Source organism: Castor canadensis, chromosome 1 (assembly GCF_047511655.1).
Source record: "Castor canadensis chromosome 1, mCasCan1.hap1v2, whole genome shotgun sequence".
Taxonomy (NCBI): domain Eukaryota; kingdom Metazoa; phylum Chordata; class Mammalia; order Rodentia; family Castoridae; genus Castor; species Castor canadensis.
The window spans coordinates 54,035,497-54,280,259 of record NC_133386.1 but is presented as its reverse complement, the minus strand read 5'-3'; the positions used below and the strand labels follow the sequence as shown (position 1 = coordinate 54,280,259).

The following is a 244,763-nucleotide window of genomic DNA, read 5'->3' as shown; positions in this document are numbered from 1 at the left end:
ATTTGCGCATATATTTTATATGCACATATATATATATATATATATATATATATATATATATATATATATATATATATATATATATATATATATATGTTGTTCCAGTAACCCCATTTACTTTGACCTGAAAATTTTTCCGGAAGATCAGTACTAACCATTGGAGACTGGTAGAGTGAGTGGCTCAAGTGGTAGAGTGCCTGTGCCTCACAAATGTCAAGTCCTGAGTTCAACCCCCAATACTGCCAAAAAAAAAAAAGATAAAAATCAATTAAGCATGATATCAATTTTTTTCCAGAAAACTCAGCATTCATTTGTTATATAGATATTTATTGAAGGCCTACTGGTTTACACTGTAGCTACTGGAATAAAAGGGTAAATAAGGTTTGTATATAGTCTACCGTGGAGAGACAAATAAGTCAACAAATAATGTTCTTGCCAGTATAATTGGTGCTATGAAGAAAGTGAAACTAGATAATGTGATAGTGACTAAGACAGGTTCATTAGATAGTGTGGTCAGAGAAGTCCTCTCTGAGAACATCTCTCCTTCAGAGAGGAAGGATATGATTGATCTGCTGCTGGGGCTGTCCCCTGCTTAGGAACTTCACTGGTCTAATTACAGCAGTGAGTTGGAGGGATGTGTATGAAAGACTCATTGAAGTGTAGTTTAGGAGAGCTAAGAGACCAGGAAGCACTGCATTGTGATGTCAACCATGACGCCTGAACAAAGCAGTCATGGGGTGTTCTCATAGACAGCTTTTGTCTGGTTCCTTGGAGGCCACTCAGGGCAGCCTTGGGCAGCAGCACAAGCATCTAAAAAAAAAGATAGTGGCACAGCATTGCAGCAGCATCATATAGTTAAAGAAGACCTTCCTAGTATAAACATCAGGCAAAAATTGTGTTTATTTTTCAGGAGCTATTATTGTATTTATATAAAGTATAAAAAAATACAAGTCCCAAAAGAATTAACAGAATTTAGGGGCCGGATGAAAATAACAATACTTTTCCTTTGTCTAAGCAAATGTCTAATTGGAATGGAGGTGGAAGAAAATATCCAAAAACAAACAAAAAAGAAAAAGAAAAAAGAAAACAACAGTGACCAAAAGTACAGAATAAAACTAAAGTCTTATTAAAAGAAATAAACTAGCTGAGCATGGTGGTTGCAGGTCTATAGTCTCAGCAACTTGGGAGGCTGAGGCAGGAGGATCACTTGAGCCAAGGAGGTTGATACCAGTTTGGGCAACATAGATCTTGTCTCAAAAAAAAAGGAAAACAAATTAAGAATTTAGGAGAAAAGTTATATAATCTTGAGATAAACACTGGGGGGAAAATTATAAATTATAAAGTCATTTAAGTGCATAAATTTCGAAATAAAAATTACATAGCAAAAGTCATTATAAAAACTAGGAGAAATATATATGCAAATATGGGACAGTGAAGTCTAATATTAAAAAAATTCCCTAGGCCAGATGTGGTGGCTTACACCTATAATCCCTGTTAGTTGGGAGGCTCATAGTTTGAGCCCGTCTAGACCAAAAGTTATTGAGACCCCCATATCTCAACAAGTTCAGGCCAGCTGTGAGCAAAAAAAAAAATATATCCTAAAAGCAAAAAGGGCTGGAGGCATGGCTCAAGTGGCAGAGCACAAGGCCCTGAGTTCAACCAGGCACCAGTGACTCACACCTATAATCCTAGCTACTCAGGAGGCAGAGATCAGGAGGATTGGGATTTAAAGCCAGCCCAGGCAAATAGTTCTGCAAATAGTTTGTGAGACCATATCTCAAAAACATAAAAAAGCAAGGTACCCCCCACCCAGTGCAACAATAAAGAAAAAAAACATAAAAAGGGCTGGCAGAGTGGGTCAAGAGTTAAAGCACCTGCCTAGTAAGTGTGAGGCCCTGAGTTCAAAACCCCAGTAACCCCACCCCCCAGAAAAAGGCCTGGGTTCAAACTCCAATACCACCAAAAGGAAAAAGAAAACTTCCCTAAATTGATAAAAGTAACCCAGAATAGGAGTAGATACCATTCTATGCGTTTTTCAGATTACCTTGTGGGGGAGTGTTTAAATTTTAAATTTTATTTTATTTGGGGGCTGGCTGGGGATTGTATTTTTTATTTTAAATGAATCAATTAGGGGTCTGTTTCATCAATTACTGTCACTCCCCCAACCCTGATTAGTTCCATGGAAAAGTACCTGTGCTCCAAAGAGTCACACTCTAGAAGTGTGGCAAATCTAATGAGTCCTAAGTTCTCAAGGACCAGTTTGGCCTGTTTCATGTAATTTTTCTAATTCAAAGCACTTCAATTCCCACACCCAGACCTACCCCCTAAACTGTGCCCAGACTTGAGCCTTCCTGAAGAAAATCCCAGACTGACTGGCACCTTAGTAAGTTTATGGTTTCTAACTTCACTTGACCCTAGAATATACCTCACAAATCCTTTATTTTAGCCTCTCCTCACATCTTTAACTCATCTTCCTTATTCTCACTAGGTATGCTCACTTCTTGCTGTACAAAGAGAAGTAAAAGCCATGAAATTCTCAGTACATCCTTTCTTATCACGAAAGACTGTTTACAACATGAGCTATTCCCAGAACTTTTCAGACCCTAAGGCAGGCCCAGCAGCCCACTTAAGGCTTTTGACAATCTGGGCATTTTTAATTGTAATATTGAGATAATTGTAAGCACTGTGGCTCGTTGGTTAATTGGTTTAGTTTGGTTTCAGACCAGGTCTCACTATGTAGCCAGATTGGCCTCAAACTCTCCATCCTCCCACCTGGCCCTCCTGAGTGCTAGGATTACAGGTATGTACCACCATGTCCAGGTTCCATTCTTCTAAGTTACTAATTGAAATTCTTCTCTTTTTGGCAGAGAAAGATTTGGAGACAGCGTCTCACTGTGTACCCCACACTGGCCTTGAATCTCAGTCCTCCTGCCTCAGCCTCTCAAGTGCTGGGATTACAGGCATGTACCACCACATCTGGTTTAGTTTGCTAATTTTAAATAAAGTATTTACATGATTATAAAATCAAAATGGGCCAAGTGTGGTGGCACAAAACTGTGCCCAGTACCTGAGAGGTAGAGATAGGAGGATCTCAGTTCAAACCCAGCTTGGACAAAAAGTTAATAAAACTCTACCTCAACAAAAAAATCCAGGTATTAAAAAAAATAAATAAATAAAATAAAGTCAGGTGTTTGTGGTAAATGCCTGTAATACCAGCTCTATGGGAGGCAGAGGTAGGAAGATCTCAGTCCAAGGCTGGCACAGGAAAAAGAGCAAGACCATATCTAAAAACAAACTAAAGCAAAAAGGGCTGGGAGTGTGGCTCAATTGGGTGGAGCTCTTGACTAGCAAGCAGAAGGCCCTAAGTTCAAATCCTAGTATTGCAAAAAAAAGAATCAAAATGTACTTAAGGATATTCATTGAAAAATCTGCCTCTAGTCCCTATGTCCAATCATCTTCTAGTTTCCTTTTCTATTGACAGTCACTGTTACTAATTTCTTATTTATCTTTGTATCCTTCCAGAAACATTCTAGCACATACAATGTAAGCTATGAATAGCGCAGGGCATAGTGGTACACACCTGTAATCCCAACATTCAGGAGGCTGAGGCAAAATGCTAGTGAGTTTGAGACCAGCCTGGTCTATATAACAAGGCCCTGTCTAAAGAAACCAAACAAACAAACAAATAACAAATCCATATTGTATGAATACACACATATAGAGAGCAGGAATGGTACTGCAGGATACACACGTTTGTGCTTTCCTTCATTTAATGGTATGTCTGCAGATATATCCACAAATATTTCCACATGTGTATAGCTGCAAAAGATCCCACTGTATAATGTGCCATATTTAACCTGTCCTCTACTGACAAATATATATGGTGATTTGAATCTTTCACTATTACGACACCACAATGAAATGCCTTGAATGTGCCGGTCATTACACAGGTGAGACTATATTTGTAGCATAAATTCTTATAAATGAATTACTGGCTCAGCAGATATATGCATTTTTTAATTTTGAGAGATAAAAAAAATTTCCTTCTGTGTGGGTTTTACTGGTTTACATCCTGTATCACAATGTGTGGAAGGGCTGTTGACAAATAGTCTACAGCTTTTCCATACTATGTGTTATCAAAAAATTTTAATCTTAAACAAAAAAGAAAAAAATTTAATCTCTACTAGTCTGAATAGTATCCTGATTTGAATTTTCCTTATTTTCGATGCAGTTGTACATCTTTTCATGTATTTGTAAACTATATTTCTTTTTTCCATATCTTCTATTGAAATCCTTTGTTCCTTTTTATTGTTGCTTTCTCTTAATAAGAAAAAGAAGGCTGTTAAACAGAGAGGTATCTGACATAAATTGCAAATAATTCCCTCAGTGTTTAACTTTTGACTTTACTAATGATGATTTTTACCACTTATTTTGTAATTAATTAATGTGGTTGAGTTTAATCGATCTTTTATAGCTTCTGAATTACTAAAATGGTAAGGAGGAACCTTTATTCAAGATGTTTGCAATAGGGGTCATGACTATTGCAATTTGAAAAAGTGGCTCAAACTCAAATACAGCAAAGACAAATGAGAATTTATAGGCAAGGAACAGGGTGAGGGGGGCAGTGGATGGAAATTACTAAGCAGACATCCAAGCATGGTGTTTCTTGATAAACTGACCTAACAGGATTCTTGCTAAAAGGCAAGCCAAGATTTTAGATATCATGGGGAAGAGGATGAACACAATTGATTGTCTGTCAAGGTTGAGGATTCTCTAAACTGACTTAGCAGAATTCTTGCTGATTGGATTCAGCAAGGATGAACATGGAAGGCTAAGATAAAGACTAGTAGAACTGCTGGTGGCTCACGCCTGTAATCCTAGCTACTCAGGAGGCAGAGATCAAGAGAATCATGGTTTAAAGCCAGCCTGGACAAATAGTTCTCAAGACCCTATTTTGAAAATACCCAACACAAAAAAAGGGATGGCAGAGTAGCTCAAGTGCTAGAGAGCCTGTCAAGCAAGCATGAGGCTCTAAGTTCAAACCCCAGTACCACCAAAAAAAAAAAAAAAAAAGCTCAGGGACATGACAGCAACCTAGCTATGACATCTGTCACTCCATTGATCATCTTCCCTCACCACTCTTATGTGCCTCCTCATGAAGCTGTGAGCTCCATGGAAGAAGACACCCTTCCCCAATAGAGGAGGACCACTCTTCAGTCAAGGTTAGTTATGCTTTCTTCTTGAATCTCCAAACAAACTCTCAAGAGCGCTCAGAGGAGCCTAACTAAAATTTGTTCAAGGAGACACTCTTTGTCGATAGTGTTAGGGCTCAGAAAAACCTCAGGTTTCTCTCTGACCTGCCCCCTCCACCACTTTGTTTCTTAATCTCTACCAAAGCACAGGACTGCACTTATACTCTGAAGCTCTCTTCCCAGAAGGAATGCAGTTGTGAAATCTCCTGTAAGAGGAAAGATTAACTACCAGATAAAGAAGAGACTAAAGGTCTCTTACCTGGGAGTCTTTATAACAATCTTTGGTAGGGAGGAGGCTGTTCGAGAGTCAGTAATCTTAGCACTTTGGAGGCTGAGGCAGGAATTTGAGGTTAGCCTGGGCTTCTTAGTGACTCTGTCTCAAAAAAAAAAGGCAGATATATTTCATTAATTGATGAGGTGTGAAGGAAGCTCCCATTCCAGGGCCAGTGACATCTTGTGATCTCTTGGGCTGAATGATATGTCCTCCTTAGAACTCGTGGACCTGCTCAGCCATTCAGTAACAAATAAGTAGTAAGCAAACTATTCTAAGTACTGGAATGTGGTGGGCAGCACCAGAGGGAGTGAAGATGGTAAACAAGACATAGTTTTTGATTCAGTTTGCTCATAGGGACATAAAAATGAGCAGCCATATCAGTAGAGTGTGATTAGAGCCACAGGGCCCAGTCCTGGGAGAAGAGTAGTAGAGGAAGGAGTCTAGAAGTTAAAATGGTAACATGCAGTTGGTGAGGGATTTTTGGTTTTTTTGTTTTGTGGAGCTGGGGCTTAAACCCAAGGCCTTCTTCATGCTAAGCACTTATTCTACCACTGAGTTGGAGTTGGTGTTTTGACAAGCAGATAGCCTGTGATTTGGGTGTGAGGGAGGTGCATTCCAAAGAAAGGATAAACGAAGTCCAGAGGAAAGAAACAGGATGGTTCAGGATATACTGGAATGAAAGGAAAATATGACAAGGATTAAGGGCAGAGAAACAAAGCCATTAATCTGTGTTTATGGTTGTGGACATTATCTAAAGACATTCCATTGAGTGGAGAGATTTAATTTTTAGTTTAGAAAGATCACTGCAAGACCGGGGGGCTGGAAGCATGGTTCAAGTGGTAGAGTGCTTGCCTGTACCAGGCCCGTGAGTTCAGTCCCTAGTTACACACACACACACACACACGCACACGCACACGCACACGCACACGCACACAGAACTAAGATAGCAGCAGTGGGAAAGTAGAGAATTGAATGGACTTGAGAAATATTCATTCTGTATCTCTGTTTTGGACTAAAGATACAACTGAGAACTGCTCAATCAAGAAGTGTATAAAATGAGCTGAGCCTGGGCACCCATGGCTCATGCCTGTAATCCTAGCTACTCAGGAGAATTGCAGTTTGAAGCCAGCCTAGACAAATAGTTCCTGAGATCCTATCTTGAAAATGCCCATCACAAAAGACAGGGCTGGTAGAGCACCTGCCTAGCAAGCATGAGGTCCTGAGTTCAAACTCCAATACCACCAAAAAAAAAAAGAAGTATATAAGAAGACTGGGCACCAGTGACTCATCACTATAATACTAGCTACTTGGGAGGCTGAGATTGGGAGGATCAAGGTTCGAGGCCAAGACTCCATCGTGAGAATAATGGGAGCAAAATGGACTGACGGTGTAATTCAAATTATACCGTAGAATGTAGAGGTAGAATGCTTGCTTGCAAGCACAAAGACCAAAGTCAAACCCCAGTCCCACCAAAGAAAATCAGAGCCTCCTTGCTCTTATTTGGAAATTGAAAAAAAAGTCAATTTAAGATCTGTAAGCTAAATTGTAATTTTGACTTTGGAAGGCCTTCGCCATAGGGACATGGACATACATTCCCAGGCATACCAAATTTGATTCTCAAGTTATATATGAAAGGAAGTTAGTTTTTTTTTTTTTTTGGTGGGACTGGGGTTCGAACTCTTGCAAAGCAGGCTCTCTACTGCTTGAGCCACCCCTCCAGTCCATTTTTGCTCTGGTATTTTGGAGATGGAGGTCTCATGATCTGGCCTGGAACCATGATCCTCCTGATCTCAGCCTCCCAGGTAGCTAGGATTACAAGCATGAGCCACCAGCATCTGGCTTCTTTTAAATTTGAAAACATCCTCACAAGAGGTATATTTGTCTAGAACCTGTAGGTTGGGTTTGGTAGAGAGCCTGATCAGTCCTATGATTCAAGATAGGTCCACTAAGCTCTTCAATGTTTCTGCATCTATAATTGTCTCTACCTGGAGAATGAGCATATCTCTATGCTATTGGCCAACCATCACACCATGTCACCATGTTCTCACCCAGGCAACCATAACTTATGTTTTGGGGAGCAGGTGTTGAGATAGAGTTTCACTGTGTAGTCCTAGGCTGGCCTAGAATTTGAGACCCTCTGACCTCAGCCTCCTGAGTGCTGGGATTACAGGCATGTGCCAACACACCTGGTTTCCATATGCTATTTCTATTTATTATCTTACTAACTAAATCAAACTTCTCTAATATCAGTCCCATCCCATTTATCCTCAAGTGATTCCTAATATTTACATCCTTTTTGTTTCAAATCTGTTAATTTTTCTTATTACTAGAACTTATGACTCTGAGTCATCTGTTTGTCTTCATATCCACCCTTCACCTGGCTGATATACCTTAGTTTGGTTAATGTGAATGCTCTTTTTTTTTTTTTTTTCCAATATCTAGGATTTGAACTCAGGACTTTTATGTTTGCTAAACAGGAACTCTAATCCCTCCAGTCTATTATGCATAATGCTAGCATGATTTACATATTAACATTAGGTTTTATATTATAAATATTCCTCGGCTAGAATTTTATATTTTATATAAATCTGTCTGAGAGGAAGACAATACTGACAGCCAGTCAATTCTGGAGTTGGTAGAAGAGATGGGTAAAATCCTTAGTAGTTGAATAATTTATGGCAAATTATTTCTCCAGTGTCTCCATTTCTTCATGTATAAAATGGGGACACTAACAGTACCTACTTCACAGGGTGGCCATGAATATTGAAAGAATTATTATCTGGAAAGCATTTGAAACAGTGCCAGACACAAGGTAAGCCCTGAAATACCCACTATCTGTATGAAAGTCAACAAGGAAATGAGTTTCTCTAGAACGAATATGGCTGAAAAATCAAATGGTGAGGTGGGGATTGCCATGATAAAGGAATGACCAGAAACCTGAGCTTAAATCTGATAGAATGTTTGAGCACCTAGATTAACTGTCATTTTAGATTCAAGACATTGGTTTTCATAGGCATTTCAACTGAATGCAATGTCAGTTAATTACGTCTCAAGTAAAACAATTGCCATAAGAGATTTATGTTACCATAGCTGACATTTAAGAAAGTCAAAATTTTCAAAATGTGGTTGGTTTCAAAGTAAATTTTTGATAAACCAACTTGAATACTGCGTTGTGGATAACAAGGTTAAATAAAGGTTCTAATAAGACAAACAGTGACAATTTAAATAAATCAGATGTTTTTGTAGAAGATTACTCTGTGATTTTCTCCAATTATTCATGACATTTCACCCATTCATATTGTGATCTGCTTTAATAGTGGAAGGAAAAAAAAGCCTTGTCTCCTTGTTTATTCTTTGTTCTCAAGGAGATAAGCTGTTTATAAAGATATGTTATTTGTTATTTAAATCACTTTTACTGAAGTTGTTTATTTCCTTGTTTCAGTTTCTAAAAATATTGCAACAATTGTAATGCTTCTTAGAGATGTCTATTCAATTCAGAATGATTTGTACTGAAATTCTTTGCTAAATGGCCACAGGTGCTGGTGTGTATAATATACTAGAGTGAGTCAAAACTAATAAATGCTAAAAAAGAAAAAAGATAATAAGGATTTACTTGTGTCAACTTTTAAAATCTATAATTAAAAACATTTAGATCTAAAGTCTTAGATATTTGTAAAGGTCTACATCTATGCATGCCATTTCATAAGTACTTAATAATAGTAATAATAGTGATGATCATTAATAAATTAGGTATAATACTAAAACCATAGCAGAAAAATAGTATAATTTAAATCCAGAAATCTATTTCTTAGAAAATGCCCTTTAATCACTTTGCAGACTTTCAAGATCATAATTACTGCATAAAAGTAATTACATTAAAAGATAATTTACCTGGTAGTAAAGTATCAAATTAAAGCTGAAAAACCAGTACTTGTAAACAGAATTACACATTTAAAAAAAAATTGTCAAGCACCAAATGTGAAATTTTATTTCCTGCTTCTCTCTTTGCTATAATAAAAATACCTCCAAAATAAATTTTGGTGATTTGATACTAAAAAGCTACACAGTGATATAGCATACAGCTACATTACATCTTTTGCATATCAATCTATACATCTCAACTATGGTTTATCTGAGGTAATCAACAGAATTGATGTGTGAAATAAAGCCAGTGGATTTGATATTGTAAGGGGCAGTTGATTATTTCCCAGAACTAAAGATTCAAAACCCAGCTGGGTTGATTTGGCTTAAAAAAAAAAAAAAGAAGCCTGGTATCATAATTGATAGTACGTATTCCTGCTGAGTAAGCCCTGGATACTGCAAACTCGAATCTGCCGATGCCCATCTCTCCCTTTGAAGTTGATGACAATTGCTTGGGCTAAGTGAGATACATGCTGGGAAAATTGGGCCCCTACAATTGGTGTGTGTAGACATTAGAAGTCTCATGACACTTTCTTCATCTGGTCCCTGAGTTTTCTCCAGTCTTGGTTTTGGCAGAAGACACTCAGCTTTGGAATGAATACTCCTTGAATCAGATAATATCTGATTCATGGATAATATCCATGACTACAAAGTATTCAGGTTTTATCATCCCAACAGTCTTACTTGAGAACTTCCATTATCAGTAGAGTTGGGTAAATAAAACTTACCTTGATTTCAAACTTATCCAAATAATCTCCTTAAGATGTCTATTTGAAAAACAAAACAAAAACCAGGTGATTCCTCTGAAGTCTAGGTCAACTCGCTGCTAATTCTGAGTGTAGTCACCTGGAGCAAGTACTGGAAACCATGATGAGTTTTAAAGATTGGCTGTAGTGGCCAACTTTAGTTCCTCTGAAACAAACCCTCACTTCATTTGATCGCCTGAGTATATCACATTAAATACAAATAACTAACCAATGAAACCATTTTGGTTCCTCAACTGTTTTGAGAAGTCAAGAAAAAAAAAAAAAAACTAGTTTGGGTATGTTTGGTTATGATTGTCCAGGAGCAGCAATCAAATTCCTTTGTGTCATGGGCCACTTTTTTTTTTTTCTTGAGACACTCTATTTAGCCCAGGCTGACTTACACCTCACTGTGTTGTCCAGGTTGGCCTCCACCTCACGATCCTCTACCCTTAGTCTCCTGAGTGCTGGGTTTATAAGTCCTATGCCACTACACCCAGCTGCCAAAACCTTTTTTTAAAAATCCCACCACCAGTGCCACCTCACCCTGTTTATATATAAACACTTTCCACACTGTTAACCCCAATACTCTGGAAGCAATAATTACTTCTCTTTATGGATTGCCCTACTATGCTAAAGCTCTATAGCTAAGGTAGGCTTAATGTAAACAATTAATACTTTTCTTCCCCAAATTTTCATCATGCAAAGTACTGTTAGTTCTGCTGTTTACCCTTATATATATATACGTGGAAACTTGTCCCAGGACCTGGTCCTTTTCTGAATAGCATGTTTTTTTTTTTAACCCCTAGACCAAGTCTTTCTGTGTTTCCCAGGCTGGTCTGAAACTCCTGGGCTCAAGTGATCCTCTCAAGTAGCTGGGAGTACAGGTGCACAGGTTGGAGCCTGGCTTTGGTATTGCATATGCATCAGCTCAATAAACCCTGTTATTTTATTATTATTTTTTTTTGTGGTACAGGGACTTGAACTCAGGGCCTTCACCTTGAGCCACTCTGCTAGCCCTATTTTTGTGATGGTTTTTTTTGAGATAGGGTCTCACAAACTATTTGCCCTGGCTGGCTTCAAACGAACCATGATCCTCCGGATACCTGTCTTCTGAGTAGCTAGGATTACAGGCGTGAACCCCATTATTTTAGAGACTCCTTGGTCTCTAGAGTTTTGGATTAACTGTAGATACTAAATAATACACATGTAGTTTTAAACCTGGGGACATTCTTGGAGTTGCCCTGGAAATACTAAAATTCAGTTTGTAGGAGTCTTCTTCACTCCCATTTCCTGCTTGTGAAACAGATGTTTCTTCTTTCCTTTCCCACTTCTCCCTACTTTAGCCTGTTTTACTAAAATAAATCCTTGCTAAACTTCTGCCCAGTGAGACTCTCCTTTTTGCGATACCCCCTCAAAATACTTTTGTTCATGGATCTCAAGTTCCTGTAAGTTGTGTGGCAATTGGGAAGCTGAGGGGGGACCCTTTGTCCTTTCTCCTGAAACAGAAGTTGGCGAACACAGGCAGGAGTCGAATCTCACGAGTTTGGATCCTTTACTAAAGCATTCATAATCAAACTCATGGAAAATAACACTAGCAACAAAAGTATAACTTCTAACAAAGCAACCTGAGCAGCCAGCATTTTTTGAGATGCTAGGACAACACATACAGAGAAGACAAAATCATTTAAGAATGGATGCTAGGAAAATATTCATCAAATCATTCCTGATGTCGTCTGGTCCTGATTATGGCAGCCTGCCAACTAAATTTCTCATGTCACCTCTTGGTGAAGATAGGGAAATGGTTGGTTCCCTTGCTAGGCAAGGTCAACATCTACTCTCAGCTCAAAGCGGCCATAAGATGAACCTCTAACCCTCTGTAATACCTTCTAAGATTAAAAGGGACCAAAGTCATTTAGGGGAAAATGAGACAGGATAAATAGACAACAGTAAAATTAAAAATGATTTAAAAAGTATTAAAATGCCCAGATCAGGAGTTAAAACCAGGAAAAAAAGCTGAAACAGCAAGCTTTCCTCCTGTCATCCTCCCTTTTTTTTACATGTTACATAAAGTTACAATCTCCTTGAATAAGGAGATACAGAATAGAGGGCACCTTCTGCCTTCTCCTTTGAGATGTTAAGAAATTACAAACATAGCGGGAGGAGGAGGGTAAATGAAGAGGGTAAAGAAGAGTGACTATGGTTGGGATACGTTCTGTATATTTATGAATATGGAACATTGAAACCTGTTCAAGGCATTTTAAGAAGGGGAGTGGAGGAAGAAGGAGAATACTGGAGGGAGTGAGCCAAATGGGAGTCCACTGTATGCATGTATAGAAATGTCACAACAAAATGCCCTGTACAGCTATCATATACCAATAAAAACACTTTAAAAAAAAAAAAGGGCTGGTGGAGTGGCTCAAGGTGTGGACCCTGAGTTCAAATCCCAGTACCACAAAAAAAGAAAAAAAGCTACAAACACTTTGAATAGGTAGAGAAATAATATATAAAAGGGCAAATGGATGTCTCCATGTTTTGGGTAATAAACCCACCCTAAACCCGTTGTCTCAATCTTGAAATCTTAGCAAAATGATTAGGAGTTGCTGGACCACATGTAGTCACCCAGCTCAGAAAATATGAAGACCCCAGATAAAAAACACCATTTTGAATCTTCCTCATGTCCATTTCCTGCACATGAAGCAGGAAATGTTTCTCTAAGTATTTTTATTAAAGTGATTTTTTTCTAATACAAAATCAGAAAAATTATCAGAACACATGCTTAGGAAATAAAGGGGGTCAATCAGTATGAGGGATCAGTATTCCAGTTTTTCTGGGATTATAGATACAGAGTTCTGGAAAACAGGTAAGATACTTTGTAAATCACTCGACATTATTTTCTGAGTCTAAATAATTTCGGTGATAAGATAATAAGGTAGACAGGAGTCAGATCTTGATTTTCTAAATGTCCATTTGTAAATGGAGTAGGTAGGAAGGCATTGCACATTTAGAAACTGTGAAGGGATTTGGCCAGGTAGGTGACATCTTTGGAAAGACACATGTAAGAGCAGAGTGGTATAGAGAGTAAAGAGATAGAGCCACAATTAGAAGACTGCATTAGCTTCTGACAGACTAAATGGTAGTGGATAGATTTAAAGCATTGTAGCACAACAGAGTCAATAATACTATAGCCAGGTGCTGGTGACTCACGCCTCTAATTCTGCCTACTTGGGAAGTTGAGATATGGAGGATTGTGGTTGGAGGCTGCCTGGGCAAATAGTTTGAGAGACCCTATCTCCAAAACAACAAGAGCAAAATGGACTGGAGGTAGGTCTCAAGAGGTAGAGTGCCTGCTTTGCTTTGCAAGCATGAAGCTGAGTTCAAACCCCAGTCCCACAAAGACAAAACATTTGGTGAAGGATTGGTTGGTGAGGGATGAGGAAATTAGTTGAAAATGGCTCCCAGATTATAAATTTGTATGTAGTGTTGGCAAAGGTTAAGATTTGTTGGCAATGGATTAAGAAAATGTGGTATTTATACAATGGAAGTCTACTCAGCCATGAAGAAGAATGAAATCTTATCATTCACAAGTAAATGGACTGAACTGGAGAACATCATTCTGAGCGAGGTTAGCTAGGCTCAGAAGACCAAAAATCATATGTTCTCCCTCATATGCAGACTTTAGATCAAGGGCAAATACAGCAATGTGATTGGACTTTGGTCACATGATAAGGCAAGAGCACAAAAGGGAGGTATGAGGATAGGTAAGAAACCCAAAAAACATGATAGTATTTGATGTCCTCAATGCAGAGGAACTAATGCAGAAACTTTAAAGTGACAGAGGCCAATAGGAGAAGGGGATCCGGAACTAGAGAAAAGGTCAGTTCGAGAAGAATCAACTTAGAATGTAACACATTTGTACATGGAAGCAATGCTAGGAATCTCCCTGTATAGCTATCCTTATCTCAACTAGCAAAAATGCTTTATCTTTCTTATTATTGTTTATACTCTCTCTTCAACAAAATTAGAGATAAGGGCAGAACAGTTTCTGCCTGGAAGGGAGTGGTGAGGGGGGGTAGGGGGGAAGAAATGGCCTAAACATTGTATGCACATGTGAATAAACGAAAAAAAAAAAAGATTGGTTGGCACTTGCTGTTATTTTAAGAATGGGGCTGGGGCTCAGTGGTAGCTCAGTGGTAGAGCACTTGCCTAGCATGTGTCAGGCTTTCGATATGATCCCCAGCACTGGGGGAAAAAATTATCCTCCTTCAAAATTTGCACAAGGAAAAACTATACAGGTAAATACAAATATATACTATGTGATTTAATTTTTCTAAAAAAAACTACAGGGTGCTTGGAGATAAAAGTGTTTGCTTGGCATGTTCAAGGCCCTGGGTTTAATCTCCAGCACTGCAAAATAAAATGGGGAGAGCTCAAAATATTAGAAATATCACTGTTCTATTTCCTTGGACAGGGTCTTGCTATGTAGCCCATGATGGCCCAGAACTCCTGGTCTTCCTGCTTCACTCAACTGACTGGGAATCATACCTGTAGTCCTAGCTACTCAGGAGGTAGACATCAGGAGGATTGAGTTTGAAGCCAGCCCTGGACAAATAATTCAGGAGACCCTATCTCAAAAAAAAAAAAAAATCACACACACCAAAAAGGGTTGGCAGAATGGCTTAAGCAGTAAGAGCACCTGCCTAGCAATCATGAGGCCCTGAATTCAAACACCAATGCTGCCAAAAAAGGAAAAACAAGAACAATCTAGGACTGGTGTGCTTCAATTCAGAATTTTAGAAAATACATGTGGCTGCCCTGCAGAGAGATGGATCAAGAGAGAAAGCAAGGAGACCAGCTAGACAATTCAGGAGAGATATTATGGTGATATGGGCCAGAGTATGTAATAGCAATATTGATGGTGAAAATATTGAGATTTTGGATTTTTTTTTCTCCCAGCACTAGGATTTGAACTCAGGGCCTCACTGAGTGCAAGGCAGGCACTCTTACTGCTTGAACCACTCCTCCAGACTGGAATTCTGGATAATTTAGAAGGTGGAGCTAACAAAATTTACTGAAGGACTGGATATAAGAAGAGAAAAAGGAAAGAAAGGATGATTTCTGTGACAAATGGCTTGAATAGCTAGGAGGCCAGACTTGCCATTGTCTAGATAAGAAGGATCCCCAAGGGGTAGTGAAAGTGGAAATCAGGTGTTGGTGCATCTGCTTCCCCTGTAGAAAGTCATAAGGAGAGAAACTTCTGGGTGGTCATGTCGATGGCTGTCTCATCTACAGCCTGTCTGTCAGTAGCCCAAAGGTACTCTCCAAGATGGTAGCCTCACCCACTTGGAAACAGAAGACCATAGTTGCTAAAGCTGGAGGAAAATGAGACATTCCAAATTACTCATACATATTATGGATTACCATTTGTTTTCCATGTAGCCTGGGGTGCTCTCCAACTAGCATTTCTTCTGTCTCAACCTCCTGAGTGCTGGGACTCCAGGAGTGTGCCACCATGCCTAGCTTATTTATTTTAATTTATTCGCTCACTATAATGGAGATCAAAACTTCAACCTTGTTTTACTGGGCCCTGATCCATCCAAAACTCTGGGGAGAAGCCCTCCTTGCCCCCTGCAGCTTCTTCCTGGTTTGTGTTCATGCCACTCTAATCTCTGCTTCTATGTTCATATCACCTCTCTCTCTGCCTCTCATCTCATTTATTTAAATGTCTTGAAATTCTTATTTTTCTTATGCTGTTAATGAATTTTATTAACTTGTTACTTGAAGTAATGGTGTTCCTCTTATTTCAAAATTTCTCCCTACCTTTTCCAACTTTTAGAGTTCACTTTTTCTTTTTTTTTTTTTGTGGTACTGGGGTTTGAACTCAGGGCCTACACCTTGAGCCACTCTACCATCCCTTTTTTGTGAAGGTTTTTTCGGAGATAGGGTCTGAGGCATGAACTATTTGCCAGGATGGCTTTGAAACATGATTCTCCTGATCTCTGCCTGAGTATAGGATAATAGGTGTGAGCCACTGATGTCCCGAGCTTAATTTATTTTTCATTTATTTATTTATTTTTTGTGTGGCACTGGGGGGTTTGTGATATTTCTATGCATACATACTTTGATCGTATAACCCCCTCTATTACTCCCTCCACTCCTTTTCTTTTTTAAAGTGGGTCTCCTCCTCCACCTCCCCTTCCCTCCCCTCCCCCTCCTCCCTCTTTCTGAGACAGTCTCCATATGTAGCTGTAGTGGCCTTGAACTTGCTATGTAGCCCAGGCTAGCCTTGAATTCATGATCTTCCTGCCTCCTGAGTCCAGGAATTACAGATGTGTTCCACCATGTCCCAGCTATAAAGGATAATTTAATTGACAAGGCAATTGTTTTTCCACAGCACACATAACTAAATACTTTCTAAATGTCTTTTTGAATGTGATAATTGAATAGCGAAATAAAAGAAGAAACAGTCTAATTTTTAAAAAGTCTTTCACAAAATGTCACACCAAAATTACTAATGTTAAAAGAAAAAGAAATAACTGTAGTATGGAGGAAAGCTCACCATGTCAGACAGTGGAAATAAAGCCAGAAAAATCCAGTATTGTAAATTGTCATATTTTCAGACAATATTTTCATATTTTCATGGTTAGGCCAAGTTGGTAGAGAAGTTCAAGTTGACAGAGAAGTCCAAGTTGGTAGAAAAGTCTCCAAATTATTATGTCACTTCCCTTTTCCTCTTTTCTCTCGAATCCCTTTTGTAGTGTGGACCAATTTGCCTGACTTTCTGGAACTCTTCCTAGTGTCTTTTTTGTTTTCATACAACTGGAGCTTGGCTTTCTCCTTCCTGTACTCCAGAATTTCTTGCCTGTCTTAACTCTATTCTTGGGTTTTTCTTCTTTTTTTTTTTTTCCAGGACTGGGGTTTGAACTCAGGGCGCTCTACCACTTGACACCACTCTGGTAGCCCTGTTTTATGTTGGGTATTTTTGAGATAGGGTCTAGAGAACAATTTGCCAGGGCTGGTTTCAAACCTCCATCCTCCTAATCGCTGCCTTCTGAGTAGCAAGGACTACAGGCATGAGACACTAGTGCCTGGCTCCCTCATTCTTTGACCAGCTTTTTCTTTTTTTGGTGGCACTGGGTTCTGAACTCAGGACCTCATGCTTGCTAGGTAGGTGTTCTTACCACTTGAGGCACTCCACCAGCTCTTTCTTATTCTTGGAAGGTGTTTACCTCTTGTTAAAAGTTAAACTTCCAGAAGGCATTCCTGATGTCCCAAAGTGCTTTCTCATTGATTCTACAGTTGGTGGTCTTTTGTTCCAGTCTTCATCCAGCCTCCTGGACTGCCAAACTGCTGGAATGCCAGCCTCTTCTGGACATCAATTTGTACTCCCAAATTATAGTGTCTCAACACATTCATTGTTTAATCAAGTTCGGGCAGATGACTTAGAAATTCTCCTTTGGATACGCCATCCAATGACTGTAAGGAAATGTGGGCCCCAAAGTGACCACGTGGAGATGAGTGATCTGGCCAAGAGATTCTTTATTGCCGGGTGGGAGAGGGAGAGAGCAGAGAGCCAAGAGAGAGAGGGAGAGAGGGGCAGGGGCTTAAGTACCCCTCAGTGGGACTTAGCATGATCTGGTTGGTTAGGATCTTATGGTTCATGCTGATTGGAGGTTGGGGCAGAGGGAGGATTCAAGCTAGACTTGAGGCTGGACTGTGACCCTGGGAGACAGGAGCTTAATGGTGCAGTAAGAACTGAAACCTATTGGTGCCATTATTGCCAACATTCCTCCCTTTTTTGTTTGTTAAGGAAGGGGGGCATTGTGTTCGCTCTGGCTTCTTCGAGCTGGCAAGGGGCGGTGTAGGGGAAGGGAGGGTTAGTTGCCAGATGGCGTTGGGGTAGTGAGTCTCATAACGGCATACACCCAGGCTCCAAAGGTGAAAATTTCCTCCTCCCTGAATTCGATAAAGGTTCCCTGTAGCCATAGATCATAAATGGTCTCCAGCCACTCCTCTGGGCCTCGTATGGCAGGTATTAGCCAGCTGTCCTCACATAGGGAATCAAGGAACTGCAGTAGGTGCCTTGTAGGGAATTGGAGTGGCTCACAGTCCGGTGTCCCGGTAGGGTTCATCGCGGGTGTCCTCCAGCTGAGCTATGAGGGGGTGGTATCCCTGAAGGAGAAGCTGGTTAAAAGTTTGGTTAGAGATTCTGTTCACCTGAGATCTGAGAAACTGGAGTAAGCAGGGTAGGAGGGCGCAGAGAGCAATGAGCATAAGCAAAGGACCCAAGAAAGGCAGAAGCCAGGTGACGAGAGGAGAGCTCAGCAGGTTGGTTAAGGTGTTTTTACTGGGTCCCCTTAGGAGGTCCTCGGCCAAGTCTGTTAACCTGTTGACATTTTGTTCCACAATCCCGGACTCATTGACATAATAGCAACATTCCTCCCGGAGGAAGAAACAGGTGCCCCCTTTTTCGGCCATTAAGAGGTCCAGGGCCCTACGATTTTGGAAGGCCACCTGAGCTAGAGAGGTGAACTGACGCTGAAGGGAGGCCAGTGAGATCGAGGTGGATTCGAGGGTGATCTGTAAGCACTCCTCAAAGTCCCTTGCTGAAATAACACTATGGCCAAGAGCTCCCCCCGCAAAGCCTACGGCAGCAACGGAGGTTGCCAAACTTATACCTACCATAACGGGCAAGAAGGCAGCACGCTTTGGTCGAGCGCTGAATAGGAGGGAGAATTCAGCTTCCCCATAAAGAGTAAGTTGGGGAACTATGATTACTAGTATGCAGGGCCCGGGAGTAGTTTGGGTTATGCAGGAGTGTAGGGTGTCATGGCACCAGAAATATAGCCCACTCGGGGACGCCAGTTGTGCTGTAACTGTGACGTTGATATGACAGGAGAGAGAAAAGTTGGACCGAGATGTCGAGAGCGGGGTATAACAGGTGTGTGTAGGAAGCGGAACTTGTGTAGAGTCAGGTGCCCATAGAGGTACGGATGGCAAGGAAGGGGTGCGTGAGGAGTTTTGTAAGGCAGGGGAAGCCTTGATAGAAGATGAAGCATTAATGGGAACTGCAGCCAGCAGAGGATGCTGGAGGGAGGCACAAAGAAAGCAATCAATGACTAGTGGATGTGGTGAGGTTCATGAGTTGGAGGGAAGCCTGGAACAGTTGGAGCCAGGTAGGGGTGGAGGATTGTTGAAGGGCCTGTTGTAGGCCTTGTTCCGACTGGAGGACCTCCGAAGTCACCTCCTGTTGAGTAGGGATTGGAAGGGTGAGCTCCCTGGAAATCATAATGTGAGCTGAGGGTTTGGAGGCAGTGCACCCAGCATAGAGGGCTATCATTTCACCCCAAACCCATCTGTTGTTCCATGGGTTGGGGATGTGGGCCACGATGGTCCCATTTTGTCCCCTATAGAGGGAGAATTCATTGTCTGGGCCCCTTAAATTCAGTACCTGGTAGATGTTGCACGACCAATAGGGACATCCCCCATATTCCTGGGTATATGGTGCCCCCTTTTTGCAGTAGTCCTTAGTCTGGGAGAAGAAAGGACAATGGCGTCCAAAGTCGCTATCACTCCTGGGTTTGAAGGGGACTGAGATAGGGGTCTGGCAGCCCTTAGGAGGGCAGTCTCCAGTGCCCACCAGACCGGTGAGAGAGGTTTCTGAGACAGTGTAGGTCTCCCGTATCTTAAACCTCCAAAAATACCCTCCGGCATTAGCCTGCCCACTCATGGAGAGGAGGGTGAGAACAGCGAATAAAAAAAGAGAGTCAAGACACATCCTTGGGGGCTGGGGAGGGAACATGAACCCGAGAAATGTGAAGTTTCAAGGGGTCTTCAGGGGAAGGGGTGCAAATGAAGGTGGGGGGTGAAGGTGAAGGGTCGCTGGGATCGCTCTGCCAGTTGTCTCCAGGGAGCCGGGCTGGCTTTAGCCTGGAAATATGAATCCAAGATGTTAGTTTTCCTGGAGTCTCTTCTAATCGGGCTGCAGTAGGAGTGCAGAGGATGATCTTAAGGGGCCCTTTCCATTTCGGGGTGAGGGCCTTTTTTTCAGGGAGAGCCGAAGACACTTTATGACCTGTGGCTACAAGGGACCTTCATCAACTTCAGGGAAGAGGAAATCTTCATTTTTGGAGCCTGGGTGTACACCATCATGAGGCTCAGCACCCCAACATTGTTTGCCAACTAACCCTCCCTTCCCCTACACTGCCCCTTGCCAGCTCGAAGAAGCCAGAGCGAACACAACGCCCCTCTTCCTTAACAAACAAAAAAGGGAGGAATGTTGGCAATAATGGCACCAATAGGTTTCAGTTCTTATTGCACCCTTAAGCCCCTGTTTTCCAGGGTCACGGTCCTGCCCCAAGTCTAGCTTGAACCCTCCTTCTGCCCCAACCTCCAATCAGCATGAACCATAAGATCCTAACCAATCAGATCATACTGAGTCCCACTGAGGGGTATTTAAGCCCCTGCCCCTCTCTCCCTCTCTCTCTTGGCTCTCTGCTCTCTCCCTCTCCAACCTAGCAATAAAGAATCTCTTGGCCAGATCACTCCGCTCCACATGGTCACTTTGGGGCCTATATTTCCTTACAATGACTACTAGTTCACTTACTCTCCATCTTGACTCTTCCATCCCTTTTATAAATCCTATCATAACATTTGAGTTTGTGCCATGTTGGAAGTGATTTATGTTATTCAAATGTCAAAAGCATACATTTTAAGTACTCTTCAAAGATGCGTGCAATGGGGCACCTATTATTTTAGCTACTTGGGAGACTGAGATCAGGAGGATCCTGGTTTGAGGCCAGCCAAGGCAAATAGTTCTGCAAACTCCATCTCCAAAATAACCAGAGCAAAATGTACTGGAGGTGTGGTTCAAGCAGTTGAGTGCCTGCTTTGCAAACGGCAAAACCTTGAGTCCCACCAAAAATAAAACAAGAAAAATTCATTGGAGACTGGGGACAAATTTGGTCAACCATTTAGGTATTACCCTAAAGTGTTGGGGCCCACTGGACCGTACGTGTGCTAACACGAAAGGTTCAGGAGTGGATACCGCACACCGTAACGACTTCTCCAGGACCCGACAACATTGCAGCGGTCGCCGGGGCGGGAGGAAGGGGGAGGAAGGGGGAGGAAGGGGGAGGAAGGGAGAGGAAGGGAGAGGAAGGGGGAGGAAGGGGGAGGAAGGGGGAGGAAGGGGGTTGCTCCCTCCGCCCGCGGAAGAGCGCCCACCCCCTGTGGCCGCGCACTGCATGCCGGGAGTCGTAGTCCCAGCTGGCCCGCCCGGAAGGGCAATGGCGTTCAGCCCGCCCCTAGGACTGGAGGTCACATCCAGGTGCTCCCTTTCGCTCTATCAGGCGGAGCCTTGGGCGAGTGCGCCTGTGGTTCCCTGGCACCGTCTCTCTTCTGGCTTTCAATAAAGTTTTCTTCCTCTTCCCTTGTACGGAGCTCAAGATGGCGGTCTCCTGGTCGCCCTTGGTTACCCTGCGCTACTTAGCGCGGAGCCGGCTGAGAGGGAGATGTGTTGGGTGCGGGGCCTGGGCCTTCGCCCCCGGGAAGCCCCTTTGGAAAGGTCAGTGACTGCATATTGCCCGAGAAGCCGCTGGGGTCACCCTCGCGGTCCCGGAGCCAAGGGTCCCTCGAGAGGCGTTCATTTCTCTGACCGCTTTACCACCCGGCGGTGCAGGAGCCCGAGCACCGGGGCAGCCGCGCAGAGTGACTTTCATTTGGAGGGTCAGAGGTCGTGCTAGCCAGAGCCTGGAGGGATGCGAGCTGGGGCTGGTGTCCCGGGACTCTCCCACCCAGGAGCTCTCCGGACTGGTGGCCCGCACAGGATTAGGGACAGGCCTGGGACACCGCAGGCCCCGCTGCTCTCCGGATTCTGGGAACGCAGGTCCAGCCACACTGCGATTGAGAGGGCGATAGTTGCTACACGTTCAGTCGGGACTGTGTTTTGTTACCGGGCTTCCTTCATTCAGTTGTTGTACAGTTGTTGTATGCTCGTGAACGAGTGAATGTATATTTTGAGCAATCAAGCCCACAGGAATGCTAATAATTTTTTTGTTGATTTCTGAGACAGGGGCTGGAAGTGTAGCTCAGGTTGGCCTCGAACTCTCGATCCTCCTGCCTCCCAGGAGTTCTAATTTTACTGCTCTATTCATATACTCCTACTGAACTGCAGGTTATGCACACAAGGCCCTCGTGACTGGTTCCTAATGGGCAGATAAGATTTTTTTTTTTTTTCCCAGTCCTGAGGTTTGAACTCAGGGCCTCATGCTTGTTAGGTAGATGCTCTACCACTTGAGCCACGCTGTCAGCCCCGGCAGATAAGATTTTTGAGTGAATGATGAAGTTATTCTCATTGTATCCCCCACCCACGGTTATGTTTTCCCATTTGTCATCTCCAAGTAACTTCCTTATGAGTCTTAATAAACTGGTATACCTTATAAAGTGTATGTTTTAATAAACTTGTTCTCACGGGCTAAAAATGTAACAGTCTGACCATTACTATCACAGCCATTGAAATGAATTCTACAACTATGACTAGATAACCCTAGCCTTTTCTGCAGAGATTAGCTTAAAACATTTTGGTGGTATAAACTGTGGATTATGTCATATAAATTTGACTTCTTAATTATAGAATAGGCATTAGGGCTGGGGATATAGCTCAGTGGTACAGCGTGCTTAAGGCCCTGGGTTTAATTCCCAGCACTGAAAAAAGACTCTTCTGCCCCTATTCAGTATTACTTAGTATTCCTTCCCAGAAGAGACCTTTGAAACTCGTTTCTTATTGATTCTTTCAGCGATATTCTGTGTATATTCAAGTATATTTTCATGAAACAATAGAAGTGGTAGCATACTAAACGCACTTCTATGTATAGAACAGTTAATTCTATTAACCATCATTATTATTTTTTAAATTTAGTATATCTTAGGATAAGCGTAGAACTGCCTCATTGCCCACCGGTGTGATGGTGTGTGCTTATAATTCCAGCACTTGGGAGTTGGAGGCAGAAGGATTGCAAATTTAAGACCAGTCTGGGCTGGGTGTGTGGCTCATGCCTGTAATTCTATCTACTCAAAAGGCAGAGATCAGGAGGATTGAAATTCAAAGCCACCCCCAAGCAAATAGTTCACAAGACCCTATCCCAAAAAAACCCTTCACAAAAAAAGGAGTGGTATAGTGGCTCAAGTGGTAAGAATGCCTGCCTAGCAAGCATGAGGCCCTGAGTTCAAATCCCAGTGTTTCCCGCCCCCCCAAAAAAAAGACCAGCCTGGGCTACATAGTGAGATCTTGTTCCCCCCCTCCCCCCCTCCCCCTCCCAAAAAAAACCCAAACCAAAAAAACAAAACACTAGAACTGCCTCATGTTTCAAAGGTTAATGCTGTATTTCATTCTATGCATCAACCATAATTTATGAAAGTTAAGATTTAAGGAAAATCATTACAACAACATACGATTTACTACTGAATGCTTATTCTGTGTCATGTAATATGCTAAGTGCTTTTTACATACATTACATCATTTAGTCCTCATTATCCCTACTTATGGGATCATGAATGGAAAGTTGCAGAAGTCATATGGCTAGTGAGTGACAGAACTTGTGAGTTCAAGTAAAGCCTGTACTTGGAGTTACATCTGACCCTTTACAGTAAGATGCTGTTACTCTATACCCATATTGCCTCCTAGACTCAAAATGTAGTCAGTTCTGGATATTGAGATTTGATGAAAATGTAGTCAGGGTAGAAGCCAATTTAATTGTAAGTAAAAATGTTCCCTTGCTGTCTTTATTTTTTTTAAAGTAGTTTATTTGTTTGTTTATTTATTTACTTATTTTTGCAGTACTGGGGATCAAACCCAGGGCCTTGGATATGCTAGGCAAGTGCTTTATCACTGAGCTACATCCCCAGCCCCTTGCTGTCTTTAAACAATGGGAAATTTTAAGTTGAAAATTTGTTCTGAATTTAGAGTCTGATTTTCAAATTTGTTTTGTCCCTTTTTTGATCTTTTTTGAGGGGTTATTTAGTGTTTACATTTCTATTTTATCTCCATTTTTTTCATCTTTTGAAGTCTTCTTTTGTAAAGTGTAATGTGCATGAAACATTAGTTTAAACAAAAGAAGGAAATAGGTAAGGAAAAGAATGAGCAGAAGGAAGGGCAGGTTCTTAGCTTTGTTATTATGCCTCTTTAAGGACAGCCCTGGCTCTAAGCCATTTTGGAAACTGGAACTGTAAAAACTTTATAGGTTCTAAAATGCTGTTTATCCAAATTACCTACCTGATTACTTAAAGTTAAGCTCCTTAGGAAGTACAACTTTATGAATTTCATTTTGGGATATGTGTATTTCCATTCAGTTATTAAACAACTGAAAGTGAAAACAATTGGTGTGTTATGTTTTTTTGTTTGTTTGTTTTTGGTGGTCCTGGGGTTTGAACACAGGGCCTGGTGCTTGCTAGACAAGTGCTGTACCACTTGAACCATACATACCTCCAGCCCAGTATTTGATGTAATTTAAGCATACATCTCTTTTGATTTCACTGCCTATTTAGGTCTAAATGTGTCTTCATTTAACGTAACAATTATTCAACCTCCTGAGAGTTATTAGGAAATCATTTTATTAGAAATTAGAGGGGCCAGAGTATGGGTGGAAATGCCTTAAAATTGTTAATTTGTTGCACTAGATACTAAGTGTAAGGAGATGTGTGGGTGTAACTGGGTCTCAGCCTGTGAATAGCTCACAGTTTTGGAAGAGATAGATTATGACAGCTAATATTTATTTAGCACTTTCTATGTTCTAGGCTGTCTGCTAGTTTCTGTCTCACAGTAGAAATGATTTTTTTTTTTTTTTTTGAGACATGGTCTCTCTGATTCCCAGGCTGATCTTAGCTCATGAACTAAAATGCTCCTCCTATTGCAACCTCCCCAGTAACAAGGATTACAGGTGTGTACCACCATGCCCTGCCCTTGTCCCACAATTTAATCTTCATTAAAACTATATTTTGCCAGCTGTGGTGGTACATATCTATAATCCCGGGTACTCTAGAGGTGGAGATTGGGAGGATCACAATTTGAGGCCAGCTTGGGTAAAAAGTTAATGAAACCTCCATCTCAAATGGGCATGTCCAGACACTGGTGGCTCATGCCTGTAATCCTAGCTACTCAGGAGGCAGAGATCGGGAGGATTGTGGTTTGAAGCCAGTGGTTCAAAGCCAGCCCAAGGCAAAGAGTTTGTGAGACCCTATCTCGAAAAATCCAATACAAAACATGACTGGTGGAGGCGCTTAAATGGTAGAGTGCCTGTCTAGCAAACGTGAAGTGCTGAGACCCAGTACTGCAAAAAAACAAAAACAAAAAAAAACAAACAAAAAAAACCCCACCACAACAAAAAAGAACAACCATTTATATTTTATAGATGAGTAAAACAGCATGGTCACTGAACTGGAATTTGAGCCCAGCCATTTGTTTTTTTTGTGGTACTGGGGCTTGAACTCAGGGCCTACATCTTGAGCCACTCCACCAGCCCTTTCTTGTGAAAGATTTTTTTCGAGATAGGGTCTATGGAATTAGTTGCCTGGGCTGGTTTTGAACCTCAATCCTCCTGATCTCTGCCTCCTGAGTATCTAGGATTACGTGTGAGCCACTGGTACCTGGCTAAGGGTTCTTTTTTGTTTGGTTTTTTTTTTTGGTGGTACTTCAGTTTGAACTCAGGGCCTACACCTTGAGCCACTCCGCCAGTCCTTATTTGTGAAGGGCTTTTTCAAGATGGGGTCTTGTGAACTATATTTGCCCGGGCTGGTTTTGAACCTCAATCCTCCAGATCTCTGCCTCGTGAGTAACAAGAATTACAGGTGTGAGCCACTGGTGCCCGGCTTTTTGTTTTATTATTATTTTTTTCAATATATAAAAAATAAAGTTTATTTGGCTCATGTTTCAAAAGGCTTGGAAGTTCAAGATCAGGCAGCCACATCTGGGGATGTCCTTGTTCCTGGTGGGGACTCTGTAGAATCCCCTCGGGAGACATTAGGGCTTTTCTAGTTCAGTTCTGTCCTCTTGTAAAGCTAGTGTCCTGTAGTCCTATTGGATCTGGGCCACTGAGGAAGTTTCCTTCCTCCCTCCAACCCCCACCAAGTGTGGAAGTGAGCTGTATATGCACATTTATTGGTTTATGGTCCCTGAGGGAGAGCAGCTATTGATGATGCTAGGAGGGTAGTCTGCTATGGGGTGGAAATAGCCCTTTTTGCTAAGCGAAGATGTCTTATGTTTAGTAGGATGCTGATGGTGATTTCTTAGGAATAGAAGTGATCAGATCTGTTTACTCTTGGGGCTGCCTGAAAAACCGATCAGGAATGGCTGGATGGGGGAATATGAGAAGACTGATGAGAATTTAGGAGGAAGTTGAAGTAGTTTAGGAGAGAGATATTTAGTCCTTAATAACTGCTGTAGTGAAGGGGCAGGTGAAGGGTAGGGAAACTGAAGGAGGAAACTCTGAGACCCTTCTTTGTCTCCTGGGGAAGACAAAGAAAAGCAGCAGTTAGTTATCAAGGTGGGGTTCCCAGTTAGGGTCCTTTGGTTAGGGAAACCAACCAACCAACCAACCAAAACAACAACAAAATAGGGTCAGCAGCATTTTAGGGGTACACTCAATTTTGAGCTTGTTAAATTTTAGGAGTTTATGAGGATTCCAGGTAAATGAGCCTAGTTACTTGCTCCATCCAGGAGAACCTGAGACTCAGGGAGAAAGCGGGCAATGTGGAGAGCCAGGAGAATGGAAGGAGGCTGAGAATATGTGCAGAGTGAAAGTCAGGAGAAGCTGAGGGAGAGTCCTTGAGGAAAAAAAGCTCACATTTTATTGGGGGAAGGGGACTGTCTAGAGGAGCAGAGAGGAATGGGACAACTAGGAGAGATGCCAAGGAGGAGAATGTTTCTAGGTTTTCTAAACTGTGAAAATTAGCATGACTGAAATTCTGTTTTATTTAAGCTAGCCTTTGGACTTAACGTTTATTTTATAGAGAGAGGAGAATACGAACGTCACATCTTGTGATTTCTTTCTTTTTTGTTTTTTTGGCGGTACTGGGGTTTGAACACAGGGCCTGCACCTTGAGCCACTCCACCAGCCCTTACTTGTGAAGGGCTTTTTCAAGATTGGGTTTTGCAAACTATTTGCCTGGGCTGGCTTTGAACCTCAATCCTCCTGATCTCTGCCTCCTGAGTAGCTACGATTACAGGTGTGAGCCACCAACTCACACACAGAAATCTGTGATTTCTGTTTCTTATAGCATCCTTCTGTACTTTTAGGCATCTTTATTAAGTAAGTCATACTCACTTTTAGACCCACAATCTCTTTTTTTAGTACCTGTATATAGGATACTATTCCCAACTAGGTATTAGTGTGAATAAAACCATCCTCCCCAGTCATATGAGTTGGAAGAATTCATTAGTAGTACCAATTAGTGGTTAAAAAAATCGTCTTTGAATTTGCTTCTTATTTTTCAATTAGATAAATTCCTTTATGTGAAACTTAACTTATGCTTCTTGGATTTCCGTTATTTTTATATTAGAAAAGAGTGCTTACATCCTCAGCCTTACTGCAGGGGCTTTTTGCCTGGAGAGTGCCCTGGCATTGCTTAAGGATAGAGGAGAAAGTATTCCCTCCCCAGCAAGAGTCTGCTTTCTTGTGGGGCCTACAGATTGAGCTGGCAGGAAGAAAAAAAGAAAAGAGGAGTGAGTGTTAATGTCTGCTCCTAAGAGTGATTAACTTCCTGATAATGGAGGGTTTTTTTTTTTTAGATTATTATTATCTTATTTTTATTTTATTTACTTTTTTGGTGTGTCTGTGATTTGAACTCAGGGCTTCACAATTGCAAATCAGGTGCTCTACCACCTGAGCAACACCTCCAGTTCATTTGCTCTGGTTACTGTGGAGATGGGGTCTTGTGAGCTGTTTGCCTAGGCTGGCCTCTAATCATGATCCTCTTGTCCTTAGCCTCCTAAGTAGCTAGGATTACAGACGTGAGCCACCAGTGCCCAGCACTGGGCATAGCAGAGCTTATTCCATAGGCATAGCTAGTACTCTAGATAAAGTTCTGGAGTGAGGATGGGTCCAAGAATAGATCCAATAAAATATACGCTGAGGTTGGTTTATTGATTTATTATAGATTGAAACTGCTTTATGTAGTTTACAAGCTTCATTCTCTTTGTTTATGTATATTATGAATATTTAAATGGAATATGACTGCCTTTTGGACTTGTCTTTTCACAAAAAAATTCACAGAAATAACATGTCAAAGGTCTAGAAATTGGCAGTTCAGCCTCAGACCCTCAGGCCTAGTACAGTAATATGTTCTACAAATTCTCTGACAAGTTATTGGCTTCTTGCATATTCCCAATACTTGTCCTATGTCACATATCTCTTTGACATGTAACTAAGTTTTGTCCTAACTTTTCTTTCAAAAGCATTTGGATGTCAGTTCTTCCTGCTGTTTGTCTTCCTTGCCCACGGTCTTCTGTTGAGGCCCCTTCTCTACTCCTACTCCACTGTGGGTATCTGACAACCAAATCTCCAGAATCCCCTTTCACAGCCTCCTTCACTGTCCTGATTGGCCCTTGCAACTTTTTTTTTTTTTCTTTTTTTTCCCGGTACTGGGGCTTGAACTCAGGGCCTATACCTTGAACTACTCCACCAGTTCTTTTTTTGTGATAGATTTTTTCAAGATAGAGTCTTTTGAGCTATTTGCCCAGACTGGTTTCAGACAGCAACCTTCTGATCTCTGCCTCCTGAGTAGCTAGGATTACAGGTGCAAGCCACTGGTGCCTGGCCTAATTTCTTCTATTCATTGTTGCATCCCAGAAGCACCTGTCAACCTGCTAGTTATCTATCTATATCCCTGACTGGGTAGCAATTTTCAACAACTTTTAAAGCCTTAGCATGCAATTCTTTTTTTTTTTTTTGTTCTAGTTAGAACTTTCTCCCAATTGTACATATTTATGGTACAGAATGCAATAATTCATACGTGTACACTATGTATGAGGATGAAATCAAGGTGATTAGCTATTCCATTACCTTAAACATTTAATCATTTCTTTGTGTTGGAAACTTTCAACCCTCTCTTTTAGTTCTTTATAAAATATATAGTAAATTGTCGTAAACTATAGTCACTGTACTGGGCTATAGAACACTAAAACTTATTCCTTCTCTCTAACTGTATATATTTTTTTTCTTTGTGGTACTGGGGTTTGAACTCAGTGCCTACACTTCAAGCCACTCCCACCAGCCCTTTTTGTGATGTTTTTTTTTTTTTCTTCGAGATAGGGTCTCTTGAACTATTTGCCCGGGCTGGTTTTGAACCATGATCCTCCCGATCTCTGCCTCCTGAGTAGCCAGGATTAAGGCGTGAGCCACTAGTGACCTTTTTTTTTTTTTTTTTTTTAAATATGAAATGCTTCATGAATTTACATGTTGCCCTTGTGTAGGGGCCATGCACTAGTCTTCTCTGTATCATTCCAGATGTTTTAGTATAGGTGCTGCCAAAGCAAGCACATGTATTTTTTTTTTTTTTTTTGAGACAGGATCTCACTATATAGCTCAGGCTGGCCTTTGCTACCTTGCTCAGACTGGCCTCAAACTCACTATCCTCATACCTCAGCCTCCCTAGTGCTGGGATTACAGATGTAATACCACCATGCCCAGCTCTGTATTGATACCCACTGTTTAACCTCCACCCCCGCCCCCACTGGCATTTCCCTTTTTCCTAGCCATAGTGACAGTTACTCTATTCTACTTCTATGGAAATCAAATTTTTTTTTCAGAGTGGGGTTTGAATTTGGTGCCTCATGTTTACTAGGTAGGCACTTTTCTCATTGAGCCATGCCCCCAATCCTTTTATTTTTGAGATAGCGTCTTTTGATTTTGCTTGGCTGGCCCGGATTACATCCTTCTGATCTCTACCTCCTGAGTAGCTGGAATTATAAGCATGAACTATCACACTCAGCTAGAAATCAACTGTTTAAGCTTCCACATATGAGTGAGAACATGCAGTATTTGTCTTTCTGTGCCTGGCATATTTCACTTAACATATGTCCTCCAGCTCCATCCATGAACATGTAATTCTTTATACTTGTTCCTTCATAGGCACATAGTACTATCTACCTACCTACCTATATATGTACAAATTACATTATGTATAAATATATTTGTATATATAAAGAATATATACATACATACACACACACACATATACACATATATGTTTGTTTCTTGAGATATGGTCTTGCTATGTACTCCATGTTGGCTTGGAACTCACTAAGTAGCCCAGGCTAGCCTTGAATTTGTGATCCTTCTGCCTCAGCCTTTCAAGTGCTGGGATTAAAGGCATGTGTCACCATACCCACCCTTGTAATTTATATTTTTAAATGTAACTTCAGGAATTCTATTTCAATATTCTCATATGTGTGTGGGCATATACAATTAATGCAAACTAACATAATAAATAGATCAGTTATTTTTTATCTTCAAATAGATCAGTTATCGTCTGAAAAATAAATAGATCCCTTACATCTTACTATTAAGCAGTGGATGAACATGGTGAATATTAAGGAGTTGCTCAGTATGCTAGGCCATGCCTATAATTACTTCAGAATAGCTTTATTCAGATTTTTAGACAGTATTTTACTGATTTGTTATCATGAAATTTAAAGTACTATGTTTTTTTTTCCTTTGTAAAGTTATACACATTGGCACATTTAAGATTAACTAGCTTCTAAAGGAAAAGAATGATAACCAGGGAGCATTTAGTTTTAATTTTCATAATTTTTCTATTTAAATCAAAAGCACCCTTTTAAAGCCCCTAAATCAGCCTTTTATAAATAAAGTAAATCATCTTGTGATGCATTCCTTGATGATGGCTTATGTTGTTTTTCTAAAGACAGAGTTTAATTAGGATTTGATTTTCTTCTGTTCTGAACTTTGTTTATTCATCTCTGCATCAAACATAGGTCTTTAATGTCATGGATCAGTCTTAACTTTTTGGGTCATTGATGACCACTGATATTTTCAAAAGGGCAGTTGAATATTTATTTTTGGGTTCGGATTAGAATATAACAAAGCATAACAGGCTGCCTCTGACCTCAGCATGTGTATCTGTCACTGTAGGACATTTCTGGTCAGTGGCTACTGTTTATAGTTTGTTAAAATCAACCCAAACATACAAATAACTCATGAATAATTTGTTCACAGTATTTGAATGGATGTTTAATAAATATGCATTAAAATCTAATTGCAGTAATGAAGTTTACTGAAATTTTAATCCAGCCCTTTAGAAATATTAAATGTGCTTTTCCTGATTGTGCATTTTTCTCACAGCAGTTGGTAAACATTTTAAACTAGAAATCTAAATTCCTTATATAGTTTTGATTTCATTGAACTAAACATGTTCTTTTTGACAACAGTCTTTCTCTTTTTTGAAGAACAGAAGGTTCTTTATTCTATAACTGTTAATTTTGAAGAATTTTGGTCAGTTTTTCTTAGGACTGGTGAACACAGGGATAACCAGATGACTACTAAAGCATGATCAGGGAAGATTAGATTGTGATTTTTGCTTTCATTCTGGATCAGTCATTTAATTTGGTATCTCTGTTTCCTCATCTGCAGAATGGGATTAATTATCCTAACTCTACCTTCCTCACAGATCATTTGTGAGCCCCAAATATGTAGTTTTATGAGAAAATCCTTTGAAAACTAAGAAGTGTTTTATAAATGTGCAACTATGCCAGGAATAATAATACCGAAATATACTAAAATTATTTCAAGTAATTAAAATAACATTGAAATAATAATTGGAATAATACTGAAATGAATTACCAAATTCCTTTGATAAATTTCAGACGATGAGTAAAAAGAGTGAATTCAACTTTATGCAGAATTACTAAAACCGTTTAATTCTGCATAATTGTTTAATTCTCCATAGTGCTTATATTAATGGCAAAGGACTGATTTCAGTGCTTTGAATTCTAGAAAATGTAGTTTCAATTTTTCTAATATTGTGTACAGGGCCTCTTTGTGCTAGGAATTTTCACACTTCTCTCTTGTAGTTCTTTATAAAATATATAGTAAATTGTTGTGACAACAATGGCTACATTGTTATAAAAAATAACCAGAGATGAGTTTTGTTTTCCTGAATGTAATTATCTTTTCACTGGATTCTCTGAACACCTAAGGAAACTGAGAGAAGTTAGAAATCATAGAGATGGTGGGTTACTGTTTCCATCATGATGTTTCTAAGAAAGCTCCTGAATTTGACACAGTAGCAGGTAAATCACTAAGGTTAACTATCTTCATTTGGTAAGAAATGGATACTGTTTTTAAAAGGAACTCAAGTAGTAGTTGTGAGTTATTTTCATCCAGCGCTCACCACTGATTATTGTATTTGCTCACCACTTATTATTGTATTTGCAGTTTTTAACACAGAGCTTTGTACTGTAGACACTTCATTTGTTGAATTATCTATTGCTCAACTGAACTATTCTATTCAATAGTGTGTGTCCCATCCTCCCCCCATCCCCATTCCTAGACTGGCGCTTGACCTTAGTGCCTCCTGCTTTCTAGAGCTTTACCACATGAGCCATGTTTCCAGTCCTTCAATAGGTTTTCATTGATCCTTTCCAGGATAATTAAGTTTTTAAACCTAAATGCACCTTAGTTCAATTTTGTGTTGGTAGGTTAATCCACCCAGTGTAGCCACCACCATCTTCTTAAATTGTGATTGTGACCCAACATTGGATTGTCTCCTAACCTGGTGTCATCTTCATGTTGGAGGAATAGGTCATTTAAGTCTTCATTTAGTACCATCTGTATTAATACTTTGTACTTGAAGCTCAAAAAATTGTACATAAACCTAATTATTGTCACAATTCTTTGAAACCAACTATGTGAAAAATAAGGGGTTTTAGGCTTACACTTTGGTTCTTTTTTTAGGCTTATACTTTTTTTTACTTAAAGTTTTTATTAGCATATATTAATTGTATAAAGGGGTTTTATGGGCTGGTGATGTGGGTCAAGTGATAGAGCACCTGCCTAATAAGTGTATGGCCCTGAGTTCAAACCCCAGTACCACAATCAAAAAGAAAAAAAGTTTCATTGTGGTATTTCCATACATGTATACTATGTATATTCACTTCCTGCATTACTTTTTCTTATCTTCCCCCACCTCACTCTTCCCCCAAAGCTGCTGCTGCTTTTGGGGTTGGAAGAACCTTGTGTGTTAGCAGAGGCCATTGGCTCTGGAGTGCTGGAGACCAGAGCAGATGGGTGTTGGCAGCTCTAGAAGGCCTGAGTACTTCAGATGAGAGGGCCTGACAGAGGTTTGCGAAGGTTTTCTGTTGCCTGGCTATGACAAATGGGAGTGCAACCTTTCCTTGTCAGCAGTATTCTGGTTATCTTAATCATGGTGACTTTTGGGTCACTTAGCTTCTAATCTTGGTTTGGTCATTCACCTCAGTTTCCTAAACTTTTAAGGTGTTTTAGTTTCCTCATGTATGAGGAATAGTATCTGCCTCAGATTTTTTTTTTTGAAAGTCAGATAATATAAAGGAAATGCAGCTGGCAGAATGGCTCAAGTGATAGAGTGCCTGCCTAGTATGGGTGAAGCCCTGAGTTCAAACCCCAGTGCCACCAATTGAAAAGAAAATACTGTTTTTTGCTGGCTACATTGTAGCCACTTATTAATGCTAGCTTTCCTTTTCTTTATCTTTCACAATTTGTCTCTCATGACATTTTCCTTCCTTCCCTTCCATCAAACCTAGGACTTGTGCAGGCTAAGTGTACTCTACCACTGAGCCACACCTCCAGCCCCAAATGAATCCCAGTTAACTTTAAGTTGTTTAAATGAATGCAAGGAATTTAGCTTTTCTGGTCTATGTAAATACCTCTTCTAATCTGTTGATTTCTTGCTTGTTTCTTTGCTTGTTTTTCTTTTGGGAGGAGAAGGTTGATGGAGTCTGACTATTTTGCCCATGATGGACTTGAACTTTAGATTCCTCCTGCCTTAGCCTCCTGAGTAGGTGGGACTACAGGTATGCACCACCATGCCCTGCTGGTGATTTATATAACTATTTAATTATTCTGTTTAGGTAAATTACATAATGCTTTGAAGTAGCCAGATTTATCAAATTATATTGAACATTTCTGTATATGCAGCTGTCCAGGAAGGAATACACAAAAGGATAGTGTTCTTGGACTTGGAAACACATTGTTTTGAAGTATGTCATTTTGTATATCTTCACTTTTTTCTTTAGTCATGTTTTTTTTGTTTATACTTGGGATTGAACCCAAGACCTACCCCATGGTGGCCAAGTGCTGTACCACTGAACCACATGCTCAGCCTTTTTTATTTTATTTTGAGACAGGATCTCACTGCATTGCCCAGGCTGTCCTCGAATTTGCAATTCTGAGTAGCTTAGATTATAGATATGTCCAGGCACAGAATGTTTTTGAACTGAGTCCCATTTTAACGTCAGATTGTGTGTGTGGTTTCTGCACATTAAACGTCAACTTTACACATTTTAAGTATGAAGTTGGAGATAGGCTTTCAAAAAATAGTTACCCTCATTAGCGCTGGGAGTGTGCTCAGTTGGTTAGCATGTATGAGGCCTTGGTTTAATATCCAGCACTGCGAAACCAAACCAGAACCCCTCAAGTGTCTTTTTTCTTTTCCTTTTCTCTTTTGTTCTCTTTCTTTCTTTCTGTTTGAAATGGTGGTCTCACCATCTCACTCTATTGCTCAGGCTGGTCTCAAACTCCTGGGTTCAAGGGACCCTCTTGTCTTGGCCTCCTGAGTAGCTAGGACTGTAGACACTTGTCATATGTTTGGTAGCCTCAAGTATTAAAATAAAAAAAAATTTCAAAGATGAGAAAAATGTGCACTTTCTGTTGAAATGATTTGGCCATTTTACCTAAAGACTGTGGAGGTAATAAATCCAATCCAACTTAAAGCACCAAAAAATACACAGGCCCCATATTATTTTTTCCTGTTACCACTCAAGCTCTATTTCCATGTGCTTTATTACACATGGAAAAGCCTATGATTGTCCTGTTGTCCTGTGTGTGTCAACAATGTTTTCTGTGGGTTTTGTGGTTTTTTTTTTTGGTGGTACTGGGGTTTGAAAGCAGGACCTCATGCTTGCTAGGCAGGTGCACTACCAGCCCTTTTTTGTGTTGGGCATTTTTGAGATAGGGTCTCTTCAACTATTTGGGCTGGCCTCAAATCACAATCCTCCTGATCTCTGCCTCCCAAATAGTTAGGGTTAGCGCCAGCATGTGGCTTCCCTATGTTCGGGGAAGCCGTCCAGGCATCCTCATTTCAGAGGTCAAAGTGCAAAGGCAGCAGATTCCTGTTCTGGACTCCTTTTGAAGAGCACTGGGACACACTTTGCCAGAAACTGACATCCTTTTAGGCATCATCAGGGTGGTGATCACACATTCAGTCTGAAAGGGAAAAGAACAGTATTGTGATTCAGAGTCACAGGAGTGTAGTCAGGAGAGGAACCCAGAGGGTATTACTGCTCCAGAGATCATATTTCTTCCACCATAACCTTCTGCCTCCTTGCTGTATTTGTGGGCCCAAGCGCTGGCTCTGCTACTTCCTAGCTGTGAGAATATGGACAAGTTACTTAGCCTTTCTGTCCTGAGGCACAGTTTGGCAGTGCTGAAGTTTGAATTCAGGGCCTTTAAAATGGGGATAATATTAGTACCTACTTCATAGGTTGGCCTGGGTCACCTTACTCAACCTTCTCTGGTTCAAGTCTCACACACACACACACACAACCCTTCCTCTCTGTCTCTCAAATCTTTTTTTTTTTTTTGCAGTACTGGGGCTTGAACTCAGGGCCTACATCTTGAGCCACTCCACCAGCCCTTTTTGTGAAGGGTTTTTTGGAGATAGGGTCTCTCGAACTACTTGCCTGGGCTGCCTCCTGAGTAGCTAGGATTACAGGCATGCCCCACCAGCACCCAGCTCTCGAGTCTTTTTTTTATATTTTTTTATGCACATCTCCTTTCTTTCTTTCCTCCTTTCTTCCTTTCCTCCTTTCTTCCTTTCCTCCTCTTCTTTCCAACTTCATCTTGTAACATACTTCACTTTATTTGCATCAGCCCCATAAATTTTCTTTCTCTTCCTCAAAAATACGTGAAGCCTCTTTCTGTTGCAACTTTAGAGTCTAGCTATTCCCTTTGCTTGTGTTGTTCTCCCAGACCTTCCTCATGGCTGACTCCTGGCATTCAAGTGTCAGCTTCAATGTCACTTGCACAGAAAAGCTTTTTTTGATAGTGTAATAACTCCAGTTATTTTTAGCACAGTGCTTCTCAAACTCACAGCTCCCTCGGGATGCCCATGTTTGCTGATCAGAGGCCCTGGGACATCACTCTTTTATTTTCATCAGTGTGTCTATTTAATTTTTTTTTTTTGTCTTTCCCCTGACTGGAGTAAAAGCTCCACAAGGAAAGGAATTTGTTTTGCCTAGTGCTTTTCCCCCTGTGTCAAGATTACCTGAGATATATTTGGTTCTCAATAAATATGAGCAAATGAAAAAAGTTATCCATGATTTTCAAAGTTATTTATTCAATAGGATCATTGTATCATTGTGAAGATTTGAATTATGTTTTGTTGTTGCTGTTTGCAGTACTGGGGTTTCATTTCAAGGACTTGTGCTTGCTAGACAGGTGTTCTACCACGTAAGCCATGTCACCAACCCTTTTTGCTTTAGATAGTTTTCAAATAGGGTCTCACATTAATGCCTGGGCTGGCCTGGACCATGATGCTCTTATTTATGCTTCCTGTGCAGCTGGGATGGTAGGTGTGAACCACAAAGCCCACCTTTTATTGGTTGAGATGGGGGTCTGTCCAACATTTTCCCAGGCTGGCATTGAACCATGATCTTCCCCATCTCTACCTTCTGAGTAGCTAGGATTACAAACATGAGCCTCCACACCTGACTAAGAATTATTTTTTGAGTTAAATAACCTAGTTCCTGGCACACAGTTTCTCAATACATGTGAATTGCTATTATTAGAATTTCCTTCTAAAACTCTGTTTTAAAATTCTTTATAAAACAGTAGTTCTTAACTTGTTTTGTATACTTACTTGTTTGAAAATCTGAAGAAAACTGTAATATATTTAGAGGTCTTGCTTCAGAAAGCACACATATGTGCACACACACATGCACGAACAATTTCCTGTGATTTTCAGGATGCTGCTACATATCTACCTTTGTCATAGATCCTAACTCAAGATTTTGTTCAAAAAAAAAAAATATATATATGTCCTGAACTGGCTGTGGTGGTGCATGCCTGTAATCCCAGCACTCAGAAGGCTGAGGCAGGAGTTTGAGGCCAGCCAAGCCTATATAGCCAGTTCCAGGCCAGTCTGGTCCAAAAATGCTGCAACCCCCACTTCTGTGTTTATATAGTGATTCTTGTTAGGGTTATTAGTGACAATTTGTCTTTTTCTAATGACTTTTTTCCACCTTGAGACAGGGTCTGTCCTAGAACTAGCCATGAACCCATGATCCTCCTGCCTCAGCCTTCTGAGGGCTAGGATTATAGGTGTGTGTTACCACATTGGGCTCTTTTTCTAATTTCTTTTATAGTTGTGCTGTTGATTTATCTCTTCTTTCTGCATTATAAGCGTAACATAACAACCAATCTGGGCTACATAGTGAGTTTGAGGACAGCTTGGGCTACATAGCAAAACCCTGTCTAAAAAAAACCCAAACAAGCAAACAAGCAAAACAGTATGGTATATTGTATTATTAATGTAGTGAGATTAGTTAAGTGAAGTGTATTAGTGGAGACTTCAAGACCACACAATTTATTTGTTCCAAGCTTATGTTTTAGGATGAAAATTTAAAAAAGGGAAGTTGCTTCTTTCTGGGCTGATAGTTGTCCAGAGAATATGATGAACATTCTTCAAAATTCGTAAAATGTTTGACATGCCTGTATTCTTAAACTACTCAGGAGGCAGAGATCTGGAGGGTCAAGGTTCCAAGACAACATGGCCAAATAGTTTGAGAGACTCTATTTTGAAAAACCCATCACAAAAAAAAAAAGACTGGTGGAGTGGCTCAAGGTGTAGGTCCTGAGTTCAAACTCCAGTACTGAAAAAAAAAAAAAACCCAAAACCCAAAAAACCTGTGGCAAGCACCAACCCCACAAAGTGACGTAGGACAAAAAGGGCAGGGATTTTCTGTATGTCCAGGTAGAGCGATATTATGACAGCAAGCAGAGGGGCTGTGGGTGGGCAGACTAAGCCAATTTTCTGCGGGAGTGTGGGTGGAGAGCTAAACCTACAGAGGACACTGTGCTTGGGCTTGAGTGCGTGGAGCCCAGCTGCAGATCTAAGAGAATGCCAGCCATGAGAGATGCAGTCTTGAACTGGAGGAGACAGGAAGAGAAACGGCTGACTAATCCAGGTCGAGGCTTTGTTTATGTGTGTTTTTTTTAAATCATGAAGACAATAAAATTTTGAGGTTATGTTTATTTAAAGAAAAAACTGGAAGAAATCAAAGTAATCATAACTGTACTTAGAGTCTGAGGAAACTTGTTTTTTGCAGAAAAGAAATACTATCTAGGGAGTTATAGCAGCTATACACAGCTATCTAGATAATATAAGTACTTTCTAGGGAATTATAACAGCTAAGGCACCAAAATACTGAGCTGTGGACCAAACTCAGAGCCTCGAAAATGCTTTGAAAGTACTCTACCACTGAACTATATCCCCATCCCTTTTTATTTTATTTTGAGACAGGATCTCATTTAGTTGCCCAGATTGGCTTTGAACTTGGGGTCCTCCTGCCTCAGCCTTCCAGTTAACAGGGATTACAGGCATGCACTACTCTACTCAGCTCTGACCAAATCTTATAGCAAGTAGGATATGAAGTATAGTGTTTCTTCCTGAAACTTGGTTTTGGAGAAAGTAGTGAAATAAGGTATAAAACTGAAGTATTGGAAAGAATAGCGCAGACTTTCTGGGCTTTTAAAATCTTCCATTTGTGTTTGTAGATTAGTGTGTGGAACTTCAGAATGGCATTTTCCCACTGTCCATTTGGAGTACAATTAAGACAAATTAATACAAATCAAAATAATATGGCAGCAGCATCACATAATTTGTGTACACTGATGTAGTAGCAGATTTAATTTAGTGCAGCTTTTGAGGAGTCTTTTGTATTTCAATTTATACAGCTGCTATCCAGGGCTAAGCTGGCCAGTCTCTCAGTCTCAAACATCTTTCAACTGATTCTCTTTTTATGTCTGTGGATTAGCTGAATGAATGCCTCATCTTCAGTGCACCTTGGTAACTAACTAACGATGTTAGGCGAGTAAAACTAAAGTAGACAGGAAGGACTTTACATCCTCCAAAGGCAGATGCCAAAAGGAACAGCATGCTTTGTCCCCAGTCTGGACAGTCCCTATGAATAACTCTTTAAAATGCAGCTGTGAACAGGGATATGAAGACTGAGGAGCAACTGCTGAATCTGGCAAAGGCGTGCCCTCCAGGGCCCTGGCAGATGCCATCTCAGTAGAAGTCTGATCACAGGAGTTGAGAAGTGAGCAGTATGTTAGGGCGTGGCCACTAAAAGGTGAAGGTCCCTAAGTGATTTGGCTGAGAAGGGAAGGAGGGAGGTCATATTGCCCATGACTATGGAATTAAGGAAGTTTTTTTGTTATTGTTGGCTTTTTTTTTGTTTTTGGGTGATACTAGGGTTTGAACTCAGGACCCTGTGCTTGCTAGGGTAGGCACTCTACCATTTGAGTTATGCCACCAGCTGCCAACATTTCTTTTAATATGGGAAAGGGTTGAGTGATAGGAAGAGGCTAGTAGAAAGTTGGGTGTTGTGGTATTTGCCTGTGATCCCAGCCCATGGGTGGTGAAGACAGGAGGATCATGATTTCTAGACCTGCTTGCCTATGTAGAGAGACCCTATCTGAAAAGGAAAAAATAAAAAAATAAAAAAACCCCAAACTAGTACAGAGGGGAAGGCTGATGATATAGTACAGAGGTGGTTAATGAGGGGAATGAGATTTCTGAAAAGATAGGAAGGGAGGGGATTCAAAAATACCTAGTAAGTACCCTATCATGCCATTTATTGGGGAATACAGCATTGAACAAAGCAAATAAAATCCTTGTCCTCAGAGACACTACAATAGAAACAGAGAACAGAAAGGTAAATAAGTAAAATACGTGGCATTTAATATAAGTAAATCTAGTGGATTTGGGGTCCAGTATTTAAAAATGGCTATTTTAAGGTTAAGGGTATAGCTCAGTGATAGAGTACTTGCCTAGCATGCATGAAGCCCTCCCTAGGTTCAATCCCTACTACCATCAAAAACAGAGGCAAAAATAGAGCTAGTGCGGGACAAAATAGTCTGGGCTAGTTGTTAGATGGGGTCTTGCCCAGGCTGGCCTTGAACCACCATCCTCCCTGTTCCATGTTCTATTTTTTTTTTTATTTCTTCTTTATTTTTCTTTGTTTCATTCTGTGCTTCTTTTTTTTTTTTTTTGGCAGTACTGGGGTTTGAACTAAAGGTTTCATGCTTGCTAGGCAAGTACTCTACCACTTGACCACTCCACCAGCCATTTTTGTAGTTTTTTCTTTTTAAAAAATTGGCATATGTTAATTATGTGAAAGGGTTCATTGTAATATTTATGACATGTATAATATACTTTGATCAAATTTCGCCCCATTTATATTACTCTTTTGTAGCCTTCCTCTTTCCTCCCCTATGTGTTGGTTATTTGTTTTATTTTTTTGGTCTTTGTTGTTACTGTGGATCAAACCTAGGGCATTGCACATGCTAGGCAAGCGCTCTGTCACTGAGCTATATATCCCAGCCTGTTGTTTTTTGTTTTTTTTTTTTTTTTTTGTGGTACTGGGACTTGCTAGACAGGTGCCTTACCAACTGAGCCACTCTGCCAGCCCAAGTGTTATTTTTAGGATAGGTCTCACTTAATACCTGGGCTGATCCTCCTAAAGCCCTGGGTTTCAATCACTAGCACCAAAAAAAAAAAAAAAAAAAAAAAAAAAACCAGAGAGAGAGAGCTACCTGCTCATTAACCTACTTCAGATAAGGAATGGAATTATGATTGGATCTCACCTTAGTCAATGGTTTCTTGGAGGATAAAGGATCCAGGTTCAGAGCACCACCCTGCTTTGAAGCACACCTCTTGTGTGCTTATGGAAAAGGGAAGAAATCTCTTAAGCAGAGGGCTGAAATCAATACAATATCTGAGAGTTGTGTCGTTTTAAGTGGAGAATAAAGGACTGTAGAGAACTCTCTGAGACTCATTTCACTTTTAAGTCTCCAGAAGACTGAGCTAACTCAAAAAAGGTACCAGCTTCTGGGAAGGAGCTGAGGGACCTAGGTGGCTGGTTTAATGGCAGGAAGGCAAAGACGAGACCCTGTAGCAAGTCAGGTTAGAAGAGGGGAAACAATTAGTTTATAGTTTTGCAGTACTGGGCATTGAACTCATTGCCTCACACTTGTTAGGCAAGTGTTCTACTTCTTGAGCTATGCCCCTTGAACTCACAATCCTCCTGCCTCAAATAGATACAGTTGTAACTGGTTCAAACTTTTAATGTGATGTGTGTGGAGCACTGTGAACTATCTTCACTTAAGAAAGTCTATGACTGGCCTTGTAGCTCAAGTGGTAGAGTGCTTTTCAAGCTTCCCTAGCAAGCTCAACGCCCTGATCAAGCCTTAGTACCACAAACAAAGTCTAAAATGTTGTATGTTTTTGTTTATAGCTTATACGGTTCAGACATCAGAGAGTGTGACTCCGTCTTCTGCTTCTGAGGCCCATTCGAAAGCGTTGGCTGCTTGCCATGGACCTCTGGACCACTATGATTTTCTGATCAAAGCTCATGAACTAAAGGACGATGAACATCAAAGAAGAGTCATCCAGTGTTTGCAGAAATTATTTGAGGACCTTAAAGGATACAGTGTAGAGGCAGAAGGCTTTCTTTCAAAGGTGAGGTTTGTGTGCTATTGAAGATGGAAAAGCTAAAAATGTAGGCATTTCATAGCATGGTTCAACACTGTGATAGATAATCAAAAATGCTTGAAAATTTCCCACCAGTCCCTTGAACAAGTTCCATTGGCTACTTATTCTTGACCTTTTAATATTCTGTAGCTTTCTTTCATCTTCATGGATTCAAACTGCATCATAATTAGGTTATTAAAAATATAGTCTGGTCTAAATGAAGACTTGTATGTAATTCCAAGCTCTCCCTTTCTTCTAGCTTAGGGAAGAGCAGTGGAGAAGGGGATATGGCTGGTTCTTCTTTTTGTCTTTCTCTTTTCTGTGCTTGCTTGGCTTCTTAGGGTCAGAATGAGAAGGGTGAAAGATTAGGGCAAAAGAGCAATCTTAGGTGCCCAGTCAGTTACTGGGGCCTTGGTGTGGTAGAGGCTGACTGCTGCTTTTTGTTAGGGTCACATTTTTGGGTTCTTCAAGACTCTCATGGGGACCTCTAGAGTGTTCCATTATTTGAGTGCCTTCTCATGACTCTGAGGAGATACCTTACACCCCTGCATTTTGCTGGAACCCCCTTATTCTTACAGTTAAGAGTCCTTCAGGGGTTCTTCAGGACAGCTCTGGCGGGATCATCTTTCATGGTGTTCACTTAGGAAAGACTAATATTTTGTTTCTTTTTTCATCCCTTACCTCATGGGCAGTTTCAGTCTTCTGTCCTTGGACTTGTGCAGGCAAAAAGCGGGCACCAAACTGTGTGTCCTCATATTCTTGAGGACGAATGTCAGGTTCTTCTACTAACTCTTCTATACCCTACTTTGGTAGCTGCCTGAGATTTCTTCACCTAAGCAAGCATCTGGCTGGGGAAGAGGGAAACCCATCTCATCTTATACTCAGCCCTAATCTCTTTGGATGTTTCTCTTGGGAATACCACTGTACTCCCTGAAATTGGCATAAGGTAAAGTCACAGCATTCCTTACCTAGCTAATAACTTTCTGCCTTGATCATTCTTTTCAGTTCCATTTTGGTTTTAAGAACTGTTTTTGTCTTTTTTAGAGACACAGGGTCTTGTAGCCTCAGCTGGCTTTGAACTCAAGATCTTCTTCTTCAGCCTCCTGAGTGCTGGGATTATAGGTATGTGTCATTATACCCAGCCTGCCTGTTTTTTCTTTTAAAAGAATTCCTGCATGGATGTGAATAGTGCCTCTCTTTAGGGTATGTGGGGAACTTATCTCCCCTTATCCTCAACTTCGAGCTTTGGCTGAAATTCTACCACAACTGGAAAGCTCTCTTTCTTTATCCTATTATAGAAACCAATATCATCAGCGGTATCATCTTTAAATTAAAAGGGATGTTAATAGTAATAAGAGTCATATTACAGTTTAATATAAGAAACTAGTTTTTCCTTAATTGACTGGATACTACTCTGTCTCTTCCCCATTCCAATTATTCTTTTGTCATAAGGTCTTTAGGAAAAAGACACTGTATAGCATGTACTAGTGTTATTTTATTTAAAACTCTGGTGAAGGTAATTTTGGTTTTTAACAAGAGCTTGAAGGCTGGGGATGTAGCTCAGTTGTAGTATGTTTATCTGGCATACACAAGGCCCTGGGTTCAGTCTGCAGCACTACAAAAAACAAAAGCAAAAACAAAAACAGAGCTGGCAGAGTAGCTCAAATGATAGAGTGCCTGCCTAGGAAGCATGAGGCCCTGAGTTCAAACCTCAGCACTGCCCGCCTCAACAAAGGAACCTCAAAAACAGAAAAAAAGCAAGGACTTCAGAGTGTGATTAAACAGTTTTATTTTTAATGTGAAGTAAAAGGTTGCTATGTGTTAACATCATTTGGTTGTAAGGAATAGAGATTTATCTCTGTTACAGAAAGAAATAGAGATTTAGAATAACACAAATAAAAATAGCAAGGAAGGGCATCTCCATTATACAGCTGGGCCTCACAGTGCTCTGCCATTCATGTAATCCAATCTTAGTCTATCCAGCCTGCTATACCAAAATATCTTTAACTGGGTGGCATATAAGTAACAGAAAATTATTTCTCAGTTCTGGAGGCTGGGAAGTTCAAGATCAAAGTGTCTTGTGAAAATTTGGTATCACAGGAAGGCCTGCCTGTATCATGAAAGGCCTGACTTTTTGGTGTGTCCTCACTTAGTGGAAAGGGTGGATGATCTTCTTTGAGCCTCTTCTATAAAGAGGCACTAATCCCATTCATGAAGTACTGTGGTTTGGAAATGGTTTGCTCCCAAAGATTCATGTGTTGGGAATTTGGTCCCCATTGTGGTAGTGCTGACAGAGGTGGAGCCTAGTGTGAGGTCCCTAGGTCATTGAGACAGCTCCTTCCCTTCCCTCCACTCCCTCCTTCTTTCTTTCTGCTGAGATTGAACTCAGGACCTTGCACATGCTGGCAAGTGCTCTAACACTGAGCTACATCCCCAGCTCTTGTTTTTTTTTTTTTGGACAGAATCTTTCTATGTAGTTCAGGCTGATCTTGAACTTGCAGTCTTCCTGCCTCTGTCTCCCAAGTAGTATTTGGATTATAGGCATGCACCACGATGCTGGTTAAGTTTCTTTTTTCTTTTTGCTGGTACTGGGGTTTGAACTCAGGGCCTCATGCTTGCTAGGCAAGTGCTCTACCACTTGAGCCACTCCATCATCCCTAAACTTCTTTTCTTTAAAAAGCTTTCCTGCCTCAAGTACTTCATTATAGTAACAAAAATGAACTAATATTACAATGTCTGTCTTCATGATCTTATCAGGACACATGCATTCAGAACACAGAGTTTACTTACTCTGTTGTTCTTTTTCCTTCATGTCTATTTCCACTTCTTTTTGTTCTAACACTTTTTAACTTCTTTCTATATATCTGTGGTTTAAATTCCTGAGTAAGACTGACAAGCTAACCAATCACCTCCTCCTGGTTTGGGCAGAGCGTTCACACCAGGCTTTCCAAAGACAACTGGGCATCATAAAGATTGAATTTCTGCCTATCATACCATCCAGGGTTGCTTTTTTTTTTTTCCGTACTGGTACTTGAACTCAAGGCCTTCACCTTGAGCCACTCTGCCAGCCCCACTCCCGCTTTTTTTGTGTAATGGCCCATGGACTCCTGTAGGGATTGTCTGAGTTCACATCTCAGGAGTTAATGCATGGGCGGAGGGACTGAGATCTAGTCCTGCACTTCAGGGGTGGCATGAAGGAGGTCTGTAATGGCGACCCAATTGGTCCTGGAGGGTGGTGAGCGCCTCTCCTCTTTGATGGTGCTGGGGCTGGCCCCATGAGGAGTTTCCCTGCTGCCTTTGCAATGGTCGCCCTTCTATATCAGATTGTGAGTGACACTCATAAGCCCAGAGACGGCCACGTTTGCAACGAGGACATATTATTCCTGGGGGCTTTTGTCCTTGACCAAAAGATCCAGCAGATGGTGAATTTGCCTTTGTGGCTTTATGACATTCTTTGGCAAAATGACCAGGTTTTTTACAATTATAACAGACACCTGCTTTTGAAGGAAGTAAGGTTTCCTTTAGGGCAGACGCTATTGCCATTCCCTGAACATAGCCTTTCCCTATATCTGAACAAAGCTGAATCATGTCTTGTAAGGAAGACTTTTTTCTATAAGGTCTGAGAGCTTCCTTACAATGTTTGTTAGAATTTTCAAAGGCTAACTGTTTTATAAGGAGAGTACCCAGTTCAGGGTCCCCAACAGTTCTACCCATATGGTGTAATAAGCAAGCCACAAAGTCTTGAAAAGGCTCTCTAGGACCCTGAAGAATTTTAGTAATTTCTTGGGTCTTATCTCCTTTAGTGGGTAGCTCTTTCTACATTCTAGTGGTGGCGATACCTGTTTGGTCATATGTTAATAGGGGATAACTTAATTGATTTTGCAAGCCTGTATGGTGCCCTTGATCTAGGAGCATATCTGCAGTAATTGGTATGCCATGAGCAGTATCGCGGGTGGCTTGTTCTTTACATAATTCAGTATAGCTAGTTTTCCATAATAAATAATCTCCAGGGCCAAGATAAGCTTTAGCAATAGCCATCCAATTGTCAGGAGGGAAAGCAGAGCCAGCAGCGATGCTATTTAACAGTTGCTGTGTAAATGGAGCTGTAGCCCCACACGTGGTACAAGCTTCCTTGAGCTCTTTTAAGGTTTTAAATGGAATAGGTTCATAATGCCTCTGAGGCTGCCCTGTAGCTGGATCGGTTTGTTCAAAGACTGGGTATATATTAAAACCGAAAGTGTCCTCCCCTGACTTTCATGCCAGAGCCAATGTATGTTGTAATGGACTCTTTCTAGAGGATATAGTTGAAAGTGATTTTCTGAAAGGCTGAGGCAGAGCATCCTGATAATCTTCCTCATTATCATTGCCTTTTTAAAAAAAATTTTTATTTTATTCATATGTGCATACATTGTTTGGGTCATATCTCACCTCTATCCCGTGCCCCCTCCCTTTCCCCTTATCTCTAATTTTGTTGAAGAGAGTATAAGCAATAATAGGAAGGAACAAGGGTTTTTGCTGGTTGAGATAAGGATAGATATACAGGGAGTTGACTCACATTAATTTCCTGTGCATGTGTGTTACCTTCTAAGTTAATTCTTCTCGAACTAACCTTTTCTCTAGTTCCTGGTCCCTTTCTCCTATTGGCCTCAGTTGCTTTAAAGTATTTGCTTTAGTTTCTGTGTGCTGAGGGCAACAAATGCTAGCTAGTTTTTTAGGTGTCTTACCTATCCTCATACCTTCCTTGTGTGCTCTCGCTTTATCATGTGCTCATAGTCCAATCCCCTGGTTGTGTTTGCCTTGATCTAATGTCCACATATGAGGGAGAACATACAATTTTTGGTCTTTTGGGCTAGGCTAACCTCACTCAGAATGATGTTCTCCAATTCCATCCATTTTCCTGCGAATGATAACATTTCATTCTTCTTCATGGCTGCATAAAATTCCATTGCATATAAATACCACATTTTCTTAATCCATTCATCGGTGGTGGGGCATCTTGGCTGTTTCCATAACTTGGCTATTGTGAATAGTGCTGTAATAAACATAAATGTGCAGGTGCCTCTGGAGTAACCTGTGTCACAGTCTTTTGGGTATATCCCCAAGAGTGGTATTGCTGGATCATATGGTAGATCAATGTATAGCTTTTTAAGTAGCCTCCAAATTTTTTTCCAGAGTGGTTGTACTAGTTTACATTCCCACCAACAGTGTAAGAGGGTTCTTTTTTCCCCACATCCTCGCCAACACCTGTTGTTAGTGGTGTTGATGATGGCTATTCTACAGGGGTGAGGTAGAATCTTAGTGTGGTTTTAATTTGCATTTCCTTTATTGCTAGAGATGGTGAGCATTTTTTCATGTGTTTTTTGGCCATTTGAATTTCTTCTTTTGAGAAAGTTCTGTTTAGTTCACTTGCCCATTTCTTTATTGGTTCATTAATTTTGGGAGACTTCAGTTTTGTAAGTTCCCTATATATTCTGGTTATCAGTCCTTTGTCTGATGTGTAGCTGGCAAATATTCTTTCCCACTCTGTGGGTGTTTTCTTCAGTTTCAAGATCATTTCTTTTGTTGAGCAGAAGCTTTTTAGTTTTATGAGGTCCCATTTATCTATGCTGTCTCTTAGTTGCTGTGCTGCTGGAGTTCCATTGAGAAAGTTCTTGCCTCTATCTATTAATTCCAGAGTATTTCCTACTCTTTCCTGTACCAACTTCAGAGTTTTGGGTCTGATATTAAGGTCCTTGATCCATTTTGAGTTAATCTTGGTATAGGGGTGATATACATGGATCTAGTTTCAGTTTTTTGCAGACTGCTAACCAGTTTTCCCAGCAGTTTTTGTTGAAGAGGCTGTCTTTTCTCCATCATATATTTTTAGCGCCTTTGTCAAAGACAAGTTGGTTATAGTTGTGTGGCTTCATATCTGGGTCCTCTATTCTGTTCCACTGGTCCTCTTGTCTGTTTTTGTGCCAGTACCATGCTGTTTTTATTGTTATTGCTTTGTAATGTAGTTTGAAGTCGGGTGTCATGATACCTCCAGTGTTGTTCTTTTTACTGAGTATTGCCTTATCATTGCCTTTTGACTCATATCTGTTCTCAGAATCCGTGTCAGTGAGGAGTGGATTAAATTTGGAAAAAGATGGCGGGGGTTCTGCGGGAGCCATAGGGGTGGAAGTGACAGCTGAAATTGGTTAAAGCTGTGGTGGCTGCCATTTTCTGATTTTGTATAGCCTCCCAGTTCTGATTCAGAAGGCCTAATTTTTATTTTATGAATTGGAGTTGGGTCTAAACAGTCCTGAATTTGACTCCACCTACCAAAGGTAAAAATTGGCATGTCCTTAGCTCCTTACACTGTGTAGCGGTTTCTTAAACTCTCTCCTACCTTTTGCCAGGTTTCTAAATTAACTGTCTGTTCTCTAGGAAACCAGGGATAAGTATCCTGAACAAAATCTAAAAACTGTACAAGTTGATGAGACTTAACTTTACTACCTCTAGTTTTAAGCATAACTTTGAGCATCTGTACATAGGGATCTCTTTTCTTAGATCCAGTTTGTCCCATATTTATTACTCCCGACTATATTCAATATGTGCTTTCCCCTTTCCTTATTTTCCTTGTGGACACATCCTCCAGAGAGTGTTCCCTCGCCTTATCCAGTGAGTTCTCTTGTAATCAGGCCCCAAGGTTGGGCGCCACTTTCCCAGGCCCGCGTGGGTATGCTGCATGAGCTTGACTAAGAGTGACTGGGAACGAGAAATAGAACATACACAGACATAGAACATAAAACAGAAAAGCTGGGGATGGGAGGGCTGCATGTTCCTGATGGGAAATGTGAATGTCTACCTGAGCCAGAATGATTATTTTGTTAGGTCAGTACAAGGAAAAGACTCAGGTAAAAATCAAGCTTTAACAATTCTTGATGCAAGGTGAAAGGAATGAGGTTTGGTGGGCTAATTTTCCTAAGGCTAATGAAACTTAATTATAGCACATCAGTTCTGGAATCATCAAGGCACACAGGAGAGCTTATCTAAGGTATTGATTAATCTGGCATCAGGGAGTCTCCTAATAGTTCTGGTACTTCATCTACTTTTGCATCAGGAGGCTGGTATGCGGACACAGCAGGTTTTATTTTTCAAGGAGGTGTGAGAACAAAGATCAAGACACCTAGGTACTGGGAAAATTATGGTAGAAGAGGCTGTGCAAATTTCCTCATGGAGAGGCTGTGCAAACTCCATTATTCCCAGTCCAGGGTCATGCCTGTTCCCCAACAGGTATTTTTGAGATAGGGTCTTGAGAACTATTTGGCTTGGCTGGCTTCAAACCATGATTCTCCTGATCTCTGCTTCCTGAGTAGCTAGGATCATAGGCGTGAGCCACTGGCACCCAGCCAGGAGTGGATTCTTCAGTGTGGTAGGCACCATGACTGTCCATTTCAGCACAATGGTTAGAGGAGATAATGATGAAGTATCCCTTTTGATGACCAACCTTTCCTCTTTTTTTTCCCCCATATTTTCAAAAATTTATAGGTGAGAAAAGAAGTAAAAAGTCTAAAAACATAGCTACTTAGGTACTCCATATTGAATCATAGTTAATGATACTGGTGGTTTTCCAAATAGAATAACAACTTGGTTATATGGTATATCCAGGAAACAATGCTTTACTTACGTGGATGTTTTTGTTATCTGAGAATTAAATTGCTTTCATGAATTTTGTATCTTGCTCCCTTTCTAGTTCTCTGTCTTTGGGAATACACTTCTTTTATTCCTTCCTCCTATCTGGTCTGTAGCACCCCCAAGGCTCAGCTTTTTAATGTGTGTGTGGTTTTATGCATTTATATGTGAAAGTCTGCTGGAATGACATTGAGTTGGTCTTAGGGTTCCTCTTGTGGTGGCTGGTAAGCTTCCATCCAGTCACAAGTATTCTTTAGTAATTAACTTAAATCAGGTTGCTAGTTTAAAAATAGTAGGGTTTTTTTTGTTTAAAATCACTGACTCTCCTTAGGGCTATTCTCCTGTACCTCTGCTTTTGACTTCTGAGTTGGGCTTATTATGTGGTTGTGATTTTTGATGCGTTTTAGATGTGTGTTGTGAAAGATCATAGTTGTTAAATCTTAATGCATCTGTAGGTACATGGTTAGCAGATAGAGCAACATCTCTTTGTGATAGCATTTGTCATGTAATTTTTATTTGTTTTGTTTTCTTGCAGTGCTAGAGTTCAAACCCAAACTCTGCTCCTGAGCTACATCCCCAGCCCTGTTCTATGGTTTGTTAAATCCACCAAATCTCATTGAAAAAGCCTAAAATATCAAACATAATTTGAGAAAAGCATGTAAAACTTTATTTTTTGAAGATTATAAATATGCCATCGACATTTAAAAAAAAAAACACTGATATGTCAATCGTCACAGAAGGAAAATTTGGGCTATTAGGTTTTCTTGTTTGTAGAGTTCACAATTCTTGTAAATAACATTTGTGATTTTAGACCAGCATCAATGGCTCACACCTGGAATCCTAGCTGCTCAGGAGGCAGAGATCAGGAGAATCATGGTTTGAAGCCAGCCTGAGCAAATAGTTTATGAGAACCTATCTCAAAAATACCCAACACAAAAGAGTACCTGCTTAGCAATTATGAGGCCCTGAGTTCAAGTCCTAGTATCACAAAAAAAAAGATTTATGATTTTTATAGTCTTTGATATTTTTGTTGTTGTTGGTTCTGGGGGTTGAACTCAGGATCATGTTCCCCCACTTTTTTGCTTTTAGTTTGTTTTTTCAGATAGCCCTTTTGCTTAGGGTGGCCTTGGACTATGATCCTCCTATCTTTACCTCCTGATTAGTTGGGATTATAGGCTTGTGTCACCATTCCCAACTTGATACTGTTTTTAATGCAGATGTTTAAATACTCATTATGGCAGACTTTTCTGTTTTCCTCATTTAGTCTTGAGATGCTTTCTATAAGCTGAAGCTGTCATATTGAAATAAAATGCAACTCCTTCACAAAATGCCACATTTATGAATCAATGAGTAAGAATTGGCGGCAGATTATTCAGCTCTCTTTCCTTCCTAAATAACAGTGCTTTCTCTAATAAACATTTGAAGAAGTTATGAGCAGAGGACTATGCCATATTAGCAGTAAGCTATGAAGACTGAGCATTTATGGACACTTTACTTTTGTTATCAAATAAACTTACAACCAGGTTAATCTGACACATTTAATGTATGCATAATTGTTATTGTGCAGTGAGGTAATTAGGCATAAATGGTAAGTAGTTCATGTAAATCACTATAATTAGAATTACTTTTCCACAGCTGAATCAAGCATTTCTAGAGTCAGGGAGAGAGAGAATTAAATAGCATATAGAGCTACTGTGCAAATCTGCTTCCATTAATCAAGGGTATGTCGGCAGCCACGTTTTTCATTTCTTGGGAGGAGATTTCATAGCATATTTGTAAGGAAGTGCGATTTGGGGTCAAGCTATAGTCATGCATCATATAAAGATGTTTTGGCCAATGATGGACCACATGTGCAGTGCGTTTCCAGGTGATTGTAGGAGTGCTGAAAAAATATCACCTAGTGATCCTTTCAATTACTTGTTTTTCATGGTTCTGAAATGTGGCATTATGAGAATGTCTGATAAATCATTTAAAATGAATTTAAAGATAGCGGTATAGCCCTGTTATACAATGTGTAGGATCAGAATTTCTATGTCTTCAACCAAAGCTGGCTACTTTGGTTTAGGCAGCAGAATCATGTAGGCAGTAAGGAGGCATTGGTCCCATGGAATCTGTGCTGAGGTAATAGGTTTATAGATCAAGCAAACATTGTTTTCATTTGTCAAAGGACAAAGTAGGCAGTCTTTTTAGCTTTGTGAGTCATGTGATCACTGTTGTAACTATTCAGTTCTATCACGGTAGTCACAGCAGCCACAGGCACTACATAAATAAATATGATCAATATGTTTATTTACAAAATAGGTATCAGGCTGGATTTGGCCCACAGGCCATAATTTGCTGATCTTTGCTCTAGATAACTGTTATATGACTAGATTTGAGGGCTGGTAGGAGATCACAAATTGTATTCTGTGTTCTATTTAAACTGAAACTAGTCTAGCTTTCCAGTTTTATATCCCATTAGTGCTTGTATAAAACCTCTAGTCAATGAAAGGTACCTTAGAAAAGTGAAAAGGCAAACTATGAGGAAATATTTGCATAAAAAATAATTAACTCTATGCTGGGTGTCAGTAGCTCATGCCTATAATCTTAACTACTTAGGAGGCTGAGGCTAGGAGGATTGTGGTTCAAGTCTAGCCCAGGCAAATTGTTCTCAAGATCTCATCTCCAAAATAACCAGAGCAAAATGGACTGGAGGTATGACTCAAGTGGTAGAGTGCCTGTTTTGCAAGTGTGAAGCCCTGAGTTCAAATCCCAGTCCCACCCCCCCCCAAAAAATAACTGTGGATTGCTAGCTAGAATATTTAAGGAACTCTTACTAAGCAATAGCAAAAAGTCAAACAACCCAATAGAAAAATAGACAAAGGAGATAACCTAGCAGGTGCCGTAAGAATGGATAAATAATGTAGAATGCATTTATAAAATAGAATAGCATTGGGATGATAAACTTCAAATTCAAGTTGTTAACACCAAAGACCACAAAGAGGGGCTTCAGTTGTATCTGGTGTTTTTTGGTGGTACTGGGGCTTGAACTCAGAACTTTGAGTTTGCACAACAGGTGCTTTACCGCTTGAGCCCTGTGTCCAGCCCTTGTTACTCTAGTTATGTCAGAGATAGGTTCTTGCTTTTTACCCAGGCTAACATGTACTACGATCCTCCTAGTTTATGCTTCCCACCACACCCAGCTTTTGAGTGATATGGGATCTCACTCTTTTGCCTGGGTGACCTAGAACCTTGGATCCTTTCTGTCTCAGCCTTGTATCTAGTGATTTATTTTTTTATTTTTTAATTTTTTATTTTATCTTATTCAAATGTGCATACAATGTTTGGGTCATTTCTCTCCCTTTTCCCCCACCCATATCTAGTGATTTATTACTTAAGTTTTTTTAAAAATATGATTTCGGTAAAGCTTAGTGGTGAGTAACCAGGTGGTCCATATATTCTGCAATTTAGCCTGTTTGTAATATTACATAATAAAAATATTTGTAAGTGTATTATGAAATAGTTCAACAGGTTATTGATTGGTTTTATCATTTTGGGGAAAAACATCACAACTTAAAAATTTTTTTTGTTAGGATATATTCATTATACAGGTGGGGAACAACTTTTCTTGATAATATAATTCTAAAATCTACTAGGTCAACATTTCCTATAAGTAGGCTGAGGAAGAATTATTAGCACAGAAAATTATGCAGAAGAGCTTAAAAGAAGTTTTTAACAATGGAATTTTTCCTGCTTTCTGAACTTTCATAGGCTGAATTTTCTTGGCTTTAAATCTTTTTAATATATGTCAGATGTTTCTGAGCTCTGAGTATAATATGTGGGTATGTCTCCATTTAATATTGAAGTTACTCTTGGACTGGAGGTGTGGCTCAAATGGTAAAGTGCCTGCTTTGCAAGTTTGAAGCCCTGAGTTCAAACCCAGTCCTGTCAAAAAAAAAAAAAAAAAGGAAGTTACCTTTATTTCACATTTGGTGAGGTATTTAAAATTGGTCACATAGGACCAATTTTAGGGATGTAGCCCAGTGGTAGAGCATATGCAGGGCTGCTGGGTTCCCAGCATTGTGAAAAATGAAAAGAAAAGAAAATTGGTCATGTAATATGCACATTTCATGTACTTGGGAAACAAATAGCCAAGTGTCCTCTTGTCTTTCAAAGGAAAATTAATATATCCCCAGAGTGGACACTGTGTTCTACTGCATAGCTGGGAAGACCAAGAGAGTTTCAGTTTTATTGAAGTCTATCATGCTTAGTTAGAAAATATATCTCTCTGTTATCAGAGGACCCTTATTGTGGATGAATTATTGTGTGTGGATTTAATTCAACAAAAATGAAGTTAGTTCTTACTATGTATTAGGCTCTATGCTGGGAGCCAAGGATACAGATGTGCATAAGATTAGTGATTTCTGGGATGGGGATGTAACTCAGTGGTAAAGTCCTGGCCTAGCATTCACAAGGCTCTGGGTTCAATCCTCCTCCACACTACAAAAAAATTAATAATTTCGATTTCAGTGATGTCTTAGAGAAGAAATAGTCATAAACAATTATTTACAATGCAGTGAATTAAGTACAAAAATTCAGCTCAGTAGAAAATGTAGAACTCACTCTAAAGAAAGTGTTTGAGAACGCTAAACAAAAAGAGGTAAATTTACTCTGTTCTCTATTACTGCTTCACCTGGGACTTACTTGACTCATAGATTAACTTACTGTTTTTTTTTTTTTTTTTTTTTTTGTGGGACTGGGGTTTGAACTCCAGGCTTCCCAGTTGCAAAGCAGGTACTTGAATCACTCCTCTAGTGCTTGATTTATTCTTGAAGGTCTGGGTTCCAAATGTGAATATATACCCTAAAATTAACAACATAGATTCAGAAAAATTACGTATTGCAAACATATATTTAATTAAGTTTATATAGATTAACTAGTCACTCCTTAGAAGAATCAATATCATTATGTTTAAAATACTTTTGTGGTGCTGGAAATTGAACCCAGTGCTGGCTAGCCAAGCACTGCATGTTACATCACTCGGGTACATCCCCAATTCTAAAAGTTGTTTTTCTTTTCTTTTTTTTTTTTGAGACAGGATCTTGCTTGGTAGCCCATGTTGGCCTCAAACTTGAGATCCTTCTGCCTCAGCCTCCCAAGTGCTGCGATTATAGGCATGTACCACTATATACCACCATGCTCAGCTCCCTAAAATATTAAAATTAAAATATTAATTGAAGCCAGTTAAAATGCACTTAAGTTACTTTCACATTTGTCTTATAATTTAAATAAATTAAAATGCTGCTTTTGCAATGAATGTGTCTAATTTCTGTTTTTTTGTTTGTTTGATTTTTTTGGTGGTAAGGGGGCTTGAATTCAGGGTCTCACACATGCTAAGCAGGCACTCTACTACTTGAGCCACTTCACCAGCCCAGGGTGTGCAGTCTGTGAATTGGTCATCTTAACAGTTTTATTATTATATAAATAATTTCAGTATTGTTCCTGCAATAATAGACTATTAATAAAATTAAATGTAATACTACCTAGGGAATATAAAATGTAAATAATATAGTAATATAGCATTTAAATAAAGTTTATTACTAAAGCTTTATTTAACTTCTGAGAGTTATTATCCTGTGAAGCTTCCATTTAGGCAAAATAATAGCTATTTTGACTTTTTTTTTTTTTTTGGCAGTATTGAGGTTTGAACCCAGGGCCTTGTGTTTGCTAGTCAAGCACACTACCACTTGAGCCATGCCAAAATCCTAATGATAACCTCTTTTTTTAAACTAAAATTGACAATTCGAAATTACATTTCAGTAAAAATAAAAAATGTCTAAAGCTACTTCTCAGGTTCAAGATGTTCAGAAGTGAGTTTTGTGAAAATCAAATCAGACCTAAAGGAAATTCTCTATTGCTTTCAGAGTATGGGTATGATGGGGGAAAATCCAGTACATGAGAGAGGAAAATGAGGTGGATAGACATTCCCATATGCTAATTCCTTGGCAAAAAGTATTTATGACATAGGAAAAAAGAATTCTGTCTTAAGAATTGTCTACTTGGATGCACTGTTGACAAGGACTTTTGTTTGGAGGAGGAAGAGTGTTGTGTGTGTCCGCTCGCATGTGTGAGAAAGCATTTGAGCAGGGGTGAGAATCTGAGTAGAGTGGAGTGAAAGGATCTCTTTTCAGGTGAAGGACCATACGAGGGTATGCTCTCTGCCAGTGTTACATACGGAGAAGTCACATGTTGTGACAGATTCTAATTGATGTTCTAGTGATGTCGTTCTTTTTTTTTAAATTCAGGGCTTTGAGCTTGCAAAGCAGGTGCTCTGCTGCTCGAGCCATACCCCTAGTGCACTTTGCTCTGGTTATTTTGGAGGTAGGGTTCTTGTGCCCTTGCTGGCCTTGACCCTGATCCTCCTGATCTCAGCCTCCCAAGAAGCTAGGATAATAAGTGTGAGTCACTAGCACCGGGCTGTGATTTCATTCTTTAAAACCACCAATCAATTCATCTACTTCTGAATTATTTAGATTTTCCTTTTTCAGTTTTTTTTCATAAAATTTATGTCAGCCTGAATTTCAGAGTTGTATCCACTGAGCTCTTTCTAATTGCCTTCACATTTGCTGTTCCTGTAGATTCTCCATGCAGGTGGTGTCTTTTAGGATATCTCTAAATAGCCATATTCTTTTGTTTTGTTTTTTTTTGTTTTGAGATAGGGTCTTGCTATTTAGCCCAGGCTGGCTTTGAATTTATGGTCCTCCTGCCTCAGCCTCCTAAGTGTTGGGAGTATAGGCCTGTGCCACATGTCCTGCTATTGTAGTCTTTTTCACAATATTTAACTTTACAAGAATTAGACATTACCCTTTTATGAATTTCTTAAGTTGAATAATAAACTGATTTTGCTTTATTTAATTGAATTTTTAGCTAATCAACTTTTTTTTTTTTCTTTTCATTTCTTTTTTTGTGGTACTGGGGCTTGAATTCAGGGCCTACACTTGGAGCCACTCCACCAGCCCCTTTTTGTGAAGAGTTTTTTGAGATATGGTCTCACAAACTATTTGCCCATGCTGGCTTCGAGTTGCAATTCTCCTGATCTCTGCCTCCTGAGTAGTTAGGATTACAGGCATAAGCCACTGGTGCCCTGCTGCTAATCAACTCTTTTTTGTTTTTTCTTTTTCTTTTTGGCAAAACTGGGATTTGAACTCAGGGCCTCATGCTTGTGAGGCAGGCATTCTTACCGCTGAGCCACTGTAGCAGCGACAAATGAATTTTTTTTAAACTTGGGAGAAATATTTTCCAAACCAAGAAAAACTGAGCAACCCTCATACCTCCAATCTCCCGTGGAATGTGCAGGTATCAGGAGATGAGTGCATGTTTCAGGGGGTACTCTACAGTCAACTACAGCTTCTCCTGGACCCTCTTCACCTAGACACTAATTGGCTTGTCGGTGGAGCAGATAGGAGTGGTGGTCTTCTTTTCTGAGGTTTCCTCCCATTCAACCCATTCTCCATACTGTATCAAGAATGATAATTTCTAACATACGCTTCTGACCACACCTGCTCAAGGCTTTCAGTCTCCACAGAATGAAAGGACAAACTCATTAACATGTTGCACGAGGTCCTTGAGAGCCTGGTCCAGGCCCTCTTGCCAGCCTCATCTATCATTGTTCTTTGCTGGCAAGAAGAGCACCAGCTAGGCTTAGCTGCCTGAAGATCCGTGGACAAGACTGGGACCCTGTTTGTGTCTGGGCTTTGGCTAAAGCTACCTGCTCCCCCACCCCTTCCTTTCATTATAGCCCATCTCAATTGCCCACTTGGTGACCACAGCTCCTTTGGTAAATACTGACTTTCTTTTCTTGGTCTTCTGGACCTGTAGAATCCAGCCTCCTGCCTGGCATAAATAGGTGCTCAGTGCTCAGTCCATGTTTGTAAAATGAATGAAAAATGAACAAATGACAAAGCCATCCCCAAAGAGCCACAAAATGATTCTGTGCTGACTGAAGGCAGTTGTGTGGCTGTTGGCCTGTACAGTATACGTGCGAGAATATAAGCATCTCGGTGTGTTCTTATATCCATGTGTCTCTCTGTGAATGTGGCTGTCTCCTTAGCATTAGTTCTTAGCTCAGTCAGAAGATGCTTGAGCACCAGTTTAATTTCTCAAATTCAGAACCTCAATAGAGTTTAGAATGAGGGATATTTTCCATGTTTTTCTTTTGATGAGTTCTTAATTATTTTGAGAATTTTGCTCATGTCCTGGACAGCCCATTGAACTAGCAGTAGAATAGAGTAAGACCAGAATCAGAATACTAGGAGTGAGAGAGCATGGCAGAGGATTGCCTCTTGTCATTGGTCTCCCTGTGGCACACATAGACACTTAAAAATGTTAGTTGTTTAAATACATGAAGCATTAAAAAGTCATTTGCACCTGTGCATGCCTATAAGCCTAGCACTCGGGAGGCTGAGACAAGAGGATTAAGAGTTTGAGGCTACATAGCAAATCTCTGTCATATACACAGATCGTTTTATAATCAGAGATTGAGTTTTTGTTTTGTTTTGTTTTTTTTCAGTTGAGACAGGGTCTCACTATATTTCCCAGGCTGGTCCTTTTGCCTCAGCCTTCCAAGTAGCCAGGGATATAGGCAAAACCCACCATGCCTGGCAAGCCATGCAAGAATCTTTTAAAAGATTCTTGAATTCCACAGTTTTTTAAATCAATTTACAACACAAATAATGGAAACTGATGGGCAGATTAACACACTTGGGGTTACATATATATAAGCAGGAGGAGGGCCTACATGACCTGACTCCTGAGGCAGTGAACTTCACATGTCTTATCTCTGCCCTAGCACCCTTCCTCCGTGATGATGTCATTAAGCAGCCAGCATTGGGTTTGGGCAAGGGGAGCCAGAGACCGGAGGCACATGGGGCCATTGACAGACCCTTGTTCTAGCTACAGCAACGTGGCTAGCCTATAGCTGGGGTTCCGTAAGCCATTTCTTATGTTAGTTCCTTTAGAGTTTCAAGTCCTCCCTTATTTAGATGCTTAAACAGACTTAATTATCTAAGTAAACTGAAGAAATTGATGTAGGTTAGGTTAGCAGGGTTCTTTTGCAAATCAGCCAATGGTATTTAAAAACCATTTTCATTTAAAGGGAACTTGTAGATGCTAACATATAGTTCAGTTTTTTGGGTTTTTAAAGTTTTTAAAGATTTCTATAGAAACCTGAAGTGATCTACTTTTGTGAAAAAAATGGTCCATGTTGAAAATGATATAATGCCAGTTTTTGAAAGATGTAATTATGTTCAGCAATCCAGCTGGAATCATTGTCTCTGATTCTGCCATTTGGGGAGATAATAATGCAACTGTGGGGGGGAGTGGAGAGAAACAGGAAAAATAGTATTCCTGCATCTTAAACAAATTGAAAACAATACTTTTATCTTAACAGCAACACTTTTATTATCTAATTGTCCTAATGGAAATTATGTTGGGATAGCAAGTAGATAGTAATCCAGAAAAGAAAGGAATATGCTGCTTTAATTTATAACTTTGGTGAGAATCATCTTGATCTTTCTGCTGTTGTTTTGAGGCAGGGATTCCTAATGTAGACCATGGTGGTGTCAACTCACAATTCTGCCTCTGCCACCTGAGTGCTGGAATTACAGGTGTGTACCACCCCACCTAGGACCTTAGATGATTTCTTAGTGCTACAGTTTTAATACTATGGAGAACAGATGATAAAGTTAAAATCTTTTTTTTTTTTTTTTTTGGTAGTTCTGAGGTTGGAACTCAGGGCCTTGTGCTTGCTAAGCAGGTGCTCTACTGCTTGAGCCACATCCCCAGTTTGGTTTTGCTTTAGTTATTCTTCAGGTAGGGCTTCAAATTTTTCTCCTAGGCTGGCCTCAGACTGCATACCTCCTACCTATGGCCTCCTGTGTTGATGGGATTATAGATATGCACCACCACACCTGGATTATTTATTGAGATGGAGTTTCACTAACTTTTTGCCCCGAGTGGCCTCAAACTGCAATCCTCCTGATTTCCACCTCCTGAGTAACTAGAATTGCCAGTGTGAGCCACCATGCCCAGCTTAAAATCATTAAATGCAAATATTTGGAATGACAGCTTTCACATTGTGCAGTTAAAATAAATAGTTATAGGACTGGGAGTGAAGCCTGAGTTCATATCCTAGTATTGCCAGAAAAAGAATAATTTTGGTAAGAGTTTTGAAAGCAAGTGTCCAGAATGTATAAATGCAGATATTCTTGAATAATTTTAGATTTAGTTCAAAAGTAATATAATTAGTCACCTTTTAATTTTTAATTAAAAATTAAAGTTTAATTTTTCCCCAATTTTTATTTTGAAAAACTTCAGTAATGTAGTTAAATCCACTAATGGTTAGTATTTTTCCACACTTGTTTTTTTCTTTTTTGTTTCTTGGAGGTACTGGGGTTTGAACTCAGGACTTCACACTTGCTATGCAAGTGCTCTACCACTTGATCCACTCTGCCAGCCCTTGTTTTCTTTCTAAATGTATTTTTTTCCTTGAATCATCTCAAGTTGTAATATTGTAAAACATAACCCCCCAAATCATCATATATATCTTCTAATAAGAAAGTTTTCCTTCAAAGCTATTTTATCACCATCGTCTTGAACCTCAGTCCTCCTACCTATGCCTTTTGTGTAGTTGAGATGACAGGCCACCAAGCCCAGCTTATTTTTTGATATGGGGTCTTGCTAACCTTTTGCCTGAGCTGGACTTGACCTCTGCCTTCCAAGTAGTTGGGATTTACGGGCATGAGCCACTGCATCCACCTAAGGTGGTCTTGAGGGAGTGGATTCTTGTTGTCCGCATTAGTTACAGTCAGAGCCAGTTGTCGTAATAAGTTCAGCTTCTTTGGTTTTCCCTTGCTTCCTCTCTCTGCACATATTCTTACACATATGCCTGCTTGTGCTTCTTTCATGAGGCCTTCATCAGAAGCTGAGCAGTTGCCAGCACCATGCTCTTGGATTTCTAGAACCAGAAGCCAAAACAAACCTCAGTCCTAGGTATTCTTACTATAGCAACAGAAAAGAGACTTAAGACTAGTGGTTTGGCCAGGCTCCAGAGTCTTATGCCTGTAATCCTAGCTACTCAGAAGGCAAAGATCAGGAGGATCGCGGTTTGAAGCCAGCCCAGGCAAATAGTTTGTGAGACCCTATCTCAAAACCACCTAACACAAAAAGGGCTGGTAGAGTGGCTCAAGGGTTAGGCCCAGAGTTCAAGCCCTGGTACAGCAAAAAAAAAAAAAAAAAAAAAAAAAGACTGGTGGTTTAGAAAGCGGTATGAGTAGCTTATTTCCAGGATCACCAGATGTGTAACAACCAGACCAAAACCACTCATGAATTCTGTATACTTCCTTTTTGGACATTTGACAGTATAGTTTTATTGTTTTTAAGTTTTTTAATGACTTTCCTTTGACACTTGCTTTTCCTTACCATTCTCTCTTTTGAGTTAGATTATTATAGAAGACCTGCTAAACTTGAGGACATTGACTGATTAGATACTGTCTTTTGGTTATAATGAATCTTAAAACCTCAAAGTGTTTAACATCCCTGTTAAACCAGTGCCAAACTATGTGCAGGTATTTTCCATAATAGTTTTAGTCCTTTACTTTTATGGACTGTGGTCATAACATACTATACTTTATCACTTATTTTTAATCTCATTCACACATAGATATTTATATTTGTAATTATATTTATAAACATTTATATTTGTATGTAAACTTTATATTTATTATTTATTCTCTGTCTCCCATCATTGGCCTCCTGAAGTGTCATAAAAACAGGAACTGCTGTTCCCCAGGGTATACCATTACTCAAATATAATGCACATACAGAGTTATAGGATAAAAGTCCTGATCACACTTCTCTGGCCGTTTCTAACTTTCACAGTTCAGCACGTACTTAGTGTGACGGTTCCCCTAGGCCAAAAGAAATACCTGACAGTTTTGTTTATTAAATAGTTAGGCATGAACCTAACTTACTAAGCATGAGTATTAATTATTACATATTTTTTTTGTGGTACTGGAGCTTGAACTCAGGGCCTACACTTCGAGCTACTTCACCAGCCCCTTTTTTGTGATGGATTTATTCAAGATAGGGTCTCTTGAACTATTTGTCCTGGCTGGATCCTCCTGATCTCTGCCTCCTGAATAGCTAGGATTAGAGGTGTGAGCCACTGGCGCCCAGCTTAGTTATTATATATTTAAGTCCTAACATCTAATAACTGTTAGAAATAATACACATGATGTTGAAAGAAAAATATTTCTAGTCCATCCTTAGGTAACTACAGTTACTTACCAATGGGATGTGTGCACCTGTTGGGCAGTACAGTTTCTCAAAACTTTGCAGTCAGATTGGACATTGCCTTCCTTATTTTCTGCCACATACTGATTTTTGTACAGTACTTGCTTTTTAAAATCCAAGCAATCTTTGAAACCTAGATTCATAAAGATAAGACATTTTTGAAAACAAGGAATTGTGATCCAACATTGAAAATGTAAACTACCTCAAGGTAATACTTTGTCTGGTATACAGCAAATGTTGCTGTGTTTCTTTCAAAATAAAATACCCCTCAGGTCCTGCAAATTTGCTGCAGTGTTCCAGGTGCCTCAGTTTGAGAACTTAAATTCTTCATGTTGTTTTGAGCATGTAGTACATGATAGCATGTGTGCCTTTTACACACACACTGTATGTGTTATGCCCTGTGTATTGTGTTATTTATGTTTTGTCTCTTTTCTAGTCTGTGGGTTCCTTGAGAACAGGAACCATTTTCTTTTCTTTCTTTTGTAGTCATCTTCTTCTTCTTTTTTTTTTTGGTGGTACTGTAATTTGAACTCAGGGCTTTGTGCTTGCTAGGCAAGCACTCTACCACTTGAGCCATATCCTCAGTCCCTTTTTGTTTTTATTTAGTTTGATTTCCACATGGTGTCTCATACTAACTGCCTGGACTGGCCTGGCCTGGAACTGCAATCCTCCTGTGCTGGGATTATCGGCAGGCACTACCATGCCAGATATGTGGGACAGTTTTCATTTCTTTCTTCAGCTATTGAGCAGCAGAAGACTGCTTAATCAAATTTGGGTCATAAACCCACTTCTGAACCCTTTATCTTCTTAGGTGGGGATAGAACTAGGAGTTGGGGTCATTTCCACCTCAAAAGTCATGGCAGCTGCATGGCTGTTTTTCCCACCTAGTGTAGGGAGGGGCTCTTTCACATGGATATTTCATCTCCTGCTTTTCAAAAAGAAAAGGAGAGATCAGAGTGGCCTTCTTGCATCTGCTGTTTTTCAAGTGTCTTTAACTCAAATAATCTTTATGCTGAAGTGGCATATTTTGGGGTGGCAGATTCTGCCACCCTATGGTGTCTATTGTGTGTTTTATTCTGTGTGTGCTAAGGTGATTAAGTCTCTATGCGTGCCACAAGGAGGACCCAGTAGAGTTTAAAAGTTCAAACTCTAATAGGAAATTTAGAGTCTAAAGACATCTGGAAACCTTGAGGGCTATGTTCTGTGTGGTCTGTTGACCTCTTTAATCGGCCCGAAAGGCCTACTCACAGAATGGAGACCGCATGCTTGGTGTGGTCTGAGAAGAGGCTTTAGTATGTTTGCTTGGAAGCTGGGGGTAGCCTAGAAGCCTGCTTCCTCATGCAGGCAGCTATAGGGGATGGGAGTGGTTGTATGTGATTGTTCTACATTAAGATGTTTGTTTCCTCCTGCCCTCTTCTCTTTCCTCCGTCTCTCCACAGGACCTCTGTATCCAAGGCCTTCACCCTCGCCACTGTCCATCCTCAAGGCATCTTTCTTCAGGGTCACTGTACTCTGACTTCCCCATCTTGCTTCTTAGTTAGCCCTCCTTTGTGAATGTTCTTATAACAGGTATTTAGAAACTGCTTTTGCTCAAAAGCACTGATTCCTCCCTTGGGCCTGCAAGTATCCAAAGGGTAACTAAAAGCAGGAGAAAAGCTTGGTATCCCTGCCTCCATTTTACACCTGCCTTCTTTACTCTGAGTCTTTATCCCCTGCAATCATCTTGGAATTCAGGAAGGACAGGGATGCTGGATAAACATCTGTGACAAGAGTTGAAATTGCTGCAGACAACAATGACTTTCTTATGCTGACCAGATTGCTCTCCTCAAGTAATGGCAGAACCCTCTTCTCCTCATGATAATCAGCCAAGCCACACTTTGCCTGGAACTGTTTGATAATTATACTTCTCACTCCCTTCTCCAGTTCTTCCTCTGTTTAAGCCTAAAGCTCATGTCTGCACCCTGAAGATGGGCTGAAATGCTTACTTTGCACAGTGTGATTGTGTTGTATAATAAACCTTTCTCTGCTTTCTGCCATCACCATGTCTATTTGGCGTATTGGGGCAAGTGGTCACAGCTGGTATGCAGAACCTCTGGAGTTGGGCCTCTGGCCTAGAACTCTGGTTATGTTCTATCTTGCAAAACTTTGTTAAAATCTGTAGTCAGCTGATGTCATCGCTGTCCCATCTTCTTTCATCTAGTACCTTTTTTATTCCTTTATCCTTGTAGTGCTGTGGCTAATTGGTCCTTTGGCAGAGGACTAGCTCTTCTCTAAATCACCCTTTTTACTTTTTGGTTTTGGTTTCTACGTAGTTCAGGCTGGCCTTAAACTCTATTTTAATTTTGATGGGTCTGGACTTTGAGCTCAGGGCTCTGTACTTGCAAAGCAGGCACTCTACCATTTGAGCCACACCTCTAGGCCATTTTGCTCTGGTTATATTGGAGATGAGATCTCACAAACTATTTGCCTGGGCTGGCCACAAATTGTGATCCACCTGATCTCATCCGCTGAAGTAGGTAGGATTACAGGTGTGAGCCACCAGTGCCTAGCTTTAGCCTCAAACTCTTGATCCTCCTGTTTTAGCCTCCCAAGTGCTGGGATTATAGACATGTACCTCCATGCCCAGCTAAAATTATTCTCTCTAATAAAAAGGAAAGAAAAATCGTATGTATTTGGTAACAAAACAATATAAAAGAATATACAATTAAAATGAAGTTCCCTTTACAATTGTTCACTGTTGATTTTCTTGTGGCACCCTCCAGAAATTTTCTAAGCCTTTACAAGCTTGTGTATGTGTGTGTTTGTATGTTCACACCCTTATTTCTTATATAATGGAACTACAGTGTGTACAACAGCTGCTGGGTATGATGGCACACATCTGTAATCTCAGTTACTCAGGAGGTCAAGGCAGGAGCATTGAAAGTTAAAGGCCAGTCTGGGGAAGTTAGTGAGATCTTGTTTCAAAATAAAAAATTTTTAAAAAGAGGTGGAGATGTAGCTCAGTAGTAGAATACCTGCTTTGCATCATACTTAAGGCCTTGGATTCTGTCCTCAGTAACACGCATGTATGCACGCCAGGAGCTGTGGCTCAAGCCTATAATCCTAACTGCTTGGAAGGCAGAGAGCTGGAGGATAGCAGTTTGAAGCCAGTCTGGGTAAAAAGTTCAAAAGACTCCATCTCAACCAAAGGCTGTTTGCAGTGGCGTGCACCTGTCATCGCTAGCCACTCAGGGAAGCACAAACAGGAAGACAGCTGTCCAGGCTGGCCTGGGCATAAAGCAAGATCCTGTATCAAAAATAACTGGAGCAGAACGGGCTGGCAAAGTGGCTACAGTGGTAGAGCGTTTGCCTAGAAAGTATCAGGTCCTGAGTTCAAACACCATTATCACCAAAAAATAAAAATAAAAAAAGCAACAATGACAACAAATTTGAACACTTTATCTAGAACATTCCATTCTGCATTTTCTAGTTCTTATAAGTGACACCTTTGTTTTTAATTTGATCATATGACTGTTCTGTATTCAAATGACCTTTTCCTTTTTCTTTTTCCCCTTGTAATTTAATAGCTTTTTAACAGCAACATAGTATTTCATCCTGAACTATACATGTGGGCTGGAGGTATGGCTCAAGTTGTAAAGTGCCTGCCTAGCAAGTAGAAAGCCCTGAGTTCAAACTCCAGTACCACCAAAACAAACATACAAACAAAAAAAGAACTATACATGCATCTTGGCGAACATGAACGGAGAAAATCCAGAACTGGAATATGTACTTTACATTCTGACGGGCAATGCCAAGTTGCCTCAAATGAGATTGCAACAATTCATATTCCTACTGGCTGTGAACTTCCGTCTCTCCCTACACTTTTAACAATCGTGTGTTTGCTTATGCTTGTGGATATTCGTCATGATATTTCATTGTTACATGGGCATGTACCCTGTGGTAGAGTGCTTTCCTGTCATGTGTAAGGCCTGTGATAGATCTCTAGCACCAAAAAAAGGAAAATAAAATTTGTGAATAAGTTTATTCTTTCAAAGGTTTAATCTATTTGCATTTGATTTTCTTACTGATTTATAAAAGCTTTTGGTTTACTAAGAAAATAAGTTCTTATCTGTAATGTGAAATTATTTTGCAGTTTATTATTTGCCTTTTTACCTCTCCTAGTATTTTTTTCCAAACAAAAAGTTTGAATTTAACTTTTTAATGTACTTTTTTTTCCCTTATAGTTTCTATAAGACAATATACTTAAAAATTGAAAAAGTAAGCTGGGTGCTTGTGGCCCATGCCCGTAATCCTAGCTACTTGAGAGCATTTCAGGAAGATTGTGGTTTGAGGACAGTCTAGACAAATAGTTCTTGAGACTCCATCTCTAAAATAACCAGAGCAAAATGAACTGGAGGCATGGTTCAAGCTGTAGAGTGCCTCTTTGCCAGTGCCTGCTTTGCAAGTATGAACCCCTGAGTTCAAACCCCAATCCCACCCCCTAAAAAAAAAGATTGAAAAAGTGAACAGGAAGACATTTATAAAGGTGTTGATGAGGAGGATCACAAGAAAAGAAAAATGTAATTTGATGGGCTGTGGTTCCTGGAAAGGGGAGGGGTGATGAAACCCAGACCTTGATAGAAGAATCATCATTTTTGTTTTTTGCCCAGGAGGGAGGGAGAAAAGGGAGTGTGCAGATACGGGTGGGGCTGCAATTTCATATAGAAAGTAGGAGTTCCAGCCCAATGCTTCTGCCTTCTTTTTATAAAGCAGCCAGAAACATCTTCTGAAAGTGAAAAGTATAGGTTAGCTTGAAGGTTGCTGAGAAAGTTCCAGAGGATCATTGCAGAGACAGAGTGAGCTAACTAAGGAGCCGAACTGTTGATAACATGGAGGGCCTTGTTCACTCTGCAAGACTATGGGACTTTTCTAGCAGCCTTCAGTAGACTGGGTGAAGGTGATGAGACAGTAGATATCCTCGTGTAAGATTTTTTTCTATGTTTAGTTATCCTCCTATCGTTTATTTGTAATTTTACTGCATCATAGTTGCTGTACATTTGAGTCTTTGACATTTATTAAGTTTTCCTTAATGGCTTATTATATGGGCTGTCTTTGAAATTCTTCCATGTGTTCCTGAATGTGTCCTTGATTTGTTGGGTATAAAGTTTATATAAATGAAAAATTACACCATCTTATTACTCAGATCTTTAAGAAGGGAGTGCCACAGATGTGTGCTGTGTCTAGGCATGAACAGCACATGGAGTTTGTAGTCTTCAGTGTGAGTGAGTGGGCCTTGTGATTAGGTATGACGAGGTGTGCAATGAGTGGGAACTCCCTGTGCTCTGCCCTGTGTCCATGAGATAAGGAGCAGCAGGTTGGAGGCTTGATATGGCTTACCCGGTGTCACATAGCTAAGAAGCAGCAGAGCTAGGATTTGTTCCCAACTCCAGAACTCTTCTGCCGTATCTTTTATGCTTACTGGAGGTAGGTGATAGGTTATCACTATCTTCCAACATGTTCTTTCTAAAATATGTTGAATTATGAGTTGGAAAAAGAAAAGTTAGAATTATGAGTGCTATTTTTATTTGTTTGTTTTGGTGGTAGAGCTTGAACCCAGGGCTTCTCACTTGCTAGGCAAGTGCTCTACCACTGTGTAACGCTGAAAGTCCTGCATATTACTTTTTTATAGCAGTATTGAGTTCTTACCATGCCATCTCTTCCCCTGTCTTTGTTAATTTTTTTGCTTGAACTTCATTGGTTGTAGCATCTGAATAGAACTAGAATAAATCTATTCCTTAAAGTATTCACACAAAATATTTTTCAAGCAAATCAAAACAACTCAGAGATTCCATCTCACCCCAGTCAGAATGGCAATCATCAAGAAAACAAACAACAGCAAATGTTGGTGAGGATTTGGGAAAAAGGAACCCCATACACTGTTGGTAAGAATGTATATTAATTCAGCCCCTGTGAAAATCATTATGGTGATTCCTCAAAAAACTAAAATTAGAACCACCATATGACCTGCTATATCACTCTTACATTGGGCATATATCCAATGTAAGTCAACATGCAATAGAGATACCTGCACACTTGTGTTTATAATAGTACTATTCATAATAGCCAAGTTATGGAATCAACTTAGGTGCCCATCATTGGATGAATGGATAGAGAAAAGGTGGTATATAGATGCTATGGAGTATTATTCAGCTATAAAGAAGAATGAAATTAGTTGGGCACTGGTGGCTCACACCTGTACTTCTGGTTACTCAGGAAGCAGAGATCAGGAGGTTTGTGGTTTGAGGCCAGTCCAAGCAAAATGAAAGCAAGACCCTATCTCAGAAATATCCAACACGCACCCAAAAGAGGATTGGTGGAGTGACTCAAGTGGTAGCATGCCTGCCTAGCAAACATGAGGCCCTGAGTTCAAACCCCAGTACCATAAAAACAAAACAGAAACCAAAAACAAAACTCAAAAACAAAATTGTGTCAACATCAGAAAAGTGAGTGGGACTGGAGATCATCATGTTAAGTAAAATAAGCCAGATTCAGAAAGACAAATGCTGCATGTTTTCTCTCATTTGCAAAAGCTGTATCAAAGAAACGAATGTGAATATAAATGGTGAACTATTTGAGAGGGAGCCACTGAGAGGTCTGTGTGGGGAAAGAGAGTGAGAGGTGGGGAGCATATGATTGAAGTACATTGTATGGATGTATGAAAAGGTTATAATAAAACCCATTTAAAAATGGCAAGAACGGCTAAAAATGGGGGGAGGAGGAATAAAAAAGAGTAATGGAGGGTGAATATGATAAAGTCTATTAAACGTATATATGAAAATATCACAATGAACCCCCCACATTGCATAATTAATATGCACTATAAAACATGGAAAGCCTGTTTAATGATTACAGTTAGCTGCGGCAGCATATTCTTCACACAGGTTGGTTTTAAGTGTGTTTTGCTTTGCTTTTTTGAGGTAGAATCTTGCTTTACAGCCCAGGCTGGCCTTCAACCCAGAATCTTCCTGCCTCAGATTACTAGAGTTTATTTGGTCTTTCCCAATTTGAAGTTGTTCTAAAATTGTTTAGAGCATAAAACTTTTTCTGGCAAGATGAAAATAGAATAACTAGTATACAATAAAGGTTCATAGAAAAGAAAGAAAGAGAAAAATTAAGAGATTTTGGAAGGAGTGTCAATCTGTTTTCAGTTGAGATTTAAGACTAGATGGAGAGTTGACATGCAGAGAAACATAAAGAAGCTGTCCAGATGGCAGAATCAAAGTAGAGAACTGCTTGCCTGGCTTAAACCAGGGCGAGGTCCAGAAGAGCATGCTGGAGTCGGGGAATGAATTTAGTAGACAGGTTTCTGAGGCAAGTTGGAATTAATCCATAGATTATAAAACAAAAGCATTATGGGATATATCCTGAAATCTAGCTTTTTTTGTCTTTTTTGGTGGTACTGGGATTTGGACTCAGGACCTTGCACTTGCTAGCAGGTACTCTACCACTTGAGTCACTCAGCCAGCACAGGCTATTAAATCTTTTTTTTGGTGGTAAACAACAATTTATTCTTGCTTTATAGTTTTATTTACTTGCATAATTGCATCTTACAATTTCACCCATAACCACTATTTTATTTTCTGTTTCTAGGTATCTGTTTTTTTTTTTTTTTTCCTTTTGTAGTGCTGGAGTTTGAAACCAGAGTCTTGCACATGGTAGGCAAGTGCTCTATCACTGAACTACATTCTCAGCTCTCTAGGTGTTTGAATTTGTTTTTATAATTTGTGTTTTGGATTGCACCTATAAATGAGATGACACAATAGTTTTCTTTCTGTGTCTGGCTTATTTCACTAGTGTAATGTCCTTTAGGTATACCCGTGTTGTTGCAAATGACAAGATCTCTTTTTTATTTAAAGAAGAATAATACATTGTATGTAATACCATAATTTCTTTATCCATTCATCCATACATGGGCACATGGGTTGTTTCCATATCTGGCTTTTGTAAATAATGCTGTAATAAACATGGGAAATGCAGACATCTTTATGAGGTGGTGATTTCATTTCAGTGTATTCCCAGAAAGATTTGCTAGGTCATGTAATAGTTTTACCCTTTTTCTTTTTTTGAGACAGGGTCTTGCTGTGTATTTGAGGCTGACCTCAAACTTGAGATCCTCCTCCTCAACTTCTGGAGTTGCCAGGATTACAGGTGTGAACCACCACGCCCAGTAGTCTCTGTGATTTTTTGACTACTCTTAAGTACTTCATATAAGTACAATCATACAAGCTGAGCACTGGTGCTCCTAGTTACTTGGGGGCTGTGATCCAGAGGACTGAAGTTTGAGGCCAGCCTGAGCAAGTAGTTCAAGCAACCCAATCTCCAAAATAACCAGAGCAAAATAGACTGGAGTGGGCTCAAGTGGTAGGACGCCTGCTTTATAATCACGAAGCCCTGACTGAGTTCAAACCCCAGTCCCACCAATAAATAAATAAATAAATAAATAAAGGTAGAATCATACGGTATTTGTCTTTTTGTGGCTGTCTTATTCCAGTGTCCTCAGGGTTTATCCATTTTATAAGCTGTGTTAGAACTTCCTTCTTTTTAAAGGCTGCATAATATTCTGGCTTCACAGATTTTTTACATCAAGTTTTTTCTAGTTATTGTGTGTAATAGTCTGTCTAAGTCCTGTATATAGTACAGTTAGAAACAGTATGTATGTGATTATATTTCATTATTTTCATGATGGAGATTTATAATTTGTTCTTAATTTGCAGCTTTTTTCAAGGAACAAACCTCCAAGGGGCCTATATGTTTATGGAGATGTTGGTAAGTGTTCAAATAAATTTTGGATGGGCCAATCAGATAATTTTCCAGCTTTTGCTCAGGGGTAACTTCATTTCCATCCCTCAGTCCACCACCACAGGGTGAAGTAGGGGAGGAGAGGGCAATTTTCTCAGCTTTCACCTTTCCTTTCACGTAGGATGCGGCTGTAACTTTAGGTAGAATTAGTTACTATGTTAGGTGCAAGCATTACGTAACATGTAAAGTAGTTGATCTCCAGGAGGAAAGTAACGTGTGGATAGGTTATGGATAAGCCAGGGTATTGTAACCTAGTGCTATTTGATTGAGCTTAATTTTTTTTAAATTTTTTCATGTTTACTTTTAATTTTAACTCATATTTCTATTTATAATCTAAGCCTTTCAATTAACTACTTAGTTGTTTTGTTTTGTTTTGAGACAGGGTCTTACTGTGTTGCCCAGGTTGGTCTCAAATTCATGGAGTCAAGTGATCCTCCTGGCTCAGTCTGCCAAGTGTCAGGACTACAGGCATGCACTACTGTGCCTGTTACTTATCTTTAATTAGGAGATACTCTAAATGCGTGAGTGGTGACATATTGTTGGTCTCTTCTATATATTGCGCACAGAGACACATATTTATTGGGAACATTCTGAGGTTTACTTTGAGACCATTTTGGGCTACACAGGGAAATAAAACAAAGCAAAATTAAACAAGACTACAACATAAGTCCCCAAATCCTGACTTTCCTAATCAGGTCATGTCTTCTCCTGAGGTCTCCCTTGACCTTATTCTTGCTGAAATCTTCTGTTTTCTAGTTTCCATTTCCTTCGTACAGATCCTTTGCTCTGAGGCCTAAACCTCTCCCTAGTTACCTACATTCACTGATGTCACGGAGGTGGCTTCTACTTCACTTGGTTCCATTGTCTTTGTCCTTATCAAGTTTTTCTTTTACTGGCATTCTAAAACTCACATCTCCCCATAAGGAGAGCAGTTTGGACCTAGATTAATACACACGCTCCAGGACCGCCTAGAGCCATAGCACATCGGTGTTACGAGGGAGTCATGGCACAGCTTATTTTCTTACTATGATTTTTGGGACAAAAAAAAAAAAGTTGAGAAAGTGGTTAGAGTGTCTTAAGATAAATTGTTAATTCTTATCTCCTCTTCTTCGATTTGATTACTAATGCCTTATAAAATTCTTCTAGTTCTTCTTCTTTTTTTTTGGTGGTGCTGGGTTTGAATTCAGGGCTTCATGCTTGCGAGGCAGGTGCTGTACCACTTGAGCCACACCCCCAGCCCAGTTGGGTCTCATATATTTGGCTTCAGACTGCAATTCTATCTGTGCCTTCCTTTGTAGCTGGGATTACTTGTTGATATGGGCTCTCACTAACTTTTTGCCTTGAGCAGTGATATTCCTGAGTAGCTGGGATTACAAGTATGTACCACTGTGCATGGCCTCAAGTTCTTAAAAAAATTACAGATTTAAAAATATTAAAGAAGCTCAAGTTTTTTTCTCTTCACTTAAAAATATCTCAAATTCTGTTCTATTATTATCTATTGTATAATGCATCCTATTCTATTCTACTTAGGAATCTCTTTTTTTTTAGTTCACTGGCTAATTGGAATTTTGAGACCAGTGTGTATTTACTTCTTACTTATTTATTATCATATTATTGTTCTATTGGGAGTATTGTGATGTTTACAAATGTGCTTATAATATATCATAGTTGAATCCACCCCGTCCATCTTTCTCCTTTACCTACCCCCCTACTTATTTATAACATGCTTAATCAGTTTATGTGTGTGTGTTTTTGGGTACCACTAACAGAGCTTGTTCTGTTCTCTTTGCTTCTGAGAACAGCTTACTTCCTCTACCTTCACTTTTACGTGTAGTTATTGTGAAAATCAGCAGCTTTGTTTCCCGTTACCATAACCACTTAATCATAAAATGGAAATGATTAATACAATACAACTGTTTCTACTTCTTCAAAATGAATAATAATAATAAAAACAAAATGGAAAATATGACCATATTCTAACTAAGTGAGGGGAGATGCAAGTAATTTATCTGAATGCTTGAAAAAAATTAAGAAATATGTAATAACATTGAGTGTTCACATAGCCTGGGGGTATGATAACTTTTGGGTAGAAACATCTTTATAATATAGAGAGGAAGAAGGAAAGGAATTTTAAAATAGGGAATGAGATGAATGTTTTGATGGCTATCACCAATTTAGAATCTGACAATATAGGTTATAAAAGATGGGTGAAAGTGTCATTTTGGAGCTATCTGGGAGAATAGCCTCAGAATGCTATCATAAGCTCTTACTTTTTTTTTTTTTTTCCTGTACTAGGGTTTAAACTCAGGGCCTACACCTTGAGCCACTTCACCAGAGTTTTTTTTGTGATGGTTTTTTTTTTTTTTTTGAGATAGGGTCTTGCAAGCTGTTTGCCTGTGATTGGCTTCAAACTAGGATCCTCCTGATCTCTGCCTCCTGAGTAGCTAGGATTACAGGTGTTAGCCACCGCCACCTGGCTAAGCTCTTACTCTTTACTGTTTCCTTTCTTGGACTTGAGAAACGGGTATTATAGCCTAAGGAGACTCACTGGGAAAGAGGATGTGTGCTTCATTTCTCACTCTTCCTTCCTATACTGCGTTTGGGCTCTTCACACCTGCTTCACTCTACTCTCTTGTCTTCATAGATGAGTTGAGATGACTGACCCAGATGGACCCTAAATCCAGGGAACTTCCACAGAGCTGATACATAAACTGGAGGGATTAACATCATGATGCAATCTTGAAAATACATACTTTCATTAACAGAACGTTTAACACATTCATACATTGGCCAAAAGCTTTGCTAGTTTTGTTTTGTGGCTTTCTTCATGTCGTGCAACAGCTTTCTCACAAGGCTCCAGCACTTGACCTGGAGACTGGCAGCAGTGGTGGCAGGGCTATTGATTTCATTTCTCTGAGACAGTAGAAGAGAATAAAGGTACATTTTGCTTATCAATCCTCCTTCTGCTGCCTCCTGATTTAGCCTCATCTGTTTCACATTAACACTGAGCACTGAACCTTCAACAGTTGAAAGAGAGGGTGCTTTTAAGGTCGGGAAGCATAGTTCTTCCAGGCTGGAAGGTGGTGATGTACTCAACTTCCTGCTGCTTCTGCATGGACAGCTGGGAAAAAGGACCGCCAGGGGGTGCTCTCGAGTAGTTCTTTTTGACTTCATAATTAGGGATTGGATGTTAGAATTTAGGTTTGTCCAAGTTATTCCCTTGACAAGAATTCTCTTTTGGGAAAAACATAAGATCTTACTTATGAGTCTTTAAGGACCAAAACAAAATTGAGAACTATGTAGATTTTAGTATTGGTTTCCTCTCCCATCTGTTTTCAAGGTCTTCTGACTGCTTGACAAGTATTTTTTGAGCACCTGCCTTGTGCCCAGCAATATGTTACTTTTAGAGATGTTTTAGTGAGTAAAGGCAGATCTGGCCTCTCAAAGATTAGAAACAGGTGCAATGGCCTCAAATCTTTTTTTTTTTTGGTACCAGAGTTTGTGCTTGCAAAGCAGGCACTCTTACCACTTGAGGCACAACTCTAGTCCATTTTGCTCTGGTTATTTTGGAGACTGGGGCGTCTCATGAACTATGCCTGAGCTGGCAATCTTCCCAATCTCAGCCTCCCAAATAGCTAGGATTACAGATGTGAGCCACCAGTGTCCAGCACCTCAAATCATTTTTGAACATGACCCATAGTTCTACAGTGTTTTACTGTATGCTGAGTGTATACTCCCCTCCCACACACCTAAAAGAATAGTTTCACAAAATAATACTTACCTTTCCACATGATGAATTTTGATATTTACTTTTCTATTTGAAAAGTAAAATTTCTTTGTTTCTTTCATGACAAAGTGATTGTGATATAGTGACAGTTTAAAAAGCACTGCTGTAGTGTCTCTAGTACCCATCACTTTATGCTGGGGTGCTGGTGTTTGTTTACACCCTTGCAGGCATGGACTTCTCTTGCTGGAACTTCCACAGGTTGCAACTTTCTCCTCTTCTAAACTAACCTGGTTGAACTCAATGATCCCAGAGCCCACCTTCTAGGTAAATATCTGAACTACTTCTAAACTATTTAAATCTAAGCTATTCTAAATTACTTGCCAAATTTTAATGGCAAGAACATTCCAGAACATCTGCATTTAAAGGCCTTCTAAGAATTAAGATTTTACTGAGCACTTTGGTATATCCATTAAACAGTATTTCCAGTTCCACCCCTTACCTTCTCCTATCTTCCAGTCCTTCTCAACTACCATTCTACTTTCAACTTTCTGTTTCTATGAGTTTGACTTCTCTAAGTTCCTCATGTAAGTAGAAACATCTGGTACTTGTCTTTTTATGTCTGGTTTATTTCATTTACCAAACTAGCTTCAAGATTCATCTATGGTATAGCAAACATCAGAAATTTCTTTCCTTTTAAGGCTGAGTAATGCTATATTATATGTACACACCACATTTTATTTGTCCATATCCTTTAATGGATATTTTGGGTTGTTCTGTCTTTTGGCTATTGTGAATAATGCTGCAGTAAACATTGATGTATAGATATTTGTTTAAATACCTGCTTTCAATTATTTTATTTATGTACCCATTGCTTGATCATAGATCATTTAACGCTTATTTTTTTGAGGAATTGCCATACTGTTTTTGACAGCAACAGTAGGTACCAGCAAACACAAGGTTCCAAGTTTTATACCTCTTCTCCCACTTGTTAATTTATGTCTTTTCAGTAATAACCATTCTAATGTAGGTGAACTGGTATCTCATTGCAGTTTTGATTTGCTTTACTTGAATAATTAGTTATGTTGACTATCTTTTCAGTATACTTTTTCATATTTATCCTTAAATCAGGTTGAGTCTGCTGCTTCTCCTAGTTTGCTGAAAGTTTTTTTTAAATCATGAATGTGCCAAAGTCTGTTAAATTTTTTTCAAATGTTGTGTGACAATCTTTTTTTTTCCTTTATACCTTTAATACGATGAGTTATATTGATAGGTTTTGTGTGTGTGTGGTACTGGGGTTTGAACTCAGGGCCTCGTGATTGCTAGGCAGGTACTATACTTCTTGAGCCACTCTGCAACCAATACTGGCTGATTTTTAATGTTGAGCATTCTTGCATTTCTGATATAAGCCTCATTTGATAAAGATGTACTATCCTGTTTGTATATTGCCAGTCTCATGAAATGAACTGGAAAGTATTCCTTCCTCTATTTTCTGAAGAGTTTGTGTAAGATTGGTGTTATTTAGTTCTAATATAGTTGATAGTTTTCTTTAGTTAAGCCATTTGGACTTGGAGTGTTTTTTGTAGGTCAGTTATTAATCATACATTTAATGTCTTTAATAAGTATAGTTATTTAGATTTTCCATTTATTTTTATATCAATTTTGGTAATTTATGTCTTTCAAGGAATTGACCCCTTTTATGAATTTATCATAGTTTCTTATTATCCTTTTAATGTCTTTAGGAACTGTAGTGATAACTTTTTCTATTCCTGATGTTGATGATTTGTGTTTCTTTTTCTTTTTTTTTATGGTACTGGGGTTTGAACTTAGGGCCTCCTGTTTGCTAGGCAACTGCTCTAGCACTTGAGCCACTGTGCTGGGCTGTTTTTGTGTTGGGTATTTTTGAGATAGGGTGTTGAGAACTATTTGCCCAGACTGAACCATAACCTTCCTGACCTCTGCCTCCCAAATACTAGGATTACAGGTGTGAGGCACAGGGTTTCTTTTTTTAAAATTGATTAGTTTAGCTAGGGTTTTATCTGTTATCAGTTTTTGTGTTTTCAAAGTATCACTTCTGGTTTTAGTGATTTCTCTATTTTTTTATTTCTCATCTATTGATTTTTGTTTTATTATTATTTCTTTTCTTAAATACTTATTTTGAATTTTATTTGCTGTCCTTTCTAACTCTGTGGCAACTTAAATGATTGATTCAGAAACTTAATTGTTTTTATGTATTTATTACTTATTTATTTTTAAGACAGGGTCTTGCTATTTAGCAAAACCATGACTTCATGACTTTGAATTCATGATCCTCCGGCCTCTTGTCTCCCAAGTACTGGTATAGCAGACATGGGCCATCACAGCAGCAAAAACTTTATTTTCTAGTCTAGCACGGTGGCTTGAGCCTGTAATCCTAGCTATTTGGTAGGCAAAGATGGGGATGATCACTGTCCAGGCACAAAGCGAGGTCCTATCTCAAACGTAACCAACACAAAAAGAATCGGCAGAGTGGTAGAGCATATTCTGTGTTCTAAGAATGTATGCATAATTTAAGTCCTGTCAAATTTGTGGGAACTTGTCTTAGGACATAGGGTTCATCCTATTAAATATTTCATGTGTACATAAAGTACTATATGACCTTTCATTGCTGTGTGTAATGTTCTATAAATGTCAATTATGTCAAGTTGGTTGACAGTGTTATGGAAATCTTATATCTACACTTACTGCTTTTCTGTTTATTTATTTCTACTACCAAGAAAGGAGTGTTAAAAAAAAAAAGACTGTTGATGTCTCCAACTTTAATTGCAGATCAGTTTATTTCTATTTCATTTTTATTAGTTTTGCTTAATATACTTTGAGGTTCTTTAAGAGGGCACATACATATTTAGGATTGTTGTATCTTTTTCTCTTTTTCATTTTTTCACATAGGCTCTCACTGTGTAGCTCAGCTGACTTCAAACTCACAATCCTTCTGTCTCAGTGTCCAAATACTGGGTTTACGGGTGTGCACCACCATGCCTAACTAGCATTGTATCTTCTTGATGAGTTAATCCTCCTATTATTATGAAATATCTTTCTTTACCTTTAGCAATATTCCTTTTCCTTCAGTCTAGTTTGTTCACTATTAATGTAACTACCCTAGCTTTCTTTTGATGAGTATCTGCAGCACATATCTTTTTAAAATTTTATTGCTTCAGCCTATATAGATGAGTGTTTTCTAGAGAGAATATGGTTAGTTTTTGCTTTTTATCCATTTGTCTTAGCCTTTTTGCTGGATTGTTTGATCCATTTGAACTTATTAATATGATCTTTTATTTGTATTCTGTTTTTCTTATCTTTTTTGTTCTTAGTTTAAAAAAATTGTATCTTCTAGTTTACATGATTGACTTGTTTTTGTATCTTTATTATTTACATTTTGTTGTTTTATTTTTTTAATGGTTCCTCTAATGTTTAAAAATGCATTTTATTAAATTACAGTCTTCTTTTAACTTGTGTTACGTAGAACTTTATAATAGTGTTCTTTTATCACAATGAAACACCTCATTTTGTGCAATTAATATGTGCTAATAAAAATAGTATTCTTCTGTTTCTCTCATCTACCTAACAATAATAATATTTGTGTCATTATCGTATACTATCCTTCTAGGTAGATTTTTAACCCTATAATACTTCTATGTAGCTTATTGTTTTAAACAATTGTTATCGAAAGAAATATTTATCATTTCCTTCATTATTCATTTTTTGTGTAGATCTATTTTCATCAGTTATCATTTTTCACCATAAATTACTATTTTTCAACATTTTTGTTACAGAGGTCTGCTGGTAACTAATTCTTTTAACCTTTGTTTTTCTCAAAATATCTCCATTTCTTTCTTTTTGAAAGCCATTTTTACTGGCTATGTAGACTGGGTTTTCTGCTTTTCTCTCACATTTGATGATATACTTGAGATGGTTGATTTTAACAGGTGAGGGTCTACACTGTCACCATCTTTAAAGCATGTTGAATTTGATTTTGGCAGGGATGACTTGCATGGCAGCTTGATTTGTTCAAATCCCTTCCCTTTCTTTATCATTTTTTGGTTCCATTTTCCTTATTGTTGGCTTCATTCTTTTTTTTTTTTTTTGCAGCTGAAAATTTTATTTATTTATTTATTTTTATTGTTTTATTATTCAAATGTGCATATAATGCTTGGGTCATTTCTCCCCCCTGCCCCCACCCCCTCCCTTACGACCCATTCCGCCCCCTCCCTCTTCTCACCACCCCCTGGATACCTGGCAGAAACCATTTTGCCCTTATCAATAATTTTGTTGAAGAGAGAGTATAAGCAATAATAGGAAGGACCAAGGGTTTTTGCTAGTTGAGATAAGGATAGCTATACAGGGAGTTGACTCACATTAATTTCCTGTGCATGTGTGTTACCTTCTAGGTTAATTCTTCTTTATCTAACCTTTTCTCTAGTTCCTGGTCCCCTTCCCCTATTGGCCTCAGTTGCTTTTAAGGTATCTGCTTTAGTTTCTCTGCGTTGAGGGCAACAAATGCTAGTTAATTTTTTAGGTGTCTTACCTATCCTCACCCCTCCCTTCTGTGTGCTCGCTTTTATCATGTGCTCAAAGTCCAATCCCCTTGTTGTGTTTGCCCTTGATCTAATGTCTGTATATGAGGGAGAACATATGATTTTTGGTCTTTTGGGCCAGGCTAACCTCACTCAGAATGATGTTCTCCAATTCCATCCATTTACCAGCGAATGATAACATTTCGTTCTTCTTCATGGCTGCATAAAATTCCATTGTGTATAGATACCACATTTTCTTGATCCATTCGTTGGTAGTGGGGCATCTTGGCTGTTTCCATAACTTGGCTATTGTGAATAGTGCCGCAATAAACATGGGTGTGCAGGTGCCTCTGGAGTAACCTGTGTCACAGCCTTTTGGGTATATCCCCAAGAGTGGTATTGCTGGATCAAATGGTAGATCAATGTTTAGCTTTTTAAGTAGCCTCCAAATTTTTTTCCAGAGTGGTTGTACTAGTTTACATTCCCACCAACAGTGTAAGAGGGTTCCTTTCTCCCCCTGTATCCTCACCAACACTTGTTGTTGGTGGTGTTGCTAATGATGGTATAGCTTGCTTTCTTGAAAGGCTGGAAGCAGGATCCTCCTCAGAATCCAAATTAATGCCCCTAGACAGTGTTGACTTAATTGGGTCACATGCCCACAATTGCACCAACCACATGGGTCCTACCCTGTGATTGACATGCTCAGAATCACATCAAGCAGAAAAGCGGCAGTTTTCAGAAGGAAGAGATTTAGGACAGTGTAAAAAACCTGAAAAAAATCAGGAAAAGACAAAACAAGATGTCTGTTGCAGTTTCTAAGAGCCCTTTCTATTTTGAAGACATATATAAGGTTATCTTTCCCATGAGGGCAGGGTTTTTATCAGTTTTGTTCACTATTTTATCCTAAGTGTCTCAAATATTATCTTACACATTGTAGACATTCAGTAAAAATGAATTTATTTATTGATTAAATAAATAAGGATTTTTATGTGGTTTTAAAATTCAAAAGGTTAAATTTCATGTAGCCTAATTATCTTTCTCTTTATTTCTTATTTATTTATTTATTTATTTTATTTATATTATGTAGCCCAGGCTAGCCTTGAACTCAAGATCCTCCTGCCTCAACCTTTCCTCCCAAAGGCTGGGATTTCAGGCGTATGCCACTATGCCTAGCATAGTTTTTTCCTTTTTTTTGGTGGCAGGCAGTACTAGAATTGAACCCACACCCTTATGCTTTCTAAGCATGTGCCACCAACCTATAGGCCCAGGGCCACCAATTATTTCCTCTTGCTTTTCTTTCTAGAAATATGATGACCTTGGTACATTTTAGGCCCATTTTAAAGAGAGTACAAATATTAAGTTCTAATATATACTATTCACATTTTGGTTAACTAATACAGGGCTATTTATTTATTTATTGCAGTACCGGGGTTTGAATTCAGGGCCTACACCTTGAGTCATTCCACCAGTCCTTCGTTGTGATGAACTCACCAGAGCCCAGCAGGACTTTTTCTGGATCCACATGTATCTCATGCTGCATACAGTAGAATTTGAGTTTATTAATTTACTTTTTTGGTAACTGTGGTGATTTAAAATCTGCTCCCACTCAGCAAAATATTTTGCAAAGAATTTTTGAAAATTTTGCCAAGAATTACTTTTTAATTTAAGTGACCTGTTCATTAAAAATCTGTTTGTGAGCTGGGCTCCTATGACTCACGTCTGTAATCCTAGCTACGCAGGAGGCAGGGATCAGGAGGATTGAGGTTTGAAGCCAACCTGGGCAAATAGTTCAGAGACCCTCTCTTGCAAATACCCAACACAAAACAGAGCTGATGGAATGATTCAAGTGGTAGAATGCCTGCCTAGCAAGAGTTTAAACTCCAGTGCCACCAAAAAAAAAAAAAAAAAAAAAAGTTTGAGAATTGTATTTTCACATACAAAAGACATTCTGGCAATCAGCTGGCATGGGCTTGGAGTCATCTTATGGAATTCAAGAAAGTCCAAAGGATGAGGCTCAGATCTTACTTCCTGAGCTTCAGCTCCTGATAGGAAAGGGTGGGGGAGGAGGAAGGCAGTAGGGCAATAGAAAATGGGACTAGTATGGTATGTGAAGGCCTGGCCTGCTGGCCTGCTGAAGGACACTGGGGTATGAACTGACTTGGGCACTGCCACTGTTCCCAAAGTGCTGGGCTTTCTGCAAAGGAATAAGACTTTTGTACCTGCCTGTGTTAAGTACTCAGGCTGTTGACTATTCACAATTATAGCAACTAAAAGTTTCAGAGTGTTGAAAACTAGGTAATTTAAGGAGTGACTACATCAGATTTCTTAAGTAGTCCTCATTTTGAAGGACCTGTATTCTCAGCTTTAGGGAAAATGTTATAATTGGCCATTCTCCAGCTCTAATCTACATTTTTCAATATTTATGTTAGCTAGTAATCTTTCACTTTCTCTTAATTTTCTTATGTTTCACTTCTGAATTTTTTCACAATGCTTAAAACAGCTTCTAAAACAGAGTAACAACACAATAATTAATTAATTATGTTATTTATACTAGTGTCTTTGGAAGGGAAGGCTGAAGATAATGTAACTTTTACCAGTTTATGGACACAGTTCTCTGGAGAAAGCAGCCCTTGCAACGTTAACTAAGTGTATTTCCTAAAAATACGATTCTAACAGAAAAGAATAAGATTAATTTTCTTTTAAGCCAGTTTAAAATGCAAAGTAAACATCCCTTTCTAAAAAAGTAACAATTCTTTTTTTTTTTTTTTTTTTTTTTTGGTGGGACTGGAGTTTGAACTCAGGTCTTGCAAAGCAGGGGCTCTACTGCTTAAGCCACACCTCCAGTTCTTGCTCTGATTATTCTGGCAATGGGGTCTGAGAACTCTTTGCCTGGGTTAGCCTTGAACTTCGATCTTCCTGCTCTCAGCCTCCCAAGTAGCTAGGATTTCAGGTGTAAGCCACTGGCTCCTGGCTAAGTGATATAATTCCTCAGCTTTCTAATAGAAGAGTATGGTTTCTTTACATCAAGGCTAATGAGCAATCAGTACATGCTGTTCAATAGTATTCTTTAACCTTTTTTTATTTTTAAGGTACAGGGAAGACAATGGTGATGGACATGTTTTATGCCTATGTGGAAATGAAGAGGAAAAAACGGGTTCACTTTCATGGTTTCATGCTAGATGTACACAAAAGTAAGTTAACGATCTGAAGGAAGAAATTTTTCAGTGTGTAAACTCTATAAAATAGTTTCAGTAAACAATAATATATAATATTTTTAAAAGTTTGATGTTTTTAAATTTAGATTTTTGCTTCAAGTCAGATTTTATTTGGTTTCATTTGTTTCATGCTGTATGGAAACAGTAACTACATCTATGGTTGGTTCTTAAGTCCAACTCAGTACTTCCCAATCAGAGAAAAGAGGTCACTATATGAAGGTCTGGCATTTTCTATTTCTGCTAAGGGTTGATGTTAAATGTTAAAAACATATCTGTTTCAAGCTGGATCCTGGTGGCTCATCCCTGTAATCCTAGTACTGGGGCGGCTGAGATTGGGAAGACCAAGATTCAAAGCCAGAGGGGGAAAATAGTTTGTGTGACTCCATCTCCAAAATTAACAGAAGCACAATGGACTGGTTCAAGCAATAGAGCACCTACTTTGCAAGTTGGAGACCCTGAGTTCAAATGCTAGTCTCACCAAAAAGAGCCAAAAAACAAAATACACATTTGGACAGATTCCAAGATGACAGCGGCTAGAGGGAGGAAGCAGAAAGCATGTCTCCTATAGTGAAATCTTGGAGAGACGCTGGAGACACACCTTGCAGGCAAAACCACCGAGAAGAGGCAAAACTTTGACCCCTCCACACCTCCAGCCGGCACAGAGCATGTCCACTTCACGTTAAATGGAGAAACCAGGAGGGCCCCTGGGCTGCCAGTCGCCTGCGCCCAGATGGCTTGGGAAGATGCAGACAAGGTGAGCTTAGCGGTACCATGGTAATCCCACAGACAACCCTGGGCTGGAGCAGCATAGCCCCCTGGACAGACCGGCCCCCACCCGGGGACAAGAGAGAAATTGAGTAATAAGCAATAAGAACAATAAGGACACGTGGGAAAGAGGGTGGGGCACACTGAGTGCCGAAGATGGGGGGGAAGGGAATCCTTCCCAGAACTGTAAATAAACAAGCCAGGCTGGCCGGAGAGGCTCTGAGCAGGGGCACACCCAGCAAGCAGGAGAGGGAAAGCTTGTGAGAGTGGTGGAGGGAGGAAAACTCTACAGGAGAGAGGGGAAGACCCACCTCCCATGTGACCTGTAAACAAACATGCCGGCCGGCAGGAGCAGCAGCATTGCCCAGTAATCAGGAGTGGGAAAGCTTGTAAAAGTGGCGGTGGGAGGAAAACTCCACAGGAGAAGGGGGAAGACCCACTTCCCACGTGAGCTGTAAACAAACACACAGGCCTGAGAAAGCAGGTGCAGTGTCACCTCCTCCTGTGTGCTTGGAAAGGGGAAAGCTTGTAGCAGAGGCTCGCACACAGGAGAACTCTGAATAAACAAAGCCTGCAGGGCCAGGTGAGTGTTAGGCTCACTCCTGAGATCTGCATAAATAACCCCTCCAGCAACAGCAGGCTGACAGCAGCAGGCAGGCAAGCCATAGCCGCAGATACCATTCACAGAACTGTCTCCAGACAGTTTTTTTTTTTCTCTCTCCCTACCTTTGATGAGAAAACAACTGAACTACACCTGCATGTGAAAAACTTACTGAAACGGTATTGCATTTGAAATTTGGACACTGTGGGTTTTTTTGTTTTTGTTTTTTTTTGTGCAGTTTTGTTCTACTTTATGCATCCCCTTTGATGAGACAACTACAGAACAACATCTGAGGCACCATCTCCAGGATTGGAGACTGAGACAGACACTGAAACTTCATTGCATTTGAACTTGGAGGTTTTTTTTTTTTATTTTCTAGTTTTCATTTTGGTTTATTTTATTATATATATATCTTTCATTTACTATTTTTTATTGTTATTCTTATCTTTATTCTTTTTATTTTTTATTTTTAATCCTCTCTCTGTCTCTCTAATGCCTGTTCAGCATACTGTCAACTAGTACACTAACGCTCCCTGTTTATACCTTTGAAACTTTTTTTTTTGATTCCTTGTTTTGTTTTCTCCTATTTGTTTGTTTATTTGTTTTTCCCTTTTCTTTAATTTCTTGCTTTCCATCTCAGCTCACTATTCCATTCTAAATATTACAATTGTTAGTATTACAAGCTAGAAAATACTTAATTGCACACAGTACAGGGACAGTAACAACACCAAAGACAATGACGGGAAGACAGAAAAAACAAGGAAACCAGTTTCCCCACAGCAAAAAATTAGTACAGGAACCAGAGGAAAATGAAGAAAACAGATACTCAGATGCAGACTCCAACAAAATGAAGATAAACTATACCAAAGGACCCAATGAAGCCCAAAAGAATAATTTAAAATGAGACGTACTACAGGTACTCAATGAGAATTTTATAGAGATGATACTGGATAGGGTCAACCAAAATGTACAGGAGACACTCAAGAAATTCCAAGACAATAAAAATAGAGAATTTGAAAAAGCAAAAGAAGAAATAAAGGAAACCATAGAAGCACTGTATAAACACCAAAGTGAAACAGAGAACACGATGAATAAACAGATAAATGAACTCAGGACAAAAATAGACAACATTAAAGAGGAAACCACCCAGGATATGGAAAACCTCAGAAAAAGAACGAAACAGAACTGCAAAACAAAACGGAAGGCCAATCCAGCAGAATAGAACAAACAGAAGACAGAATCTCAGAACTTGAAGATGAAATGCTAATTAAAGAAAAAACCAACGGACTATTAATTAAACAACTCAAGACCTGTGAAAAGAAAATGCAAGAACTCACCGACTCCATCAAAAGACCGAACTTGAGAATCATGGGCATGGAAGAAGGAGAAGAGGTGCAAGCGAAGGGAATGCGTAATATATTCAACAAAATAATAACGGAAAATTTCGCAAATCTAGAGAAAGATATTCCCATACAAATGCAAGAGGCCTCCAGGACACCAAACAGACCAGATCAAAATAGAACTACCCCACGGCATATCATCATTAAAACAACAAGTTCAGAAACTAGGGAAAGAATATTGAAGGCTGTAAGAGAGAAAAAACAAATAACATACAAAGGTACCCCATCAAAATCACAGCAGACTTCTCAACAGAAACATTAAAAGCAAGAAGAGCTTGGGGTGAGATCTTCCGGGCACTGAATGAAAATAACTTCAACCCCAGGATACTCTACCCAGCAAAACTATCATTCAAAATAGATGGAGCAATAAAAGTCTTCCATGATAAGCAGAAACTAAAACAATATGTGACCACAAAGCCACCACTACAAAAGATTCTTCAAGGGATTCAGCACATAGAAAGTGAAATCCAACATAACCATGAAAGGGCAGACAGCACCAAACTATAGGAAAAGAAAAAGTAAGAAAGTATAGAGTAACCTCAACTTAGGTACACACAATCAAACCTTCAAACAACTAAGACAACTAAATGACAGGAATCACCACATACCTATGAGTACTAACATTTAATGGTAACGGACTTAATTTACCCTTCAAAAGGCACCGCTTGACGGAATGGATTAAAAAGGAAGATCCAACAATTTGTTGCTTACAGGAGACCCATCTCACTGACAGAAATAAGCATAGGCTTAGGATGAAAGGCTGGAAGAAGCTTTACCAAGCCAATGGCCCCTGAAAACAGGCAGGAGTAGCAATACTTATCTCTGACAAAGTAGACTTCAAACCTACATTGATCAAATGAGATAAAGAAGGACATTCCATACTAATAAAAGGGGAAATAGACCAAAAGGAAATAATAATCATCAACCTGTATACACCCAATGTCAATGCACCCAATTTCATCAAACATACCCTGAAAGACCTAAAAGCATATATAAATGCCAACACAGTGGTTGTGGTAGACTTTAACACCCCATTATCATCAATAGATAGGTCATCCAAACAAAAAATCAATAAAGAAATCCAAGATCTAAAATATGCAATAGATCAAACGGACCTAGTTGATGTCTACAGAACATTTCATCCAACTTCTACACAATATACATTCTTCTCAGCAGCCCATGGAACCTTCTCCAAAATAGATCATATCCTAGGGCACAAAGCAAGCCTCAGCAAATTTAAGAAAATAGAAATTATACCATGCATAGTACTTTTTCACAATGCAGTAAAAGTAGAACTCAACAACAAAAAGTAAAGACAAAAAACATGCAAACAGCTGGAAACTAAATAACTCATTACTTAATGAACAATGGATCACCGATGAAATAAAAGAGGAAATTAAAAAGTTCCTGGAAGTCAATGAAAATGAAAACACAACCTACCGGAACGTATGGGACACAGCAAAGGCAGTCCTGAGAGGAAAGTTTATAGCCATGAGTGCATATATTAAAAAGACTGAAAGATCCCAAATCAATGACCTAATGATACATCTCAAACTCCTAGAAAAACAAGAACAAGCAAATCCCAAAACAAATAGAAGGAGAGAAATAATAAAAATAAGAGCTGAAATCAACGAAATAGAAACCAAAAAAACCATACAAAGAATTCATGAAACAAAAAGTTGGTTCTTTGAAAAATAAACAAGATTGACAGACCCTTGGCAAACCTGAGTAAATGAGGAGAGAAAAGACCCAAATTAGTAGAATCAGGAATGCAAAAGGGGAGATAACAACAAACACCATGGATGTCCAGGAAATCATCAGAGACTACTTCGTGAACCTATATTCAAACAAATTCAAAAATCTTAAAGAATTGGACAGATTTCTAGATACATATGATCATCCAAAACTGACCCAAGAGGAAATTAATCACCTGAATAGATCTATAACACAAAATGAAATTGAAGCAGCAATCAAGAGTCTCCCCAAAAAGAAAAGTTCAGGACCTGATGGATTCTCTGCTGAATTCTATCAGACCTTTAAAGAAGAACTGATACCACCCCTCCTTAAAGTGTTCCATAAAATAGAAAGGGAAGGAAAACTGCCAAACATCTTTTATGAAGCCAGTATTACACTTATCCCAAAACCAGGCAAAGACACCTCCAAAAAGGAGAACTATAGGCCAATCTCCTTAATGAACATTGATGCAAAAATCCTCAACAAAATAATGGCAAACCGAATTCAACAACACATCAAAAAGATTATTCACCACAACCAAGTAGGCTTCATCCCAGGGATGCAGGGGTGGTTCAATATACGAAAATCAATCAACGTAATAAACCATAATAACAGAAGCAAAGACAAAAACCACTTGATCATCTCAATAGATGCAGAAAAAGGCTTTGATAAGGTCCAACACCATTCCTAATTTTCTAAGAAAACTAGGAATAGAAGGAAAGTACCTCAACATTATCAAAGCTATATATGACAAGCCTACAGCCAGCATTATACTTAATGGAGAAAAACTGAAAGCACTCCCTCTAAAATCAGGAACCAGACAAGGTTGCCCACTATCGCCACTCCTATTCAACATAGTACTGGAATTCCTAGCCAGAGCAATTAGGCAAGAAGAAGGAAGCAAAGGAATACAAATAGTTAAAGAAACTGTCAAAATATCCCTATTTGCAGATGACATGATCCTATAACTTAAAGACCCAAAATACTCTACTCAGAAGCTCCTAGACACCATCAATAGCTACAGCAAGGTAGCAGGATATAAAATCAACATAGAAAAATCATTAGCATTTTTAAACCAATAAAGAAATGGGCAAGTGAACTAAACAGAACTTTCTCAAAAGAAGAAATTCAAATGGCCAAAAACACATGAAAAAATGCTCACCATCTCTAGCAATAAAGGAAATGCAAATTAAAACCACACTAATATTCCACCTCACCCCTGTCAGAATAGCCATCATTAGCAACACCACCACCAACAGGTGTTGGCAAAGATGCAGGGAAAAAGGAACCCTCTTACACTGTTGGTGGGAATGTAGACTAGTACAACCACTCTGGAAAAAAATTTGGAGGCTACTTAAAAAGCTAGACATCGATCTACCATTTGATCCAGCAATACCACTCTTGGGGATATACCCAAAAAACTGTGACACAGGTTACTCCAGAGGCACCTGCACACCCATGTTTATTGCAGCACTATTCACAATAGCCAAGTTATGGAAACAGCCAAGATGCCCCAGCACTGACGAATGGATTAAGAAAATGTGGTATCTATACACAATGGAATTTTATGCAGCCATGAAGAAGAACGAAATGTTATCATTCGCTGGTAAATGGATGGAATTGGAGAACATCATTCTGAGTGAGGTTAGTCTGGCCCAAAAGACCAAAAATCGTATGTTCTCTCTTATATGTGGACATTAGATCAAGGGCAAACACACCAAGGGGATCGGACTTTGAGCACATGATAAAGCGGAGAGCACACAAGGGAGGGGTGAGGATAGGTAAGACACCTAAAAAATTAACTAGCATTTGTTGCCCTCAACGCAGAGAAACTAAAGCAGATACCTTAAAAGCAACTGAGGCCAATAGGGGAAGGGGACCAGGAACTAGAGAAAAGGTTAGATAAAGAAGAATTAACCTAGAAGGTAACACACATGCACAGGAAATTAATGTGAGTCAACTCCCTGTATAGCTATCCTTATCTCAACTAGCAAAAACCCTTGTTCCTTCCTATTATTGCTTATACTCTCTCTTCAAGAAAATTAGAGATAAGGGCAAATTAGTTTCTGCCGGGTATAGAGGGGGTGGGGGGGAGAGGGAGAGGGTGGAGTGGGTGGTAAGGGAGGGGGTGGGGGCAGGGGGGAGAAATGACCCAAGCCTTGTATGCACATATGAATAATAAAACAATAAAAAAAATACACATTTGTTTCACGAAATTTTTCTTGATTAGGTCCTTTACTCTAAGTTACCTTAGCCTGTTGGTATTTGGTTTGTATTTGCATGTAGCCTTTATTTCTTTGGCTGTTGTTCTTAATGTTATTTCTTTCTTGTGTGATTTGGCTGTCAGCTATACTGTAACCTCTCTAGAGCAGGAACATTGTGTGTTTTCTCCCTAGTACTTTTAGCATTTATTGTACATATAATGATTAAAGTAGGACTGGGCTTGAATCTTTTCAGCTGGAAACAAGAGAACATTCTAATTAGATACGCTAGACATGATACACACTTCTTGGGCAGGATTACAGCCTCCACTCCCATTGCTGGAACCCTCAGAACTAACATCAATATGTTGATCCATCTAGTTATCTGTCTTTTACTTTGTCATTCTGAAGTGATTCAAGAGTGGAATCATGAATGATTCCACTTAGAAATCAACTTCCTAACAATTCTAAGACTATCGTAATACTTTGTATAACTTGTTTTGAATAATACTTGAATAACTTTATTTTAAATGCAATTAATTTCTGTAATCAAATATGGTTGTATATGGAATTTAAACTTAATTTTTATGTTTAGGCTAAAGTCTCATTTAGGGTTTTACATTTTTTATAGTTGTTTAAAATGTACTGTTAATGTAGTATTTTGTCTGTGTTTAATTTCATACATTTAAGGAATACACTGCCTTAAACAGAGTTTGCCAAAAAGAAAAGCAGGATTTATGGCTAAATCATATGACCCAATAGCACCCATAGCGGAAGAAATCAGTCAAGAAGCATCTCTCTTATGTTTTGATGAATTTCAGGTAAGAGAAAATTTTCACAACTGTAAAATGGTATATTTGAATGAAATATGAAGGTTTAAATTTTGCACCTAGTGTTTTTATTGTTTTATAAATTAATTTGATACATTCTTTCTTAACACTTTAATGTTAGTATCATGTATAGGGGTTTTCAAAACATGACCCACATAGGGCGAATGGAAAGGTTCTGAGCGGGTGGCTTGGCTCAAATGGTAGAGCACCTGCCTAGCAATCATGGGGTCCGGAGCTCAAACCCCAGTATGCAAAAATAAATAAATAAATAAATGTTTTTAAGGGTAGTAGAAAGAAGAAGAAAAAGAAAATACAACCACATACAAGCGACTGTATATCCTGCATATCCTAAAATATGAAATCTTTTATCTTTTACAGGATGTTTGCCCACCTCTAAATTATGGTGAATGACTGTATATATCCTGCCTCTATACCACAAAGATAATGTCATTATAAAATAATGTTTGATATTTTCAAAAGGGTTTTGTAAATAACTAGTGATTTGCACATCTCATTTAATCCTCACAACATATATAACCTATGAGAAAGGGAAGGAATTGCCTTCATTGAACTTTGAAATCCTCTTTTAGTTTCAGAATTCTATGAAATTATGCATTTAAATTGGTCGTGAGTTATTTCCTGTTCTGTGTTTAGTGGGAAGACAATGTGAGTAGGATGTCTTATCCCAAATCGTACATGATAGGTTTCCTTTAGCAGCTGGATACACATAGCTAACAACAGTGTAGAGTTATGATAGAAGGGAAAGAAGAATTTCACTAGGAATGCTGTTGCATTAAACCATCTGGGGAGGTTTCCTTTCAAGCATATATAAGACAACCTGGCATTCATCCTTTGTATAGAGCTGCAAAGGTCTTCCAAGTGAAGGCTTGTGGAAAACAACAGCAGGTGTTTGTGGTCACTCTGTAGAGCCAGCTAAATACACCAATGTATTATAGAAGGAGTTATTCTGGAAATGGCACCTAGTTAACAGTTTTGTTGCTTCAGAGAACACAAGTCAGCAATCAATTAATAAGGGCATTTGTCCTGATTTTCCATTATTAACCTTTTAACCAAAATAACACTAAATATAATTGAATCTTCACAGTTAAAATTTAAGTTCAATTTTTAATATTAAATTAAAATAATTAAGACTTGCAAAAATGATTCATGGTTTAAAATATGTTTTATAACCTTATTTCCATTTCCAGATGAGGAAGCTAGAGGCATCAGAATTTCCTAGGCATCATGCAAAAATCCAAATGAGCTCAGTCTTACAAAAGGAATGCAGGCAACAAAAAGGAGTTTTCACATTACATATTGAGTATAAGAAAGATTAAGGGGAGATAGGCCCTTATAAAATCTTGCTTGCTACAGAGAAAGCAGATGCAATAGAAATGTCTGTCATCACCTGTTCCATCCCGACTTGCTTTGCTGTTCATTCATTCATTTAGACTTCCATCCAAGTTGCCTTCAAGAGCCTTATTCCTATCTGGTGCATAGGTCCCACAGCTAAGAGGACCATGACTGGACATCTAACCTATGAATAGCTTGTCAGCAACCTTGGACATGTGTGTGTTGGAATGGGCCAGAAATATCCATAGCACAGAGGGAAATTTCAGTGTAGTAATGAGACAGGAACGAAGAGAAATGGAAAGTGACTGAGTCACATTAAGGAAAGTAGACTGGTGTGTTCCCTAGATAACTGAACTCTATAGAGCTCCTCCAATCTCAAGTCTGTCTGCAGCTCCAGTTCCCATGAGGTGCTATCAGTGTTTTTCCCATCCTAGAGTCTCAGGCTGGCCTTCAATTTGTTATGTAGCCCAAGCTGGCCTTGAACTCACAATCCTCCTTCCTTAGCCTCCTGAGTGCTTAGGATTCTAGGCATGCACCACCATGCCTGACTGAAGTCTGTCTTCTTTAGCTGGTCTCTTGTACCTATTTCTTGGAAACAGTTTTGTTGAGAATGGATTTCTTCAACTCATGTTTTACTACTATTTCTATGCCAGAGGGATTTTCCTTTAATCTTTAAATATGGCATAAGTATTGGGAAGAAGTACTGTGAGGAAATGTCACTTTCCTTAAAATAAAATCTGTTACCTCTAATGGAAGGAAAATTATCCAATGAATTAAAAAGCCCAAGAAGAGCAAAAATGAGGACTCTACTAGAAACGCTTTGGCTACAGATAACAGAAAAGTCAACCTAAAGGGGCTTATACTCGAAGGAGGAGTATTGTGTTATACTAGGGCATCATTTCTCTTGTTCAAACACTCCTTCCTCTCTGACCATATCTTCAACATGTTCAGCCTTGTTCATCGTTCTTATTGTTCCCAATCTTATTTTCTTCATAGATTGAGAAACCACAGTTAATAGTTGGGTGTTATAGCAAATACTTCTTTCCCAACAGGGCTCTGTGAAAAAATGTACAGCGATGACAAAATAAGACTCAATATAAATTGATTCCTTTCATTTGATCCCTAATTTTAGGGTGGCATTCTGGTGTGTTAGAATTGACAACATGGGTGACACACTTCCCTTGAACGAGGATGACCTGAATATCATAGAATGAAAAATGTTAATAAAATCTTTTTATTTCCTGTATAATTCCAAACATGATCTTGGAGATTACCACTGCATACAAGAAGAGACCACTATGTGCATATACCCAATGTTGAGAAGAGCCATAGAAAACAAGTATATAAGGCAAGAGAGTCCCCTAAAGGAAGAGCGATCTCTGAGCCTGGGTTCCCTGGATTCAATATCCTGAACTATCTTCTGCTGATCTTAGAGGAGCTCCTTCAGCACACCAACACTGGGTTTTACTTTTCCTCTACCCTAAAACTCAAGAGGATACAAGGATGCCCCCCAAATGTTGCTCCATCACACTCTGATCCCCAATATCTACAAGAACAAGTAAGCAGAGCTTTGCCTTGTGCATTTCTTCCTCATGGAGCAGTATTCCCTATACTAGGATTCCAGAGCTAGGACAGTGGTTAGCTGCCCTGACCTAAGGGGAAATGCAGGGGAGTTGGACCAGGAGTTCATAAAATGCCTTGCACAGCATTCTTCCTTCACCTAGAGGACAGCCTCATGCTCAAGTGTCTGACCAATAACCAGGGACATTCTCACAAGAGAAACTACTTCATACAGCAGATAGCCTTGTGGCTCCTATCTGACCTGTATGTATCCATTTTTGCCTAATGATGGATCTGGTGCTGGGAGCCCATCTTGTGTCCTCTCTACTGTTTGTAGTGAAAACCCAGCTTAGGATAGCCCTTGGTGTTTGAGGTGGAAAGTGCAAATTCAGTATACCACCACAATAGGAAATAAGTTCAAAGTTTTATTACTTTCACACTACTGTGCTTGGCTTAGTCTAGTCTTCTGGGCAGAATAGAGGTCTCTCAATTGTTATCTCTGGCTGTGTGGTGTTCTACTTCTAATGCTGAAGCAGCAAGCTTTGCTGTATCCTTCTGTTATACATATCCAGGAGAGTAACTCCCTCACTTCATCTGATCTTTGCTTACTTATCTCCTTCTTAACAAGGCCTATCCTAACACTGTATTTAAAATTGCAGTTTGCAATTTTACCCTCATTTTTTCCCTCCAATTCATTATAAATTGCAGTTTGCCCTTTACCCTCATTTTTTTCCTCCAATTCATTATTTCCTTCTAACATATCTAACATAATTTACTTATGTTTATTGCTTGTTTATCTATCTTCTACAGAATGTAAACTTGGAGACATGAGTCTTTTTGTTAATTAATGTATCTCAAGTGTCAAGAACAGTGCCTGAGAATAAATAAATTCTAATGAATGAATCCTAGGGCCAAATAGTAACTATTGAAGCAGTTCCTTCATTAAGACTCACTCCCCCATATATAATAGAATCATCTCATACAAAATCAGCAATTACAGAACCCACATTTTTTTCCTGTCAACATTCTGAATTACCTGCACATTTTTGTCTAATTTAGGTAGCACACTTAGCACTTGAACCATGCCTCCACTTCCATTTTTATCTAATTTAAAGACAAAAAATGGTATCTCATTGTTTTAAATTGTATTTGTTTATGTACTAATATGGTTGATTTTTCTATGTTTATTTACTTGTTAAATTCATCTTTTTCAAACTATTTAAGGTGTTGCTCATTTATTTATTGGGATGCTTACATTCCATCTCTTATGCATATTGCTTTATGCTTTTGTGTGTGTGTGTGTGTGTGTGTGTGTGTGTGTGTGTGATGCTGGGGATTGAACTCAGAACCTTGAGCATGTTAAGCACATAGCTTCCAGCCCCAATTATACATATTCTAGATTATTAACTACTGTTTCCTAGGTGCTTTTTATGTGCCTATGTTCTTAACCATTGTACTATGCTATATATCATTCCATTTTCATCTAAAATTCTATACATCTATACATTAATATGGAATTATATGAGCATACACACTAGACAGGTGCTTTTTTTTTTTTTGGTAGTCCTGGGGTTTGAACTCTGGGTCTGGTGCTTGCTAGGCAGATCCTCTACTGCTTTAGCCACACTCAGGTCCAGTGCATATACACTATGTATAGGTAATAGCCATAGTTAACATTTCTTGAGAGTTTAATATATGTCTCATTACAATTTTCAAGGCAGATATTATTACTGCTTTTATTATATTAATGCAGAAATTGAGGGTCAGAGAGGTTGTGTAACTTGACTGAGGTCACAGAGCTGAAAACCAACAGTTTAAATCCAACCTCATTGTTCTTACTGGTAACAGCTGTGTTATGTTTTCCTTAGTATACAAAGTCTTATATGTTTAAATATATAGTCGTAGAGCTGGGGGGGGGTTGGTAGATATTTAATGATAGAACCTAAAAATTATCCTTAAGCCTATTAAGTCTAGTACAATACTTGCTGATTTATTAGAAAAAAAAATTTAGGTGCTTTATTCTTAGTGACAGTATGTCTACAATCACCATTTCACTTTTAAAATTAAATCATATTAGTAGACTTGATTTTTAGCTAATTATTATTGGCCTTTAGGTGGTGTTAATTAATATAATATTTATTTTACTAGGGAGATGAATAGGAATTATTGCTGCTTAAAAATGAAGGATATACTCTATCTTTTTTGTGCTCTTGAATTTAAGGAATTTTTAAGATGTTTTGGTAGCACTTAGATTACATTTGTAGAATGTGTTCTTAATCAGTTTGGTCATCCTTACTAAGTGTGGCATTTCAGTTGTATTTGCGGTACTAGATACACTGTTCTTATTTTGGTTGTGAAAGTGTGTAAATTTTTTGTTTGTTTGTTTGTTTTGGTGGTACTGGGTTTGAACTCAGGGCTTTGCACTTGGTAGGCAAGCTCTTGAGCCATGCCCCCAGCCCTAGTTTTTTTTCAAATGTGTTTAAGTTGCTGAAATAAAAAAATAGATCATTTTCAAAGTTTTCTTTAGGATCTTCATTATGTCCTCTTTGAATATTTATGTTACTTGCTAAACCATTTGTGATTCTGAAGACATTAGAAATATTGAGGGAAATTGGATTTAAAAAAAAAATCTGTCTTTGTGTGTCTTAAGGGATATTGAATAGATGTTTTACTAATATGCTTTAAAAAAGCATTCTGATGAGCAGAACATCATGCAAAATTCTCCTCTATAAGCTATCAGTATCATTTGAAAAATAGTTTTAACCATTTTTATAAAGCAGGAAAGCTATTAAAAACTGCTAATAAAAAATAGGTGCTTATTTTTGTGCTAATACTAATTACTGATAATGCATGCTTATGTTTGTCACTCATTGCATGGCACTGTACCAATCAGTGGATGACTAAGACTCAAACACTTACACATGTAAATTAGCCATTAGGTTTTTTTTTCTTTTTTATTTAAGTGAGTCATAATGGAAAGCAACTCTAGGTCATAAAAAAATCTCCTCTCTTTAATGCTAATGAAATGTCTCCACTCTCTGTTAGCAGACTACCCTTATTGGTAATCTGTAGCCTTCTCTTTTGTTCCTGGTGGTAATGAAATGCTGGGTGCTAAAAATGCTGGCTCTCCAAGAATGTGGGGCCAAATGTCTTCTGTTCACTTATACTGTAAAATTACCATTCCCCAGCGAAGCCGAACAAGTGTGGGGACAAGATCAAAAGAGTATACATTGGCACTGGGCTGCAGCAAGTGACTCCTGCTTTATGAATTAGTCATAGCTTCTCCAAGTTACTCAGATAGAGCAAAAACATTTCACAGTATCAAAACAGCAAAGTATAACTTGACCACAAGTCTTTCTTCAGTTTTCAGTTTAAACACTTGTACTGTGTTGTAGGCTAAATGTCCCTTCCCTTTGCTGAACCTTAAAGCGCAAAAGCTATTTTTGGGTTTTTTTTTCCCCCCAAACATTATTAGCAATATAGTCAAATGACCATTTTTATTCCCTAAAATCAAGTATCATTTATTGATATTTCAAAAAAGCAAATGTCTTAGGAATTTAAAATTGGATTTAGAATCCACTTTAAAAGTGCAGTTGCTATTAAAATTTGCAAGCTTGTTCTGTCCCTCATCAGAAATGCCACTGGTGTTTAAGCATTTGAAAAGGACCTTCTCTGTGAGTGTTTTTGCAGAAGCAAAATTTGACGATCCTAAGCTTCAAATTAAATCATATCAGCACCACTTTCCTTTCCTTTTAAATCATCACCTTGAAATTCTGAAATTCTTTTTAATTTAAGGAATCTTCAGTAATTTTTTAGTTCATATGTTTTTCAAGTTACAGCCTGAGACAGAAAATAAAATACACATCCCCCTTTCATGTTTTTGCTTTGCTTTGTTCAGGTGGGAAAGAAATCATTAAGCATTTGAATAAATACCAGCTGTAAAGAGACTTAGATCTATGCAACCTAGGTTATCAGGTGTGTTGTAGCCGGTTTTCACGGTAACTTTTAGTGTTTTGGTCAAATTGAGAAATTCCACTAGTTTCTATACCTCCTAATGAGATTTTAAAATAAATGTGAAATATTTAATCAGTAAATATAAAGCAAATTTATTAAGATTATTTTAAATGTGCTATTAAAGAAGTATCAAAACATTTTTACACTGGGAGTATCTAAAACTCATGTTATATACTTAGGGGAAGTTGCAGTGATTAATATCAGCCTTCATTGTATATTTATTTTTGAAGTCAACTTCCCTTAAATGTATTTCTTCGTGAATTTTAAAAGCTTTTACAAATTTTTCATTAAGTTTACCTTTTAATTATGAATTTTAGAAATAATTAATTTTAGAAAAGATCAATAGTTATATTTCTTTGTAACCTAACTTAGATGGAATAGTTTTATGTCCATTATGCATTTCTAGTTTTGTCAGAGATTATTTTTTTAAAGCACTGTATTAACCATTCTTGGAAGGGATTAGTTTTGGTTTTTGGTTTTGGTTTTTTTTGAAGGAATATTTGTGTTTGCGAAGGTTAGCAGAGGCTGGCTGTGCTGGAAGTGACTGCAGTGCCTTTTGATTATTCATGGACAGTAATAGAAGGCACTTAAAAAGAACAATGAAATTGCTTATTTTTGTGATGGGCCATCTGTTGAATTGTTTTGTGCAACAATTGCACAATAGTATCTATGTCATATCATTCTATTTTCAACAGCAGCTGATTATGTCTCACTGGCTACTTGTCCTTATTTCCAAAGTCCCATGACCATTTAAAGTCACCTTTGTGGGGACCTTTGCCAGAGAGGTATTAGAAACTGCAAGCAGACTGTGTATTTTCATATTATATTTTTCTTTTTGTTTTCATCTCTCTTCTTTTTTTGGGAGGGGGGAGGGGTAGATGGCAGTAGGAGGAGGGAGTTGGTCATGTTCTAATTAATTAGACTTCCTAAATTTTTAGAATAATTATCTCTACTTCCACCTGTAGTTCTATAAAAGAAGTTAATATAGAACCATTTGATAATTTGTATAGAAATGATAGGCTTGCAAGAAACAAGTCAAGTTTAAAAGGCTGTTATACAGTCTTTCATGCTTTTAATTATCTACTTTTTTCTTCATGATGATAATTGGACTTTTTCTCTTGGAATTCACTTCCATCTTTAAAAAAAATGAGCCATTAGCAAATTTGTTAGAGCAGAAGTGAAATTAAAATAAAACAAATGTGTTGTTGTCCATAGGTCACTGACATCGCTGATGCCATGATTTTGAAACAGCTTTTTGAAAATCTGTTCAAAAATGGGGTCGTCGTTGTGGCAACATCCAACAGACCACCGGAAGGTAAAAACAAACATTGATGCTAGTCTCATCCAATTAGGTGGAAACTAACAAGCTTTTAAAAATCCATAATTTTGGACTAATTTTGTGTTAATAAATCTGATAACCTTGCTTATCATTAGTTTTATAACTGGCTTAGTCTGAAAAATCAGGCTGTATTTGTATTAGGAAAATGTTTATGTTTTAAGCGTGCTAAATCTATGTGATCTCTCATGTTTGTATACACTTGCTTTTTTCTCTGAATATGGACTATGTCATATATGCATATCAAAAAATGCAATAAAAGAAACTTAAGGGAATGAAAAATAAAACTCCTAATTAAATTTTAGGAAAAGACAAAGCTTGCTTGTGTGAGTAGTTTCTAATACTTCACTTAATTTATCATTCTAAAAAAGCACTTGTGGCTTATTAGGAAAGTATTTAAGAATTAAAATACAAGTAATATTTAGACAAAAGCAACAAGTTTAAAATCTTGTATTTTTCATTCCATCATGTGTTCAGTTAAAGGTATAAGGAGCTAAAAAATAATATTTTATAAGAGAGTCAATGTTAACATCTTTCTGCCTAGATTGCTCTTCCCTCAGATACCTGTGTACGTGGCTTAAGTCCTTACTTAATTGAAGTTTTTGCTTAACAGTTATTTTGCTAGTGAAGCCTAAAACCTGCCTCCCCATTTGAGTTACACTCTGGCCCTTTTTTCTGATGTTGCTTCCTCTTAACCCTCTCTTTGTTTTTCCTTAGAATTTATAGACTCACTGTAATTTATTTACTCATAATATTTTTGATTTATTTTCTGTCCTCTTCCAGGATTCAAAACATCATGAGGGCAGCAAGCTTAATCTTTACTTGGATGTATTCTAAACTCTTATAACAGTGATGCATGTAGATAGATCTTATTAATTAGTCTTAGAATGAACACTGAATAAATGCATGTTTTAAAATGATCTCTTAGGCTGGAGTATAGCTCAAGTGGTAGAGAGGCCCTGTGTTCAACCCATAGTACCACAAAAAAAAGCAAGTGAGGGACCCTAAATTCAAACCCTGGTAGGGTGGGAGAAGAAAAAACAAAACAAAACAAAAAACCCAAAAGAATCTCTCTGGCTACAGGGTAGAGAATAGAATGTGAGAATAAGGTTTTGAGATTGGCAATAAAGAGACCATTTTGAAGACTGTTGATAATCCTGGGGGAGGATCATGAGCAAAACAGTGGTAAGAAGTGTTCAGATTCTGGATATATTTTGTAGATAGAGTCTACAGAACTTACTAATGGAATGAATACAGAGAATAAAAAAAGAGGGATCAAGAATGACTCAAAAGTTTTGGGCAGTGGACTTGGAAGGATGAAGTGCTGCTCAGTGAGTGGACGAAGACTGAAGTTTTCGAAAAGCAGGTTTTAGATAGGGAGATGGAAGAAGGGGTTTCTATGACAACAAATGCACATAAGAGAGCTTTGCTGGAAAAATTTGGACTGGAAGTATAAGTTTGGGGGTCATCAGTCCAGAATCAGTCCAGATTGTCCAGAGTAACTGGTAAGGTAGGAGGAGAACAAAGAGAATGTCAAGTGAGAAAAAGAAAACTGGTACAAAAAGGAAGGATAATCACCTTCATTAAATGAAGATCAAAATGTGGTCGAGAACTGACGACTGTAATTGCCAACACAGAGTTCATTAGTGAGCCTGAAACAAGCAATGTTAATAATGTGAGACTTTTAAAAAATTAAGTCACGTTGGTGACTGATACATCAAGATTTTATTGTATAAGATACTGTCAAACTCTGTCTCTCTTCTTCTATGCTTGTACAGTTAATTTCCTTTACTTTTAATGTTATATACAACATTTTTTGTGAGATACTGGTATTAGCAACTGTGTGGGTCAAGGCAGTGCGATTTTTCCCTGTTTTTTTTTTTTTCCTGTGGGATGGCATTTTGAATTCAGGGCTTCACACTTGCAAAGCAGGCACCCTACTGCTTTAGCCACACCTCTAGTCCATTTTGCTCTGGTTACTTTGGAGATGGGGGTCTCATGCTAACTATTTGCCCTGGCTGGCCTCAAACTCTGATCCTCTTGATCTCAACCTCCCAGGTAGCTAGGATTACATGTGTTAGCCACCAGCAGCCAGCTACCTGGGTTTTTGTGAGGCAGGATCTTGAACTGGCCTTGAACTCAGGCTTCTCCTACCTCAGCCCCTCAACTGTTGGGCTTGTAGGCATGTGCCACCATGTCTGGTTGGCAGTGAGCTTTTTGTTTTGTTTTGTGGTAGTAGGGTTTGAGCTCAGGGCCTCATGCTTCCTATACAGGTGCTCTACCACTTGAGCCGGCCCCAGCCCTCAGTGAGCTTTTTAATAGGATCATTTATTCAGGCAGAAGTGAGACTTGCCCGTACTGTAGCTAACATGTTTATTAACAATGTCATCAGTATTGCCTTTAGACATTCAGTGACAAATCTATGCATATAAATAACAAAGTGCTATAACAATCTTGGAAGGCCCCAGCAAAGATTTCTGGAAGGAAAATTGCACTTGGCTGCTTAGCTATTGCAGTATGGTTAAATTGAGGAAAGACAATCACAAGGAATGGTTAAGGAGCATTCTGGAACTCATAGCATTGTAGCAGTTAACAAAGTTACTGATCTACCAGGGTAGCATGCAGAAATTGAGCTGGAGCAGTCATTTTGGAGAAGACCAAAAGTTCAAGATGCATAATTGCAAGAGTGGACATTAATTGACTTAGAGAAAACTTTCTCTAAATAGGCTGTAGAGAGGAGGTGCTTGTCATGCATCAGGTTTATTAGCTACAGCAGGCAACCATCTTTTTGTTTGTTGGCATTTGAACCAAGGCCTTTTGCATGCTAGGCAAATGCTCTACCACTGAGCTGTGTCTTCAGCCAGTCAAACAATTATCCTAAATAACTTAATATTTTAATGTGTGGTGGTATGTGCCTATAATCTCCTGAGATTGAGATGGGAGGATCACAAGCTCTAGGCCAATTTAGGCTATAGGGTAAGACCTTGTCTCAAAAAAAAAAAAAAAAAAAAAAACCACCAAAAATTAAAAAAAAAATTTACTGTGAAGAAAATGACACACACACACACACACACACTGTATATATATATATATATACATATATATATACATACATATATATACATATATATATACACACACACATATGTGTATATTTGTAATGTGTGTATATTATATATATGTCTAATATACATATACATATATACATATAGGTATAGTTTCATGGGTGAAGAAAAATACTCAGAGAGAGTACAGATGTCAGGAAAAGGCAAAGCAATAGGACAAAGAACAGATCAAGCTGGGTAATCCCAGCACTCAAGAGGCTGAGGCAGAACAATCTTGAGTTCAAGGCCAGCCTAGGCTACATAGTGAGACCCTGTTTCAAAAACAAAACAAAATCCCCAAAATAAACAAAGAAGAACTAATCAGTGGTTGCCAGGGGCTGGGGTCAGGAAGGTGTATGACTACAGAAGGAGAGTAGGAAAGAGAATTTCTTGGGGTGATGGAACTGTTGTGTATCCTGTAGTAGTGGTTGCATAGGTTACTGAATGGGATGCTCTTGCCCCAATATTACCCCACCACCACCACCTGCCTGCTCTGGCCTGGAAATACCTTTGTGTCCATGACACAACAGATGTTTCTGAGCTTTCCAGAAGGACAAACCTGAGGGCAAGGGATGGGGGAGGGGGCCCTGGTGTATGTAGTGGGGCTAAGGGCTAGGAAAGTGGGAGTTGGGGGGCTGGGGTTTTAGGGGGAGCCAGGCCTGGGGCCATCATCCCCCTCTGTCATCCCCCTCCAGGCTGAGATTTGAAAAGCAGGACTGACGGTCCCAGGGGGGACTCCAGGGAAAAGCCTGAGGCTTCTGCAAGACATTATAGGAAACTGCTTAGCTTTCTTTCTGGTTGGTGGGGGCGGTTGGCCCCTCTCCAGGCCTCATCCTTTCCCTGTGAACCTCTCCCCTCCCCCATAATGATGCCTGGCTCTGGGTCCCCTTGGCTTAGCTGTAGAGGGGCCTGCTCTGAGTAGAAGGGGAAGAAGCCAACGCTGGTTTTGGGGGTGGGAAGGAAAGGGAGCAGGGCCCTGTTTGGGCCAAGAGGCTCACTCCAGCTGATGAGATAAGCTGTTAGCAATTCAGCTGCTGGACTGGGGCTGAGGCTGCAGAGAAGGGGCACAGACACCATCCAGACTATGTAAACGGCCGCCAGCAGGGAAGGGGCATCCTGCTTCCTCTTGCTCCCCTGGTCCCACTTAGTGGTGGGAGGGACCATCCAGGAGCCTCCTGTGAGGTACTGTCTTAGGTCTGAAATTGAGCCTCTGGGGCACCTGAGGGGGACTCGTAAAGACTCCCCCACTTCTCTTTCGAGAAGGGAAGTCAGGGTCTCCACTGCCCCCTTAGCTCCTCCAAACAAAGAGGCCTGTGAGGCAGCTCTCTGTAGCACACTAAGTGAGAAAAGATGATAGCTTGGTACAAGGCAATAGTTTTCCACTGGGAGGCTATTTTGCTCATCAGGTATATTTAGCAATGTCAAATGTCCCTCCAACAGAGAGGATGCTGTGACTGGCATCTAGTAGGGTGAGGCCAGAAATGTTGCCAAATACTTCTCATAATACACATCACTACCTTCTACCACAAAGAACTATGTAGCCAAAAAATATAAATAGGCATAGGTTAAGAAACCCTAGTATAGAGCAACAGCAATGGATATGGAAGGTCAGATGTAAAAGATTTAGGTGCACAGCACCTGGGCGTAGGTTGGATACTGAGGAAAAGGAAAGGCACAGCTTCTGAGTTTGTAACTTATACAATTGGGTAGATGGTATCCCTGCCATTCAATAAAGACAGAAAACTCTAGGGGTTAGAAGTCCAGAAGACAATGCCGGCTGGAAAAGAATGCGTACTATTTTTCCTCTCTATTAACACGTTAGCCCCTCTGTTTAATTTCTTCTACTTCATTCATCTCATTTGCTCCATTTCTTGTCATGATACATCAATTTTTTGGGCAAGATTTGGGGTTGTTCTTCATGATGATGGGGATGACCAGTAAACTCTAATCTTTTTTAGACACAAAATGATGAATACTTAATGAATAATTATTAATTTTAATAGATAATCAATAATCATAATAATTGATAGGTAAGAGCAATTACAGAATTTATGACCTAGGAGGGTACATAGCTGTGTGGTGGAGTGGTTTGGGAAAGCCTTGTAGAAAAAAATAAAGGGAAATAATACTTGAGAGGCAGGGGAAGTAAGGCAAGAAAGACGGATTTCTTTATCATCACTATTTTTCCTAGTCCTGACTTCGAATTCCTACCTTGCATGAGTCAAAGGTTTCGTCCTCTGTTCATATAGCTGTGAAAACTGAAAAACAATTTTGGCTTATTGTAATTGCTTTAGGGTTTACATTCCAGCTTGTTTTTGGTCTTTAGGGGTATTCCTTTCTAGAGAGCTCAAAATATGTTCAGCACACTTTAAACAACATTTCTAGTGTCTTAGAGTGGTACTCCCTTCTATTTTATGAGATAATCTGGTGAAGGCTCCTAGGCAGAGAGAATCTTGGATCAGATCCATAGGAATGAGTAATTATTAGATAAGTTTCAGATAAAGATAAAAAAAGAGAGGTTGTAGTCTTAGTTTCATAAAGCCTCAAAAAGCTGTTCATCAATTTTATCATTTAGGTAAAAGGTGAAAGAACAACATCCTTTTATAGATGGTCTACTAGAGCAGAGAGAATTATGTTTTAGGGAATTTCTGTTTTGTATTTTTTAAAAATCAGAAGCTAGGCATGGTGGTACATGCCTGTTACATTAGCACTTTGGAGGCAATGCAGTAGGGTCTTTGAGTTTGAAGCCACCCTTGGCTGCATAGCAAGCCTCTATCTCAAAATATGAAACAAAAAGCAGGAAAATGTAGACTCTGTAGAAAGAAAATCTAAAATGAGAGAAGACAACAGGTTGAACTGAAAACTTGTTTACTGAGAAATCATCTGAAGTAAACCTAAATGAAATAAAAAGAGATTGAATTAATTAAAACAAAATCAATTAAAATCAGCCTTAGAACTGTAGAACTGAAACTACAGGAAGTGAAATCAGTAAAAAACGAACTTAAGAAGCTCTGTCAGTATACAGACTAGAATAGAGAATAGAATGATGAAAAAGGCAAATAAATCCCTGGCAGGATGAGGGCTTAATGTGAACTTACTATTTTTTGAGACAGGGTTTCACTATGTAGCCCTGGCTGAACTTGAACTGGCAATTTTGCTTCTGCATCCTGAGAGCTGGGATTATAGATGTGTGCTACCACACCCAACAGGGTGAACTTACTGAGGAAAAATGTTTGAAACAAGAAAAGTTGATCAAAACAATAAACTGGGTCTATAATAATTATGTTCACCTCGGAGGGAGAATATATAGTTACTGAGTGACAGTGTCATCATTTGTGATACTGGTAACAAAAGACATATACAATGAAGGTTTTGTTTGATTGGTTTTTGGTGGTGTTTTTCTTTTTTTTTTTTGATACAGGGTCTCTCTGTATAGCCCAGCCTGAACGTGGTGATCCTCCTGCTTTGGCCTCCCAAGTGCTGGAATTAAGGTGTGTGCACCACCATAAGCAGTAAACACATACTTTAATTCTTAGATAAAGTTGAGAGTGGGACTGAATGAGGCAGTGGGCAAGGACTGGCAGCTCCAGCAGCAAACATGGGGTAGCATGGCCTTGCTGTCCTCTCATTGTGATGAGTGTGTTCTGGAGCTTCAATGGCTTCTTTGCACCTGGTTTATCTGTAAGGGTCCTAAACCTGGGAGTTGTCATCACTGTGTTGGTGACCTGTTCAGTTTACTGCTCTCTTTTTGGCTGATTGCAATTCTGGCCCAACTTAGCCTTCTCTTTGGATCACAGTTGAAAAATGAAACCATCTGGCTTCTGAAGTAACACTGGCCTCTGGAAGATGCAAAATCACCTCCAAACCCCACCACCTTTTACAGTCTACTGCATAGTATTTTTTCCTTCACTTTTTTATTTTTTATTTTTATTTTTTTAGCACTTTGATGAATGATGTGCTTACTTAACTGACCCTACAGAGAGTATGCACTCTTTTTTTTTTTCCCGGTACTGGGGTATGATCTCAGGGCCTTCATCTTGAGCCACTCCACCAGCCCTTTTTTGTGATGGGTTTTGTTGCGATAGGGTCTCGTAAACTATTTGTCTGGACTGGCTTCAAACCATGATCCCCTGATCTCTGACTCCTGATTAGCTAGGATTACAGGCATGAGCCACCGGCACTTGGTGTGTATGCACTCTTTTGAGAGAACAGGTGCTGTTCTGAGAAATATGTTACTCTTGCCTTTGGATCTTTGTATTTGAAGATAGCCTCTGCCAGCTTCCACCATGGAGTTAGCAATGTGCTTAAAACTTACTGTAAGGGTAAATTTCAAATGGTAGAGCACCTGTCTGTCCAGCAAGCATGATACCCTAAGTTCAAACCCCAGTGTCACAAAAAAAAAAAAAAAAGAATTAAATAAAATTTAGCATAAGACAAATAAGACTCCAGTGGGACAGTTAGGAGAGCATGCTCAGAGAGCTCTGTCCCAAAAAATTTTTACCAACTTATGTTTTCAGGATGAATTTCTTCTGCCATCTCTTACAATAAACTATTTTTTTGCTTTCTATGGAAAATAACTTAATAAAGTAAAGCTGGGAGTGGTAGCACACCCCTGTAATCCAGCATTTAGAAGACTGAAGTAGGAGGATCACCAGTTAAAGGCAAGCCTGGGCTACAGAGGAAGATTCTGTGACTAACACAGTTTCACATAGATCAAAAGAGGAGGGGGAAAGGAGAGAGTGTGATGAGGAGGGAAGTGAATATGGTCAAAGTTAAAAAGGGAGGGATGAAGGATGCTGAAGAAAGAGTAATATAGTATGTAAATATCACAGTGAGACCCCTTTGTACAATCAATTTATGCTAATAAAAATTTTAAAACCAAAATAAATAAAAGAGAAAACTATATTTTTTGCTTTCTACATTACTAAAAAAAGAAAAATATCAAAAAAGTTGTTAGAACAAAAGCTAGAAAACAGTCAAAAAGTATGAACAAAAAGCATGAAAAAAGGACATTTCAGTGACAGAAATATAAATGGGTTAAGTTCCTCTGTTGAATTAAAATATTTTCTGATATAACTAAACTCTTATCCAAATGATCTTCCCACAGATGACAATAATAAATAATGAGCAGAAGGCCCAACACAACTATCTGACAGTCCTGGAGAGCGAAAAGAACAGGCAGGGACTGGGGACTTGGCTCAAGTGATAGAATGCCTGCCTAACAAGCTCAACATCTTGAGTTCAAAATCTAATGTAGCAAACAAACAAAAACAAAGGCAGGCAGATTCTGGAGGGAAAAACTTGGAAGAGTTTTTCATATTTTTTAATGGCTATCAGCCTTAGGGCAGGGTGAAATTAGAACTTCATTGGTGCCTGAAATTCTAATAGAACACCCACGGTCTTTCTGGCTGGAAAAATCAGATAACAGAGTTTGGGGCAAGTATTTCTGTATTAGTACCTTGTTGGGGTTTGGGTATTTTTGTATTCCTGTTGATTTGTTCCTTTGTTCTCTTTTTTTAGAAACAGTTTGATTCTTTTGAGTATTGCTTTTAAGCTTTGTGGGGCAGGACCAGAGCAGCATTTATTTAGCCTTGTAATATATTTTTTTTGTTAATGAGGCAACTCTCTTCTCAGTATTCTTCCTAATGTACCAGGAATTGAGGTTTCAATTCCTGATTGGTAGGAACAGGAACTATTCCCAGATATGTGTGTGCTCCAGTGATGATTTTCTCTAATGCTTTCAGATGATTTCTTCCCTGGCTTTAGGTAGTTTCTTCACACCCATGTGCTGATCACTACTCAGCCAGGGACTCAGTGGGGACCCTCAGCTGATCTCCAGGCCTCTCTCACTCTGTAGCTGTCTTTTCTCTGGTACTCTGCCTTGTGAACTCTGGCTGTCTTTTCCTCCCTGGACTCTCATGCATTTCTCTGTGGATTTCCCCCCTCCCTCAAGCACTAAGCTGGAGTAGTTGTGGAGCATACTACATTTGTTCCCTAGTTTGAGGATAACTCTCCCTTGTTCTTGGTGTCCCACATTTACACAAAGCAATGAAAGCCAAGAGTGAGGATCACTCCAGAAGTCTGTCCACCACAGTGGATTCAAAGATGGCTTGATGGAGAATGTGAGCAATAGAGTGTATAGTATTAGAAAAGAAGGAAGGAAATCACAAGCTCATTCAAGTCTTCTTCCTAGAGTACTTTTCCATCTCCTCAGCTTGGTGGCACCTTATTCATTTTTCAGTGTAATTCAGTGCTATTGACATCTCAGCAAAACTTCCTTTGAATCTCCAGATAAAAGGCCAAGCTTCCTGCTCTGTCTATTATGTTTATATATTGTATCCCTTTTTAACTTGTATCATATTTATAGTCTGGTTGTCTGTCAGCTGTCATCAGCATGCTTCTGAAAGAGTCTATAAGGTTAGCATTATTAAAGATCCTGGCTCTGATTTTATGTCTAACAGTTACTGGCTGGGAATTCAGCAAATTATCTTCCAAACCTTAAATATTATTTTCCTTATCTGTCAAATAGAGATAAAACTATCTACTTTGTAGGTTTACAGTGATTTGTGTGAAATGCTTAGAAAATGGCCTGGCTTCTAGTAGGTACTCTGTAAATCTTGGTTCTTCCTTTTATTTATCTTTTGTCTTCAGCACTCATTTCAGTGCAGACACATAGTAGGAATTCATAACTGTATGCTGAATTGAGTATCAAGCTACATTATACTACCAAATAGGAATACATAATTACCTATATTATGTATGGATTCAGTAAAATATTGTTGGAACTTTAGTTTTACGTTATCTACCTATCTACTTACCTAAATATATACATTTTTTTGGCAGTAATAGGATTTGAACTTAGGGCCTTGCACTTATTAGACATTTACTCTACCACTTGAACAATGCTTGCAGCCCCTTTTTGCTTTACTTATTTTTTGAATAGGGTCTCATGGTTTTGCCTGAGGCTTGCCTAGGGCTGTGATCCTCCTATCTATGGTCTCTGCATAGCTGGTATCATAGGTACTCTCTACCATGCCTGCTGTAGTAGTTGAGATTGGGACTAATGTTTTGCCTGGATAGCCACGAACTGCAATCCTCCCCACCTCTGCCTCCTGGGTACCTAGGGTTACAGGTATGAGTCACTGTGCCAGGTTAAATTTTAGTATTCTTTTAAAAGAAAATAGGTGGCTATTGCTGCTTAAATGGTCTAAAGATGCCCTTTTAATCTATAATAACATAAGAATATCTAGGAAGGATAAATTAGATCGACTCCATAGAACCATATAAGTATTTATGTCAATTTGTACAAAAAATTGCTTTTTAATTACCTGTCTTAAATGTTTTTCTTACTCTAAGCTGGTTTGTACACATATAAATAAGAATTATTCACCCTCTTGGTTTTGATACTTGGAATTTTAAGGGAAAGATCTGCATATCCATGTGCATCTTCAAAGTATTTATGTTCTTGTAATTACTTTAAAAATCCTCTTTGCATGTATTTCATTTGTAAGTATTATTATAGTTACACATTGTGGAGAATTTAGAGTCCTTATGCCATTCTTTACAAAATGAATGTCCCATAATTCCAGTACTCTATCTTATATGACCAAGTATTCATTTAGCTCTGTTCAGGGATCATTGAAAAAATCATAGGCAAGAACTGCTGAATTTTTAAATAGGATTCAGTAAATAATGACAAATGTTGATATAAATGTATTATAAAATCTTTATGTCTGAGAAAGCTAATATTAAACAACCGATATTAAAAATTTTGCTAGCTAAATAACATTTCAGAAAATAGATCTATTGCACTGATAATTAGCATAATATTTGAATTGCAGAAAAACTCTTCAATTTAATGAAGACTGTTCTTTTTCACTTAAGTGTCCTATAAAAACCTAAAGGTTTTCAAGCCAAATGATTTCTGTTTAGAATTCTATTTAGAAAATACTTCTCAGAGAATAAAGTTTTGAATTAACATGTCTTTGCAAAGACTGAATTTTAAAATTTAACCCATTTAAAAATTAAGTCTCTTAGAGTTAAGGGCTATTATTATTCTGTTTTAACTTTGCTGGTGAGTGGAAATTCTTTGATCAAGATTATTAGAAGTGGGTTTACATCTTTCATTGTCATTAACATTCTAAAATGTGTACATTTGTTCAGCTTTATCACAGAGCCTAGTATGTCATGAAAGATGTCATTCTACAAGTAAAAACAAAATGCTATCTTAACATCGGTAAACTTTCATTAGTGTAAACTTATTTTTAATTCTTTAACATTGTGCTGTTTGATTTTCAATAATGTGCATAGTTTTTAATTGATACACAATGAAAGACACAGATTTTAAAGAATACAGTTAAAAATATTGACATGCATATTATCTGTGAAACCATCACTACAGTCATATAGTAAACATTCAGCTACCCCCCAGATTTCCTTGTACCCTTTTTTTATCTCTCACTGCCAACTTTGCCCTTCCTTCCACAGACAACCACTGATTTGCTTTCTGTTACTATAGATTAGTTTACCTTTTATAGAGTTTTATATGAATGGAGCCACACAGTATGCACTCATTTTTCAGTGTGACTTCTTTTATTTAAAGATACATTAATTTTGTTGTGTATATCCTTTCTTCTTTTTATTGCTGAGTAATATTTCATTTCAGATTTGCTACAGTTTGTTTATCCTATCACCTAGTGATAGACATTTGCATTGCTTCCAGCTTTGGACTATTACAAATAAAGCTGAAAGCTTTAATTATTACAAATAATGCTACTATAAACATTGATATGTTTTTAAAATTATCTTATTTTCAATTTTTATCACTTGTTAGTAGTTATGGCTATCAAATCTTATCACACAGCATTGGCTTTATGTACCTTCCCCAGCACCTTTTGGTAATTGGGGATGACTATGAAAATACATGCGCTTAAACCCATTTCCTACATGTTGTCCATTTTCTTCCTTAGAGATGTTGATTATAGGAAAGAAAAAAATCTGATTTTCAGTTTTGAAATCTGAGTAGCCTAGCCAGCATTATCTTTCCTTTTATGATATCGCTAAATAAAAATTTTAAATGTAACTGAATTGAAGCCTCTAGTTCTTAATTAACCAAAGAGCTTATGCAAATACTTTCTTTGGTATAATGATGTTATGATGAATATTTTTCTAAAGAGAATAAATGTTTCATAATGACCATATTTTATTTCCATAAGTAGATGTGGCAGTTGAAATCTATCATAGTTATCAAATTTTCCCTAAATAAGGAAATATGAAAAAAATCCTATAATGCCATACTTAAAAAATTGCAACACAATTTAATCTAATTTGTATTTTTATTATTGAGAAAATTTTTTACTGTTCTCATTTTTATAAGTTAAAAAATCTAATAGCTTTATAGAATAACTATAAAAAGAAACGTTTTTTATGTAGTAAGATTTCAAACTTTTGGTTGGCAGAGTGGCTCAAGTGGTAGAACACCTGCCTAGCAAGCATGAGGCCCTGATTTCAAATCCTAGTAACTAACACACACACACACACACACACACAATTTCAAACTTTCGAAAACAATTTCCAAGAATTCTCCCCCTCCCCTTAGTTTTTGAGACTGGGTCTCACTATGTAACCCAAGCTGGCACTGAACTCATGACCCTCCTCTCTCAGCCTCCTGATAGCTAGGATTACTGGTGTGTATCACTGTGCCCAAGCAGAAGTATCCATTTTTAAGCAAAAATATGCAAAGTTTAGAATTTGTTGCCCATTTGTTTGTTCTTGAAAATAAGTACATTTATGAATCTGTATGTTTGTAAACAGACACACACTATGGCACATACATATATTGAAAAATATCTAAGTAAAATACTGTCTGTTTATGATATAATTGCATGTTTTTTACAGTTTTTTAAGAATACAGTTTTAATTTTTAAGCAATTGCATTTAAAGTGACTTTTTTTTTGGTGTGACTGAGTTTGAACTCAGGGCTTTGTGCTTGCAAAGCAGGTGCTATACCACTTGAGCCATACCTCCAGTCCATTTTGGTCTGATTATTTTGGAGATGAAGTCTTGTGAACTATTTGCAGGAGCTGGCCTTCAACCTTGATCCTCCTTATCTCAGCCTCCCAAGTGTGTAGGATTGATTACATGTGTGAACCCCCACCACCCAGCTTAAAGTGGCATTTCTTTACCTGGATGTGAAATCTGTAACCTTGATATAAATACAGAAGAAGCTCTGTCTATTGATGTGTTTTCTAAAACGTTGGATCTTATTACATAGCTTTTAATTCTTTACTGAGAATTTATAGACTTTTCTCTATAGAATCCTATACATTCATGTATTGACTACTTTTAACTATATCATCTTTTTATGTTGAATTACTGAATTAGGATTTTGGAAGGCATACCTTTATTTTTTAAAAATTTTTTCTTTTTTTGTTCATTTATTCACATGTGCATACATTGTTTGGGTCATTTCTCCACCCTGCCCCCCTCCTGAAAGGGATATCTTTCCACATTCTTTATTGGATCTTATTAGTGTTTAAAACCAATTTGATTGACTGCTTCTTGGTCTTCTTTCTGTTACTGTTAATTTTTTTCCTCTTATTAAAATTATAGTAAATTCTATGTAGGATCTGAATAGAAATCAATTTTAGTTATTTTTTTTCCTTTGCTCCTTTATATATTTTTAAAATCAGTAGAAAGCTTTATTTGCCAGGCTAAAAGATGAACTAACAATATGATTCAAGCTAACAAATGCTAACACCAATTGTTTCTTTCAGATCTTTATAAAAATGGGCTCCAAAGGGCTAATTTTGTGCCGTTTATAGCTGTCCTAAAGGTAAGAAAAATCACTTACTTGTGTTCACTGACTGAGACATTGGTTGATAATCAAGGCCTTCTATTGAATTGCCTCGGTCATGCATTCAAGCAGGATTCATTTTGTTATTTAGATAGTGATAGTCAAAGACAGTAAAGGAGAAAAGAATCTTTTTTATGTAGTATTCATCCATGTGTACATGAGAAAAATTACAAAATGTCTAAATTATTCTCTGAGATATTTGACAGTTTGTACTTTATAAATTTTAATTTGAACTTTGCTAATAAATATTATAGTGAAATGTTTAAACTTATACATTTATTTCTGAAAAAAATGTTTAATGTTCCCTGTTTTCTTTCAGGCTAATGGCCATTAATATGTTTTCCCAGCTATTAAAGTTGCTGTTTTAGAATAGCATTATTATAAAAATATTCTAATATATTTAAATGTGATTGTCATCAAGTTATCATGAAATTATGTCAAGTTGAGGCACATAAATACTTTAAATATTTGTGTGTATCATCACTGCATAGAGTTTAAAATAATCTTCATTACAATATGATTAGGAATAAAATAGTCTCCCTTTTCACTGTTAAAGTAATATTTACACAATTATTCATCATTCCATAGCTACCAATATTTATTGGAAACCTACTATGTACAAAGTGCCACATTAGTCATAATGGATCATGTAATTATGAAATAGGATGTATCTTACTTGCACGTTTATAGTCTAGTTGAGGATGTGAAGTATACACAAATATATAAGAGAAAGCACAGTATATGGTACCAAAATGAAGCACAATTATATACTAAAATGTAATTCCCATAATTTTAGGTACATATTTTTTCTCAGTCCATACCAACATATCTGAAAGAAAGGATAAAGTGTGTTTTTTTAAATAAATACTAAAACTCAAAAATTCTGACCAAAGCGGGCACCAGTGGCTCACACCTGTAATCCTAGCTACTCAGGAAGCAGAGATCAGGAGGATCAGAGTTTGAAGCCAGTCTGGGCAAATAGTTTGCAAAAAAACCCTATCTTGAAAAAACCCATCACAAAGAAGGGCTCGTGGTATGGTTCAAGGTGTGGGCCGTGTGTTAAAGCCCCAGTACTGCAAAAAAAAAAAAAAAGCCAAACCCCCCCCCCACACACACACACTAAACTTCTGACCAAGGGGGGGAATTCAAAAATTTTATCTTTAGAGTCTAAAAACATAGTAGAAAATCTTTTTAACATACACTTCAGTTGGAATTATTGTTTATTCCCTATGATATACTTAGGAGAATTCAAACATCTGTTTCCTTGACCAATTTTAGGTTCCTAAGGATTTTAATTTCTCTGAGATATTTATAGATGTAGGAAAAGTACTTTGGAAGATTTATGCTGTAATTTTCACTTTATATTCATGCTTCACATGTGAGAAGCAGATAGATTTGTAGTGTTTCCTCCACACTAGGAATCTAAAGCAATATAGCTTATGCAGATATCAAAATATAAAGAAGGAACTAAGAAAAATAGGTGCTAAAAATAGTGTCTTCATGTAGCATTAAGTACACAGAATATAAAGAAAAGACTCAGAGTGAAGTAGGGCTCTCAGAAACTTTACAGCCCTGCTTGTGTATGTGTGCTGGACCCAAGTCTTCCCTTTTCCTTCTTTCTGGTGTTTCATCACACCTTAAGACCCAGTGGCACTATTAATAGACAACCAAACGGGCCAGCGTGAGCTTAATTTTCACTTTCTCCCCCATAAATTCTTCTGAAGAGGAAAGAAAAACAGAACAATTCGTAATCTGAATCTGAACATGAACTGAAACTCAAGAACATTAATAAAAATACAAGATTGGGCGAGAAAATATTTAAAGTGTCTCATTTCTTCAAAGTTCTCATCTCACATGCTGTGAAACAGCTCAAAGAAAAGAAAACCAGAGCTGGTTTCCCTTGAGCTTGTCTGTACACACGATGTTTCCTCTGTGACAAAGGTTGTTGCACATTAACTTAAATGACATCCTGCCTTTTACAGATGGCAGTGTCATGCTTCCATTTTGGCCCAGATGAGAGACATGTACAGCAGAAGTCAACCTTGAAACAAATAGGTCTTAGTTTAGTAAAGAGAGATTATAAAGGACATTGAAATTTATTAAGGAAAAAGCATATTGTAAAATCCTTTCTTTCCTTTATGTACTCAAATGAAATGATCACACATTTATAAATCATCATAGAAATGTATAATTTATTGCTTAGGGTATTTAAAAATAATAAAAATCTATATGTGTTTAGTGAATAATGCTGTTTCATAAGATAATAGGAATAGTGATGAGGACTCTTATGCTATTGAAAGCCATAGGTCTATCAAGAGATGAATAAACAAAGTGTAGTATAGCTATACAGTGGAATAGTATCCTGTCGTAAAAAGGAATGATGTCCTTTTTTTCATTTTCATTAGCGTGTATTCATTGTACGGGGGAGGAATGAAGTTCTGATACATGCTGTACTGTGAACAAACCTTGAAAACCTTGAAAGAAGCCTGGCACAGAAGGACAAATATTATATGATCCATTTATATGAGGCACCTAGAAAAGACAAATTTATAGAGAAAGGAAGTAGAATAGAGTTTATCAAGTGCTGGGAAGGAGGACGAATGAGTAGTTACTGCTTAATGGGTACAGAGTTTCTGTTCAGGATGATAAAAAATTCTGGAATGAATAGTGGTAATGGTCACCCACATAGTGAATACACTTAAAACCAACTAGTTAGGATGGTAAATTTTATGTTATGTGTATTTTTATAATGATAATTCTAATTAAAAATAAAATTCAAAGTCTTATGACAAATTACAAAAATGTCCCCAAATTTCAATTGAAAATCACTCATTCCAAATCCAGGAGGATCTCAAACTGAATGTAAAAAAGACAATGAATTGATGACAGCATCAATCAAGATGACAGAGATGTTAGAATTATCTGATAAAACTTTTAAAGTAGTCATAATGAAAATGCTTCAACAGGCAGTTATGAATATGCTTGAAATAATGGAGCATTACTACTTAATGATTTTTTAAAGTTCTATTCACAAGCAATATTTAATCATTTAAAATCTGCATGCAGTGTAGAACATAGCCTCTAACTATGTAGAAACAAATTCACAGAGTGGGAGATGCCTTTCATAAGCTTCTCTGTATTTCATGGGAAAAATATAGACAATAAAGATTTGAGCAGTAAAAGTAATAAACTTAATAAAGATAGATAACAATATACAACAAGTGGAGAGTTCTCACTATTTTAAAGAACTCAGAATACTTACAAAAATTTCCACATGTTGGGTCATAAAGTAAGTTTCAATAAATTTGAAGGACTGAAATCACATAGAGCATATTCTCTGGTCACATACAATCAAACATTTGTTAGCAATATGATAACAAAAGGACAAGTAGCAAATTGCTATATGTTTACAAATAAAGAAACACTTGTAGACAGCATATGGGTTAAAGAAATCATACAGGAAATTAGAAAAAAGTAACGTCAAGGCTCATCCATGTTACAGCATATGTCAGAATCCCATTCTTTTTTTTTTCCTTTTAAGGCAGGGTCTTACTCTGTAGCTCAGGCTGGCCTTGAACTCACTATCCTCCTGCCTCAGCCTCACAAGTGCTGGAATTACAGATGTGCACCAATATACCTGGCCTCCACTCCTTTTTATGGCATAATAAAAATCCATTGTATATATGTACCCCATTCTGTTTACCCCATTCATCTGTCAGTGGACATTTGGGATAGTTCATCCTTTTTGCTATTGTGAATAAAGCTGTTATGAACATTTGGATACAAATATTTGAGCCCCTGCTCTCAGTTCTTTTGTATATATGGCCAGAAGTAAAATTGCTGGATTATACGATAATTATATGTTTAATTTATTTGAGAAACTGTCATACTGTTTTTTGTAATGGCCGTGCCTTACCAGTTTTCATTCTCACCAATACACAAGGGTCCTAATTTCTCCACATCCTTGCCAATGCTTGTTATTTATTTATTTATTTTTGATAGTAATCATTCTAGTAAGTGTGCAGGGGTATCGCACTGTGGGTTTGATTTGCATTTCCCAAAAGATTAATGATGTTGAGCATCTCTTTTCCCTTTTGGGGTGCTGTAGACTTTATTAATGTACATGATAAAATAGGGCTCTTCAAGCCTGTTTTCTCCTTCTTTCTGTTTTAAATTTTTTTTGGTGGTATTGGGGTTTGAACTCAGGGCCTCATGCTTGTAGGCAGGTGCTCTATCACTTGAGCCACTACACTACCCCTACTTTTTTTCTTCTTTAGGGGAAAGGAAATTATGTCAAATTGAGGAGATTATCAGTGTGTTGGGAGACTAAGTTGAGGCAGAGAATCTGAGCTGAGGGTCTCTCGCTTATGCTTTCACTGGGGCTGGGTGGACAGGGGATCTTATTCTTTGGATGTCACGTGGACCATATGGTCCACTACACAGTTTCTATAGCTAAATTAATTGCCATACCAAGAAATGATCTTGACAGAGTGGCTGTTGAGGCAATGCTGGCATCAGCATCAAAGATTGAAGAGTTGGTGTCACTGTTAGAGTTGAAGGATATATGATCCTCATTGTATCCCAGGATGCCCTTTGGGGACATTCCAATGTCCACTCCATTACCTTCTTGGTATTTGAGCCCTTTCTTCCTATGGTAGGACAGGTCCATGACACACATATTGTAGGTGGGCACATGGAAGGCCATGCTAGTGAGTTTCCCATTCAGCTCAGAGATGAGCCTTGCCCACAGCCTTGACAGTGCCAGTAGTTGCAGGGATGATGATCTGGGCAGTCCCATGGCCATTGTGCTACAGTTTCCCAGAGGAGCCACCCATGGTCTTCTGGGTAAGTGCCTTTAGGGTGCCAGTTTTCATGAATGACTGCGGCCAGGAGTGCTAATCAGTTGATGATGCAGGAGGCATTGCTGGCAATCTTGAGTGGGTTGAACTTCTTATAGTTCATGACCATCACAAATGTGAGGGCAAGAGCAGAAGGAACAGAAATGATGATCCTTTTGGCTCCAGCCCTTTACAAGGTAATGAAAACACCAGGGGATTCCATGACATATTCAGAGCTAGTATTTCCCCATTTGATGTTGACAAGATTTCACTCCTGGAGGATGGAGATGACCTTCCCATTGCTGACAAGTTTCCCATTGTCAGTCTTTACTGTGCCATTGAATTTGCTGTGGGCGGAATCATTCTGAAACATGTAGACCATGTAGTTGAGGTCAATGAAGAGGTCATTAATTGTGACAACATGCTCTTAGCCAGAGCTAAAAGCAGCCCTAGTGACCAGGAACCCAATATAACCAAGATCATTTCTCTTGGGTGCAGCTGGTACTGTACAAGATAAACGGGAAAGAAGAGAGCCTTGAGAATCTTTTCGTGTGTTTATTTTCAATATATATATCTTCTTTGTGGGTCTTTTCTGTTTTAGCTGACTCTTTTGGACACTAGTCTGGCAGGAGAAGGAAAAGCTCTGCTTTGTTTACTACCAGATATAGCTAGAAACCCAAATTCCCTATATGGCCTCCATTGACACCTGCAGTGGAAGGGGAAAGGGAATTCTGACTCCTCATGTGATCATTTATTTATTTATTGTGGTGCTGGGGTTTGAATTCAGGGCCTCACACTTGCTAGGTAGGCGCTCAACCACGTGAGCTACTCCACTAGCCTGTCCCCTTGTTATCTTCATTGATATTGTGGGAAGATGGGGGTAAGGTTCCTTCTTACCTTCTCTGTTATCACCCACCTGTTCTGGTGCCTCATCATAACCTTGGAAAAGTAAAAGTCTAGGCTTCCCTCAGCCTTTGCTGGCACAGAAGGGGAGTGAAGCCGTAGTTTTTCTCTATGATGTTTGCTGCAATAGAGATTATTATCTAAAAGTTTTCTCTTTCTTTAGGTTGCCTTTTTCCTGGTCCCTTGACTGACTTTTGTTGTGGCCTTATTTGTCTGTGTCCATTTCTGTGTTGTTTTCTTTAGTTCCAACTCTGGGGTATGTAAGTAAATAAGCAAATAAGCAAACAAAATCCCCAGGGAAATCACAATCCTGTTGAAGTCTTGAGCTGTTTTTCCTTCTTTACATGTTTCAAGTCTTCTTATGCTTGCTTTATATATCATTTCCAGGGATTTAAATAATGTATAGCAAGAGGAACATGAAAGAGTGCATCATCTTCCCAGAAGCAGAAATTATTAAGAGTTTTTAATCTGTTAATTCTATCATCACTGTCATTAATAGGTTTGTTTTTATGGTCAGATTTTTTCCAAGTTGTTACTTCTGTTTTCCTGCAGTTTTGCAAGTCTAGTAGTTTATCAGTTATTATATTGAGTTTGTTATTTCCTTTATAGGTGTTGAGTTTTACTTTGGCAAGTAAGTTTCTAGCAAATCAGCCCTGTCCTTTGTAGGCTTGTTTTAAAATTTTCTTAGGATATATCAAGGTCAGCCTTTACTCTAGGTCTGTATTAGCCCTTCTAGGAGTGACTCTTCTAGTCTATCTGCTACAATCACTGGTGTTCAGAGAAGTCTCTATTCTGGCTTTTCATAATTGCTTATGTTTCCCAGTTTTTTGTGGCTTGTTCTTTGCCCAGTCTTTTGGAGTTTGACCCTATCCATGTACAATTTTTTTTTTGCAGGGTCGGGGGCAGGAGGGGAGCATAAGTGGTACTAGGGTTTGAACTGAGACTTCATGCTTGCTAGGCACTCTGCTACTTGAGCTATGCCTCTAGCCTCTTTTGCTGTGGTTATTTTAGAGCTAGGGCCTCACTTTTGGCCCAGGCTGATCTGTTCTCCAGTCCTCTTGTTTATGCTTTCCATCTAGCTGGGATGATAGGCACCATATCCAGCTTTTCTCCATTGAAATGAACTCTCATGAAACTTTTTTTTGGCCTGAGCTGGCCTGGAACCCCTATCCTCCTGATCTCAGCCTTCCACTTAGCGTGGGATGACAGGTGTGCACCACTGTGCCCAGCTATTGGTTGAGAATATATATCGCTAACATATATATATAACAGCTACCTGGGCTGTCCTTGAACCACAAGCCCCCTGATCTTAGCCTTTCAAGTAGCTAGGATTAGTGCCTGGCTTATATGTACAATTTAGTATTCAGGAAAGGATTATAGACATTCTCTATGTAGATATCTTTCTCTGCATAGTTTCAACTTGTACTGAACTCTACTGTGTATATTCCAAAACTCTCATCACTATCTTCTTAACTCATTTAGACTGCTATGCTGCAGTCTAGAAATAGCAAATTGAAAATGAATAGAAAGCCAGGAGAAATGTAGTGCTTGCTTACCTGGTTTATTTTTCATCTCTCTTCATATTTCATATCTCTACTTTTACTAGCCATTGGGTAATATCTATTATTAGTTTTTCAGCTGTTTTATCCTGTGTTTTAGTGATTTAAGAGAAGAGGGAAAAATGTAGTTTCAAATACTCTGACTTGACCAAAAATATAAGTCTCTTTCCTTGGTTTTTGTTTTTGTTTTTATTTTAAGCATGTACTCTACCATTGAGCTATACATCCAGCTCAGTTTAGTTTTTAATTATACATTAGTTTGTAATTATAGGATTTAAAAAAATAATTCAGGAACTCAGATCCATGTTTTACCATAGATACAAAAAATATAACTAGGCAATGGGCAAAGAGATTGTTACCTCTTTCACATGTTGAGAGAAACAGTTAAATAAATGATGATAACACTCAAATGTGGGGGTATAGTGTAATTATTTGGAATGTTAGTTTCTAAAAGCTTTTGATAATATAGAATAATGGTCTCAGATAATGTGAGTATAAAGATGATGGAAGAGCGTACCATTACTATATCAAGTATGGAAATAATATACACACATGGAAAAGACTGGGAAAAACTCGAATTGCTAATTTAACCTGTTTCTGAGTATTAGGAGTATAGATTTTCCTTTTTCATTCTTTGACTTTTCAACATTTCTGGAATGATCTTGTATTATTTTAATAATCAAAAACTTTTTTTTTTGGTGGGACTAGGATTTTAACTCAGGGCTTTGTATTTGCAAAGAAGGCACTCTACCACTTGATTGACCCCTATAGTTCATTTTGCTTTCGTTATTTTGGGGATGGGGTCTTGAGAACTGTTTGTCCAGGCTAGCTTTGAACTGCAGTCCTCCTGATCTCAGCCTCCCGACAAGTGTGAGCCATTAGCACCTGGCAAAAAACATTTTTAAGTAGGTAAATTTTGCCTATTCTTCTTAGGAAATCAGCAGATCTGGATAGGACTACTTACATTAAAAGTTGAGATACTGAGGCCAGGCGTGGTGGCTTACACCTGTAATCCCAGCTACTTTGGAGGTGGAAGTAGTAGTATTGTAGTCTGAGGCTGGTCTGGGCAAAAGTGTGAGATCTTCTCTGAAAAACAAACTAAAAGATATAAGGAGCTGAAATGTGGTTCAAATGGTAGAGTATTTGCAAGCACAAGGCCCTGAATTCAATCCCCACTACTATAAAATAAAATAAAACAAGACAAGCAAATAATAACCACATCAACAAACCCAAAGTTGAGGTATCAGTAGGAAGCAAAATGGATTGAATGTGGCCATCATAAAAGAAAATGGAATGGCAGGTCTCATAGTCCATTTTGAGTTGCTATAACAGAATGCCTGAGACTGGGTAATTTGTAAAGAATACAGATTTTCTTGTCTTGTTGTCCTGAAGGCTGGGAATTCCAAAACTAAGGGACTCACATCTGGTGGGACCTTCATCCTGCATCATCTCATGGCAGAAGCTGGAAGGGCAAGAGGCACACAACTGTGTGCAAGAAAAATGAGGAGGGAGAATGAGCTCGTCCTTTTGTAGGAACCCACCTCCATCATAACTAACCTACTCACGATACTAGCATCAAGCCTTTCATGAGGCAGAGTCATGATTACCTAACCACCTCTTGAAAGCCCAGCCTCTCAAACATTGGCGCTTTGCGGATTAAGTCTGTAATGCATGCTTCTTGGGTGATACATTCAAAAGGCAATAGGAAGGAGGCAGATGTGAGCGAGTAAATAAAAACATATCATGAATGTACTTTGAAAAACTGCCTCAGGAAATGGGAGAAATTTTTATATGAAACTTTTCTGTATTTTCCACATTGTACAATTAATGTGTGCTAATAAAAATATAGAAAGATAAAATTAAAAAAATATATAAAACATTTTTATAATTTAACAGAAGTTAAAGAAGTTGTGTACTAATGAAGGATCAGAGATGGATTTAGTACAAAAAGAAATGTGAACTGACAGAACTAAAAATAGACTAAGGGCAAATTCATAAAAAGTGAACAGCATCTTAGAGAAAGCAAATTATAGAATTGACCCTGCTGAACATAAAATCAGTGATAAGGAGACCAAACTTAGAAAAATTACACAAAATAAGGCTGGAATAATCAGAGATAAAAGCTATTACAGAGGTAATAGATATGGAAAGCAGACAGCAGATGTCATGCAGTCACATAATTCATATTTCTTTTGTTTTTTTGTGAGCTTGCTTTTTTTTTTTTGAGATAGGTCTTGCTATTTTTCCCGGACTGGAATTCATGATCCTCCTGCCTTAGCCTCTTGAATAGACGGCTTAAAATAGAATAGGATAGCTCTTACTATATTAACGTTAAAAGATGTGGGGCTGGCAGAGTAGCTCAAGTGGTAAGAGCACCTACCTTGCAAGCTTGAGGCTCTGAGTTCAAACCCCAGTGCTGCCAAAAGACCAAAAAACAAAAAAAATTTTTTATAAAGTTAAAAGATATTACATCTGGTCAGTTGAACTGTCATGTACATCTAAACCCAAAGATACATGTATTTGGATATATGATAACTTAGGAATTACAGTCCTCATGAAGTTCCCTGATCCAATTACTTTAAGATTTTATACCATCGGGCAAAATAGTTTCTGCTGGGTATTGAGGGGGTGGGGGGTAGAGGGAGGGGGTAGAGTGGGTGGTAAGGGAGGGGGTGGGGGCAGGGGGGAGAAATGACCCAAGCCTTGTATGCACATATGAATAATAAAAGAAAAAGAAAAAAAAATTCAAAAAAAAAAACCAAACAAACAAAAAAGATTTTATACCACCATATCTCTATACTTGTAGCGATATTATGATAAGAAAAGATTGGTGGTAAGTGAACTGAATCTGATTAAACATTGTCTTATTCCAGACTATATGTCAGACAATAAAAATTTTTACCATGTCACTTGAGAACTTCTGCAACTGGATTAACTAGAGGGTGCTGAAACATATAGAAAAGGGAACTTGACCCAAACTAGCAGTTTGAGAGGAGGAGGTAGCACATGTTAGGATATTTCCAAAGGGCAGATGATACTTAAATTGAGATTTAAAAGGCAAATGTAAAGGCTATCAGGCAAAGTGGGAAAGGCCTTCTTTGTGGAGGAAAGGTGTATGAAAAAGACAGAAGCATGACAATTGTAACTTAAAAGTGTTGTGATTAACAATCAGTTCATTGATATTGAGATTTTCATATCTCATATTTTGTTTACTTTATAAATTCTATTTACTTCAGAAATTTGTTTAAAACTCAGATTCCCACCCCCACCCAAATAAAAGCAGGATATATATTTGTAAATAAAAAACATTTTGGCAGTTATCACTCTTATTTATTTAAAAGGATAGCTACCATTATAATTATTCCTGCTTCAGTGAGTCTGTACTTTTAACTTGAATCTTCTTGATGATCATGTAGCATAGTGTTCTGGTTGTCTGTCTGTATTTTTCTTGGTGGCACTGGGGTTTGAACTCAGGGCCTCATGCTTGCTTAGGCAGGCACTCTTACCTCTTGAGCCACCCCACCAATCCCTGGATGTACTTTTGAAGGATTCTATAGTGATAGTTATAAAACTTAGGTAAGTCTTCTAAAGTATGTGTACAAATATAATTGTTAAAGCAGTTATTGGTATCTAAGTGGAAGAATTTAATTTTATTTTACTTTATTTATTCTGTTTTTGATGGTACTGGGTATTGACCTCCTTTCCTTGAGCTTGCTACACAGGTGTTCTGTACTTGAGTCACTCTACCAACCCTAAATAGAAGCATTTTAAATGTATCTGTTTCAACCTTTATGTTACAATATTTTAAAGTAACCTGTGATGATCTGTTTCAGGGTCAACATACTATAGGCAGTGACAAAATCTGGTCTGCTGCCTGTTTTTTGTGAATAAAGTTTTATTGAAAAACTATGCTAATTTGTTTGCATATTAACTATAGCTCTTTTCACACTACAGTAGCAGAGTTGAGTAGCTTCAGCAGAGACTAATGGTCTTGGAAGCCTAAAATATTCTCTATCTGACCTTTCACAGACAGTTTGCTGACCTTGATCTGTATAACATATGAAGTGCAAACAACCGTAGTAAATAGCACATTTTCCCCTATAAACTATGATTTATTTTATGTGAGGAAACTATGTTTCAGTGTAGATTCATTAGTGGGTCTTGGAGAAAGTATCATTTCAAAAGCTGCTGGATACCACTAGTGACGAATGGGTCAAGAAAATGTGGTACCTATACACAATGGAATTTTATGCAGCCATGAAGAAGAACGAAATGTTATCATTCGCTGGTAAATGGATGGAATTGGAGAACATCATTCTGAGTGAGGTTAGCTTGGCCCAAAAGACCAAAAATCATATGTTCTCCCTCATATACAGACATTAGATCAAGGGCAAACACAACAAGGGGATTGAACTTTGATCACAAGATAAAAGCAAGAGCACAGAAGGGAGGGGTGAGGATAGGTAAGACACCTAAAAAATTAGCTAGCATTTGTTGCCCTCAATGCAGAGAAACTAAAGCAGATAGATACCTTAAAAGCAACTGAGGCCAATAGGAGAAGGGGACCAGGAACTAGAGAAAAGGTTAGATCAAGAAGAATTAACCTAGAAGGTAACACACACGCACGGGAAATCAATGCGAGTCAACTCCCTGTATAACTATCCTTATCTCAACCAGCAAAAACCCTTGTTCCTTCCTATTATTGCTTATATTCTGTCTTCAACAAAATTAGAGATAAGGGCAAAATAGTTTCTGCCAGGTATCAAGGGGGTTGGGGGGAGAGGGAGAGGGCGGAGTGCGTGGTAAGGGAGGGGGTGGGGGCAGGGGGGAGAAATGACCCAAGCATTGTATGCACATATCAATAAAAAAAAAAAGCTGCTAGATAGATAATTGAAAGAAAGGAAGAAGTTCATTGGGCCAAAAGCTGAGAGGCTGTTCCAGCGTTAACTTCAGATAATTCAACAGTGAGAATATCAGTTTTGTTAGTATCAACTTTCTTAGAAATGTCTTGAGTTTCATACACTTTAAAAATAATGTCTTAAATGTATATTAATTGAATAATAACCAACAACAGAATCTCACTGTATTATAATCATCATTTAAAGTTATTGGGGCTAAAGCGAAAAGAGGACCAACGGATATTTTGATCAGAAGAATACTTTTTTAGGTTAATTTCAATTGGACTACTATTATTGGCCTTCTTGAAGGTTGCATTGACTATTCTCATCTGATCCAGGTTTCTGTTATTTTAGACCAGTTTTTTATATTTGGGTAAAAATCCATCTGTTCACTCCATTACTTTCATAGATCATTTTGTTTGGTTCATTCCATAATGAACCCTAAAAGAGAAAAAAGCATTCATAAATTTTAAAGTTGAAAAAGATTCTCAGTGTGAATTTCATTAACTTTCTTTTTTACTAACTTCTTAAACAGTTTAGCAGTATGAACAAATCTAAAATAATCTCCCCATGGGAATTGTTCCTGTGAAATATTACATGTCATGTTTTTGCCACAGAGTGAGAGTCTAATGTCATTAACTTAGCACTTTAATTCTCATTTACAATGATAGCAAGCTATCTTCCTTCTTAAGTTTTTAAAAATTTCTCCTTAAAGTTAAATTTAGGTGATTAGTTGATTATTAAAATGGTATCAGTGGGCTGGGGAATAATAACCAACAAGGCACTATATAATAAAATTTTCTTCTTAATTAATTTTAGTTAAAAAATGAAACTGGATAGAAATAAGGTGCCAACATTAACTATTATAAATATAAATTTCTCTTTTTCTGAAAAAAGTCCATTTGGAAAACATCATTAAATATACAATCCACAAAGATACTTTATAACCTAAGGGAGTAATAGTTTTTGTTATTACTATTTTTGTAATATTTGCTTAATATTCAGGTAATGTTTTACTTGTACTTGGTTGTTAATATTTCTCAACATTACCTAAAACTAAAAAATTAAGCTTCATATTAGCCTTTATGTTTTTATTTTCTGGGAATTTTTTTCCCAAAGAATCTTATTCCAATAGTGAACAATTTTAGAATATTCTCATATTGTGATCTCTGGTTACAAAAAAGCTGTTGTTAGAAAAATAGTTTATACCCCTTGTTAAAACATTATAGTGTTCAGCCTTTGCCCAGGTACCTGAATTAGGATTATAAACTTGCTAAATAATTTTTTTTGCTATTTTTTTCTACCACAATTTTCACAATTGGTGAGATTGATTTGTGAGTTTGTTCATTGTAACTTTCAATGGTAGAACTTTCAGAGTGCTAAATCATCAGAATCAGCCTCTGACATCACTGAGTTGTTACCTGAGTCAGCCTTGCAGGGATTAACCCTTTGTTGGTGTGATAATGTCTTCACTTATGAGTTGCCTTTTTAATACTTAAGATTAAAAGAAACAAAAGAAAGCAAAAGTAGTAGACTGAACTCTTGAATTGAAAGGAGTTGTGGTTTTCCCCACAAATCATTGAAGTGTTTACTTGAATCCTAATATTTAATATTTTCAATACAAAAACGATAATTTAACATGTAAAATAGCTCTATGAATAGCAGCTTTTAGGCTAAATTAAGAAAATTTACCGGAGATATTTTCATATTTAATATATATTTGAGAAAATCTATTTAAGAAAACTGTCTATAGTAGCAGGCATTAAACTTTATTCATTATGGCATTTTTGTTTTGTGTTCTTGAAAAATTAATAAATATTTAGGGAAAAAACTGTTGTGATGTGGTTTAAAAATATAATCCTGTCTGTCTTCATACCAGAATGGAGACTTTGTATTAGTCAGAAGCTACCTATGGAAAAGTAATTCAGGGTGCTTTTAAAAATATTTTCTCTAATTATCTTATATAAAATAAAAATAAAGATTCCCCATGCATTATGTGAATTTTATATATTTGTATTTAACTGGGATAAAACAAGCTATGGCTTACATGTAAAATATATTCTGCTTGGGACTTAAATTCTTTTCTCTGAATAAATAGTTATTTTTTATTAAATTATAAGAAATCAGTTCTTTGACAAAAGTGGTTTAAAGGAAGTATATCTTAAACATGAATTAATTGCTTCTTTGAATCATGAGATAAATTAATTTAATTACACGTGGCAATTTTCTTGGCTAGTGATGTAATGTGAAATAGAATTCTCTTTCCCCTCCCTGAAAACTCAAGCCAATTAATAGAACTTTTAAGCTCTTTGTCACAGGCCACCATGGAGGTCTGCAGAGAAGAACTTTAATCCAATAAACATTTCATTTAGATCATGAAAAGAAAGCATGAGGAGACATTCCTCTAAGAGAGGGTGTTACTATGATTCCACCCATGAAGAGATGTGAGGAATTTGCCAAATTAACCAAGAGGTCCTCATATTTAACGCATAAATGTGTCAAAACTAACAGAATCATTATTTAATTTGCTTGAACTCTATATTGAGGAAACTCTTAAAAAGCCACAACTGTTTTCTTCAAAGCCTTCACTGTTGGGCTAGATGGACAGGGCAAAGGGAGGTTGTGAGAAATCCAGATAGCAAATAACACTGGCCGAAGCTGGTCAGAAAAGGGAATAGATAATTAGGCGTAATTAGCGTGTATGAATCGTTGTCTCTCTGCCCTTAGCTTGAATAAATTTTGAAGAAAAAACCTTAGTGGTGCAAATCCTTTGATGTAGGAAGAGTCATTGTGGCTTGGCAGCATAAAGGCAGTGTTTTATACTTTTTACATAATGGTTGTGATACAGAAAGAGTGAAAGGACCCTGCACACCACCCCCCCTCCCGTCTGCTTTAAACCAAGGACTTTTGGATTCTCTTGAAACAAAATGCATCACAAGTTTTCAGTTGTTCGTAATGAGGTAGCAGACCTCATCAGGGCTCAGAGGAAGCCATCTTTAGCTTTGTTTGAATCTTAATCACAGTTGTTTTCTTTCTGGCAAATCTGTTTTCTTAAATCAATACTTCTTTTGCCTGCACCTCCAATAAGAGAAAGGAATGATGCACAAGAAAGCGAAATAGAAAAGATAGATAAAAATGATCACATAAAAGATAACACATTGCCATGTCTTTAATGCCATAGGAGAAAGATCTTTGTTGTGTTCCTCTGCCTTCAAGTCAGTATCATTCTAGTAAGGTTGATTTACAATAAAATTTATGAGAAAACATACAGGGAATATTTTAGATTGCTTTTTGGAAAGAACTTATTTTTAAGTTGAAATTACACAAAGTAAAATGAAAGTGTATTAGCATTTTGTAACATTTAAGTTTTTAAGTGGAAATCTGGTAAAAAAAATATTGCTCACTACATTTACTGTTATCTTTATTTGAGAGACATAGTTGAAATACAGGCTTGAGAACTTAGCCTTGTGTCCAAAATAGACAATTTATTCCGTGTTCACTATTGGGAAAGCATTGGATTTACTTTGAAATTTTCTGAGAAGATTGAAACAATTATGTCACCAATAAAACAGTATTAATTTTATTCTGGTGATTGAATTGTGTTCACTGAGCTGATCTAAAATAGTTTCAAATTAATCATCAGCAAAAAGAAACTAGCTATTTTAAAACTCAGAAGTAAATCAGATATTTTGCATGGGTGGGGAGAGAACTGAAACAATTTACACCGTATTCTCAATGTCGGATTAGTATTTCTAAGTAAGTTTTGTATTTCTGATACATTTTCAACCTCTTCCAACAGCTATTTTGGAATCACATTAAAAAAAATCTACCCTTCAGATACTTAAGTGCTCAGATTTCCTTCTAATTAATATTCTTCTTTAAGCATATTTTAATTATAAGACTTTCTGCAGTAGTCATCATGATCTATTCGTTAATGTGTAATCTCTGGCTCTATTTTTATAAGTGTTGCTTTGCTTTAGTGTGGTTTTATTATGACGTTTTGATTCTAGATAGACTTCTTTCAAGCCACAATGCTCTGAGATACTTTTGGCTACTTAACCACTTTGCATATTGTGCCATTCGTAGAATAAAGTAGCCTTTTATACTTGAAGTTGATTTGAACTCTGAAAGGCAACACCTGAACATCTCACAAAACTGGATAATTATGGCTGATTGTGTTTTTCAGGTATAGGTCACAGGAAATTCATTTGGGGTAAAGTATGTACAAAGCTAAGAAATATGCAGATTTTCTGTTGTAGGATTGTGTAAAAATTATTTACAGTTAATACTTGCATAAAGGTTAGAAAGGTTGATGAAGTGATATTTAGTTTTGCTTTACTATTCACTGCATGTCAGAATGTAATTATGACTGATTCATGAAACTGTCTTAGAAACGAACCATCTTTATTAAAATGCTGATCAAGATAAGAGCTGACAGTAATAAAGAATAGAACATTTTAGTCTTGTTGCTTTTGAATGATTGCTAATTACCCTAGAGGTCATGTATAGTGCTTGGTAGGATTCATTGACATTATTTCTTTTAAGTCTGCTGTTTCAACAACATCTGAGCTTGAAGGTACAAACTGTGTGCACACTGAACAATAGTTTGGCCAAGTTTTCAAGCTATCCAAGAAATCTTTTCCTGCTGTGTGGATTTAGCTTTTCTCCATCAAAATTATTGTATACTGGGAGTACTTAGTGCAAAAGACTTTGTATATTCATATACTATTGACTCTGTCTACACCTTCCATTTTTAAGTTGGTGTTAAAAACAGGATATATAGGTTACTGAGACAATTTCATCTCAGTGTATATGCAAACATATAAAATTAGTAAGAACAAAAAATATATATTGTCCCTTAAGTAGAATCCATAAAAAAGAGAATGTTTAATATAAATATAGTCTTACTATCAGTACCTAGTATTCAACTTGTTTTTGTTTTTAATAAATGTGAACTTTGTAATTTGCTTATAACGACATGTAAAAATCCTTATATTCCTTAGCCAATAATGATTGCTAGGATATATATATTATAAATGTAGTTGATTAATTGAATAAACTCTGACATAATGTCTAAAATTATTTTATCTTTAAAATTCTTAACAACTAAAAGTAGAAGAATGTGGAATATTTATCGACCTAGATCTTTCTCTATATACATATATGTATGTTTGTGTATGTGCATGTATGTACAAACCACACAGTGGCGTCACAAATATTTATGTGGTTTCCATGGTGTGGTAGAAAAACCAGTAGGTTAAGAAGGCCATCTTTGTGAGCCTGGCTTTGTCACTGACTTTGGGCAAGCCTCTTAAATTTGCGTAAGCTTAAATTTTTTTCATCTGTAGTGCTGGGATTGGACTACAAGGTTGTTAAGATCCGTATGATGCTATGAAGTTTCAAGATTAAGTGTCGGAAGTTTACTTGTAATTTATTTCTTTTGAACTGTGATAGATTTTCCCCCTAACCCGTGTTCTAAATGTAGTGTTAAAGTCCTAGGCTAGCTATTGTACAGAAGCCTCATGGCTCACATTAATCAACTAGTATACATTTGTGAAGTAAAGTATAAGAAAGCAATATTTTGATTTCAACACTGTTTTGATTTCCCTGGTTGCTTAGTCACCGGGGATACAATGATGAATGTTACCAAGATAAGTCCTGCCATCGAGGAAGTTGGGTGTTCTAGTACAGAAAACAAACATACCAGCAAATGAATATAATGTAGGAAATACACTATAGTGGAAAGTGAGTAGGAATAATTAACTGTGTGCCAGGAGGTTGCAATGCTAACAGTGGTATAAAATAACAATATATGAAATTAAATTAAAATCACAAATTTTAAATAAATCTTCCACCTTTTCTATTACTGGCATTTATGGAGGGTGAATGAATGAAATGGAAATTTATGTGAATTCTGAATGAACTTCTGTGTAATGAAATAAAGTAGAAAATTTCCTGAGGAAACTGGACAAGGCTTAAAGGGAGAAGGGGAAAGTGAAAGAAAGCTACAAATGATTAAGCATACGTGGGAGAACTTACCTGTCATGGGACAAAACAAGTGAGGGCTGAGAAATGCACAATCTCTTCTGGAGGAGGCAGTGGGCAGTGAGGAAGGGAGGGTACTCTAGGTTTTAACCAGAGGTTCTAGAATATCCTCATTGTGTGTGGAAGGCAGAATGGATTATGTATATTGAATATTTCATAATCTGGAGGTGCCTGAAGATAAGAATAATTAAACTTTTAAACAACCAGACAGCTTTAACAGACCAATTAGACCCAATCAGATGTTGGGCTGTGATCTAGTCACAAAATATTGTTGTACGCTATTACAGTCTTGCTGTAAATAAAAGTGTCTGCTGACTCACTCTTATAATCCCAGCTACTTGGGAGGCAGAGATAGGAGGCTTGTTATTGGAGGCTAGCCTAGAGCAAAGTTAGCAAGACCCTTTCTTAACCAATAAGCTGGGTATGGTGTGGAACAGCTGTAATTCCAATTACAAAGGAGTCAGAAGTAGAAAGGAGGATCTCAGCCTGAGGCCAGCTGCTGGCAAAAAAGTAGAAGACCCTATCTGAAAAATAACTAAAGCAAAAAGGGCTGGGAATATGGCTCAAGGGGTAAAGCACCTGCCTAGCAAGTGTGAGGCCCTGAGTTCAAAACTTGGTACTGCCAAAAATAACAACTCCCGAAGAAAAATTGTCTGAGCCTGTATGCTTGCAGGATTTCAGAGTTTGAAGGGACCTTAGGAATACTTACTTTACTACCTTATAATACATTGGAGAGAATGAAATCTCATTTTAAAGATTATCTTACTTAAGAGAAGTCAGCCAGTGGAAGAGCCAGATCTCACATTCAGATTTCCTGCTCCTTATTAAGAGTTCTTTCCAGCAAACCATGTTGCACAATGTATGTGTGTGTATGTGTCTGTGTGTGTGTAAATATACACATATATTCTTTATATTTACACATTGCATAGTTACTGTCTTTAGATGGAATTAATTATATTCTTAATTGTTTTTATCAATCAGGAACTATTTATCTTTCTTTTATAAAAGTATAATTTGACTTGCTAATATAGCTTCAGTTACCCACCATGATAAATTAAATATAGTGATATCCAAAACTTATTTTCAGCTAATAACTTAAAATTTATTCTTTAGATCTTTTATCAAAGTTAAGAAACTTGGCTGGGCATGTAGCTTAGTGGTAGGGCTCTTGCCTAGCATGCACAAGGCACTGGCTTCAATCCCCAGCACTACCAAAAAAAAAAAAAAAAAATTAAAGGGCCGGGGATGTAACTCAGTCTTGGAGCATTTGCCTAGAATGAGAGAGCCCTGGGTTTGGTCCCCAGCATGGGGGTGGGGAAGACAGTGCATAATTACTCAGCCAATGTCTGAGGAAGAAAAGAGGCCCAAAGGTAAAGAATAACTTGTGAGAGTGACTGAAGTTGTGTCTTTTCATGTTCAGATAAAAGTGCTAATGAACAGTGAAATGACAAAAAGTTGAGCAAATACAATGAAGAAAGAGCAGAACCAGTTTAGAATTTTTAAAATATTTATAACTGCTCTACTGGATACTATTAAACTCTTAATAATGAAGTCTCTGAAGATGGATAGAGATCATTTTTTAAGTTAAGTATTTTATTAGGATTTACTTTGTCTTTGTTGTTTCAAAGTATGTGTAAACGAATCATGTACTTATGGATTTGTATATTTGTAAAATACGTGTGTGTTTGTGTGTATTTAAGGTAGAAAAGTTAGATCTTACCTTTGTCTTACCTACTTGTACAGAAGGAAAATTCTTGTGGGTTAATTTACTGGATGTGAAAAATGTAGCTTTTACAAAGCCGTGTACATAGTGGGAAGTGAGAATTTCCTATTAGCCTGGGCATGTGTTGCACGGTTCCTTCTTGTGGGAGAAAATGAAAGTTTACTGGAGCAGAGCTGTAGTTGTGTGTTTGGTAGGATAGTTATTAAAAAAAGATTTTCAAGAGGTACATGCATCATCTTCTTTCCAGCCTGTCATATCTTACTCTCACATTTTTTTTCCCTCCCAGGAATGAGGACTGGTTTTCTTAGATAAAGTAAACAGTGGGAGAAGAATAGAGTATTAATTAAAATTCCATTTGTTGTGACAGAATTGGAAATGTGTAATGGTTGTGATTTCTATAAGATGGCTCTCAGCTTTTTCTGACATCACTGTTTGGGGATACTACATGGAGTTCTCTAGTACCTTTCCTTTCGTCAAATTACATGAGCCGTAGATGAATGCATTCTGGGCTAAAAGGTCCAAATATGATGTGTGTGTGTGTTTACTAAATATTGAATGCTCCTCCTTCACCACTCTTCCTTCTCCCCTTTTCTCCTCATCCTCCACCACATTTCACTCCTACTCCCTCCTTGAGAAGAGCCACTCTTAAATTTTTAGTTTTTATCTTTTCAAGCATTCTCTGTACATTTATATGCATACATATCTATATATATGCCCAAACATAGCATTTTGTTTTGTTGTAAATTAATGGAATAGTAGAGATGTCATACTCTGAGTTGTAGTATTATCCCTTGGAGAGATCCTGGAGATCTTTTGACATTAGATATAGCTCAATGCCAATCTTTTAGATGGGTGACTTATATTTTACAGCATTGCTGCACTATTATTTTAAGGCTAATTTGCTATTTTTGTTTGCCTAGCTTTATTCTATCTCTTACTTGTTAAGTAACACTTGTAAAAACATGTTTACAAATGTATTTTTATTGCCTGAGTCAGTATATCCATTTGTAGGTTAGATTTCTGGAAATGGAATTTCTAGGTCAAAAGCTTATAATGAAAGTTTTGTTAGGTTTTTTTGTCAAATTGCTCTTTTCATGTTATTAGGCAACATTTAAAATTAAATTTTGAAATAAATTTGCAAATAGTTGCAAATAGTAAATTTGCAAATAGTTTCAGATGTTATTTTTAAAGAAGTGCCACTAATCCTTCTAGAACAATAAGATATATAAATAAATGATAAGAATTCATATGCATTGAGGTATGATGCTATGGGAATTGTATTAGATATTGCTTGTACCTATTGAGTTAGCAACTGGCCATTACAGAATCAAAATAACCAAAATATTTAAGGTGGTGGAAGTTTTATTCCATGCCTTATCCTGGCGTGCCTTATTCTAGCATGGAATAAAAGGAGCTGGGTAGTGGTTAAGAGTGTATAGCTTGCACATCCAGATTCAGCTGCTGCTTCCCTCACCTGAATAGGCTCAATAACCGTAACACAAAGAGGGATCAAAACATTTAATCTTTTTGAATCTCATTTGAAACTTTTGATCTCATTTGCATTGGCAAATTGTGGCCAATAGTCCTAGTTTTAAAGGTTGTAGTAAATTACCTCAATAAATTGTTGTGAGTTTTTTAAAAATTTTATTTTTATGGTACTGGGGTTTGAACTCAAGGCCTACACTTTGAACCACTCCACCACCCCTTTTATTTTAATGGGTTTTTTTGAGATAGGGTCTTGCAAACTACTTGCCTGGACTGGCTTCAAACCTGCTGAGATCCTCCTGATCTCTGTTCCTGAGTAGTTAGGATTATAGATGTGAACCACTGGAGCCAGGCTAGTGGTTGTTATTTTTATTCTTCTGTAACAGTATATAAAGATAGCAATGACTAAACATTTGTCTTCTGGAACAAGTGACAGTGGGTTATCTTATAAATAGAACGTATAAACTATATGTCTTCTTGGCTCAAGTGTTACCACTTTCTCCATGAACAGAAGCAAGTCTTCATAAAAACATTAGGATTCTTTGTTTTGTTTTTCACCCTTTGCAAGAATAATTTGATTGTATTAGTTCATTTCCTGTTGCTAATTACAAGATACCATAGATTAGGTGAGTTATAAAGAAAAGAGGTTTGCTTTGGCTCATGCTTCTGATCTAAGGTCTATGGGCCACAACTGGTGATGGCCTTCTTGCTGGCAAGTCTGGGGCAGTGCAAGAGATCAGGAGCTCACAAGTGTGAGTGCATGCATGCAAGTGGGTGTCCTGGTCTCACTCTTTTGCTTTTGAGAACTGGTGATCAGGAAATACTGTCATCCTGATGGCAGGTTCACCGAAAGGGCACATCTTACATTTGTAACAGCATCTATGATTGTTCTGTTGAGTTTCAAAAGGAGAAAACTTTTATTTCTCTTGACACATAGCATGCACTGACATTAAGTGAGTGTGTATGGCTGTATTTTTAGGGAGGACAGGCAGAAGCGACTGCGTATGGCTTTTGCTGATCCAGACTCATCTACCAGTGGCTTGGCAATGAAGCAGGGTGTAGGCAGAGGACTCATCACTGGGACAGTGGTGGTCTCCCTTTACTTATAAAACCACTAGTATTCAATCATGCGAGTTCTACCCTGATGACCTTTTCTAATCACTTCCCAAAGACTCCACCTCTAAACAATATAGTAGGATTAAATTTCCACCTTCTTTATAACTCACACTGGGGATTAAACTTGAACATCATTTCAGAGGGGAAAACCATAGTCTAATCATAGCAGTACCAGTATAAAAACAAGACTTCATCACTTCTCACTGGCTCACCATCTTTTTGTGTGTGTGTGTGTGTGTGGTGGGGTGGTACTTGGGTTTGAACTCAGACTTCATGCTTGCTAGGCAGGCACTCTACCACTTGAGCCACTCCATCAGCCCTTTTTTGTGTTGGGTATTTTCAAGATAGTATTATGTGAAGTATTTGCTCAGGTTAGCTTTGAATGAGTTCCTCCTGATTTCTGTCTCCTAAGTAGCAAGGATTACAGGCATGAGCCACTGGTGCCCAGCCTGGCTCACCATCTTGGCACACACATATTTAGGATGCAAGCTAGTATCTTAGGTCACCCAAATTTATTGTCCTGTCAGGAAACTGGAATGCTAATGGCAGCTAGGGTCTTGAAAAAGTTGGTGTAGATTCTTGTTCTATACTGATTTCTTACTGATATTTCAAATACCATACTTTGCAAGAGTCCAGATCTTTTGTAAAAATCAGCATGTCTAAGATATAGAATATGGAAAAAAAAGTAAGTCATTGGTGTTCTAAATAAGACATCTGGTTAAATAGTAGAGTTGTCACAATCAGATGTTACACATTTCCTTTTATAGATGGCAAGAGTAGTGGTGTCTCTGAAGTGTTATGGTCCACCTCAGAGTTCCAAACATTGGCAGAGACCCTACAGCTTTTCTTTGGGGGGGCTTTAGTGGTACACTTATAATTTGATCAGTAATTCCATCAGATGCTGGTGCTTTGGCCTTTTGGAAGTATGGGGATCCAGTTACTTCAAAAATATTTTTGACTGGAGGGGTGGTTCAAGCAATAGAGTACCTGATTTGTAAGTGTGAAACCCTGAATTCAAACCCCAGTCCCACCAAAAATATCTATGTCTGTATCTGTATATCTATTATCTATTTAATGCAATATTCAGAAATTCATTGTTTCACAGGAAGATTGGGATGTTTGACTATTTTAATAGTATTCAACATGTGAGAATGTAACTTCATTTATAATGTGAGATATGAGGTGAAAACCTAACTTTATAAACCTAGGCTCATGTAGTTTGAGATGTTGAAATCTCTTATTGGACCAATCGATAGTAGCTCATTACCAAGGTCATCTTCTAATCCTCTTGTATATTTTTCATAGTGTTTCTTTACCAACTCTCTTAATCTAATCAGACTACTCCAGCTTTATCAGTCCTTTGCTTCTTTAATGCTATTCTTTCCAACTTTGTTCATTGAATAGTTCTTGACAACCCCTGTACTGTTTCATTTTATTTTATCCAAACGTAAACCAGAAGGAAATCAATGCCACCAGTCTCTACCTCTGTGATTCTCGGACCATAAGCACCAACCTTGAGAGGTCCTATGGCTTTTCTTGCCACGTGTGGTAGACATTGTGTTTGTTTCACCCAGTCCATTCCACCTCTCTGCTATTGTAGAATAGCTGTGTGATTTGGATTGAACTGATCAGAAATGGGTGGCCCCTGGCCCATTAGAATTACCTAAGTCTTTGTTTTCTTTTTAAACAGAGCTGGGATTGAACAAACCCAAGATCTCACACATGCTCACTGAGTTATACCCTAAGTCCTAGAATCACCTAAGGAGCTTAAAACAATAACAAAAAAATGAGCTAACTAAGCCTTCCTCCCCAAAATGTACAGAAAGAAGAAATGTTCTTTTTTTCTTTTTTTGGTGATACTGGGGTTTGAACTCAGGGCCTGCATGCTTGGTAGGTAGGCATTGTACCACTTCAGCCACTCCACCAGCCTCAAAGTGTGCTTCCTAAATATTTCCAGGATGAAGCTAATGTGGGACCAGTATTGAGAACCACTAGTCTGCCATCTTCCCTGCCACTGCATTGGTTTAAGAAACTCAAATCTAAACCAGTTCCCTTGTTCCATTCCCCAGGCCACTGAAATTGGTTGTGGTGGTGACAGTTGGCATAATCAGGGTAGCTCTGGAGTGCAGCTGTGGAAATGTTCCCAATCTCTTCTCTGTTATGAGTAAACCTTGCCATGGGATGAAACTTCTACTCACAGGAGGGCAGATGGACAGATTTGGAAAGAACCAGGGCCCTTGTTAGGCTGTTTTTACCTCTGGACTTTTCAATTATGTGAGAAGAAAAAGAAAGAATCTTTGTCTTGGCTCCATCTCCTAGATTAAATCTAGTATCTATGCTGGACACTTGCACTTGGAGAAGTCTTGGTATAGTCAAATCCAGCATGACACCAAAATTTTCTTCCAGTTCTTTGTGGATGGCATAACCACATGGTTGCCTAAGTCAGAAACTCAACTGCACTCTTGACTCTTTACCCTCATTCTTTATGTAGAAAGCAGTCAAGTTCTGCTGACTCCTCCTATCTCTTTGATTACTCACCTCTCTCCATCCTCACTCTTACCTCGTTTCTAGGCACTTTAACACCTTTCTTGGATTTTTCCAGTACCTGCCAACTGATCAACATGTATTCAGTTCTTTTCCTCCAGCCCCTTCCCCACCCTGGAGCAGTGACAATTTAAAAAGTTTAAATATGAACTTGTGTCTCTTGGCTAAATTTTTAAATTACTTCCATTTTTATGGACTTAGGATATGATCCATACTATTTAAAGTAGTTTACAAAGAAAGCCCTTTAGACTTCAGCTCTACCAGCTTCTATGGATCCATTTTGGGTCACTCTTGGAATGCATGCAACAGAAAGTATCCTAACTTTTATACTTTGCAATTTTTGCTGTATTAACTCATTTTAGATCCCATACGAACCAAGCTTTCTCTTGCAACTATAGGCCTTCATAGGTTTTATTTCCTGAGTTTGAAACATTCTTCCCTACTTCCTGTCTTTCACCTAGCTAAGTCAGGTTAATTGCCACTTCCCCTGGGTTACTTGTTGCTGTTTAGTATTCCATAGCACCCTGTTCTGAATCTTACTTACCTGTCTTTCTTGCTGGACACATGTTCTTTTCACTTCCTATTTACCTTGTTGGTAAAGGAAGGATCTGCTACCCCAAATAATATGAGACCTCCAAGCACAAAGCATCAACACTGGACAAATGATACTGGCAATAGTTTATCAGTTCAGGATACTTACAGCCTGAGAGAGGAGGACATCACACAAAGGGTTGTGAACAAGAAGGAATGATGGAAAGCAAGCTTTGTAGTAACAGGAGGATGAGGGATGTGATTGATGTGTCTGAACAATTTTACAGGCTTGCAGGGAGCTAAAGCTCGTTAGGTTGAGGTCTGAGTGGGATTGTTATGTGCAGTATGATACAGTTTGACAAAGTCTCTAAGCAGCTGACTCCATATAATTTTTCTAGGGATTAGGTTGTAAATAAGTATACAGATGGGTTCATTGCAAATAGCTGTTTCTCAGCATAACGGTCAAGATTAGGCCGTACTTGAGGAGAGGGCAGCAGATACAGGACTTTCCCAAGCTGAGAGAGTTCTGCAAGCCAGCAAGCCTATGTAAAATTTCCATTGCCTTGTATTTCCAAACAGCATGTGCATATTGTGGGCTGTGATGTAACACCTGAACCCTGCATTTGAATCCTTGGTCTGTCACTCTGGGCTCTTTGACAAGGGGCAAGTTACTTAACCTCTCTGCACTTTAGTTTCCTTATCCATCTACAAAAGAAAGAGATAATAATAATGCTTAGTAGTTGAGAGGATTAAGTTAGAGAGATACAATTAAGCCTATAACAGTAATTTTTTTTTTTTTTGTGGTACTGGAGCTTGAACTCAAGGCCTACACCTTGAGCCACTCCACCAGCCTTTTTTGTGTTACGTATTTTTTGAGATAGGGTCTCTCAAACTATTTGCCCAGGCTGGCTTCCAACCATGATCCTCCTAATCTCTGCCTCCTGAGTAGCTACCATTATAGGAGTGAGCCGTCGGTACCAGGCCATGACAGTAATTAAAAAAAAAAAAGTAAAAAAAAAAAATGTGGGCTAGGAGTATGACTAAAGTGGTAGAGTATCTATGCATCCTGAGTTCAAAACTCAGTACCAAAAAAACCCCAGCTACACACACACACATATGAATTTTTGTTATTGTTGTTATTTTATACTCTGGTACATACCAGAATAGTCCCTGTCACATGGTAAGCCCTATATTAATATTTTTGCTATTATGATGATGTCTTAGTTTTAGGCTGCTGTGACAAAATACTGTGTAATTTATAAGCAGCAGCTTGCAGGTCTGGAGGCTGAAAATTCCAGATCAGGGTGTCAGCAGATTCTGTGTCTGGTGAGGGTCCCTCTGTGCTTCAGAGTTGGTATTTGTTATCTGTGACCTCACATGCGGGAAGGAAGGGAGAAGCAATCTGCTTCAAGCCTTTTTTTTCAAGTTGAATTTATCTTTCAGCATTCAGGTTTCTTGTTTTTTTAATTTTATTATTCATATGTGCATACAAGGCTTGGGTCATTTCTCCCCCCTGCCCCCACCCCCTCCCTTATCACCCACTCCGCCCCCTCCCTCTGCTCCCCACCCCCTCAATACCCAGCAGAAACTATTTTGCCCTTATTTCTAATTTTGTTGTAGAGAGAGTATAAGCAATAATAGGAAGGAACAAGGGTTTTTGCTGGTTGAGATAAGGATAGCTATACAGGGCATTGACTCACATTGATTTCCTGTGCGTGTGTGTTACCGTCTAGGTTAATTCTTTTTGATCTAACCTTTTCTGTAGTTCCTGTTCCCCTTTTCCTGTTGGCCTCAGTTGCTTTTAAGGTATCTGCTTTAGTTTCTCTGCGTTGAGGGCAACAAATGCTAGCTAATTTTTTAGGTGTCTTACCTATCCTCACCCCTCCCTTGTGTGCTCTCGCTTTTATCATGTGCTCAAAGTCCAATCCCCTTGTTGTGTTTGCCCTTGATCTAATGTCCACATATGAGGGAGAACATACGATTTTTGGTCTTTTGGGCCAGGCTAACCTCACTCAGAATGATGTTCTCCAATTCCATCCATTTACCAGCAAATGATAACATTTCGTTCTTCTTCATGGCTGCGTAAAATTCCATTGTGTATAGATACCACATTTTCTTAATCCATTCATCAGTGGTGGGGCATCTTGGCTGTTTCCATAACTTGGCTATTGTGAATAGTGCTGCAATAAACATGGGTGTGCAGGTGCCTCTGGAGTAACCTGTGTCACAGTTTTTTGGGTATATCCCCAAGAGTGGTATTGCTGGATCAAATGGTAGATCGATGTCCATCTTTTTAAGTAGCCTCCAAATTTTTTTCCAGAGTGGTTGTACTAGTTTACATTCCCACCAACAGTGTAAGAGGGTTCCTTTTTCCCCGCATCCTCGCCAACACCTGTTGTTGGTGGTGTTGCTGATGATGGCTGTTCTAACAGGGGTGAGGTGGAATCTTAGTGTGGTTTTAATTTGCATTTCCTTTATTGCTAGAGATGGTGAGCATTTTTTCATGTGTTTTTGGCCATTTGAATTTCTTCTTTTGAGAAAGTTCTGTTTAGTTCACGTGCCCATTTCTTTATTGGTTCATTAGTTTGGGGAGAATTTAGTTTTTTAAGTTCCCTATATATTCTGGTTATCAGTCCTTTGTCTGATGTATAGCTGGCAAATATTTTCTCCCACTCTGTGGGTGTTCTCTTCAGTTAAGAGACCATTTCTTTTGATGAACAGAAGCTTTTTAGTTTTATGAGGTCCCATTTATCTATGCTATGTCTTAGTTGCTGTGTTGCTGGGGTTTCGTTGAGAAAGTTCTTACCTATACCGAACTAATTCCCGAGTATTTCCTACTCTTTCCTGTATCAACTTAAGAGTTTGTGGTCTGATATATATATTTTTTTTTTTCAGTGACAACTGTAAGCCCTGTGGCACTGATGAAAATCTTTTTTTATTTTATTTTATTTTATTTTTTTCATTTTTCTTTTATTATTCATATGTGCATACAAGGCTTGGTTCATTTCTCCCCCCTGCCCCCACCCCCTCCCTTACCACCCACTCCACCCCCTCCCGCTCCCCCCCTCAATACCCAGCAGAAACTATTTTGCCCTTATCTCTAATTTTGTTGTAGAGAGAGTATAAGCAATAATAGTAAGGAACAAGGTGTTTTGCTGGTTGAGATAAGGATAGCTATACAGGGCATTGACTCACATTGATTTCCTGTGCGTGGGTGTTACCTTCTAGGTTAATTCTTTTTGATCTAACCTTTTCTCTAGTTCCTGGTCCCCTTTTCCTATTGGCCTCAGTTGCTTTAAGGTATCTGCTTTAGTTTCTCTGCATTAAGGGCAACAAATGCTAGCTAGTTTTTTAGGTGTCTTACCTATCCTCACCCCTCCCTTGTGTGCTCTCGCTTTTATCATGTGCTCATAGTCCAATCCCCTTGTTGTGTTTGCCCTTGATCTAATGTCCACATGTGAGGGAGAACATACGATTTTTGGTCTTTTGAGCCTGGCTAACCTCACTCAGAATGATGTTCTCCAATTCCATCCATTTACCAGCTAATGATAACATTTCATTCTTCTTCATGGCTGCATAAAATTCCATTGTGTATAGATACCACATTTTCTTAATCCATTCGTCAGTGCTGGGACATCTTGGCTGTTTCCATAACTTGGCTATTGTGAATAGTGCCGCAATAAACATGGATGTGCCAGGTGCCTCTGGAGTAACAGTCTTTTGGGTATATCCCCAAGAGTGGTATTGCTGGATCAAATGGTAGATCGATGTCCATCTTTTTAAGTAGCCTCCAAATTTTTTTCCAGAGTGGTTGTACTAGTCTACATTCCCACCAACAGTGTAAGAGGGTTCCTTTTTCCCCGCATCCTCGCCAACACCTGTTGTTGGTGGTGTTGCTGATGATGGCTATTCTAACAGGGGTGAGGTGGAATCTTAGTGTGGTTTTAATTTGCATTTCCTTTATTGCTAGAGATGGTGAGCATTTTTTCATGTGTTTTCTGGCCATTTGAATTTCTTCTTTTGAGAAAGTTCTGTTTAGTTCACTTGCCCATTTCTTTATTGGTTCATTAGTTTTGGGAGAATTTAGTTTTTTAAGTTCCCTGTATATTCTGGTTATCAGTCCTTTGTCTGATGTATAGTTGGCAAATATTTTCTCCCACTCTGTGGGTGTTCTCTTCAGTTTAGAGACCATTTCTTTTGATGAACAGAAGCTTTTTAGTTTTATGAGGTCCCATTTATCTATGCTATCTCTTAGTTGCTGTGCTGCTGGGGTTTCATTGAGAAAGTTCTTACCTATACCTACTAACTCCAGAGTATTTCCTACTCTTTCTTGTATCAACGTAAGAGTTTGGGGTCTGATATTAAGATCCTTGATCCATTTTGAGTTAATCTTGGTATAGGGTGATATACATGGATCTAGTTTCAGTTTTTTGCAGACTGCTAACCAGTTTTCCCAGCAGTTTTTGTTGAAGAGGCTGCTATTTCTCCATCGTATATTTTTAGCTCCTTTGTCAAAGATAAGTTGCTCATAGTAGTGTGGCTTCATATCTGGATCCTGTATTCTGTTCCACTGGTCTTCATGTCTGTTTTTGTGCCAGTACCATGCTGTTTTTATTGTTATTGCTTTGTAATATAGTTTGAAGTCAGGTATTGTGATACCTCCTGCATTGTTCTTTTGACTGAGTATTGCCTTGGCTATTCGTGGCCTCTTGTGTTTCCTTATAAATTTCACAGTAGATTTTTCAATCTCTTTAATGAATGTCATTGGAATTTTGATGGGAATTGCATTAAACATGTAGATTACTTTGGGGAGTATCGACATTTTTACTATGTTGATTCTACCAATCCATGAGCATGGGAGATCTTTCCACTTTCTATAGTCTTCCTCAATCTCTTTCTTCAGAAGTGTATAGTTTTCCTTGTAGAGGTCTTTCACATCTTTTGTTAGGTTTACACCTAGGTATTTGATTTTTTTTGAGGCTTGTAAATGGAATTGTTTTCATACATTCTTTTTCCGTTTGCTCATTGTTAGTGTATAGAAATGCTAATGATTTTTCTATGTTGATTTTATATCCTGCTACTTTGCTATAGCTATTGATGATGTCTAGAAGCTTCTGAGTAGAGTTTTTTGGGTCTTTAAGGTATAGGATCATGTCGTCTGCAAATAGGGATATTTTGACAGTTTCTTTACCTTTTTGTATTCCTTTTATTCCTTCTTCTTGCCTAATTGCTCTGGCTAGGAATTCCAGTACTATGTTGAATAGGAGTGGAGATAGTGGGCATCCTTGTCTGGTTCCTGATTTTAGAGGGAACAGTTTTAATTTTTCTCCGTTAAGTATAATGCTGGCTGTAGGTTTGTCATATATAGCTTTTATAATGTTGAGGAACTTTCCTTCTATTCCTAGTTTTCTTAGAGCTTTTATCATGAAATGATGTTGGATCTTATCAAAGGCTTTTTCTGCATCTATTGAGATGATCAAGTGGTTTTTGTCTTTGCTTCTGTTAATGTGGTTTATTACGTTTATTGATTTTCGTATGTTGAACCACCCCTGCATCCCTGGGATGAAGCCTACCTGGTCGTGGTGGATAATCTTTTTGATGTGTTGCTGAATTCGATTTGCCATTATTTTGTTGAGGATTTTTGCATCAATGTTCATTAAGGAGATTGGCCTATAGTTCTCCTTTTTGGAGGTGTCTTTGCCTGGTTTTGGGATAAGTGTAATACTGGCTTCATAAAATGTGTTTGGCAGTTTTCCTTCCCTTTCTATTTCATGGAACAGTTTAAGGAGGGTTGGTATCAGTTCTTCTTTAAAGGTCTGATAGAATTCAGCAGAGAATCCATCAGGTCCTGGACTTTTCTTTTTGGGGAGACTCTTGATTGCTGCTTCAATTTCATTTTGTGTTATAGGTCTATTCAGGTGATTAATTTCCTCTTGGTTCAGTTTTGGATGATCATATGTATCTAGAAATCTGTCCATTTCTTTTAGATTTTCAAATTTATTTGAATATAGGTTCTCAAAGTAGTCTCTAATGATTTCCTGGACTTCCATGGTGTTTGTTGTTATCTCCCCTTTTGCATTCCTGATTCTACTAATTTGAGTTTTTTCTCTCCTCATTTTAGTCAGGTTTGCCAGGGGTCTATCGATCTTGTTTATTTTTTCAAAGAACCAACTTTTTGTTTCATTAATTCTTTGTATGGTTTTTTTTGGTTTCTATTTCGTTGATTTCAGCTCTTATTTTTATTATTTCTTTCCTTCTATTTGTTTTGGGATTTGCTTGTTCTTGTTTTTCTAGGAGTTTGAGCTGTATCATTAGGTCATTGATTTGGGATCTTTCAATCTTTTTAATATATGCACTCATGGCTATAAACTTTCCTCTCAAGACTGCCTTAGCTGTGTCCCATAGGTTCCGGTAGGTTGTGTTTTCATTTTCATTGACTTCTAGGAACTTTTTAATTTCCTCTTTTATTGCATCGATGATCCATTCTTCATTAAGTAATGAGTTATTTAGTTTCCAGCTGTTTGCATGTTTTTTGTCTTTACTTTTGTTGTTGAGTTCTACTTTTACTGCATTGTGGTCAGATAGTATGCATGGTATTATTTCTATTTTCTTATATTTGCTGAGGCTTGCTTTGTGCCCTAGGATATGATCTATTTTGGAGAAGGTTCCATGGGCTGCTGAGAAGAATGTATATTGTGTAGAGGTTGGATGAAATGTTCTGTAGACATCTACTAGGTCCACTTGATCTATTGCATATTTTAGATCTTGGATTTCTTTATTGAGTTTTTGTTTGGATGACCTATCTATTGATGATAATGGAGTGTTAAAGTCTCCCACAACCACTGTGTTGGCGTTTATATATGCTTTTAGGTCTTTTAGGGTATGTTTGATGAAATTGGGTGCGTTGACATTGGGTGCGTACAGATTGATGAGTATTATTTCCTTTTGGTCTATTTCCCCTTTTATTAGTATGGAATGTCCTTCTTTGTCTCGTTTGATCAATGTAGGTTTGAAGTCTACTTTGTCAGAGATAAGTATTGCTACTCCTGCTTGTTTTCGGGGGCCATTGGCTTGGTAAATCTTCCAGCCTTTCATCCTAAGCATATGCTTATTTCTGTCGGTGAGATGAGTCTCCTGTAAGCAACAAATTGTTGGATCTTCTTTTTTAATCCATTTTGTCAAACGGTGTCTTTTGATGGGTGAATTAAGTCCATTAACATTAAGTGTTAGTACTGATAGGTATGTGGTGATTCCTGCCATTTAGTTATCTTAGTTGTTTGAAGGTTTGATTGTGTGTACCAAACTTGATGTTACTCTCTACTGTCTTGCTTTTTCTTATCCTGTGGTTTGGTGCTGCCTGCCTTTTCATGGTTAAGTTGGGTGTCACTTTCTGTGTGCAGGATCCCTTGCAGAATCTTTTGTAATGGTGGCTTTGTGGTCACATACTGTTTTAGTTTCTGCTTATCATGGAAGACTTTTATTGCTCCATCTATTTTGAATGATAGCTTTGCTGGGTAGAGTATCCTGGGGTTGAAGTTATTTTCATTCAGTGCCCGGAAGATCTCACCCCACGCTCTTCTTGCTTTTAATGTTTCTGTTGAGAAGTCTGCTGTGATTTTGATGGGTTTACCTTTGTATGTTACTTGTTTTTTCTCTCTTACAGCCTTCAATATTCTTTCCTTAGTTTCTGAACTTGTTGTTTTAATGATGATATGTCGTGGAGTAGTTCTATTTTGATCTGGTCTGTTTGGTGTCCTGGAGTCCTCTTGCATTTGTATGGGAATATCTTTCTCTAGATTTGGGAAATTTTCCGTTATTATTTTGTTGAATATATTACGCATTCCCTTCGCTTGCACCTCTTCTCCTTCTTCGATGTCCATGATTCTCAAGTTTGGTCTTTTGATGGAGTCGGTGAGTTCTTGCATTTTCTTTTCACAGGTCTTGAGTTGTTTAATTAATAGTTCTTCGGTTTTTCCTTTAATTATCATTTCATCTTCAAGTTCTGAGATTCTGTCTTCTGTTTGTTCTATTCTGCTGGATTGGCCTTCCGTTTTGTTTTGCAGTTCTGTTTCGTTCTTTTTTCTGAGGTTTTCCATATCCTGGCTGTTTTCTTCTTTATTGTTGTCTATTTTTGTCCTGAGTTCATTTATCCATTTATTCATTGTGTTCTCTCTTTCACTTTGGTGTTTATACAGTGCTTCTATGGTTTCCTTTATTTCTTCTTTTGCTTTTTCAAATTCTCTATTTTTATTGTCTTGGAATTTCTTGAGTGTCTCCTGTACATTTTGGTTGACCCTATCCAGTATCATCTCTATAAAATTCTCATTGAGTACTTGTAGTATGTCTTCTTTTAAATTATTCTTGTAGGCTTCATTGGGTCCTTTGGCATAGTTTATCTTCATTTTGTTGGAGTCTGGCTCTGAGTTTCTGTTCTCTTCATTCCCCTCTGGTTCCTGTACTAATTTTTTGCTGTGGGGAAACTGGTTTCCTTGTTTTTTCTGTCTTCCTGTCATTGTCCTTGGTGTTGTTACTGTCCCTGTACTGTGTGTAATTAAGTATTTTCTAGCTTGTAATAATAACAATGGTAATATTGAGAATGGAAGAGTGAGCTGAGATGGAAAGCAAGAAGTTAAAGAAAAGGGGAAAACAAATATACAGACAAGAGGGAGAAAGCAGAACAAGGTATCAGACAAGAGAGTTTCAAAGGTATAAACAGGGAGTGTTAGTGTACTAATCGACAGTAAGCTGGTCCGCGTCTTCCCAAGCCGTATGGGCGCCGGCCACTGGCGGCCCCGGGGGCCTCCTCGGTTCTCCGTTTAACGTGAAGTGGAGATTCTCTGCGCCGGCTGGAGATGTGGAGGGGTCAAAGTTATGCCTTTTCTCGGTGATTATGCCTGCAAAGTGTGTGGTCTGATATTAAGATCCTTGCTTCAAGCCTTTTTGTAAGGACACTAATCTCATTCATGAGGGCAGATCCCTCATGGCCTAATCACCTCTCAATTGTACCACATCTTAACCACATTGGAGATTAGATTTCAAAATAGGAATTTGGGGAGGACACAAACGTTCAGACCCATAGCAGATGGTGTTGGTGATAAAGATCCCAAATTTCTTTACCAAGTTTTTGTTAGTTTTATTATAAGACCTTTTAAAATATGAGAAGATTTTTCATGTATATATATATATATATATATTTTTTTTTTTTTTTGAAGATGGGGTCTCATAAAGTATTTGCTAAGGCTGGCCTCAAACTGTCATCCTCCAGATCTTAGCCCCCCAAGTAGCTAGGATTACAGGCATGAGACACTGGTGCCCGGCTTCCATATGTGTTGTATACATGAATAATTGTCAGAATATAATTGTCAGACAGAATAACTAGTCTGTATGTTCATTTTTGCACCTCTGAGCAAGGGGAAATCATTCTTATTATGAAGCTCTAACTTTGTTTGGAAGGGCTATGAGCATATGGTGCTATTAGTGAGTCATATGAGCGGTCTCTGCTCTCCTGGAGTTTATTTCCAAGAGTGATATTATCAGCTTAGATGATAAGTAAATCATAAAAAAGTGGGCCATTGGTTAACCGAACACTTTAATAACACAGAAACTTCCTACACAATGGAAATTTACTATAGTATAGAATTTATCATAGGGTGCATTTGCAATTTAGGGGTAAATGCCTAAAAGAGGTCATAATAGAATCAGAGACTCTGGGCCCTTAGAAGGCAATTTGAATATTTATACTGTGCAGAGCTATTTAATTGGGTTATGTGAAAGAATGAGGTGGGAGCAAAGCTCGATCATGTAAAATGTATAAGTCTAAAGAAAGATGATCCAGTGGCCACTGTTGAATAAGGCACTGGGACATAGTGGGAAGAGCATCGGTATTGAAGCAAAAGACTGACTGGTCAATTCATAGCTCAGTCACCTTCAAACTGTGTCTTCTTTCTGGAGCTCAATGAATTATGAATTTGCTATTTTCCTCTAACTGTGGCTGTAGAAAGAATGAGATTGTGATTCATAAGCAAGTGTATGTAGATATCCTTCTTAACTTCTGTCCTGGTTTTCTTTCCTCCCCTCATCTTCCTCCTTCTTGTACTCATCCTCTTCCCCTTCTCCCCATCCTTCCCTCCTCCCCTCCTCTTCTTCCATCTCACAGTTGTTCTTTTTTTAACTTATAAAGACCATCCTATATGTTTATTAATGGAACAAAGTAACATATTGGTGATCAGCAGGGTTGACATAACAAAATACCACTCATTTCCTCACCGTATTGAAGGCTGGAAATCCAAAATCAAGGCATCAGCAGAGTGGTTTCTCTTGAAGCCTTTCTCCTTGGCTCACAGATAGCCACCTTCTCACTGTGTCTTCACATGGTTTTTCTGTTGCATGCACACGTATCTGTGTCCAAAGTTCCGCTCTGTATATTGAGGATTTGGTTTCCAGATTGGGGATTTGGTTTCCACTGAAGTCTTCGTTATCCTTTCATCACCTTTTTTTTTTTTTCCTTCTAGGCAATTGCTCTACTAATGAGCTACATCCCTAGCACACCCTCCTCCACACTTTTTTTTTTTTTTTAAAGGGTCTCAGTATGTAGCCCATGCTGCCTGGAACTCATGACCTTCCTGTCTCAGTCTCCCCGGTGCTGGGATTGCAGGTCTTTAATCATCTCTTGAAAGGCTCTGTATCCAAATGCAGTCACATTCTAAGGCACTGGGTGGTTACAGCTTTGACATGAATTTTGGAGGAATACAATTAAGGCCGCAACAGTGATTTTAAAAAAGTAATCTCCATGGTCCTAAGTTTCCTCAAGTGCACAATGGGGATAAAAATTCCAGCGTTGCCTTATGTATGGTAATTATGAAGATCATATGAGCCGAACCCAAGTCAGTTTCCTAGAGTGCCTAAAACACATAATGAGCACTTCCTAATCATTAAAGATCTTTCCTCGTTGGTGGAGTGGCTCAAGTGGTAGAGCACCTGCCTAGAAAGCATGAGGCCCTGAGTTCAAACCTCAGTACTGCCAAAAAAAAAAAAAAAAGATATTTCCTGCTTTTTGGAGTGAGAGAGAAATTCTGAAACTGCTTGATGCAAGAGGTGCAGTCCTTACTGTGGTGGTCCTTACTTCTATTGCCCTTACTATAGAAGGGCATGGATATTTAAGTATGAGAGACAGCTAGGATATCCACAGAAGTAAAGGGGTGGAGTTTTTATTTACTATGGAATATGAGATGTTCATGAAAGCAAAGGAGCCCGAGGTAGACACAGAGTGGGTCTACTCCATATTGCAGTAGGCCTGAAGGAGTCCTAAAGTGACAGCAAATAATAGTGTTAATTTTAGAACTGAAAGAGGTCATAATTAAACCCATTTACTTAATGGAGGAGAAAACTGACATCCAGAGAGGTGAAGTAGCTAGCTGGAATCATACAGTTAGGCAGTTGGCAAAAGACCTATCAATTTATCAACTTGAAATTATGTCCAGGATTGGGAGGAAAAGAAAATGGTTACTTGAGGCAAATATATGAATTTTACCAGACTGTCAGAGCAAAAGTTATCTTATTCATCACTATTATTTTCAATAACTAGAGAAGTACCCTGTATGTAGCAGTGCTCATTAATGTTTATTAGGTGGATCCAATATAAGTACTGAATTTGGAGGGGTCTTGTTAAACCACAAGTACACATTTTGTGATCTAAAACCACAGGTCATATTTATGAAACATCTTTAGTATCACTCTGAAAAATTGATACACAAAAAATTATATTAATAAGAGGGTTTTTTTGTGGTGGTACTGGGGTTTGAACTCAGGGTTTCATACTTGCTAGGCAGGTGCGTTACCAACTTGAGCCACTCCTCTAGCCCAGTAAGAGAGTTTTCAGGAATACAAAGTCAGTACTTAAAAATCCATTGTGTTTCTATGTACCAGCAGCAAACAAACACTTGAAAATGTTCACATACAACTGGTGGGAGTGTAGATTGGTATAACTGTCTTGGAAAACTGGCAGTGTCTACCGATGCTGAGCACGTTCTTACCCTGTGGTCAAATACTTCTCTTCTAGGTATGTATTTAGAAAGAGCACAGGCACTGTATACCAAAAATGTTTGTGGCTGCCTTATTCGTATGAGCAAATAACTAAAAACTCCAGATATCCATCAACGGTAAAATGAGTTAATAAATTGTGACATATTCAGACAGAGAATATGATACAGCAATCAATAACTTACATACATGTGAAGGGAGGAAACTCACAAACATAAATGCAGCCTAACACAAAAAATACCTACTTTATGATCTCACTTATATAAAGCTACCTTTAGGGAAGTAGAAGGTGTTATTATGGGGGCTGCAAAGGTCCTGGTGATACTGTCTTGTGTGTGTGTGAGTATGGTACTGGAGATTGGCCTTGCATATGCTAGCTAAGCACTCTACCACTTGAGTCATACCCTCAGCCCTTTTGTGTTTGGTTTTGAGATAGGGTGCTGCTAACTTCCATGGACTGGCCTTTGACTAGTGATCCTCCTGCCTCTTCCTCCCAAGCAGCTGCTATTATAAGCATGAACCACCATGCCCAGCCCATGATGTTCTGTGTCTAGATTGAGCTGGACATTTATGATTTATGTGCTTTTTGTTGGGGATTTTGGAGCCATGAGTTGATAAAAGAATTTATCAAGAAGAGAGAGTAGAAGTAAAGATTTATTAGAACTGCTAAGGAAAGCAGTAACCAGCTGAGCAACAAGGGAGTGCCGCCATGCTGAGATGAAGGTTGGTTCAGACTTTTATAGAATCACCTGGGTTTTTACTAATTGGTTATTTCTTTCTTGTAAGCCTTGTTGATTAGTTGTTTTTTCCTCAGAACATGGTTTGACTCTAACTGAACATTTCCTGGGCTCAGTTTTTACTTCCTCATACCAGCATTTTCCTCTTGGCCCTTACTTCCTCATCCTGCCAGGCTGTTAGTATTTTGTTCCCATCATGCACACATGGGCACCCAGCAGATTACTTTTTTAATTTGGAAAAGAATTAAGTAAAAGGTCTTAGTCTATCAAAATATTTTATTTTCTAGAACAAGAAAAAGTCTAAACCACTTTTTTCTTTTTTATTGATACTTATTAAAAATGTGTAAAACGTCTATGTGCAGTTGCTTATACCTGTAATGCCAGCTACTTGGGAGACAGAGAGTGGAAAGACCTCAGTTCAAGTCCAGCTATGGGAAAAAGTTAATGAGAACTTCATCCCAATAAGTTGGATGTAGTGATGTACCACTTTTGTGGTCTCAGCTGTGGGGAGGCATAGATGGGAAGATTGTGTTCCGATGCCAGCCCCAGGCAAAAACTCTAGACCCTACCTAAAAAAAATGACTAAAACCAAAAAGGTCTGTGAGTATGGCTAGAGATCCTGCCTGGCAAGCTCAAGGCCCTGAGTTCAAAAGCATGTAAAACCCATCTGTTGAATATTACCAAGAACAATTCTAATAATTTTGACCCTCAAATTCCTATTTAATAGTGACTTAGATAAAAAATAAAAATTTGGGCTGGTGGAGTGGCTTAAGTGTCAGAGCGCCCATCTAGAAAGTGTGAGGCCCTGAGTTCAAACCCTAGTACCACTAAAAGCAAAAAATAAAAATTTAATTTACATGGTTGTGTTTTTTCTCCCAAATCTTTTTCCCAATTTTCTACAGTAAACAGTATTACTTTTTAAATAAAATATATTTAAGGTAGACAGATCTTCAATTTCTTACATAATATGTTGTGGGTTTAAAGGATTTTCTCCACAATGTTTTGGGTTTTTTTTTGTTGTTGTTGTTGTTGTTCAAACTGGGAATGGTGTACGAGCTATGGAAAGTCATTTTATGAGATTGCTATGTTTTCTAGTAGTGTTACTCAGGATTGCTAAAAATATACACAATAGATTTGAGGACATTGTAAATTACAATCATTCATTAAGTCATACATTTTTTCTTTCCAAAATAAAAGATCTTTGACTCATGAGTGTGCTCACAAGAGTGTGTTAACCTCCCTTCTTTTCTTCCCCAAATTTCCTAATTGAGTTTTAAAATTATATTTGTCTTTTGTATACATAAATATACAAACTATTTTAAAATAAATTTCATTTGGTGACTGATTAGTGTAATGGCATTAGAATTGGACGTTGGTCTCATAAATATACCTGGAAATTAGGAAATTACTTAGAATCATGCCTTTTAGAATTACTCTCAACTTGGAAATGACATCGATTTCATTTTCTTCCACCCTCTACACAGTGCTTCAAAGAATCTAGGCTAAGTGAATAAAATCCAAAAATCCAAGGTTTATTTTTCTTTAAAAATATAAACTGGCTGTTAGTATTTTTCAGACAATTAAGAGCTCACATCTAAGGGCTTTGGTTGTAGTTCTCTTGCTGCTGATTAGGTATTCCTCAGTGGTGATTAGTGAATGTACAAATGCAATCACTTGGTACGGCTTAATCACTCATATGTTTGAGAAGTTACTTACCCAGAAAGAGAAATTGAAGCTTGTATAACTTACATTAGCCTTACTTTTAATAGCAAAAAAAAAAAAAAGAAAAGAAAAAGAAGAAGAAATTATGACTAAATTAGGAATATTGGGTCATAAAAGATAAATTGTAGTTTAAAAGAAATAGAGAACCTGGGCAAATACATTTCTATGGATACATATTAAGTTGTCTGCAGTAGAGGTAGAATATGAATAATTGACTCTTGCTTACTGCCCAGGCAGTGTCCCTCAGAGACATGGACTGAGACTTGTTCCCTAAGCACATACATTTTCTTCTTCCTTTGAGCTGTGTGGCAAGGGAGTCATCTCTTTTCCTAGATTTTCTACATTACTCAAAGTTGAAAAGAAGTGGAATGTATGAGAATACTTTTTTGGGTTTTTTACACATAGCATCTAAAGCAAGGGGAGAGAGGGATGCATGTATCAGAGTAATGTTGCATTCCTTTCTGACAGTTTTGGTTATAGGCTTGAGTCCTGAAAGTGAGGCTGGGGATGGAACCCAGCACCTTGCATATGTTAGGCATGCACTCTGCCAGTAGACTACATCCCCAGCCCTTGTTCTTCAAATTTATAGTGCAAAATCTTATCTTTATATACTTCCCAGAGGTTTGGCTTCTTGGGGATTATTTTATGCTAAGCAGAGTCACACTTGGTAACGTAGATGATCTCTTGTTGTTAGCACTGAAAGTTCTGTGCTCTGAAAAACCCTCTGTCCTCAAGCCCAGGGGCTGTGGAAGCCCCTTACCATTTTGCAGTAGGAGAGGTGGGAAAATGGGTTCTCACTGCTGCTGTGTTCTTCTCTGGGTATAGCTGGGAAGGAGCCCTCAGCCCCTGCAGTACAACCCAGGAGGAAGAATGTTGCTATTTCTCAAGTGTGCCCAGATATTACTTTTCTCATGACCTATTGCTGCATAATGAATGCCTGCAACATTAACAGCTTGAAACAGTATGACTTAATATGTTTCTTTGTTTCTGAGGGTCAGGGAGTTGGGAAAGACTCAGCTAGCAGTTCTAGCTCCCTCAGTACCATAGTGGCCCTAGCTGACTGACACTTTGTTTTCATATTATCTCAGGGTCTTCATATGGACTCGTTTAGGCTTTCTCCTGGCACAGTGGCCTCTAGGCAGTTGAATGCTTATCTGGCACGTTTGGGTTCCAGATAAAGTGTCTAGCCAACAAGTAAGAAGGTGCCTCAAATGTCATATAGGATATTACTGCACAGCATCATTTTTACCAATGTTGAGTCACAAGATTCAAAGGACAGGACATGGACCCCACTTCTTGTTGGCATCACATTTGAAGAAGAACATGTTGGAATGGAGCAGTTATTTCAGCTATCATTGAAAAATACTATCTGGCACATTACTTTGGCCCCATACAACTGAAAAAATACAGTTTTTCATTAACAAAAGTAGTGAAGTTGTTAAAATATGATTTTCCTCATGGATTTTCATAAAGCAATTTTCATTTTTAATACAAACTAAAAGGCCAGCCTATTTATGTTTCTTGTCTTAAAAATCCCTGGGTCACCATTCTATGATTATTAAAATATATGTATATATGTATACATATGTATATGTGTATATGTAAATGTGCACATGCATACACACACATATATCTTTCCTCTACCACTCCTCTCCCAAAATCCAGCTGATCAAGAGAGATATAAGAGTTTGGGGGTATGTTTGTGTGATGTATTTGTGTGCACACGTGCACCCTGTAGGATGAAAAGAGTTTGGGGAGAAGAAATGGATATTAGTGACACAGGATGATTCGTCTGAAAGGAAGCATCCCCAGCAGGAAAGGACTCTGAAGACACAATGGCTGGAAAGAGAACTAAGGGACAAGGGCAGCGGTAGCTGTTTAGAAGGGGAAGACAGGTCTATTTACAGCATCATTTTAGTATGGTCGTTCGGTTTACAATGTGGACACTAATATTCTGGCCTGGCTCTCTTAGACTTCTTTTCCCATATGGTGCTTACAACCATGAGTTATTCTTCCTGGTAACCTCCAGTCTATCATTCCAGGGTAATGGAAATTGGGCTATGTTAAAAATAAAACAAAAAAACCTAATGCAGTTATTTAGGGAATTCACTGACAGTACCATTTTGGCAATGTTTCAGGAAAGTATAATACAAATCTTAATTTTTAAACTTATTTTATGGAACATTTATGATTTATTTTGTTTTAAGCTCATTATATAGTCTATTAAAACATTTTAAAAACAATGTAGCAGAAAGCTTGTAATTCCGAGCCACTACTTGTTTAAAAAGACAATTTCTGTGTTTGGATTGTAGGAATATTGTAATACGATCCAGCTAGATTCTGGAATAGATTACCGGAAAAGAGAACTCCCGGCTGCAGGAAAACTCTACTACCTGTAAGGTGTTTTTTGTTTGTTTGTTTTGTTTGTATGGATGTGTGTGTGTGTGTGTGTGTGTGTGTGTGTGTGTGTGTGTGTGCTTAGTTTAATTTTCCAAGTTTAGAATCTAATAACTTATCAGGAGAAGATAAGGAAAATAAGCATTTTAAATATTAGAACCTGACAGAGTAGTGCTGAATCTCATGATTTTTAAACAACATGTTATTCTTTAAACTGAGATTTTGCCATCCGTATTTGCATCATTTATAATGTGTGATTGAGTGAAAACCTAATTAGTTTTGCGGGGAGGAGAGATGACAGATGGCTAGAAAGTAATGAGTATCCTCTTAGAAGAGGCTGTGATATTAAGAAAATATCTTTAACTTGCTAAAGTAATTAATTATTTGTGGATATCATCTAACAAGTATGCCATTTCCATTCCCCCAAAATTGTTGTTTTATTTTGTCAGACAATCTGTTTGTATTTATCATTGTTGATTGACTTCCATACATAAATGATATAAAATATATACTGTATGCAAATACAACTAGATATTTTTAAAATTCCTTTAAAAATATGATTCTTCTAAGTTGCAGCCATTTACAGTAATAGAGGTATTTAGCATGTACAATTAATGATGAAAAACAAATGTAGTTTGTTTTAAAATGTCATTTGTGAGAACCTAAAAAGGAAAAAGTGCTTTCCAAGTATAAACTTGTTTAGAATGTGCCAACAGTGTTTGGCACATAGTGGGTTCTCAGTAAATAGATGTAAGGGCTAATGAAAATTTAACTAAAAGGCATATTTCTGGTAATTTAAATTTTGTGACAATGTGCACATGAGAGGATGAAAAAAGTTCTCCTCTCTGCTACCTTGTAAGTAGAAGTACTTACTGTTTTTGAAGCAGAAATTATCTAGAAAAATTGAATAATCAAAATTGCACTTTACCACTACCAAAGGGACGATTTCAGTTTATTATTCAGATTCAGATGATTATTATAGAAGGTTCTTATCTACCCTTAAGTACTTTGTCTTAAAGTACTTTATAATTTAAAAAAAATTCTTATAGTGCTACTTCTGCTTTTGCTTAGACTATTTCTTCCAGTTTCTGTTATCTTGGTGTTTTTTAGTTGTTTTGTTTTTCTGATATTCACAATCATTCCCTGATTTCTGCTATCTATTTTTTGCTATTCCAGATGCATGGTATTTACAGATTAATTTATTATTCACTTTATTCTTTTTTTCAAAGGTGGTAGTTCTTGTTCCCTGTTTTTCCACAAAGTATATCCTTACATGGGGAGAATGTAAAAATTTTCCTAATGAATAGTTCCTTAAATAAAGATGATAATGTCAGTCTAAATCATGAAATCCATTTCATGATACCAAAAAGGTCTCTGGAATTTCCTCGAAGTGAAAGAGATGCTTTTGCTTACCCTGTGTCGCCCATTGCTCTTTCTGATAAAAAGGAAGATGACGCTGAAACAATGAAATTCAGTTAAGAATTCAGGAAACTAGAAACTACAAAGGTTACCATGAAACTCAGAACAGCTTTCTTTAAAAATACATAAATTATTTACTCCTCGAGAAAGGCATACATTTATGAATATATTCATAAATTTAATATAAAATATTGTGTTCATAAATTTAATATCAAAAGGGCTTGACCATAGTCATAACCAAGATTAGAAAGCTTGGGGGCATACCTCAGTCAGAGGGTAAGGCAGCTGTGCACCCCAGAAGAGACTTAGAAACTAAAATCATCTTAGAAATAAGACAAAATATTAGACACCAAAATGGGGGATGCTAAGGCTGTTCATCCTGTTGTTTCACATGAGCACTTAGTAGACCTACCTTCACAGCAGAGTGAAAGAAAATGTCCTTGTATCATGTTTATAATTCTGATTTTGTTTTCTTTTGGTAGAACTGGGGTTTGAACTTTGTGCTTGCAAAGCAGGCACTCTAACACTAGAGCCACACCTCTAGTTCATTTTTGCTCTGATTAATTTGGAGATTGGAGTTCACAAACTATTTGCTCAGGCTGGCCTTGAACTGCCTTCCTTCTGATCTCATCCTTCCAAGTTGCTAGGATTATAGACATAAGCACCAGTGCCCAACAATATTTCTGATTTAATTGTGTCTTTTTAAATTTGTTTTTATAGGAAACATGTTACTTTTCACCTTGGAATAGATTTTAATGTGCTATGCTTATATTGTTCTGTGAATATATGTGTTTCTCTTTAATATCCTCTGGCCAAATACCTATGTATGTGAGTCTAGACTAGTCTCACGTACAATAAATTGAGAGAATTTAAATTTAGCAAGTTACAAACCATAGAGAGCTTGAGTGTGAATACCCAAACTTTCATGTAAGTTAAAACACCCTGTGGTTGTCCAATTTTTCATTCTGTGATAACTATGTGGTCACTCCCCAGACAAGCACAGTCAATGTCTTCCTGGTGGCTTGATGGACAGGAATCAGTGAGATAATCACCTGTAGATATGGTTTGACAAAATTCCAACAGCTTTGGACTTTCAATTTGCATCTGGGTAGAGGCTTGAATCATAATTTATTTTCAAACGGCTGGGGTTTGTTGAGAAAATTTAACTGCTCCAGTTCTCCTTGAGGGGTTGTTGATTCTATATAATGAACATGTCTTTCAAACAGGAAACACTAGGGTCCATGGGATGCTCCCAGGCCATTTGCTCTCTGTTTTGTGAAGGTTTCTTGATTTCCTGGGGAGAGAAGTTCAGATCACCCTGGACTCACCCTTGCTTGCTTTGTTTTGCATTCCGCAGTTGAGTAAGTATAGGTTCCTTTTTCTACTAAGACTGTGGAAGTACCTGGGGTGGGCCTGTTTCCTATTTAAATACTATATCTCTACCAAATTCACATACAACCCCCCCACCCTCAGCACAGCAGCCATGGCCTCATACAAAGATTTTAAACTGAACCAAACAAGACTGGGACAAGCACTGGGCCTGGGGTTTTGTTTTGTTCTACTTAATAATAGGTTTGCCCCTGACTTTTTCATGGATGCCATTAGAAGACACAAGAGACCTGGGTCAGAGACAAGGAAATTTATTAGTCTTGGTACAGACAGCAGCACGAGCATTAGCCTGTGTCAGTTCCTTCCTTGTGCCTGAGTCCCTGGGGTGGGAAGGAGGAGTTTTGCTGAGGGCCCAGGTGATTCCTGAATAGACCTTGAATTGTATCACAGGAGAAGAGCTCTGAGCTTGCAGAACCTACCATTTTATAACCAGAAAGAAGCAAATCTGCTTTTTGTCTTAAGGATGACATTGTCTCATCTCTCAAGGTTGCTCACTACAAACACAATCTTGAGAAGTAATCAGAGCCTTGCATTCTTGGCATCTCAGCAAGATGTGTAGGAGAAAAAAATGTCCCATGGAGAACTGTCTCTCCCGATAAGGGCATTTACCAGACGTTCATCCTTAAAGAAGCCAGGCTTGCTCCCTTCAGTTCAGTTGGCTCCCATCCACTGAAGTCATCCACTATTTTAACAAAATTTCATCTGAAGCACATCCTTCAGCTATCTAATACTTCAATTACATTGTCTCAAAACCATTTTAATTTTACTTATGTAGGAATTATTGATCATCCTGAAAATGATGAAAAAATTAGAACTTTTTAGACACATTCCAAACATTCACTGATTTTTACTTGGCTAATATATACATATATTGAAAGGATTTCAAAAGGAAGTTTCTTCTTAAATACTTTTACCAATGGAAATTTCTTGTTACAAATGCTCTCAGTTTCAACCAGCAAAAACCCTTGTTCCTTCCTATTATTCCTTATACTCTCTTTACAACAAAATTAGAAATAAGGGCAAAATAGTTTCTGCTGGGTATTGGGGGGGGGGAGAGGGAGGGGGCGGAGTGGGTGGTAAAAAAAAATGCTCTCAGTTTTCACTTGGGAAACATCTATTCCAAACAAAATAATTTTGGAGACTATACCTTTGAAAACCAGCTTTTAAAAATGTAATAAGTTAGCTGTCAGAAACACATCACTTTGAGATTATAGCTCTGTTTTAGGAGAAAGGTCTCTAAAAACCAAGAATGAAGCTTATATATGCTAAAACATACTTCTCCAGAATAAAGAACATTCTATCTTGCCTATAATATAACTTATAAACATTCTTTGGCTCCCAATTGAGAGAACCCACTCAATGAAAATTATAAACATTTCTTAGATTGATTGTTATATCTTTCCATACCTAAAATTTTGGCAAAGTTCTAGCTTCTGCCTAAAAGTTTTCCACCTACTAGTTCTGCAGGGTGCTTAGGACATCTTGGGACCATCTCCCCATACCCCATCATTACCATTCCAGTTGTTTCTGTCCCAGGCATTGGAATCTGCAGTGTTGGTCTTACTTTTTCTTACCAATTAGACAATGTTACTTGCCATTTTCTACTTCAGTTCCTACTGACGAATCTTTGAAACATCTGCCAACAGAAGCAACTTGAAAATTGCTCAGTCTACACCATCTCTAGCAATAAAGGAAATGCAAGTTAAAACCACACTAAGATTCCACCTCACCCGTTAGAATAGCCATCATTTGCAACACCACCAACAACAGGTGTTGGCAAGGATGCATGGAAAAAGGAACCCTCTTACACTGTTGGTGGGAATGTAAACTAGTACAACCACTCTGGAAAAAAATTTGGAGGCTACTTAAAAAGCTAAACATTGATATACCATTTGATCCAGCAATACCACCAAAAGGCTGTGACACAGGTTACTCCAGAGGCACCTGCACACCCATGTTTTTTTTTTTTTTCATTTTTCTTTTATTATTCATATGTGCATACAAGGCTTGGTTCATTTCTCCCCCCTGCCCCCACCCCCTCCCTTACCACCCACTCCGCCCCCTCCCTCTCCCGCCCCCTCAATACCCAGCAGAAACTATTTTGCCCTTATCTGTAATTTTGTTGTAGAGAGAGTATAAGCAATAATAGGAAGGAACAAGGGGTTTTGCTGGTTGAGATAAGGATAGCTATACAGGGCATTGACTCACATTGATTTCCTGTGCATGGGTGTTACCTTCTAGGTTAATTCTTTTTGATCTAACCTTTTCTCTAGTACCTGTTCCCCTTTTCCTATTGGCCTCAGTTGCTTTAAGGTATCTGCTTTAGTTTCTCTGCGTTAAGGGCAACAAATGCTAGCTAATTTTTTAGGTGTCTTACCTATCCTCACCCCTCCCTTGTGTGCTCTCGCTTTTATCATGTGCTCATAGTCCAATCCCCTTGTGTGTTTGCCCTTGATCTAATATCCACATATGAGGGAGAACATACGATTTTTGGTATTTTGAGCCAGGCTAACCTCACTCAGAATGATGTTCTCCAATTCCATCCATTTACCAGCGAATGATAACATTTCGTTCTTCTTCATGGCTGCATAAAATTCCATTGTGTATAGATACCACATTTTCTTAATCCATTCGTCAGTGGTGGGGCATCTTGGCTGTTTCCATAACTTGGCTATTGTGAATAGTGCCGCAATAAACATGGATGTGCAGGTGCCTCTGGAGTAACAGTCTTTTGGGTATATCCCCAAGAGTGGTATTGCTGGATCAAATGGTAGATCGATGTCCAGCTTTTTAAGTAGCCTCCAAATTTTTTTCCAGAGTGGTTGTACTAGTCTACATTCCCACCAACAGTGTAAGAGGGTTCCTTTTTCCCTGCATCCTCGCCAACACCTGTTGTTGGTGGTGTTGCTGATGATGGCTATTCTAACAGGGGTGAGAATCTTAGTGTGGTTTTAATTTGCATTTCCTTTATTGCTAGAGATGGTGAGCATTTTTTCATGTGTTTTTTGGCCATTTGAATTTCTTCTTTTGAGAAAGTTCTGTTTAGGTCACGTGCCCATTTCTTTATTGGTTCATTAGTTTGGGGAGCATTTAGTTTTTTAAGTTCCCTGTATATTCTGGTTATCAGTCCTTTGTCTGATGTATAGCTGGCAAATATTTTCTCCCACTCTGTGGGTGTTCTCTTCAGTTTAGAGACCATTTCTTTTGATGAACAGAAGCTTTTTAGTTTTATGAGGTCCCATTTATCTATGCTATCTCTTAGTTGCTGTGCTGCTGGGGTTTCATTGAGAAAGTTCTTACCTATACCTACTAACTCCAGAGTATTTCCTACTCTTTCTTGTATCAACTTAAGAGTTTGGGGTCTGATATTAAGATCCTTGATCCATTTTGAGTTAATCTTGGTATAGGGTGATATACATGGATCTAGTTTCAGTTTTTTGCAGACTGCTAACCAGTTTTCCCAGCAGTTTTTGTTGAAGAGGCTGCTATTTCTCCATCGTATATTTTTAGCTCCTTTGTCAAAGATAAGTTGCTTATAGTTGTGTGGCTTCATATCTGGGTCCTCTATTCTGTTCCACTGGTCTTCATGTCTGTTTTTTGTGCCAGTACCATGCTGTTTTTATTGTTATTGCTTTGTAATATAGTTTGAAGTCAGGTATTGTGATACCTCCTGCATTGTTCTTTTGACTGAGTATTGCCTTGGCTATTCGTGGCCTCTTGTGTTTCCATATAAATTTCACAGTAGATTTTTCAATCTCTTTAATGAATGTCATTGGAATTTTGATGGGAATTGCATTAAACATGTAGATTACTTTTGGGAGTATCGACATTTTTACTATGTTGATTCTACCAATCCATGAGCATGGGAGATCTCTCCACTTTCTATAGTCTTCCTCAATCTCTTTCTTCAGAAGTGTATAGTTTTCCTTGCAGAGGTCTTTCACATCTTTTGTTAGGTTTACACCTAGGTATTTGATTTTTTTTGAGGCTATTGTAAATGGAATTGTTTTCATACATTCTTTTTCAGTTTGCTCATTGTTAGTGTATAGAAATGCTAATGATTTTTCAATGTTGATTTTATATCCTGCTACCTTGCTATAGCTATTGATGATGTCTAGAAGCTTCTGAGTAGAATTTTTTGGGTCTTTAAGGTATAGGATCATGTCATCTGCAAATAGGGATATTTTGACAGTTTCTTTACCTATTTGTATTCCTTTTATTCCTTCTTCTTGCCTAATTGCTCTGGCTAGGAATTCCAGTACTATGTTGAATAGGAGTGGAGATAGTGGGCAACCTTGTCTGGTTCCTGATTTTAGAGGGAATGGTTTCAGTTTTTCTCCGTTAAGTATAATGCTGGCTGTAGGTTTGTCATATATAGCTTTTATAATGTTGAGGTACTTTCCTTCTATTCCTAGTTTTCTTAGAGCTTTTATCATGAAATGGTGTTGGATCTTATCAAAGGCTTTTTCTGCATCTATTGAGATGATCAAGTGGTTTTTGTCTTTGCTTCTGTTAATGTGGTTTATTACGTTTATTGATTTTCGTATGTTGAACCACCCCTGCATCCCTGGGATGAAGCCTACTTGGTCGTGGTGAATAATCTTTTTGATGTGTTGCTGAATTCGATTTGCCATTATTTTGTTGAGGATTTTTGCATCAGTGTTCATTAAGGAGATTGGCCTATAGTTCCTTTTTGGAGGTGTCTTTGCCTGGTTTTGGGATAAGTGTAATACTGGCTTCATAAAATGTGTTAGGCAGTTTTCCTTCGCTTTCTATTTCGTGGAACAGTTTAAGGAGGGTTGGTATCAGTTCTTCTTTAAAGGTCTGATAGAATTCAGCAGAGAATCCATCAGGTCCTGGACTTTTCTTTTGGGGAGACTCTTTATTGCTGCTTCAATTTCATTTTGTGTTATAGGTCTATTCAGGTGATTAATTTCCTCTTGGTTCAGTTTTGGATGATCATATGTATCTAGAAATCTGTCCATTTCTTTTAGATTTTCAAATTTATTTGAATATAGGTTCTCAAAGTAGTCGCTGATGATTTCCTGGACTTCCATGGTGTTTGTTGTTATCTCCCCTTTTGCATTCCTAATTCTACTAATTTGGGTTTTTTCTTTCCTCATTTTAGTCAGGTTTGCCAGGGGTCTATCGATCTTGTTTATTTTTTCAAAGAACCAACTTTTTGTTTCATTAATTCTTTGTATGGTTTTTTTGGTTTCTATTTCATTGATTTCAGCTCTTATTTTTATTATTTCTCTCCTTCTATTTGTTTTGGGATTTGCTTGTTCTTGTTTTTCTAGGAGTTTGAGATGTATCATTAGGTCATTGATTTGGGATCTTTCAGTCTTTTTAATATATGCACTCATGGCTATTAACTTTCCTCTCAAGACTGCCTTAGGTATGTCCCATAGGTTCCGGTAGGATGTGTTTTCATTTTCATTGACTTCCAGGAACTTTTTAATTTCCTCTTTTATTGCATCGATGATCCATTCTTCATTAAGTAATGAGTTATTTAGTTTCCAGCTGTTTGCATGTTTTTTGTCTTTACTTTTGTTGTTGAGTTCTACTTTTACTGCATTGTGGTCAGATAGTATGCACGGTATTATTTCTATTTTCTTATATTTGCTGAGGCTTGCTTTGTGCCCTAGGATATGATCTATTTTGGAGAAGGTTCCATGGGCTGCTGAGAAGAATGTATATTGTGTAGAGGTTGGATGAAATGTTCTGTAGACATCTACTAGGTCCACTTGATCTATTGCATATTTTAGATCTTGGATTTCTTTATTGAGTTTTTGTTTGGATGACCTGTCTATTGATGATAATGGAGTGTTAAAGTCTCCCACAACCACTGTGTTGGCGTTTATATATGCTTTTAGGTCTTTCAGGGTATGTTTGATGAAATTGGGTGCGTTGACATTGGGTGCATACAGATTGATGATTATTATTTCCTTTTGGTCTATTTCCCCTTTTATTAGTATGGAATGTCCTTCTTTATCTCGTTTGATCAATGTAGGTTTGAAGTCTACTTTGTCAGAGATAAGTATTGCTACTCCTGCTTGTTTTCGGGGGCCATTGGCTTGGTAAATCTTCTTCCAGCCTTTCATCCTAAGCCTATGCTTATTTCTGTCAGTGAGATGAGTCTCCTATAAGCAACAAATTGTTGGATCTTCTTTTTTAATCCATTTTGTCAAACGGTGTCTTTTGATGGGTGAATTAAGTCCATTAACATTAAGCGTTAGTACTGATAGGTATGTGGTGATTCCTGCCATTTAGTTGTCTTAGTTGTTTGAAGGTTTGATTGTGTGTACCTAACTTGATGTTACTCTCTACTGTCTTGCTTTTTCTTATCCTGTGGTTTGGTGCTGCCTGCCTTTTCATGGTTAAGTTGGGTGTCACTTTCTGTGTGCAGGATCCCTTGCAGAATCTTTTGTAATGGTGGCTTTGTGGTCACATACTGTTTTAGTTTCTGCTTATCATGGAAGACTTTTATTGCTCCATCTATTTTGAATGATAGCTTTGCTGGGTAGAGTATCCTGGGGTTGAAGTTATTTTCATTCAGTGCCCGGAAGATCTCACCCCACGCTCTTCTTGCTTTTAATGTTTCTGTTGAGAAGTCTGCTGTGATTTTGATGGGTTTACCTTTGTATGTTACTTGTTTTTTCTCTCTTACAGCCTTCAATATTCTTTCCTTAGTTTTTGAACTTGTTGTTTTAATGATGATATGTCGTGGAGTAGTTCTATTTTGATCTGGTCTGTTTGGTGTCCTGGAGGCCTCTTGCATCGGTATGGGAATATCTTTCTCTAGATTTGGGAAATTTTCTGTTATCATTTGGTTGAATATATTACGCATTCCCTTCGCCTGCACCTCTTCTCCTTCTTCGATGCCCATGATTCTCAAGTTTGGTCTTTTGATGGAGTCAGTGAGTTCTTGCATTTTCTTTTCACAGGTCTTGAGTTGTTTAATTAATAGTTCTTCAGTTTTTCCTTTAATTACCATTTGATCTTCAAGTTCTGAGATTCTGTCTTCTGTTTGTTCTATTCTGCTGGATTGGCCTTCCGTTTTGTTTTGCAGTTCTGTTTCATTGTTTTTTCTGAGGTTTTCCATATCCTGGGTGGTTTCCTCTTTAATGTTGTCTATTTTTGTCCTGAGTTCATTTATCTGTTTATTTATCGTGTTCTCTGTTTCACTTTGGTGTTTATACAGTGCTTCTGTGGTTTCCTTTATTTCTTCTTTTGCTTTTTCAAATTCTCTATTTTTATTGTCTTGGAATTTCTTGAGTGTCTCCTGTACATTTTGGTTGACCCTATCCAGTATCATCTCTGTAAAATTCTTATTGAGTACTTGTAGTATGTCTTCTTTTAAATTATTCTTGTGGGCTTCATTGGGTCCTTTGGCATAGTTTATCTTCATTTTCTTGGAGTCTGGATCTGAGTTTCTGTTCTCTTCATTCCCCTCTGGTTCCTGTAGTAATTTTTTGCTGTGGGGAAACTGGTTTCCCTGTTTTTTCTGTCTTCCCGTCATTGTCCTTGGTGTTGTTACTGTCCCTGTACTGTGTGTAATTAAGTATTTTCTAGCTTGTAATAATAACAATGGTAATATTTAGAATGGAATAGTGAGCTGAGATGGAAAGCAAGAAGTTAAAGAAAAGGGGAAAACAAATATACAGACAAGAGGGAGAAATCAGAACAAGGTATCAGACAAGAGAGTTTCAAAGGTATAAACAGGGAGTGTTAGTGTAGTAATCGACAGTAAGCTGAACAGACATTAGAGAGACAGAGAGAGGATTGAAAATCAAAGATAAAAAAATAAAAAATAAGTAAATGAAAGTAATATCTATATATAAAAATGAATTAAAATAAAATGGAAAATAGAAAATTAAAAAAAAAAAAAACCAAAAAACTTCCAAGTTTATATGCAATGCAGTTTCAGTCTTAATAATTTGGGTGTCCGTCTCAATCTCCAGTCCTGGAGTTGGTGCCTCAGATGTTGTTCTGTAGTTGTCTCATCAAAGGGGATGCATAAAGTAGAACAAAACTACACACTCACACACATACACACACACACACACACACACACACACAAGCCCCACCAAGTGTCCCCAGTTCAAATGCAATACAGTTTCAGTAAGTTTTTTGGCTTGCAGGTGTAATTCGGTTGTTCTCTCATCAAAGGTAGGGAGAAAAAGAAAAAAAAGCATCTGGAGACAGTTCTGAGAGTGGTATCTGCAACTGTGGCTTGCCTGCCTGTTGATCTCAGCCTGTAGCTGGCGGTGTTATTTATGCAGATCTCTGAGGTGAGCTAGCACTCACCTGGTCCCACAGGCTTTGTTTGCTCAGAGTTCTCCTGTGCGGGAGGCTCTGCTACAGGCTTTCCCCTTTCCAAGCACTGGGAAAGGTGACCCTGCCCCACATTGTCAGGCCTGCGTGTTTATTTACGGTTCATGTGGGAGGTGTGTCTTCCCCCCTCTCCTCTGAAGTTTTCCTCCCACTGCCACTTTCAGAAGCTTTCCTGCTCCTGCTTGCTGGGCAGTGCTGCTGCTCCTGCCGGCCGCCATGTTTGTTTACAGTTCACGTGGGAAGTGGGTCTTCCCTCCTCTCACAAGCTTCCCCGCTCCTGGTTGCTGGGCGTGCACCCCGCTCCCGCCAGAGGCTCTCCGGCCCGCCTGGCTTGTTTATTTACAGTCCCGGGAAGGATTCCCTTCCCCCACTCTTCAGTGCTCAGGGTGTCCCACCCTCTTTCCAGCGTGTCTTAACTGTTCTTATTGCTTATTACTCAGTTTCTCTTTTTTTTTTCCCCGGGTGGAGGTCAGTCTGTCCAGGGGGCTATGCTGCTCTGGCCCAGGCTTGTCTGTGGGGCTACTGCGGTACCACGAAGCTCACCTGGTCCACGTCTTCCCAAGCCGTATGGGCGCCGGCCACTGGCGGCCCTGGGGGCCCTCCTCGTTTCTCCGTTTAACGTGAAGTGGAGATTCTCTGCACTGGCTCTAGCCACCATATTGGAATTCCTCCGCACACCCATGTTTATTGCAGCACTATTCACAATAGTCAAGTTATGGAAACAGCCAAGATGCCCCACTACTGATGAATGGATCAAGAAAATGTGGTATCTATACACAATGGAATTTTATGCAGCCATGAAGAAGAAAAAAATGTTATCATTTGCTGGTAAATGCATGGAATTGGAGAACATCATTCTGAGTGAGGTTAGCCTGGCCCAAAAGACCAAAAATCATATGTTCTCCCTCATATGCAGACATTAGATCAAGGGCAAACACAACAAGGAGATTGGACTTTGAGCACATGATAAAAGCGAGAGCACAGAAGGGAGGGGTGAGGATAGGTAAGACACCTAAAAAATTAGTTAGTGTTTGTTGCCCTCAACGCAGAGAAACTAAAGCAGATACCTTAAAAGCAACTGAGGCCAATAGGAGAAGGGGACCAGGAACTAGAGAAAAGGTGAGATCAAAAAGAATTAACCTAGAAGGTAACACACCTGCACAGGAAATTAATGTGAGTCAACTCCCTGTATAGCTATCCTTATCTCAACCAGCAAAAACCCTTGTTCCTTCCTATTATTGCTTATACTCTCTCTACAACAAAATTAGCGATAAGGGCAAAAGAGTTTCTGCTGGGTATTCGGGGGGTGGGGGGAGTGGGAGGGGGCGGAGTGGGTGGTAAGGGAGGGGGTGGGGGTAGGGGGGAAAATGACCCAAGCATTGTATGCACATATGAATAGTAAAAAATTAAAAATTAAAAAAAAAGAAAGAAAATTGCTCAGTCTAGCTCCCTTCCTTTTAGACCGTAATTTGTTTGAGTGTCTTGTACTAGATTGCCCAGAGACCCTGTGCAGGCAGTATGTACATATCCTTCATTGGAACAGTTTATCTCCCATCATCTACACCAAAAATTTTATGGTCTTCTACTAAATATGGACCAGCTGTCCTCCTTCTGTTTGATTCCTTGAATTCTCTCTTGTATCTTTTAGCATCTACTATATTCATAGCTTTCCTAATTTTGACACTAGGTTTGCATGGTGTAACAATAGAAGAGTGATGGTTATTGATGGGAAAATACCACACAGCTTAAAGAATATAAAATTTATTTAGCAGCAAGTTCAAGTATTCCATATGCTTAGTGATTTTTGTTTATGTCTTCAATCAGTTGTTGAGAGAGGTATTAAAACTGTAACTGTGGATTTATTTGTTTTTTGTCTTACAGTTCTGTCTAGTTTTGCTTCATGTATTTTGGAACTCTATTATAGGTACATAAAAACTTAAGATGGATATATTCTCTTGATGAGTTGACCTCGTCACCACATGAAATGAATATCATTATTCCTGATAATTTTCCTTGCTCTTAGGCAGACTAACAGCTTCTTCTTTTAATTTGGAGTGTTTAAACCATTTATGTTTAATATGATTATCAATGTGGTTGGATTTAAATATACCATCATGCTATTTGTTTTCTGTTGTCACATTCTTTACATTTTCCTTTTTTCCTGACTTTTTTTTATTAATTATTTTTTAAGATTCTATTTTATCTCTTATTTTAGCTTATTATCTCTACTTCCTTGATATTTTAAATTTTAGCAGTTACTTTAGAATTAAAGAGTTAGCATCTTTAACTAATCATAGTCTACCTTCATGTATAAAATACTATACTCCCAAATCCTAAAATACATTGCTGTTATTTTTGCTTGAAGAGTCAATAATCCTTTTTTTTAATGTTCTAGGACAGCATCTTGCTATGTAGCCCAGGCTGGCCTTGAATTCACACTTTGTAATCTAGGCTAACCTCAAAATTGAGATCGTCCTTCCTCAGCCTCCCAAGTGCTATAATTATAGGCATGCATCACCACACCCTGCAGGTCAATGATTTTTCAAAAAGATCTTTTTTTAAGTAATGAAAATGTCTTTTAACCAGACATGGTGGCATATACCTGTAATTCTAGCACTTAGGAGGCTAAGCCAGGATGATCCTAAGTTCAAACAAACAAAAAGTCTTTTACTCTTTTTGCATATTTATCATTTCTTGTAGTCCTCATTCTGTTGTATTGATTTCTATCTAGACTCATTTTTCCTGAAAGACTTCGTTTGACTTTTTTTCTTTTTGGTGGTAGTGGTGTGCTAGTGATGCATTTTCTCATTTTGTGTGTCTGATGTCTAAAAATGTCTTAGTTTTGCTTTTTACTTCTGAAAGATTTTTGCTGGCTAGGGGAGTCTAGATTGACAGGTCTTTCTTTCCTTTCCTCCCTCCCTCTTTCCCTCCCTCCCTCCCTCCCTGTTCCTCGCTCTGTCCTTCTCTCCATCTCTCCCCCTCCCTCGCTCTCTTTCTTTCTTTGTATCTTTTTTATGTTTGTCCTTCTCCACATAAGAACATAAGTCTTATCCATGGCTGCTTTTAAAAACAGTTTTCTTTTTACCATTGCTTTTTAGCAATTTAAGTATGATTGCCTACTATAGTTTTCTACATGTTTCTTGGGGTTCATTGAGTTTCTTGGATATATGGGTTTATAGTTTTCATGTAGTTGGGAGAATTTATGCCTCTCATTTTTTACTTTTTTTCCCCCATGTCACCTCCCTTCTCTGGTTTCTAGGCCTTCAGTTGTACACTCATATCAGGTCCCTTTATGTTGTCCCACACTTCACTGATACTTTGTTTTTGTTTTTGTTTTGGTCCATTTTTAGTTCCCGTGTTTCATTTTGAATAATGTCTAATCTGCTGTTGGTCCTACCCAGTTATGGGTCATCTTAGAAATGGTGTTTTTCCTTTCTAGAAACTCAACTTCAATCTTTTTAAATACTTCTTTTGTCTGTTCTTAAACTCATGTCTCCTTTTTCTTATTGAGTATGTGGGTCACAGTTTTATTTATTTATTTTAACAACTTTTTTGGAGTATAGTTTTAAACAAAGACAAATGTCTTTGTCTACCAGTTGTTTGATTTCTGAGTCTGTTTCTATTGACTGATTTTTCTTCTCTTCATGAGTTATATTTTCCTGCTTCTTTTCATGTTTGTTATTTTTTATGTTAGATATTGTGAATTTTACATTGCTGGGTGCTACAGTTTTTTGTATTCCTGTAAGTATTTTAGGGTTTTGTTCTGGGATGCAGTCAAGTTACTTGGAAATAGTTTTAAATCTAGAGTTTGTAAATGGGACAGGGTGTCTTTATCCTAGCGCTAATTATTCCTAAACCAGTACCCTTCTGACTGATATCTACTTGATATCCTATGTGTTAATAAGACTTTCTACTCTGACTAGAGGGAATATAAGATATTTCTGGCCATTTAGGGGCACTAGGGGTGATGCTGCAAGATTCCATTTTGTGTCCCCTACCCAAACTCTGATTTTGAGTTTTTTCTTCTCATTCAGGCACAGATTGCTACTCAGCTAATGACTCAAGGGGTCTGTTGTAGTTTGGGTCTTAAGCATCTCCCAAAGGTCTGCTTTGTCTCCCATGGGGCACTATTGGGAGGTAGTGGAAATTTTAAGAGGTGAGAGATAGGAGATCTTCAGTTCATTGGGTCATGTCCTTGAAGGGATTGTAGGACCTCAGCTGTTCTATTTTGTCTTTTACTTTCTGGCTATGAGGTGAGTGGCTTTGCTCTGCCAGGCCCTACCACCATGATGTGTTTGACTTTTTTTCAATTGTTTTTGGGGGGGATGGGACTGGGGTTTGAACTCAGAGCTTCACAGTTGCAAAGCAGATGCTCTACCACTTGAGCCATACCTCCAACCCACTACCACCATGATGTACTGTCTCATGACAGCCCCAAAAGCAGTGGGGCCAACTGATTACACACTGGAACCTCCAAAACTGTGAGCTAGAATAAACCTGTTTCATTTTATAAGATGATTATCTCAGTATGTGTTATAGTAACAGAATGCTGACTAATGTAGGATCCCTCCTTGGACCTCTGTCTTTCTCTGTGTGCTCTTTCTTAAGTACTCTGCCTTATTAAGTGTAGCTGCCATGGTCCCCTAGTTGCTGGATTCTGGCTTTGCTTGTTTCCCCTCATGGACTGTCACTTAATAATGTTTTCATGGTTTATCCATGTGGGTAGTATGTATCAATACTTCATTCCTTTTCATTGCTGAGTAATATTTCATTGAATAAATTTACATCTTGTATTCATTTATCAGTTGATTGGTACATTTCTGCTTTTTGACTTTTGTGAATAATGTTGCTATTAATACTTGTGTGTAACTTTTTGTATGAACTTATTTTTGATTTCCCTTGTATATACCAAGGTCAAATGGCAATTCTATGTTTAGCCATCTGGGGGACTGATTTATGGTTTCTATAACAATTGGGAGGCTTAAAACAACAGAAATGTGTTGTCTCACAGAGTGTGAAATTGAGGTTTGGGCAGCACCCAATGCTCCCTCTGGACCTCTGGAACCTTCCTTTTCTAACTTCTGTTATTTGCCATCAGCACTTGGTGTTCCTCAGCTGATAGATGCAGCACTCAGTCTCTGCCTCTGACATCACATGGCCATCTTCCCGTGTATTTCTCTCCTCTTTTTTATAAGGACATCTATTGACTCACTTAACTAATTTATATCTGCAATGGCCCTATTTCCAAATAAGGTCACATTTTGAGGTACTGGAACTTTCACATATCTCTTTAGGAAGATACAATTCAACCTAAACACCATTCTAGTGGCTATAATGGTGTCTCATTGTAGTTTTGATTTGCATTTTCCTGATGGATACTGGTGTTGATCATCTTTTCATGTTTTTGACCATTTGCATATCTTCTTAGGAGAAAGATTTATTCAGATACTTTGCCATTTTTATTTTCTTTTTGTTATTATCATTATTATTATTGGTGAGACTGGGGTTTAAACTCAGGGCTTCGTGCTTGCAAAGAGACACTTTATCACTTGAGCCTTACCTCTAGTCCCCAAAACTTAATTTTTTTTGGCAGTATTGGGGTTTGAACTCAGGGCTTTGCATTTGCAAGGTAGACATTCTACCAATTGAGCCATGCCTTCAGCCCAATTTTAATTAGGTCATTTGTTTTTTGGCTATTTTGACTAGCCAAAATTGAATTTAATTATTATTTATATATTCTATGTATGAGTCCAGTGTTAATATATGATTTGCAATAATGTTTTCACATTCTGTGATTTGCCTTTTATGGGATCCTTTAAAGAACAAAATTTAAAATTTTAGGTCGGGCATGGTGGCTTAAGCCTGTAATCCTAGCTACTTGTGAGGCCAAGCCCAGTCAAAAAGTTTGTGAGACCTCCATCTCAAGTGTATGGTGACATGCACCTGATAACCTTAGCTAAGAAGATTGCAGTCTAGACCAACCCAGGCATAAAATGAGACCTTATCTCAACACAAAAAGGGCTAGTGGAGTAGTTCAAGCGGTAGAGCACCTGCCTAGCCAGCACAAGGCCCGGTGCTGAACCTCTAGGACTGCAATAATAATATGATGATAGTAATAATAATAATAATAGTTTTGATGATGTCCAATTTATTTTCTCTTTTGTTTCTTGTCCCTTTAGTGTCATATCCAAAGTGACAAAAAACTTATACCTAAGTTTTTTAAATACAAGTTTGTTATAATTCTGTGAGATAGAAGTGTGACTGAAGTCTCGCTGTGTTGCTAGCAAACTTAATTCTTTTTTGTGGAGGGGCGTAAGTGGGGTCTCACTATATAACTCAAGATCCTCCTGCCTTAGCCTTCCAAGTATCTTAATTATAGGTATGTGCCACTGAGCCTGGTTTATGCCTGTTTGCTTCTAAGAGTTTTATGTTTCAGTTCTTACATACAGGTATTTGATTCATTTTGAGTTGATTTTTATATATGGTGCAAAGTGGCAGTCTAACGTCATTGTTCATTCTTTTATATGTAAATATCCAGTTACCTAAGCATCATTTGTTGAAGAGTATTCTTTCTCTGTTGAATTGTTGACATTCTTCTTAAAAGTCAGTCAACTATAAATGTGCAGAATTTATTTCTGGATTTTCAATTATATTCTACTGATGTATTTGTCTGTCTTACGCCTACACCAGACTGTCTTAATTATTAGTAGTAAGTTTTGAGGTCAGGAAGTAAGAGCCTTCTAACTTTGTTCTTCCTCCTCCTTTGGATTATTTTGGTTATTCTGAGTCCTTTCAATTTCCATATGAACTTTGGGATCAGTTTTTTAATTTCTTCTAAGAAATCAGCTGGAATTTTGATGGAGATTGTATTGAATATGTAAATCCTTTTGACAATGTTGCCATCATGACCCTATTAAGTTCTCCAATCCATGCACACATCAGTGGGCTAGGGCTGCCATAACCGAGTAACACAAACCAGTTTCTTAAGATAACAGAAATTTCTTTTCCCTTCTAGCTTCTGGTAGTTGCCAAAAATCCTCATTTTTGGCTTGTAGATGCATCATTCCAATCTCTGCCTCTATCATCATATAGTGATCTCCCTTTCTCTGTGTTCAAATTTCCTTCATGTAGGGATTCTAGGCAATGTATTAGAGACTACTGTAATTCAGTATGATCTCATTTTATGTTGATTACATTTGCAAAGACCCTATTTCAAACTAAGGTCACATTCACAGGTACCCAGGGTTAGGACTTTTAACATATTTTTTTGAAGGACACGGTTCAACCCATAACAAATGTCTTTCAATTATTTTGGTCTTTAATTTCTTCCAGAAATGTTTTTGCAGTTTTCTTTCTTTCTTTCTTTCTTTCTTTTTTTTTTTTTAGCAAAAGAAGACATGATATATATTACATAAAATTTTACATAAATTTCTGTGACAGAACTGAGGTCAAATATATCAGCCATAGCAACTAAGTAGTCTTAAATCATCTCCAAAAAAAAAAAAAAAGATTGTCAAAATGGTTCACACTGAATAATTGTTAAAATTTGACAGCTTTGTTCATGTGCATTGCTTGACATTCTTGCAAAATTTGAGTTAAAACAGTTATGTAATTTGCTAATAGACATCAGAAGAATATCTTTTTTTTTTAATTTTTATTTTATTCATATGTGCATACATTGTTTTGGTCATTTCTCCTCCCTTCCCCCTGCCGCTTCCTTCCCCCCACCACCCCTGCACCCTCCCTTACCCCCCTTTACTCTGTGCTACCAGGCAGAAACTATTCTGCCCTTATCTCTAATTTTGTTGAAGAGAGAGTATAAGCAATAATAGGAAGGAACAAGGGTTTTTGCTAGTTGAGATAAGAACAGCTGTATAGGGAGTTGACAAGCATTGATTTCCTGTACATGTGTGCTACCTTCTAAGTTAATTCTTCTTGAACTAATCTTTTCTCTAGTTCCTGGTCCCCTTCTCCTATTGGCCTCAGTTGCTTTAAAGTATCTGCTTTAGTTTCTCTGCGTTGAGGGCAACAAACGCTATCTAGTTTTTTGAGTTTCTTACCTATCCTCATACCTTCCTTGTGTGTTCTTGCTTTATCATGTGATCAAACTCCAATTCCCTTGTTGTGTTTGCCCTTGATCTAATGTCCGCATATGAGGGAGAACATACGATTTTTGGTCTTTTGGGCCCCGCTAACCTCACTCAGAATGATGTTCTCCAATTCCATCCATTTACCTGCAAATGATAACATTTAGTTCTTCTTCATGGCTGCATAAAATTCCATTGTGTATAAATACAACATTTTCTTAATACATTTATCAGTGGTGGGCATCTTGACTGTTTCCATAACTTGGCTATTGTGAATAGTGCTGCAATAAACATGGGTGTGCAGGTGCTTCTGAAGTAACCTGTATCACAGTCTTTTGGGTATATCCCCAAGAGTGGTATTGCTGGATATGATCAATGTTTAGCTTTTTAAGTAGCCTCCAAATTTTTTTCCAGAGTGGTTGTACTAGTTTACATTCCCACCAACAGTGTAAGAGGGTTCCTTTTTCCCTGCATCCTCACAAACACCTGTTGTTGGTGGTGTTGCTGATGATGGCTATTCTACCAGGGGTGAGGTGGAATCTTTGTGTGGCTTTAATTTGCATTTCCTTTATTGCTAGAGATGGTGAGCATTTTTTCATGTGTTTTTTGGCCATTTGAATTTCTTCTTTTGAGAAAGTTCTGTTTAATTCACTTGCTCATTTCTTTATTGGTTCATTAGTTTTGGGAGAATTTAGTTTTTTGAGTTCCCTATATATTCTGGTTATCAGTCCTTTGTCTGATGTGTAACTGGAAAATATTTTCTCCCACTCTGTGGGTTGTCTTTTCATTTTGGAGACCATTTCTGTTGTTGAGCCGAAGCTTTTTAGTTTTATGTAGTCCCATTTACTTATGCTATCTCTTAGTTGCTGTGCTGCTGGGGTTCCACTGAGAAAATTCTTAACTATACCTATTAATTCCAGAGTATTTCCTGCTCTTTCCTGTACCAACTGTAGAGTTTTGGGTCTGATATTAAGGTCCTTGATCCATTTTGAGTTAATACTGGTATTGGGTGATAAACATGGATCTAGTTTCAGGTTTTTGCAGACTGCTAACCAGTTTTCCCAGCAGTTTTTGTTGAAGAGTCTGTCTTTTCTCCATCGTATATTTTTAGCGCCTTTGTCAAAGACAAGTTGGTTATTGTTGTGTGGCTTCATATCCGGGTCCTCTGTTTGGTTCCACTGGTCTTCATGTCTGTTTTTGTGCCAGTACCATGCTGTTTTTATTGTTATTGCTTTGTAATATAGTTTGAAGTCAGGTATTGTGATACCTCCTGCATTGTTCTTTTGACTGAGTATTGCCTTGGCTATTCGTGGCCTCTTGTGTTTCCATATAAATTTCACAGTAGATTTTTCAATCTCTTTGATGAATATCATTGGGATTTTGATGGGAATTGCATTAAACATGTAGATTACTTTTGGGAGTATAGACATTTTTACTATGTTGATTCTACCAATCCATGAGCATGGGAGATCTCTCCACTTTCTATAGTCTTCCTCAATCTCTTTCTTCAGAAGTTTATAGTTTTCCTTGTAGAGGTCGTTCACATCCTTTGTTAGGTTTACACCTAGGTGTTTGATTTTTTTTTGAGGCTATTATAAATGGAACTGTTTTCATATATTCTTTTTCTTCATTATTAGTGTACAGAAATGCTAATGATTTTTCAATGTTGATTTTTTTATCCTCCTACCTTGCTGTAGCTATTGATGATGTCTAGAAGCTTCTGAGTAGAGTTTTTTGGGTCTTTAATGTCTAGGATCATGTCATCTGCAAATAGGGATATTTTGACAGTTTCTTTAACTCTTTGTATTTCTTTTATTCATTCTTCTTGCCTAATTGCTCTGGCTAGGAATTCTGGTGCTATGTTGAATAGGAGTGGAGATAGTGGGCAACCTTGTCTACTTCCTGATTTTAGAGGGAATGGTTTCAGTTTTTCTCCATTAAGTATAATGCTGGCTGTAGGTTTGTCATATATAGCTTTTGTGATGTTGAGGTATTTTCCTTCTATTACTAGTTTTCTTAGAGCTTTTATCATGAAATGGTGTTGGATCTTATCAAAGGCTTTTTCTGTATCTATTGAGATGATCAAGTGGTTTTTGTCTTTGCTTCTGTTAATGTGGTTTATTACGTTTATTGATTTTTGTATGTTGAACCACCCCTGGGATGGAGCATTCCTGGGATGAAGCCTACTTGGTCGTGGTGAATAATCTTTTTAATGTGTTGCTGAATTCGGTTTGCCATTATTTTGTTGAGGATTTTTGCAACAGTATTCATTAAGGAGATTGGCCTATAGTTTTCCTTTTTTGGAGGTGTCTTTGCCTGGTTTTGGGATAAATGTAATACTGGCTTCATAAAATGTGTTAGGCAGTTTCCCTTCCCTTTCTATTTTGTGGAACAGTTTAAGGAGGGGTGGTATCAGTTTATCTTTAAAAGTCTGATAGAATTCTGCAGAGAATCCATCAGGTCCTGAACTTTTCTTTTTGGGGAGACTCTTGATTGCTGCTTCAATTTCATTTTGTTTTATAGATCTATTCAGGTGATTAATATCGTCTTGGTTCAGTTTTGGATGATCATATGTATCTAGATATCTGTCCATTTCTTTAAGATTTTCAAATTTATTTGAATATAAGTTCTCGACGTAGTCTCTGATGATTTCCTGGACATCTGTGGTGTGTGTTATTATCTCCCCTTTTGCATTCCTGATTCTACTAATTTGGGTTTTTTTCTCCTCATTTTAGTCAGGTTTGCCAGGGGTCTGTCAATCTTGTTTATTTTTTCAAAGAACCAACTTTTTGTTTCAGGAATTCTTTGTATGGTTTTTTTGGTTTCTATTTCATTGATTTCAGCTCTTATTTTTATTATTTCTCTCCTTCTATTTGTTTTGGAATTTGTTTGTTCTTGTTTTCCTAGGAGTTTGAGATGTATCATCAGGTCATTGATTTGAGATCTTTCAGTCTTTTTAATATATGCACTCATGGCTATAAAGTTACCTCTCGGGAATGCCTATACTGTGTCCCATAGGTTCCGGTAGGTTGTGTTTTCATTTTCATTGAATTCCAGGAACTTTTTAAATTCCTCTTTTATTTCATCAATGACCCATTGTTCATTAAGCAATGAGTTATTCAGTTTCCAGGTGTTTGCATGTTTCTTGTCTTTATTTTTGTTGTTGCGTTCTAGTTTTATTGCATTGTGATCAGGTAGAATGCATGGTATAATTTCTATTTTCTTATATTTGCTGAGGCTTGCTTTGTGCCCTATGATATGATCTATTTTGGAGTAGGTTCCATGGGCTGCTGAGAAGAATGTATATTGTGTAGAAGTTGGATGGAATGTTCTGTAGACTCAACTAGGTCCATTTGATCTATGGTATATTTTAGATCTAGGATTTCTTTATTGATTTTTTTGTTCAGATGACCTATCTATTGATGATAATGGGGTGTTAAAGACTCCCATGACCACTGTGTTGGACTTAATATATGCTTTTTGGTCTGTAGGGGATGTTTGATGAAATTGGGTGCATTGATGTTGGGTGCATATAGGTTGATAATTGTTATTTCCTTTTGGTCTATTTCCCCTGTTATTAGTATGGAATGTCCTTCTTTATCTCATTTGATCCACATACATTTGAAGTCTACTTTGTCAGAGATAAGTATTGCTACTCCTGCCTGTTTTCAGGGACCATTGGCTTGGTAAATCTTCTTCCAGCCTTTCATCCTAAGCCTATGCTTATTTCTGTCAGTGAGATGGGTCTCGTGTAAGCAACAAATTGTTGGATCTTCCTTTTTAATTCACTTCATCAAACGGTGCTTTTTGATGGGGGAATTAAGTCCATTCACATTAAGTGTTAGTACTGATAGGTGTGTGGTGATTCCTGTCATTTAGTTGTGTTAGTTGTTTGAAGGTTTGATTGTGTGCACCTAAGTTGAGGTTACTCTCTACTTTCTTGCTTTTTCTTTTCCTGTAGTTTGGTGCTGCTTGCCCTTTCATGGTTATGTTAGGTTTCACTTTCTGTGTGCATAATCCCTTGAAGAATCTTTTGTAGTAGTGGCTTTGTGGTCACATATTGTTTTAGTTTCTGCTTATCATGGAAGACTTTTATTGCTCCATCTATTTTGAATGATAGTTTTGCTGGTTAGAGTATCCTGGGGTTGAAGTTGTTTTCATTCAGTGCCCGGAAGATCTCACCCCAAGCTCTTCTTGCTTTTAATGTTTCTGTTGAGAAGTCTGCTGTGATTTTGATGGATTTACCTTTGTATGTTACTTGTTTTTTCTCTCTTACAGCCTTCAATATTCTTTCTCAAGTCTCTGTATTTGTTGTTTTAATAATAATATGCCATGGGGTAGTTCTCTATTTTGGTCTGGTCTATTTGGTGTTCTGGAGGCCTCTTGCATCTGTATGGGCATAGATTTTTCTAGATTTGGGAAATTTTCTGTAATTATTTTGTTGAATATATTATACATTCCCTTTGCTTGTACCTCTTCTCCTTCTTCAATGCCCATGATTCTCAGGTTTGGTCTTTTGATGGAGTCAGTGAGTTCTTGCATTTTCTTTTCACAGGTCTTGAGTTATTTAATTAATAGTTCTTTGGTTTTTCCTTTAATTATCATTTCATCTTTGAGTTCTGAGATTCTGTCTTCTGCTTGTTCTATTCTGCTGGATTGGTCTTCCATTTTGTTTTGCATTTCTGTTTTGTTCTTTTTTCTGAGGTTTTCCATATCCTGAGTCACTTCCTCTTTAATGTTGTCTACTTTCAACCTGAGTTCATTTATCTCTTTATTAATCGTGTTCTTTGTTTCAGTTTGGTGTTTATACAGTGCTTCTATGGTTTCTTGTATTTCTTCTTGTGCTTTCTTAAATTCTCTATTTTTATTGTCTTGGAATTTCTTGAGTGTCTCCTGTACGTTTTGGTTGACCCTATCCAGTATCATCTCTATAAAATTCTCATTGATTTCTTGGGAGATTTTATCTTTCAGATTATTCTTGTGGGCTTCATTGGGTTCTTTGTCATAGTTTATTTTCGTTTTGTTGGAGTCTGGATCTGAGTATCTGTTTTCTTCATTTTCCCCTGGTTCCTGTACTAATTTTTTGCTGTGGGGAAACTGGTTTCCCTGTTTTTTTCTGTCTTCCCATCATTGTCCTTGGTATTGTTACTGTCCCTGTACTGTGTGTAATTAAGTATTTTCCTGCTTGTAATAATAACAATGGTGATATTTAGAATGGAAGGGTGAGAGGAGAGGGAAAGCAAAGAAGGTAAAGAAAAAGGGAAAAGCAAATAAATAAGTAAAAAACAACAAAATAAAACCGTGTCAAAGATATAAAGAGGGAAAGATAGTATATTAATCAACAGTAAGCTAAACATGCATTAGAGAGACAGAGAGAGAATAAAAAATAAAATAAATAAAATAAAAATTAAAAAATAAAATAATTTAAAAAAAAATCTCCAAGTTCAAATGCAATAAAGTTTCAGTCTTAGTAATTTTGGTGTTAGTCCATCAGCCTCCAATCCTGGAGGTGGCGTCTCAGAAGTAGTTCTGTCATCTCCTCAAAAGGAAAAAAACCAAAAGAAAAAAAAACACAACAATGTGTCTCAAGTTCAGATGCAATACAGTTTCAGTAAGTTTTTCAGCATTCAGGTGTAGTTCAGTTGTTTTCTCATCAAAGGCAGGGAGAGAGTCTGGACACAGGTCTGTGAATGGCTATCTGAGGCTGCAGCTCACCTGCCCGTTGCTGTCAGCCTGCTGTTGCTGGAGGAGTTATTTATGCAGTTTCTGTGGTGAGCTTAACACTCACCTGGACCCGCAGGCTTTGTTTACTCAGAATTCTCCTGTGCCTGAGCCTCTGCTACAAGCTTTCCCCTTTCCAAGCACACTGGGGGAGGTGACTCTGCACCTGCTTTCTCAGGCCTGCGTGTTTGTTTACAGCTCACGTGGGAAGTGGGTCTTCCCCCCCTCCTGTGGAGTTTTCCTCCCTCCGCCACTCTCACAAGGTTTCCCGCTCCTGCTTGCTGGGCACTCGCTTCTGCTCCCACCCTCTCCAGCCAAGCCCAGCTTGTTTATTTACAGTTGCATTAGGGATTGTTCCTTCCCCCCCTTCGGCGCTCAGGGCACCCTGCCCTCTTTGCTACTTGTCTTTTTTTTTTTTTCCACCTGCTCATTTATTATTCAGTTTGTTTTTTTCCCTGGGTGGGGGTCGGTCTGTCCACGGGCTTTGCTGATCTGGCCCATGGTTGTCTGTGGGAGTACTATGTGCCACTTAGCTCACCTGGTAGTCTGCTTCTCCCAAGCAGGTTAGATGCTGGTGTCTGGTGGTGCGAGAGCCCTCCTGGTTTCTCCATTTATCATGGAGTGGTGATGCTATGTGCGGGCTGGTGTTGGAGTTTTACCTCTTCTTGGTGGTTTTTCCTGCAAGGTGTTCTCTGGTGTCTCTCCAAGATTTTACTTTAGGAAGCACGTTTTCTGCTTCCTCCCTCTAGTCGCCATCTTGGAATCTCCTCAGAAGACTATGCATTCGCGAACGCTTGGCCAAGCTGAACCCAGAGCCCGAGTGTAACCGCCTTTGAATGATAAGTAGTGTGGCGTCACCAGAGTAGCAGCAACCTTTTTTGCAATTTTCATTGTGTAAGCTTTGCAGCTCTTTTGGTAAATTTATTTATTAAGGGTTTTATTCTTTTTTATGCTATATAAATAGAATTATTTCATTAATTTCAATTTTTGTTCTTCATTATTACTATATAAAAATACAAAGATTTTTGCATGTTTATCTTGTAAACTGAAACCTTGCCTAGCTGGTTTGTTAGTCTTAGTAGATTTCTTAAGATTTTTCTAAATGTAAAATAATGTTATCTGAAAATATAGTTTGCTTCTTTCTTTCTAAGCTAGATGTCTTTTGTTTATTTTTTGCCTAAATTCCCTACCTAGAACCTGAAGTCCAGTACAAGACTGAATACAAGTAATGAAAGTAGATACCCTTTTCTTTTTTCTGGCCATAAGGGAAAAGACTTCAGTTTTTCACCATTGATTATGATGATATCTCTGGATTTTTCATAGGTCCCCTTTATCAGGTTAAGGACATTCTTATTTGAGTGTTTTTTGTTTGTTTGTCTGTTTGTTTTGTCATGAAAGGGTATTAGATATTGTGAAATGCATTTTCTGTTGAGGTAATTGTGTAATTGTTGTCCATTCTTCTATTGATACTGTATAGCTAATAATTGATTTCCTGATTTTACTTTTTCCATTTTTATTAAGGTATATTCGTTGTACTGGGAGGATTCATTGTGACAATTGTGAATAGCCGTACATTGTACATTGGTTAGATTGCCCCACCATCTCTCCCTCCAACCCCCTTCCCACCCCACTTAAAGCAATTGCAAGAGGTTTCATTGTTCTATTTCCTATATATATATGTATATGAAGCCCATATTTTCTCACCTCATCTCCTCCATTCACCCTTCCACTATCATAAGTATCCTTCCTGATGCACACTGTGTCTATTTTACAGTCCTGTCTTTCATTATTAATTCCAAAGCCAATGTTCAAAGGGGTTTCTCCATGTGCCCCTGCTGTGATTATACTTTGGTCAGTTCAACCCCTTCCCTTACTCTCCCTTATCCCTTCCCGCCTACCACCCCCCTTATTCAGCAGCTTTCAATAAACATCATTCTATCCGCTACCTGCACAGTTGCAATGTATTTTGAAATTATTGACTCTGTGCCATTCTCTTTTCCTTTCCCTCCTCTCCCTAGTTCCATAGAGTAGTTCCACTATTACAAAGATGTTCTACATATAAGTTTATATATGATCATGTTTGTTTTTGTGTATATGTTTATCTTTTGGATCTATCTTGCACATAAGAGGGAAAATATGCAGCCTTTGTTTTACTGAACCTGGCTTACTTCACTTAATATCATGACCTCCAATTACATCTATTTACCTTTAAACCACATGGTTTTATTCTTCCTATGACTGAATAAAATTCCTTTATACATATAAATTTAAATATAAATAAATATAACATATAAATAAGTAAATAAATATATAAAGGTGTTTATATCACATTTATATATAAATGTGATAAATACATATATGTATGTAAATGTGATATATACATATATACATATGTATATATGTATATATATATATGTGTGTATATATATATGTCACATTTTCTTAATTCATTCATCATTTGTAGCACATCTGAGTTACATTCCTTTGGGTATATGCCCAGGAGTGGTATCACTGGATGAGATGGAAGTTCTATTTTTAGTATTTTAGGGAATCTCCATACTGCTTTCCATAATAGTTGTACTAATTTACATTCCCACCAACAGTGTAGAAGGGTTCCTGTTTCGCCATATCCTTACCAACATTTGTTTTTTGTGTTCTTGATGATAGCCAGTATAACTGGGGTGAGATCAAATCTTAATGTGGTTTTGATTTGCATTTCTTTTATGGCCAGGAAAGTTGAGCACTTCTTCATTTATTTTATTAGCCATTTGTACCTCTTCCTTTGAAAACTCCCTTTTCAATTCATGTGCCCATTTCTTCATTGGGTTGTTGGTTCTTTGAGTGTTGAGTTTTTTGAGTTCCCTATAGATTCTGAATATTAGTTCCTTATCAGATGAATAGGATGAAGATTTTCTCCAATTCTGTGGGCAGTCTCTTAAGTCTAATGACTCTTTTGCTCTGCAGAAGCTTTTTAGTTTGGTGAAGTTCCATTTGTTCATCCTTTCTCTTAATTGCTGAGCCATTGAAGTTCTATTTAGTAAGTCATTGCCTATGTCTATAGGTTCCAGTATATTTCCTACTACTTCCTGTAGTTATTTCAAAATTTGAGGCCTCATGTTAAGGTCCTTAATCCAGTTTGAGTTGATATTTGTACAGGGTGAGAGACATGGATCTTGTTTCAGTTTTCTGCATGCAGATATCTAGTTTTCCCAGCAATATTTGTTGAAGAGGCTGTCTTTTGTCTATCATCTATTTTGGGAGCCTTTGTTAAAAATCAGGTGAGCATAGCTGCAGGGATTTATATCTGAGTCTTCTATTCTGTTCCATTGGTCTTATGTCTGTTTTGTGCCAGTACCATGCTGTTTTTATTGCTATGGCTCTGTAGAATAGTTTTTTGTTGGTGGTGGTGTTTTTTTTTTTTTTTATTCTGGCAGAGTGGTTCACGTGGTAGAGTGCCTGCCTAGCAAGTATGAGGTCCTGAGTTCAAACCCCAGTGCTGCCACACACAACAAATAAAGATAAAAGAAAAAAGAAATTTGACACTTCTGTAGAATAGTTTGAAGTCAGGAAGTGTGATAACTCAAGCATTACTGTTTTTGCTCAGTATTGCCTTGGCTATCCAAGGTCTTTTGTACTTCCATATGAACTTTAGGGTTGATTTTTCAATCTCTGTGTGAATGTCACTGGAATTTTGATAGGGATTACATTGAATATGTAAATTGCTTTTGGTAATATAGCCGTTTTTATAATATTGATTCTACAACCCACAGGCATGGGGGATCTTTCCATCTTGTGTAGTCTTCTTTGATTTCCTTCTTCAATGGATTGAGGTTGTCATTATAGAAGTCTTTCACTTCCTTTGTTAAATTTATTCCCAGGTTGGTTTTTTTTTTTTTGAGGTTGTTATAAATGGAATTGTTCTTTTTAAGTCTGCTCATCATTGATATATAGAAAGGCTACTGATTTTTGTAAATTGATTTTGTTTTCTGCTACTTTGCTGAAGTTGTTTATGATGTCTAGGAACCTTTTGGTGGAGTTTTTTGGGTCTTTAAGGTATAAAATCATGTCATCTTCCAATAGGGATAGCGTGACTTCTTTCTTTCCTATTTGAATTCCTTTTATTTCTTCTTCCTGTCTTATTGCTCTGGCTAGGAATTCCACGATTATGTTGAATAACAGTGGAGAGAGTGGATACCCATGTTTCATTCCTGACTTTAGAGGAAATGGTCAGTTTTCTCCATTTAGTAAGATGTTGGCTATAGGCCAACATCTTTATTATGTTGAGGTACAGTCCTTCTATTCCTAGTTTCATCAGCGGTTTTATCGTGAAAGGTTGATGATTTTTGTCAAAAGCTTTTTCTGTATCTATTGAGATAGTAATGTGTTTTTGGTCTTTGCTTCTGTTAATATGCTGTATTACATTTAATGATTTGCATATATTGAACCATCCTTACATTCCTGGGATAGAACCAGCTTGATCATAGTGTATGATTTTTTTGATATGGTGTTGAATTTGGTTTCCCAGTATTTTGTTGAGAATTTTTGCATCTAAGTTCATTAAAGAGATTGGCTTTAATTCTCTCTCTCTATCTCTCTATCTCTCTCTCTCTCTATCTCTTTTTTGTTTTTGTTTTGTCCTTGTCCATTTTGGGGATGAGTTTAATATTGGCTTCATAGAATAATTTTGGCTGTGTCCTTTTCTTTCTGTTTCATGGAAAACTCTTAGGAGTGTTGGTATAAGTTCTTTTTTAAAGGTCTAATAGAATTCAGCAGTGAATCTGTCAGTTCCTGGACATTTCTTTTTTGGGAGACTTTTTTGGTGCTTTAATTTCATTGCTTGTTATAGATCTATTTAGGTGATTTGTATCATCTTGGTTCAATTTTGGTTGATCATATGTGTCTAGAAATTAACCTTTTTTTTTTTTTACATTTTTTCCAATTTATTTGAATATAGGTTTTCAAAGTATTCCCTAATGATTCCCTTGGTGTTTGTTGTGGTCTCCCCTGCTTCGTTTCTAATTTTATTAATTTGGGTCTTTTCCTTCCTCATTTTTGTCAGATTTGCTACAAGTTTATCAATCTTATTTATCTTTTCAAAGAACCAACTTTTTTTTTCCATTGATTCTTTGTATGTATTTTTTTGGTCTCTACTTTATGGATTTCGGTCCTTATTTTTCTTATTTCTCTCCTTCTGCTAGTTTTGGATTTATCTTATTATTGTTTTTCTAGGAGTTTTGAGATGCAGCATTAAGTCATTTATTTGAGATCTTTCTATGTTTTTAATATATGCATTCTTGTGTATAATCTTTATCCTTAGCACTGTCTTTGCTGTGGCTCATAGGTTCTGGTTTGTTGTGCTTTCATTTTCATTAAATTCCAGGAAATTTTGATTTCCTTCCTTATTTATTTGATGACCCACTGATCATGGAGCAACGTGTTGTTCAGTCTCCAGGTTTTTGAGTATTTTCTGCTGTTTCTTCTGTTGTGGAGTTCTAGTTTTATTCTGTTGTGCTCAGACAATATGCAGGGGATTATTTCTTATATTTGTTAAGATTTTCTTTGTGATCTAAAATACGATCTATTTTGGAGAAAGTTCCATGACTGCTCAGAAAAATGTATATTGTGCTGTTGCAGGATGGAATACTCTGTAGACATCTGTCAGGTCCATTTGATTTGTGTTGTCATTCAGTTCTAAAGTTTCTTTGTTTATTTTTTGTCTGGATGAACTATCTATTGGTGATAGAGGAGTATTGATGTCTCCCACTATCACTATTTTGGGATCTGTGTTTTTAAGTGCAGTAGTGTATGTTTAATGAATTTGGATACACCATATAGGGTGTGTGTAGGTTAGCAATAGTTGTTTCCTCTTGATGTATAGCTCCTTTTATTAGCATGAGGAGGCCTTCTTTGTCTCTTCTGACTAATTTAAGTTTGACATCTACTTTATCTGATATAAGTACCAGATAAAGAGCTTACTCCTACCTGTTTTCAGGGGCCATTAGCTTCTTTTTCCACCTTTCACCCTAAGCCAATGTGTTTCTGTCTGTAAGGTGGATTTCTTCTAAACAACAAATTTTCAAGTCTTCCTTTTTAATCCAGTTTGCCAATCAATGTTTTTTGATGTGGGAGTTGAGGCCATTAACATTCAGCGTTAATATTGAGAGGTATGTGCTAATACCTGTCATTTAGTTGTTTTTGTTGTGTTATGTGCAGTTAATTCTATGCTACTCTCTAATTACTTGTCTGCTCCTCTCTTGAGATTTAGTAATTCCCATCCTTTCATGGCTATGTTTATTCTCATCTTCTGTGTGTAGGATTCCTTTGAGAATCTTCTGGCGTGCTGGTTTAGTGGTCATGTATTGATTTAGTTTGTTTTTGATGGAAGGTTTTTATTCCTCCTTCAATTTTGAATGATAGCTTTGGTGAGTAGAGTATCCTACTATTGAAATTATTTTCTTTCAGTGCTTGAAATACCTCACTTCATGTCCTTCTTTTACAGTTTCTTTGAGAAAGCTGCTGTTGTTTTTATTGGTTTATCTTTATATGTTATTTGATTTTTCTCTTACAGTCTTCAATATTCTTTCATTGTTCTCTGTGCTAATTGTTTTAATTATAATATGCCATGCAGAGGCTATGTTTTGATCATATCTGTTTGATGTCATAGACTTCCTGTAACTGGATGGGTATCTCTTTCTCAAGACTTGGGAAGTTTTCTGCTATTATTTTGTTAAGTATATTTCATATGCCTTTGGCTTGCAGCTCTTCTTCTTCAATGCCCATGATTCATAGGTTTGGTCTTCTGATAGAGTCACAGAATTCTTGCATCTTCCTTTCACAGCTCTTCATTCATTTTTCTATGTATTCTTCTGTTTTTTCTTTAATATCTATACTGTCTTTGAGCCCTGAAAATGTGTCTTCCACTTGTTCCAGTCTGCTGGAGTGGCTTTCAATTGTATTTTCTTATTTGACTTAAGGACCTTTTTGTTTCCAAGGTTTCTATTTCCTTCTTTCTTTCTTTTTTTTTTTTTTGAGTTTTTTCATATTTTTGTTAAGCTCTTCTTTCACATCTTATACTGCCTTCATTTCATTTAACTTTTTAAAAACAATTTCATTAGTTTCATTCTGATGTGTGTTGAAATCTTTGAGTTCATTTTCTTGTTTCTGTGTCTTCTAGACTTTTTTCCCATGTTCTCTTGGGATTCATTGAGTAGTTTTTGTATGTCCTCTTTAAGCTTGTTAAACATTCTTATTATCATTCTTCTGGCCTCAGTGACTAAGGATTTATCCCTTTCACTGCCACCAAAACTTCTATTGTGTAATTGTTAACCTTTTGAGGAGTCATATTCCCCTGCCTTCTTTTATTCTCCATATTTCTATTTTGAGATTTGCTCATGTGTTAGTTGGGGTTTTTAATCAACTGTTCTTTCCCTTGACTTAATTTTTATGCTGTGGCTAGCTTAGTTATTAGCTAGGTTGTTGTAATGTTTCTGTTCACTGACATGGAGGTATAACCTAGCAATACAAAATTCATGTATTCCATGATATTTACATAATATACAAATTCCTTGACAGTATTATCTATAAACAGTGGGCATTGGGGAAATAACAGTTGTTTTCATGGAGATTGATACTTAGGTAATAAAAATGATGGAAAAAAAAGAGGAGATGGGAGAGGGGATAGAGTGAGGAGCAGAAGAGTTATGAGGTGTGGGAGCTATAGGGTAATAGGCTCTAATTGTGTAAAGATGTAGTTCAATCATGGTAGGAGAGGGTGATGTTGTCAGAGATTGCTTAGGGATAGGAATGATGGGAGTAATGTGTAAAGTTGGTTTGACAGACTGCTCAGTGAGTGACTAGTGTGGAGGAGATAGGGACAGTGGTGGGAGAAGGAGGGGGAGGAGAGGAAGATAAGGAGAAGGAAGGAAGGAAAAAAAGAATAAAATAAAAAATTGAGGGGAGGGAAAAGAACGAGGAACAAGAGAGGGAGGGCTAAGCAAATTAAAATTTCAAAAGAAAAAGGAGATAAGTAGCAAAAAATTATAGATAGATAGATAGATAGATAGATAGCTATCCAAATATATGTCCAGTTTCTTCCTTGTTGTGGAGAGGAGTGGGTTTCATCTGAGTTCACTGGTAGCTTCCCTCCAGTTTCTAATCCAGGTACTGTCTCTTTTGGCAGGTGCTTTCTTTGGCTCCCTGCCCCTTCTTAGGGTTAATATGCTGGGCTGGGTGGTAATCAGTGGTGCCCCTCTCTACTGGACAGGTTTGGGGGAGTTCCACACAGGATGTTTAAGCCCAGGTGCCTTTTAGGAGGGTGGCAGGCAGTTAGGGTCAGCCATTTGAGTAAACAGGTTCTCTGATGTGGTCCCCAGAGGAGCTGATATGTGAGCTGTTTGGTTGAATGCTTTTCTCTTGGAAGGCTGTTAGTTTCAGCTCACTACCAGTGTCTCCAAGGTGGTCCAATGTTTTGTTATTTTTCCCAGGCTGCACAGGCTGAGCTGACCCTCCTCCACACCAAGAGAGCTGGAATTTTCCCTCTGTTTATTAGGCCACCAGCTTTGTCCAGGAGGGATATAATCTGCTCACAAGCTATATTGGACTGTATGGCTTCCTTCAGAGCAGATAGTACAGCATGCTCACCTGAATGGGTTGTAGTTTCTCTTGGTGGTATTGACATCATTGGCCTGGGTCACAGGTGGCAGTCAGAGGTTCAACATCCATGAATCTTGGTGGGTCCAGGACAGCCCAGGTACTTTCCCAACTCATTCTGTAGTTCTCTGCATTGAATTTTTTTCCTTCTCTTCTGAGAGGGAAAAAGAAAAAAGAAGGGAGAAACCACTCTCCAGAGGACCATCATGGAAGCCAGCAGCCACAGCACCCTGGCTTCTGGGAAATTTTGTGCTGTAAAAACCTAATTTAAAGTTTCATCATTGTATATTAGTTTGCCTACATATTAGTGGAGAAGCCGGGTTCCCCTGCCCTTTCTACCACAAACCTGAAGTTTTGTTTCTGACTTGTGAGAGCTCAGAGTTCTGTGGTCTATTAGCCCTCCATCATCTTAGTCTCCTCCGATATTCTGATTTTAAATCTATCTGTACTTCTGGGATAAGTATCTTTAGGTCATCGTATTAGTCAGCTTTTCCATCATTGTGACAGAATATCTGAGATGGACAACTTAAAAGGAGGAAGGTTTATTTTGGCTCAGGGTTTCAGTTCATGGTCAGTTGGCTCCATTGCTTTTGGGCCCGTGGCAAGACAGAATATTGTGGCAGGGAACATGTGGTTGAGCAAAGCTGCTTACTTTTTGGCCTTGGAAAGTGAAGATAGAGTAGAAAGGATCCTGGCATGTCCATTAACTTCCTTCCACTGGTCCCACCTGCTAAAAGCTCCACCACCTCCAAATAGTGCCATCAGCCGGAAACCAAGCCTTCAACATATGAGCCTTTGGAGGACACTTCAGATCCAAAAGATAACTGTCATAGTGTATAATCCTTTTTATATATTGCTCAATTTGGCTTGTTAATATTTTGTTGAGGATTATTTTGTTTATAGCCAAAAGAGGTAGTAGTCATTAGTTTTCTTTTTTGGAGATGTCTTTGTCTCTCAGGATAATTCTAGCCCCACAGAATGAGTTTGGGAATGTTCCTTCCTCTTCTATATGGATTATTTTTCTTCTTGAGTCAATTTTAGTAGTTTATCTTTCTAATAATTTGTCCACTTCATGTAGGTTATTTTATTTGTCAGTATACTGTTGTTCATAGTATATGTTGAGTGCCCTTTATCCAAAATGCTTGGAACCAGAAGTGTTTCCAATTTTGGAATTTTTTTAAATTTTGGAATATTTGCAGAGACTTTACTGGTTGAGCATCCATAATCCAAAATCTGAAGTTTTCAGATTAGAGATGATTAATTTGTATTCCCTCATAATCCTTTCTATGTCTATAAGGTTCATAGCAATGTCCTCTTTCTTCCCTAATTTCCTGTTGATACTTTATGAATAGTCTTTGTTGCAAACTTATAGCTATGTATTTTAAATAACAACTTCTTGCCTTATATCCTGTAGGACATAATCAAGTAGACTTTTAAAATTTTTATGTCTGTTAAAACCACAAAATTGTCCTATTTGACATAATTTGGATAACCACTTAAGTATTTATGAATTAATCTTGTATTAACTCAAGGATTACTAAATTAAAAAATTAGTTTCAAATGTTTAAAACTATTTGAAATACTACCTAGAAAGTGGCACAGCAGCAAAAGCAGTTCATCTTGTGTAGACTTCAACACCAGGTTTTATAGTCTGTTAGCACATCTGTTTCTTTATTGAACATAATTTGACAACAGCACATCATAGTATTTCTTTTCTAGCTGGCCACACAGACTTGGTGTCACAGAGCAGAGCTGGCCCATCATTTCCAGCTAAAACACACTGACAAAAGTATCTAATTGTATGATGCTACTCATCTACTAAAGTGTAAATAATATCATGTATACAGCTAATGAGCATATGAGTAGATTATATGCATACTTATAAAAATGTATATTTGTAAGAATACAGAAAAAAGTGTTTTCGAATTTTTTATAATTCTTATCTCCTTGTTATTTCATCCTCAAATAGACCATAGTTATAACTAGAGGTCAATCTCTAGCATAAGAAAAGCTGATCTGGCAAAAGTTCTGGGTCTCTAGTTACTTGTTATGTATGCTTTTTAGCTATTAAAAGTCCCTTGCCTCTCTTTTCTACTCTTCAACCTCCTTTATCTTTATTGTGTTTTAAAGTATTTGATCATTATAGCATTTCTGAAATTTTATTAAGCAGAAATAATTTTTGAGCTACCAAGTTGCAATTGTACGTTACACTACTGACTTATTTGGAGAAATATAATATGTAGATTTGATAGACATTTTGTATGGAGTTTGTGGCTGAGAAAAGGAGGCAAAGGTATGGAATTTGAGAGCTAAAGGTGCTAGATCCCACTTTCTGCTTTATGTATAGGTTGAGATTAATGAAACCAAGTCAATTATTCTCCAGGTGATTGAGAAGGGTGGGAAATTTAGAAATTGAAATGGATCTTTGAACAGTCACTCAAGTCTTTGAGTGATTGAGAAGATAAATACTGGGACAAAATCCATTCTAACATCTGATTCCGTTATGTAAAACAAACCTACAGGATTTGAAATGCAACCAAGTCTATTTTATATTAAGGCAAGTATAAACCAACTTAATTTTAGACCTGTCTCCAGCCCCTGATTATGTTTGGTATGAAGACAAAGAGCCATCCAGTATGAATGCACAAGGAATCAGTAGAGTGAAAAGGCTCTCTGCCAGGAAAGTTTGGCAAAGAACTTTAAGAGGAAGGGGAAATTTCTCTGTCAAATCAACTTTGGCTCTCTGGAATAGAGAACATGGAGAGAGAGGGACTAAGGAAAGCCAACCCTATTCTACTTGTTGATACCTTAACAAGCTGTTGATTTTTGAAAGGGGATAAAGGAGCAAAGTGTGGGTAGCATTCTGTTCCCTTGAGTCAATCCTAATGAAGTGGGAGGTTCTTGAAGAAATTAATTTCCATTTAAATTCATGTGTGACCCTGTTCCAGAAACCTCCAAGTGTTTTGGAATTTTCATTGAGAATTTCAAATGATTTAACAATAATGTCTTTTTTGACATGCAATATTTGAGTCTAAATTTAATGTTGAATGCCTGATTTCAGCTGTAGAAATTTTTCTCAAAATCAGACTGACTGATTTCTTCATCTCTGTTTACTGATTTAATATGGAAAAAGAAATCATGATTCTCATACTTCCAAAGCAATCAGGCTTTCAATCCAGGGTACTGTACTCACAGGATTCCTGTAGGAGTCGATGCCAAATTTCTTGGCAACTAAACAGTGGTTGATTCCAGGGCTTTTCTGACTTAAATACACAGTGGTGCTACTCAACAGAAAATAGAAGCCTGCTCCTCCATTGCAGTTTCTGAGCTTAACAAAAGGTGATAGAATCAATAAGATGGGTGGATTTCAACAGGGCATTGCAGAGCAAAAGAAAAGGATTTGTGCTGTGCTCTGGCTATCCCACCCCTCTAAAATTTTTTTTTCTTCAGAAAAGAATAACTTTGCTTCCACATCAGAAATGACTTTCTCTTGTTGTGGTCAACTTATTATCTGTGGAGAGATTTGCTTTTTTGCATGTTATCGGTACCAAGGTCTACTATAATGGTAGAATCCCAGCAATGAGCAACTACCCAGATTCAGTGTGTTCAAGGGGACTAAAAGAAGTAAGTTCAATCCTTATCCCTACTCTTTTTTTGTCTCCCTCAGGAGAGGAAAGAGAATACTATTCATAGCATCTGAGCTTAATTCCATTATTTTCTCCTGATCATTTTGATACTACCCCAGTCACCCTTCCTCAATATATGCCTCTTTGTGGTCAAAACAGAGCTATACAAAACTGAATAAGGTATTTGCTTCAGTGTCTGTGATATTTGTAGTCTTATAGCCCCAAAAGAAAACTCTAAATTTAGCTCCCTTTCTGTTGTCCTTATTGGCAGTACTAGAGTTTGAACTCAGGACTTCCACACGAAGCGCTGCCCTACTGCTTGAGCCACACTGCCAGTCCATTAGCTCCCTTTTTCACCCTGAGAAAAACCTATTAACGAAGGTCATTTTCATGTTATGGTTTTTCCACACAACGACTGTTGATTACCAGGCATCAAATTTTCCTGCTTCCTCAAGTTTTGCTGGTGAGACTGAAATATTTTTCAATTATGTTTGTACTTTGAGTATAATTTTTAGTCATCATTTGTATTCTTGTGTTATCTATATCATGGTGTATTTTTTGAATATTTATTTATTATTTTCTGAATAGGCCTATTGCCAATCATAAGTCTTATGTCCCAAATACTTGATGCTTTAAAAAGTTAGCTATCCTGGCCTTTCTTTAGAGCCTCATAGTCTGGTTATATTTCTGAATATAGATTTTTAAGGGTAAGGTAATATTAATACCTTTAAAATGTTTTCAGTACTGACCTGATGAGAGAGCCCTGGAGTCAGAAATTCACTGCTGCTGTTCCAGCTTAATCTTCATTGTAAATGACATATTTTCTTTCCCTGTTTTGAAGTTAGAGGGATTTTCTCTGGCTGAAGTTTTTTACAATGGTGTTGAAAAATGGATTTAAATTTTTTATGTATATAAAAATAACCTTTGACTAAGAAAATGTCCCCGATTAACTATTTCATTAATTAATTTATATTTGTATGCTATGCCCCGTCTATGTTGAAAAATAATTTGGAGCAACTTACATTGAAGTCACTTATAATGCACCCACCATAATCACTAAAATGGAAAGAGGTGGAAAATTCTGGGTTGCTGGCAAGGATATAGAACAAGTGGAACTTTCTGTATACTGTGAGTCGGAGTAAACATTGCTGTAACCACCCTAGAGAACTGTTTGGCACTGTCAACTAAGCGGTACCCATAAGCAGCAATTGTACTTCTAGCTTTAGGCCTATAGACATATGTATTAAGTTACAAGTTTACCAGAATGGTCACAGGAACATCATTCATAGTGTTCCCAAACTTTGAACTACTCGTTATGAACTGAGTTATGTTGTATTGTGTCCCCCCTGCCAAATTCCTAAGTCAAAGCTCTCATCCCTAATAATATTGTATTTGTAGATAGGACCTTGATAGAAGTAATTAAGGTGTTTGTTTTGGGGACTTGGGGGGGATACAGTGCTGGTGTTTGAACTCAGGGCCTTGTGCTTACTAGGTGGATACTCTTTAAGTGAAGTCTTATGGTATGTCCTAATCCAATATAATTGATATCCTTATAAGAAGAGAAAATTTAGGCACAGACATGCATGTATACAATGAGACACAGCCATATGCAAGTAAAGGAGAGAGGTCTCCAGAACTGTGAGAAAATAAATTTGTGTCATTTAAGCCACTCAGTCAGTGATATTTTGTTATTATAGCTCTAGAAGATAAATGTACTCATCAACAATGAAATAATAAATTATGGAATTATCATGTGATAGTGTAGCAACAAAACAAACCACTCCTGCAGACATTGACATAGATTAGTCTCATAAGCATAGTAGTGAAAGAAACCAGACACATGTTAATAAGGAAATGAGGTTACATAAAGCGATATGGACATTATACTGAAATTAAAAATGATTTAGGACATACTCTTAATGATTCCACCAAGATCAATCCAAAATGGAAGTCATACCCCTGTATTAATATCTACTAGGAATTTTGAAACACTTTTTCTGGATTCCCCCTTATTTTCCAGATGTGTAGTGTCCCTGACTCTTCACTGGTTCTTTATACCAGGACTACAGATTTTCTATTAGTGTTTTACTTGCCCTGGGCAGTCTCGACCATGCTGTCTGTCTTCAGTTGGAAACCTATAAAAATGAGTAACTCACCACATATTTTTCCCTCTCAAGTCAGTTCTTCACCAGGATCTGCCTGTTTCTGTTCACTATTCAATGCCTTTAGGTACCCATTTTGTGTTTTGTCCAGAATTTATAGTTGTAGTCAATGATGAGCAGGACGAATGCCTGGAGTGGAACTTACTTGGTCCTAGAAACAGAGCTCTTCTTCCTTGTTCTGACAAAGTAGTCCTCAAGTATACCTCTGGGAAATGTGCATGGGAAATTTTTTTTTTTGTGGTCTTGAATACCTGTAATGTCTTCATTTTACTTGATTAACAGTTTGAGCATGGATAGTTTGACAATAATGTTCCCTTAGAAATTTTAGATACCATATTATCTTCATGTTTCCCTTATACCCGGCAGAAATTATTTTGCCTTTATCTCTAATTTTGTTGAGAGAGAGTATAAGCAATAATAGGAAGGAACAAGGGTTTTTGCTAGTTGAGATAAGGATAGCTATACAGGGAGTTGACTCACATTAATTTCCTGTGCATGTGTGTTACCTTCTAGGTTAATTCTTTTTGATCTAACCTTTACTCTAGTTCCTGGTCCCCTTCTCCTATTGGCCTCAGTTGCTTTTAAGGTATCTGCTTTAGTTTCTCTGCGCTGAGGGCAAAAAATGCTAGCTAATTTTTTAGGCATCTTACCTATCCTCATATCTCCCTTGTGTGCACTCGCTTTTATCATGTGCTCAAAGTCCAATCTCCTTGTTGTGTTTGCTCTTGATCTACTTTCCACATATGAGGGAGAACATACGATTTTTGGTCTTTTGGGCCAGGCTAACCTCACTCAAACTGATGTTCTCCAATTCCATCCATTTACCAGCAAATGATAACATTTCATTCTTCTTCATGGCTGCATAAAATTCCATTGTGTATAGATACCACATTTTCTTGATCCATTTGTCAGTAGTGGGGCATCTTGGCTGTTTCCATAACTTGGCTATTGTGAATAGTGCTGCAATAAACATGGGTATGCAGGTGCCTCTGGAGTAACCTGTGTCACAGTCTTTTGGTGACACAGAGTCACCAAGAGTGGTGTTGCTGGATCATATGGTAGATCAATGTTTAGCTTTTTAAGTAGCCTCCAAATTTTTTTCCAGAGTGGTTGTACTAGTTTACATTCCCACCAACAGTGTAAGAGGGTTCCTTTTTCCCCGCATCCTCACCAACACCTGTTGTTGGTGTTGCTGATGATGGCTATTCTGACAGGGGTGAGGTGGAATCTTAGCGTGGTTTTAATTTGCATTTCCTTTATTGCTAGAGATGGTGAGCATTTTTTCATGTGTTTTTTGGCCATTTGAATTTCTTCTTTTGAGAAAGTTCTGTTTAGTTCACTTGCTCATTTCTTTATTGGTTCATTAGTTTTGGGAGAATTTAGTTTTTTGAGTTCCCTATATATTCTGGTTATCAGTCCTTTGTCTGATGTGTAGCTGGAAAATATTTTCTCCCACTCTGTAGGTAGTCTTTTCATTTTGGAGACCGTTTCTTTTGTTGAGCCGAAGCTTTTTAGTTTTATGAAGTCCCATTTACTTATGCTATCTCTTAGTTGCTGTGCTGCTGGGGTTCCACTGAGAAAATTCTTAACTATACCTATTAATTCCAGAGTATTTCCTGCTCTTTCCTGTACCAACTGTAGAGTTTTGGGTCTGATATTAAGGTCCTTGATCCATTTTGAGTTAATACTGGTATTGGGTGATAAACATGGATCTAGTTTCAGTTTTTTGCAGACTGCTAACCAGTTTTCCCAGCAGTTTTTGTTGAAGAGTCTGTCTTTTCTCCATCGTATATTTTTAGCGCCTTTGTCAAAGACAAGTTGGTTATAGTTCTGTGGCTTCATATCCGGGTCCTCTGTTTGGTTCCACTGGTCTTCATGTCTGTTTTTGTGCCAGTACCATGCTGTTTTTATTGTTATTGCTTTGTAATGTAGTTTGAAGTTGGGTATCATGATACCCCCAGTGTTGTTCTTTTGACTGAGTATTGCCTTGGCTATTCGTCGCCTCTTGTGTTTCCATATAAATTTCACGGTAGATTTTTCAATCTCTTTGATGAATGTCATTGGGATTTTGATGGGAATTGCATTAAACATGTAGATTACTTTTAGGAGTACAGACATTTTTAGTATGTTGATTCTACCAATTCATGAGCACGGGAGATCTCTCCACTTTCTATAGTCTTCCTCAGTCTCTTTCTTCAGAAGTTTATAGTTTTCCCTGTAGAGGTCATTCACATCTTTTGTTAGGTTTACACCTAGGTGTTTGATTTTTTTTTTGAGGCTATTATAAATGGAATTGTTTTCATATATTCTTTTTCAGTTTGTTCATTATTAGTGTATAGAAATGCTAATGATTTTTGTATGTTGATTTTATATCCTGCTACTTTGCTGTAGCTATTGATGGTGTCTAGGAGCTTCTGAGTAGAGTTTTTTGGGTCTTTAAGGTATAGGATCATGTCATCTGCAAATAGGGATATTTTGACAGTTTCTTTACCTATTTGTATTCCTTTTATTCCTTCTTCTTGCCTAAGTGCTCTGGCTAGGAATTCCAGTGCATTTGTTATTACTGGTAAGAATGAATGATTTTCACAGATGCTTCTTGAGCTATCTTTTTATATAATTAGCCTGTTTGAGTCCTTTAGTAGTTTTTCTATAGGGACATTAACTTTTTTATCTGTTGATAATACTAATCTATGCCATAAATGTTGCTCCTGTTCCATTTGGTAATGCCTTATTCATTTTATTTATAGCACTTTCTGTGTTGGGGATGTAGCTCAGTTGTAGAGCACTTGTGCAAGGCCCTGGGTTCAATCCCTAGCACTGCAAAAAGCAAAAAACCTTCTATAATACTTTCTGTTATACAGAAAATTTAATTCTTATGTATTTAGAATGGATAAGTCACTTAATTCTCTGAGTCTCAGTTTTCTTTAGTGTGAAAATGAAATGATATATAACGTACATGGTAAGGTTATAAGCATTGGTAAGTTAGTCACATGTAGTTCAACAAATGATACCTTTTGTTATTCTTTGTGTGACACACTGAAATAGTTTAGACTCATCTAAAATTTTTACTGGAAGTATAAACTGTATCTAGAGATGTTTTAAATTGGCTATGAAAATACATAACAATTAAATATAGACAGGCTTATATTTTTCTCTTTATTTTTCTAATTCTCCTCCTTAAAAAAATTTAATGAACTCCAATGAATATATCGTGTTAAGTAGGTAAACCTGAAGTCTAGATGGAGTGTGAGAAGACTAGTGTTTCTTACAAGTTATTTGGTAAGGAATTTTGAAAATAAGATTCCTTTTACAATATCCTTATTTATTTTATATCAGTATAGATAAGCCTAAAAAAGCCCAAAACTATGCACAAGCCCCTCTTGCTTTTAAGATAATATGAAGTTTCTGTCCTATGTTGATAGAACTCCTAGAAACCAAGTGCAATTCAACTTAGATGGATAACAGTTGTAACTTACATGGACTGCTTTTATTTTTACACTACTAAACATCAATAAAATTTATATTTTACATTTTGTAACTTCTGGGTTTGTGATAATATAATTGAAATCTTATAAGACAAGTTATAAATAAAAATAATTTTGTATCACGTGTGGTGATGCTTAACAGTAATTTCAGCACTCAGGAGGCTGAGGCAAGGGGGATCATGAGTTTGAGGCCAGCCTGTAATACAGAGCAAGACCCTGTCTCAAAAAAAAAAAAACCAAAATAAAAAATGCTAACAATAATTTTTTGTTATTTCACATACAATTTTACTGTTTGTGATAACATACAGTAGTTTCACAGATGACTTAGAAGATGTGTTTTGAAAATAGTCTGTTGAGCCACGTGGTAATAATGTTTTATACAAGAGCACAGAGTGAAAAAGAAATCACCACCAAGTAAGTTCTGGAGGCCTAACTGTCATCTGTCTGGATTATTTTTCAGAATTTAGTTTTCCTACTATAGTGAGTAACATGCCTAGCTTAAGGAGAGCTTGACTTAATAAAAGCAAACAGATATGCTAGGTGGCTACCATTACTCTCTCCTGTGTGTGTATGTGCATTAAAAGTGAATATTGAAATTCTCCAGTGACTCTGTTTGTGTACATTCATTGCAAGGTGGAAATGGTTCCAAATGAATTCTTAAGAATGATATCGAAACATATCTGTAGTTGGTGTGGGCATAGACATTTACATTGGCTTGTATGATTTCTTAATACACTTTAAATCTAATTTTACATCTCTGTAATCATTTCTGTAGTATCATCTAGTTATTTTAATACAACTATTCAAATGTCATACATGCTTTATGAAAGTAAAATAGCATTTCCCTTACAAAGTTAACCATTGCAAATGGTATTTTTAAAATCCATTGTGGCATGGAATTCTATGCAGCCATGAAGAAGAACGAAATGTTATCATTCGCTGGTAAATGGATGGAACTGGAGAACATCATTCTGAGTGAGGTTAGCCTGGCCCAAAAGACCAAAAATCGTATGTTCTCCCTCATATGTGGACATTAGATCAAGGGCAAACACAACAAGGGGATTGGACTATGAGCACATGATAAAAGCGAGAGCACACAAGGGAGGGGTGAGGATAGGTAAGACACCTAAAAAACTAGCTAGCATTTGTTGCCCTTAATGCAGAGAAACTAAAGCAGATACCTTAAAGCAACTGAGGCCAATAGGAAAAGGGGAACAGGTACTAGAAAAAAGGTTAGATCAAAAAGAATTAACCTAGAAGGTAACACCCATGCACAGGAAATCAATGTGAGTCAATGCTCTGTATAGCTATCCTTATCTCAACCAGCAAAACCCTTGTTCCTTCCTATTATTGCTTATACTCTCTACAACAAAATTAGAGATAAGGGCACAATAGTTTCTGCTGGGTATTGAGGTGGGGAGAGGGAGGGGGTGGAGTGGGTGGTAAGGGAGGGGGTGGGGGCAGGGGGGAGAAATGAACCAAGCCTTGTATGCACATATGAATAATAAAAGAAAAATGAAAAAAAAAATCCATTGTGGCAGTGGTTACTACTTGGAATATGACAGTTCCAGGTTCTTCCTATGACTCTGTACTTTGTTACATTTTTAAGACATTTACTATGGGGGAGTCAGAGAACTAGATGTTTCATGTTAAATGTCTGCCACTTGATAATTATCTCAAGACAGAATAGTTTTGTTTAAGCTTAATCTTAAAAAAATAGTATTGTTAAATGAATCTTTAATAAGACTTTATTACAGTAGATGTCCAGAATCTAGTACAGTTGCTTCCCCAAGTACTTAGGAGTGATTTATGTGTCAAAATTAAGCATATTGGCAGGTCATCCTGTATAATTTTTTATTTAGAATTGGAGTAAACTTACATTTTCACTTAAAATTTTTTTAAACGGCATTTCTTTCTTTAACTAGTTATTTTATTTTATTGACTGTTAATTTATCAACCCCTCTTTAAAAAAAAAGTGAGAAGAAAAAAGGCCATAGCATTATCACATTTCTGTATGTGGGTTCCCTCAACCATATGGTGATTTCTAATTAGAATACAAAAGATTGTGTGATGAGATTAACTTTGTAATAACTATGATGGTGGGCACCACAGAGAGAGTTTTCTGGAATTTCCAACAAGAACACTTTTGACAGAAAGTGTGTGATCTATAATTGCCCTATGCTTATAGAAGTCTATGCTTACATAAGTCCTCAGAATTACAGAAGTCTGATAAAGTTATTGATGCACAGATCAAGTTGATATTATGAAGCTAGTAATTCTGGATGTTTGATCCTCTCAGTCAGTAGCTTGACTTGGTTTTTCTTTTACTTTCTTTTTTTTTTTTTAAAGCAGCTTCAATATTTAATTTCACGTGTACCCTCTTAGTAGAGATTTCAAAGGATACTTTGCTGGATGCTTGACTGCCTTGTCTATTTGCTCTTGTTTTGCATGCAAGAGAGAGCCAGAAGCTTTCTTCTCATTGTGTACACATAGTATTAATGGATTTACTCTGCCTGCATCGTCTCATTACTGGAAACAGCTAGAAGCACAGAAGTCTTTCAGTGTATGCAAATAAGGCAGAATCATCTACCTGAGAGTTAATATTCTCTGCTTTTAAGTGTATTCTAAATCTAATGTTTGTATTTAGAGCATAACATCCTGTTCTCTTTTTTTATGGGCAAAAAGCTAAGCAGGCTCAGGCAGCTGTTTGATGTTGGCTTCAAGTGTTATTAATTTCATATTCTATTATTCTTTTCACTGTAGCACAAGTGAAGCTGATGTGGAGGCTGTCATGGATAAGTTGTTTGATGAGCTGGCTCAGAAACAAAATGATTGTACGTAAGTTAATTTCTCTTGAAAGAGAATACATTTAGAACACAATGCCCAATCTCCACTGACCAATTAATAAGTTCCATTGCTGTATATGGGTTGATGCCACGCTCAAGTGGCAGTCATTGTATCAGCATTTTGTCTAATTTATGTGTTGAATCATGTGCTATTATTCATCAAGCTATGCATTTCCTATCTGTAAGAGATGAATTTTATAGTAATTATCCAGACAAGATTGAGTCTTTGTTCATGTTCCCATAGTAACTAGACCAAGGATTCTAAAAGTGCAAGGCAGAGAGCTACGGCTGAATAAAGCCTGTGGAACCGTTGCCGACTGCACATTTGAAGAGCTGTGTGAGAGAGTAAGTATCCAGGCACGTCCAGACTCTTTGGCCTTTTCACATGTTAAAATACTTCATGTTCTCCTCTCTGCCTGTTTCACATTTTAAAATACAATTCACAGAGTTGGGACTGATATAAAAGTCTCACTAAGGGAAATACTCATTTATATTTGTCATGTGCTTTTTATAAGATTGGCACAAAATTTGCTCTTAGAAAGGCTCTAAAGCAAAAATTAGAAATGCAGAAAAAACTGTCAATTGTTGCTGGAAGCAAAAATAAAATCAGTAAAGACAATTTTGTAAAAATCATACATGAGGATTTAAAAAAATTCAAGGTGAAGTTAGTATATTGGAAAAAAAGGAAGATAAAGTAATACCATGATTACTTCATGGAGGAAGCACGACATAAAAAAAATATCAGTTCTCCTTGTTCATCACCCATCTGCTCTACCATGATATCTGACCTGTTTGGATCAGGGTCAAAGGGAGTGAATTTCCAAAACTGTGACATCTGTCCTGTATTATAAATAATATTCTACAGATAATGTATACATACATACATACATACATACATTCATTCATATAAATAAGAAAGACTTTCATCACAGACTTGTTATAGAGATGAATTCTGTCTTTTCAGCCTTCTGGACTTCTTCGTACTTATGAATATTCAGTATATTTACCAATCTTGAGAGAAGCAAATCAAAATTAAGTATAACTTTAAGCATCATTCCTCAATTGAGCATAATTTTTATATAAAAAGAAGAGCTGTTTTGCAGTAAGGGGGAAGAGAAAGTTCTTACTTATACCTGCCAGCCATTTCACGAATACTTATCTTAAAAGCTAGTGACTTACTTCTAGCAAGCATAAATTTATAATTTTTCAAACAGAGAGATGAAGCCAATCTGCAGTTGTTTAGCACTGCAGAACCAATTAGGGTCCACTGACAGGATGGTAATGCTATCCTGTCAGTGATCCCATTCTATCTGACATGGACCCTTCGGTCTGCTACTGGGTCAATCCTATCTCATGAAGATCCTGATAATCTAATAATAATAAATCCAGACAGAATTATATTAAGGCTTACACTTAAGTGTTACTCACTTTGCCAGAGAAATACACTTGAGAATAATCTATGCATCCAAAGGTGAAGCTCTTCCTTCTTCTGTAGAAGGTCACCTGCTGAGGGCAGGGAAAGGGCAGAGCTGTTAAATCTTAAGGAAGGAGGCACGAGAACTCTCTTGGAACAGGTACTGAGCATTTATCTATATTTTAAAATATAGGCTCATTATTTCAAAAGACTTCATATCAGACAAAAGCTACTTAGGGACCCAAACCTTCTTAGTCTGTTTACTGTATAAAAGTTGCTTGGGATTTAATCTTGAAAAATGAAAATAGCACTTATAAACATGTCACTTTTATCTCATTTGATAAAAGTATGGATTATAATAACAACTGTGAAGTAAATACTTAGAGTAAACAATTAAGAGATTTCTGTTTACTTTTGGTGTAACCTTCTTGACATAATTCTAGGATGATAAACTATTACATCCCTTACTTCATGATTTGGTAATCATTTTTGTGAAAACATTTAAGGATTACATCCATTTTCTTAATATCCTCTTTTAAATCATAAAAATTTAAATTGTTTTCGTAGTGCCCTTGTCCTGATGATTATTTCCTTTTTCAGCTTGGGCAGCTCCTCAGTGTGGGACTAACATTGCCCTTTCTCTACATTCTAATTGTAAGGCGTTTACTATCTCACACAAGCTCTGAATGATCCACAAAGACACTGACCTGCGGGACAGAGTCAGTTCCTGAGGAAGGGCTACATTTTTAAGCGGTCAGTTCATTTGTGACTATTTTCTTGTTATGATGATTTTGCATTTTTTTTTTGCAGCCTTACAATTGTGGCAATTCAGATTTTGAATACTTTCATAAAGAGGATCTTTGAAATCATTCAGCTTCACATGCAGCCCAAAGCTCTTCATGACTTGTAATGATCTTATGAGCTAGGCTACATAGTTCCCAAAAAACATTCAGTAAAGAAATAAAATACATCCAACCTCAGGTAAAGCGGCAAGCATGTGGTGTGACTGAGGCAGTCCCAACTTTGGGTTGCCTAAGCGAGTTTTCTGGGAGGCTGACATCCACACAACCACCACCACTACTGACATCATCACAGAAAAAGCCTTTGGTGAGGAGCAAATGACTTAACAGTCTGTGATGATTATTTTTGAGCCATGGGCCTACCCAAGGGAAAAATAATTAACTTATAGATTTTTAAATATATTAGTTGGAAACTCACCTATTAGTATTTTTGTGTGTATGTGGTGCTGGAGTTAAAACTAGGGTCTTTGAGCAAGTACTTTACCACTTGAACCACCACCCTCCCCCCCCACTTTTGTTTGCTTGTATGTTTTTGGCAGTAGTGGGGCTTGAACTCTGGGCCTCATGCTTACTAAGCAGGCACTCTACCACTTTAGCCATTCCACCAGCCCTTTTTTTCTTTCTTTCTTTCTTTCTTTTGTTTTTTTTGTTTGTTTGTTTGTTTGTTTGTTTGTTTTTTGTGGTACTGGGGTTTGAATGAAAGGCCCCATACTTGCATTTGCTAGGCAAGTGCTCTAGCACTTGGGCCACACTCCTAGTTATTTTTACTCTATTTTATTTTTCAGATAGTTTTGTACTTTTGCCTGGATTCTCCCTCCTGCCCCTCACCCCATGGTATCTCTGCCTTCCAAGTAGCCCCCAGCCCTTTTGTTATTGAGATACAGGCTCACTAACATTGCCAGGACTGGCCTTGAACTTGAAGTCCTTCTACCTCCACCTTCAGAGTAGCTGGGATTACAGGTGTGCACCACCATGCCAGGCTCTATTGGTGTCATGATAAAGTAAAAGAAGGATTCAGCTAGAAGTCCTTACATATGCCTTAAGTAAAATAAAAAAGACCCTGGCACTTTGCCCTTTACACACCTCTTCCCTCACTGTTCCAAGTACAGTCTCTCAGATTCGCAATCCTGTAGGTTAACATCTTGTAATCTCCAAGATTCTTTCTTTGCCAGTCTGTAATTCAACACTGTCATGCTCAGTTAGGAAACCCCACACCACCTGCTAACAGAACCATTCATCAGGCATCACTCTAAGCACCTTTTATAAATTAGTTCACTTGATACTTACAGTAGATACACACTATTGTCCCTGTTTTATAGGGAGAGAAATTGAAGCAGTGAGATGTTGGATTATGTTCCCAAGGTCATACAGCTTGTAAGTGGCAAAGCCAGTGCTTCAAGTCATTGGCAGTTTTGCAGCCAGATTCTGTGTTCTTTTTTACATTATCTCTGAAAATGGTCTGGACAAGCTTCAAATCATTAATAGAAATTAGACTTCCGCTGTGAAGATTGGCATGTTGTGAATTTCCACATCTGAGCTAAGCTCTGAGACTTTTGTGAGCACGAAGCTGGCTGGGAAATAAAGGCCCTCAGTCCTGAGAGCCCCCTGTGCTGAGAATGTCAGTGCAGAACTGTCCAGCTCACATGCCTTGGCATACCAGTAGGAATGGTACAGCTGCTGGCCCTCTGCCCTCTTGCACCTCCAGGTGCAAGATGAAGCCAGGGCTTCATCCCTTTATTCTTTAACTATTACTGTTTTCTCTCCCTGCCACAATTTAGAAAAGGTTGGGAAGTGTTGCCTCAGAAGACTGGGAGGGTAAAGGAGAGTATGTTTGATTTGAGCAGCCTTTGTTTCCTCATTCAGAAATGTGGTAAAGGAAAATGAAGCTGGTTCAACTCTGGGGACATAACATGAACTTTCCTTTCCTTACCCTGACACTGCCTTGGGTTAATCAGAGGGTGTGGTACTTACATCAGTGGTTTCTGAAGTGTGGCTCATAAACTTCTGGGGGTCTAAACTCTCTATGCAAATACTAGGACACCTTTTACCTTTTTTATTGGATGAGATTTACAGTAATGATACAAAAACCATGAAGGGTAAAACTGCTGAATCAAGCCTAAGTCAAGACAGTAGCTGGAAACCCTATTGTATTCTTCATGCCCATGCACTCACAGTAAAACAAAGAGCCACAAAAATAAACAAAAAACCATATCCATTTAAGTATCACCTTTAAGAATAAGTAAAAATAATTTTGTTAAATCTCAACCTTGAGAACATACCTTTTCAGTATTCTCTGTGATAAAACACTTCTGCTGAGTACCAGATATGATGGTTGTCTTGAGGAAAAACCCTTGTGCAGTCACTTGAGTTGCCAGCTGAACTAGCCACTTTATTTCATAGAATGCTGTTTTTACATCAAAGACTGAGTGACAGACAAACGGTGGTTATTCAGATCTGGCAGACATTTTCTTGAAAGTGAATGAGTAAAACTGTGATTTCAAGTAAAACAACTGACAATATTTGTTTCTACTGATAAAATTTGAGAAAACAAGTAAAAACTAAGACTTTGGAAAACTTGTTTCCGCCTTCCTGAGCTTGACAGCTTCCCAGTTCCTAAACATTTTTTTTCTGTTGAGATTGTTGATGATATTAACAAATGCAGTGTTGTTGTAAGTTTTTGTTTTGTTTTGTTTCCCTTTGCTTTGCTTTGCTTTGTTTTCAGATGGGGTCTCGCAATGTAGCCCTGGCTGGCCTAGAACTCTAGATCCTTCTGCCTCAGCCTCCTGAGTGCTGAGATTACAGGTGTATACCACTACCTCTAGCTAAGTATTTTGGTAATTGTTTAATCAAGTGGGCCAATATTTAAGGTCTAACTTACTGAACCACTATTTTCCAGTAACCAAATGCATGCTCTTACAAAATCATACATGATAAAAAAATCCACTTAAAATGCAAAAATGACTAATGAAATTTAACAGTTCAGAAAGTATACTGACACTGTTTCGGATTCTACTTTGTAACTAACATCTTAAAAACTACATCTTGTCAAGTATTAAAAAATGTAAAATAGACTTTATTTTTTAGAACAGTTTGAGGTTTATAGGAAAATTAAGAAAATAATACAGAGAATTTTCATCTGCTCCCAAATCTAGTTGCCCCTCTTATTAACCTCTGACATTAATGGGTACATTTGTTACAATTAATGAAACAATTTTACTTTATTATTAATGTAATTTTTACATTATTGTTAATAAAGTACCTACTTTATTCACATTTCCTTAATTTTGGCCTAGTGTGCTTTATATTTTCTAGGGTCCTGTTCAGGACATTATATTACTTTAAGTTGTCATGTCTCCTTGGGCTCTTTTAACTATGACAGTCCTGAGACTTTTCTTGTTTTTGATGACCTTGACTGTGTTGAAGAAACTGGTCAGGTATTTTGTAGAGTATCTCTCATTTGGAATGTGTCTGATGTGTTGCTCATGGATAGATTGGAATGATGGGCTTTTGGAAGAAGTCCACAGAGTTGAGAGGTATTTTCATGACATCATTTTCAGGGTCTACCCTGTCAACATGGCCTGTCACATCAGTGTCAACCTTCATCACACTTGTCAGAGCTAGTGTTTGTCAGGTTTTTCTACCCTAATGTAATTCTTTATTCCCCTTTACATAATATTCTCTTTGGAAGGAACTTCTTATTGAGTTTGCATGTAGCATCAAAGAATAATATCTGTAATTATCTAGTAAGGCTCTTGAAATATTTTTCCATTTTCCAACTACATATCTACATAATCAGATTTTCTTAATTACTTCAGCCAACTTAATTGTAATAGATTACATGTAGAAACAGATATGAGAATCCAGCTATTTTCTATTAAGCCAGACATTAAAGAGATTTTTTTAAATGTGGGACAGTGTTACCCTTCTTATGAGATTATTTTCATTTTGGAAAATGAATTTTTTTAATGAAAGTGTTGTTTATGATAATTTTATGGGTTTAATGTAATGGGTTTTCATTGTTACCTTAAGTGAATTAACAAATGTTTTAAATTTTTCTCAGTTTTGATTTCTAATATAGTAAACATTGGAAGAAATAATCCACATAAACAAAAGCTCCTTGGATTCATCAGTAATTTTTATGAGTATAGAAGGGTCCTGAAACCAAGATGTTTGCTTTAGGGTTAAACTTTTGTGAACCAAAAATAAAAGAATCATTTTCAAAGAAAGCAACCCAAAGCTGAATTCTAAAGGCTTAATGAGTAAACTGGCTTATACCTGAATTTTCCTTATTGAGAAATATAATTTTTACACCTGCAGAAAATTGTTTCTTCCACCAATAACTGTGTTCACACATAACTATTTGCAAGAGCAGTTTGTTATTTGTGTCTTAAAAATAATGACAGGTAGCCAGGTGTGTTTGGAAGAAGTCTGGGCAGAAAATTTTTTTTTTTTTTTTTAAGATCATTCTTTATTCTGCTACTTGGGACAACCAACTGCATTTGAACCATTCATAACATTTCTGTCCCCTGCCTTGGAAGTCAGAAACCATAGTCTCTAGACCTAGTGTTTTTTTTTGTTTTGTTTTGTTTTTTAACTTATTCAGAAAATGACTTGAGCAAGCCATTTAATATCTGTAAAATGTACTTTTTTTTTTCATTTTTCTTTTATTATTCATATGTGCATACAAGGCTTGGTTCATTTCTCCCCCCTGCCCCCACCCCCTCCCTTACCACCCACTCCACCCCCTCCCGCTCCCCCCCCTCAATACCCAGCAGAAACTATTTTGCCCTTATCTCTAATTTTGTTGTAGAGAGAGTATAAGCAATAATAGGAAGGAACAAGGGGTTTTGCTGGTTGAGATAAGGATAGCTATACAGGGCATTGACTCACATTGATTTCCTGTGAGTGTGTGTTACCTTCTAGGTTAATTCTTTTTGATCTAACCTTTTCTCTAGTTCCTGGTCCCCTTTTCCTATTGGCCTCAGTTGCTTTAAGGTATCTGCTTTAGTTTCTCTGCATTAAGGGCAACAAATGCTAGCTAGTTTTTTAGGTGTCTTACCTATCCTCACCCCTCCCTTGTGTGGGCAGAAAATATATCAGTTGATGCATATGCATGGCTGTACATGTTGTTCACTGTCAACTTCTTGTTTGCTAGCTCGCTCTCTTCTTTGGATCTTAGTACTTGAGGATCGAAGGTCCATCAGGTACATGTTATTGACCTTCTTCTGTCTAATCTTAACTATATCATATATCACTGGGATTATAGCAGTACCAAATAGCATCTTTGTGGGGATTGTTGAGCGGCACGTCCCTTCTCTTTGTTTTTTAATGCTTTTTTTGGTTTTATTCCAAAAGAAACCACTGGTTGGGAACTACATCTTGTTTGTGTCCTGTGTTTCATACACTGTCAGGAAATGCTAAAGGGTGAAGAGCTTTTATCTATAGTATTTGGGCAAGACTCAAGGCTGATTGTGTTTGGATGCCAGCAGTGGTTATTAGCATAACGGAATAAGGGCAATAATCAGCAGAGCTGCAATAGCCAAAATCTCCTTGGCCCTTTACCTTCCCATAGCAAAACATTCTGCTAGCATTGATGATTTGTGGGTGCTCGTTTCCCACCTATGCTGACCCCTGGCAATGTCATGTCCAAATAAAATGGCCAGCTAGACTGGCTAAAGCGGAGGTAACAGGTAGGGCAGAAGTGATAACTCAAAGACCTTAATAGGGAATATGTCTGATTCCTATAGGAAAATGAAACTAGTGTCACAAATGAGCCCTAAGTCTTTTGTTCTCTGTCTTTCCTGCCACATTCCTAGTGAACTCTTACACTAAAGTATCATTGTCTTGCTGTAAGAAGGTACCTTGACAGGCATCTTATCTTACCTTTAAAACAATACTGAGTCTCCCTATGGGCCTCTGTTTGTCTTGCAGTGACAATTTGGGGGGTGTAGTTAAATGTGTAAGAAGGCATATAGGACATACTCAGCTAGGTGTAAAATTTCATCATGCATACCCAGACCTAACAAGTTTCATATGGGTTCTTAGAATGATAAAGGTTTTGGGAATAAAATTTCCTAACTAGCCTATAGCATAATTTGACTTTAAAAAGGTAAGTATACACAAGTAACTCTTTACCTAAGTTTATTTCCTTATCACAAAATTTGGGGCATAAAAGAAAAAAGAATTCTCTATAAAGTTGGAGGTTTGTACCAATCATTGATTAATTTGTGTCTTTCAAGAAAATCACTATGTATTGAGTTAAAAGTTGTTGACATATTTTTTTGTATTTTACTGTGTTAAAGGAAAAAAGAAAAATAAAAGACTTTAGAGAAATGTCCATAAAAGAGGGGCTAGACTAGAAATTTGAAAGCTATATCCACTTAGAATAATTAGGGACATTTCCATGAAGAAAAAGAGGATGGGGAGGAATCAAGGAGTAGAGAAAAGCTGGGTTGAGAGCACACTTTCCTACTTTTTTCTCATGGCAGTTGTTTTGCTATAGGACACATGTTTGGACAGGACAGTCTCAGCTAGTTTTTATTCCCAACCTGGGGCAAGAACAGCCTCTCTGATGCTGCTGTTTATGGCTGTGGATTTTAAATTGTGTGAGCTTTGGGCTTATAATTCTCCTTGAATAGTCATTGAATATGCCTCACTGGACAGTCTACTAATTTAAGGTATATTTTATTGAAAAAGGTTTAGAATTTGTTAGAATATACAATTTTTGTTTTTTAAAATAGTTCAGTGAAGACATTAAATCAACCAAAATATTTTGAGGAAAAAACTAGAAATGAGCAGTAACATCATAGGAATTATAAGATTGCCACATATTTTAGAGGCAAATATTACTTAACTCTTTTGTCTTTTATTGTTAATCAAGAAGTATCCCTACTATTTCCCCTTCAAGGTTATTACTTTGATTCAGTGGTCAGCAACTATTTCTTAAGTGCGTCCACATCTGTATGTCTATTTTATGAGGAATGTAAAATAAGTGTAAAAAATTTCTTTTAAAGGCTTCACAGTTTAGTAAAAGAAATTACATGAACCAAATTCCAAATGGTAGTCCAGTGGAAAGAGGCCCAAGTGAATCAGGCAACCTGGATTCCAGACCTTACTCAGAACTGTTGAGCTGAGTTGCCTTAGGCAGATTGCCTAACTGCTCTGGGTCCAAGTGCCTTACTGGGAAAACACATGATATGATCAGCTCATTTCTCTCACCCCTTTCAGCTACTCCAGTATACTTTAAGGAGCTGTGCTCACTAGTTAAGTGCATATTATGAAAGCAACCAGAGTTAAAAGGAAGAGTGCTAAGGTTGGGGAAGCTCCATGGAGATCCGAGATTTAAAGAGGAAATTAATCTTGACCTTGAAAGGTGAGTGGGATTTAGATGAGCAGAGACTAAAAGTATTTGAACCATGATCTGAGGCCAAGCTCTACGTTTCAGGGGGGACAGAAGATGTTTGCCTAATGAGAGCAGAGTGCATGCTAGAGAGAAAAGAGCAATAAAAATGGAAATTTCAGATAGCCCCATCATAAAAAACAGAAATAGACACTTCTGATCCACAGAGAGTCATTCAGGTTTGAGGAGGGACCTGGCATGTAATGCTTTAAGAAGGTTTATGGGCTGTGTACTCAGGAAAGGCTGGGACTTTCACCAGCAGCATTTTCCAGAGGGTTGGCAAAACAGCATTTCCTCTTGGAAAGGCCCGACTTTCAGGAATAAAACTCGAGTAATAAACTAACATGCTAGATATTTTAAGTTGCTTTATGCAGTGTAACACACAGAATCCTCCCCTTTTTAAATTATAAAGCACTACTCCATAATCATCCAACAAATATTTGCTGAGTTCTTAGTGGAAACCTAGCAGTTCTGTAGGGGGTAGCAAGGTGAATAAGGATCTGTCTCCAAGCCAGATGCTATGGCTCGTGCCTGTAATCCCAGCAGTTAGGAGGATCGTGTTTTGAGGCCAGCCCAGGCAACAAAGTTACTGAGACCCCATTTCAACAAAAAAAAAACAGATGTGGTGGCTCACATCATTAATCCCAGCTATGCAGGAGACATAGGTAGGAGGATCCTGGTCAAGCTAGACCAAGCAAAAAGTACTAGTCTGAAAAATAAAGCAAAAAGGACTGGAGGGATGGCTCAAGTGGTAGAGTACTTGCCATCAAGGCCCTGCGTTCAATCCCTAGTATGACCAAAAAAAAAAAAAAAATCACTAGAATGTGAGGCAGTCCAAAATTGCTGGGTACACACAGGCACAAGAAACTGTGACAGAAAAACATAACAGAGACTGACCCAAAGATTATACAAATATTGGAATGAGAGACAAAATTTAAAAGTAGCTTTTGTATCTATGAGGGATGGCTATTCCATTCCTTCTTTTTTAAAATTTTATTTTTATTAGCATATTACTGTTGTACTGTGACATTTACAAAAGTGCTTACAATATATCTTAGTTAAATTCACCTTCTCCATCATTCTCCTTTATCCACCCCCTTCAGTTCCTTCTAAGTAAAGGGGATCATGAGGATAAGTTTTATGATTTCTTCCTCTGAGGTTTTATGTTTCTATGAAAAACAGTTGGAAATCACAGAGTATATTTAGAGAACTCCAGCCTCAGGAGGATTATAGTTCTATTAATGACAGAGTAGCTTCTATTTGACCAACCCACCTGGTAATTACATCTGTAAACTCTGGACAGAATCTAAAAAATAACTAACCAGAAAACAGTGCTGACCAAAAGCACAGAGAAAGTAGAGAATAGTCACCACTTGGAAGGTAGGATTGATAGTAGTGAATTTCTCTTCCTGAAGATAGATCACAATTTGCCTCATATGGGCATCTAAAACTCAGTAGAAACTGGCAGCACTCCTGCCCTGAGGAGCAGAGGGAAGCAAGTGAGTGACCACAGCAGCTGGAAGTCTAGGAAGGAGAGCATCACCAAGAAATGGCCTGAAATTCTCCCACTCTTCCTATGCACAGTGCCCAAATCTTGGTCTGGCTCATGAAATCTACATGTATAGCTAAGGCACAACAAAACTGAACAGAGTTCAGTGCTGTCCCTCATAGAAGAAACAAAGTTTGGACTTTGATAGTAACCAACTTAATTAGCTGCTAAAATAGACACAAAAAAAATCAATACACTTAGGAATCAATCCAAAGTCTCAGCCAGGCACATATGTAATCCCAGCAGTTTGGGAAGCAGAGGCAGGAAAATTGTGAGTTCAAGGCAAGTCTGGGCTACATAGTGAGACCCTTTCTCAAAAATAACAAAAAAGACTCCCAAGTCTTCACACCATATAATATACAATGTCTAGAGTATAGTCCAAAATTGCTGGGTACACGCAGGCACAAGAAACTGTGACAGGGAAACATAACAGAGACTGACCCAAAGATTATACAAATATTGGAATGAGAGACAAAATTTAAAAGTAGCGTCTGTGTCTATGCTCAAAGATGTAAAGGAAAATATACTGATAATGAATGAAAAATTGGGGAAACTTACCAGAGAAACTGAAAATATAAAAAAGAATCAAATGGAAATTATAAGACTAAAAACTAAAAGTTCTAGACCAAAAACTTTAAAAATTCACTGTTTGTGTTAATACCAGATTATAGAAAATAAGAGAATTAGTGAACTTGAAGATTGATCAATAAGAATTAGGCAGTCTGGAAAATTGGGAGAAAAAGATTGCAAAAAATGAACACAGCCTCATGATGTAAGAAACTATATCAAAAAGTTTAATTCATGTCATCATAGTCCAAGAAGGAAAGGATCTGCCAGAAGAAAGGAAAATATTTTTAAAGAAATAATGGCTGAAAAATTTCCAAAATTAGTAAAAGATACACACTTACAGAGTTCAGAATCTCAATAAACCCCTAGCAGAGATGAAGACAATCACGCCTGGTCACATCATAGTTGAATTTCTGAAAACCAAAGATAAAGAAAAAAAAAAAAGCAGCCAGGGGAACAATAAAGTGATCAGAAGCAATAGAAGTAGGGAAAGGTGCGAGGGCATCTTGAAAGTGCTAAAAAAAGAAGACCCCTATGGTCCACGTTCACCTATTCCAAGAATGTAAGAGAAATGCTGGAACATAGGCTCCTTTAAGAGAGGAGTGTGTGCGCAGGCAAGAGAGATGGTTGAAGTCATGTAAGAGGGCTGCCATACGATGTAGTACAGTTCCGATCAGAACCTTCCTCAGCTAGAAATAATACATTGAGGGAGTCAGTTTTAAACAGATCCGTATTGGATAAACTGGCGAAGATGTGCAAGACTGGCACTGCTGCTATTGTGTATGGAGCTTTCATGTGCATTAGATTTGCTGCCCCTCCAGATAAGCATGGAGCTAAGAGAGTAAATCATGCCTTTATGGGAAAAAGGGTACCCTTCCTGAACGTGGATGTTACCCCTTCAATAGGGCATGTGGATTGGCAAACATAATGGACTGGATTTTACCTTCTACTTGCTTCCTTGATCAGGGGCATAAATCAGATACATATTTTCAATTGGACAGAACAAGTTTAATGTGAGAGATATCTTTAGGACGGGGTGGGGAGGGTACACAGGGCTGACAACAAGCCGTGTAGAGCTGTGAGGTTTTCAGTTTGGAGAAATGGCAGGACCCTTACCAAAAATACCAGAGGTAGAGGAAGGGGGCTTACAAACAGTTGGAAATTTAGAACTGAAGATAAAGATCCGGAAGTCACTTATATAAGGAGATGTGTTAGTTTGGAGCCTAAAGGAGTTCACGAAATCATCTGTACTGACATAGAAAAAGGACAGTATGGTGAGGTTGAAAAATGAGTTGTCACGAGAAGGAAGCAGAACCAAAGTATGAGTATGAGTGAATCAAAGACAGTAGAAACAATTAAAAACAAACAAACAAACAAAAAACCCAGAGTTTTTTAGAGTAGAACTAATTTATTAGATTGGTAACATTCTGGGATTGGGATGTTACAGTATAGAAGGTCTTAACAAGCCACTGCTCCTAAGGTTATTAATAACCTAACTTTACTGCATTTCACCTTAAAATATATGAAAAGTGTAAACTGTAAAATGCTATGCGCATTTACATGGAGAAAGAAAAATCACTTTGCATACCTTTTGGTATCATCACTTTCTTTCCTGAACTTTCTGTATCATCTCCCTATCATGCCTTAATCCAAATCCAAATTGTTTAATATTCACATCATTCCAGACTGCTGAGTTTTGCAGACATTTCTTAATCTCCCTTGCTGCTTTACTAAAGCCAGTGACTCCTTGTTTTTCTCAGGCTAAATGTTTAGAGATTAGATAGACTTGGCTTGTCCATGAGTGCTCATCTTTTAATAAAATCTGGGTTGTCTTTTCAGCAAAAGACAAAGTGAGTAATTCTAGCAGTGTTATTCATAGTTTGAGGGGTTTGGCCCTTTGGGTACCCACCCAGCAGCATTGAGAGACATTCACCTTTGCTCTGATTCACTTTTGAACACCGTTAGAGTATATTAGCATTTTTACCAGTATTTCCATGATTTGGAAAGGAAAAGAATGGGTGGGAGGATAATAACTTTTTCCAGCTCTGATTGGGCTTTTCAAAAATCTAAGCATAAGAGGATTTGTTTGTCCCCAATGGACCCTCACAAGGAAAGTAAAACAAACAAAAACAAGTGCAAAAAATAAAACACAAGTATTAAAACTGCTGTATTTACAGGACTTTAACGTGTTCAGAAATTAAAGTGCTTAAGTTTAAAATAAGGTTTTGGCTATTGTAAAGCCATTTCACTTTCTGTTTGGCATTCTAAATGTCACCTTTCGTGCCGCTTAGCCCTGATTTCCAAAGGGTCAGTACTGATTCACCTTCATTTCACATCCATGTGTACATGTATGAGCCGTGTGCATCATTTTTCAGATTTCTTCGTGAAGGAAACCAAAGCCAGACAAATTTGTAATACTGTCCTTCCTCTCATAGAGAAATAGTAAATACTGCCCTCTACTGAGGGGTTGCTCAGTACAACTCAGTTACGGTAATGAGCAAATGCTAGTCTTCAGGTACTGATTTCAATCATTTTGGTAGAATAATGCTGTTATTAATTACTTTGTCATTATTGTATACATTCTTATTAAAAGCACCACATGCAAAAATAGAACACAGAAAAAGATGGACACATTTTATCCTTGGCTATGTACATTTGTTATCTTCTGTAGTCTCCAGCTAGATATCATAGCACTATGTCTGAGGCATTAATAATAATGTTTAAATTTCCACTTGTTTTGAGCTAGCTAATAAAATATCTTTTCTAGTAGGAAAATAGATGGGGGTGTTACAGCATTATTTTAATACACAGTTTGTGAAATAATTGTAGCACCAGTCGGCCTACATTTCTTCTCTTTGTCTGTATTTGCAGCTCAACTGCTAATACCCAGACTTAACAAAAACCCTGCTAGCTGTTTGTGCAGCCATAATAAGTTTCCCTAGGTCTTTGTTATTTTAAAGGGCTAATTGTACGTGTTTAACAGTAGAGGATCATGTTAAACTAAATGCCTTCCAACCAAACCTCCTGAAGTAGTATTAAACTGGTTGGGGATGTAGCTCAGTTGTAAAGCATTTGCATAGTATGTACAGGGCCTGGGTTCAGTCCCCAACACTGCCAAAAAAAAGGAAGAGAAAAACATATTAAATTGCCAGACACTGGTGGCTCATGCCTGTAATCATAGCTACTCAGGAGGCACAGATCAAGGGACCCTATTCTCGAAGAAAACCCATCACAAAAAAGGGCTGGTGGAGTGGCTCAAGTGTAGGCCCTGAGTTCAAGCCCCAGTACCCCCCAAAAAACCAAACCAAAACAAACAGATACTAAACTAACAAATGAGTGCTGGGAGTGTTGCTCATGGTGGAGTGCTTACTTAACATATGCCAGGCTCTAGAGTGATCCCCATCACCACAATTCCCACCCCCCAAAACCAACAAAAACCCCACTAGCCAATGAAATAATTACATATTTATATGAACACATTTCTAAATGGTATGTTTTTGAAAATGCCATGTTATCTATGTTCCTGGATATGGAGACTATGGCTGAAAATGTTCAGTGAACACAGTGTTCCCATTTTTCTGGAACCTGCTTTGGTTAGGATTAGCCTGAAGCTAAGCACATTTTAGCAAGGGAGCCATGAGAAATAAAACCTAGTGATACAAAGTGTTCCCGTGGCTTCTAACAAAATGTAAACGTTTAACTTAATTTAGAAACTCTAGATACTGAAAACTAGCAGGAAAGTCTAGGCAGGCTGAATAATTGTGTGGTGGAGATGGGTTCCAGGACCATGTTTAGCCAGCACCTGTGAAGGTGCATTTCCCCCAGCCTTACAAACTGAAAAAGCAGCCCTGTTTTGTTTCTTTATAGGCTCCGGGGTGCTTTCTGACTGTACCTCACTCTACAGTTCAACTGAAAACTCAAGCTGCATGAAGTACCTGAGCAGGACTTTCCAACTGTAATATTCAGGGCTCTTTCTGAGTGGTGGGTTATGAGGGACACTAACTTTGTTCACCATTTTTATTTTGTTGGTATGGTTGAATCCATCTTACCCCATTTCTGAAAGGGGCAACTCTCAACTCCCTCTAAATTTGAGATGTCTATGAAATGATTGGACAATTTTCCTTGTCAGATGCCAGCTATTTGTTTAGGTAATTATTGTCTGGTTTCCTCAGACCCAGGTGGTCCACTAAATTTTGCCATCTCCTGGAGATGCTTTTGTAGGTTTTACGTATTGCCTTGGAGTTAAATTGATGCTTATATCCAGTGATGCTTATTAATGATGATGATAGTCTTAATAATAATTATTTCCTATTTCCTGTTCTTCTAACATTTTGTTTTTAACCAACTTCCACATTTATTATTTTGATTTTTACCATAGGCTGTGTAAGTCAGATGATTTATACCAGTTGGAATTGTTTATTCCCTCCTTTTAAACAGCTTGGAAGTATGTCTAGGTAAGCCTGCACGGTGCTTTTCACATAGCAGGCACTCAGTGGGTCTGATTTGATGTGACTTGTGTCTTGAGGAACTTGTTAGTTTTAGGATCTCCAGAATTAGACACCTTCAGAATTTGGGAGCTGTCTTATTATATACACAAAGCTAGTCAAGTAAGAGGAAGAAAAGGGTACAAACTCCTCTAGATTGCCACTTTGTTTTTTTTTTTGTCAAGACATTCTTATACAAGCTGTCTACAAAAAATAAAAAAATATGACTCCCCCAAGAGTACTGTATTAACCATTCAAAGAAAACACAAAGTTTATTGACAGCCTTGTAGGCTTAGGTAAAACTAGCCTCTTGCCACTGAGACTTCATAAGTCAAGGGTTACATCTTTTCCTCTGGGCTTCAAAGAATGCCTTCTGACATAGAATTTGTAAGAGTTGGTAGTATTTTCCAGAATGATGAGATATTTCCCAGCTGGTTGCTATAGATGTCATATTAAGGTGATTTCTCATATTAATGTGCTATCTGACTCTTGAGAAATCACTTCCTCTGCAAATACACACATCTCAGTGCTGTTTTTCTAATTAGTATGTTTATTCATTTGGAATTTGGCAGCTATAGTTGTTTTAACATCAACTTACATGGTATTTTGAGTTTGTTTTGAGAAGGGCACATTCATCCTAATTCCAGTTAAGCGTTTGTTCCTGAGGTACTTCTCTTTAAGATCTGAGGTATTGTCATTTCTGTGTAAACAAAGCAGGATGCCACGCACACTTGTTTAATGAGGTGCTGTCAGTGTATCACTATAGGGATTTATAAAAAAGAGTCTATATAGATGAAGAGTAACCCTTAGGACAGTATAGTCTAGACAGAACTTGAAAGAATAATCATCCTACTTGAGCTGAAATAATGGTGGCAGAACAAGCATTAGTGAGGCAGAAGAAAAGGAAACTCAAGCTGACAGCTCCTTTGCAGACGCTGAAGTGAATGAGCTGTTCATCATAGGGCAGAAGGCAGTCAGGGTGCTGTTCATGAATTTCACATTGGCGTAGCATTGAGAAAAATCCCTACTCCTGGCACCAGGGTCAAACCAAAGCAGACAGCTGTGCTGTTTCTCACCCAGGAGAAAGAAGACAGTAAGCAAGTTCTTTATTCCTAAAAGTTTGTTAGAGAAACTGTGCTACATGTAATCCAGCTGTATATTCCTAGCAATTAAGTAAAACAAATGCTCTTTGCAAACTCATTATAGATTTAAGGTTCTTTAAGTTTTCATCAGGTTTCCACAGAAACAAAGAGTTTGAGACAATAGTCGAGAATGTATAAACCATGGAATAAGTGGATTTTAATTGTTCCTGTCTAGAAAATTATTCAGATAACCAGCCACATCAAAGACTATTAAACTTTTTAATTGCTCAGGTAGAAAGATGGAGAATGTCATCATCATCTATCATAAGAAGAATCTGCGTTAGATAATGCTACTTGAATTTTGAGCTAGAATAACATACTCAAGGATGCTACTAACTGAAGTGCCATTTATAACTCAAAAGTAATCATAAGCTTTAATTATTCATAGAGCACAATGGCTGAATTCACAATAGTAATCATAGTTTCAAAAAGTGTCTTATGCTATGGTTTGCTTACATAGGAGGATCCACTAACATAAAATAAAAGTATAAATATTTGCAATGTGTTTGTATGTTAATGTCATCAAAAGAGTGGAGATTTGTGTTTTCTCTGTGTTTTTGGAAGTTCTTAGAGGATTTGGTACCGTGCCTCATATTTATAAAGCATTCAGTAATTATAATTGATTTAGAAGAAATCTTGATAATACTATACTCCTCCACTAATTACATGTAATGCAAGACTTTGTTCCCAGGTTTGTGCTAGGTGCTAGGGACACTGAGACAACTAATACAGTACTGACCCTTCTGGGACCCACAGTCTTGTATAGTGACATAAATGAGGGTGGCAATGTCAAATTTACATATGTTTATAGTTTCTCAAGCTCTTTAGTACATTCACACACTGCTTAATGTTAGGATAGGTTCTGAGAAATGCTGGGGTAAGTGATTTTGTTGTTGTGTGAACACCATAGAATGTACTTATGCAAATATATCTGATACAGCTTACCACACACCTAGGCTGTACAGCATATTACTGCAGCAAGTTCTTTAGACAGTTGAAATACAGTATTAAGTATTTGTGTATCCAAACACAGAAAAGGTACTGTAGATACACTAGGTGATAGGAATTTTTCAACTCCATTATAATCTTATGGGGCCACTGTCGTACATGTGGTCTATTGTTGACTGAAACATTGTTTGTGGTACGTGATCATGTATGCATATGTGTTGAATATTTTACACATTCATTCTGCATTATTACTAGGGAAGATGCAGGGGACTAAATAGCTGCAAAATAAAAGCTATGAGGACTTAGTAAAGATTTTCAACGTGTTTCTCTATATCATTATTCTGTTTTTACTCTTTTGTCATAATATATTTTTCTTGTTTCTTTTGGGAAATACAGAAAAACCTAAAAAATGAAGATGACTAAACATACCTAAAAGTCTCACTCAGACCATTGAGAGATAGCAACTAACATCTTATATATTTACTTATACCTTTGTTCCTACATATATATTTTTAGTAAAACAGCTATCTTAATAGAATTATAATTTTGCATTATGTTCTTTTCACTTAGCTGTTTAATGATATCATAAAATGAGCTTTCGTATCATAAAATTTTTTTCTCTTATATCAGTGTTCCTTAATTTATTGACTCTTCCTTTGTTGGTCAATATTAAGATTACTTTTTGGTTACATAATTATATACATAAACCTTTTTGGTTACATATTTATAAATATATATACATATAGCCTTTGGTTGAATTCCAATCACTTCCTCCTGATTGGTTTGTAGAAGTGGAATGACTGGTTCAAGTTTACCCCCCTTTTTGGGGGGGTTTTAATGCACTCCAACAAATCGTTTCCTGGAACAATAACACAAGTTTGCTTTTTAGCAGGGGTGGGCACCTCACCACATGCTTAACAGTACTAAGCAGCATGATTTCTTTTTCTCTGCAAAATTGCTACTTGAAAAATGGTACATTGTTCTCATTTTAGCTTTCTTTTTTACTACTAAGCTTGACTGTATTTTTTTCATTTATTTAGTAGCTCCTCATAGTTTTGTTGTTGCTGTTGTTCTGTGAATTGTCTATTTAAATTCTATATCCACTTTTTCTGTTGGAATGTTCTTAAAATTTAGTTCTATTGCAGTCATTCCTTGTCTCCCCGAGTTCCTGTTCCATGTGAACTTGCTCTCTTCTTATGACTCTGGTTGAATTGGGACCATGTCTTTCTGCATTCTAAAGGATGTTACCCGATGTTCTTCTAGATCATATATATAGGCATATATATGTAAATATCATAAATTTTATTTCTGGAAATAAATTTTATACCATACCATAAAATTTCAAAATGAGTTATAAAGTAAAACACAATATATATGTTTACATATACTTATCAGTTTTGTAAAACTTATCTCTATAAAGCTAGATCGTATTTTTTGCAAGTATTGGGCTTGCTAAGACTTTGAAATATGAACTTTCTCTGATAAATCTCTCTAGCAAGAGTAGTATATCAGTTAGCTATTGCTGCATAATAAAGTACCCCAAAATTCAGTGACTTGAAACAGTGAGCATTTATTATTGCTGCGCGGAAAGTTCTTTTGGTGTCTATTGGGCCTGCCTTGGTATCTGCCATTAGTTTTACTGATCTAGGTTGAGCTCTTGTATGTGCAGGGTCCAGCTGCCATGCTGGCCTAGGATGCCGTCTCACTGAGACAGTTGCTCCTCCAGCAGCCCCACCTAGGTGTGAGGGAAGAGTGAGCAGGAATGTGCAAACCGTCTTGAGACCTAACCTCAGAACTGGAAACTGTCACTGTGCCTCCTTGTGTTGGCCATGGTCAATTACAAGGCCATTACACACTGAAGAATGAGCAAGTGATTCCTGGTCTTAGTGGGAGAGCTAGACGGCCCCAATCCAGAGGGGTGAGGACAAGTGGGAAAGAACAACTGGAGTCATTACTGTAAGATGACCGTCCCCCTCCTGGGAATTCTTCGTTTCTCAAAACCATTTCAAATGTTTTTACATTATCATGATTTGCTACAGAATTTTGTAATTAATGCCTTTGAATGTCCTCAAATCTCTTTAAATATTGAAAGAGGAAGTGAGTGGCATTTCAGCCTATCAGTCTGCTTACTAGGATGGCACACATAAAAAATGCTAGCATTTCCATGGCACACAAAGTTATTTTTGTTTGTTTTTGAGACAGCATCTCTCTGTGTAGGCCAGACTGGCCTCAAACTCTCAATTGTCCTGACTCTGCCTCCCCAGTGCTGGGATTACAGGCATACACTACCACACAAGGTGTCATAAGATGATTTGGCAGCATCATTGGGTGGTGTGGTAAAGATACTACATTTTTATGTATTATTTAATTAGAAGAAAAATAAATTTACAAAGCTATTTTAAAATATATCAAATATTGAATTTGAATAAAACTTTCCAATAAAATTGTTCAAATTTATAATGAAACACTTGCCTTCACAAACACAACTTTTTAATACTTAGGTCTGATGCTTAAAAGGCTAAATGCAGTTCCTGACTTTTTAAGTGATAATGTACAAACCATGTACATTTTTCAGTGATAATCTGAAGAAAATTTGAAGTGATAATCTGAAGAAAATTTGAAGAGAAATTTTTGATAGTTAGTAGTAAGAATGGGGATTTTCACTCACACGAGAAAACCATAGAAAATTTTGTAGTACTTACAGTAATGGTAGAGTCTTTATAATTTGCACTACCCTCCTGGTTTGGACAAGAAGGAAATTGGATGAAATATTTATTAGGAGAGGCTAACTGAGAAGGCAAATAACTCTAAAGTCTCTGAGGCTTAACAAATAAACATGCATTTCTTGGTGGTATCACCACCTAATGCTGGTTGGCCCTGGAACTCTGCTTCCTATAGTCCTTCAAGGATCCAAGCTTCATTCTGCCTTCAAGTCCTCAGAGTTCTCTCTATTCATCTGGCAGATGAGTAAAAGAAATGAGGATTCTGTGTGGGATGTTTTTATTGGTCATGCCCAGAAATGATCATATCACTTTCTTTTCCTTCTGATTACTTGAAGTTGACCACATGGCCACACCTAAATCCAGAAGAGGCTAGGGAAGATAGTCTACCAGTGTGCCCAAAAAGAAGAAGAAAGCATGGATATTAGTGAGCACTAGCAGTCTTTTTAAAATAAAGTGAATTGAGCTTACCCCTGGAAGCCTTACTGGATTAGTGGGACAGAAGGGAGGAGCACTGGGAGCTGCTTCTCTGACCTCTTGTGTGGAAGGGTAGCAGGACTGGAGTCAGTGTAGTTCTTCATTCATTTAGGCTGCCTGGCCTCATGAAAGGTTATTTAATAGTTAATGAGATAATAACTGTTTACTGAATGTTGTGTGCTAAGTAATATACTATACATATATCATTTCACTAAATTCTCGTGAATCCTGTAAATTAATAACCAATGTTTATTGAGCACTTACTATGTGCAGCACAGTAACAAAGTCTTTTCAGTTCAAGACATTGAATCCTAAGGACAAACCTATGAGTGAAATCCTTTCCAGATGAGAAAACTAAACTCAGGGATTTGTTTAAAGTCTAATTTTAAGTAGTGAAAATTAGCTTTTCTGAAGAGTCCCTATATTTCACCAAATTTAGTACTGAAATTTTGTTCAAGAGTGTTACTTTTTGGATACTTCAACATCAGAGCAAATATAAGAAAATAATTACCAAAAATAAAACAAAGTCAGGCTGGGGTTGTAGCTCAGAGGTAGAGTGTGGAAGGCCCTGGATTTGTTCCCTAGCACTGCAAAAGAAAAGGGAAAAACAAACCCTTCATATTTTAGATTAATCATAATTTTATTTGGAGTTGGAAAACACTTTTCTCATTATTTAATACATTTCATTCTTCTTTCTCATGGGTTTTGTTTTGTTTTGTTTGTGTGCGGTACTGAGATTTGAACTCAGGGCCCGCATCTTGAACCATTCCACCAGCCCTTTTTTGTGAAGGGTTTTTCAAGATAGGGTCTCTTGAACTATTTGCCTGGGCTGTTTTTGAACCACGATCCTCCTGATCTCTGCGTCCTGAGTAGGTAGGATTACAGGCGTGAGCCAGTGGCACCTGGCACCTTTCTCATGTTTTTAAAGAAAAAAATAATATTGCTCTGTCTCTGTGTCTTAATTTGGGATTTCTTTGGCAATCAATAAACTCTATTATAGTGACAATTTTTACGTGGTTAAAAAAAAAAGACACAACATAAAATTTGCCATTTTTAGCCAGTTCAGAGGCATTGTGCATTTACACTGTTGTACAGTCATCCCCACCATCCATCTCCAGAGCTTTTTCATTATCTCAGACCGTCTGTGTTAAACTGTAAGTCCACTTTCCCCCGGTAACTATTGCCTTTAAAAGAGATGGGTAACTATCCTGAGGCTTTGTTTTCCCTACACGAAGGAACATGCACCTGTTTTAGTGACATGAAGGAGAGGAATATTTGCTAATACAATGGCAACTGCAGGTCCTAGGTGTGTAATTTGTAAAATAGCTGAGTGGGCAAAATTCTGATTTTCAGTTGCCCTCAGCACTTCAGTGCACTTCTGATAATGATTTTCTTTGGGCATGTAGTTACACTGATAGAAATCACATCCGTGCATAAAGAGTGAGCTTAATTATACATAACTGCATACCTAATAGGAGGTTTTACATTTTTACATATAGTTTCTGATTTACAAAAGATGAGACACTCATTTCTAACTGATCTCACAAAAGCAATGTGGCTTGAGAGCCTGAGAGTTAGGTATGCATTATCCTTTCTTACAAAAAGACCTTCTTTTGCCTTCTCCTCTCCTTTCTGGGAATCTTTTTCACTACATTTTGGTTTCCCAGTCTCCTCTGGTCCCTGCTATGACTCTGAGGTCAGGCGACTAACTTAGGGTTTTGGATGCAGGCAGTGGTGGAACAAAATTAACTGATTCCCCTTGAGAATGGCATGTCTTTATATTCATTTGTGTCATTTGTACTGAGCCCAATCATTTGAGTTCAAAATAATAATAATAAACGTAGCCAAAATGGTGTGGATGCTAAGGTATGGTCTAGCCACTGTGCTAAACACTTTAGGTGTATCATTTTATTGAATCCTCATAGTTCTGTGAGATACAAATCAAGTTCCCATTTTATAAATAGGAACACTCAGTAACAGAACGATTATATAATTTGCCTCACATTCCCAGTTAATAAGTAGCAGACTAAAGTTTCAAACCCAAGCAGTGTAGAACTAGAGCCCTCGCTTTTAGCTTCTCTATTAACACTTGCTCCTGGTCCATTCAGGACTGACAGCAGACTGCTCTTGGAGGAATGTCAGGGTTAAACCAAAAACAACCTCCCCACAACACCCTCAAGCCCTTCCATGACTGAGATAAGCAGCTTGACTCAGCTAAGGTCAGGCCCAGGGTCTAGAGATCAGGTTTTCCAGCCAGTGAAGAAAAACGGAAAGGCAAAAAGATTGTCTCCTTCCTGTCACCACTTGTTATGTGGTTGGGGAGAGGAGAAGGGAGGAAGGGACACCATAAGCACATTCCAAAAGAGTGATTTTGTGTTCCTTTGCCTAGGTTTCATAATTGCCGCACCCTTCTTAGAACAGCTGTCACTCAAGGGAATCCCTTCTCCAGAATTTAACTGGATTTATTCATATCTCTACACACCTCTGTCCTGAGTGTAACTGATTTCAGTGGGTTGGAAGAATGGCAGTAGGTTTACGTGACTCTTCCTCAAAGCTCCCTGATCTCCCAAGAACATGACTGTATCATCATTTCTGAAGGAAGAAGTTTTCAGGGAAAGGAACCCCAAGTGAAAGAGGTATATCTGGACAAGGAGGAATATTGAGGATTCTGCCAGAAATTGAGGAGGCTCAGCCACTTGTGCCCTATGGGTTGGTCATAGTGACCCAGGGGCTTTCAGAGGGACCTCAGAGTGGTGCTTGGGCCACTCAGTCTCTGATCTTCTCCCCACTCTAGCATGGTCAGAAATGCTTCCCTGGCCTTTGCTTATGGTTTGCTGCTCACAGAGTACAATCACCTCCACACAACTTAAAATGAATAGGGGTAGCCTTCCCTGGGGATCTTCCTAACCCCAACAAATGTGTTTGTAGATAGTTTTCATACTGCTTATGAGTTAAATTCAGGTTTCAGGAACAACTACTTTCCACCTGTAGGTGGTAGTTTTCAGGATAATTTTGGGGACCTTGATCATGTACCTTCTTTGTAGCAAGAGGTTTATCAAGCTGCCACAGACTTTCTTGAAGCCTCAGTCTTCTGTTCATTCACACCCTCTGGTAGTTCCTACAGAGGTCAGCAATGTTTACCAAGTGTACCTCAAATTAAACTAAAAATTTCTGATGATTTTTATGCAGGAGCATATTCTTTATTTCAAACTGGTGATATAACATTCCACATGCCATATAAAATAGCTCCACTGAACAGTAGTGACAGCTTGCAGTTGAGTCTCAGGAAGGATTTATAAGGACATGTTTAAAGTTATGTCATCTAGTAATATGGAAGACTGGATTTGGGACAGTGCCCTAAAAGAAAACACCTTTTTGGTACTCTGCTGGAGGCTGTGGCTGATGATACTGTTCCACTCCTACCGCACACTTGTCCTCTTCTGTGCCTGCTTTTTTATATCCTTATTAAGGCACAGTGTGTACAGTGTTAGCATCTCTAGCCTACTCCAGAAACACCGGATCAAGTCACATCAAAGCTACCACCTACACCACACCGTGACAAGAGAGTTTAAACAAATCTAAAGGAGACCAACACTGGTTTATTTTCATTTTCTTTGTTTTGTTTTAATTATAGCCACTTGGAGCTAGTGACTATTTGGAACTATCAAGGAATTTTGATACACTATTTTTACGAAACATTCCACAGTTTACACTGGCAAAGAGGACTCAAGCTCGAAGATTCATAACTCTCATTGATAATTTATATGATTTCAAGGTAAGGACATAATACCTTTTTCTCAAAACTATGGAATGTGGAGCCAGATGGCCTGGACTAGAGTCCTGGCTTTACCACTAGTCCCTGTTCTATGCCTCAGTTTCCTCATCTGCAAATCAGCAATAATAACAATATTTACTTCACAGGATTGTTGTGAGGACTACAAAGGCTGGTCCAGGAGAGGTGTTTAACACATTTGGCCCAGGCTGAAGGGTGTGTAAATGCTATTACAAATAGCAGGAGTTAGTAGTGTAGTCAAACTCCATCACAAGTCACTGTGTTATATTAATGATTCCATCCTTGACCAGAAGGGGGGTATGCACCACCTGTGATAATGTACAACACATGTCCTGGCCCGCAGTGAGTGCTCAGTAAACATGTGTTGCCTAATAAGAGGTTGGACTGAGAGAATAATGAATGGAGAAATGAATGAGTGGCTAAAGGACTCTATGCAGTATTGGAGCTCTCCCTCCCTCCCTCTCTGTGACTCAGAAACCCCAGTAACCAGCATTATACTGCCTTGCTGGTTTTTGTTTTGTTTTGTTTTTCACCTATATGTTTTAGCAGGGATTGCAGAGCCAGTGCCCTTTCATGAAAGGCAGTATAGCCTAGTGGTGAAGGAGTGGGTCCTGGAACCAGGCTGCCTATCCTGCAGGAAGTCTGACTTTGCCTCGCTAAGCTTCAGTTGTCTTCTCTAGAAGAAGGGGATGATAATGGTACTGAATTTACAAGATTTCTGTGAGGATAAAATGAGCATGTAAAATGCTAAGAACCTTGTCTGACATATACTGAACTCACAATAAAGGTGAGCCACCATCGATAGCCTGTATCTCTAAATATACATGGACATTAAAGCTATAGGGGCAATTTCAAATTAGACTTCAACAGTCCTCTTGGGACATTTCCCCTCCCTTGTCCTTGTACAGAATTAGTTAGAGCAGTAATTCTAAAATTGAAGGGACTTTGTGGGGGAGAAGGCACGCCACAGACTCTGCTGGAAAGCAGAGGTAAGATGTTGGTGGTTCATTGAGTTATTCCTTCACCTTTGTGATGCCAAGCACAGTGCTAAGTGCTAGAAATTCAGGGGCAAGCAAAGCTGGACATGGGGCCTGCCTTCATGGAGCCCAGCCTAGTGCTGGAGAAACATGAATCACATGTCTGCAGAGGTCAGTGTTCAGCCACCACTGTGGGATGACCTCCTGAACAGAGAGAGAGGAGGAGGAGCTGTGGGGTCTAGGGGAGAGTACACTGATCTAGGGGGTGCATAGGAGCAGACCACCTGCATGAGTACCCTCTGGGCTATTGACAGTCTGAATTCCAGAGCCAATCCCATACCCACTCCAGCAAACAAGGACTAGGCCTGGGTCCTGGAACTTGAGTGTTCACGTGCTCCTCAGATGCTTCTTATAAGTGCTCAGGTGTGAGGTGTGAGGACTGACCTCCAGAACAGGGCGAAAGTGGGTAGCAAGAGAGGGAAGTCTGCAGCCAAGGCTTGGGATGAGGGGGCTGAAGGTGACGGGCACCAAGCATGGCTCTGGTACAGGGGCCAAAGGAAGCCTACCTTAAGTGTGGCAGCAAAATCTGCTGCTTATAGTCAAGGGGCCCACACACATGTGATCAAGGAGTCAATAAAAGCAGAAGCCAAGATCAGGAAGCTGAGGAGCAAGGCCACCAGCTGTGCGTGGCTGCCTTCTGCAGAGATCCTGCCCACACTCATCCTTGAAGCTCTGAATGAGCCTGGAGGTGGCACTGTTTTTACATGGCAAAGGCTTCAAGAAGAAAATGATGAGAGCCACCATTGGTAGGTGGCTCTTAGAATGGAGGAATGAGAATCTCATTGTGTTTATATAATTAGGTTAAAAATACCTTAAAGAGCCAGGCTCCCATGGCTCACGCCTATAATTCTAGCTACTCAGGAGGCAGAGACCAGTAGGATGGTGGTTCAAAGCCAGCCTGGGCAAATAGTTTACAAGACCCTATCTCAAAAAACCCTTCACATAAAAGGGCTGTTGGAGTGGCTTAAGGTGTAGGCCCTGAGTTCAAGCCCCAATACTACAAAAAAAAAAAAAAGTACGTTAAAGAAAGCCTTTGGCCCCATCCCTTTGTCTACCACCTAATCCTACCTCAGGTTTATTTTTTCTCTTCTTCCTTCTCCCTTCCTCCTCCCTGTTATTCCTCCTCCTCCTCCTCCACCCCCTCTTCCTCCTCCTTCTTCACTTTTTTACTTCTTACTTAAAGGAAATAAGATTTGTCTGGCCATATGATGGAACACCCAAACCACTCCCAATATTTGTGCTAACTAAATCATAAATTTAGAGTGTACTGGTTTTTAGAGTATAGCCCAAATTATCTCATTTCAGAAATTGAGCACATCAAACAGACATTATTCTAGAATATTGTCATGAAGATTTGTGAAATAAGGCTATTGTCCTCTAAATAACGAAAAAAGTGTCACTTAACGTTGAAAAAATTCTAAGAGGAGGTAAAAGGCCATTTGGGTATGAGAAAATTAGTCCCAAATGTCAGCACATTATTTTAAAGTATTGATGTATTTACTTAAATAATGATTTTTAAAGGTTAGCTGTGAATCCTGAAAACAAGTCTAGGATTCTTTAGACATAAAGTACATAAAAAGTATAAAATATACAAAAGCCGTTTCTAATATATGATCACACATACACACTGACTCAGATACTTATATTATGAAGAGATAATCATGTACAGCTTAATCTTTTTGAAGAACATCTGGCAAGATGCTGATACAATTGTAGGTTCTGAGGTAGAGGGGTAATGCATTGAACTTAGCTGTCAGCTATGCAGCAAAGTGGGAACCACCTCTTTTACAGTGCATCTGGGAGCAGAGTCACACAGAGACCAGCTCCAGGCAGCCCAGTATAAATTGTCAGCATTAGAGTGTAATTGACCTAGTCTGTTTGTGCTGCTATAACAAAATACCACAGGCTGGATAATTTTGAAACAACAGAAATTTATTTCTTACAACTCCAGAGGCTGAGAAATCCAAGATCAAGACTTGGTTAAGGCTCCAATAGATGTTTATGGAGCCCTCGCCACTCAGTCACCTCTAAAACCCTCACCTCTTAATAATGTTGCATTAGGACTAAGTTTTAACATGAGCTTTGGAGGGGATGCAGACTTTCAAACCAGAAAGAAATGGAAAGAATAATGGTCTTAGAACTGAAGACCTGGGCTGATGTCCTGACCTCTGCAGACCTGAATTCTTCCAGTAAAATCTTTGCTCTCTACTTCACAGCAGGGTATAAGCTGTGCAGCTACTCAGGGGGCTGAGATTGAGAGGATCACAGTTCCAGGCCAGCTTTGGGCAAAAAAAAAGTTAGCAAGACCCCATCTCAACCAATGGCTGGGCGTGGTGGCATGTGCCTATCATTCCATTAATGGCAGGAAGCATAAAGAGCTGGAGGTGTGGTCCAAGTGGTAGAGCGCCTGCCTAGCAAGTGTAAACCCCTGAGTTCAAACCCCAGAACCTCCGCCCCATCTGTATAAATATATATAGATGTATCACTTAACTACAAACTATTAGAAAAAAATCTAATCTTTAAAAGCAAAGACCTAAGCTCCCTTTGTGACAAACAGATTTTTATTTTGTGAGAAATTTTCTTCCTTTGAACTCGGGTAATGTAGAGTGGCACCATCTACTCATTCTTTGTTTCAGGTGCGCATAATTTGCTCTGCGTCGACTCCTATATCAAGCTTATTTTTGTATCAACATGATGACGGTGAGTTGGAGCAAAGCAGAATACTGATGGATGATTTGGGGCTGAGCCAGGTAGGCGATATTAACATAATCTCTTTATTATAAAACAGCTTAATTGTTTTGGTTTGATACATGGCTACATTTTGAAGAAGAAATACAGATGGTTAACCACTGATGTGCTGCTTTGTAGCAGTCTTATTCTCAATAGCACTAAATTTAATAGAAGGAATCCTTAGTGATCACACATCATGTTGTATGCAGGAAAACAAAGTCCAGAGAGATGGACTAATAGGCTCACAGTGACACCGCTGAATAATGGTGGGCCATCACTGGATGCCAGGACACTGTGTCTGGTTCTAGGCTCATTCTGCTGCACTATGCTGCCTTCTCTAGATGATCTTCTTTGTGATTTCTGGATCTGTAGCACATGATCCAGGATCCAAGTGTGCGGGCTGTCTAGTCCAGGTCATACACTGCCCAACAGGGCCCTGGCTTAGAAAGAAATCTACGATTCCTCTCCGAACCTTCATTCAACAAGCACTTAACTTCATTCAACAAACACATGCCGGTGCCAGGTTTTGGGGACACTCCAGAGAAAAACTTGGATTCACTCCAGGCCAAGCAGAAGTGAATTTGCATGTCCTTCTGAAAGAACTTTACAGGGTGTGTTTTTCTACTATTGATTGACAATTGAAATGTTAGTCAAAATGTAAAACTATCAACTGACCCCAAGAACGAAGACCTCTGTCTTCAGCCTCAAGGCCAAGTCCATTTCGTGTGAAGAGCAGTTCCTTATTGACTTGAGTAGAGATTATGGGTTTCAGGAGTTTGGGAGAATGAGGCCAATACTGCTTTGAAAGTGAACTTTGAGAATGTGATTACTTAAAGCTATGTGTATACCTTAGGCTGTTCAGGCTGCTGTAACAGAATGCCTTAAAGTGGGGAACATATACAACAGAAATTTATTTCTCACAATTCTGGGCTCTGGGAAGTTCAAGATTAAGGCATCAGATTTAAGTTTTGGTGAAGACCCATTTCCTAGTTCCTAGGACCACTGTCTCTTTGATACAAACCTCACATGGTGGAAGGAATGAGGGATCTTTCTGGGTACTAATCCCGTTCTTAAGTATTCCACTTTCAAGACCTAATCATCTCCCAAAGGCATTTCTCCCTTTATGCATCACCTTGGGGGTTAGGGTTTCAGCATATGAATTTTTCAGGGAAATAACATTCAGACCCTAGCAGTGTAGAAGTGCTTAGAAAACACTGTGCTGGGACCATTTGAAATGTTGGCTTTTCAAGACCAATACCTACCAAATATTCTCTTTGGCAATTTGAAAGAATACACTTGAGAGGCTATATAAAGTTCTAAAGTCTTTTAAATCATAGGCTCTTTAAAATTTCCCCCAGGATCAGGGTTCAGATACAGGCCAGAATAAGCTTAGCACTTAGAGCCAGTTACATATGAAGAAGTCAGGGAATGTGACCTTAGGGTCATGAATGATCACAGTAGAACAGTGGGGTAGATGGATTTAGGAGGCCAGAATTTTTCTCTGAAAGAGCATAATAGCAAACCCCAAGGAAAGAAAGGAAAATTCAAAGCCCATATAGAGGCCATGAACCCATGTTGGTATCACCAGCCCCGGGTTGTTTACTGGCCTCATAAGGGACGGGGCTCCCCAACTTAACCCTCAGCTGAGGACTGAAGACAGCTCTGGCCTTTGCAAAGTCAGATCCCAGGCATATTCTCCAAGACCCAGATCACTAGGACCTTTCAGTTACCCAGTTTGGAAAAGGCTTTTCAGGGCCTGTCTAGGAAGCTTTTGAGGCAAATGCCAGCCTCTTCCTCTCTTTGCAGAGCTTCTGTTTTTGCCATTACTTATTTTTTGTATAACTGTTGAATAAAAAATTTCTTTTCTATCTGGAATGTTCCTTTAGATTTTACAGACAACTTTCATCCTATTTCATATAGGAACTTTCATAATTTTCTGGTATTGTTTCAGCTTTAATTTTTCTTCTGAATTTTTAAAGGCTTTTCCATGGAAATGTTGTGTTTATTGGTTTAGATCAGTTGACTCTGTAGTCTAATTTAAGAAATAGTATATGAAAATAATGTATGGAAAACTTTATAATCTAAATAGGCAAACCTAAAGTTTCTTTATCTGCACTTCATTCTGTAAACTTTCCTTTGGGGTGGTTTTAACTGGTGCTGGTGTGTTGTCTTTATAACCAGGAATCAGCACAAGGACTCTCCATGTTCACTGGAGAAGAGGAAATCTTTGCATTTCAGCGCACAATTTCCCGACTCACAGAAATGCAGACTGAACAGTACTGGAACGGAGGGGACAGAAGCTAGAAGTAATTGTCACTTTCACATGAATAAAACTAGATGAATGGCTAATGCAGGAAGAACTCTGAATTGTGAGACTTGAAGGAATCATTTTCTCATCAATAATTACGTACTTTGTCCTCTGGACCATTTTAATTTAAAATTGCTGTCAAAGATGTCATGGATTAGTAAGTTAAAGACTTACCATTCTTACAGATCTATTTTTTGCCTATTTATTTGGCCTGATTTCTACAGCACAAAATTAAAATCATCACTCCTGAAGACTCCTGCAGTAGCAGATACATGTGTTAGCCTCACGTTAAGCCACAAACATGGTAAACGCAGGGTATCTGGACACTTTTATCCTTTTGCTGCATGGTGGTAGCACTTTAGAAACATCTTTTATAAGAGGGGGAAACCCTACATTTCAATTAAAAACAAATATCATTATATGCTGAGGAGAATAATGCTTTAGAATATGGATTTATATGTATAACTTTAGAGGGTCTTTTTGGCTCTGAATTATAACAAGTTTTTTAGGCCTTCAGGTTTCCTCAAATCAGAGAGGGTATGTTTTTTAACCATTAGATCAAGGATGGCAGACAAGGCCTGATCTCCTGAGGACACAGAGTTGCCTGAAAAACTAGAGGATTTTGATGGCATGGAGAAGGATCAAGTACCAAATTTCAACCAGTCGGCAGATCTGCAGGCAGATCCCCAACTCTGACAGCCACAGGAAAGGCAGGTGCCAGGGATGGAACCAGTGAGAGTGTCCAAGAAGGCAGTCATGGACATGCCAGCACAGAATGGACATTGATCATCCAAGGTCAGCCAGACCACATGAGCCAAGGGCTCCTCCCCATCATCCCTCCACACCGGCTCTGCAGAGTTGAAGAACCCAATAGTAAACAGGAAAGAATACTTGACAAAACTTGAAATAAAATCTGGTTTGTCCATCAAACTCATGTCTTGATTCATTTAACTAAAAGCTGACTGAGCTAACTATGGTCACAAAAGGGGTTTTGGTTGGAGATGTTAAGAGAATCTTAAATCCTCTTCAGAAAAGAAAAAGGAAAAAAATAAAATCCACAAAGTCTTGTGAAAATCAAATATTTGAGGGGGTAGGTATAGATGAGTCAGTTCAAACAATGATTGTAATTGTCAGCCTAAGTAGGTTCTTCAAACTTATTTATTATTTAATAATCTATCCACATTAGTCTATTTTGGACATTAATTGATTTAAGTCAAGCAGGTAAGTGGGTATTTAAGCAAAGAGAAAAGTTTAAAACAGGGCTTCTGGAAATTAAATGTGGTTTAAAGACATTTTTATTGAAGTGAAACAGGGAATCCCAGAGATTAAATGAGAAAGGATGGGAAGTAACTACGCTGTGCCTTATTCAACACTAGGTATTTATATTATATTATTAAATTATATTATATTTATAGTTTAAAAAGTAGTCCTAGGCTGGATGCAGTGGTATATATCTGTAATCCCAGCTATTTAGGAGGAAAAGATCAGAAGGATCATGGTTTGAGGCCAGCCTGGGCAAAAAGTTAAGTGCAACTCCATCTCAACAAAATAAGCCCTGAGTTCACACCCCAACACCCACCCCAAAAAAAAGGTAGTCTTAGAAATTGAGTATAGCATCCCTGATAAGGAAACTGGGGCTTAGAAAAGTAAAGTTGCTTGACCTGAGATTCAGTTTACAACTAAAAAATTCCTGCTGTTTTATACACACCGCCTTCTACTCTCACTATAAAGAAAGAAATCATGTTTAATATTGGTTCATTTTTAAAAACTTAGTGAAGATACATTTACTACAGAACTATTCTTTGAACTCAATAAATATAAAATGTTTATTCTTTAAATCTTTAGCTTTTTTTTTTTTTTTCATTGCTAGGGATGGAACCCAGGGTCTCACACATGCTAGACCAGTGGTCTAGAACTGAGCCAGAACCCCAGCCCTAAATCTTAGCTTTTTTGCTTTTCACATGTCTTCAGTAACTATTCTGTACCTTAATAAAAATATAGTATGGATAGACAGATGGATGGCATGAATGACAGAAGAGGAAATTGTGTCTGAGTGGGTATATATGTGTAGAAAAGTGCCCCTCTCGAGTTCTGTTGTAAAGTTCACTTGAGATCAGGTATTTGAAATAAAATTTCATTGTTCATAGAAACAGTGATGTAGAATTAGGACCCTGGTTCAATGCACAGAAGCCTGTGTGATTCCAGTGTAGCTGCCCTATCATTTTGGTGCTAAGGAATTTCAACATTGTGTCTGTAGGTGAAGTTGTAGGCTTCTGTAGGTGAACATGTACCCCTTCTCATTGCCTTCTTTTCCCCAGCCCCCCGTGCAGGCTAGGCTGCAGTAGAAGAGGCTTTCTGAGCTGAGAGGAGGACATAATGCAGAAGGGCAGGAAATGTCAGGAGGGAAGGGGAAGGAGTTTCCATAGTGGCTGGAAATGGTACATCTTCATCCTGATCTCCTCTTCACAAAGTCTGTTTCACAAAACAGCATGCAAGAAAAAGAAATAAAAATTTTGATCACTCACTATGACCAGGAAACAGTATGATAGTTCTGCTAAAAGGAAAGTGTAGACTGACAACCAGGTACCTGGAACAGAAAATTAATAATCATAAAATCTGTCTTCTTATTGAGTCTCCACTGACTCTGTCCAGCATCTGTCCAGCTGTGAGGAATCTCACAGCTTTACCTCAGCTGGTCACACAGGTTGTCTGCTGACCTTCTGTCTGATGGCACAAAGATCCAGGACAACATCTGTCTGTCCGTCTTGCTTGCTTAGGAAGTCTTCCAGAGTTGTACTGAGAAGTTTCCTTGCTCAGGTTTTCTGTTTTCCAGGTCCCCAGCACTCGACTATGATCTCTGTGAGGCAGTGGAAAAATTCAGGATCCAGAACCAGAAAATTCTCTTCTATTAGTTAGTACTGTGACCTTGAAAGAGCTAATGCTCCAAGCCTCAGTTTTTCTCCCCTTATACAAGGAAATGATAACATCTGGTTCATAGATTATTGTGAGGCTAGTAGATGAAGAACACATTTCAAATGGTAAATGACTAAATGAGTTTTAGTTGTTATTGATACTAATGATTTTAAGTCAGCAATTGGTGCCTACTCTCTGCATTACCACCCTTGGAGGAATGCAAAACTGAAGGCACGTCCCAGCCCATTGGTTTCTATCTGAAGGGAAAAGATACAGAGCCAAGGCAATTCACTGAGGACACAGGATTTTGGCTTAATGAGATGCCAGAGAAGGTTGTTAAATTCAAATCCATTCTTTCAGCATTGCTTAATACAGAAAATGAACTGTTGCTCCTTTGGTGAACATCAGAGATTTCCCAGAAAGAGGGCACCATCTTGTGGTCAGTAGGATGAACTGACAGAAAAAAAAAAAAAACAGCAGAGGGTTGGAGAACAGCCCATTTCCAAGTGGAGGTGCCACTTCCGTAGTCAGTTGCCATTGGACAGAGGTGGGGCCTGTACTCATCAGTACTTCCCATGGAACTGAAGAGGGTGAGCCTGTTGCTTGTGACCATCGCCTAGCAAGCGTTTAGAGCTGGGCCTGCTGCTAGGTCTCTAACTTGGGGCTCCTGATTCATTGACTGGGAGTGTTTTCAAGGGAACACAGGCTATTTCTGTGACACTCAAGGATCATGGCACCCAGGTCATGCGTTCATGAGGCCATCTCAAGGCCTCCCTGGTACCTGCGGGTGCCTCTTGCTCTCCTTATGGGAGGCTTGGGCTCTTCCTTTCTTCTCCACCCCCACTAGGAACAACAGAACAGCAAACCTGGCAGCTCCTAGTATTTTACAAAGCACTTGCTTCTGCCCTCGGGTTCACCCATGGCATTGTCAAGGAAGAGGTGTGATTATCCCCAGGAGGTTATGTGGTTGGCCCAATGTAGTGCAGCTCGGAAACTCATGTCTTCTAGACCCAGATCCTGGCTCCATGACCTTCGCTGCAGGAATATTAGTAATAGTAACCCCTGTTAATGAAGTCATTGTGAGTCTTGATGGCTGGGACAGAAAAGATGGGGGCAAAGGAGCATGCACAAGGGGTCGTTCTTCACAGCACCATTTGTGATGACAACAGGCACAGTAGTTGGCAAGACTTTGAAGTACTAACTTGGCAGGAATTCTGAAATAGGAGGTATTCCTACCACCAGGCTTTTTGTTTGATGGCAAAACTGAGCATCAGAAAGCTGGACTAACTGGAGGCCATTGGGGTCTATCCCAAGGGGACTGATAATAGGTATGCATGGCCTGTGAAGGGATCCCATGCTGGGCAGAGGACAGTCAGAGCGGTCAGCCAGATTGACATGTGGCAGTGTGGACAAAGCTCAGAAACCCTGCTGGAGGAAAATCAGAGCCAATACCGTTAATATAAGTTTAGAAGTCCACATATTAAAAAAAAACAACCCACTAAGTATTTTCCTTGCGCACATGAAATCTAAACCATTTTATGGAAGAGAAACATGACACCAGTGTCAATGTTCATAGGAGGACAGAAATGAGATAGCGGGTGTGGTGGATGAGATAGGACAAATAAAAGGGTAACCTTGAATAGACAAGTGACATCCATGTGTCATAGACTGAGGAGTACAGGACTGGTAGAGTGGCTAAAGTGGTAGAGCCCCATGATCTCCTGCAGCGTGGGGCATTTAGTGACCATGTAGCTCTCTTCTCCAGGCCTCCTCCTGCCTCTCAGCTCCTCCTCCTTAGAATGCTTTTGGCTCCCTTTCTGTTCCTCACTCACTCAGTGCTTTTTTGGACCCAGTTAAAAATCACAGTTGTACCCTAGGATAGCCCAAAAAAGTCACAAAGATCACACCCAATATTGGACAAAGTACTTGCACACACAGCAGCCTCTTCACACTCTTGATTTCCTTCACTCTAAGAATCACTGATCTGAATAACTCAGAAGTGTTTTTCCATCTCTGATCCCCCAGTCTCCAGTTGTGCATCCCTGGCTGCCTTTTGTATCTCTCCCCTTGGTTGTTCCTTAAACCCGGTGTGTCTAAAGTGGTACAGACTCCACCCAGTCCTCCACACCCACAGCATCTTCTTGAAATGGTACTGTCACAGGCACTCGTACAGCAGAAGTCCTCTGTGAGTTGACAACAGCCAGGGATGTTGGGCATGAGAATCTCATTGCTGCGTGATTGAGGAATGGTGAGGGTAAGTATCAGTGCAGGACTAGGGAGACAGTTAGTTATTGGAAGGAATGGTGAGTATGACAATCTGAGGATAGGAGCAGCTTGAGCAAACATGACCCCAGCACTCTGGATCTGTCCTGAGGGTTTCTATGGTAACTGGGTCAGTCGTCAGTCCTATCATGTCTCAGCCTCATTACCTATCCTGGGGCTGATGATGAGACCCCAGAGAGTCTCATAGGAGGAGCTGGCCTTTGGATATACAGTTGATAGTTGAAAGTTCTAATTCCTCTTTTTCCTTTCCTAATTTATTGAAAAAGCACTGTTAAGTGCTTCCTCTGGGTGGAACACTCTGGATGCTATACAGAGTATAATGAAGGGAAAGCTTTTTTAAAAAGTGGTTATTTTGAGTCCGGTGTGGTGGCTCACACCTGTAATACTAGTTACTCAGGAGGTGGAGATCAGTAGGATCAGGTTCAAGACCAACCCCAGGCAAAAAATTTTTCAGATTCCATCTCAACCACTAAAAGCTGGATAGTGGCATACACCGGTCATGTTAGCTTCATGGGAAGCATAGCTAGGTATATCACAGTCCAGGCCAGCCCAGGCATAAAGGTGAGACCCTATTAAAAAAATAAAGTAGTAAGGGTTGGGAGCATGGCTCAAGTGGTGAGCACCTGTCCGGCAAGCACAAAGCCCCAGTACTGCCAGAAAAAAAAAGAAAGTGGTCTTGACAGGCGGCTCTATGTGTTATTAACTGTGTTATAAAGAGGCCAGAAATCTAAATCAAAATAAAACCTGCATTTGCAAGTTTGGCCACCCTTGTCTGGAACATGTAGCCCTCCCCTGCCCCCAATATCACTTTCTCCATAGTTTGCCTCAAGCAAGGATGCGCCACTCCTGTTGAGTTTTCCCAAATCTCAGCAAACACAAAGACTGTGTTAACGTTTGACGATACAGGTAATAAGCAGGTAAGAAAGTACTTGGAATCCAGACAAACTAGCTAGTACAGTTTTACTTGCTCTTCTGCATGGACCTCCTCTTTGTTCCACTGCCACCTCCATGTTCCAGATACTCCCTTTGTCCCCTGCCACAAGAGGAGACCTGCATAGACACAAAAACACTTCCAGTAACCAGGAAGGGCAAGGGCCACAAAGAAGCCCTTTCCGTGCTGTGGCAGACGTTATTAGAGCTTGCCCATGGCTAGTTCTCTCTCTAAGCACACAGGAAGGTCCCACTTCTGAAAAGGACATGGGACTAGTTCTAAGCAATGAGTTGTGAGATGTGACGTATGTCACTTCCAAGGAAAAGGACTTGTTAGCTGACTTGACAGCCCGATCTCTCTTCTCTTGCGTGGAGAACGTGGAAGTACCATGTTGAGACAGAAACGCCCACGACAAAGTAGCCTGGAATGCTGAGTCCCCACATGGAAATGCTGAGCAAGAAATAAATCACATTCTGAAAAGCCGGCAGGGGGTGGGGGGGTTGGTGGAGTTACTGCAACTTAACTAGGTATCAACCAACCCTCAGGCCAGTCCTTTCCATTTCTATTGCTTGTCCTAGAACCTGTCTCTTCCCTGACACTTGGCACTAAGATTGGCTTCTCTCTTCAGCATTTTCTCCAGACTCTGTGGTGTGTCCCTGGGAGGGCTTAGGAATGTCGCACACCCAGCGTCCCCAAACCTCACATCTCACACATGCTAGGACTCCTTCCAACAAACCGACTGCATTCCTGAACTTTATTTCTTATCCAAATTCAATCTATTAAAAATATCTTAAGACCCAAAATAAATCTCATTTAGTCTTTTTTTCCTTCTCCACATTTTTATTAACTTGAAATATCTGTTCACTTTTGTTTTTGTGTGTTTGGTCACAGGGAAAAGATTAGGTAAACAGGCTCAAATTTATCCTCTGACTTTATTATTTTTTATTTATTTATTTTTGCAGTACTGGGGCTTGAACTCAGGGCCTTCACCTTAAGCCACTCCACCAGTCCAATTTTTTGTGAATGTTTTTTGAGATAGGGTCTCACAAACTCTTTTTCCAGGTTGGCTTTAAACCGCAATCCTGATCTCTGCCTTCTGAGTAGCTAGGATTAAGGCAGGTGCTCTACCGCTTGAGCTAGATATCCTCTGTCTTTAAACCCACCCTCACAGGTACTCATGTGGCCAAGAAAACGGCTTCAAACCATGTCATGCTTGAGTTGTTTCAAATGTTAAGCAGATGGAGGTTAAAAAAACCATTGGCTCAAGGGTAAAGTCTACACCCAGAAAAAATCATTTTTAGAGATGAAATCACCCCAACAAAGAAGAGAAGGTAGGGCATAAAATCAAGCAGCACTGGTGTTGGTGCTTAGCCAGATGCACACATATAACCTCGGGTAAGTCAGTTAACATTAATACACCTTCAGCCTGACATTTCATAATTGATCAAATACTGTACAGAAATGAATGGCTTATAAGCACATGAAAAGGTGCCGAGTGTCATACTCACCGAGGAGAGGCTCATCTGAACCACCATGAGAAAGATTCCACACGTACTATTGCACAGCTAGAATCAAAGAGCCAGATTATAAGAAATGTGCAGAAGGGCAGTCCCCATCCCTTGTCTCCAGGAGGCGGGGTGACTGTAGAGATCGCCAGTCCAGGGCAGTGTTCGCTAAGTGCCGTGAGAAATGACCACGTGCTCTGGGAATTCAGAAGAGGAGATACGACGACTTGGACGTCATTCTTCTAAATGATCTGAGAGAAACTGGATGAAGTCTGGTCCTCCTTCCTCTTTGGAACCACAAATTCAGGGCATGGTGTAAAAACTGCTGCTCTCATCAAAATGTGTCCCTCATTTTGCACTAATAACCTATCGTATTTTTAACCAAAGTCTGCACCAAGCGGAATATTAAATTCATTTGCTAAAAAAGTATCAGTTGATTTCTGTTGATTAGAGTAACATAGTCTGTAGAATTAAAAATAATTGCTTATACTTTTGTGGTACTGACATAATCAGATTTAACAGCACAAAAACAATCCTCAAGCCGTGATAAAGCAATATTGTTCGGGCAAAATACCTCAGGACTGGCACCCGGTTTTGTAGCCCCTGATCACACTTTGTGGGAAGGAAGGGCAGGATGGGCTGTGGCAGGGCTGGGAGGGGACTTCTCCAGGGTGTCAGGAAAGGATATTGACTGTTTTCCTAGCACAAGTTAGAGGCCCCGGGGGAACTGCCAGCCATGGGCAGGTCCATGTTCCTGCTGGAACCAACCACAGCTTGGAGTGGCCCAGGGCCTGACTCTTCATTTGGGGCTGTCCGGGCCACACAGCCTGTGTGTGCTCGCTGGCCCTGCCTTGTCACTTGGCTCAGGAAGAGCTTCGTCCTTCAAGGCTGTGCCCTGTCCCCAGATGTACCCCTTCAACTTGCTGCATGGCTGAAAATTACACCCCAGGGTGGTGGGGCTGGGGAGAGGGTCTGCTAACTTATTCCCTCCCTCATGGCCTGTAGTTGCCCCGTCTAACGATTCTGTTTTCTGCCTTGTTCGCCATCTTTCCAAATTCTGCAAGTGGCAAAAAGGACTTCACCGGGACCGGAGATGCTGATGTGGGTCCCAGCTCCATGATAGAGCAAAGCCCAGCTTGGGGGACTTGGTTTCCCATTCATGCAGTGAGTGCTAGCTTGCCGTGTGGGGCAAGAGAACCTGGGGTTACGTGCCTGCTCTGCCTTTTCATTTATTTAAGTGGGTTTGAACTCAGGGTCTCACACTTGCTAGGCTGGCACTGTACCAATTGAGCCACTTCACCAGCCTCTTGATAGCCGTGTGACTCTGGCGTGTGACTTCACCTGGCTCAACCTCCATTCCCCTGTGTATAAGAAGGGGAAATGAGCTGGGCACCAGTGGCTCATTCCTGTAATCATAGCTATTCAGGAGGCAGAGATCAGGAGGATCACAGGTTTGAAGCCAGGTGGAGTGAATAGTTCATGAGACCCTATCTTGCAAAAATCTTTCACAAAAAAGGGCTGGTGGAGTGGCTCAAGGTGTAGGCCCTGGGTTCAAACCCCAGTACTGCAAGCAAATAAATCAATCAATCAAAAAGATCCAGAATAAGGCCAGATGTTCATTTTTATATCTCTTCTTTGGCAAAGTACTGGAAGTTCTAGCAGGTAAAATAAGGCAAGAAAATGAAATAAAAGGCAAATATATCACAAAGGAAGAATTAAAAAAGAAAACAAAGCCAAGAGTATTCCTTTTTACAAATACCATGATTGTCTATGTAGAAAATTCTAAGGAATCTACAGAGAAAAAGTTTGTAAAGTGAACAGACAAGTTCTGCAAGGTCAAAGGAAACAAAAATAAACATACAAAAGTCAATTAAGTTTCTGTATACCAATAATGAATGTGTGTATGCTAAAAAAAAAAAAAGGTACAGTACCACTTACAACTGCTAAAAAATACTTTCGTTCAAACCTAACAACGTGCATGTGACTAGGATGTTGGGAAGTACAAAAGGGCAATGACCAGAGAAGAGCCTAGAAAATGGGAGATAAGCCACATCCGTGGGCTAGAGATGCAACATGGTCATGCTCCCAAAATTGGTATACCAGCCGAAAGCAATTTCTGTCAAAATCCCAGCAAAATCTTCTATAAATTTAGATACGATTATTCTAAAATTTATATGGAAAGACAAATGAAAAGTGAGAAAAGCTAAAATAATTTTAAAAAATAAGACTAAAGTAGGAAGAAGCAGCTGCTCAGCTTCAAGACCTGGAACAATAACAAGACTGTGGTTTTGGGGAGGGACAGTTGTAGAGATGAATGGGATAGACTAGAGAACTGTGTCCACACAGCTATGCCCAAACCATTTTTTAAGATGGGGGTAAAATGACTTAATGGAAGACAGGTCTTTTAACCAGCCATGTTAGAACAAGAAGATACCCTTAGGTAAAAACAAGCAGACAAATTTATGCTTAAAACTCACATCTCATACAAAAGTTAACTCAAAATTGACCAGGGGCACGTGTCAGATGTAAAATGTTTGAGTACCTTCAGGACCTATGACTGGGCCTTAGGTTTAAATACCCTTGGATTCAACACTTAAAATTCAATCAGGGCAACCCCCCCGGGGACTCCTACCCCTCACTGGGAGCTTTATTCTTTCTCTTTACTCAAAAAAAAAAAAAAAAAATCTGTAAAAGGAAACATTGATAAATGAGCTTCATCAAAATGAAAAACTTGTTGGGCACCCGTGGCCCACACCTGTAATCCTAGCTGCTCAGAAGGCAGTGATCAGGAAAATAGGGTTCCAGGTCAACTTGGGCTCCTATCCCGGAAATACCCAGTACAAAAAGAGGCTGCTGGAGTGGCTCAAGTGGTAGAGCACTTACCTAGCAAACATGAGGCCCTGAGTTCAAACCCCAGTACTGCCAAAAAAAATTAAAAAGCCAATATGGATACATTCTGTAGCGCAGTGCAGCAGGTCTCTTGAGCATCCATTCCGCAGCCCAGCCCTCAGCACGGCGTTCCACAGAATCTTGGGGACACTAAACTGCTGTGTCTGACACGCACTGACCATGCTCTGTAGTCGAACCGAGGACGAGGGGCCTAAGGAGAAACGCCGTGAAAGCCGCAGAAACAGGGGCTTCACATGTTCTCTCCTTCACCTCCCTTTCCTCTTCACCTTCCCCCCACGACCCCCCCCCCCCCATCAAACCTGAAGATCAGTGTGTCCCCTAGTTGACACCGAGGAGGGGGAGGAAGTTGGGATTTGCCTGCAGGCGCAGCTTGCAGCCACAAGATGGCAGGAGGAGATGGGCAAATTCAGGCGAGGCCCTTCTGCCCTGGCTGTGGGCTCTGCACACGACGCACTGCTCCACCTTGCAGAACCCTGCCGGCCAGCTCGCTCTCCCGGGCGGGTTACTACGCAGAGAAACCCTTTCCCCTCTTCCAGCGGTGCCTGTAACACAGTGAGAGGTGCTGGCCGCGGCTAGTGGGTGAAAGTACCCAACAAGAGGGGGCCCTGTGCTGTTGCCCCTTCTTCAGTCCTCTGCCTCTTGTCTCCGCCTGCAGAGCTGGGGTTCTGGAGTGACCCACCTCACTGGGGTAAAACAAGAGATAAGGTGAGTCAAGAGCCTTGTGTCATGCAGATGAAAGGCGCTTTTCTAAGATCGGGGTCGGTGTGCCAGCCACTCCTCACCCCTTTCTGACACACATGAGGTGCCCTGGTACTCCCGCGGCCGTGGACTTTGTAGTGAGCTCTAAACATCTCCAATCTTGACATCAAGCAAAGTAAGATAGTGATACCAAGTCAGTTACACTCAGAAGACATTGCCCGCGGCAGGTTCCAGAGGCAATGGAGAGAGAAAGCCATTTTCCCGGAAACAGAGGATTATGGAGGGTCAGAGTCAGAGCCTGGAGCTGGGGCTGATCCTGCCTCATTCTGAGGAAAGCTGATCCTCCTGTCCTGGCTTTCCTACCTCGGGGGCCAGGGCGAGGCTGAAACCATAGCCCCTCAAAGGCTCAGTGGAGCCTCTTTCTCACTCACTCTGAGCTGAAGAGACTTTGACATCACCCTGTGGAGGGGACAGACCCTTCCTTCTCTTGTGTGCTGAATTCCACCTCTCCTAAGAGTCCCCACTGGCGCAAGTTGCCACCCCTGTTTTAGGGGTGCCTCAGAGCACTCGAATTTGCTGGAAGTCTTATGGCCAGCTGGTCAGCTTGGGCTTCTCTGTCCTCTGGTGAGTATCTCATCCTCTGTCACAAATTCCATTGTTATTTCCTGATGTCTTGAGGTACGAGACGGGTAATATACTTGGGCCACTGAATGTTTTCCTTTTAGTCAGGAGTTCTTCTGGAGACTTCCCCAAAGGTCCTCTATTCCCATCCAGGCCCTCCAGTGTCTCACACATGGCATCTGAGAAGTGGCTATCCTTGGACCTGGCTCCTGTATGCGGTTCCCAGAAGCTTACAATATCTGCAGCTCAAGGATTCTCGTCACCTGCTGGAAGATTGTTTCAAGAAGTCTGGACTGCATGTTTGTGCCTCCAAACCCACCCCAAATGTGTATGTTGAATCTCTAACCCGCAGCGGGATGGTATTAGGAGAGAGGGACTCTGGGAGGTGGTTAGATAAGGTCATGAGGGTGGAGCCCTCACGATGTAACTAGTGCCCTTATGAGAAAAGAAAGAGACTGTTCTCTCTACTGAGTGAGGACATAAGAAGACAGCTGTCTGCAAATCAGGGAAGATCCTTCATCAGACCCGGCTCTGCTGGCATCTTGATTTTGGATTTCCATCCTCCAGACGATGCTGGAAATAAATGTCCTACTGTTTAAGCCAAAAAAATAAAAGGAAAAAACCCCAGAAATTCGGATTAACTGTTGGAGATGCTTCTTACAGAATGCTCAGAGCTAGACCAGGAGGTTTTCTCAAGGAATCCAGCCACGGTATAGCTTCAGATGGAGTCTTGGGCAAAATTAGAAAACCTGGCTTAAAAACATAACCTTCTTCAGTGGGAACAGTTTCTAGAATGGGCACCAGAAGAAAGTTTGGTGGTTCACATGAAATGAACCTGAGAGTGAGAATACAAGTGGAGATATGTCATTGGAACAAACAACTTTGGAAGGAGGGATGTGTGGGTGGAGGCTGGCTCTGGAAGGCTGCAAAATAGTGCACAGCCCAGCTGCTGGCTGGCAGTGTGGCCTGATGGCCCCTACTAAGTGGCTGAGTG

At 38.4% G+C, this 244,763-nt stretch overlaps 1 protein-coding gene, 3 non-coding genes and 1 pseudogene across 10 annotated transcripts; 3 read left to right on the top strand and 2 right to left on the bottom strand.

The window, feature by feature from the left end:
- Window positions 1-21,450: 21,450 nt before the first annotated feature.
- Window positions 21,451-233,273, top strand: Afg1l (AFG1 like ATPase). Of its 7 annotated transcripts, none has more exons than XM_074077255.1 (14): window positions 21,451-21,756; window positions 41,977-42,200; window positions 70,952-71,003; window positions 82,403-82,504; window positions 89,920-90,050; window positions 98,202-98,301; window positions 112,202-112,260; window positions 154,734-154,816; window positions 200,457-200,527; window positions 200,784-200,884; window positions 225,674-225,814; window positions 229,506-229,619; window positions 231,781-231,905; window positions 232,465-233,010. In XM_074077255.1, the coding sequence occupies exons 1-13, from the start codon at window positions 21,639-21,641 to the stop codon at window positions 231,901-231,903; spliced, it is 1,419 nt and encodes a 472-aa protein (XP_073933356.1). In that variant the 5' UTR covers window positions 21,451-21,638; the 3' UTR covers window positions 231,904-231,905; window positions 232,465-233,010. The 7 variants fall into 7 exon arrangements, with proteins under 7 accessions (XP_073933356.1, XP_073933351.1, XP_073933358.1 ...); XM_074077273.1 differs by lacking the exon at window positions 21,451-21,756 and adding exons at window positions 43,026-43,158; window positions 43,257-43,334 and having other exon boundaries at window positions 42,075-42,200; window positions 231,781-233,272; XM_074077250.1 differs by having other exon boundaries at window positions 231,781-233,015.
- Window positions 27,757-27,886, top strand: LOC141416731 (small nucleolar RNA SNORA49). The gene has a single exon (XR_012441329.1). It is a non-coding gene; the product is annotated as a small nucleolar RNA SNORA49 (small nucleolar RNA).
- Window positions 29,611-29,722, bottom strand: LOC141416331 (U6 spliceosomal RNA). Its single transcript, XR_012441097.1, has one exon. It is a non-coding gene; the product is annotated as a U6 spliceosomal RNA (small nuclear RNA).
- Window positions 116,482-117,516, bottom strand: LOC109686965 (glyceraldehyde-3-phosphate dehydrogenase-like; annotated as a pseudogene).
- Window positions 148,874-148,946, top strand: Trnas-aga (transfer RNA serine (anticodon AGA)). The gene has a single exon. It is a non-coding gene; the product is annotated as a tRNA-Ser (tRNA).
- Window positions 233,274-244,763: the final 11,490 nt, after the last annotated feature.

Bases quoted from the DNA above. Each gene is read 5' to 3' on its own strand.
- Afg1l (XM_074077250.1), top strand. From the start codon at position 21,639: ATGGCGGTCTCCTGGTCGCCCTTGGTTACCCTGCGCTACTTAGCGCGG. The intron at 42,201-70,951 runs GTGAGGTTTGTG...CTTAATTTGCAG, and splicing joins CAGAAGGCTTTCTTTCAAAG to CTTTTTTCAAGGAACAAACC. The intron at 90,051-98,201 runs GTAAGAGAAAAT...TGTTGTCCATAG, and splicing joins TATGTTTTGATGAATTTCAG to GTCACTGACATCGCTGATGC.